The sequence below is a fragment of the Onychostoma macrolepis genome, chromosome 09, assembly GCF_012432095.1.
Source record: "Onychostoma macrolepis isolate SWU-2019 chromosome 09, ASM1243209v1, whole genome shotgun sequence".
NCBI lineage: Eukaryota > Metazoa > Chordata > Actinopteri > Cypriniformes > Cyprinidae > Onychostoma > Onychostoma macrolepis.
This window is the reverse complement of record NC_081163.1, coordinates 12,675,790-12,962,275: the sequence shown is the minus strand read 5'-3', so window position 1 is coordinate 12,962,275 and position 286,486 is coordinate 12,675,790. Positions and strand designations below refer to the sequence as shown.

The 286,486-nt window shown below is 36.9% G+C and overlaps 19 protein-coding genes across 45 annotated transcripts; 9 read left to right on the top strand and 10 right to left on the bottom strand.

Annotated features, from left to right (window-relative positions):
• The first annotated feature begins 43,178 nt into the window (after positions 1-43,178).
• ccdc80 (coiled-coil domain containing 80) lies at positions 43,179-61,511 on the top strand. The gene is made up of 8 exons (XM_058787168.1): positions 43,179-43,277; positions 48,327-50,604; positions 50,698-50,854; positions 56,300-56,436; positions 57,240-57,391; positions 57,475-57,578; positions 58,769-58,852; positions 60,645-61,511. Exons 2-8 carry the CDS (start codon positions 48,961-48,963, stop codon positions 60,962-60,964), a joined length of 2,598 nt encoding a protein of 865 aa, XP_058643151.1. The 5' UTR covers positions 43,179-43,277; positions 48,327-48,960; the 3' UTR covers positions 60,965-61,511.
• Positions 61,512-61,644: 133 nt separating this feature from the next.
• On the bottom strand, positions 61,645-66,712 carry slc35a5 (solute carrier family 35 member A5). Of its 3 annotated transcripts, none has more exons than XM_058787170.1 (7): positions 66,626-66,712; positions 65,768-65,944; positions 65,577-65,675; positions 65,302-65,435; positions 64,634-64,701; positions 63,794-64,562; positions 61,645-62,063 (listed from the first exon to the last, which is right to left on the bottom strand). In XM_058787170.1, exons 2-7 carry the CDS (start codon positions 65,925-65,927, stop codon positions 61,995-61,997), a joined length of 1,299 nt encoding a protein of 432 aa, XP_058643153.1. In that variant the 5' UTR covers positions 65,928-65,944; positions 66,626-66,712; the 3' UTR covers positions 61,645-61,994. The 3 variants fall into 3 exon arrangements, with proteins under 3 accessions (XP_058643153.1, XP_058643152.1, XP_058643155.1); XM_058787169.1 differs by having other exon boundaries at positions 65,768-65,969; positions 66,626-66,692; XM_058787172.1 differs by lacking the exon at positions 66,626-66,712 and adding an exon at positions 66,453-66,595.
• A 1,347-nt stretch (positions 66,713-68,059) lies between these two features.
• f5 (coagulation factor V) lies at positions 68,060-80,885 on the top strand. Its single transcript, XM_058786388.1, has 25 exons — positions 68,060-68,238; positions 69,019-69,101; positions 69,215-69,337; positions 69,726-69,938; positions 71,123-71,284; positions 71,366-71,587; positions 71,749-71,914; positions 71,997-72,177; positions 72,298-72,394; positions 73,409-73,614; positions 74,205-74,355; positions 74,442-74,654; positions 74,769-76,929; positions 77,051-77,219; positions 77,322-77,558; positions 77,718-77,934; positions 78,090-78,269; positions 78,348-78,464; positions 78,557-78,628; positions 78,705-78,790; positions 78,883-79,038; positions 79,867-80,011; positions 80,108-80,259; positions 80,350-80,532; positions 80,638-80,885. Exons 1-25 carry the CDS (start codon positions 68,096-68,098, stop codon positions 80,782-80,784), a joined length of 5,982 nt encoding a protein of 1,993 aa, XP_058642371.1. The 5' UTR covers positions 68,060-68,095; the 3' UTR covers positions 80,785-80,885.
• Positions 80,886-81,017: 132 nt separating this feature from the next.
• On the top strand, positions 81,018-88,777 carry gpr161a (G protein-coupled receptor 161a). Its single transcript, XM_058786398.1, has 6 exons — positions 81,018-81,817; positions 82,714-83,122; positions 84,040-84,758; positions 84,849-84,956; positions 86,321-86,440; positions 87,299-88,777. The coding sequence occupies exons 2-6, from the start codon at positions 82,761-82,763 to the stop codon at positions 87,580-87,582; spliced, it is 1,593 nt and encodes a 530-aa protein (XP_058642381.1). The 5' UTR covers positions 81,018-81,817; positions 82,714-82,760; the 3' UTR covers positions 87,583-88,777.
• A 141-nt stretch (positions 88,778-88,918) lies between these two features.
• dcaf6 (ddb1 and cul4 associated factor 6) lies at positions 88,919-115,256 on the bottom strand. Of its 7 annotated transcripts, none has more exons than XM_058786389.1 (21): positions 114,828-115,256; positions 111,550-111,611; positions 108,782-108,874; positions 108,016-108,201; positions 107,786-107,899; positions 106,578-106,713; positions 106,101-106,312; positions 102,365-102,458; positions 101,394-101,510; positions 99,367-99,741; positions 97,712-97,885; positions 95,990-96,049; positions 94,132-94,384; positions 92,869-92,978; positions 92,453-92,789; positions 92,246-92,287; positions 91,227-91,365; positions 90,919-91,075; positions 90,712-90,800; positions 90,291-90,396; positions 88,919-89,539 (listed from the first exon to the last, which is right to left on the bottom strand). In XM_058786389.1, the coding sequence occupies exons 1-21, from the start codon at positions 114,913-114,915 to the stop codon at positions 89,481-89,483; spliced, it is 3,003 nt and encodes a 1,000-aa protein (XP_058642372.1). In that variant the 5' UTR covers positions 114,916-115,256; the 3' UTR covers positions 88,919-89,480. The 7 variants fall into 7 exon arrangements, with proteins under 7 accessions (XP_058642372.1, XP_058642373.1, XP_058642375.1 ...); XM_058786390.1 differs by having other exon boundaries at positions 92,477-92,789; positions 114,828-115,255; XM_058786392.1 differs by lacking the exon at positions 95,990-96,049.
• A 1,097-nt stretch (positions 115,257-116,353) lies between these two features.
• mpc2b (mitochondrial pyruvate carrier 2b) lies at positions 116,354-120,616 on the top strand. The gene is made up of 5 exons (XM_058787150.1): positions 116,354-116,695; positions 118,296-118,336; positions 118,485-118,569; positions 118,646-118,757; positions 119,992-120,616. The coding sequence occupies exons 1-5, from the start codon at positions 116,596-116,598 to the stop codon at positions 120,035-120,037; spliced, it is 384 nt and encodes a 127-aa protein (XP_058643133.1). The 5' UTR covers positions 116,354-116,595; the 3' UTR covers positions 120,038-120,616.
• Positions 120,617-122,207: 1,591 nt separating this feature from the next.
• On the bottom strand, positions 122,208-135,332 carry nxpe3 (neurexophilin and PC-esterase domain family, member 3). 2 transcript variants are annotated; one of them, XM_058787148.1, is made up of 6 exons: positions 135,082-135,332; positions 130,840-130,998; positions 128,200-128,969; positions 127,939-128,006; positions 124,628-124,828; positions 122,208-124,276 (listed from the first exon to the last, which is right to left on the bottom strand). In XM_058787148.1, the coding sequence occupies exons 2-6, from the start codon at positions 130,930-130,932 to the stop codon at positions 123,711-123,713; spliced, it is 1,698 nt and encodes a 565-aa protein (XP_058643131.1). In that variant the 5' UTR covers positions 130,933-130,998; positions 135,082-135,332; the 3' UTR covers positions 122,208-123,710. The 2 variants fall into 2 exon arrangements, with proteins under 2 accessions (XP_058643131.1, XP_058643132.1); XM_058787149.1 differs by lacking the exon at positions 135,082-135,332 and adding an exon at positions 132,061-132,103.
• A 2,570-nt stretch (positions 135,333-137,902) lies between these two features.
• me3 (malic enzyme 3, NADP(+)-dependent, mitochondrial) lies at positions 137,903-146,157 on the bottom strand. Its single transcript, XM_058787722.1, has 15 exons — positions 145,971-146,157; positions 145,239-145,423; positions 144,430-144,563; positions 144,151-144,300; positions 143,912-143,987; positions 143,681-143,842; positions 143,189-143,292; positions 142,768-142,877; positions 142,558-142,655; positions 142,299-142,412; positions 141,984-142,089; positions 141,012-141,154; positions 140,714-140,887; positions 140,500-140,598; positions 137,903-139,686 (listed from the first exon to the last, which is right to left on the bottom strand). Exons 2-15 carry the CDS (start codon positions 145,416-145,418, stop codon positions 139,525-139,527), a joined length of 1,812 nt encoding a protein of 603 aa, XP_058643705.1. The 5' UTR covers positions 145,419-145,423; positions 145,971-146,157; the 3' UTR covers positions 137,903-139,524.
• Positions 146,158-146,354: 197 nt separating this feature from the next.
• Positions 146,355-151,578, bottom strand: ildr1b (immunoglobulin-like domain containing receptor 1b). Its single transcript, XM_058787724.1, has 8 exons — positions 151,294-151,578; positions 150,560-150,730; positions 150,312-150,461; positions 149,693-149,812; positions 149,460-149,606; positions 148,696-148,821; positions 147,734-148,605; positions 146,355-147,252 (listed from the first exon to the last, which is right to left on the bottom strand). Exons 1-8 carry the CDS (start codon positions 151,349-151,351, stop codon positions 147,214-147,216), a joined length of 1,683 nt encoding a protein of 560 aa, XP_058643707.1. The 5' UTR covers positions 151,352-151,578; the 3' UTR covers positions 146,355-147,213.
• Positions 151,579-162,245: 10,667 nt separating this feature from the next.
• On the bottom strand, positions 162,246-182,503 carry ildr2 (immunoglobulin-like domain containing receptor 2). 4 transcript variants are annotated; one of them, XM_058787921.1, is made up of 10 exons: positions 182,373-182,503; positions 179,153-179,482; positions 176,899-177,018; positions 172,193-172,249; positions 170,675-170,821; positions 170,421-170,594; positions 168,931-169,044; positions 168,134-168,332; positions 164,236-164,899; positions 162,246-162,801 (listed from the first exon to the last, which is right to left on the bottom strand). In XM_058787921.1, exons 1-10 carry the CDS (start codon positions 182,416-182,418, stop codon positions 162,766-162,768), a joined length of 1,887 nt encoding a protein of 628 aa, XP_058643904.1. In that variant the 5' UTR covers positions 182,419-182,503; the 3' UTR covers positions 162,246-162,765. The 4 variants fall into 4 exon arrangements, with proteins under 4 accessions (XP_058643904.1, XP_058643907.1, XP_058643905.1 ...); XM_058787924.1 differs by lacking the exon at positions 168,931-169,044 and having other exon boundaries at positions 168,134-168,335; XM_058787922.1 differs by lacking the exon at positions 172,193-172,249.
• A 333-nt stretch (positions 182,504-182,836) lies between these two features.
• gpa33b (glycoprotein A33 (transmembrane), paralog b) lies at positions 182,837-186,793 on the bottom strand. Its single transcript, XM_058787798.1, has 7 exons — positions 186,524-186,793; positions 185,729-185,895; positions 185,384-185,597; positions 185,116-185,280; positions 184,912-185,028; positions 184,103-184,226; positions 182,837-183,984 (listed from the first exon to the last, which is right to left on the bottom strand). Exons 1-7 carry the CDS (start codon positions 186,567-186,569, stop codon positions 183,447-183,449), a joined length of 1,371 nt encoding a protein of 456 aa, XP_058643781.1. The 5' UTR covers positions 186,570-186,793; the 3' UTR covers positions 182,837-183,446.
• Positions 186,794-187,945: 1,152 nt separating this feature from the next.
• On the top strand, positions 187,946-207,159 carry pou2f1b (POU class 2 homeobox 1b). 4 transcript variants are annotated; one of them, XM_058786588.1, is made up of 14 exons: positions 187,946-188,118; positions 193,717-193,782; positions 194,127-194,218; positions 195,603-195,782; positions 196,297-196,429; positions 196,525-196,616; positions 196,770-196,943; positions 197,187-197,328; positions 197,646-197,791; positions 198,402-198,581; positions 198,676-198,781; positions 198,865-199,201; positions 199,298-199,386; positions 200,770-207,159. In XM_058786588.1, exons 1-14 carry the CDS (start codon positions 188,073-188,075, stop codon positions 201,060-201,062), a joined length of 2,076 nt encoding a protein of 691 aa, XP_058642571.1. In that variant the 5' UTR covers positions 187,946-188,072; the 3' UTR covers positions 201,063-207,159. The 4 variants fall into 4 exon arrangements, with proteins under 4 accessions (XP_058642571.1, XP_058642570.1, XP_058642572.1 ...); XM_058786587.1 differs by having other exon boundaries at positions 187,955-188,118; positions 199,298-199,398; XM_058786589.1 differs by having other exon boundaries at positions 187,957-188,118; positions 198,399-198,581.
• cd247l (CD247 antigen like) lies at positions 204,389-215,515 on the bottom strand. 3 transcript variants are annotated; one of them, XM_058786592.1, is made up of 9 exons: positions 215,226-215,512; positions 213,755-213,867; positions 209,823-209,920; positions 209,658-209,729; positions 208,803-208,853; positions 208,531-208,563; positions 208,287-208,343; positions 208,104-208,133; positions 204,389-207,788 (listed from the first exon to the last, which is right to left on the bottom strand). In XM_058786592.1, the coding sequence occupies exons 2-9, from the start codon at positions 213,810-213,812 to the stop codon at positions 207,711-207,713; spliced, it is 477 nt and encodes a 158-aa protein (XP_058642575.1). In that variant the 5' UTR covers positions 213,813-213,867; positions 215,226-215,512; the 3' UTR covers positions 204,389-207,710. The 3 variants fall into 3 exon arrangements, with proteins under 3 accessions (XP_058642575.1, XP_058642574.1, XP_058642576.1); XM_058786591.1 differs by having other exon boundaries at positions 215,115-215,255; XM_058786593.1 differs by lacking the exon at positions 213,755-213,867 and having other exon boundaries at positions 215,226-215,515.
• A 129-nt stretch (positions 215,516-215,644) lies between these two features.
• Positions 215,645-219,740, top strand: lamp1b (lysosomal associated membrane protein 1b). The gene is made up of 6 exons (XM_058786590.1): positions 215,645-215,954; positions 216,714-216,919; positions 217,286-217,408; positions 217,511-217,577; positions 217,661-217,825; positions 218,478-219,740. Exons 1-6 carry the CDS (start codon positions 215,894-215,896, stop codon positions 218,615-218,617), a joined length of 762 nt encoding a protein of 253 aa, XP_058642573.1. The 5' UTR covers positions 215,645-215,893; the 3' UTR covers positions 218,618-219,740.
• A 9-nt stretch (positions 219,741-219,749) lies between these two features.
• grtp1b (growth hormone regulated TBC protein 1b) lies at positions 219,750-224,446 on the bottom strand. The gene is made up of 8 exons (XM_058786584.1): positions 224,319-224,446; positions 223,866-224,017; positions 223,606-223,764; positions 223,381-223,505; positions 223,001-223,097; positions 221,671-221,843; positions 221,308-221,493; positions 219,750-221,195 (listed from the first exon to the last, which is right to left on the bottom strand). Exons 1-8 carry the CDS (start codon positions 224,384-224,386, stop codon positions 221,109-221,111), a joined length of 1,047 nt encoding a protein of 348 aa, XP_058642567.1. The 5' UTR covers positions 224,387-224,446; the 3' UTR covers positions 219,750-221,108.
• A 1,081-nt stretch (positions 224,447-225,527) lies between these two features.
• Positions 225,528-239,958, top strand: med14 (mediator complex subunit 14). 2 transcript variants are annotated; one of them, XM_058787976.1, is made up of 30 exons: positions 225,528-225,916; positions 226,404-226,430; positions 226,873-226,978; positions 227,060-227,233; positions 227,318-227,447; positions 227,599-227,727; positions 228,363-228,470; positions 228,804-228,936; positions 229,020-229,170; positions 229,674-229,785; positions 230,111-230,236; positions 230,318-230,396; positions 230,472-230,631; positions 230,720-230,914; positions 231,124-231,258; positions 231,363-231,439; positions 232,436-232,596; positions 232,682-232,828; positions 233,430-233,521; positions 233,634-233,786; positions 233,998-234,267; positions 234,553-234,769; positions 235,149-235,274; positions 235,921-236,103; positions 237,275-237,501; positions 237,614-237,793; positions 238,084-238,191; positions 238,671-238,796; positions 238,988-239,177; positions 239,312-239,958. In XM_058787976.1, the coding sequence occupies exons 1-30, from the start codon at positions 225,747-225,749 to the stop codon at positions 239,383-239,385; spliced, it is 4,266 nt and encodes a 1,421-aa protein (XP_058643959.1). In that variant the 5' UTR covers positions 225,528-225,746; the 3' UTR covers positions 239,386-239,958. The 2 variants fall into 2 exon arrangements, with proteins under 2 accessions (XP_058643959.1, XP_058643960.1); XM_058787977.1 differs by lacking the exon at positions 235,149-235,274.
• Positions 239,959-240,091: 133 nt separating this feature from the next.
• Positions 240,092-243,112, top strand: si:ch211-218d20.15 (uncharacterized). Of its 2 annotated transcripts, none has more exons than XM_058787979.1 (8): positions 240,092-240,848; positions 240,952-241,070; positions 241,164-241,224; positions 241,317-241,384; positions 241,468-241,570; positions 242,093-242,211; positions 242,315-242,460; positions 242,538-243,112. In XM_058787979.1, the coding sequence occupies exons 1-8, from the start codon at positions 240,785-240,787 to the stop codon at positions 242,641-242,643; spliced, it is 786 nt and encodes a 261-aa protein (XP_058643962.1). In that variant the 5' UTR covers positions 240,092-240,784; the 3' UTR covers positions 242,644-243,112. The 2 variants fall into 2 exon arrangements, with proteins under 2 accessions (XP_058643962.1, XP_058643961.1); XM_058787978.1 differs by having other exon boundaries at positions 241,161-241,224.
• A 207-nt stretch (positions 243,113-243,319) lies between these two features.
• On the top strand, positions 243,320-264,021 carry si:ch211-269e2.1 (cohesin subunit SA-2). 6 transcript variants are annotated; one of them, XM_058786934.1, is made up of 33 exons: positions 243,320-243,423; positions 244,460-244,540; positions 244,706-244,790; positions 244,944-245,108; positions 245,230-245,326; positions 245,451-245,527; positions 245,620-245,691; positions 246,242-246,446; positions 246,546-246,697; positions 247,322-247,395; positions 247,489-247,612; positions 247,742-247,837; positions 248,878-248,957; positions 249,103-249,210; positions 250,841-250,958; positions 251,795-251,912; positions 252,239-252,342; positions 252,512-252,604; positions 252,688-252,774; positions 253,013-253,213; positions 253,397-253,473; positions 253,851-253,938; positions 254,022-254,102; positions 255,179-255,271; positions 255,938-256,109; positions 258,022-258,081; positions 258,221-258,360; positions 260,284-260,385; positions 261,971-262,125; positions 262,411-262,539; positions 262,631-262,836; positions 263,168-263,225; positions 263,307-264,021. In XM_058786934.1, the coding sequence occupies exons 2-33, from the start codon at positions 244,500-244,502 to the stop codon at positions 263,431-263,433; spliced, it is 3,585 nt and encodes a 1,194-aa protein (XP_058642917.1). In that variant the 5' UTR covers positions 243,320-243,423; positions 244,460-244,499; the 3' UTR covers positions 263,434-264,021. The 6 variants fall into 6 exon arrangements, with proteins under 6 accessions (XP_058642917.1, XP_058642914.1, XP_058642919.1 ...); XM_058786931.1 differs by having other exon boundaries at positions 255,938-256,115; XM_058786932.1 differs by lacking the exon at positions 243,320-243,423 and adding an exon at positions 244,059-244,186 and having other exon boundaries at positions 255,938-256,115.
• ppp2r3b (protein phosphatase 2, regulatory subunit B'', beta) lies at positions 263,591-285,200 on the bottom strand. 3 transcript variants are annotated; one of them, XM_058786939.1, is made up of 15 exons: positions 285,085-285,200; positions 283,765-284,166; positions 270,340-270,528; positions 269,698-269,801; positions 268,940-269,042; positions 267,979-268,053; positions 267,666-267,752; positions 267,216-267,372; positions 266,756-266,804; positions 266,543-266,632; positions 266,093-266,268; positions 265,834-265,952; positions 265,632-265,738; positions 265,356-265,400; positions 264,789-264,927 (listed from the first exon to the last, which is right to left on the bottom strand). In XM_058786939.1, the coding sequence occupies exons 2-14, from the start codon at positions 284,113-284,115 to the stop codon at positions 265,382-265,384; spliced, it is 1,626 nt and encodes a 541-aa protein (XP_058642922.1). In that variant the 5' UTR covers positions 284,116-284,166; positions 285,085-285,200; the 3' UTR covers positions 264,789-264,927; positions 265,356-265,381. The 3 variants fall into 3 exon arrangements, with proteins under 3 accessions (XP_058642921.1, XP_058642923.1, XP_058642922.1); XM_058786938.1 differs by lacking the exon at positions 265,356-265,400 and having other exon boundaries at positions 263,591-264,927; XM_058786940.1 differs by lacking the exons at positions 265,356-265,400; positions 283,765-284,166; positions 285,085-285,200 and adding an exon at positions 273,198-273,547 and having other exon boundaries at positions 263,591-264,927.
• Positions 285,201-286,486: the final 1,286 nt, after the last annotated feature.

Sequence of the window (286,486 nt, the reverse complement as noted above, 5' to 3'; positions counted from 1 at the left end):
CCCTGACATAAGTCTCCTCCCTCCAGCCAAGTGTTCTTCGCACATTTCCTTTCATTTCCTGATTGAGGCCTTCCGCCTGCACTCAGTCGCACTACCTGTCACACGTTCAATTATCGCCAGCCACCATCAACATTAGATCTGCTCTTTGCCTTAAATATGAAAAAAGGGAACTCATTTGTGTCACATTTTCTTTTGCCCGAACATCAGAGAGTGGCTGCACGCGGAGAGCAAATGCAAGCTTTGGAAGGCAGCTCCAAGCACGTCAAACAATTTGTCAAACGAGGCTTGGAAATTTGCTCTTTTCTTATCTAACATAAAATTTCAGTTTCAAAAGTATGTGCAACATAACCAGCTTGTGGCCATTTCGCTCCTGATTTTCTGCGAGTGTGTGATGCACTCGCGCGCATACACATACACACGCGCACCGCGGGGGTGTTCGCTGAATCGCTGAGTACCGAATTGAAATGCACTCAGTGGATTAGTGCTATTTGAGAGAGGAGTGCCTCTCCGAGGGGCTGAATGTGCCGCAGGAAAACTGACCTGCGCCCATCACGATTAAAGCCGCCCAGTTTGTTATGCAACAGCACTACAAGTGCAGTCAGACAACTCCTACAGCTGTTTCATGCAGGAGTCACGACTCAAATGTGTAGGCTCTCCATTACCTTTTGTCCGCTACCAGCGCTGATTTTTCACAGACTGCCGCTGCGACCCATTGTAGCCCTCCTCCACCCCCACACGCTGGATTGTGAGCCCCCGTTTTGGAGTGTTTCAAATGGAGATGGAGGTGGTGGGGTGACCCCTCGACAGAGTGTGGGAAGCCCGTTTGGGCACCGAAGGGCTGATTAAGCCTTCCACATCCCCTGTTGTGCTCCACTGTGATGTAACACCTTCTCCTAGACGAATGCGGTGCACAAAAGCTTCAGCAACCCTGATGGATATAATAGGAGAAACATTCAGTATGTGAGTGTTTGAGACAAGAAACCGAGGGTGATGAATAAATATGAAGCCAGCCTCCGTCGCTCAATTCATCCCCATCTGGATGGACCAGGGAAGCCACATACGAAGGCTATCTAGTCCCATTCGTCTCTTTGTCTTTGCGTTCTGCGCCGATGGTCGAGTGTATGCTGGCGTCTATGTATGCATGCATGTGTGGGTGTTTGGTAATGTGATTCTGCGGCACCATTATCCTAACACTCCCTCTTACAGAGGCGAGCGAGACTACGGCATCACCTGTCTAATGAGCCAAAAGGTTCAGTGGCATACATGAGTTGTCCTTGATGGTACCTCAAATTCTTATTAAAGTGAGAATTCAGCGAAGAAGAATTCTGCCTGAAAAAGCGCTTCCTTTTGTAGTCTTCATTCCAGGAATGTTATAGCAGTCCGGAATATTATTCTGGGTTCATTAATATCTATGGACGCCGTTCAAGTGTCTTTATTTGGCCAGCAAAGAAAATGCATTTGAGAAAAAAAGTTTTAAAATGACACTAATGCGGCCCTCAAAAATCAGCACAACTAAAACCACTAAAACTAAAGTCCAAAATATCTAAATGTAGGGATGCAGCAATATTACATTTGGATACAGATTTTAATATAACAGAACTATTTTCATTTTATGGCTGAAGAACTCACAAATGACAGATATCAAAATTCTATACTGTTTTATCTAAAAAAAATAAATCATTGTAAATGCTACAAGTAAAATTAGTCATCACAATGTTATAATGTACAGTGTGAAAAAAAATGGATATTCTTTTTGAAACTTGCTAATACATTTAAAGATTAACTTCAGCTGAGAGGTAGATGATGACAATGGTAATGTAAAAAATAGGAGAAATTAGCATGCACAATTAAATATCAGAAATATATCAGATATATCGTTCATCCCTATTTAGACAGTTTGATAACAATGGTAGAATTACTCAAACTATTTTTCCTCCCCTTTATCACATTATTTTGTTCACTAGTTTCGTCCATTTCCAGCTAGTGCAAGGAGCTCAAGAAGAGGATGTGTCTGAAATATCAGTCTCACAGTGAATTGCTCTCTTGAAGTCAGCAGGCCAGGAAACTGCAACAAGATGCCCAAGTTCCTCTTAATTATTTTTAATGCTCTGTTTCATACCCCTTCAAAGGTAGCTGCTTGCTTTTTTGTGCAACCCACTAGCAACACAATTCCACACCCAAGGCATGTCTTATTATTAGAGAACAATATACTCGGAACAATAGCATCTTACTGATTACCACACAAAATAGTTTTGACTCATCCCTCAGTTTATAAAAATGAATAGAAAATTAGTTTATAGTAATACACCAACATTGTAGCCTTTTGGCTGGAGTTAAAGCATTTCTGTTAAAGCACAAACTTTTGATTTAAAAATGGTTTGTTATATAAGCTGTAGAGACCTGTCAGATCGTCCGTACCTACTAACTGTGCTTACTATACAGCTATAGTCATATACCTCCCATGTCTCTCCTTGGCACATATGAACAAATACTAAATAACAGACAATGTTGGCAAGGAATTCCTGCACACAAGTTTCATGACAACAAATGTTTTATGGTTATTCTTGCAAAACAGTCTTACATTTGCACATTAAACATTTATTTGACGTGCTGCCCGCTTCCCTGCAAGGATTCTATTGTAAGCACATTACTGTGAACATCCATTGTTTTACAAAATGAGGGACAAGACTAAATTACTGCCACAGATGCTGTCTAAAGAGATTCAATTGTAAATAATCCTGAATATCCCTTTAAATACATCAAGCTACCAGCAGGAATGGTCTCATGACTGTACAATCAATCAATCAATCAATCAGTGTTGAGTTGTGATGCTTTTTTCTTTGGCCATTCTTGGGACATATAACTGGTGGCTCACAGGGACCCAGGGTCAACCAACCTGGATCATACGAAGGCAAAAAATCCTAAAATAAAATGATTAAAAATAATATTATAACCAGCACATGAATTATTAGATAAACTATTGAACATCACCATTCTCTGTGCATAAGTGTCAAAGTCCCCTGACAAATGCAGTTCTGTTTATAAATTTGGTTCTACTAACATGGCAACACAAATTCTCAAAACAATCAGGCTATTCAGATTAACTTCACAACTTCATGGTCATGTTTTTTAATTAATTACATTAATGGCTGCTTCCCCACTGAGCCAACAGTAGCAGTATTTAAGAGATAATGCAAAGGAATTAAGTTAGAGAACAATATCAGCATCTCTGTTAATCGTCAATTGTTAACAGCAGGCTTTCAAGCATCTCTATTTAACCCAGGTCTATTAAATCTAGAAAAGATGTGTCGACCTGTATATCACTGGTATTTCACCATGAACATATACTACAGGAGCATGAACCAACAGGATTGTTATCATATTTGTACCGTTTGCCTTGAATGAACTTGTGGATTGGTATGTCTTAGTCACACATGCTTAAGGGGCTGGAAGATTCACTGAGTGACAGTGAAAGGGAACAATAAGACCGTAAGAATGCAAGACTAAACCTAAACCAAATATACATGTGCATACACTTAGATGTAACGGATTCTACAAGAAAACAAGGTTTTAGGGGGCAGCATTTAAAGGAATAATTCACCCAAAAATGAAAATTTCCTGAAAACTTACTTACCCTCAGGCCATCCAAGATGGAGCAGATTTGGAGAAATTTAGCACATCACTAGCTCACCAATGGATCCTCTATAGCAGGGGTAGGCAACGTCAGTCCTGGAGTGCCGCTGTTCTGTAGAGTTTAGCTCTAACCCTAATCAAACACACCTGAACAAGCTAATCAAGGTCTTCAGATTTACTAGGGCTACAGGCAGGTGAGGTTTTTTTCAGGGTTGGAGCTAAACTCTGCAGCACATCGGCACTCCAGGACCGAAGTTGCCTACCCCTGCTCTATAGTGAATGGGTGCCGTCAGAATGTGGTTTCAAGTATTTGATAAAAACATAACAGTAATCCACAAATAATCCACACAACTCTAGTCAATCAATTAATGTCTTGTGACAAACCATTTAAACCATTGCTTCTGGTTAAAATATGATTCCTCCATCCATAATATTGCTTTCTCCACTGAAAAAGCAGTGTCGTCTGAAACAGGAGAGAAATATGCTCAGATCCAAAACCATTTACAAGCTAAAAAAGTTCAAAACAGTTTTAAAGAAATTTGTTGGTGGATTTTGATGTGAGATGAGAGGATGGATTTTTTTTCACTAGAGGAAATATTATTTCCAGAAGTGACTATTTAAAGTTAAAACCTCTTAATGATGGATTTTATTTCTTACAAACTTGCAGATTTTCAATTCCCAATATGTTAATTGATGGACTTGAGTGGTGTGGATTGTGGATTATTGTCATGTTTTTTTAATCAGCTGTTTGGACTCTCATTCTGATGGCAACCATTCACTACAGAAGATCTAATGGTGAGCAAATGACATAATTTCTCCAAATCTGATGAAGAAACAAACTCATCTGCATCTTGGATGGCCTTACATTTTCAGCAAATGTTTATTTTTGGGTGAACTATTACTTTAAATTAATTGTAATATTGTATAAATATTTTTGTTGTACAGCGAGACTTCTTTATTGCCTTAACAATTTATATTCTCAGCTCATCTTCACGCACAGATCACCAAGTTCAAACAAGATCAAGCTGGGGGGCCAGTCTGGAGAAAGCACCTTTAGATCAGGTGCCTCTGAGGTGATTCGCTATGGGTCAAGTAGAACCTTCAATAAAAGCATTCTGGAGCCTAACGTAGAAACCTCGGCCCTGCACGCGGTTGTACACACATCGCTTCCCACATAAATTACACTAAGGCACGATCACCCTCTCACTTCCTATGTTTACCCAGTGCTTAGTGATGAATGACCATTAGTCTGCTTCCTTTCAAAGGCCCTGCGGGGAACTTTGCCGATCAGGGTCAGAGGAGTTTGACACGTTATCGGATCAGCGCTCCTGAGTCCTGAAAGTGATGATCTACCTTCACTCTTCACACAGACACTGAATCCATGCAACATAATGCATTAATGCAATATAATGTGCATATAAAAAAATTTCAGTTGTATATATTGCGCACCAACCACAAATAATGGATCTGTAATGGAAGATAAAGACATACTAGGTTCATTTTAGGTTACGATTATAGCTTATCCAACAGCTCTCTCAATAATAAACATGTCACTTGTGCCTCCAAAACTTGTATTCCTTGAAAGTGCCACACATAATATTTACATTAAAATATATATTTTTTAAATACAGGTGCATTAGTCCATGAGTGAATTTAGTTGCCTGGACTACGGACATTTGGATGTAACTTGGCAAAGAATAAGAGAGAATGAGAGAGCGAGCTAGAGAGGCGTCATCTCTCTGCCTCTTCACCAGCTGCTCGGTGGAGCCCGACTCTCCTCTCCAGGACTCAGAGAAGTGGGCTGCATTGGCGCAGATAGGCTGAGGAGGGTCAGGGGGGTCCTCTCCAGGGACAGCTGTGGGGGGTGGGGGCTGTGGAGTGGGCTAGAGTGCTTGAAGCAAGGTGGGAAGTTCAACCGCAGAAAAGTAATTCCACCGAGACAAGCAGAAAAAACAAAGAGACAATAGATTTGTCTCTTTTTTTGCACTTTCTCTCTCACCGTCTATCTGTTTCGCTCATGCTGAATTTTTTTTTTCAGGAGTTAACATGTTAATATAAACCTTAAGTGCAATGACAGTAAACATATTGGGCTTGCAATGGATGAGACTCAACTAAATTCCCCTTGGACTTCTTAATTAATTAGTGGTAGTTAATGAATGTGTGATAAAAATATTAGACATAAAGGTGAAGTTTGAATGGCGTAGGGGTCACAGAAGTGAGGAAAACGACTGTTTGTAATCTTCACACTGTGATTCACAGAATTAAATAAACTTTTTCATTTTCCAAATTTTCATTTAAACCTTAATTTTTCACATTTTCACTCGAAATCATAGTTTAAAAAAGGACAGGCAATGATAAGTAGATGAGTGGAGAACAGGATCAGAAAATGTTGCAAGCCAAATTAGAAATCACATAGCCCACATAAAACCATTACCCTAACCTAAGCTCCATCCATTCTCACTGTCTGAGGTTTTTGTACCTTTAGCTAATGTTTCTATTGCAGATCTTGCCACTATTCTTATTCTAACATACAGTACCATTAAAAAAAAAATTATTTCATTTGATCAACAGTAAAGAAATTTAAATTTCTTTTAAATAAATGCTATTCTTTTGCTATTCTCAATCGCATTCATCAAAAAAACTAAAAGAAAATGTATCACAGTTTTCACAAAAATATTAAGCATCATACCCATTTCAACACTGATAAATTATCAGAAATGTTTCTTAAACACTAAATCAGCGTATTAGAATGATTTCTGAAGTTTCATGTAAAACTGAAGACTGGAGCAATGGCTACTGAAAATTCAGCTTTGCCACCACAGAAATAAATGTAACTTTAAAATATATTCAAATAGAAAAGAGTTCTTTTAATTTGTAATATTATTATTATTATTTTATATATATATATATTTTAATAATTTCACAGTTTGTGCTGTATTTTTGATTAAATAAATGCAGCCTTGGTAAACAAACTTCTTTCAAAAAAAGAAAAAAAAAATATTGACCCCAAAGTTTTGAAAGGTAGTGTATATAAAATGTATAATAATAGTAGATAAAAAAAAGTTTGTCAAGACAAACTTTAGGTTGGCTTGAGAAAGCCTAGCTTGAGAGTTTAAAGCAGTTGTAGATAGATTAGAAAGATGTTGATAACATGTTTCTAGCATGATTAGCATGTTTTTAGCATGATTAGCCTGTTACTAGCGTATTGCTGGCATGATTAGCATGTTAATAGCATGTTGTTAGCATGACTAGCAAGTGTCTAGCATGTTTCTAGCATGATTAGCATGTTTGTTAGCATGATTAGCAAGTTACTAACATGTCGCTAGCATGTTCCAAGTATGATTAGCATGTCGTTAGTATGTTTCTAGCATGATTAGCATGTCGCTAGGATAGATAGATAGATAGATAGATAAGAAATATTATTTGAGTTTGAATGAGTTTGAATGAGTCAGAAATAGTACTTATAAGAGAAGCTTGATTGAGTCTAATGGGCTTCGGTTTGTTTACATTTGAATTTTGACAGTTGGAGTTTGAATAGTCTTGGCTCATCTGAACATTCCGTCAATGTAAGTCTATGGGATTTTTATGATTTTTAATCTTCATTTTTATGAAAACTATAAGTCGGATCAGTTAGAAAAGATAAAGCACACTATGTCAGATAAGTCTGAAGAGCTGAGCTGAGTTTGATGGTTGTAGCTTGAAAGCTCTAGGAGGAGGAGCGTTCAGAAATTTAGTCTCATAAGAATAAGAAGAAGCTGCTTAAATAGTTTCTCAAGCCAACCCAATAATAAAAGAATAATAAGAAGAAGAACAGCTGGCACATATCTTGTTAAAGGGGACATCGGATGAAATGAAAGCAGGTCACTGTGAACAGAGATGTTTTGACCAGGTAAAAAGGGTGTTGTTTTACACGACTATTGAGCAATTTTTACCAAAGTATATTACAGACAATTCACGAAGACCCTAAAGAAATCACACCAACTTTTGGAAAATGGGCATCTGATGACCCTTTTAAGAGACACATCGGAAACATGTTCGGACATACTCATAAAACTAAATTTAGATCTTAAAAGCCCCATAAATGATGGATTATAAGCTAATGGTTCTCAGGGTTATTTGAGCTGTGTATTTAGAAAAAAAAAAAAAATTATAATAAAAAATGTGTGAACTGCGGATGAGAGTACTGGAGACTCATACAGGGGGACATAAAGTATCTCACAGAAGTGAGTACACCCCTCACATTTTTGTAAATATTTTATTATATCTTTTCATGTGACAACACTGAAGAAATGACACTTTGCTACAATGTAAAGTAGTGAGTGTACAGCTTGTATAACAGTGTAAATTTGCTGTCCCCTCAAAATAACTCAACACACAGCCATTAATGTCTAAACCGCTGGCCACAAAAGTGAGTACACCCCTAAGTGAAAATGTCCAAACTGGGCCCAAAGTGTCAATGTTTTGTGTGGCCACCATTATTTTCCAGCACTGCCTTTAACCCTCTTGGGCATGGAGTTCACCAGAGCTTCACAGGTTGCCACTGGAGTCCTCTTCCACTCCTCCATGACGACATCACGGAGCTGGTGGATGTTAGAGACCTTACACTCCTCCACCTTCCATCTGAGGATGCCCCACAGATGCTCAATAGGGTTTAGGTCTGGAGACATGCTTGGCCAGTCCATCACCTTTACCCTCAGCTCCTTTAGCAAGGCAGTGGTCGTCTTGGAGGTGTGTTTGGGGTCGTTATCATGTTGGAATACTGCCCTGCTGCCCAGTCTCCGAAGGGAGGGCATCATCTTCTGCTTCAGTATGTCACTGTACATGTTGGCATTCATGGTTCCCTCAATGAACTGTAGCTCCCCAGTGCCGGCAGCACTCATGCAGCCCCAGACCATGACACTCCCACCACCATGCTTGACTGTAGGCAAGACACACTTGTCTTTGTACTCCTCAAAGGTACTTCCAGTGACCAGTATGAGAGAGTGAGAGCGATAACACCAAATTTAACACAGCTGCTCCCCATTCACACCTGAGACCTTGTAACACCAACGAGTCACATGACACCGGGGAAAGAAAATGGCTAATTGGGACCAATTTAGACATTTTCACTTAGGGGTGTACTCACTTTTGTGGCCAGCGGTTTAGACATTAATGGCTGTGTGTTGAGTTATTTTGAGGGGACAGAAAATTTACACTGTTATACAAGCTGTACACTCACTACTTTACATTGTAGAAAAGTGTCATTTCTTCAGTGTTGTCACATGAAAAGATATAATAAAATATTGACAAAAATGTGAGGGGTGTACTCACTTCTGTGAGATACTGTAAATTAGTTCTCTTTCTCTGGTGAACCCCGGTGGTCCTGTGCAGTCTGTGGAGGGTCAAGTCATTTTATGACCCATGTCATCACCTGTGTGTTTTTTGCTTAAGACAATTTGAGTAATTAAAATCTTGAAAAAGACAGACTGAACTCAAATGCTCAAGGAACATGATATCATATGTTTGCAATGATACTGGACAACATTTGACGGTTGGGGGAAAAAAAATCTTCTCCAAAGTAACAGCTGAACCTCAGCATGAAAAACCAGAAAGAAAGAAACGATCCCCCATGAGGAGAGATGGTTTGCACTTCCTACAGTGGGTAAAAAGGGCTTTCCTTTTTCTGAAAGATCCTGCTAATTTGTCTTGGAGGATTATATAGACATGGCAGAGTGCTGACAGACGTTTTTCGCCTGCATCCCGCTTGCTTTCTTCTCGTTCTTGGCCTTGATGACGGGAGGTCTGTCGGCGGGAGGTTACAAGGCTGTGACAAATGCGGCCCCCTGTTAATTCAGTCATTCAATAACAGCAAATCCAGAGCACATGTACACCTGCGCAACCTGAGACGAGGCGCCTTTTGAAACGAGGCATCAAACTCAGCCGCATGCTCTGTCTTATTGCATTCCAGTGGGAATGAGAGGCTTTGTCCGGCTAAGGAGGGACACTCATTTACAACGTAGCTGAAAGGCAGCGGCTGGTGAGGAGATAAAGTGCTCGCTCGGACATCACAGACGCAGGTTGCTTCATTACAGTAGGACTGGACCTTGAATGTCTAATTTTCTAAAAAGTGCCACTGGTTGTGGTTTTAATGTTTAAAATTACATGCAAGCATCAGTCAAGGCACAAGGGGGAAAAGTCCAAGTCTCTCCAGGCATGTTAAAATACATCAATGCCGTTGACATATTCTAAATTCTGGGGGCAACATGTAGCAACAAAGAACACCTGGGTGAATCATACAGACAGAAATTGGTCTGACATTTCACAATGATGAGCTAACAGCTCTTGATAAGTGAAAAGCTTCTGAATACATTAGCGCTCGTGTCAACCCTTCCTACTTCAGACACCGCATAGGGCGATGAGTCACATCGAGACCCTTATGAGAGTCTGCTTCAATAATGTTTGGAGGTCAGACCATCATGACCATTTTCTACTGTTTACTAAAGGCCACCAACTTCTGTCTGGCATGCATCCTGCATCAAAATCACTTTTTGAGCTCTGGATGTATTGTTCTTCTTCCAAAATTTGTTTTTAAATAAAAAAAAAGTTAAAAAGGAGATATTTATTGCTCTTGACTAAAAAAAGAGAAAGAGAAAAAATTAAAATAAAAATTGACCCCATTTACTTTATGCACTTTCCTGGCGAAAAATTCATCGGTGCACATTAAAAAAATGATGTCTTCATAACCTTTAAACAAAATGTAATAATTTTCTTTTTCTGAGACAACTTTCGTTTTCTGTTGACGTCACTTCAGCTGCTGTAGCCTTTTTAGATTACTATATAAGACATTAAAGTGATAATAAAGACATTTATAATTTTACAAAAGGGTTTCTATTTCAAATGAATGCTGTTTTTTCATCTTATTCATTAATGAATCATACAAGAAATATCATGGTTTCCACAAAAATACTGAGTAGCACAACTGTGACACTAAAGAGTGGAGTAATGACTGCTGGAAATTTCAGTTTGTCATCACAGGAATAAATTTTAAAATTTAATCACAGCTGAAAAATGTTATGTCAATTTGTAATAATACTTCATAATGTTTTTTTTTAATTAAATAATACAGCCTTAAGCATAACACTATTCTTTCAAAAACACCCGAAATGCCTATTCTTTTACAATCCAATCAACTACAGATGCATAAAATCAAGCTTGTCCCACTGTACATTTTCTTTCATTGAACATCCTGTTTCACTCAACAAACAAAACAGGTTATGGGGCAAACAGGGTTGCAAATGAGTTCAGCCCCAGTCATTTTTCCCATCACTCACTCACAATTCAAAAACTGAAAGAGCTCATCTCTGGACATCCCAGAGTGGCCTCAGAGAAGTAGTTCATCATGTCTCATCTGCACATGTGGGTGAAGGGACAGAACAGACTATATTTCTTTCCTGGAAACTAAGACTCTATTGATGTCACACTTCTGTGGCAAGTGTGCTCATCATTGGTAAAGACCTGCTATAAAATCAGACAATGCATTGAACACAAACCACATTGAAACATTTGCTGGGTTTCTCAGACAAAACAAAACAGGGCATTCTATGTCACACAAAAAAAGAACCATGGGTTTTTGGATAATACCATGGTACTCTCTCAAGTACTTCAGAGTGGCATGTACTATAAATTCAATGCTATATGAATATAGTGTCATACAGTACTATTATATATATGTGCATGTATGTATATGTGTGTGTGTGTATATTATATATTATATATATATATAATATATAATAGTGCTATATATATATATATACACACACACACACACACACACACACACACACATACATATACAAAAAAAATAATACTTGTGAGGGTTTTGTGACCACTTAGGGAACAAATTGTACCAATTCTTTACTTAAGCATCCTGTTCTAAGAAGTATTTCTGTACTTTTTCCAAAGGTTTGAGGCCTGTGAGGGCCTACACATTGAGATTTTAAAAAAGGTCAAAGTGATCTGAGGTTTAACCTTTGCTGGTTTTTTGATGCGATTGCAGTTTAAGTTGCATGTGGGATTGGGAAATTCTGAATGTGGATTTTTTACAAACACTTGTCCTCTCACTTTCTCTCTCTCTCTCTCAATTCAAAAACAGTCAAACGCAGTGAAAGCCCATTGGGAGACCAGGCACCCTAGTAACCATAGCCGTTGCTAGGGTAACAGCGGAGAGCGGGAGGATGTCGAGTAGGTGTCCAAACTGAGTCCTCTAACAGAAACATGACGGGCTCAGTAATACAGGATGACATAATTTCAGCTTTTTCATTAAAGTATTACCCAAAAATACACAACAAAGTCAACAAAAATATGACATTGTTATTAAAATTGTATTATTTAAAGAAATATCATATGCACAATCATGTTGTGGTTCAGCTGTAGACAAAGAGACTTCTATACAACATTTGAAGAGACAAGAAAAAAAATTGTCAAATTGCATTTTGGACTCAATTTATAAAAGATAATGTACAGTTTTGAGTGCTAAATGCAAGTATCCCTGAGAGGCAATTAATAATGACTAATATAATATAATATAATACATTAAAAAAACTGTAAATTTCCTGGAAATACCAAGCAAGATAAATTTAAGTTTTTATGTTTATGTTTTATTTTTCTCAGCTAATTTTTTTTACTAGTTAAACAAACCTCACTAAATGTATCACTTTATCTCTTATTTTCACACAGACATTTCTTGCAGTGCATGTTCACGTTACATTTAGGTTTGGTGTACATTTATCTCACCCCGCAGCGCACGGCTATGAAAGAACTCCATCTTGTGAGTGTGAAAAGATCTGAGGACCCGAGTATAGTCTGTGCTTTTTACACGATGAATATTGAAAGGCTGTACGACTTCTCTAAGGGTAGAGTGACAGGGAGGTGAGAGGCATATCTACATGTGTCGGTGTGTCTAAGTGTGTCACTCTTTAATAGCAGTTGTGTGGGCCGCCGTATATTCTTCTAGCCTTATTCACAGGACTTGTGTGGGTGGTTAATTCGTGTTTGTATTCCGCAGGTTTACCTTAGGGGGGAAACGTTTTATTATACACTCTCTTTGAAATCGATGACTAATTGCTTTCTTTTTTCCTCTCCTTCTCTCAGCCATAGTCCATTTCTAGATGGCACATTTTCTTGGGTGTGGGGGTGAGAAAGGTGGGGGGTGGACGTCTCAAGGTGAGTGGAGCAGACGCTGAATTGTGCCAGCGAAGAGGTGCCTGAGCAGATCTTTCTTTTCTTGTGTGGTTTCTTCCAGTTTTTCGCTTTTGGAGAGAAGACAGGCAAGAGGCAAGAGCTCCGAAGTGATGTGCAAACACGGGGGTTGAGTCATTGCGAATGACACTGAGCATTTGCATACAAGTGCATCCAAATAAACCGACAACTCAGAAATATGGCCAAATATGTGGTAATGACAAATAGAGGTCCACATGTATGAAAATGATACAAAATGTATCCATCCCCTTCAAATAAACCAGTCCGTTGCCGTCAAATAAAACAGTTGCCATGCCAACTTGCAATTGTAAACAAAAGTTGCAATGCTTGCCCAGCCTCCGGGATCTTCTGATCGGTCCACTGTTTTGGAACTGACATTGATGAGTGGCATTGCATGTAAAAATTGAAATTCTTTTAACTTGACACGGCATCTTAAAAATGCGGCGCTCATGTGCGAGAAGCTGCAGAAGATGCAAGACGCGAGTGCAATGGTCATACACATCCGTCTAGCACGTTTAGATAGAAAAACAAAGAAAAAGCCCCTTACTCCTACTCTTAAAGGTGGGGTAAGCGATTTCTGGTAGCCAATGTTGATATTTGAAATCACCAAAACAAACACGCCCCTACCCCAAAAGGATCTCACCCACTGATCTATAATAGATCAGTGATCTCACCCCTATTTTGATAGCTCCGCCCCACACATACATACACAGGGCCGCTGTTGGCCAAATAGATGCCCTAAGCAGAATTGTATTGTATTGTAAGATTTGCCGTGTTATAAACCAATGGAATCGGGGGTGGGCGGAGCGACACGTGTCGCCCCACCCCAATGTGTCGCCCCGCCCCAATAGTCCAGATTGCACTCTGGAGTACTTGCCCTTTGCAGGCATTTGTAATAACATGTAATGTGCATAAATTGTTTATTTTGTATTACATTATGTAGTTTAACAGTGTTATTCAATGAAACATATAATTATTAATTAACCAATCGTTATTGCCTCATTGTTTTTATATAATGCATTTTAATTCATTTTAAAGGCTGTTGTTGACTTAGGTTTGTTTTTATAACCACAAAAAATATTATCTTAATACTTCTTTGTAAATTATTATTTGAAGTAACAAAACGCGGTTACCATGGCTACAAGAACCATGATTTTTGGTTTTATTCGTGTTAAAACCATGGCTAATTTTCGCAAGGGAACATGCAAAACTCAGAGAGAATATTAGATGTGTTGGTGGTGGTGAAATTATTACCGACATTAAAACACGTTATTAACGTCAACAGAAAGCATTATGAATGTAGCCTACCTGAAAGTGATGCACGGGCTTCGTATTAATTATTATTATTGTTTTTTTTTTTTTTTACAGCCTATTGCTGTTGTCTTTTCACGGGCATAGTTGTCTATCAATTATGATCATTCGCATTCAGCCGCAAACACGAGGTGAGAGCGGTCGCGGGTGCGGGTGCGGGTGCGGGTGCGGTGCGGGAAGGGCGCATCACCTCTTATTTATTTTTATTTTTTTGAGCAATTGGGATGGTGAAGATTTTTGAAGAATATACTTGTTCACATTTGTGAAAGAATTGATCTTTAGAGATATATCTTTTCAATGAATCGGTGATTTGTTCAAGGATTTGTTCACAGTCTCAAATGATCTGGTTGCAGCAGTTAACAGCTCACTGAAAATGATCAGTCAAGTGTAAAAAACATTCGTATAGCATCTAAACATATAGTGCAAAGATAACTTACTGTATGTAGTGCTTGTTTTGTCATTTTGCTTGAGCTTGACATTCTCAGTCCTCATATTCCTTCTGTAATAAATTGATGATTTTTTTAGATGGGTTTGAAATTACATGAAGGAAATGATTACTAAACATTCACATTTCTTGATTGAACTACTCCTTTCTTGACACTGCCGTGCCTACACTTAATAATTGGATATCACAATTTCTGCTAAAAATACACCTGGTTTTCTTAGGAGAACATCATCTTTCTGGAACATACTGTATAAACAAACAGTGAGAATCCATACATACTGTAAGAGCTCTTCTTATGAGTAACACCAAACAAAATGAACCTTAACGTGCTGCAGTAAATTACAAAACGCCTCCATCCAAAGCAAATAATCTGGCATCATTTGAAATGCATTCACAAAGTCCAAATGAATCGTGCATATCAAAGTTGTCAAAATGTATGAATGATTGTGCCTTTAATTATGCTCTTGCTGCATGATTTTCCCTGCTCCTTATTTCAAATGATTGCACTGGCAAAATAAAAACATGTTAAATGTGACAGAGTAAAAGCTGAATTTGGCACATTCCAGAGAAATGTGTCTATCATAACCCAAGCATATACTGGTTAAATATTTTCCTGTCATGTAAAAAGAAAGCATTTTTTTCCCTTTTAAAACTTTTTTTTATTATTAAAAATATAAAACAATCATATCTAAAAAATTTTTTATTTCATAATAGGTGTCTTTGACGTGCAAGCAAAAAAAAGAAAAAAAAAAAAGTCCTTCCTTAGGCAAACAGTCAGTGCTGTTACTACCTGAAGATGCAGTTTGCTTATTTTACCTACATGTTCCAATTAAAAAGATAAGAATTATTGCATTCCAAATCATAGTATGGTAAAAATAGATTGTCTAAGGTGTGTAGTGTATCCATTCATGCTCTTTGGACTATTTTGCCCACTGTCCTTTGCTCTATGGAAGAACTTTGTGAAAAATCTCTTTTGACTTTTTCAGATGTAGCAAAATGGAGAGGTACGTATGTGCGGCCAAAGCTGTTTTTAAGCTGTTTTTACCTTCTAAGGTTATTAATGTAAATGCTAACACATAGATGCATGTAAGTGGTATGTGACAAGTTGGGATTCAAGAAAACATGAAATAAGAATAGTATATTTATAACATTAACCTACGTACATTAATACATTCTGTAAAATTGTTATTCATTGTTAGCTCAGTCACCTAAACCTTATTGAAAAGTGCTACCTAATCGACATACATCATATATTGGCGGTTTCTCTGACAACAAATGGAAGTAGAAATTTTGACTACTGTTTTTGTTGTGAGTAAACAGCACCACAACACCATAATTTAAGTTGGAATTTGTTAACTGTGTTATTAGTTAAAGGTGAGGTAAGCGATTTCTGGTAGCCAATGTTGACATTTGAAATCACCAAAACAAACACACCCCTACCCCAAAAGGGTCTCGCCCACTGATCTATATATATGACTGGATCGCTCATTGCGTTCTAAACTGCCGACAGGCCGTGAAGCCACCGGAAGTGTTCGATCCGCCATCTTACTATTCCCTACCGGCAGAAAGCACCATTGAATCACAGCTAAAACACTGACCAAATATCACCCGATTTGAAGCAAATCAGTCACACAGGATTAGTTTTTATGTTAGGTGTATGTAAATTAATTTTTACTTCAGATGTTATCGGCAATGTTTATGGTCTTTTTGGGCAGGATAAGCGATAAATTTAAATCGTTTAGGTGGGTGTCTGCTGCGCCCTGCCCTGTCTACACAGGTAATGTAAGGTTAACTGATCTAACGCAAAATATAGCCAAAATATTTATGTACGTAATTATTCAGGAATTATTAAACATGAACGTATTAGTATCAGCAATTGATTTGAATATTCAGTGAATACAATAGCCTCTGTTATTTTATTGCTCTATGTTGTACTAAAAATGAAAGCTTAACTTACCATCCATCATCTTGGAAATAAAGCTTCATGTCTTTAAATCCATACTGTATGTAGTCAGTTATTTCTCTAAATAAATTATGATGTGTATATTTTTAATGTCCTGATTGAGCAGCATCTATTTCAGATACTCCAAGATCGCGCAAATTGTTTAACGTTAGGCTACTAGCATTACCGTTTCCATGTAAAATTTTATATATATGCTAAATTAATCATTTATTTTACCACCGTTTAAATCATTACTTCCTTCAAAACGAATGCCGTTAATGAAATCATTGTTGAAACATTTGCACTAAGCCTACTGTACAAATAAAAACACTATAACAAAATTACATAAACAAAAGGCGAAGGTATGTGTGTAACTTAAGTATACATGTTATGCTTTGTATACAAAGCATAAATCTTCAGATTTCAGAATGAGCACTTTGTCATTTGTTATATGTTGAGGTCGTGTCCGTCTGATGTTTATCATGTTCGTCTGATGTTCGGCTACTGTAATGAACGTAACTTTTTAATACGCATTTAACCATTTACATGCTTAGGGTGTTTGCATTGTAAGAATGTACAGGGATACTTCAGATTTAAAAACGCTGACTTGTTAGGTGATGTTTTCTCATTAAATTCGTAAGATTTCCTATTAATTCAATGGAATGTATTGGAATAGTGGGGAATACCAATATGGCGGCGCGGTGGTTTCACTTTCATGATGTCATGAGCAATCCAGTTCTCTATTATAGATCAGTGGTCTCGCCCCTATTTTGATAGCTCCGCCCCACACGGCAACGATTATTTCTGTGAAACAAAGCAAAACCAATGTTACTCACCGATCGAGAAGAAACAAAGCAACCTCGGTGTCCGATCACAGGCCTTCCCGCTCCTTGAGTTCTCTCCAGCGCTGGAAAGCTGATCCGATATTTACACGGGTCCTACTTCTTGCCTTATCGTAACACCGTGTCTACACCGGATGCGAGCAGCACGACAAAATACTATAGAACTCATTATAATCAGTGATGCTGTCTGGATGCCGCGCCACGACACGACACGACGAATCGCTGACAGTAAACTGCTGCCACGTTCTATTTATGACATAGGCTATTGACGCAAATTTCTAATGATTTTCAACGGTCACTTTGTATTTCAGGTTTAATGTATGTTTTTTTTTTAAACAAAGCAGCTGATATTTGCCATAGCGACAGCTAGAATCTAGTGGAGTGCCGAGTCACTTTCACCCCAAAATGGCGGAAGAGCTGGGCGCCGCTGTTGCAATGGAACGTTCTATTGGCTTTCACATCTTGTCAGTATAAGTTCTTTGCCCTTATTGCTGATTGGCTACAAGTTTATTTTGGTACTCGGCCCAGACTCGTTTTCTAAAGCGTTTTTTGAAAAAATGCATACCCCACCTTTAACTGGAAATTAGTTAATTGGGTTAACTGTACAGACCGCATATCATATTACTTATTCTGACTTTCTGAGTACTTTAATTGTTTGGAAGTCATTATTGGGCTACAAACAGGGCCAGGATGTGTTAGACAGCATAAAGACCCAGACAAACATCACATTTCACAGATTTCTTAATGCTTAAAACATATCTCGATAGGGTATATGACACATTCACAAATAAACAAATAAGCTCAAAGTCTGTGCCAAAGGCTAGAGGCCAAAACTAAACCCACGTGTTTTGGTCTTTGATGGCAGGCCGGCATTTGAAAGACTTGGTAGTTTCAAAGGTGACGGTGATATATGACGTACATTTGTCACTAACCTAGAGGTCAGCAAATCAGCCTGTGTGTTTGTTTATTTGAAGGGGGCAGAGGGGATACCACACAGAGACTAGACTATTGCTCTCACATGACAAAAGTCTCTCTCAGCAGCGTCATAGGCTTCCATAACCAACAGCAATGAACAAAAAACACAGAATTGTGTGGATCTGCTGAATAATAGTGAGGTTTAGCACACCACGAATAAGGAAGCAAAACGAGGTAGCGTGTGAGAGAGAGAGACGGCCAAATGAAAGAGGGAGGGAATGCTTTCTTCATAGCGGTTCAACCACAGTCCGTCCGAGCTGAAGATAATATGACCTACGCTGTAAGAGGGACGTCAAAGGCCTTTGACACGTTCAGATCTGTTTGCTTTAGTGTGGGCTGAGTGACGTCCAGCGTTATCAAGCCTTTTTTCATGTCAATTAAAACATTTCAACTGCCTCATTGCATGCCTTCCATAAAGGTCTCGTATTGCCTCAGAAAGCTCCTTCCCCGGGCCGGTTTTTGTATCACAAACGGTACAAACTATTTTCAAAAATGCCACAACATTTGGGTAGTTTTACAAGGCAAAAATAAATGTCTGCATGACATAGTTGTGGTGGCTTTTTCCCGAGACACGGCATGCTAAACACATGCAGAGGGGAGAACATTGGGTGTGCAGACCACAGAATTGACGACAGAAAACTCAGCTGGCGAGTCATGAAACACACTATTATACACATTTTATCTTTCAATACAAAGGCAAAAAGATAATGCAGGTTCAGGTCACATTTTGTAGCTTATTATTGGGTCACTGCTAAACAACGCACAAATTAATTGAAAGGCTGAACGCAGTTCATCGCACTCAGTTAAAGGCTTTATACAGAATATTAGATTTAATAACCACTGTGGTCTCTGGAACCATATCTGGTAGGCGAAAATACTGCTGTAACAGAACAAAGTGATTCCACTCATTTCAGGCTGCCAGACTGTCAAAATAAGCACATCTTCTTTGCGAAGCAGCTAGCATCCAGCTAATGAGCGGAAGGCTTAAGGTGCGGTCACAGCAGACTTTGAGCTCAGTGCACTTACAATACGCGTGCAAATGTGGGAGAGAGGAAATGCAAGCACGTGAAGAAGTTTCATCTTCCACTGTGTACCAAAGTTCAAGTTCTCTGATCTCTGATATGTTTTTGATAGATCAATAAGGATCTGTTCTGTAAAACTGACACCTTCTACACCTATATCTAACTAGGGAAAGTCAAAACATCAGATTTTTTTTCCATTCCTATGAGCATACCTGAACTGACACCAATTCTATTCTTTTAATAGGTGATTTGATATTTTTTAAATCAATAACTTTCTTTAAACCAATGGTTCATCACAGAATTCAAAGGCTCTAAATACTTTATTCTCACAACTGTAGCTATATAAAACAATGGCTTCCAGACCTAATTTGAGAAGATAAGATAATGGTTAATGGAACAACATGAGACGAAAAAAAAAAAAAATGCACAGCACTGGTCAAACATCATCTAATTGTAAAAATGGGGGAAAAAACAGTCTCACTTTTTCATCTAGTAGTTTATAAAAAGTGTTTATAGTCAGAAGCGGGTTTATCTGCACTTTTTGCATCATTATGTAAAAATGTACCATTAGCAGAAGTCATTCCATTACTGAAAAACACACACAAAAAAATCTGTACAATAAGTTATTCCTCCTCGAATTAAATAATGTTATTTTATCTGTGACACAAAAGCAAAAATCGGCTTAGAATCACACACTGAGCAAAATGTGTGAAGATGCAAAATGAAAGAAATAATAAATAAATAAATCACTGCCAACATCACACCTGCCATGTTGGCCATGGTTTTATTCTCTGCCTACAGTCAGCAAGAATTCTTTCTAAACACCAGCTGAGGCCTTAAATGGTAAAGAGATACTTGTATAACATGTGACGTTAAAGTTTCTAGGCTACTCTGTGTACAGTACTGTGATCTCGCCACACCACCAATGGGATCTCAGCTGATCAGATCAGGGTAAACCGATAAAACCACGCCACGTTTAGTTAGAAAACGAGAAATGATTTTGCCGCAAGCGTTTCATGTGCCCCTAATCAAGTGGTTTCCAAGGTCACAAAAGAAAACATAACTCAGATAAGATTGTCCCCTGCCCTTTTATTTTGCTAGTCAGGAGGTCGGTTTATCGGGTCGGTCCACTTTGAAACATTTTATAAGGCCATAAATGTGTAAAAAAGGTATTTGAATATTGAACAAGCCAGCCCACACACTCACACCTTACTGAATATGTGCGCAGTCCATTTGTATTGATTTCGCATTGTTTGACTGAAATCTCAAAAGTGTGTGAGATTTTGATTTAAAAAGTGCAATGAAAAAACCTGGTTTAAAAAAATAACAATTTTCAATAACAAATTGCTAGAAAATTTTTCAAACTATTACAAAGAAACAGCACATTGAATTAAACGTCAAATTTTAAAAAGTAAAAAAACAGAAATACTATCATCTTGTAAAACATACTCCAATAATCTTGAAAAATCTGTGTGATACTAACATGAAAGCATATAGGAATTGAATTATTGTTTTTTTGAGTAAAATAAACAACAGCAGACACAGGTCATTTTTGCACGGTGAACTAAAGAACTCCAGCTATTTATTGTTAAAAAAAAAAAATCATTTTGTTTGTAAAACCAATGATTTTACAGATTATAAAAGAGATCAAATGGGACAAGGTTACTTGAGTGCCTAGCAACAATGTTCATTTAGAGTACACAATTAAAAAAAAAATTCAGAGAAGCGAGCTGTTTTGTTACCGCACCGCTGACATCAGTGGGCTTTCACAAGCTGATGTGACATAATCAGACTGTAAACTGGAAAGGGCACAGAATGTCATTGACCCTTTAGAAAAACCACTGCATGGAGCCAAAACAAAGAAAATGCCAACAGCGCAAAGCACAGTTCAAACCTACATGATAAGAGCATTGTATGTAAAAGATCACTTTCAAGGGCTCATTTAATTTGATCCGTTTCATAATGCATTTTTCCCCACATATAGTAGGCCTAATTTCCATATTATTTAGGCCTAAATACTGTAGGCCTAAATTTCCAGCAGGCCTATAAGCTATAGAAAAATGTGAGGAGAGTAAATCTAATGTTTTTCAGACATGGAAATTAGTCTACTTGAAAAATGTTTTTTGAAATTGGTGGCCTTCTTAGCATGGCTGTCCTGTGCTCTTCTCCTCTCACCTGGTCTACTCATCATGACTAAAGTGGAGGGCTTTACGTGAAATGCTGTGACATCTTAACGGCATCAATCAGCCAGGGGAACGGAGAGGGTGGCTACAGTAGATGCTCTTGACCCGAGGTAGGCAGTGTGTGTGGGCTTGTCTAATGAGCACACACTCCTGGCTCCTCAAAGGATGTCATCCACACAGGTCTGAGCTGAGGATACGGCAGGTTAATGAGGACTGGCTGAGAGCTGCATGCGGCACTCTGCCGAATTATGCGGTGGTTTGACTGTACTGGCTGATGCCCGCTTGTAGCCACAGTCGCACAAATCTTTTCAAGTTTAGGTCCCGCACGTGGGTTTGACAAGACGACAGAAAGCATCACATGGATCTATCAAACTTATTCTCAGACGACACACCCACAGGCCACCCACGGTTCAATGGCCATCTGATGTATACTGCAGTGCACACTGAAGTAGCTGAAATTGGCAGCTCTGATTGGCTAATCCTTGCCATACATGTCATGTGACGAATTAATCGGGAGCTGCAGAAAAGCAACAACCTGACAACTGTGACTGGCTGATCGCAAAACACCACAAGGCTTTTGCTAGTGACTATTGTTCATAATTGATGGATTTTGCAACATTAAGATATTGAACTGAACTGAATCAACACTGAACTTACTGAACTGTATCCACCTTTTTCTTGCTGTAAAAATGGGCGTGGCCATTTGTAAATTCTATGGGTCTAGCTTCCGGTCTCATCCGCGTCCAGCTATTTTTAGCTTTACAAAACAGTTCATTTTGCTGCTTGATATTGAAAATTGGTGTGTCTTATCATATTATTTTAAGGTATTATCTTAATTATGAACACACTGGTTTGTAGTGCAAACTGTTTTACCGTTTACTGCATGTTGTTATTCTCCTCGTTATAGCGGCTATTGAACCGGAAGTCTCACCCATAGGCTTACTTCCGCGTTAAAGAAAAAGGTGAATAGCTGAATTGAAATTGTTTTATAAGTTATGAAATTTACACAGCTATTGAACTGTATCAACATTGACTGGAATTGAATAATGACACTGTTGTCTTAGAGCTGCTTTATAGAAGAATTTTAATTTCCCTCAGATAGAGCTGCTTCGAAACAATCTCTATTGTAGCACTATAAAAACTTGACATGACTCCTGAGCCAGATGTTACAAATAAAAAAGCATTTTCACACTTTTAAGAGCCACAAAAATAAATAAATATTTAAACTATTAAATAAATAAAACAGACATAAGTACCACATCTAATATAGTGCCATTTACTTCTGAATGATCGTCAATGGAGAAAGATGCATTTTGGGTACTTAGCAGCAATCTACATGTCTATAAGCATTACATATTTTATATTTTGAGTTGCATCTATAAAATAATTTTGAGTACAAAACATATTTTCCACATTTTATTAAATATAATTTAAATTTACCTAAAAACTGGGAAATTATTTGATATTTAAATTTTACATGAACTACAGACTTTTTTTTTTTTTCAGTATTCATGAATATTTGAATATATAATTACCTGAAATTTATAAGAACATAGACTTTAAGAAAACTCAGTTAAACTTCATGTTGTTAGTCAAATGGTCCAAGAAACAAATGAGTCAACCTTTAAAAAGCACAAGATAGGGAATTTCACAGGTGCATTATAAAGTCACTTTTTTTTTTTTCTTTTTTTTTTTGTGGCAAATGAGGGAGCATGCTGTATACTGTATGTGAACAGATATGTGCGTGCATGCGTGTGTTTAAGTATGTGAGAGGACTGGGCACGAAGTTACGCCCCATAGTCCTGTTCCCACAGCTGGGTTGGGCCAGGCAGGGAGGATAAAACAAGAACCACAAAAGCCCTCAGGAATGCACTTCCACTAGGACTGGGAAACAAATCTGTTTCATTCAGACATTAGAGTGAAATGTGCATTTATTTGAATGCATGCATTTCTGAATGTAAAAATAAATACACTGAGGATGCAAATCTTCCTAGAAAAATATTAATAAAAACTCGAGCAATGTTGCAATGCAACATAACAGTAAGAATTTAAAAATTAATTATTTTATTGAGTCTTCTTAGCTGTCTGCAATAGCCAAACACAAGGTACGGAATGTTGTAAAAATAGAGCATTTTGAGGCAGCAGCAGCAAATAGAAATCATCTAAAGCTGTTTTCCAGTGGTGTCTGAAAAAAATATATAAAATATAAAAGAAATCAAAGCATATCCTGGCAACCACAGAATGAAGAGAAGACCTTGGCATTTCTCTTCACATATCTCATTTCATTCAAAGCTGTCCATCTCCATCCCCTATCTGGGAAGGAATTAGCTTCCAAGACCGTTTCATTGTTTCCCACACAAGCATTGTGAGCTTAATAACGCGTGGGTGTAGTTTCGATCAGTCAGGTAGGTCAGGTTTCTGTTAACGTGACTGCATACCTTTGAGCCATATCGGCACACACAATAATCAGTGGAATTTTTGGCATGCCCGACATAGTCGCAAAGACAGCAGTTTAGAGAGCAAACAGTGCTGACCCCCTTGTTTCAATCTGGTTTCTGCATTTGAGCAGCAAGTCACAGGTCAAAGCTTTTCAGAATTCACACACCGCAAAAGCATTCAATATCAAGGCAGTTTTATTTTTTATTATCTCTTGAATGTACAAATGTGGATGCGAGAATGTATGGAGTATATGACGTGAATGATCTGTTCTAGTTTGAATGTGTGTATGCATAAGACCACCTGGAATTCTTACAATCTTTAATAAGATGGTGGAAAAAGTTCTGCAGATGCTCAGTGATGTTAAACAATTATGAATAATGTCTGCCATGCAAACTTGGGTTAATTAGTAATTACGCTGCTGCCATTGTTTTCTACAACTATTTCTGCAATTTCAAATGCTTGAAATATGAATTGAAATATGCATTTCAAATGTGATCCCATTTAGCTAGAACTAAATCGTAATTGCATCATCTGTAAAAAGTTACTTGCACTGTCTTCAATGACAAAAACAGTAATCAGCTAATCTGACTGATGCCACTATGACTTGAGCCACCTTTTCACTGCTTACGACAGACAACAGACCCAAAATCATTTGTTTCCAAAAGTGAGTCAAACGTGGACTGCAGGTGCAGATTTATATATTCGATAATTCCAGATGGGTTGAAATATTTCATCCTGTGTGACTACACAATATGCAAATCAGAATGTGATGTATTCTGATCATAATTATGTGCGCGAGGTGAAAATGGTCCAAAATGTGTCTTTTCTTTTATAAACACACTACTTGCTACTTCTGTAGAGTCTAAATTTATAAATATTTAGGTTGTTTAACACTGCAGCCTTAGGCAAAAGTATTGGCGGTCATTTGTATAGCTTTAGCTATTTATTTATTATTAATTCATTCCACCGTGGTCAATAAGAGGAGGGAAAAATGCTCTTTCTGTCCTGTTTCTGTACTGGAGATGAAAAGAGAAACATCACAGGTCTGTTTGGATATAACATCAGCTTCACAAACAAATTAATTGTGTATTAAAATGCCACTAGGGGGCGAATTGCGACAGTCGCATTCTGAGGTAATTTGGCAATAACTGATAATGAAGTAGCGGAAATTTTGACTTCTCCAGCAACAGCTGCCAATGTATCTCTTCTTTTGGTTGCTTTCAGTTCCTGTGTTGCAGTGTTTGTCTGCACAAATAAACTGATTTTACAAAAGCCAATTCATCCAAACAGTTTTTTTTTTTTTTTGGAATGGCTCTGCTATTACCAGAGGCCAAAGAAAATAAAAGCTAAGTGAAATCTAATCAACTGCCATTGAAGCAGAATCAATCTGAATGCGTGCAGAGCTTTTCTACAGCTGCCGATGTCCCTGACAGAGAGGAATAGATAGAATGCCCTTCATGCTAACAATGCACACCGTCTGCCTGTTCTCTTCCACTGCGAGCGTGAAGATGTCAGACACTTCTCCTAAAGACACAGCTGAGGGAGATGGTCAGCATCCAGCAGCTCTCATTTCATGCCACACTCTTGCAGCAATGCTCACTTTCACCGTCATGCTGTCATCCACCTGGAGTAGGAAGATCTTTTACAGAGGGAAGAAATAAATAGAAGTTTGGAAAATAATATGCAGAGAATAATGCCAAAATGTCCTGAGCTCTCTTGTACGGCATGAATTGGAATGAGAAGGCATGAAATAAGATGGGAAGGGTTGCATGCAGTGGTAAAACAGCACACAAAGAAATTACAGATGAATGGTTTTTAAATTTCATCATGGATAACGAATACAAGATGCACAATGTGCATCATGACAATATTAAACAGTTTTAATTCAAATACTGCTGACAAAAATATGATGAGAAACTAATGAAAAATATTATCAATTTTTTTAAGAAAAATAATCCAATCATAGTCAGTAGTGTTGGGGATTGACATTAGAATTCATTAACACTGTTTCACAATAATGTACTCATTACTAGCACTGGATTTTGACACAAATTTCATGATTCGATTCAATTGTGATTCACAAGTTTGCAATTGGATTATTTTGGATATATATCAGGTACAATACATGCCAAATTTTATCAACTATGCTGTAAAATATACAAGAGAGTCAGTTGGTACTACATTACTATAATGATGGTTAACAGTGTAAACGTACCTATTAAGCACACTTCCATTTTTGAGATCAGATAATTAATAGAAAAAATCATTTATTATCCTACTTTATGTCTTAACCAATAGATATGTTTGTTACTATATACCTCCTATAATTTCAAGTCAATCAGATCATTGCACACTGAGATATGGGTCTCCATGTGTTCACATATTCACTTATTGTAAAATAAAGAGATTAATGTTCAGACTTTTGCATATTATAACCAGGAACTTGGATGTGGGAAATAATTACATTAGATCCAAAAGATAGTTTTAGCAACATAGCATTTAGCACTACTATGATGCTACAGAACACACTAGCTGTATAAGATTGCGTGCTACGCTAACATATTACTTCACAGGCATTACTGGCTTGTACTTTTACATCCATAATATTATAAATGTACAGTTTATTGCTGGTCTGTCGTTTTACAGTGCTGTAATTTTTAAAGATTTCATATTATTTTAAGGTGAGCTTAAAGGGTGCACTACTATGAAAATCACACAGCTTCAGTGTGACATCAATAAGAAAAAGTATAATTTCATAGATATTGTTAATAATAGTTGTTCATATTAAAATATGTATGAACTTAATACATGACCTAGACTATTTATTTAGCAAAATCCTGTAATTTTAATAAATATTACATGAAATGTATTAAAAATTGTTGCTGCTCCAATTAAGCTCAGTGTGCTCTCTTTAAACTCTTCCACATTGAACGTTTATGTAAATACTTCATAAACAGACTTTAAATATACAAACCCGATTCCAAAACAGTTGGGACACTGTACAAATTGTGAATAAAAACAGAATGCAATAATGTGGAAGTTTCAAATTTCAATATTTTATTCAGAATACAACATAGATGACATATCAAATGTTTAAACTGAGAAAATGTATCATTTTAAGGGAAAAATAAGTTGATTTTAAAATTTCATAGCATCAACACATCTCAAAAAAGTTGGGACAAGGTCATGTTTACCACTGTGTGGTATCCCCTCTTCTTTTTATAACAGTCTGCAAACGTCTGGGGACTGAGGAGACAAGTTGCTCAAGTTTAGGAATAGGAATGTTGTCCCATTCTTGTCTAATACAGGCTTCTAGTTGCTCAACTGTCTTAGGTCTTCTTTGTCGCATCTTCCTCTTTATGATGCGCCAAATGTTTTCTATGGGTGAAAGATCTGGACTGCAGGCTGGCCATTTCAGTACCCGGATCCTTCTACGCAGCCATGATGTTGTAATTGATGCAGTATGTGGTCTGGCATTGTCATGTTGGAAAATGCAAGGTCTTCCCTGAAAGAGACGACGTCTGGATGGGAGCATATGTTGTTCTAGAACTTGGATATACCTTTCAGCATTGATGGTGCCTTTCCAGATGTGTAAGCTGCCCATGCCACACGCACTCATGCAACCTCATACCATCAGAGATGCAGGCTTCTGAACTGAGTGCTGATAACAACTTGGGTTGTCCTTGTCCTCTTTAGTCCGGATGACATGGCGTCCCAGTTTTCCAAAAAGAACTTCAAATTTTTATTCATCTGACCACAAAACAGTTTTAAATGAGCCTTGGCCCAAAGAAAACGCCTGCACTTCTGGATCATTTTTAGATATGGCTTCTTTTTTGACCTATAGAGTTTTAGCCGGCAACGGCGAATGGCACGGTGGATTGTGTTCACCGACAATGTTTTCTGGAAGTATTTCTGAGCCCATGTTGTGATTTCCATTACAGTAGCATTCCTGTATGTGATGCAGTGCCGTCTAAGGGCCCGAAGATCACAGGCATCCAGTATGGTTTTTCGGCCTTGACCCTTACGCACAGAGATTGTTCCAGATTCTCTGAATCTTTGGATGATATTATGCACTGTAGATGATGATAACTTCAAACTCTTTGCAATTTTTCTCTGAGAAACTCCTTTCTGGTATTGCTCCACTATTTTTCGTCGCAGCATTGGGGGAATTGGTGATCCTCTTCCCATCTTGACTTCTGAGAGACACTGCCACTCTGAGAGGCTCTTTTTATACCCAATCATGTTGCCAATTGACCTTATAAGTTGCAAATTGGTCCTCCAGCTGTTCCTTATATGTACATTTAACTTTTCCGGCCTCTTATTGCTACCTGTCCCAACTTTTTTGGAATGTGTATCTCTCATGAAATCCAAAAAGAGCCAATATTTGGCATGACATTTCAAAATGTCTCACTTTCAACATTTGATATGTTATCTATATTCTATTGTGAATAAAATATAAGTTTATGAGATTTGTAAATTATTGCATTCCTTTTTTATTCACAATTTGTACAATGTCCCAACTTTTTTGGAATCGGGTTTGTAAACTGATGGTTGTCACTTTAAGTTAAGTTAATCGATTTTCTATGGATTCTGTCGACTCAAATCTGCAGACTGGCTCTGATCTTTGGCAACTAGCATCAACTTCTCCAGACTGTAAATAGGTGGAAAATCGAGGCAAAAATCATGTAGTGTATTCCAGCCATAAGAGACTATAGATAAGTTGACATCAATTTAAGAGGCTTCATAATGAGGCTAGTTTCTGTGTTCATCCCCATGAATTAAATGTTTTATTGGTTTGTTTTATTTGATTTTTGAATGTGTTACTTAGCTGAACGTGGACTAGTATAGATGTTACAATGTGCTTAGATGACACTTTGCTATGAATATATAACTGATCGACTTGAATGCCTTGTTGCTTGATTTTAGTGTTCTGCTTTTTTTCTGTACAAAAATGTACCCATTAAGCACAGCCAGACTTTTTGAATTTAATGATGTATATCTTAATTGAAATGCTTTTGTCATTTAAAATAAAATTAAATATTTTTGTGTGAGAGATTAGTATTTTATTTTAACATAACATTTTGTACTGAAACCAATATCTTGTGCACTAAAAATGTCTCAATGTAGATTTTGGCGAGCTTAATAGGTACGTTTACCCTAACTGATTTGTAATGTATACAAATGCTTAAATTAAACTCAATTAAGTTTTTATAATAATAAAGTTACAATTACATAATTGTATTTCTACTCCAATTAATTTTTTGAAATTGAAACATTTAAATGGTGTGGCTGTCATAAAAACTTGACGGGGTTTATGTAAACATAAATTAAGCATTGTAGAACAGTAAAAATGATAATGAATGTTACATACGATTATATGTTTTTAGTAACATTTTACATATTTGGTTTAAGTTAGTTATCAGACTAAAATTATACTTTGAATAAAATGAACTTTAATCAAATCTCAATCATTATATTTTTCTTTGTTTTAAAGGTAAAACAAACAAAAAATCTGTGTAAAAATGAACGCTGCTCTTGCATTTCCAGGAGTATGGCATGGATTTAGTATAATACATTCTTCCAAATTCCCCCTGCATCTACAGTGCTCAAAATGATCAGGTTTCCATTAATTAGCCATTGATTGCACAGAGAGAGTTCATTTCCCATCGTGCCCTTTCGCTTGACTCTGAAGATGTTCATTATTAACCCGCTATACAGGTGGCTCACATCCCTCACCCCTTAACTGTGAAATCTTGAAGCAATGCTAACTTCAATTGTCACACCAGCACACTAATTTAGTTTACAGGTTAATTTAGTACATTTAACAACACTAACACTGATATTCTTGAATTAAGTCTGTACTCCAATATCAGAGGGTGCTTTGAGATTTCCGGAAAGTGTTCTCCGAGAGAAACTCTTTTACATTTATGTTTCTTTGAGTGGGTTCATCAAGAAAGCACACAAAGACAGCGAGCTTGGTGTCTCGGTAAAGCAATCTCACCATTGTTCGCTGCACAAAAAGCTTCTAGACCCAAGTCGCCTCTTCTCTCCCTCTCCCACTCTCACGTTCAGCCTAACTATCTGTGGCAGTGATTGAATCGCTCTGTCCTTTGCTGCAAGGGCTCTACCTTATTTAATCCTTTACGTGGCAGGTCACTCTGGGAGCGGATGCTGTGTAAACAGTGCGGGCCCTTGATGTGGGGGCTCTGGGGTAAGAGAACAGGGGCCGAGGGTTATGGAGTCTCCCGGCTCTTGGGAACAATGGGCCTTTAGAATGTAGGGGCAATGGTGCACTGACCCTTAGCAAATAAGAATCATGTTCTGGCATTCCAGCCTTGATTGGCACTTTGAGCTTGAAAAAAAAATCTCAAAGGAACACAGGAAATGCTACTTGTGTAATTGGTTATATATTAGCGCCGCATTCTCCTCATTTAAAGGATGGGAAATTCCTGGGTGACACATGGAAGAGACGGTGGCATTCCACAGGCTGAGGTTAGCTGCAGAAAAAGCCAAGATCAAACCTGGGGCCATGGCAAGGAGATAACTACCTTAACACCACTTGCAGATAAATTATCTTCCTGTCTTGTTCTCTTTCCATTTGTCACTCTTTTATCTCGTTCCACAGTCTCTGCGACTGAAATCTTTTGGCACACAAGTTTGGGTCAGTAACTGCACGAGCGGCATGATTATGACAGCAAAGCTTATCTAAATGCAGAGGAAAAGAGTGTGTACAATATCTGTTATTGTCTAATATAATAAAGGTAAAAAATATATCTATATCTAACGTCAGCCAATAACCAGTATAGCACCAATATATTGTACATCCCAAGACTAGACCTGTTGAGTACTTGAGTGTATAAGACAAAACTGTACTTAAGTCAAATATGAAATGGATGAATTTTGAATTTCTGTTCTCTCTAACAAGAGTAGTATGGATTCACCAAGTTAATTTAGAAAAAATGTTCATGAAACATATTATGGAGAAGGGAATGTTCAAATCATAGACGTCAGTAGGCAGTAGGCACATGCATCAGTAAGACATAACCAACTAAATTCCATATCAGAGGCAAGTCACCATGCAATCTCTTTCAAGATACCATCTTTTCGAACACAAACATCAGGATAGGGCAGATAACACAACACAAGATGCCAAGCCAGCTTAACAACAGTGACACCATTGCTAGGCAATGGAAACGTGAAACCATTCTATGCATGCACAAACACACACACACACACACACACAATCCTTGGTATGCGACCTGGGGAGAAACTACAAAAACAGGCCCATCTTCTCGTAAATTAAACAAAACTTGTCAGATTCCCACTGTCTCAGCCCATTAAATTCTAAACAAGACATGGGAACCGATTCGGACGGGACCAACCGCCAGCCATCCCTCCTTCACTCCTCATTCCTGTTTTTCCAGTAGAGAGCTGGTCAGCCAGGAAGAGTTCACCTATCACCTGCTCCATGTTCTACACCCCAGCGTAGGCCCAAAAATGAGTCACAGAGGAGGGATCAGAATGAGGGCAATGTGAAACATGTGAAATCAGCTCTGGAATTTCAATAGCTCCACGGCATACCGCCACCCCCCGTCAGCACCCCACCCCCAGCCAGAGGGAAATCTGATCAAGATAAAGTGTAGAGGTTAAAGAGACGACCCGCTTCCACTGTAACAACCTGGTTCTGCGCTTGGGTGGGAAACCTGGAAAGGATTGGGAAGAAGCATGAAAGGCTGAAAAGAAAATTCTGGACAATAAAATAAACTACCAATTATTTTCCTTTACAGGTTGATAAGCCTGTGGCTGATAATACAATTTTATAAGATTTTGTCTAAATAAACTCAAAATAAAGCAAAGCTTGATATATGCTAGTGGTGTAATGATGAAGTAAATGTTCATGTTTTTGGTTTTTGGCTGAATCTAATTAAACAATAATTGCATTGCAGTGAGCATGTTTAAGGTACAGTATCAGGAAATATTGTATCGCTCAGATCGTCAAATCAGATCATTACGAAACATTTACATTTACATTTTACATTTATGCATTTAGCAGACGCTTTTATCCAAAGCGACTTACATTGCATTCAAGTTATAGTTTTGTTTTTTGTTTTTTACATTTTTTATCAGCTCTTGCTTTCCCTGGGAATCGAACCCATGATCTTGGCATTGCTAGCGCCATGCTCTACTATTTGAGCTACAGGAAAGCTGTATACTATTTGAGCTACAGGAAAGCTGAAACAACCAATTTACATTCCTAATATCAAAGGACAGCATTCAAGTGTTTATTTGGTTGATTAGGAAATGCATAAAAAAAAAAAACAGCGAGAAAAAAATTCATCCATTTTAAAAAGACACTGTAACGCACAACTAAGACACATTTAAAATATTAAAACATTTAAACACAGGGATGCACCAATATTAAAATTCTATCTGATACAGATAAGCAGAGGTTATATGGCTGATAACCAGCACATGGCAGATATTGAAAATCTATACTATTTTGCCTAAATAAGTTAAAAATATTTATATAAAAAACTAAAATCAGTCATTTTAAATGCTACAATTGAATTTAGGGATCACAGCATTATATCAACCATTCTTTCCTTAATATTTTTCATAATATTATACTATATGGGTGCCATGCAGATACGATCTCTTTTCACAGGCTGATCTGATCTTGTCTGCTTGTCGGGTGCTAATACCTTTCACAGTGGAACAGGATGTACACTATGAAGATCACGGGTAAAATGAGATGTTTAACATCACAGCTTCACAGAAACATGTTCCAGACATGACCTATATTCCCAAGCCTCAGTGAAAGGCAATCTGACTGATGTCTATTGTATTATAAATAAACATAACATTCCCTCCGATATCTTTTGGACAAGCCGTCCTCGACTCTGTTACACATATGCAGTGAGAAAGACAGAACTGTCAGTTTTATTTCTGCTCGTCACATCTGATGTTCTCCCATCTAAAGAATAGGATCAGGAAGATTCGCTCCTGGCATTCCCAACCGGGGCAGAATTTGCCAGTTTCTCTCCAGAGTTATAGACTCTTTAAAGGGCCATAAGTGAACTCTGACATCCTGCGAGAGCTTTTAAAATGCCTCTGTAATCCCTTGTTTGAGCAGTCTGGAAACGTCTTGTCAATGCCTATCAGTGCACCATGACTGATGGCATAGGGAATAGCTATAAAACACGCGTATGAGTGGCGTACGGTTTTGAGCGACTTCAAAACAAAGGTGTTTGAACATATCCCTTTTATGAATGATCGTAGAGATGGTGCCAGTTAGCCTGCATGATATTTCGAATGTATGCTAAAGGCATTCCCTCTTAAAACAAACCAAGCTGCCCTGCAGTCTCCAGTCACATGAACCTGGGAATGATCTGTTAAACATGGCTGATGGAAGACAGACCGATCCACTCTAGCTCCCCCAGATCACCACTATGCCTGTTTCTAAGTGCCTTTACTTGACCCTTATGTTCATCTTTGAAGGAAACGCCAAGGAATGCATGGGTTTGGGGAGAAAAACGAGATAACTGGGGATGTGAATCGACACGTCCTGTTTACACCACAATAACAGTCTGAGTGAACGCTGCGGAGAACAAGCTTCAGGCATGCCGGTTATGCACTGCGCCACACTGGAGGTGTGTGGGCAGCGCTGGAGGAAAAATATGAACACAATACAATGAAAATATGTTTATGTAAGTGAGGAGGGGTCATGAGTAACAGCGTGCAAAGTATTTAAACGCTGGAAGGTGCAACCATATTGTTTGAGCTTCTGGCGCCTTGAATTTGTTTATGCTGCATCTGTGTGAGAACAATTAACTGTTTGTTTGGTAAATAGACAATTAGTAATAAGATAAGAGGGTCTATTAAGACTGAACCTATGTATAAACACTTTGTATAGGGACTAAATCATATGAAAAGTTCAATAGGCTACTAAAGACTCAAGTAAGAGGCTGAACATTGACCACACACATACTGACTACCATCCATCCACTTTCTACTGCCACTAAGTAGCTCTTACACATCTAAGTGACTTTTCCGGCAGGGTAGACCATTCTGTATGCAATATCGCCATCATCTGGTGGTTTGTTGTTTACCGGTGCGTTAGTTTAAAACCAACTAAATCAAACTTGTATGTTACAAATGTTTTCGTTCTCATCCATGCAGAAGATTACACCCGATTGCTCTGTCCAACCCCTCACCTAAATAGCAAGATGTTGAGTCGGATCGACGTAAGAGTAGGCAAGTTTAAACAGGGAGGAGACAATCTGCGGTTTTGTGAGACCATTAAAAATATGATAGGTGGGGTGTTCAAAGCACAACATTTACTTAATCATCACCGCAAACTCATGTGCTAGTTATGAAAACAGACTCAGGAATTTAAGCAATATCACACGGGTAAGTGGAATCACAAAATGTTGATATTCAGAGTGAAAGTTTTTTAAGTGTGATATTGTTTTGATACAGTAGTTCTAGAAACAAAAACTTAATAGCCTACACTATAGATAACCTTTCAATCTAAATTTTGTCAGTTAGCTTGTATATTTTTCTTATGCCAACAAATAATAGTTCTAAAAGAAGTCAAAGCACTCTACCACCTTGCTTTCATTTTTGCATTGTACTTATTCAGTTATATTGTGGATGGTGTGAGACAGTGGCGTGCACAAGGGGGGGGGGCCGAGCCCCTGCCCCTTTGAGATCCGACGGTAAAGTGCCCTTGCGGTCCGGTCAGTGGCGGTTCTACATTGAATTACTCCCCGGGCGAGACCCCCTCTGAGCGCCCCCTCTTTATGTTCAACTTTTTGATTATTTCCTTCATTTTTATTAAAAAATAAATGCTTTTCTGATGTGATTTGAAATTTAAAAAAGGAGAAAAAAAGTTCGCCAAAAGGCAGATTCGAACCCCAGTCGATCGTGTCAAAAGAACTGTAACGCAAACTTTACCATCTGCACCACTGAATCTGACAACTAGTAACCGTCTTTTGCATATTTGACTATCCCAATCATACATTTGTGGGTGGAGTTAATGTAAATAGCCTATGCCAGCAACATAACTATTTGCACTTAAATAGACACTCCGATTTTTTTTTTTTAATATTCCCAACAATTAAACAGTTGCCCACATAAAAAAAAAACAGGGGGTGCTACAGCACCCTCAGCACTTCCCGCGCCCCTGGGTGTGACTGACTTTAGCCCACTTGTCCCACTAATTTGAGAGAGGTGAACTGTCCCCCGCGGCCGCACCCCCCTCCCCTTTCCACTTCTCACACAGCTTCTGTGCTCGGTACCTTCTCAACAAGCAGGGGCGCCAATTTGCCAATTCCCCGCACAGTTATATGATAGATAATATGATAGATAATAGAAAACCGCTTAGCGGCGCAGATGATTTTTTTTTTTTTCCAAGTGCTTGTGCCGCCCCCCACGTGTCATGAAAAAATGCCGCCCCGGGCGGCTGCCCCGTTCGCCCATGCCTAAAACCGCCACTGGGTCCGGTGCCCCTAGTCTGCGATTTCTGCCAAGAGTAGGGGTGTTCGATATAAAGATTTTTGATCGTGGACTATAAAAATGTCTCCACGATTTGCTTTTTTGAAGAAATATCGTAGTATCGTACTTCAGCGCGCATTCTATCAGCTGCAGTTCTGGCGCCGCCGTCTCTATATATCATAGAGATATGATATATAGCCTCATCTGCTTCAAAGACTTACTGGTTAAACGTTTCACTCAGTGTTCTGTTCTGACAAGTGCCTTTTCTGAGCACATTCACCCAAAGCGCGTGCTCTAAAAAGCCCGTCAAACAGCGCCTGATTACTGAACTAAGTTATGTTTTGTGCTAATACTGTCAAAACACACCAGGTTTATGTATAGACTCAGTTGGTTATGTCTAAAATGAAGGTAAACAGCTGAGAGAAAGGCATGCGTGCCTCTATATTAGATGCGTGCAGGTCTTAAAGGGACAGTACTAAACATGCTGCCGACAGTATTTAAAGGGATAGTTCACCTTAAACTTGTAATTCTGTCATTATTTACTCACTCACATGTTGTCCCAAACCTGTATTAATTTCTTTCTTGTGCTGAACACAAAAGAAGATATTTTGAAGAATGTGGGTAACCAAACAGTTGCTGGTTCACATTGACTTTAACAGTAGGAAAAAAAAAATACTATGGAAGTCACTGTAGACCAGCAACTGTTTGGTTTTCCACATTCTTCAAAATAACATTTATTTTCAGCAGAAGAAACTCGTTCAGGTTTAAAACAACTTTTGAGTGAGTAAATGAAGGTAAAAAAATCAAACACTAGTCTATTTTAATTTTGGGGTGAATTATTCCTTTAATGTTAATAAAACACAAAGAGAAAAATCACTCACTACTCTTGACTGAAAAACTTTAATACAGTTGCTTTAATAGGAATCAATCTATATAGTGTTTTATTTTTATATTTGTTCATTCAATTTCTTGAATGCTCCTGCTAAATACACCTATTGTAGACTACCTGAAAATAAAACACTGTTTATTTTATTTGTATATTATGTGTATTTGTAATGTGTATCTTTGCTCTCATTTTTTAATAACAAAGATAAAATAATGACAACGATTTTTATCTTCACCTACTTTGGCCTAAATATCCGCCATACTTTTTTATATTTTGTTACCTTGAAAGGCTTTGTCTTTATATTAGGGAAATTAGTTTGGCTGTACTGCTCAAACAGCTTGCAAAATAGAAAATCCAACATGACAAAGAATTGTGATAATATTGTGAATCGTGATATTTCTAAAAAAAATCCCATTTTTTGCCATATCGCCCACCCCTAGCTGAGGGGGACCAAACCCATACAGGGGTACCCATTTTTTTTTTAATGTATTTTACTTGTTTTCCCTAAGTATGAGTGGAGTGGCTCAACAGTAATTTCTCCTCAGTGTTCACTCATCAGTCCACTTCAGCTCCACTCCAGGTTTTCCATTTCCTGCACCTCACTTGAAGTGAACATGAAGTGAAAACACCAACTCTTCCTAACTCCAGGCAAGTTCACACAATTCTGCACCGCTCACATACTCCGTGAACACAGACGAACACAGTTATACATGCAGTAAAACATCCTATGCTGTTGCACTAGATACCAGAAAAATAAAAGGACTGGAACTGCACTATTATTCGAGTTAAATAGGCATCCACTTATGTACTGCAAAAAGTGGGTAAACAGTGACATCTACCGGGGTTGTTAGTCTATTGTAACTTATTAACAGTTCTCCTCACAGAGTGTCAATTTGTATAATAAATCATCTTGCAATGTTAATGTAAAATTATGTAACAATGTTAAATAAGGATACATTCAGTTATATCAGGTGTACTATCCAAAACTTCAAAAATCAAATCAAACCAATTGTGGATCATTTATAGTGTGATTAAGAAGCAACTTTACCTGTTCAGTCATGCGACTGCTGATAAAGTTCATGCCAAGTTTTCCCGTAGGACGTTTAGACCTAAAGTGTGAATGTTTAGAAAAATGTTGATGGGTTCTCATGTAGCTATACTTCATATTTCTTTATAGAATACTATATCCATATATGGATACCAAACAATCCCGATTAGTGTTCACCGGTGAGCTGTCTATTAGTCTAGTGTATGTTTTATTCATACGCAGAGCTAGAGGTCGCGCTTGCTCTCTTATGACCAGCGAAGAAGACAGGTAATTTATAAATGTACGTAAATCTCTTCTCACAGTGCCATATGTGGACAGACAGGGGCTGTTTCTATCTGGCCGAACACGGAGCTAATACTGTTTTTTTTTTTTGTTGTTTTTTTGATCACAGATAAGGGAGAAGACAAGTTAAAGGATGCAGAATAGAGAAAAGAATATTGATTGGGGCAAATATTTGAGTTTGCAGGGGCAGAAATATGAAATGTTTGTATGGTGGAGACAGCGTTAAATGGGTTTTCAAATGGTATCACGCTACATTGAGTGTGTGTGTGTGTGTGTGTGTGTGTGTGTGCGTGTGCGTGCGCGTGCGCGCTATAGCTACTATATACCATCATTCTTTGAAGCTGTATGTTTTAAATTCTATTTTGTCCACATTATGGTGTATAGGAGGTAATTGGACGATTGGAATAATCAAAGTTGACACTCGACACGAGCTACCAGTAGGTGGCATTAATGACACTTCTAATTAATTACACGACCTTATTGAAACTCACTGAAAAAAAGTGCAGTCCTGTGCAGCAGACCTTCCCCGTCTGCCAGACAGCTTTTCCTGTCAAACATTTGCTTGCCAGATCTTCTACTTACTCCAGAATAAAAGTTCAGTCATTATCAGTTGTTGTTGTTGTTCAGATACAAGTTGTTTTCAGTCTTTCAGCAGAAATAGAATACATTGTTTTGCTACAAAATACAAACTGATAACATGAGATTCAATTTTTTCAGATATTGTTCAAAGCAAAGTTTTGAGGGCAAACACGCACCTAATTCCAGTAAGTTTTCCCACACTGGTCCTGTTTCTCTGGCAGAGGAAGCAGGCCTTCTGGTGTTGGTATTTAAAGTATAATTCTGTGTAAAGTTATTTTGCATCAGGGCACACAATACATGAGCTGCCAGCCAAACAATCCAGTGTGGGGCAAGAGGACATATTTTAGAGGCTTCCATGAGAGTGTGACAAACAGAAATAAACAGCACTCAGTTAACAAACTGGGACACGTCACCATTTAAAACAGTGCAATAGTCATTGGATTTTTGAACATTATGCCTGCATAGTGTCTGCATACTATAGTGCATATAAATCCACCTCCAGATCAGCACAGCCATTTTCTTAAAATATATAGTAAAATATCATGTATTGACCACAGAAGGTCACAAGTTCCACAAAATTCTTTAATTAGCTTTCCAGTGGCCCAGTGGGAGATGTCATAGCATTTTTTACATTTATTTTTGATTAATTTTTTTTTTTTTTTTTTTTTTTGTGCATTTATTGCTCTCTGGATTTCATGAACAAGCTTGTTGTGTGTTTTCAATTCTTTAAAAGATGTAATCTGTGGTACATTTTGGAACTTAAACGTTAGCACACTTGATTTTGTGAGACAGTTCCACAAAATTAAAATCAGCACATATTTTGGCAAACATACTTGAATATGGGATCCATTTACTGAAGTTTTTGCATTATTTATCCATGGCAAAAGCAAAAATTTATCAGCAGTTGACTGTTTCTGTATGTGAGAAGTGGTTTGTGTGTGCATTTTGCTCCAGCAGACAGTGGACTCCTCAAGCACTCTTAAGGGAGCATTAGTAACTCCTGACACCTGTGCTTGGAATTGATTATAACTTATTTTTATGTCTTCCTGCATTCTTCAATTTAATATTATTTGCCTAAGGCCATCTGTATTAATTTACGTGTGATAAAATATGTCCCTCTTGCTGAAACCTTATTATAATCATTCCCACCACATTCCTCTCTTTTTAATAACCACATCTCCATTTTATTTGGGTTAGAGACCTCTATATATCATTTAAAGTGGAAATTCTCATACTTTCCCTGATTCACAAAAAAATGTGTGATGGTCTAAGTGAATCACACAGCTTTTTCTTTGCTTCAGTATTTAGTTATTGGAAAGAATGTTCTATAGTTGGATGATTCACTTCCCTTTTTGTCAGTGCTGGCTTTTACTGCTAGTCGGCCCGTGAGCTGACCTTATGAAGTTTCCACAGAAGAGGTCTGTTAGATCATTTACCCTTTGTCATCCTGTTTTTATGCAATCATGCAAGGTTTGTTTAAGCTCTTCTACAGTGCCGACAAATTTCTGTTCAGATAAAAAGAGAGTTTTACAAATTAGTGTAACAAATCAAATTCTTGAATACCAGAGACATTTAATGCAGAAACTGCTACAAATTATGGATTAAAACAAGAATTACGTCAATTTTGTGAAGAGGTTTTGTTGAATTAAAAGCTGTAGGAGACACATTAGTCAGCATTAAACATTATTACATAGATGCCAGCTGTGTCCCAATTCAAAGGCTGAATACTTCAAAGGCTGCATTAGAAGACCGAATGCGTCCCAATGGCATATTTAGACAGGTTGTGAACCCTGATTTGTTTTCAGACTGTTGAATGTAACTTTTAAAAAGTCCATCATAAAAAAAGTCCAAAAAGAGCCCATTTAACAACGCAAGGCTCGGCGCAATGAGTATATTAGCGTACGTTAGCACTCACATTAGTGAAATTTCACTGACAAAAAGGTCCATTGTCTATTCTCAATAGTGTAGTTATGTATAGAGCACAGCACACAAAAAAGTCACTTTCAAAGCAAGCAGATTTTTACTGATAAATACTGCAAATTTGCGCAACCACCTCAAATCAGGACCAGAATCTGAGTGAGGGAATCATTTGACCTTCCAGATAGAATGTATTCCAACTGAAATTATTGACAAATTTGTCAAACAGTAAATGTGACCATGCTTTTACTGAGAGTAAACAAATCTGACACACTCCATTTTCTGACATTCTATGACATACTACATGCTTGCGGTATTTCTGACGACAAATGGTTCGTAATGTTTACTTTGACATGCCCAGTGCAGACACAACCTCTTTCATTTTGAAACATTCAGATTTGCATTGTGTGAACACCCTTGAAGTGTTCGTTCACTTTGCAAACCATCTCCTATTATCTTAGAGCATAATGTTCGGTAATTGAAGTCAAGCGGTTTTCAAAAAATGTGAACTTTAACACACTCCATCTGCTGCAGAACCAATCAAACATGTCCTGACTTCATGTACAAGAAGAGGTTATGGAAAAGTACTGAAGGATTTTTGGATGCAAGCCCGTCCAAATTTACAAGAGCAAATAATATGTCTCTCACATTTGAACTGTGTTGATTCAACACATATAGCATATGCCTTATTTACTCTGGCATATAACAAAGTCAAATTTAGCCCAAGCATACTTAGTTGTTGTGTTTATCTATGTCAGTTGACTTTTATAGACCACACATTAAAGTCAGAAGTATTCTTCTGGCCAAATGATTAATTTTGGCTAAGTGCCTTCAATGTAAGTTAGCAATTTCATAACTCATCAATTTTCAGATACATTCTGTACGAGGGAATCATGTTAATAGGAAAAAACAACAACAGAAGAACACTCAGTCCTGAGACAGTAATGTAAGCATTGGGAATAACCCACTGCATGGTAGCAAAGAAACTCAGCATCATCTACAGTTATTCTTATGGCCGTGGGAAATAGAACCCACTGACAAAACCAGGAGAGCTGGCAATGTGGTATGTAATTTGGTTTGAGCACTTGGAGAGAAACTTCATAATTGTAACACTGAGACGCTGTTCATTCACTCAGGTGCTTTATGGTTTGTTTGGGGGGGGGGGGTTCTGTATAAATTAAAGGAAAATCTAAATATTGTAAACTAGGGGGGGAAACAAAAGGAAAGGGGGATACATTTATAAAAGAAATTGTTTCTAGAAAGTCTTTTTTCCATTTATTCTGATATCCAATGATGTTCGGTTCAGTTTGTCTTGAACATCAAGTGTAATTCAGATCTGCACTCCAGATATCACACACAATTCATCATCATTCCAATTCTGAGGAAATTCAGAACAGATGTTCCTCAAGGTTCTGTCCATGAGAAATCAATTACACTGGCTCTCAGTAAAGTTTTTATTGCCTCACAAATCCATAGATGTCTAACCCGCTACACCGCTAACCTTTAACATTAGCCTCAATAATCAATAGTTTGTTTTAATCATAATAAAAGTTAAGCAATTTAAGTCCTAATGAGTCTCTAACTGCCTAAATTGACTGGCAACATGCATAATTGGCTGACAACTTCCTGTTCTGAAGTCCCTCCAGGTGATATTTAAAAGACCACCATCATAAACACACATAATTTTCCTGCAAAAAAAAAAACAACCTTTCAAGTAATTTTCAAAATATTTACAGCTAAACAGCAAGGACAACAACTGTCATATATTTTTGCTATAACACAATAACAGTTGTGTTTGTATCCCACCAGATCTGCTTTTGTTGATGGGTGTGTCACCACAAACCTGAAAGCTCTGGTCCGCTGCACTCATGGAACAAACACCCACCGGTCTGTCTGAAGCCCACGAGACAAAACCACCACTGATGGTTCTTATAAGAGAACTACAACAGACCATCCCTAACGCTAACGTGTCTGAGTGCTTTCTTCTCATAAAGGAATTCCTCTGAAGAGTAAATGTACTTTTAAAGTGTGGTCATTTAGCAACTGTATAGGAGTAGAAAGTGGGGTCAGTTGTTTTAAATTTACATCACAATTTTTAGAAAAGAAAAACAAACTGGTAAAGCAAAAAGAAGAGAAGAGGAAAATGGGATAATAAATAAAATCTTTTTTTAAAATGCATCTGCTAAATAAATTGTTGTAAATATAAATTACTGTACATTAATGATGGTGACACTTTTGGGCACTGAGTAGATAGATAGATAGATAGATTGCAAAATAACCCTTTATTTCCACTAGGATCATCTCAGTTCGCTGAATTAAACATGCAATTTGATGAGGTTATTTTATATTGTGACAATATGTAGCACAGTAGCGTTTTGTAGCATGTGGCATTTTATTAAAAGATTGAAAATGATCAAATTTGCTTAAAAAAAACAGCTCTAAATAGCAAGCTGAAGGTCTGCTAGCTGCTAACATAACATACCTACTCCAAATTGTCAAGAAAGAACAGTAAGTACACCTAACAGGTAAGTAAAAATGTGCAGACACAGCCGATTAAATGCTAACATTACAACTCTGGACTGACTGGACCTTTTCTGCTGTGTACACAAGTAACCTTGGCCTTTTCTGTATATGTGTGTGTTTTTGTGTGTGGGTGCATGTGTGTATTGCGAAAAGGGAATGGAAACTGGGAGAGAGGTGAATGTGTGGGGGTGAGGATTGGGAGAGGTGGGTCAGTCCTGCCTGGAGCTGCGCACAGAATGTTGTTTTAATGCCTGAATGTGGAATGCCTTATTCAAACACTGAAGTCAGAGCTGGCTCCTTAAAGGTTTAATATAAAATAGCTGGCTACCCTTCTTCAAACAGCATTCTGGGCGATGCATTTATTGTTGAGGGCCGAGTGAAAGGTACATCAAATAAACAACAAATAATAAGGTCTTTGAATTATAATTTTTTTAAGTGAGAGAGAACGAGAGAGAGAAGTGAACGCTCTCAAATCAGTTAAGAATGAAATGAAAGCATAAGAAGATCTTCAACCGCAGTAAGTTGAAACACACAACCCTTAATGAATGACATATGAAATGGCATGCAATTATAATTTTTCTCTTTAAACAAAGTAGATTAGTTTGATTGTAAAGGATTTTTGACAAGCTGTCTGTGAGGTGTTCATTTAAAACAATGCGCTGTTAAAACAACCTCTATTCTTATATAAGCAAAAGCAGGTGCTTTATCTGGTAAAATCCAAGATGGTCTGGATCATATTATGAATAAAACCAATACCATGGACTAACTCAGAGACTGAAAACTGACAACTGTCTGGAGCAGAGCTGGAATACGGTATAAGATTTCTTGAGTCTGTGGTCTGTAGCAACAGTGCCAGACCATGAAAGCAGATTTTTAATCAAATAATTAAATACACTGGGCATCCAATATCTAACTAAAATGTATGCATTTGCCAGACACATTTTTCCAAAGTGAACAGTATATGTTTTCCTGGGAATCAAACCAATCATTTTGGCATTGATAGTGCCAGGCTTGTGTAGCTGAGCTACAGTAACATCAAACAGCTTGTTAAGGCAATCAGCACTATTACTATTTTAATATGATTAATGACATATTGCAATAAAATTAACAATCTGTCATAGCCAGAGCTATAGTGCAGTGACTATTCAAGTGACATATGAGAGCTGTGGCCCATGGGAACCCTGGTTTGAGTCTATATTATTAATATTGTTCCCCTATACTTTGTACTCCACTATCCTATTCAATTAAACAAAAGTCAGTGGGGTTCAAAACAGAAGAAAGCAAGCCATACAACTTTGAAATGACATGAGAGTGAGTAAATTATGAGTTTTCATTTTTGATTCAGGCCCGGTTTATCGTTAACCAAAACTAAAACCATAAGAAAATTAAAAAAAACATTTTCATAAATTATTTCAGCTAGTTCAACATGTCTCATTTTCATTCCACATTAGATTCCACATTTCTCATTTGCATTTAAGTATATAGACATATAGACAAAAAACTATTAAAAATGGCAAAAATACACAACAAAACTTTAAATAAAATTTATATAAAAAAATAGAAATACAATCCAATTCAAAATATCAACAAAAACTATAATAGTCTATAAAGTGAAATTAAAATTACACTGTTTTGGGTGAACTATCTCTTTTTATACATAACTTTATAATGTCCATTTACACTGTGACTCTGGGTCACTACATGGTCAGGTTGTACGTCTGACAAAGAGTGATGGCACTCTGCTGTAATGTTTGCAAGGTCGAATGTGCACACTGTTGCAAGCACTCCAGGTACACAAACAGTGCGAGGAAAATTAATGGCTTGTCCTAAGGGTTTAATTTCACATGGAGAACAGATTACACTCTGCTCTTCCCGTTCTTTGCTTTTCCCGTACAGTCTGTTTGACAGAACTCTGAGCTATAGAGGGACTATCCTTGGAGAGATTACAGGTTTTACCTAGATTTTACGGGCTGTTGAGGTCACTGCAACTGGAAACAGGATGGGACAACAAATGCTTGAGATACCTTCAGATGATCTGTGGAAAACAGGCAGGAACAACAGTTGATTCGTTGTGAAAATATTAACACAAATCATTGCTAACAGGCTAAGCAACAGCATATGAAAACCAGAGCATGTATAACTTCAATTCATTTTATCATAAGTAAATATTTTGCTCTGGTACAGTGCATTTAAACTTAAACACTTTCTTTTACTTTTTATGGTGTGTTTGGGTAGATTTCAGTCATTATTTTTTTTTTTAATATACAGGTACTCATGCTACTCATGCTGTGTGTAATATGTGATGCAGTAGTGTGCCAAAAAAAATGCTCAGGCCATTTATTTTTATAAAGACAAACTAAATGGCTAGTTTTAATGCTGTTCTCAGCTTTTCAACATGTGCCAAGACACTGGGCTGGTTCATGGCTCATTTGCCAGAAGCTTTTGCTCTTTACTTGGTAGCAGAGCCAATCATATTATCAAGCCTTTTACTAGCAAGCGGTTCCATAAAAATAAAGCTTGCAATGTTGTGTATTAAATGCTCCTAACATTATTAAGAATGAAAATATGTATCCTTGTGGAAAGTAGAGGAGATTGCTAATCAAAGCAGTCTATTTGGATCTAGTCTGGGTCACTTTTATTGCTTGTTTAATGCTTCTGTCCTTAAATTTAAATTTGATGGCATATATTACCTTTCCCCTTCAAGTTTACAATAAAGACTTCACATTGGAGAACAAGAGCAGCTGTGTGTTAGACTGAAAGAGGACTATGAGTTCATGGGTGAGGTGTGAGCAAAACGCATTAGGCATTCTGTAGAGGCCTGTGTGCATAGACATTTGTATTGTTGGCATATATAGACTGAGCGCATATATCTTCCTTTCTGTGACATTAATATTGTACTTTATATGTTACTGAGCAGTTGGTGTGTTGAACTATACTGAGCTCAGTATGCAGTGTTATACACCAATGAATCATTTTAGTTATTAAAGCAATATATGGCAGAGTGCTTGATGGCCATGCATGCACGTCTATGTGATTCAGCTTTAAGTAGTAGTGGTGTTTTGTCCCTGAATGTTTCTGTGATTGATCAAATCGGTGGAATAAAAGATTCAATGATTCATTCAGACAAGTCAACTCAGTCAATTGTTTCGTTCCTGACAATTCTGTTGAACTGCTAAATGCTGCTAGACCAATCTGATTCAATGACCAGAAAAAATAATAGGCAAGGCAAGGCAAGGCAAGTTTATTTATATAGCACATTTCATACACAATGGTAATTCAAAGTGCTTTACATAGAAGGAAGTGAAATAGTCATTAAAAATAATAAGAAATTAAAAATAATAAAAATCACAACAATAAAAACAAAGTGATTTAAAAATTGATTTTAAAGAAATTTAAAATTTAATACAATAAAATCTTAATCTTAAAAATTAAGTTTAAAACATCTACAAACGGTAGTGGACACCACTCTTCATAGGGTTAATTTAATGGCTTTTGACCATTCTATTTTCAACTTAGCTGCATCTCTTTTATCAAACCTAATAACAGGGGACTGTGGGTTCTGGACACCATTACTGCAATTTCCAATTACAGTTCTGTAGAACTGAAGGAACATTGCCAGTGTCTCCTTGTATCAGGAGCTGGATGTTGGATGAATTTTAGCTTCCAATCCTCATGTCCTTCATTTTTGTTGTCTGCGTTTTAGTTATTTTGATTATGTTGTCGTAAAAGAAATATGATTCTCCGATGTCTGGTTTAACAGTTTTAATTTATGCCCCTGCTCAATCTGTCTGTAGAACTCCTCAAAATATTCCAAAATATTTGTATGGTCATCATTTACAAAGTTGTACACATCCTCCACTGTTCATTATTTAATATATTCAGTTTTAGATTTTGACAGCCATTTCTCACAGTTCCACAGATTTACCACATATCAGTGCAGAAAATGTGTGAAAAGTCTGCTGATTCTGTCTGAGCCTGGTATATGTCTAATACTGGCATAAAGATGTAAAGTGTTATGGTTTCTAAGTTTAATTACATGTTTCCGAGATTCTCATCATTTAAAGAGCTTTGTTTATATGATGTGATGATCTTTCGTAGCTGTTTACGCAAATGGATTTAATTACAGACTGATGCACTGTATTAAGATCCACATGTGTCAGGAAGCGAGCATGAAGGGGAATAGAGGATTGTGGGCTGGGAAAAAGCCTTAAGCATATGCTGCTCACATTGAAGCATCTGTTAATGAAGTAAAACACAAAAGTAATAGGTAAGAAAGACCAGCAAGCAGAAAATTGCAGTAAAAAGAGCCAGATGTGGATCGTTCCATACATTCTGATGTTATCGAATCAGTTGAGACTAGAAAGTAACTTTGCCTGTGGAATGGAATGTGTGCACTAGACCTACTTTTAAACTTTTGAACCTTTTTACAAGAGTTTTACATAACGATCAGAGACATAATGTAACTAGATAAACAACTGCTGAGAAGAATTTGGGGGTTTAATATTTTAACCTGTATCAGGTATGGTATATAATGGTAATGGTACAGTATGTTATCTTTCAGGGTGAGCTATTCCACAACCACATACCCCCTGGATTCTGCTCAGCAGCTGTTATCCAGTTACATCATCCGAGTTTGGGGCTGATTTAAGGGACAGAGCCAAACATGTGCTGAGTATACATGTCAGGGGCCTACGTGTGATTTTGATTTCACATCACACAGCTCCATTGTTAAAGTCCATCTCAATTGTTAAGACTGTTTAGTTCAAGTGTTTTACCTATTATCCTTAATGCTTGAGATTAAGCACTATGTTACAAATTAACTTATTATTAACTAATTAAGTTCTGTGACTTGTTAGTCAAAAATATGTGGTGTTTTATTCAAACGTTGTGATGACAAAAATGTCTTGTGAATAGGCTGAACAAAAAGTATGATAGTAAAATCTGTATGTTATAAAATATTCTGAAATATATAGATGATGAAGTGATCCTAATCCTTTTTAGATTTGCATTAAAGCTATTTTCTTTTCTTTTTTCTGAATGAAACATGACCCCTTCACAAAATACCAGAATTACTGCTTTTCATGATGTTTCTGTGGGTTGCCAGTCGTTGAATATCTGTGTAACGTATCAATCCATAAACACGAACTTGAAAATGAAAACTTCTGAAGTTCACCAATTTAAGTGAATGCCAAATGTATATATGCATCAAAGGATATTTTTGGAATGTTTGTTTTTTGTGCCATTCTATTTAGTTTCTTTTCGCCATTGTTGCCTTTAGTTTGCTTATCAGGCACTATTTTGTTTAATACTACTTAGAAAAAAATATTTACTGGAAATGTTTCTCTTCAGGTAGGGGAAAATAACACAGCCAACTTTTAATACAAACTATTTTCCAGATAATATTTAAAGAATTTTCTTTGGCTTTAGAACAGTAAAAAAAGAAAAGACCATTTTGATTTTAATCGTTTTAGAAACAACATGCCTTTGTAATATCACTTGCTATATTTATAATTAGTAAATATTGCTACCTTTATATTTATGAGACTGGTCTTCACTCTGATTGCAGGAGTAAATCTCTGCGCACTGGCACCCCTCAGCTGCATGGGTTGGTCCTGTGCGCTCGTCAGAGGATACAGAGGCTGCTGTGCTGTTACTTTCTGACATGTCTGGGAAAGCTTCCAGTGATAAGGAGCCGCACAGAGTATTTACCAAACTTTTGGAAGTATTTCTGACTTTTTCTCATTTTTCTCGACGTGCGTTGTGTTGAAGTGGCGCGTGTCAAACTTCTCGAGACTGACTGAGGACCGGAGCTTTACTTCTTGGCATGTATTTTCAGCTGATTAAGGGATTATATGCATTTTAATACAGGAATGATGAGATGAGAAAATCTGGCGCTGGGTAGCAGTAAATACCTATTTGCATTGATTCAGCCAGATCGCGCGCTGCATGTTCAAGATATGTTTCCTAAACGCACTTACAGGTAAAACCACGGGCGATCCAACTTGACCGATTTTGTCTTTTTGTTAAAGAAAATTATTTTCTTTCTTTGTTAAGTACTCAAAGATGGTTTTAAATAACTTCTGCCTTGTTTTGCACTGAGCAACAGAATTATAAACACTTCTAGACAATAAATTGGATCTTATGACGCTTTCCCGGATTGTATCTCTCTACTGACTTAAGTTTTGCTAAAGTTTTCAAACATGAGGGGAAGGTACACGCTTGGTCTCGGTGTTTTGTGTCTGTTGACATGGGCTGTTTACGTGTCAGAGAGCAGCCCGACCGATAAACAAGCCAAACACGGAATGATTTCCATAAGACGAGCAAGACAAAACAAATCACGACAAGATCAGATCATCAAAACACGTTCTCCTTCTTGGATCAGTGGTAGACGCCAGCAGATGCAGGGAGATGAAGGTATAAACGTTACCAGCAACGTCCAATCCAGAAGGGTCTTGGCACAAAGGAGACCAGCACAGGGTGAGTCTAGGAATCCAATCCAGCAAGATGATGGAACACCTGGAGCCAGGGCCAGAGTGTCCCGCATGCCAAGCAGTGCTGGTTCTCCAAACTTACTGGCGTCATTTGCAGGGAAAAACCGCCTGCTGGTTATTTCCGCACCTCACGACTCTGATGGTTACTACAGATTGATGATGAGTCTTCTCAAACCTGATGTTTACTGCGAATTGGCAGAGCGGCACGTGCATCAGATTGTCATTTTTCACCAGGAAGGGGAATTGGGTGGGAAAATCAGACGCATTACTAACGAAGGCAAGGTGATGGAAGAGCCGTTAGATACGACTATTATTCCCAGGCTCATGAACTTTCTTAAATTAGAAAAAGGAAAGTTTGGGATGGTCCTTCTTAAGAAGACGCTTCAGGTAGAAGAGCGCTACCCATACCCTGTCAGACTAGAAGCGATGTACGAAGTTATCGACCAGTCACCCATTCGCAAAATGGAGAAAGTCAGGCAGAAAGGCTTTGTCCTGAAGTGTAAAGGAGCTGGGGTGGAGGGGCAGGTGGTAGAGGGCGTCCCCAGCACTGATCCCCAAGTGGACCCACCAATGGAGAGGAGAAAAGAGATGCGGAAACCCATTCGAAGACCGGCTACAACAACTACTCCAACACCAACTAGACCAACGACCACTACCACCACTACCAAAGCAACTACCACCACCACCACACGTCCCCCAACTACAACTCGATCCACCACCACAACGACAACAACAACGCGGCCGACCACAACACGGACAACCACCACTCCAAGGACGACCAGAGCTCATACTACCCCACAATGGATCCCAGCCCACAAGACCACCGCTGAGCCTTACTATTACAACCGTAGAGACAGACACCAGACAACCTCACCCACGACACTTCCCGTCTACACCAAAGCTGACACAGCAAAATACAGGGACAACCACACAGATAAAAAAGAATATAACCACAAACAAACCAGCATTGTACCTACACAACACAAACAGCCTAAAGTTAAGCCTACAAAGAAAAAAAATGGCGATAAGGAAATTAGCAATCCATATGAAGAGAAATATGAAGTAGGTGAGCCCACTGATGTCTATCCTGAAGAGAGGGAGAAAGAAATTGTGCCTGCCAAGAAAGGCAAGGGCAGGTCGGATAAAAAGAAGAAAAAGGACAAGAAGGACAAGACAGAGAGGAGGGGGAAGGATGGAAAGGGTGGTAAGAAAAATGGAAAGAAAGAATCAAAGATCCATGAGAAAGAAGAGTATCAGAAACCAACAAAAAGACCTCCACCACCACCCCCTCCGCCACCTAAAGGAACTCTGGCAACCTTTTTGGACTATTTTGAAAGCAAAAGGAGACTAATTGTGAGTAGCTTTGTAAGTAGTCTGATTAAGAAATGTGGATTTCTGTATTGTATTATTATTTACAGTTCTTCTGTTTCAAACTCTTTACTTCAGTTGATCACCTCTCCAACAGAGGAGAACACGATGTATGTTCAGCAAAGGGATGAATACTTGGAACATGTGTGTGAGACGGCCATCAGGAAGGTCTCTATCATCACCATCTTCGGCACGCTTACAAACAGCACCATGAAAATAGATCATTACCAACTTGGTAAGCCACATTTGTCTTGTTGGAAACAATATACAGGTGCTGGTCATATAATTAGAATATCATCAAAAAGTTGATTTATTTCACTAATTCCATTCAAAAAGTGAAACTTGTATATTATATTCATTCATTACACACAGACTGATATATTTCAAATGTTTATTTCTTTTAATTTTGATGATTAGAGCTTACAGCTCATGAAAGTCAAAAATCAGTATCTCAAAATATTAGAATATTACTTAAGACCAATACAAAGAAAGGATTTTTAGAAATCTTGGCCAACTGAAAAGTATGAAAATGAAAAGTATGAGCATGTACAGCACTCAATACTTAGTTGGGGCTCCTTTGCCTGAATTACTGCAGCAATGCGGCGTGGCATGGAGTCGATCAGTCTGTGGCACTGCTCAGGTGTTATGAGAGCCCAGGTTGCTCTGATAGTGGCCTTCAGCTCATCTGCATTGTTGGGTCTGGTGTCTCTCATCTTCCTCTTGACAATACCCCATAGATTCTCTATGGGGTTCAGGTCAAGCGAGTTTGCTGGCCAATCAAGCACAGTAACACTATGGTCATTGAACCAGCTTTTGGTACCTTTGGCAGTGTGGGCAGGTGCCAAGTCCTGCTGGAAAATGAAATCAGCATCTCCATAAAGCTTGTCAGCAGAAGGAAGCATGAAGTGCTCTAAAATTTCCTGGTAGATGGCTGCGTTGACTGTGGACATCAGAAAACACAGTGGACCAACACCAGCAGATGACATGGCAGCCCAAATCATCACTGACTGTGGAAACTTCACACTGGACTTCAAGCAACATGGATTCTGTGCCTCCACTCTTCCTCCAGACTCTGGGACCTTGATTTCCAAATGAAATGTAAAATTTACTTTCATCTGAAAGAGGACTTTGGACCACTGAGCAACAGTCCAGTTCTTTTTCTCCGCAGCCCAGTTAAGATGCTTCTGACGTTGTCTCTGGTTCAGAAGTGGCTTGGTAGCCCTTTTCCTGAAGGCGTCTGGCGTGGTGACTCTTGATGCACTGACTCCAGCTTCAGTTCTCTCCTTGTGAAGCTCTCACAAGTGTTTGAATCGGCTTTGCTTGACTGTATTCTCAAGCTTGCGGTCATCCCTGTTGTTTGTGCACCTTTTCCTACCCAAATTCTTCCTTCCAGTCAACTTTGCATTTAATATGCTTTGATACAGCACTCTGTAAACAGCCACACCTTTCAGTAATGACCTTCTGTGACTTACCCTCTTTGAGGAGGGTGTCAATGTTCGTCTTCTGGATCATTGCCAAGTCAGCAGTCTTCCCCATTATTGTGGTTTCAAAGAACAAGAGATACCCAGAATTTATACTGTAGGGATGGTCATTTATTCAAACTCAAATATAAATATTCTAATATTTTGAGATACTGATTTTTGACTTTCATGAGCTGTAAGCTCTAATCATCGAAATTAAAAGAAATAAACATTTGAAATATATCAGTCTGTGTGTAATGAATGAATATAATATACAAGTTTCACTTTTTGAATGGAATTAGTGAAATAAATCAACTTTTTGATTATATTCTAATTATATGACCAGCACCTGTATATGTCCAGTAAATCAAATATATACTATATAATAACCACAAAAAAGCATTTAAAGAACTTTAAAAATGATAGAAGAATGTTTTCATCGCCGCCTGCTTTTTTCCTGTTTTCTTTCCCTATTGTTTTGCTTTCCTCATTCTTAAACAACCACTGCTGAGAATCCATGTCATGTTTTGACATATGGATATTTAAACCCACGTTATGGAAGTTCCGGTCAAAGCATTCCATCCATTCCCACTGAGCCAAATTGAACTCAGGCCACCCATCATAAAAGCCTGCAACGTTCATGAAAAAGAACAACTGTTTCCTGTTCTTTGAGAGCTTTACTAGTTGTGACATGGAACTATGAATGATTAGGCTGAAGATGGATTTGATAAACACAAGCCATTTTCCTATGCTGGAGATTAAGGGCTTTTAATGTGCCAAACAAAAAGTGCCTTTCATCCAACAGTTGGCACTCACTTGTAAGTTAGGGACCAGATTATGACCTCATATGACACAGAACCTCACAGCAAAGGCGCTTGAAGTTTGGTCTGGGAGTGGAGTGAATGGTACTTGTTCAAGTGTCACGGAATGCTGCTAGATGAATCAAATGGAAGAGTGCAGAGAGTCTGCCCTGGCACGTTATTCTCTCTAGTTCATTATCTGAGACATGGGAAAAAGTCTGTTTCCTTTGTAGCTAATATTCTGACTGGAGAGTTTTTGCTCAGAAACAGCAGTCAGTTCTTGACAGATGAGACAGTTTTGCAGGGTGGGTAGATTGGTAAAGCATACAATAATCTACATTCTTACAATTTCTTCATTGTCAGTGTTGTTGTGGAATTGCTCCAAAAGCAGGGAAGCCTATGGCTTGAATTCAAAAACATTGAGTATTGTTGGATTCATTCAAATAGCTCACTCCCTCAGACATGCTAAGATAATTAAGACCAGATTTTTACATGAAATTTAGCTTTGAATGCTTCCTACCTATCAGTTTTTACCAGGGTTATGTGCCATTTAGAATTAAGAATGCCATTTAAAGAGGTTTAAAGGCCTTACAGATACATTATATGGACAAAAGTATTGGGACACCGCCTTCTAAAGACTACTTTAGTAATTTCCATGAGTATAAATGTTAAAGCATATAATGATATTCTAGGGAATTGTGTGCTTCTAATTTTATAGCAACAGTTTGGACAGGACCCTTCTCTATTCTGACATGACAATGCCTCTGTGTATAGGGCAAGGTTCAAAAAGAAATGATTGATTCAGTCAGTGTGGAAGAACTTGACTGGTCTGCAGAAAGCCAAGTCCTAATCCCAGTTGAGCACCTCTGGTGAGACTTTAAATGCAGACCTTGAGCCAAAAAGTCATCACCAAACGCCAATGACTTGTACATATGGTTAGTCATTTTAGACACTTCCAAAACTGATGGAACAGAGATAGAAATAAAAGAAGGGGGTGTCCCAATACTTTTGTCCAGATAGTTTATGTAAAAGTCATTGATGTTTGGTGATGAGTTTTTGGCTCAAGGTCTGCATTTACATACACATACAGTCAGAGATGGAAACTCGAGTCTGGGACTTGGACTCGAGTCGCACTTAAGTCACATAAAATTTGCCATAAATAAAGACTTGGGACTTGACTTGGACTCGTGAACAGCTGACTCGAGTTGCTGTTCAAGCGCCACCTGCTGGCAGAGAGTGAATTTACTTTCTAATTCAGCCTGTCTGCTGTTTTGTTCCGTGTAGATATTTTATGTAGAATAGTTTCACAAAACTAAAGTCAGACCATTTTGTTTTTGCTTCAAATTTCGAAATTATGCGATCCAATTTAGATTAAAAACTAAGCCTTAGTTTGTTTATATCAGATCTCTTTTATTTGTGTTATTTATTTGATTGATTGGGGTTTGTTTTAATATTTCAATTTAGTTTTGTTGTTTGACGCAATTCAATTTTACAAAGAAATGTGCAGCGTTTTGTCTGACAATAAATTGACACCTTTTCATTTCTAATTTGTCTTAAATTTTGTTAAAGTTTTTTTCTGAGAAAATCATATTGTTATTTCAAAACGGATTTAGCCTCAATTACTAGCTGAAAGAACTGTTGCAAATAAATAGAACAAAGACTTGAAACATGACTTGGACTCCAACTCAAAGACTTAAGACTTGACTTGGACTCCACATTAAAGACTTGAGACTTGACTTGGACCTCAGAGACTTGTGAACATGTCTGCATACAGTACACTGACTGAATCAGTCATTTCTTTTTGAACCTTGCCTTATACACAGAGGCACTGTCATGTCAGAATAGAGAAGGGTCCTGTCCAAACTGTTGCTATAAAATTAGAAGCACACAATTCCCTAGAATATCATTATATGCTTAAACATTAAGATTTGTACTCATGGAAATCAAAGTAGTCAAACCTGTTCATTAGAAGGGGGTGTCCCAATACTTTTGTCCATATAGTGTAGCCAGATAGAAAGATAGTTCCAGCTCAACTCATCAGTTGAAAGCAAGCTAATTCTTTCATTCAAAATTTTGCACAACCCTGGTTGTCACTGTTGTTAATTTACCAGACGTCACACAGTTATATTCTAGAAGCGTTAAGACAAAATGCTGTGAAAGGGTTTAACAAAGACATCATCATCATCATCATCATCATCCAGACTACCTCTGAATGAGTCAGTGCTTTGACTTTTATTCCATATACTCATCGGTCTGGTCTGCGTCACATAGCTCTCTGTGAGGGGTCCCTTTCACTGCCGCAGGATGGAAAAATGGAAGCAAAACAGGTGCTCATAAACATCTCTCTCTTAAAGGCAGCTGAGTGAACACGTAAGGCTCTCTATGAAGGCATATATCAGCCTGGCACGTTCTGAGCATTTATAGCCTGCCAGCTCACTGTGACTGGTTCTAGTGCAGCATCAGAGGTACTAGAAAAGGAAACATGACTGACTGTATGATCAGCGGTTCCTAAACCACAATTAAAGGTCCTGTGCTGTGGCTATGGTAGGCATATATAATTAGGAGCGTTGCTGTGGCTAAACCTAATCTCTCATTTTCCGTTTGTAATGCTTATGATGTAACTCTGCAGAGAGGGGATTTCATTTTATCATTATTATTTAGAAATTGTATTTATTTGTTTTACAGGATATTCAGATTCCTAATTGTTGTTTATATAGTACTAGTCAAGTAGTACATGTGCCTAAAGCCTCCTTATTATACATTCTGGCCTTGTGAGATAAATAAAGATCTTATTTAAAGAAAACCACATGTTTAGAGGGAGAAAAAGCATTTTGCCTCCGCTTTGATTGGTTTTTAATTGTAGTTCACCTCCCGTGCTGAAAGTGGAATGCCTTAAACGGTCTGTTTTGTTGTCCACTGGAAATCAGAGTGAGAAATTCTTTGGATTTTGCGGTAAGGAAAACAAATACTTTGGGTTGGCCGCATCTTCCCCTGCTGTCTCACGCACCCACAGAATTTCCACAGAGCAAAGAGGGTCTTTCACATGAGTTGCTCTGTTTTTATCTGTCTCTTGTATAGCAAAAGGAAGCCATGTTCCCAGAATAAACACACAGAGCTGCCATCCCTAAGGCCCTGCAGCACTTCATTAAAAGACTGCATGTCTGGTGATTTTCCATTTAGACGAACAGCAGAACAGCATTGAGCTCCTCATATAGCCGAGGGCCTCAGTGTCCCGAGTTCTACCAGCGTTGACCCCACCGGAGGGGTCGCCCCGTGTACTGCATGTTATGAAAGACATGCATGTCTCTTTGAACTACAGTCAAAACAAAACTAGCAGACTGTGGAGCCATCTGTAATCTTCTGTATTTATCTCTCTGGTTGGTTGATCAGTCTATGGGATTTTATGTGGCGTCTTTGCAGAGAATGACAAGCCCATGAAAGGTCTGAAACAGGAGGATTTGGAGAACCAGGATCTCATCACAGAGCTGAGGAAAGAGTACGGAATGACCTACAGTGATTTCTATATGGTCCTCACAGATCTGGACATGAAAGCCAAGGTAAAAGACACGTAACTTGGCACACATTACATTTTCACCGCTTTAAAGCTCTGTTCTTCCACAGTACTTTTCAGGGGTATGTGAGGTGTGCCAGTGCAAAGCCGAGTCCTGTTTGCAGACAGCTGGAATAAACAAAGAAGCCACTGTGCAGTCAGCCGGCGGATAGACAGTAAAATCTATTGAAAATCCTCAGAACCGTAGCCAGTCAGACACCCACAAATACTGAGTTAATTCTGGGCATGTAGTGTTTGAACTGAATTGTGAGAGCTGAATGTTGACGTAACTGACTATGCTAATAAATAAACTGCCCACAAATAAACACGAATCATCACCGTCCCTGTGAATGAGTCTTAGTCTTTGTTTTAAGAACATGTTTTAACATCCATATTAATTTAATTATGTACGCCTTCATTAACTGGGTTTAAAGTAATGGTCACTATAAAATAAATAAAATTCATAGCAAATGTAGCATTTACTCTTAATTAAAGTGTTGAATTTACGTAAAGAAATAAGATGATACAAATTTAATTCAAAAGAATAATAATAAAAACTACAATGCCCAAAGTCAAAAGAAATGCAATACTGGACATTGCGTTTTGGATTGCATTCTTGCTTGCACAGCATATTTGTTGTGGTTTGCAGAAAAATGTCAAGAATTCTTCACAGCTCTGTTGATTTGACACATAATTTTGGGTTTGGCATTCTTGGCTGCTCAAAACCTATTGAGAAAATTCCCTTAGTAGTGAAGATACTTGGTTTCTAACCCTCTATGAAGCTTGTTTCATGTAGCTTTTTATTTCCAGCAATATTATGAGGTGCCAATTGCGATGAAGGCTGTGTTTGATTATATCGACACGTTTTCATCACGCATCAGAGAGATGGAACAACAGAAACGTGATGGGGTGACGTGTAAAAAAGAAGACAAGCCAAGATCATTGGAGAACTTCCTTTCCAGGTAGTTCATAAGCATTTTCTATTGAAAAGATTCATCTTACAAGTATTGTACTGTTCTAATGATTTTGGGCTACTGGATTTTAGGTTCCGCTGGAGACGGAGGTTGTTTGTCATATCTGCACCAAATGATGAGGAATGGTCCTATCAGCAACAGCTCTATGCACTAAACAGCCAGGCGTGCAACCTGGGTAAGAATAACAATAACTAATCCTTAGGATCTCACTGAAGGAGAATTTCGATAAAAATGCCAGATTATTGCACATAAATACACATTGCATTATTGGGGAGGATTTTGACTACAGATGGATCGTATATTCTAGAGGGTTTTGCATATGTTTCTTTCTCATGTCTCAAGTTTGCCAAGATAATATCTCACATTGATTTTCTCTTGTCACTCTGTGAAGATTGAAACCAGATCATTGTTACTGTAGTTCAGACTAAGCCAGCTCTCATAAACTCCACTGAGTTATGGATTTTGAATTTTTCTTGGTATTATTCCCAAGAACAATGTGTATTTGTGATGATACGTACATTCAGAAATGTTTCCCAGAAAATAAGCTTGACAGCAGTGACTGTTTGCCATTTTGTCTCTTTCCCAGAAATCCTGACAAACACATAACTTATGTAATTAACTAACTATTCAGCATTGCAGCAAGCTCTTTAATGGCCCCTTTATTTTTATATTATATAGCTTTGCATAGAGTAGGTGAACTTTATTGACATTCAAATAGAATATTTTTTTTAGTGGTGGTTTGCTAGCCTGTTGGTCTAAGTGTTGACCCCATCCAGTGACCACACCTGGAACAGCTAATAGTGAAGTGTAGCCTCATGGTCTTAGTCAAATTCCACATCAAATGCCTGTGGAAATCATAAAGAGACATTCCTAGTTGTGAATTGGCAATTAACAACTTGGGTTTAAAAAACTGAGGCCACAGGATTCACATTTGTTGTATGACTGTGAGTCGTTTATGTTGTGGAACAAAATGTGAAAGTCTCCTGAAATAATGTTAACCACGTGAGCTCTTAGAAAATTAGCTTACGAACTGACGTCACATCTTTACTCAGCTCTATAAAAATAATAATTATGTGGCAGAATGTGACCAGGAAAAGATCTTAGAACAATTACAGTGTTTGACAGGCATGAACCAAAAAAAATGGCTTTGTCCTACATTGGATTTGAATATGGCTGTCAAGTCAGGCTGAAATGTCTTGAGAAACAGCTTTGTTTATCAATACATCCCACACATATTCCATTACCAACAATCTGTAAGCTACAGACATGCCCTTAAATGGTCTAAATTTCAGCAGGGGATCATTTAAAAACTCAGGGTGGTGTTCAGATTTTAGAAAAATTCTTTCTGTCTTGGTCGATTTGCAGGTCTTCGCCATGTATCAGTACTGAAGCTGGTGGGGACAGAGCTGATAGACATGGGAGGAGTGTTGGAGCTTTACCCCATCAACGGTAAGACCACTGATGTTGAATCACTAGCAAAAAAAAAAAAAAAAGCAATTCTGGGAAGTGAGACTTACCAGTAAACTCCTAAAATGTGGTCTAGAGGTGCGAGAGGACCTTTTAACAGGTATGTAAACACTTGTAGCAAATGGTTTAAATAGGAGCTGAAAAATCAGATTCTTACTTATTGTGATCTTAGTAAACATATAAAGTATACTGTTTTGCACTTGTAGTAAACAAATTCTTAAAGTCTCGATGAAAATGTACCTCAAAGCAGCAAGGTGTTTAGTTAATGCGTTAAGGGTTAATCAGCACGTTATGTTAGATGCAGTGGTGTTGTGTTGACACTGGCTGCTTTTTTAGGTGTCAGTCAAAGCAGCAAGTAGCCTCTGGTTCCAGGCCCCTCCCTGCATGAGTCAGCCTCTCCAGCTCCGGCTGGGCTCAGAAATGACCAAACAGTTCTCACAGGAATAATATTTTGCAGGACAGAAATGAAGAAGGGCTCAGGTGTTTACATATTTTCCATCATTGTTGAAACTTCAGACAGCGTTGCGCTCACTGGCACCGAGGCTCCTGTGTGTTTTGAAAGGCTGCATCAGCAGTCTGTCTGATGCATTAAGATCAAAAAGTGATTCTGTAAGCTGTATTTAGAGTGCTGACATTGAAGTCTTCTAGGCAGGACCCATATGTAAGATGAAAGCAAAGTCAATATCTGACAAAAAGAAATCCGGTTTCTATGCAAATGTTCTGTCTGAGAGTTTTGTAATATTATTTATGTTAAAAAGCCCTTTATTTAAAGTCAGATGTGTGTGTATGAGTTTTGCTAAAGAATGGAAAGATGGTGGACAGATAGAACGATACATTTTTATTTAATTATGTATTGATTTATTTATTTTGACAGTTCAGAAGTTTTTCCATGGTACCACTGCAGTAACCACCACTGCTTTTTGAGGACTCCATTACTTAGTAAATATTTAAATGCTTTGTGACATTTAAGAATATTTAAAAAAAAAAAAAAAAAAAAAGACACTGTTGTACAGTTTTGTAAGACAATGGTATTTTGCATTTAATTGATCAAAAGTAAAGTTATTTTTCATACCTGCTGTTCTTGGGAACCTTCTATTAATCAAACAATTCTGAAAAAATGTATCACGGTTTCCACAAAAATATTATACACTGCAACTATTTTCAACATTGATAATAATAAGAAATTGTTCTTGAGCACCAAATCAGCATATTAGAATGGATTCTGAATAAATTATATTTGGTAAAAAACAGTGTTTTAATTACAATAATATTTTACAATATTACTGTTTATTACTGTATTATAAAAAACTACTTTTGAACAGTAACTATTTAACTATATGCTAACTTTATCAAGCTTGACAAGGTCAGTGTGAATGGAAACAAAATGAAATACTTAAAAAAAAAAAAATAAATAAATAAAAAACACTCCCTTAAAGATGGCAGAGGATTCAACAGGGTTGAAAAGAGGACAGAAGCTAATTCAGTATTCTCTTAGAAAGTGCATAAAGCAAAATTGAGGTATAATTATGTTTTATATAACCCATCAAATTGCAGTGATGATGAATGGTGACATGCACATCGGCTCGGCTAAAACAAATTGTTTTGCATTACGCACTGAACTCAAATCTTTCTAATAATGTGAAGTTCAGTATCCTATTAATCACTGCCAAGTCATTTGCGGTGAACAAATGGCACAATTTCCTGTATATCCACCATATGTTGCTTATGTGCAGCTGCACACCTGATTTCTGACACCCACGTTTATTTGTTTCAGGAAGTGCAACAGTGGAGCGCGAGGGCATATCTGCCTCTCTAGTGAGGGACATTAGAAACTATTTCCAGATCAGCCCCGAGTACTTCTCCATGCTGCTGGTGGGAAAAGACGGAAATGTCAAGTCCTGGTACCCGTCCCCCATGTGGTCCATGGCCATCATCTACGACTTGATCGACTCCATGCAGCTCCGCAGACAGGAAATGGCTATCCAGCAGTCTCTGGGCATGCGCTGCCCAGAGGATGAGTACGGTGGCTATGGCTACCACCATGGCTATCATGAGGGGTACCAGGATGGTTATCATCAGGGTTATGGCTATTAAGGTTTACACTTCCACATAAGACAGTGTCAGGGTAAGAGTAATAACTGAAAACTTCCCTTTTAACTGGTTTTACATTTATCGTATAGAGCTGTTCATTTTTAAAGATGCATCTCCTCTGCTATACATCTGTCTCTTAATGTTGGTGTATATCGTTTCACATCTATGGACATAATCTTTTGTAGATAAAGACGTTAACAAAACATTTGTATTTATTGGATGTCTTCTCTATAAGTGATCGTTTTTAAAGGTCACAACCTGCTTTTTCTTGTTAAACTATGTTTTGATATTGTTACTCTATTTTTAAAGAGCACTGTCGCTGTATGTTTTATTTATAAACGTATAAATTGTACTTTAATTTCAATAAAAATATTATATTGCTATCATGCCTTTAGATATGTTCAAAACATCGCAAGTCAGCTCTTTTTTTAGCAGAACTTTTGTAGAATATAGCTGAGATTTAATTTTAAGTGCTTACTATGTGCTCTGAGTTTTTTCCTTCCTTATTTTATAAAGGCACTCAGATATAGGCATATCATATCTCCTTAAGCACCACCTCAGATGATGTAGTTATTTTTTTCTGTGCATTACTCCCTCTGCTGGTCAGTAATATATTAGCAGTTGCCACAAAATAGCAGTATTATTAAGAATTTAAATAAAAACTGTACACATATTTTAGCATGTAGGATTAAAATACAGATGTTTATTATTGCAAAAATCCAAGAATTATTTAAAGGTCATATGTCAACAAATACGACATCATGCACAAGCACTGAAACGTAATTATATTCCCATTACAGAAGTACATTAAAATTTAAACAAGTACCTGCACTGTCACTTTGTCTTTCAGTCTTTTGACACATACTCATGTTTACACAGTTTGTAAGGGAAGAAAATAAAACAACTCTTTGAACCCTTTGCATGTCACGCAGACATTCCATGTGACTGAAACAATTATCATTCATTATAATACATATACAGGCTGATTCCAGAATATTTACATAATAATTAGAGAGATGGGTTCAAAACAGACTCAGAAAGATTCTTCTTCAGATTCGCTCTCTGTGTTAGCCTTGGTTAGTCTCTCCAACTCCTCCCCATCCTAAAATAAAAACATAAAACACAATCATGAACTACCACATACATTCTTTTCAGACCACTGCAGTTATACAGAAAAACACAACAGCTTTTAATGACTATAGATATATCTTTACAGATAGATAATTGGTGGTACTATCCAATGAAGAAGGTTCGTGCAAGTTCTGGAATTTTTTGTAGGGACCGTTCATACAGAAGACAGCCTGGCATTTTACAAACGTGAGAGGCAGCAGAATGGAAAAGAATGCAGGCCATCAATCACTGATAAAAGCATTTTTAAATGTTAAAAATGTACTCAAGCAAGACACAGAAAGACGGAATAGTTAAACACACTGCTTCAGATAAAAAAATGTATTCAGGATTGACTCCAAAGTGTTTACAGAGTAATTGAATTTTCTAAAAGAACTTAAACCAGCACAAAGTAATAAAATATGTTTAAGAGATACTGGACTATGGACTTTAAAGTTGTCCAACTTTTTTTTTGCACTCTCAGATTCCAGATATTCAAATAGTTGTATCTCGCCAAATATTGTCCGATCCTAACAAACCATACATCAACTTGAAAAATGTATAACTTGAAAAATAGACACTTAAGACTGGTTTTGTGGTCCAGGGTCACATATTTGATACTAAGAACTTGTGTGTCATTCTGGATTGTCCTATTCTGCATTGTGTATTTATGAACTGAGATCTGATTCCAGCAATTATTTATTCATAAAGATGCAACTTTTAGTCACATTCAGGTTAATTTCATTCAGTTTGTTGTTGGTACACTGATCCCATTCATTTAGCCATTTGTTGATTATGTACAGTTATATACAATTTGGATAAGATTTTTTTTTTTTTTTTTTACAAGTGCTGGGTGATCACTTGTAAGGGATGTAAGACATGACTTTAAGTCTGTTATTATTAGGACATTTTTCTGGTATGTAGTCTTTATATGGTCTAATGCTTAGATGATAGCATTGGCTTCAGCGGTTAACCCTAAACTCTGACTGTGAATTATACTTCCATGTATATGATGATTAAGGACAAATGCGGCTGACGTTGGTTCTCCAGACTTTGATCCATCTGTATATAGGTATGTATAAAAAGGTTTTGGTCACACTTTAATTTAAGGTCCAATTCTTGCTATTAATAAACCATTAACTACGACTTTTGCCTCAATAAACTCCTAATTTGCTGCCTAATAGTTAGTTAAGGTAGTTGTAAAGTTTAGGTATTGGGTAGGATTAGGGATGTAGAATATGTGCTTTATAAGTACTAATGAACAGCCAATATGTTAATAATAGGCATGCTTATAAGCAACTGGTTAATAGTTAGAATTGATCCTTATACAAGTGTTACCAAAGTTTTCAGAAAGAAGTTAAAGTTAACTTTTTCCCCCATTCTACTGTATCTCACAAGGGTTCTATATTAGTTCTATAAAAAGTGCCAAAATGCCACTAATGGAATTTCCTGCTGTATAATATATTTGAATAATGCAATAATCTAAGGTAGGGCTTTGCTTCTCCAAATTGTGTTTTCATTACAGAGAATTCAGGTTTCTTACTCGTCCTTACTTAATCGGATTATAGTTTGCCAGACCTCCTCTACAAAGAGCTCCTTGTTTAAACTGTCAGAGTGTACTTCAAAAATTAAGGTGGAAACGAGTAACTCATACGGAACAAATGATCAGCTGAGATACAACGGGACCTTTTTAAATCTTTTAGAATCTTTCAAAATGACTCTTACCCCTCTTGACCTCTCAAACACCTCACCATTGATGACCCTGAGCCTCTCCTGCTGTAGTGCGTACTCTGGATCCTTCAGTTTGCTGCTGTGGTAAATAAAGATGGCTAGCAGTACTGCAGGCGCCTGCAGGAAGAAATCCATTGATGGACGAAAGTCAAACAGCAAGAGAGAGAGCGCAGTGACGATGACTGTGGTGATCTGGCCTGTAAGCACGTGGAACATGTTATCACGGAACTTGAGAATGAAGGCCACCGACAGGCCTAGGGCGGCTGTGACGAAGGCCAGTGCGATGGAGAAGACGTTGTGTCCATAGAGGAGGCCGCAGTGTAGTGTTAGTTCACGGTAGTCATAGTGCAGAAGCAGCGTGAGGCTGTTGAAGATCAAACCAAACATGTACAGCTTGCTGTTCTGGATGAAGATGCTCTCCACTAGCTGCTCCCCCTCCTTGAGGATCTTCTCATTGTAGATGTTGGCCAGTGCAGAGATGAAGCACTGCAGCAGCAGCAGGATGTAACCCAGGCCGAAGCTGTTCAGCTTGTGGATGAGCTGGCTGTCCCACAGCTCACGTTTCCAGTATGTTTCATTATAGTTCTGATGCTCTGGCTTGCGATGGGCGTATTTTAGGCAGCTGTTGGAAGGGGTGGAAATGTGGGCTGGGTGGATGCCATGTACAGCAATTGCATGCTGGTCACCACTGCCAGTCGTCAATGACACAATGGACAGGAACAAAATGACCAAAGATGCCCACTGCACCCAAGACAGGCGCCTCCTGCAGGTCAAAAAATGGAAAGTCAGTAACAGATAAAAAAAACACAGTAATCAAGAAATGATGGTACTTACTTCAGAACAATACGGAAGAGAATGGCTGTTGTAAAAATTACAATGTTGGAAAACATAACTGCCATGGCCTATTAAAACATGAGAAAAATATGAATGTTGTTTTCATTCATAAGTTTGGGGTCAATACATTTTTTTCTTTGAAGTAAATGAATGATTTTACTCTGAAAGTTGATCAAAAGTGATAAATGCATTTATAATAACATCTATTTCAAATAAATTAACTTTCTATTCATCAAAGAATGTATTATGATTTCCACAAAAAACATTAAGTTGCACAACTGTTTTTAACATTATTATTAACATTGCGCACCAAATTAGCATATTAGAATGATTTGTGAATGATCATGTGACACTCAAGACTATAATGGTTGCTGAAAATTCAGCTTTGCTTTGCCATCACAGAAATAAATAAACCTGTTATTTTAAATTGTAATAATATTTCACTGTATTTTCAATCAAACAAATGCAAAATACAGTCTTGCAGTTCCCAATTCATTGAAAGCTTATAAATACATCTATTTAATATATACATTTGTTTACTCTTACATATATATATATATATATATATATATATATCATTTTATTTTTGGTATAAAATAGTTAATGCACAGAGTTACTTTCCCACTAACATTTATCCATAACTATAAACTTTTAATAACTCAACTTACAGGTTGCAGATAGGTCATCACATAGAAGATAATGAGGTTATCAAGAAAGTAGAGGAATGCGGGAACGGACCATTTCAGGTAGCTGAGAAAAGAGGCACCAGATGAACACCCCAAATCTTTATAAGAGCGGCCCTCTGAAAAACAAAAGCAATGGTTGTAGTCCAATAACAAATAACATGTACTGTAAGCTGAAATTCCAACATAGATCACAATTCAACAGACTGTATATTCACTAGTATGTTAATGAGTATGGTTTGACAATGAATCTGACTCACCTCGAATGACCACCCGTACTGACATCACTAAACAAAAAACTAGTTTGATGGCCTCTGCCATTAAATTCACAGATGCAGGAAGAAAGTCATATTTGTTTTCTGTAGGTAAGAAAAAAATTATATTTAAAATGCACATTGGTGGTAAGGAATCCTACATCAAATTGCTCTATGGTGGTGTAATATTATGTTACCTTCGTTGGCTGAGAATTTTAGTAATAGGATGCGACCGGTTCCCAAGGTGACAAAACCCAGACCCAGAACCAAAGTGTAGGCTGAAGATCTTGAGCACAGCCGTGAACAAGGACAGCAGCAACGGCATAAAGAAGAGGAAGAGGAGGAGGATGGGGCCATTATGGAAACCGTGAGCTCTTCATAGGAGAACAAACAGGATCACTGAGAAAATCATAATAATCACAACACAGAAGAACCAGTAAAAAAATATTTTCACGAAATAAGAAATCAAATAATAAATTGGTCTCTCCAGCACTTTCACTCCTCAAATATCACTTTGTCAAGACGTGCCACCTTCTGTATCTAGCCCTTTGTTTTCAACATGATTCACAAGCACAAATGATGAGCCATCCAACAAAACATGCAGACATGAACTCATGGAATGAGGGATGACTATTGTGTTTACTTCACAGACCGTTCAGAATAGAAGGAACATGAACATTCTGTCTTCTGTGAAGGCTGTGACATTGTTTTAAATATCATGCTTTAAATATTACATCTTTTAGTACAGCACTGTTTAAACATCAAACTACAAAAATGCATAGATGAAAAAGAAATGACAGAAAGAGTCTAAATACATTCTGAATGTAAAACACTGATGCAACCACTAGATACGCTAGAAAGTTAAATGATTATAAGATTTACAGTGGTGTGGTTCATCACAGTAATTGTGGAATTCAGCGTGATTGTTATGATGTTCCCGACGCTATAAAAAAGAAGTGCATCTTCCAGTTCAACGACAGGATATTCACAATGTATCTATTATAATGTGAACGTGGTGATAAAGCACAAATAGATATGTTCGGTGGTTTATTTACCTTCCCATATGTTCTCACTCGAACTAACAACCTGCCCACGGCTTCCGCCTCTTTGCGCATGCGTATAACGAAGCTACGTAATCGTTTGGTTTAACGTTGCAGAGCAACACGCTTTGCTCATTAATATTAATTAGATTATGCTGACGTTCACTTAGTATTCCAAAGGTGAAGGCGTGGCTGGCTAATGAATATTAAAATCATCCTTAGTCACAGATGGCTAAATTTCCCCGCATAGCTAGCATACATGTAAAAATTAATGTAAAACTGAAAGTAAAAGTCGCAACTATTGGTTTGTTGTTTGCTGGATAAGGAATAAACTGTTTGAATGTGTGCAGAAGAATACACAGCGTAAAGTTAGCCTACAAGAAAAAAGTTTAAGTGTATTTTTTTTATAGGCTACTTTAGGGTTGTAAATAGTATAGTATTTTTAAGCTTATATATGCAGATGTATGCAATAATTGAGTGCTTTCTTTTCAAATAATGCCTAAAATGAGCATTTCCCAGTCACTTTTAACATTCATTTAAATGCATTATGTATGTTTTACATTTTAATGTTGAACAGTATGTAATGTTTAATGTTTATTCATTTTATTGTTTTAACGTGTTTTCCATACTTGTCTGGACTTTGTTTCTCGGCATCTGTCTGGAAAGTGTAATGAGGATGGTCTGTTAGGAAATCCTAAGTAGAAGTCTTTGCCCAACAGCCACTTCTAAGAGAAAAGTGGTCATGAGTCATGTGCAATATTACATAAATCTCAGTTTGTAATAACAAATATTGTTATTATACGGCTGGTCTGTGGCTATGGTGGAGGTGTTAAACAAGGTCCAGACTGTGCCTGTCTACAAATGCACAGACTTTTGCTCACATAAACGTGTACACTGTAAACAAGCAATGTATGAAGAAACTATTCAAAGTGAATCATTGGGATTATGAGTAAATCCTTATAATGACATATCTGTCTGGAGCAGAAAAGTGTAAAGAGGACATTTCTTACAAACTGAAACCCATATTCATTTATTTCAGATTTCATGATTATCACATTTATAGTAATAGAATAACACTTAGGCTACATTGATGTTTGTGAAACATGGTGCAGAACCTCTTCATTTTGTGCAGATAGCAGTTAAGTTGGCAACATTATGACACTAACTAGCATTTGTTTCCAATGGAAAGGATTGAACTGGCAAATATGTAAATACGGTAACTTGGTGTTTTCCATTCTTGTAAACAAAATATTTTCTGACAATAACGGAAAGGTTTTACACGTTCAAAAAGACTCAGAGTACTAATGACTAAACAAAAACAAGAAGTTTCAGTTTTTTTGATAGTGCACTTCCCTCAAACACGGTGTTTAAACATGTGTGCAACAGGGAGGTGGGGGGAGATAAAGCTCTCTGACATTTCTCTGAATGTTCAGATTTCCTTGCACTCCAGAACAGACCGTTCTACCTGGAGTTTCATTGTCAGATATGAAACTCTGCTCCTGGCCAGGGGCCTCTTACGGTTTGGCCCTTCTGGCATTCCTGTGCAATTGTGCCACAGCTGTGGAGAGACGCTATTACATTGCAGCTGTTAATATTAACTGGGACTACACATCTGCTGGACAGCAAAGGTATGAAAAAGATCATTATTTGTTAGGGTTTAAATTGATTGTTTGCCTTTTGTTTGTTTGGTTCTTGTAGGCTATATCACAGATAGTCAGAAGTCATTCACTATTGTAAAAATGTAACAAATAATTACATATCTGTACTAAAACAGTTTATTAACTGACAAGAAATAGCATTCAAAGAAAATATTTTAAATTGAAGCAATTTCAGGAAACATTAGGACTTGTGACAAAGATATTTTATATGAAATACAAGTAACCCCAAATAAACAAAATGTTAAACCAGCACCAAGAAACTACTGTAAAGTTTGTTAAAATAATATATAGTATATCTAAGACCAATTATGTCAAGACTTTATTCAAAATGTATCAATATTTCACCATGGTAATTATAGTAAATTGAAACCAAAACAACAACAAAAAGCATTTTTGTTTCTTGAAATAAAATAAAATTAACTGAAATAAAATATTTAAAAACTTAAACTTATTTTATTTTGGCTAGTTGCCAAGGTAACATTTCTCAGTTACATTTAGTATAACTTAATGTGCTAAAATAATGAAAACTAAAACTGAGTTAATAATTAATAAAACTATATCAACTTTTTAAAAAATGACAAAAAACACCTTTAAATTAAATGGAAATTAAAAGGAAAATGCAAAATATAAAACCAGTATTTGTTACTAAAATAAAACTGCATTTTCACACAAATGGGAGTTGTTGTGTAAGTTTTTTATTATTTGCTCATTTAAGAGATGTATTTATTGATGGTTGTTGTTGTATTCCAGGACTGGACCATCATATAAAAAGGTCGTATACAGGGAGTACAATGAGGGATTCACACAGGCTAAAACACATCCGTTGTCCTCAGGTATTTTGAATACCAAAGATGATGTCTTTGTTTCAGCATTAAAATCCATGAGTCATTATGCATTACTATTGCATTAACTTGTAAATCATGATTATTCGAAACAAATGTTCTAGGGTTACTTGGGCCGACATTGCGAGGGCAAGAGGGTGACACAATCATTGTCACGTTCAAGAACATGGCAGATCATCCCTGCAGCATCCACCCACATGGCATTGCTTACGGGAAGCAGTCAGAGGGTGTGTGTTCTAACAGTATGAGTGACGCAAGAGAGTTGTAACATACAGCACACTAGTAACAAAGTAAAAAATAGACACTGTGCTATGAAATAACAGACAGATACATATCTAGTGGACTGTTGTTTAGAGGACATTATGGATTATTTTAGCTGAGTAAACACTTTGCGTAACACAAACATCTGTGTTTGATTTCTTTGGAAATGTTAACCCAAGATACAAATTAACCACAGGCTGTACCTAAGTCCAAAGCAGCGAGTCTCTGATAAATATTTACAGATAGGCTATCCTCATTTTTTTTTTTTTTTCCCATGATAAATGGCTGTTGGTTTCATTGTAATAAACACCATCTGAAGTTGCATCCTTCTCACACTGCTAATGTTCCCATTAGGATCTTTATACTTTGACAACACGTCACTCTATGAGAAAGAAGATGACGTAATTTTACCCGGCCAAGAGCACACATACCAATGGGACGTGACGTCTGAGGTGACCCCTACGGCTGCGGACCCCCCATGTATCACCTACACATACCTTTCCCACTTTGACATAGTCAAGGACTACAATACAGGGTTAATAGGCACAATGCTGATCTGCAAGAAAGGTATGTGAGGTAGAAACAAGATCCTGGATTTACAATGTGATGATTATTATATTTATGCTTAGATGGGTTATGATGCCCACCTTTAATTTAATTTTCCACCTTGTTGTTTTAAGTTTATACAACAAAAAATTTGAGAATCTCCCACAAAAATAGTTTTTTTGAAGTTCGCTCAACTTTTTTTTTTTTTTTTTTACAGTGTACAGTAAAGATTACATTATGCCAATGTTTCCCAAACTGGGGTTCATAAAAGAACTGCAGGGGGGTTTGTGAGTTTAATGAAAAGTTAATAATGAATGAAATTATAAAATAAACCATTTAAAAATAACATAATAACATCAAACATCAATAACAACAAAATGAAATATTTAATTTGTTTACCTGCATGTCATGTGGCCATTAACTAATGTCAGAGAACCTTGAACATGCAAATGTGATACTCTAAGTACACGTACTTCATTTTTGAAATCTGATTACGTAATCCAGATTATATCAGTTACTACTCAGCACTGCCTATTTGTTAATGGGGGATATGTGGACATTATTTATTTATGTTTGTAAAGTAACAAATGTATTTTATTTAAGTGAATTGGGCCAAAAGAGCGCCTGTGGGATGTGGTTATGAAAATGTTATAGGCTTTAAAATGGAAAAGTGGATTTAAAGTGGATTTACAGTCAACTTTAGCATGCTAAAGGTAAAAACTTAGACTCTATATAGTAAAATCAATATTGGAATATTTTACTAGTAATAATACTATTGTACTCTAAAACAAAAAAAGTATCTTATAACAATATTTCATTTTAATGAATAACATTATTTCTTAATTTCTCAAAAAAATATCTAAAATAATATAGCTAATATCTCAAATAATGTTGATTTATTTGCTTTCACAGAGCATTTTCATTTCTTTGCCTGTGAATCCTTGCAGACGTATTATGGAATTCAAACTGTGATTTTTGATGAAAACTAATTATTCAATAAAAAATGGCAAATGAGTTTATTTGTTTACCCTAATAAAATAATACACTGAATGAACTCATTTTAAATAAGTTACAGTGTAGTAAATGTACACCATTCTTATGGGACATCTTTGCTCAGCTACCCTAAACAGTTTGAGTTTCCCAGAAATTACGCAACTATAAACAGCTCTATTTGTCTAGACGATTAATGTGTCCTTGCCCCACAGGCACCCTAGACGGCTCCGGAAATCAGATTCATTTCCATCAGGAGGCTGTGCTGTTGTTTGGAGTGTTTGATGAGAACAAGAGCTGGTACAACACCGGGGGCCCTGAACAGGCACACAATGTCAAATACACTATAAATGGCTACACAAATGGCTCTGTACCAGGTTGGTTTGATATTTTCCACACCTAACATATCATTTCTGCAAATCTACTGAGGTGTAAAACTCCTCCTTGTCGTCCTCCAGATCTGGACATCTGCGCCCACTCTAAAGTCAGCTGGCACCTGCTGGGAATGAGCTCTGAGCCAGAGCTCTTCTCTGTACACTTCAATGGGCAAGTCCTGCTGCATGATGGCCACAAAACCTCAACTGTTGGCATCATTAGTGGAACTGCCACTAGTGCCAGTATGACTGGTATCCACCCCGGCCGCTGGCTTATTTCCTCTCACATTAGCAGGCACTTGGAAGGTAAAAACTGCCAGAGAAACCACACGATTTCATGAATTATTCGTTTAAAACATCAACATATACAGTCTCTACTTCATAGCTTTGTAGAATCACTATTAATGCTGACAGTTTGCACTTTATAAAAATGATTACAGTGTCATATGTTGATGTCATATTTGCAGCTGGTTTGCATGGATACCTAAATTTCAAGACGTGTGATGAGTACACAGCACCAAAAAGACGGCTTACCATCCAACAGAAACAAGAAAGCCAAGAGTGGACCTACTACATTGCCGCAGAAGAGATAATCTGGGATTATGCTCCAAATATGAAAGAAAACATGGATGGGTATGTGCATCGTGATTTATCAATAGGACATGCCTTTGTGTGAGCTCCGTTCTAATGTTTTATCTCACTTTTATTCACTCAGGGATTTCCGATCAAAATATTTAAAGCAGGGGCCTCAGCGAATAGGTAAAAAATACAAAAAAGCAGTATTTACTCAGTTTAAAGATGGCACGTTTAAAGAAAAAGTGGAAGACAAGCAGAGAAAGAAAGAGCTTGGGATTCTCGGGCCAGTGATAAGAGCTCAAATCAGAGATGTCATAAAGGTATAACGCTTCTCACATAATCACAGCACTAATCATTACTATTGTATTTTATTTTTGGGTTAAGAACATATTTAATGTTTCTGATCAGGATGCATGATGTTTGTGATGTTGTTTCTATAGATTGTCTTTAAAAACAAAGCATCACGTCCATACAGTATCTATCCTCATGGACTGACCATTGATAAAACAGCAGAAGGAGCCAGTTATCCTGCAGGAGGTTTGTTTGATACCATTATGAGAAGATACGTATATCTAATGTAGGGCTGCACGATGTATTGGAATAAAAAAAAAAATTCACAAAATGGCTTAGAGTGTGATCAAATCAATAAAATCACGAAGGCAATATATATATACGTGTTGCATTCTTCAGAAGCGCTGTACTATGCTCATAATCTGGTGTTTGTTTCAGCATCTCAAAGCGGTTTGTTTCGCTTACTGTGATCTGAACTGCTCTGATACAATGCTTCTCTCTGAAACAATGCATATTTATTGAAATCAAAGCCTTACATATGGGGAAGTCATGGCCTAATGGTTAGAGAATCTGACTTGTAACCCAAGTTGCGGGTTTGAGTCTCAGGTCCGGCGGGGATTTTTCAGTGGGGGGAGTGAATGGCCAGTGCTCTCTCCACCCTCAATACCATGACTGAGGTGCCCTTGAGCAAGGCACCAAACCCCCAACTGCACTGTAAAAAAAAAAAAAAGAAGTTGAGCAAACTTAAAAAAATGTTTTTTACCAGCTTCAGCAGATTTTTGAGTTTGCTCAACTTATTTTTATGGGAGATTCTAAAATTTTTGTTGTATAAACTTAAAACAACAAGTTGAGAATACTCAAAAATCTGCTGAAGCTGGTTGCCTTAAAATTTTAAGTTGGCTCAACTTTTTTTTTTTTTACAGTGTGCTCCCCGGGCGCCGCAGCATAAATGGCTGCCCACTGCTCTGGGTGTGTGTTCACGGTGTGTGTGTGCTCACTGCTGTGTGTGTGCACTTAGGATGGGTTAAATGCAGAGCACAAATTCCGAGTATGGGTTACCAATGGCCACATGTCATGTCACTTATACAATATCCCAGTAAAATACAAAATAACACAATCTCAGTTTTTTCCAATGTCTTGCAGCCCTAATATCTAAAGTTCTTTATCAATGAAAAGGTACCTGTAAAATCATAAAATAAAAAAGTAAGCATGACTGATACGAGAAAATGTATTTAAATAAAATTGCTGTTCATTTGAAAGGGAACCAGACACACGGAATTCAACCAGGTGAGATTTATACATATACATGGAGTGTGTCTGAGGAAGATACACCAACGGACAGTGACCCTAGATGTCTGACCAGGATGTACCACAGTGCAGTGGACACTCCTCGAGACATTGCCTCTGGTCTTGTGGGTCCTCTTCTCATCTGTAAGAGCCAGTCCCTCAACAAAAAGAATGTCCAGGTAACTGCTTTCCATTTGCAATATATTAGACCACTGCATAAGAGTCAAATGACTCAAATGGTTTAAATGAAACTAATGAATCATTTCTGTACAATATCACTGTGTAAGGCACTGAAACACCCTCTATTGGAAGGCTGTTCCAAACAGTAGGCAGCAAAGTAGTTGTGCCTTATATGCTACCTTTTTTGCACAAAATATAGGGCAGCAATGTATGCATTCTTCACAGATAAGACAAAACTGTGGAAAATCCAATCCAGCACAGCAGAAATGATAAATACAGCTACATGGATCTATTTTGATTTGCATTACTGAATTAAAAATGCATCTATTAATGTTTTTTCACACATCTATAAATGCTATTTCAACCAATATTTGAGTGGTATATATATTTTTGTGCTTAAAGTTTCACAATTTTAGCTTAGTGACAAGCCAACATCAAAATGTGAGTAACACTTAATGGAGTTGCCACTTTTGTAGAGTGTTTTGAATAACTCAATCATGAAGTTTAACTGTATAATGGTTACCATGCTGCCTATAATAGCAAAGCAGCTCACTTGGATTTGGAAACTGAAAGCAATTCTCTTTTTTAGCTGAAAGCAGACAAAGAACAGCATGCAATGTTTACCGTCTTTGATGAGAACAAGAGCTGGTACCATGATGAGAACATTAACACATACTGCAGTGACCCCAAAAGAGTTAAAAGAGACGATCCAGAGTTTTACAAATCCAACGTTATGCACAGTGAGTGATTTTCTGATATTTATTATATCAGTGTTGTCTTGTTGATTCATATTTGGTACATGTATTTATTGCATCAACTTTTACAGCAATCAATGGCTATGTATATGAAAGTGGCCAAGAATTGGGATTTTGTAATGGTGAAATCGTGACCTGGCATGTATCAAGTGTTGGCGAACAAGATTACATCCAGACTGCCACTTTTTATGGCCATTCATTTGAGCTAAAAAACAGAGAGGAGGATATGCTCAGTCTATTTCCCATGACTGGTGAAACTATCACTATGAACATGCTTAATATAGGTGAGTATCCAAATGACTTATTATGGATTTAATTGAATTTTAAGACATTGTTACTGACTATACAAAGAAATACACAAAACTATGAACTTAAACTTAACATTCTTCACTTTATAGGTATTTGGCTTTTAGCATCACTGAACTCTCACGATTCCACTAAAGGGATGAGGGTGAAATTCAAGGACCTTGAATGCTTCAGAGATTACGTAATGGAATATGATTATGAACCAGAAAAATTCACTGTATGGAAACCTGCGTCCATCAGTGAAATTAAAAAAGAGGAACCAAAACAAATAAAACCTATTGTGGTTGATGAGGACACCGAAATCTATGCAGAAGAATTTGGTTTGAGGTCGTTAAAAAGCTTTAAAGATGACTTTGAGCTAATTGACTTTTCGATACTAGATACTGACGATGATTTATTGCCGACTATTGAGACAAAAAGCCCTGCCTCAATTGACGAGTTGGACAAATCACACAATACTACATTCGGATCTTTCAATCAGATTCATGGTTTATCAGCTGAGGAGGCTGGTTTGGACAAGAGACAATCTTCAAATAAAGTCTTGAATGAAAGCACAGAAGAGGCATTGCTAGACATGACAAGCGTTTTTGATTCCAAACCAGAGGTCATGTCAAACAATGACACGGACAGTATTATCTCACATTTTCCAGTTGTAGAAAGAAAGGTACGCAGTGTACCAACAAAGCCAGTGAATGAAACGGAAAGTGTCTCCACAAATGTTACCCTGGATATTGAAATAAATACCAACATAGTAGAAAACGTCAGTTCATCTTTAGAGGCAGACAGTGTCTCTGTGAATACCAATCATTCTCCAATAATTGAAACCAACATCTCCCACACAATGAATGAAACACACATTTTCCCCACTAATACCAGTATCACTTCATCTGATACTCCAGTTGGTGACAGAAACATTACCATGGAAGATGACAGTCCATCTCTAAATTATTCTGAATCAAACCTTTCAAAACAAACCTTAGTAAACAAAACAGTAATTCAAGAAGAGGCAAACACTAAAAATAACACAGACTTAGCGGATGGTGACCGTGATAGTTCGGGTCCCGTCTTCATATACCACGTGCCTAGTCCTGATTCTCTCTCCAACAGCTCAGAGACACAAACTGAGGAGGATTTTGTGCTTCTGGATGGTGGTCATCACTTGGAAGTTTCAACAGATTATAAGACTGCAGTAGAATATAAAGTCTCACCAATGGACACACCAGAGGAGATTGGCGAATTAACTGAAAACACAACAAGGATTCAAGAACTCAACAGCACAAAGGTGAATTACACCAGTGAGATGTTTTCGCAGATTTTTAATCTCAGTTTGTCTTCGCTTTTGAGAAACAAGACTTTGCAAAGCAACGAGTCTGAATCTTCAAATGCAACTTTGTCTGATTTCAGTCTCGACCTTGAATCTGAAATAACAGAGAACAGCACATCACCCACTAATGTTACAATGAAATCTCACAGTGAAATTTTGAGAAATGCATCAGAGCTCTTTTCTTCAGACAGTACGGAGAATATGACCTTTTCTCTCAGCCCTTTCAATGTTTCATCCACGAAAAACGGCTCAGAAAGCGAAAGTGAAGAGGAAGTAGTCATCTATCTGAAGAACAATCACAGCGAGGCCATACTCACATCTCATCTCGATCCAAAAGAAGAGCACTGGGGTTATGACGGCAAACATGAACTGGTTCATGTGGAAATCCCAGATCACATGAACAAATACATCTCAGACAAGACCGCAGCAAATTCAAATAAACCAAAGACTGAAAAGAAAAAAAAAGTAGTTCACCAGAGGATAAAGCCGAGAAAGGGATATGGCATGAAGACGAAGAAAAGGAAAGATTATAAGCCACAGCCACGTTCTGATGGTTCTGCAAAGGGTTTTTCTCCGAGAGGTTTTGGACCTTCTGGGTTGACCCCAAGGGGAAGCAGGCCTATCTCTAGCGAGGATGACCTGATGGGGAAATCCATCATCATAGGAGTGCCAAGACGCGATTTCAATGATTATGAGTTATATGTTCCAAAACATGAGCAGACTGAAGATTTTGATGGTATGGTTGATCACCCAGAAGATTATGAATATGTAGAGTACAAAGACCCTTATAGCAAAGCAGCAGATGTGCAAAGCCCAGTGCTTGATGCAACATCCCAGCATTTCTTAAAAATTGCTGGAGACAAGGATACCAGAACTTTTTTCATCTCAGTTGAAGAGGAAGAGTGGGATTATGCTGGTTATGGGCAGAGGTACTGTTGGCATCATGTATTTCAAATAATCCAAATTTTGCAATTCTAGAAACAAAAAGCATGAATATATTAATCTAAAAGAGTATAACTCATTTGTGAAATCACTTTTATGTTTGCAAAGGAGGCTTGATAAATCATCTCAAAACGAGAGGCCCACATCTTTCAAAAAAGCGGTATTCAGAAAGTACCTGGACAGCACCTTTAGTATCCGAGACATCCGAGGGGAAATGGATGAACACCTGGGAATTCTGGGTCCGGTCATTAAAGCTGAAGTTGATCAGACTGTTATGGTAGACCACTGAATATGTGAACATACTTGTGCACAAATGAAAATTAGAAGCAAATCACATGAAAAAAAACATAAACAATTACATTCCTGTTTTTCGTGCTAGGTATTTTTCAGGAACCTTGCCAGTCGTCCATACTCTTTGCATGCAAATGGAGTAAAGTACTTAAAACAAATGGAAGGCCTGAGTTACGATGATCAGTCACCATACTGGTACAAACAGGATGATGCCGTACAACCCAACAGCACCTTTATCTACATGTGGACCATAAATTCCAAATCTGGACCTCAAAATAACGAATCTGACTGTCGAACATGGACTTACTACTCTGCAGTGAATCCTGTAAGCATGAATGCTTCTTAATTTTCCACTTAACTAAAGTGGAATTCCTCCATGAGAGCTGTCCATGTAATAAATGTACTGTTCGTTCATTTGAATAAAAACTAGTGTCAAATAACTATTATTAGTTTTCAATTACAACTGAATTACTTTCTTGCGTAGGAGAGAGATATAAACTCTGGGCTGATTGGACCGCTTCTGGTGTGCAGGAAGGGGACACTGGATAAAAAGACGCTGGACAGAAGAGAGTTTGTCCTGCTCTTCATGACGTTTGATGAGAATAAGAGCTGGTACTACGAGGAGAATCGGGAGAGGATTGAAAGGAAAAACAAAAGAGCAGTCATGGATCCAAATTTTAAAAATAATTTAAAGTTTGACGGTAAGAAAACTGTTTATCTTTAGCTTTTTTATCTCCATCATTTTAATTATAATGGGGTATTTATACTACAGTCATTATCATTGGATTAAAACGAAATAAATTGAATATTGCTTTACATAAACTTACTTGACATATTATTATTTTTTTTTTTTCAGCTATTAATGGTATTATCTACAGTCTCAAAGGACTACGAATGTACACAAATCAGCTAGCAAAGTGGCATCTGATCAACATGGGCTCTCCCAAAGACCTCCACAGTGTCCATTTCCATGGACAAACGTTCATAAATAAGGAATTAAAGGACCACCGTCAGGGTGTTTACCCACTTTTACCAGGTTTGTAGTGGTGTTGGAAGATACTTACTTACCTAGATGATCTAGAAAGGCCATTTACACTCAGATCCCATCATTTAGGTGGATTTGCCACACTGGAAATGTTGCCTTCAAAGCCTGGTCTCTGGCAGCTGGAGTCTGAAGTTGGACTCTCACAGCAGAGGGGAATGCAGACGTTATTCCTTGTGTTAGATAACGGTATCACATACAGTAATTTATCATGCTGAACTTATTAAAGGAAAACAATTGATTCTGTCAGGTCTTTAAATCTTACCTGGTCTGTTTTGCAGTCTGTGATCATCCTCTTGGTCTCAACTCTGGAACTGTGAAGGATGAATACATATCAGCATCTGACTCTAGAGGTAGGATTTGAAAGTATAGCTTTTTATGTAGCATAGTCAGGGTCACATTATTAACACATTTAAAACTGTTTTTAAGGACAATGGTATCCTCATTTGGCCAGACTACATAATACAGGGAAATACAATGCATGGAGTACGACAAAGACAGGACAGCACATTCAGGTAACCACTCATAATGGTGTGCAGATAATTAGCCCATAAATAAAGAAATGCTAATGACTAGTTACTTGAAGAGGCTGTTTCCTGTATTCCAGGTGGACTTCCAGAGGCCGGTAGTCATTAGTAAAGTTGCCACACAGGGAGCCAAGCAATTCTTGAAGCATAATTTTGTGCTGAACTACACCATTTCCTACAGCACAGACAAAAAGAAGTGGACTTTCTACAAGGGAGACAGTGATACCGTCAGAAAGGCAAGTGACTATTTCTGTGTAGTTATAAAATGAATGTACATTTCAGCATAAGGGTCTGTTCATAACATTACACTGCACCGCATTTGAGTTGTTTTTCTATGTTAACATGCAGAGACCAATGGTTCTCAAGCAGGGGGCCCCAGCAAACTTGCCTTAAGACAACTTCAAATTATTTAAAATGTGAAAATGCAAGCTAAAACAACTAAAAACCAAGATATTTATCATTTTAATTTACCTCCTCAACAACAGTTTGCTTCCTTTGACGAACCAGGATTCCCACAGTCTTGGAAAACCCAGACTGCCTATTTAATGTAGTGTTATTTCTAGACCTCATGCAAAGTAATAGAAACTCATCTAACACCATGGGCATTTGTATAATGAATATACATTACATTTACTAGTTATGTCAAGCTCTCTAAAAAAAAAAAAAACTGGGGGAACAGATTTCACGTAAAAAATATTTTTAAAAATCTGTATCCTTAATCCTTATTCAGTAAATCACAAACAACCTTAAGTGTAAAGAAAAACATGCATCTACTAAAACTTAATTTTAATTATAATTATTTTAGTTTAATTTACAGAATCTAGAAGTGCCCATTGATTAAAATAAGTTTTGAATCCAAAACTAGGGCTGGGGGGCATTTGAACATTGGTGTGGACATTGGTTGAGAAGCACTGCACTAGACTAACATCTTTTTTGTACCAAGACGCTGCATCAAATTAAATGTTTAAACGTGCCTATGGATTTTTCATTCTTTTTAAACAAAATGAAAACATTCTGTGTGAACAAGCCATAAGATCTGCACTGTGTTTTCCAATGCCCAACAGACTTTTGAAGGAAACAGCGAAGCTTACGACACGAAGGAGAATATATTTTTCCCACCTCTGATTGGTCGATACGTGAGGTTATATCCTTTACATTTTTACAACTACCCAACTGTCCGTTTGGAGTACTATGGTTGCGAGCTTGATGGTATGGGCAAAAATTTTACAGATTTTTCTCATACTGCCTTATAAGACACAATAAAGTTCAGCTCAATTGTACTAATCCTCCTCATTGTGCTGGCAGGTTGCTCTGTGCCACTGGGAATGGAAAATGGCTTCATTACAGATGCTCAAATCACTGCCAGTTCTACGGCCTCCAGTTGGTACTCTGGCCAATGGCATCCTTGGTATGCACGCTTAAATAAATATGGGACCGTCAATGCATGGCAAGCCAAGGTAACTAAGATATACCTCATAAATGAAACCCTTAAAGGTATTTGCTGCACTTCAAACCTCAAGCCTCAATAAACTGTTTGCAATTTACAGAACAATGACATTCAGCCATGGATCCAGGTGGAACTCAAGGATATAAAGAAGATAACTGGAATTATAACACAGGGGGCCAAATCATTAGGCAATGAGATGTTTGTCACAGCATATTCTCTGGAGTACAGTGAAGATGGCAAGAGATGGACAAAGTACACGGATGATGAGGATTATGAACAAAAGGTAAGTGGTCTCACTTTTTGGGATTAGAACAAGTTTCTGCACACATCTAACCACAGTGTTTTGTGTCTTAAAATTGAGGAAAATTGTTTTATTTTATTTTCACAGACATTTCAAGGCAACACAGATAACAATGGACAAGTAAAGAACTACATCTACCCGCCAATATTTTCCAAATACATCCGGATTATTCCAAAACAATGGCAGAAATCCATCACTATGAGGATTGAGCTGCTTGGTTGTGATTTTGAATGAACACTGTGCTTTCTCTGATATGACAATAGTTTTAAATAAATCTATATTTAATGTGTTGTAATTAAATATATTAAATAAACGCTGAATCTCTTTTTTAAAAAGCGCATCTAAATAATTTAATTCAATATTTTTGCAGAAATTTTTTAATGTGTTCCCACAGTTTACAGCACGCATATGCCACCTAGTGTTGAATTAATGTCTGCTCGCTCTGGATCAGCCCAACACACACACCGAATGCAAATTAATGCATGTGTTTTAACTGCTGTATATAAACACTGTCAAGAGTTTTCCCTTTCTCATGATCGGTTAAAATATTTCAATCTATGTTCCAGAACAACATTAATTTTTGGATTTTTTATTTTACCCAAATTGAGCAAACAAAACATTTTCTTGAAATTAGTGTTAGTTGTAGCTACATTTACACAGTCAAGAAACAGAGCAGTAGAGGACCTCAGCAAACGCGGCCACAAGATGACTTAAAATGATTTAATGATGTTTTATTATGCCTACTTTTATGCTTATGTAATATTAGATAGATATATCGTTTTGCTGTTGTTTTAAGCATAGCTAAATCTCACTGTTAATTTTAACATGTGTAGATATTTTTGGTGCAACACAGACATAAAACCCGATTTTTGCAAATATGAGAACATTGCAGAGCAGACTATGTAGTCGGTGAGAGTGAGACCCTCTGGACTGTCTGTCTGCAGTCGAGATGGAGGGAAGTTTTCAAGAGGAGGATTTCCGACGCCATTGTGACGTCAGCAGCGCCTCTTTATTCACCGCCGACCGCAGCAGCCGCAACAAATGAACATCCCTGGATCATTTAATACTTTGTAACTGCGTTGAAACTTTGAGCATGCGTCTCCGGGAAGCGTTTTTGTTCCGCGAAAGCGTGAGAAAACAAACTCGGCATCTTGCAGGAGGAGAGAAAGTTTTTGGATCAAAGTTAGTCGTCGCAGACTAACAAAGCCAGCCGGAGAAAGTTACCAGTGCTGGACTACAGCGGGATATCGCCTGGCCTGGAAAACTGGTACGTTTATCATTGCATTAGGATAAACTATGCATTTTTGAATCGAAATGGTCGGAAACACATTTTTGTTCAATGCAAAATATCGCTGTTGTTGGAAAAATAAGAGAGAATCTGCGTGCGCTTCGCACTCTCCGCTAGCTGATCACATTGCTGTGCTGTGGCTGTTCATTGGACGTGCATCATGGTTAACGATTTATTGGAGAGGCATGACAGATGATCCACATTCAGTGGCCCCAAACGCATTTGGATATTTAAGCTGCACATAAACTAGCTATATGAAATTCTTTGCATTAGATTTTAACTTAAATGCATCTGCAGTAAGTTTTTCCTTATGTGATATACTTGTCTGAAAAGTGTTATTTTATAATAATACTGAGAGTTATTATTTTATGTATATGTTATCTAATGCAGTTATATATATATTAATAAGTGTGGCTTACGTGTCTAAACATATTTTTTATTTATTTACTATTATTGTCATCATTGTTTTTCATATTTTATATAATGATTTCTGATTATCTTATTATTGTAAACTTAATGCTGTCTGCAGTAAGCCTTCTAACCTGAAGTAAAGCTTGCATATTTTGTGTGCATTTAGTTGTGAAACATTCCATTTACATCCTGTGATTCTAATGTGGTAGAAGTCTTATTTTGAAATCTGAGCACAGTCTCTTCAGACTAGAGGTTTCACAGCACAGCCCAGTTCTTAACAAACAGTTTATTGTAAGAATGTTTGTAATCCACATTTGAACAATGTATTGTACAAACAAAATCAGCTTTACAGCTTTGTAGTGCTTTACAGGACACCCTTGAATGAACCCACCGCACCAGATCATTTCTTCATCTTTAGTTCCAGACAGCTTTGATCAGACTGCTTTTCCTCTCGTATCTTGTAGTTTGTCAACATGTCTGTCCAGTCCTGGGTACCCAGCAGCCTCCCATAATGAACAGCTCTAAGAATGGGACAGCGGTGGTCAACTCCACTAACGGCCTGGATGACGATGGGCTCGTGGTCCTGGAGTCTGTCTCTATCATCGTCATAGCCATACTGGGATGTCTGGGAAATCTGGTCATTGTGGTGACCCTATATAAGAAGCCCTACTTACTGACACCCAGTAACAAGTTTGTCTTCAGCCTGACTTTGTCCAATTTGCTGCTGTCTGTCCTAACGCTGCCCTTCGTTGCGGCCAGCTCGGTGCGTCGGGATTGGATGTTTGGAGTGGTGTGGTGTAACTTCACAGCACTGCTCCATCTACTCGTCAGCTCATCCAGCATGCTTACACTGGGAGCCATTGCCATCGACAGGTCAGTCGTTATGTTTGGCATATCCTACAGTTTGAGGAATCCTTGTAAATAAGGGCTAATAGGTGTTCATGATAAAGAAAAGGAACAAAGTTTAAATTTAATAACTCTAAAAAGTGATAACTTTTTTTCCTTATACATGCAAGTGTACAGATCTTAATATTGTTTTTTTACATTTACATTTTTTTTTTTTTCACAAATATGAATAATTTATTCATAATATAATAAATAATAAAAGTCACACCACATGACATTTTACAGCCTGAACTAATCTTACCGTGTCCAAAAAGTGTTGCAATGTTAAAATTATTAGATATTTTAAAACAGATGAATTGACCTTGACAAGGTCATAAAGGTTTGCAGGGGTCCTCTCTGTTAAATAATTTCCTCTTTTAATTTTTTCTGTATTTTGGTTGGACTGTGTGAGTCTGAGTTGGTGGACTAACTTTACATTAAATATTAATAGAAAATCCAATACAGAAATTAAAAATTGCATTTTAATGTGTTTTTAAATAAATGAATAGACAGACAGATACAAAAAGTTAGTGTCATATGAAGTAAATATACTTGCTGTTCAGTCAATTGTTGTATTATTATGAAATCTCAAATTCATGAGCAGTTCTTGGCAAAACATTTTTTGACTGCTGTAATCAATGGCCACACTGTATTTCTTAAAGCCATTTATCTCCAGTTTTGCTTGAACAGATCCACTGTTTTTATGAACAAGATGCACACTGAAAAATACCAGACCTATTTAGCTTTATCAAGACACAAACCTAGAACCCAAACTCTACTTTATTTCTGGCAGCTTGAGAATCTTAGAGAAAGACCCCCTTGTCTTTCCATTAGCTAGTCATGTGTCTCTCATGAGGGAATGATTGAACTGTATCTGACTTATATCAATGTCTGTCTCATTGTAGGTACTACGCCGTTTTATATCCCATGATCTACCCCATGAAAATCACGGGAAACCGAGCTGTGGTCGCCATCGTTTATGTGTGGCTCCACTCCCTGGTCGGATGCCTGCCTCCACTTTTTGGTTGGTCCGCCTTTGAGTTTGACCGCTTCAAGTGGACCTGTACAGTGGCTTGGCACAAGGAGATCAGCTATACTGCCTTCTGGGTTACGTGGTGCTGCCTTCTGCCACTGGCGGCCATGCTGATCTGCTATGGCGTCATCTTCCGTGTGGCCCGCATCAAAGCACGCAAGGTTTACTGCGGAAGTGTGGTGGTGCCTCAAGAGGAGTCCAGTTCTCAGAAGAATGGTCGCAAGAACTCCAATACGTCCACATCTTCTAGTGGAAGCCGCAAGAGCCTGGTCTACTCTGGGAGCCAATGCAAGGCCTTCGTCACCATTCTGGTGGTTCTGGGGACGTTTCTGACCACTTGGGGTCCATATGTGGTAGTTATCAGCACTGAAGCACTGTGGGGTAAAGACAGTGTTTCTTCACAGATGGAGACGCTGGTCTCCTGGCTGTCTTTCACCAGTGCCGTGTGTCATCCACTTATTTATGGGCTGTGGAATAAGACCGTACGTAAGGAGCTGTTGGGCATGTGCTTTGGCGACCGCTACTACAGAGAGTCTTTTGTTATACGGCACCGGACCTCTCGTCTCTTTAGCATCTCTAACCGGATAACGGGTGAGCCTGCTGCTGCTGTTATTTGTATCCTAGGATTCTTCGTAATCTAAAGTTTTGATGAGATGTCTGAGGATCTTTGTTGTTTAACAGATTTGGGAATGTCTCCTCACCTGACGGCCATGTTAGTGGGCGGTGGGCAGCTCCTGGGCCGTGGAAGCAGCACGGGAGACACTGGCTTCAGCTACACCCAGGACTCAGGTAGACCCTCTACTGTTTATAACACGTCAATTTAAAACAATTTAAGGGAACTATTCATCCAACGGTGAAAGTTGTCATCATTTACTTACCATCACATTGTTCCAATCCTGATGACTCCCTAGTTTCTTCTGTGGAACAAAAAAGGAGGTATTTTAGCATTGTCTTTTAGGGACAATTCCTGTCAGTTTAAAAAAAAGCACCATGTAAGTAGCACAAAAATCGTCCTTGCCACTTGTGGGCTGTATTTCAAGTCTTCTGAAGCCATACTAGATCAATTTTGTATGAGGAACAGGCCAAAATTCATGTCACTACTCACTGAAAATCTTCTTTCGTTGTAGTTCTTGAATCTGCATAAACTGATGTGTTGCATTAAGCTGTTAAGTCATACAACAAATACGGTTTGACATTATTGACCTTGCACCCGTTTGAATATTTGAAAACTGAATCAGATTTGAGTGACAACAAATTGGAAGGCCTTCAGTCAATAACAACCTAAATAACTTAAAGTCTATTCCTCACACAAAATCAAATGGCTTTAGAAGACTCATACAATGAATGAACGGTAAAAACATTTTTCATTGCCTCCAAGTTTTGTTTTATGGAAGAGAGCTGCACAAACTTTTTCCTTTTTCTTGGAAAAATATTCAAATGAATTTTGGTGAGTAAATGGAGGCAATTTTTCATTTTTGAGTGAACTTTGCCTTTTAAAAAGTTTTGTAATAATATCTTTTTTTGCAGAAATGCACAATATACTAGTACCATCTTGGATGATATTGGTGATATATTTATTATCAGCTGTTATTGGATATTTAATTGCGTATGCTGTTTTCCCCCATGTTTACATTTGAATTTGCCATCCTCTAATGCTTACTTAAATTTGCTCTCTACAAACACTAATAATTTAGTAACTGTTATTTTAGCTAACCTCAATATTAAAATCAATGTTTCATACTATACATTGTAATGTTGTGATGACTAAATTCACTTTTTTAAAATGACTGATTTTAGTTTTTAGTGTTTTAATTTACATTGACAAAACTAAATTGAATTTTAATGTCATTGTTTATCAGTATAGGCCATGATTTGAATACTGCTGCATTCTTACCTCTTTGAACACAAGAAAAGCAAACAGAATCAACCCCCACAGCTCTTAGCAGTCAGCAGAGGTGGTTTATTGGCTTGCAGACTGTTGTTATCAGGGTCTGCCATTTGAGGAAACACAGTGCCCATGAGTATCGCATAACAGACAGACGGCACTGCTCGGCGGCTCTCCCACAGTGTCCAGACTGGTGTGGGTGGGTGGTGTTGAGCAGTGTTAAAACTGATATTTGATTGAAAGATGCCTGCTGTGATTTACCCTCTAGCTACAGACGTCATGCTGTTGGACAGCTATACCTCAGAGCCCTCCCACTCAGCCCACTGTGCTGCCAATAAGAGGAGGAGTTCTGTCACATTCGAGGACCAAGTGGATCAGATTCCAAAAGGTGCATGTTCTTATTTTACATCCAATGCAAAAATGTCTTTGTAGTTGGCAAAGTGTTTCTAGAAAATTTTATTTGGCACCAGTACTGTTAGGTTTAATATAATATAATACAATACAATACAATACACTACTTATGTAGTACAATACTAATATAATATATTTTACCATTAATCAAATGTTAGGGGTCGGTAAGAAAAAGTTTTTTTTTTTTTTTATGTAGTCTTGTATGCTCAAGAAGCCTGCATTTATTTGAGCAAAAATACAGTATTTTTTGTATTATAACAATTTAAAATAACGGTTTTCTATTTTAAGATCTGTTCAAATATATTTCAACCCTGTGATGGCAAAGATGAATTTTCATTAGCCATTACTCCGGCCTTTAGTGTCACAAGATCCTTCAGAAATTATTATAATATGCTGCTCAAGAAGCATTTCTTATTATTATCAGTGTTGAAAAAATGGCTGTTCTGCTTAATTACAAAAAAAAAAAAAAAAAAAAAAAATATTTTTTAGGGATCTTTGATAAATAGAAATTTAAAAAGAACAAAAATGCTACAAAAATTATTCCATTTCAAATCAATTTACTGCATCCTTGCAGAATAAAAGTATTTATTTCATTAATGAAAAGAAATCTTATATAAACAATACTATTCAAAAGTAAAAGTAATTTTTACATGATACATTAAAGGAAGTGTAGACTTACAAAATAACATTTGTTCATACTAGTTTATGTCCAGAACAGTTGTCCCACCTTATAATTCTGCAGTAATTTTTTGTGTTAATCATCAGCATGTTATGGGGCTTTGACAAAGAAACATTAAAGTGTCAGTTTAATTTTCTACCATTTCTTTTTCTCAAGATGACCCCTCGGTAGTCCAAGTGACGGCAGACATCCATAAGTCTTTGGACAGCTTTGCGTCGTCTCTGGCTAAGGCTATAGAGAACGATGCCAAGCTTCAACTCTTTGGGGAATGGACTCAAATTCCAACAAGTCTGTTCACCGTACGAAACACACAGAGAGCTCCCCGTTACCTGGATGGACAGAGACTCAGGATGGAAAGCATTGATGAAGGAATAGTTAAAGATGATGATGATGAAGATGAAGAAGAGCATGAGGAAAAAATAGGTGACACTTCCAAGTAGTTCTTTGACTCGGCAAATGGACCAGATTGTGTAATCTGCAGCTTTTAAAGGTACAAGGCACACATAAGCTAAATGTTTACAGATATACAGTGATTTATGTGTAATTTACATACAAGGTAAAGAACGTATACTTGATGATTTTAGCTAGCAACTGCTGCTACTTTCCTTGGTGAGGCCAAAGACCTAAAATGATGGCTGTACCTGCAAGTCATCAGGTACTAGATCTGTCACTCACCAGAATAAGTTATGTTTTTGTAACATAAAAGTTATTGTAAAATCACGTACAGCCCTCATATATTGTCAGGTATTTTGCCTGTGTTGGGTACTGTGTGTATTATGTTTACTCTTTTCTTATAAGGAAACTGTAACCACTCCGTTTTATACGTCCTGACTGTTTGTAAGAATGATTATCCTACAGCTCCTCTCCTCTGATTTAAGTTCAGGTCTATTAATATATTCCGTTATAAGTGCTACCAGGTTTATAGAAAATATACCAAATGTCTTTAGGGTTATATTTATGTGGCCAAAAAAAACAAAAAACCTTACAAAATATTTTTTTCAGGCATTGAATTAACATCATGTAAATGAGAGAGAGAGAGAGAGAGAGAGATACTGGCATGATAAAAGGTAGAATACCTCTTAAAATGCTGTTTTATCCATATGGTGCGAGAAAGCATGTGTAGTACCATTACTGAAGTCACTGGTACAATTGCACTTGAAGATTTTGTTACGTTTGATCAGAGACTTCTCACATCTGTTTTTGTTCCTACTATGAAAATTTACTCAGTAAGGATTAATCATTCCTGTGGAATCTATTATTTAAATTTTTTTTTTTTTGAATTATGCCAGTCAGTTATATACCAATATTAATAGGCTTCTTTGTCAACTGCAGCACTGCTTCTGGCTGCATTTGTCTGCAAACCACAGCACATAATGCTTTTTTTTTTAATTTGTACTGTGTTATTAAATTCTTTATGGGTACTCAACAAGCTTTCAGTCATGTTTTGTTTGAATCACAACACATTTAATGTCTCTGGTACATGGATTGAAAAGGAACCGGAACTTAATCTGAAAATCTGTGGACAAACATTTAAAAAGATGGCTTACATTCCTTAACAGTGCTGTTGAATGAGGTTAGCATCGAATGGCACGCTATTAGACGAGGAGATATTTCATCTTAGCTTTTCCCAGCGATCACTAGTCACTTAGCTGAACGCTCAAGCCAACAGCTGCCACAACAAAGGCCATCTGTGCTGTTAGGAGAGAGAAACACGACCTGCCAACTAATGCTAGAGCCATTTGGCTAGACAGCAGTGGGTTTTATGTACACACCGAGTCAAAAATTGTTCTCATTTTAATAAACTTTTATAAACATTCTGCAGTGTAACAATGTATAATGGCTGGTTTGGATAATGAAGTATTGCAAGTAGTACCTGTAATTGGGGTTAGGCAGAAGATCCCTGTGCAACGCAAGATTTAATAATGACAAAAAAAGAGCCAACATTGGTAAAGACTTAAGAGAACGTGTTTTCTGCAAACTCATGTTTGACATGCATAATTCCTGGTATACAAACATCAGAGTTCTTCATTTGAGGCTACAATAAAGTTTCACACTTAACACCGTTCCAAGCTCAACCGTTTAACAAATTAATATTGCACTTAAATACTCTCAAGCACCAGCCGTTTAGTCACATCTTTCAATTTCTTACGTATCATCCTGTTCGCATGAACTCCCCAGACGCAGTTTACTCTCATATAGAGTAATTAGTACGAAAAGTCTCATTAAAAAATAATGCCAAAAACTGAACTAACAAGGAAATACTCTATTTTGTAACTTGTACAAATCTCAAATGCTCAAGTGCACTGTAGCAAAAAACCATTCTCTTGTAGCAGAAGGGCTACTGTTCATCCTCGTTCTCTTGTCCAGAGCCTTCTGAACGATCACCCTCCACACGGTCTGAGGATAACAGAAGGGAAGAGGAAGAAAGATCGGTCTTTTAGACACCTGTTCAAGGTAGTAAAACCAAATGCTAGAGTAAGTATCCAGTGACAAATGCTGGTCAGTTAAATCAATATCATTGATAAATGAGATTTTATTTATCTTAAAAGATAATAATTCGACCAAATTTCTTAGTATTTAGTATCTTTTACTTTAATGGCAGCAGCACTTAAGCTGAATAACCCTGACTACTACTTTTTTTTTTTTGGGGTAACACTTTACAATAAGGTTCATTAGTTAACATTAACTAAGATTAATAAATGCTGTGGAATTATTGTTCATTCTTAGTTCGTTAATTTCACCATTTACTAATGCATTATTAAAATCACAAGTTGTGTTTGTTAACATTAGCTAATGCACTGTGAACTAACAAACGACTGTATTTTGATTAACTAACGTTAACAAAGATGAATAAATAGTGTAATAAATGTATTAATCATTGTTTTTTTCATGTTAGTTAATACATTAATGTTAACAAATGACACCTTATTGTAAAGTGTTACCCAAACTCTTTAACAGTAGTTTACATATTTGATAAAAAATCTAGAGGTTGTTCAGAATCTTATATTTCTTGCTCATTCGGTCATTAACTTCCTGTTTTATTTTTTATTTTCCAGCTTTAAGTGAAAAAAGCCAAGGTTTAAATTTGGGCTCATCTCATTGTATGTATACAGTCAGTGTGTTAAAAAAGGGACACGAGGAAGTTCACCTGTTCTGATGTGATTTAATGATGCCAGCATTCGGAGCATGAAGGAAGCAGGGACGGTGATGGTGTTCCTCGTCTCTTCCAGCATTAACTCATTACGAGCAATCACCTACAGCACACAAACAACTCAGGAAATTAAATCCACGAGTTTGCCATCACTTTACTCGTATAGCAACGGCATAGATATACCAATACAACTGCCTCAAAATGCCTCTATTTTATGTATTTTCCTCTATAAAAGCAGACACAGTCCCTTAGACAACCACAGTACTTGGAGCTCTAGTGCCATCTAGTGGGGATTTAATTACATCTCAAAACAAACAACAGGTTTGTGTTACTATATGCATTTAAATGCACATTTTAAAGTCTGGAGAATCAAAACAGGATATTCGTCACAGACTTAAACAGAAAGTACTATCCATACCTCTTCAGCAAGGACTCTGTTAAATGACGGTGACTGTTCTAAAGGCGACCACAGCTTGATGTCATAGTCGATTCCAGATGAAGCAAGAACTGTAAAAAAAAAAATAAAAACACAATGTCAGACAAAATGATGTGATCCAAATCATCTAAACCTAAATGTTTCATGAGTCTCTCTATCTCTATTGTTTTCAGGCATCTTTTTGCTCACTGGGGTCATAAGGGTGAGGCTGTAGGCAGTTGACCACATGGTTGTCGGCCTCCAGCAGCATCAGGTGCTCTCCTGTGTGTCTGTCCCAGATGAAGATATGGCCACAATCCGAGCCGCTCATCACAAAGTTATTCCCCCAGAAACACGACTCCTTAATCTGCACGCACAGTCAGCTCATTAAAGTGAAACATCTGTTAATCCTTTTTTTTTTTTTTTACATGATTATATAATCAATCATGAATTCTCGTTGTACTAGAACTAATAAGAAGTGACAGAAATATGCATGAGACAATAAACAGACAGCGTACCATGGTCCTGGAGTTGCGATGGCCCTTGTACATCATCTTGACAGAGGGTCTCCTGATATTCTGAGTCTCACTCTCTTCCATCTCTCGCCGTTCTTTTCTCCTGCGGAACAGCTCCTGGATCCGAGCTGCGGCGGAGCGTCTATGAAAAACAGAGCATGCAGAGCAATGCTCATGAAAAATCTATGCACAACAACTTTAAGACACATTACAACTCAACATAATATTAGTCCAGGATGGACAATTTTCACAAACTTAAACAGCATTGAGCGAGATAATATTTGATCTGAATATATATTTTTTGCAGACAATGTCACATATCATGACATAACAGTAAATGTTAAATTCATACAATGATGTGTTTTTGATATTTCATATAATAGCTGATAATAGTCAATAGCCTTAAAGCTGTATTTGGTCTCTTTAAAAGAGAGATTTTTATTGAGTGAATCTGATGAATCACTGATGTCTCTAGAGAGCTGTGGAAGGTTAGCTTTTTGACATTATCTGTAAGAATTTTTTTTTAAAGAAATTAATACTTTTTGTTCAGTAAGGATGCATTAAATTAATCAAAACAGACATTAAAGACATTTATACATTATTCAATGTTATAAAAGATTTCTATTTCAAATAAATGCTGTTATTTTAAATTATTCAAAGAATCCTGGAAAAAATGTATCGTGTTCGACAAGAATATCAAGCAGCACAACATTTTCAACTTTTTTTTTTTTGTGAAAATCTGAATACAGTTTTTGAACTCCAAACAACTATACCTAAGGTAACTTATAAATTCATGCATGAAATTAATTTACTTGATTAGTAACTAAACAAAGCGTCATTATGCAAACATTTTGTACACTCTCAGGCAGAAATAAGGTTAATACGAACTACTAAAATCACACACATTATATAATTAATAGCATATTTTACAAAGCCACACAAAATGAATACCAGGTTAATGAAAAGCAAATCAAATCTGCACTCAGGTTATATTAGTGTCCATCTCAGAAATATTACAGTACCTTATCATCCTATCACCTACAGCTGATCCTCTGTAATTAAATCTAATGAGAAGAGTAGCATTTTACTTATGATTGTCCAAAAGATAACGCTGTTTAGCATAAACTCATGTTCTCATGTTTTATGGGACTTCCCGTCTGTCATTTCATTTGCCTACACATTGTGACGATTTGCATCATTAAACATCTTGACATGACGAGAGTCCATACCTCTGTCCCTGACCTCCTCTGTACCTGGCTGAAGGGATAAGGATGGGGTCGTCGTCGCTGTCATCAGAGTCCTGATTGCGGGATGGTTGAGTCGAACCCTGGCCACCCGTTCCAGCGGTCTCGCTCCTCCTGCACTGCTCACTCAGCTCCGCCGAACCAGCAGCCTGGAGCTCCTCTGATGGAGCGCTGGGTCGAGCGGTGTCTTCGGTGGACAGGCCCTCTGGTGGTGCTGCCGATGGGGTGCTGTTTTGAGAACTGATGGAAGCCTTTTCCATGCCACTGTCTACAGTTTGGCTCCCATCGGGTGTGGGTTGACTCCCTGAGGGTGAGCTTGAACCTGATTAAGAGAGAAAAGTTAAGATAACCTCCAAAAATAAGCAAATTCTGTAGTAATGGGCATGTGGTTGTAGACTCACTTTGCTCCGAGGTTTGACCTTTGGGCTGCTCCTCTCTGATCTGGCTCTCACCCACCTCCCCAGGCTTCTGTCCTCCACTGCTGCCTTTGGCACTGGACGCTGGACTGCTCCTGTGCATAGTCAACAAAAAAAGGTTAGATTTGTTCTTACAAAAAAATGCCATTCTTAAAAATAATTTACTCACAATTAAATAAAGGAGGATGCCAAAGACAATTTCAGACAATCATTTGCAATTCACAGGAATGGGTCTTTGTGAACTGGTTTTATAACTTTTATAACAAACTTGACGTCTGACTTGTCAAAGTATTATTTATATACTATTATAGTATTTATTAATATTTTGAATTATAATATTATAATTATAATGATGTTATTACTACATTATAATAATTACAATAACAATATATTATAATGTTTATATTTTCAGTTTTCATTTTAGTCATTTTGTAATGTGCTTTTGACATTTTTATTCATTTTTGTTTTGATATTTCTTTTTAGCTTTCTTTTTACTATATTTTGGTAATTTTAGTATTAGTTGCAAAGGCAATATATCTTAATTTCATTTTTTTTCCATCTAGTATTTAATTTTATTTTGTTTCAGCTTTATTTCAATAAATGCAAATTAATTTAGCTTTTTTCCTTTTAATTAACATTAACAATATTTCCATTTACCGTTTATTTTTCAGTTTTAGCCATTTTAATACTTCAACTTATTTTATTTTATTTGATTGCCAAGGCAACATTCCAAATTTTTTAACCCAAAAAAAATTCAGCAAATTAAAACATTTATTTAAAATTTATTTCAACTAATATTTGTTTTATTTCAGCTTTCTTTCAATTAACGAAAATGGCTTTTAATTATAGGTTGTCAACAACAACGCTGTTTATTTCTTAGAGAAAACATGAAAAATTTATATTTCAAATGCAGAAACTTACGTACACAAAACTTCATTTTGGGTTAAACACGACTAAAAATAATTTAATTTTAGTTTTTATTAATGGATTCAAAATAATCTATATTGCGATTTTGTGAGTCTTTATGAGTGATTCATTAAAAGAACCAGTTCTTGCCTGTGAATCAGATCAAACTAGTTGTAGCCTAATGTATGTTTATTGTTTGAACAATGCAACAGAAAGGCATTTCATTGCATTATTTTGTGGTACACTTTTTTTTTTTAAACTCAGTATTATATAGCAAGCCTCTTAAGGGCTTGTGGGCATGATTTGTGTGCTGAGATCAAGGCTGATTCTCTGGTCACTCACCACTCATCCGTGAAGTCCAGTTTGATGGTGCTAGTGGTGGTGCCTTCAGTGCTGTAGTGCAGACTAAGGATGGGTTCTGCTGTGCCAGTCCGCCCAGTCCCTGGAGGAGTGCTGCTGCTGCCGCCGCTGTAGCCGGGGCTGGTGCCAAGTGAAGGCGCTGATGTGGATGGCACAGTTTCTTTAGTGTCTAGGGAAGCTTCAACGACACCTGTACTCTGATCACTGATTACATGTCTTGCTGCTTCTGCACCTCCTGGAGGGAAGACAGAGGAAACATGTGGGATGTAAAACTGAGCTTTTAGAAAGAGTGCTTTCCTTAGGAACATTACATTTGTCACAACTGCAGTTAATCACAGAAGCAGCTTTTCTGAAATATTAGAATGTAATTATCACGGGATGCCTAGGTCATACTAAAATAAAACAATGTACCAATACTAGTGTTTCTGAAGTATTGTAGTACTGAGAAATACCTTGATTCAGAATGGCACAGATGGCAGCTTCAGATGCTCAGATTTCACTGAGAAATATTAATGCTTTTTTTTATTTGTTAATACAATACAATAATGGTTAATCTTTTAAATAAATGAGCATAACAGCATATTCATTTTTCTGTGCTATCGAGAATCGTGCGGTTTCACCGTTATTTATATTGTGGCAAACATGGTGCCTAGAGTAGACAAAATAGGAGAAAAGAAAAGAATGTGTGGCAAAGTGAGCTGCGCAGATAGACTTCAGGCTACAAAAATTTAATTATAGTTTTGTTAAAGTTCAACAATTGCAAGCAGTTAATCCAAAGCAAAGAGAATTAGCACAATGCAACTGAAAGTAATAAGAGAATTTTAGGTTTCTTGTTCTGAGGGGGAAAAGCACAGACATGGAGAAAAGAGGACTGCCGTAAAGAAGAAATATCTCCAAAATCGGTGTTTCCTGGGTTTTCAGGAAACATTCCATATTCCAAAGCAGAATAGCAAAGTCATTTTAAAGGAGTCAAATCATACTTTTTTTTTTTTTTTAAATTTAATAAATGTTAGTCAAGGACCATACTTTTTTTTTTTTTGTTATAATCAATTTAATTTATAATTTTAAAAAAAACAACAAATGCAAAAACTTAAAAGTCTGTATTTCAAATCAGCGTATTAGAATGATTTCTGAAGGATCATGTGACACTGAAGACTGGAGTAATAACTGGAGTAATGTCACCACAAAAATAATCTAGATTTTAGAGTATATTAAAACAGAAAAGAGTTATTTTTGAGTTGTACAAAGATTTCACAATATTACTGTTTTTATTTTACTGTTTTGGCCTTGGTGAGCATAAGAGAGCTCTTTCAAAACATTTGAAAAATCCAGAACAATTCATTTTTCTAGCTTAGTTTCGTTAAATACTATTTTTGAACTATTTTTGAGTTCTGTAATTACTAGTATGTTTCAGAATGTTTTTTTTATAGCATAATAAATGCTTACTTCAAAAGGTCAATAAAAAAAATGTGATATGACCCCTTTAAGCTAAATTTTGATGTTACAGGCCCACATCAGTCTCATAGAGGGTGAACTCATTAAGTAGAGAGTGAGGGGAAAAAAATCATGTGTCCCTGTGTTCAGGACATTATTTGAAAGATGAGCTTGATGTGAACTCGGCCCCACAGGAGGGGAGGAAAAAGTATGTCCATTGACTGAAAATGATTGACAGAAAGCCTCTGAATCTTTCTGAAGTTTCTCTGTTTACCCAGAGGCAAATCTGCAGAGTCTTCTTAAGATGACTGAGGACAAGAGCCGCTTCAATCAGAAATATACAGACGCAAAGGATTGAACGAAAATGAGCAAAAGGAGAAGAAAAAAAAAAGAGGAAAGGACGCACCCTGCTCCTCATCCAGAGTCATGGATCCGAGCTGTTTGTTTACCACAGATGAGGGAGAATCTGAAACAAAAATAAGACGTACTGAACAACTGAAACAACAACAGAGCCAGTACAAACATTTCAGTGCAGAACTTCCTCAGGAAACACACGGCAAAAAAAACCTTGCCACAACAATCTGAAAAGCCACAAACTCTGTGAAGATGAGTCTAGGAGGCTTAATTCTGAGTTATAAACACAAAGCCAAGGGTTACAGATTGAGTAAACTGTTCCTTAAAAAAACGTGAAATGACATCCAGGAGGTGAGCAAATACAAGAGCACAATTTATCAGGAACAAACTGATGCATAGCCTTCTTTAATGCAGTATTCACTTTCAGGCAGAATAAACAAGTCACACAGCAATCTGAAGTTCAGGGGTTCAAACTGATGGTGGTAGAAAAAATTTATTCAGATGCCAGACCACATTGACTTGCAGCGACAAAGCAACCAGAAGTCATTAATTTTTGGAAAGAGTTTGCGAATAACCAGCAAGCTGTGATGTCAGGATGTTGCTGAACTAATGCTGCAATGCTTTAAGCACAGAAAATACATTGCACACAGTAGGGTTATGGAATACAATTAACTTTTCCTGAAGCGCCTGGCTTCAAAAAGCAACAAATATGTTCAGTTTGCCTCTAACCATTTCATATGTGTCTACAATAAGTGAACACTAGAAGTATTTTGCGGAATATTGCAAAGGGAAGTTCAACAAGAGACGGTATGAAAAGAACAAGATAAACATGGATCAATGTTCAAGGTTTAAATTGGAGACTAAAAAACTGCCAACATCAAACAGTACAAACCAACTTTATATGTAATTATGCGATTGCATTTCCGATGAATCAATCAACAGATGGCAGTATATGCATATGTTTGACATCTGAGCTCTGTTCCAAGATCTAGTAAACTGCCTCACTTACTACCGACTACACAGGCAGCTAGCTTCTAAAGCCCTGTCCTAAATCAAGGTGCATTTGATGTGGACACTTGTCCATAAAGTCAATTTGTCCAAATAGTCAGTGTATGATACAGAAGGATTCAAAAGTAAGATTTTTTTCCCTTAAAACCTTTATTTACAATCAAAGATTTTTGCATTGTTACCAAAATTCTATTTCAAATAAATGCTGTTCTTTCGAATAAATGTATCACGTTTTCCACAAAAAAAACATTTAAACAGCACAACTGTTTTCAATGCTGATAATAACAATGTTTCTTGACCAAAATCTGCTTATTAGAATGATTTCTAAAGTATCATGTGACACTGAAGACTAGAGTAATGGCAGGACAGGAATAAATTCAGCACAGGAATAAATTACATTTTAATACATTAAAATGGAAAAAGCTATGTTAAACAGCGAGAATATTTCATAATAATATATGTGTGTAATACCATCTAATATTTTGGCCAAAGGAAAGTACACATGGCATCATGACTTTGGGCAGCTTTTGAGTCAGTTGTCTAAAAATGTCACCTAGCTGGGCAGCTCACTAGGTTTTGGAGCAGAGCTCTGCTGTTGGTGAATGACCAGCAATTAGATGTGTGTGCGTCTGTGTGACAGAGGGGAAGAGGAACACACTCCATAGCCAGAGGTGCAGCAGCAAACCAGCACAGCCATGAAACAGGCAGCCAGAGGGGTCAGGAGGTTAAAGGAGAGCGGGGATGCAGGCTGGGAGGAGATGGTAACCTGCAGGGGGGCCTGCGTCAGCAGCAGCAGCCTGTTGGGCTGAGCTCTCTGTGCTGGAGGTCGCGGGTACAGAAGGGACTGAGCGTCTGCCCTGTCCTGGGGGATCAGACAGGAGAAGCAGCCTCTGCAAACGTCTACACACTAAACTTACCGGCAGCCTGCGAGGACCATATTCTGACAGTGTGGGGTCAGAGGGAGAGAGAAGAGCAGGATGGCAAAATTGATGGGATGGGGAAAAAGAAGAGAGGCAAATCATAGATAAGGAGGAATGCTGGGTAAAAGAGCAAATTAAAGATTGAAGCTGTAGGCTGAGTGATGTCAGACAAGACTGCAGTGTTTCATCACCCGCCATAAAAAATCAAAAAGCGTGCATTACACTCACACGTCCACACATGTTCTTTCTAGGGGCATGAACAGAAACGCACACATAAAAATGTCTGCAATGGCACGATGAGCAAAAAGGAGGGATTTATCATTCAATAAAAAAAGAAGACAAAAGACACTACATGTAACATCCTGCCTCGGTTTATGTGATTGTTGATGCAGGCCCTAACGCCACACAATGTTCAAAAAAATAAACCCCACCTAAAGACAATAAATCAGTCAGCACATAGGTCTTAAAAAAGAAAATGCATAGAGTTGGATGGTTGAAAGACATATAGCAAGCAGACATGATAAATGGACCAGTTATATAAATGGGATGAAATGAATTTGATTTGAAAGTTCGGTTACACTTTACTTGAAGGGGGGTGTGCATAAGACTGACATGACACCTTCATAATCTAAAAATATGAAGGGTTTTTATGTATGTTTATGACAACTGTCATTAAGTGTCAGTTAATGCAAAGATGCAAATCGCTCAGTTAATGCAAAGATGACATTGTTTGAGATGTCTTTGTTATGGGCTAGGGTTAGGGGTTAGGGGTAAGGGTAGGGGTAGGGGTAGGGTTAGGTCAAATAATGTCATCTTTGCATTAAAAATGACATAACTGAGCGAATGACACTTAATGACAGTTGTCATAAACATGCATAAAACCTCCTTCATAATTCATGATTATGAAGGTGTCATGTCAGACTTATGCACACCCCTTCAAGTAAAGTGTTACCAAAAGTTCATTATAAGCACATCGTCTTTATGGAGCAGAGATACAATGACTGCATTTACATGCACTAGAAAATTCTGATTACTATTGGAATATGATCATATGATCTGAATTAAGCCACTACTTTGGTTTTTAAAAACAATTATATGGTAAAATATAACTTAAAATTAAATAACTCTTTTATATTTAAAAATATATTTTAAAATGTCATTGATTCCTGTGATGGCAAAACTGAAGCAGCCATTACTTCAGTCTTCAGTGTCACATGATCCTTCAGAAATCATTCTAATATGCCGATATCTTCACTGTCACTTTTAATCAACTGATTGCATCCTTGCTGAATAAAAATATTAATTTCTTTTAACAAAATCTTACTGACCTCAAAACCCCTTTTTAATCGCTGTGAAGCATGTAAATATCTATTTTTAAAATAAAAGTTTAAACATAATATATGGACATTAAATGGAACATTATGTGCATGTAAACATGGCCATTGTCTCATATTAAAGATGAATGCACTCTTCAGTGTTTTACCAACTGTGACAGACTTACCAGATAAAGCTGCCTCTCTAGATGGGGTGGGTGTGGCTGAAGGAGTGGGTGTGGCTGAGGGAGTGGGCGTAACTTCATCCTGGCTCTTCTGCTCTGTGTCTGGGGATGAGAGGAGAGAGGAGGAAGCAGCGCTCTCCATGGAGGACGAGCTGGAGGGGGCAGGAGCTGTCACAGTGGAGGAGGAGCCTGAGGAGGAGGAGGAGATAGACTTGGGGAGAGGCTCTGCAGGTGCAGGAGGAGCAGCAGGTGTAGGTGGAGGATCAGAGGAGGGTGTCTCCACCTCCATCGCACCTTCAGCTGAGACCTCAGTGGGCTCCTGTGCCTGAGTGTGTGTTTCTGAGGTTGCAGATGTTCCCTCTGGTCGAGCGGCCGTAACTGGGAAAAAAATCATCAAACCTTGAGTCTTATATTTAAGAGTAAATTTTGAATTCATAGGGGTTTTTTTAACAGAGGACACTTAATTCCACGATTTACACTCTTTCGTGTGATACATGCTTCAATGCACCATTCAATGGTTGATGTTTATTGACGAAGAGGGTCAAAGTTGAAATTGCCTCCATTGTGCAATGCCGATGTAAGTCACATGGAAGAGCTTTTAATGCCGCAATATACTTCAAACTAAATGATCTGGTGTGATGTCATTGAAAAACAAAATCAGGTCCAAAGAAAGTTTGTTTGGATTTCGAAACAGCTTGCCAAAGCAAAGTTTCCAGAAAAGTTTGTTAACATCTTCAAACTACCATTGGTCCATGAAGATTTTTATTTTATAACAAAGTGTGCTCTGGGGTTCTGCCTTCTTTGACAGACTGAACAGATGAAATCAACCAGAGAACATTTCCACCTCAAAGTCAGACGCAAGTCAAAATTTGTACACAATGAAGAGCTGCTTTATTGTAAAGTTGTAAAGTTGTAATTCTAACTGAAAGTGACACTGACACAGTTTTTCATATTTAATGCAGTAAAACTGCTTGATTTAAAGCAATCTATAATGTTTTTTTTAAAGCAAATCTATAAAAAGTTACATAAATAAATGTGACTTTACTTGACTCGACTGGAATGCAGAATTACAGAGTTTGTGCAAACATATCCACATCTCTATATGACCAGATGCTATTTTGTTATTGAGAGGTCGGTATTGTATGTTATGTTTGTCGTTATGTTCGTCGTTATGTTCGCAAACAGTATACTATGGAAACCCGTTTCTGCCACTGAATAAAAAATAAACAATGGTAATTGTGAGTTTACATCTCGCAATTCTGACTTTTTTTTTCTCAGAATTGTCCTAATACAAACTCGCAATTCTGACTCATTTAAATTCACAATTGTGAGTTACAAAGTCAGAATAGCAAGATATAAACTAACAAGTTAGTTATAACAAGTGAGTTATAAAGTCTGAATAGTGGGATATAAACTCGCAATTGCGAAAAATAAAGTTGGATTTGTAAGATAAATTCTGACTTTTTCTCAGAATTGCGAGTTTAAATCTTACAATTCTGTTTTTTTTTTGCAATTGCGAGTTTATAAATCACACAATACTGACTTTATAACTCACAAATGTGGATTCATATCACGCAATTCTGAGAAAAGTCAGAATTGTGAGACATATACTCACAATTGCGAGTTATAACAATTACGAAGGGGCAAAAAGACTGACATGTTCTCAGAATTGCGAGTTTAAATCTTACAATTCTGTTTTTTTTTTTGCAATTGCGAGTTTATAAATCACACAATACTGACTTTATAACTCACAAATGTGGATTCATATCACGCAATTCTGAGAAAAAGTCAGAATTGCAAGTTTATATCTCATAATTCCAAGAAAAAAGTCAGAATTGTGAGATAAAGTCGCAAGTACCTTTTTTTTTTTTTTTTTTTATTCAGTGGTGCAAATGGGATACATATACGAAAATTCTTTCTATCCCAAATCAAAGAACGAAAAAAAACTTTGAAAAGAACTCTGAAGAATATATCAGTATATCCATAGTGTGTATATTCAGCATATTCAGTGTGGACCTGAGCTGTTTTACCTCTGGGTCGAGTTTGAGGACGTGTTCTGCTGCTCTGGGCCTCACTGGCCTCTTCAAACCAGCGTGACAACATGTCCGACATCCTCTGCATGAGCGATACATTTGGACTTTGTTCTCCTGTAAAGATAACAAACTTCTTCATGATCAAACCAGATCAGAACCTAAATCACAGAAAGCAGAAGCATTGGAAGCCTGCTGTTTACATCAAGAGCCAGCTGCAATATGCCAGGAAGTAGTGAAGTAAAGCAGTCTTTGGACTAAATCCCTGTGAAAAGCTAACAAGCTCCCCTTAGACAAACTAAGCTGTTGATATTCAAAGTCAGAGGTACTGAGGGAGATTAAAGATGTATTGAGAGACACTAGAGACTGCAGAGGAGAATGCCAGTGCAGACAACAGCTCTGTTCATGGAGGAGACAGCTGGAGCTGAAGTGGATGTGCAAATGAGTTGTGGTAAACAACTATGGTAGACAAAGCCTTGATGCTTTAACATTTTAATACAGTTTTAAAGTATAACAGACCTTTTTGATGGGGTGTGGATAAGTAGAAAGTGCTAATAAATCAAATCAAATAAAACTAAAATTTTGTATTGACTATGAAATGCTCCTAATAGGTATAATAAACAGTGTGGGGTGGGTTACACTTTTCAAATTTACAGAATTTATTAGTGATGGAGTTAGCTAGACTAGGAAGTGCTGATTATAGCATAAAAATAAGCTGCTTTATACAACATCTTTTAGTCCAAAATAAATAAACAAAATCGATCAATGATTTGTGATTTCTGACAAGTACGAGAACACACATATCTGTGGATCTATTCCTGGTGCATTAATCTGAAGTCACCCAATAAATGTGTTTGTAAACAGAGCCCTCAGTGTTTATGTACAGCCTGTGTATATGTACCATCAGTGTGTGTTGAGTGTGCTGAGTATTTGTGACACAGACAGGGCGTGCATGCACGTTCTCATCTTACCATCACGCTCCCTCTCGCTCTCAGGCCGAGCGCGCGGTCCTGTGTCTGACCAGTCGCCTCTCAGACGCAAGCGCTTGACCGGGGGCTGCCTCAGCTGTGGGAAGACACATCAACAAGCTGTCAGACACAGTCAAAACCTCTCACATGCCCTAAAAATAACACTCTCTACCCCGAGACTTGACATCACTTTAGAATCATCTAGTCCGGCACGTTTGTAGGAAGTATGACCAACAAACATTTTAATGAGGGCAGATCTCATAATGGTAAAAGAGGGTTTGGCTACTGTACAATGCAAAGTGAAACAGAATTGCCATCATGGATTGAAACCAGAGGTGTGTTACAGGGGGTTCACCAATTATTACATTGTTTGATAAAAAGTAATTTTTGAAAAGTAAAAGGAAAGTAAACAATGAGTTCTTATTTTGGGCTAAACTATCCCTTTAAAAAGCAACACTTAATTTGAAACAATATGTATCAGGTGGTTTCTGCATCCAACAAAGGGTCATTGGTCTGAAAAAAGTGAAAGACCTTGGGATGTTGATGGGATAAACTATTGAGGCCACTTTGCCACGTGCCTCACTCTCTCACTTTTACCATCTCAGTCAGTCAGGACACTCTATTTTGGGTGCTAGGGTGCATTAACAAGACAAGTACCGGCTCTAACACAGCCACACTAGACCAAACAAAGCACATCAGAGACCAATGCGTTCATTCTAAAAATAATCTAATAATGAGCACTGCAGCTTCTCTCCACTTCACATTGAGGGATAAAATGAGCTATTCTTTTTTTACTTAGTTAAGAGGCTGGAAAGGACACATGCCTGTTAAGGTGCTTGTGGTTTAATGCAAAGCATCATTTATTTTAAGTAAAACCTACAGTACTCAGATTGACTCTTTAAAAAAGATGTAATATTTAAAATGTAAATTTGAATTCTTGATTGATTTAACCAGTAGTTGTGCACATTACTTCACAAGACCTCCTCAGCAGGGCCTTTTTTTGTACTAGATGGGCCTCATTCTAATGAATAGGCTATGCTATATAGGTCCTAAGAGGGCCCCTCTCTAATATCGCTGCTGCCTACAATGAGTTTGAATACCATACACACAAGTAAACCATACTAAGCCCTCAAAAATTTCACATTGCTTTAGCTCCACATTCACTGATTTCAAAAGAGTTTAGATTTATTGAAGTCAACAGGAGCTCCTTCACTCTCGCTGGCAGTCATTGTGCACTGGGTGCCTATTTCTGTCTCAGCTGTGGAGCTCTGCGTGTGTCTGCACCTCTATTTGGAAAGGAATCTGATCGCGGGGGATCCGGACACAGCTGATCACACCGTACAACAGCTGAAGGGACCAGAGCGGTGACCCAGCAAATTTCACCACTATAGTCCCAATACAGAGTATACGGAGTATGTAGACTGGCAGTTTAGTTTAAGGAGACTTCTGTTTAAGTATATATGCAAAAGAAAATAGACATTTTTGATGTTTGACCAAATAAATAAGCATAAGAGAAAGAAACTTGTTTTTAAATGAATCTGCATGGATGTTATGCTTCTCGTGGATTGGCTGTGATTGTCTTCACTGGTATCAAAAACGTGACACATTGTGACAGATAATTGTTGCTGGAAACGTGTTGCATCACGCCTGGTTAGTACACGATGTAACGATCACAAAGCCTGTCTAACTTCAGTCAAACATCTCCTCATTAAAAACGTTTTACACATAAAATAAATGAATTGTACTTTGAAAATATATTTAGGTTCATGTAATCATGCCAATTTCACTCACTGAATACATTTGTTACAACATCAATATGGTATTAAGATATAAAATTCCCTATTACATATTTTCATTCCCTGGCCTGGTCTTAACAAGGAAAAATCTTTCAGCAGCGCAGCAATCAGTGATCCACATCCTAAACCATAGCATCAATGTCGTTTGATCCATCCTCTCTGACATCCTCTACAAAACTCATTTCAAACTGCACCACTGAAGCGCAGTACTGCTGAGGATTATACAGAGTGCATGAGACAAGTGCGCAGGGAACTTCAGAAGTCCTTTATTTAGATTTTGCTTTAGGCATGAACAGACTAACAGCACACACTTGCCCCCAGACCAATCGCTCTTGACTTTCAGATGTCTGGCTCCATTTCCATTAGGGCTGCACAAATGATGGAATCCAAATCGGAAGTAGGATATGGTCTTATGCGATTAATAAACCACAAAAGGTTGCAATTTCATTACATGATACATAGTCTGAATGCTTCAGAGTGAACAAGCAGCACTCTGGTGTCTGTAGTCAAGTACATGTACTCAGAGGATGCATGGGTCTCATGCTTTCACATACTAGTACAGTTACCTTTAAAATCGTGTTTGTTTACCATGAAGATTCACATTTTAAAATTTGCTGGGTATTTACCCATGCTCAGCCCTCAGGCCATCTAAGATGTAGATGAGTTTGTTTCTTCATCAGAACAGATTTGGAGAAATGTAGCATTACATCACTCACTCACCAATGGATCCTCTGCAGTGAATAGGTGCCGTCAGAATGAGAGTCCAAACAACTGATAAAAACATCACAATAATCCACAAGCAATCCACGACTCCAGTCCATCAATTAACAACTTGTGAAGTGAAAAGCTGTTTGTACGAAACAGATCTATCATTTATACATTTTTAAACTTCAAACGAGTCCTCTATCCATAATATTTCATTCTCTAGTGAAAAAGTTGTCTCGTCTGAATTAAGAGAGTAAAAAGGCACAGATGTTTAAAAGTAAAAAAAAAAAAAGAGCTGTCAAAAACATTGTTGATGGATTTTGATGAGAGAGGACAACAGGGAATGGACTTTTTCACTGGAAGAAGCATTATTATGGATTATGGACTGGCATTTTAAATTAAAGCAATGGATTAAACACCTTAATGATGGATTTTTTTATTACAAACCCACAGCTTTTTGCCTCACAAGACTGTATTGATGGACTGGAGTCGTTTGAATTACTTGTGGATTACTGTGATGTTTTTATCAGCTGTTTGGACATTCTGATGGCGCCCATTCACTGCAGACGATCCAGTGATGTAATGCTACATTTTTCCAAATCTGTTGATCCAATGAAGAAACAAATTCATCATCTTGAATGGCCTGAAGGAGAGTACATTTCAGCAAATTGTCATTTTTAGGTGAACTGTTCCTTTAATTTGGCATGAAAACATCTGAATGCTTGTTATTTTCAATGTGACGCTGATATCACAAGAACTTCTGTGGCAAGAGCTGTTGCAGTCTTGTCAAGTGCTGAGTTGCAGATTCATGGGTTTTTCCTTTTTGTTCTGCTCTTACAATGTGAAAATAACAAGAGACACTGTATTCTTGTGATCTGGTCATCTGATTTAATGAATTTCCCATTAATTATTCCACCGGTCTACACTTGAATTCTCTCGTTTCTCTACACAAATCCTCACTAACATCTTTCTGTGTGTCTATATTTTCACAGGGTGCTTTAAATCTAATTTTCTTCACTGCTAATCGCTATTAGCATCCTGTACTAATGGAATGTTTCTGAAGTAGTGAAATGCAATAGAGCAGATACTGTATTTTTTATCTAAATGATGTAAAGCAAATTCTAAAAAAATCATTTCGGTCAATGCAACCTCTGATCTGACAACAAATTACCTCAGGTACACACTATAAGCTCAACTGTAAAAAACGGCCAGTGGACATCCTCCTGATATCTGCTTACCTCCTCTCGCCGCTCTTCAGAAGGGCCCTTGAGCTCCCTGGCCTGGTCATCTTTGGGGTCAAACAGGTAGATATAGTCAGAGGAGTAACTGACCAGCACTTCTTGTCCATCTTCACTGTAACACAGAGAGGTGACGCGGCAGGATTTGGTGGACAGGTGGGCTGGGACAAAACGTACACACATGCCGGTTGTCCCTCTGCCCATGTAGTTACCTAGTGAAACAGAAAATCTGTTTTAGGAAAAGTCACTTCAAAATTTGGACTTCTTTCTAGTTTAAAAGAAGAAACAGAATGCTTCATACAGTTCTGAGAGTTTAAGACCTCTAATTGCAGTAATCGAAACGGACACAGATCCATATCTGACTCCAAATGCTAAATATAAAAGATCATTAAATCACGTGGCACATATTTGTTCCACCGTGAACCGGATACACAGAAGAACAAAAGGCTGAAATGCTGAACATGAATCATTTCTTACCCGTAGCTCTTGTTCCCAGCATTCTTCTGTCATAGATCCTCACTGAGCTATCTGAACAGCCCACAGCAAGATAGTAGGGGACCAGGGGGCAAATGGATATTGAGGTAGCGGCTCTCCGGCAATTAATCAAAATGTCCTGATAAGGAACAGCAGAGAAAAAGAGAAAGTGGGGAATGACATAGAGAGGAAGAGAGGAATAAACATGTGGATAGTAACTTATCAATCAGGAAATCTTTAATAAACATTACTGAATCAAACACAAAGGTCAAATTTTTTAGACACATGATTGATTGACAGTATCGTTTGGAATATAATCAATAATGTACACTAATGTTTAAAAGCGTAATCATTTTTTAAGAAGTCTCTTGTGCTTGCCAAGGATGCGTTTGTTTGATCTAAAATACAGTAAAAACTGTTTAAATATAATAATTTAAAATAACTGTTTTCTGTGTTAATAATTATTCAAATGTAATTTATTTCTTTGATGGCAAAGCTGAATTTTCATCAGCCATTACTCCAGTTTTCTGAGTTATATTATTCTTCAGAATTAAATCTAATATGATTTCTGGTGCTCTTTTTGGTGCTTAAGAAACATTTATTGTTATCAATGTTGAAAACAGTTATTGCATGAAATGTTATTGCATGAGATCAGTAATGCTATAAGTATATACTATTATGAGTATAAAAAAAATTGCAGTATCTTCACAAATAATAAAGGTTAAAAACCTTGCCATTAGATAACAAAAAATCCAACCAAATGACATTTATTTGATTATTTGTTTATTTATTATGAATTCATTCAAAATTCTCCTATTCAAAATATTAAACCTATTCAACAGCCGAAGCCCTGCCACTGGCAGAACCCAAGCAGAGATCCAAACAGCACTTACAAGCAATGTGCTTGTTGTCTCTGCCTCACACAAAAATGCCTTCTGATAGCAACAGAAAGCAATTGTGCCCTCCGGCTAACAGCGTCCTCACCGCACACACTCTGTGGGTTGAAAAATCAAGGTTGGATGCTGCTTCCTCAAAAATGTGTCTGAGGTGCAGGTTCTGCATCAGTGTTATTCACCAGCTGTAATGGTGAGACTGAAGGGTGTGGGAGGGGAGCCTGATCTCAGATCTCCTCCCCAGAGCACTACCAAAAAGAAACATGCTGAGCTCGTGTGTGTACAGTGTTTGATGATGGAAGTTCAAAACCTTCTTACATCTTTACAGTCCTCTTTTGTGCAGCTCGTCTTCATCCGCAAGTCAAACCACCTCACTGTACCGTCTTCTCCACAGGACAAGAAGGTATATGGGTCATTTGGCACCGTCATTATCTGTAGACAGAAACAGAAAGAGAAAAATCAACATCAACCTCCACCTCACCACATGTCAACTGCAAACAAAGACAATCCCTCTTTGTGGCTTTTATTTCCTTCTCATAACATCGTACCTCATAAGCAGTGCCATAGTGGCAGGTGAACTGGCACTGCCTGTTGATTTCTTGGCTCTTCTCTGTGTGTGTGTAGAAAATGATGCCATCTCCTGAGCAGGACACAATCTGTTGATCATTAGTGTGGGGCATGAACTTTGCGCTGAAGATGTTGGCCCGGTGTCCAGAACGAATAGTCGTCTTGACCTAAAGACAAAAGTACAGTATGTTAATTTTAACTTAACTGAACAAAAAACAACAACAAATAGGCCACTTATTTGCACAGGGGTGGTTTAATCAAGCAATTCAATGCATCAACATTTTAGATTATTTTCTAGAAACATCTGGCAGATATTGATGGATGCAGATGACAATTATCAATTATCAATAACCAATTATTTCACGTTATTGCCTATAACTAATAAATGGATTATATAAAAAATTCTGTATTCTATAGAATTTATTTTAATTCACTATAAACTTAAAATCAATATTTAAAAAAAGGACAGCATGAAAAAATACATTTAACAGTTATTTATTTAATTATGACAGATTAACTTTAAATCAGTATTAAACGACAGCAAAGGTCATCTATACATATATGTAAATTAGACTAAATCATATCTGATATCCACCGATAGCGATAATAATTAAAAAATTTTAATATATTCCAATAACAACATGTACGCCAGGGATTAAAAATAATCCAATAATTTAAGACAATGCCTACGTTAGCACACATTACTAAAGTGAAATACAGTTTTATTTATATAATTTGTTATCTTACCTTTCTGTTGTAAGGGTTTGTGATAACCAAGTTAGTGTCATCGGAACCTGATAAGATGTATTCTCCCGTCTCATTCCAGGATATGGTGTTAACCTTTAAAGAAACATAAAAACCAGCTAATATAAACAACAATGTTGATTACTCTTAAAACAAAATGCTAATTTCTTCTGTTCAATAAACTGTGCCATAATTTTGTATAGCTCTATCAATTTCTTTAAAGAAATAGCTCACCAGAATGAAACCCATAATATTTCTACTCCAATTCGTTTAAACATTTAAATGGTGGCTGTCATAAAAAACATGATGGATTTATTAAAACATAAATTAAACACTGAAGAAGAACAGTAAAAATTGTAATTAATATATTACATGGTGCATATATTTAGCAAAATGAGTTTATGGTCACTGAATATGTTTTTTCTGAGGTAAATATGACGTTGCGTTGAGCAATTACATGAGACAGGATACGGATGTTGGTAAGTTTTAGTCTTTCTTTTGTCATACCTTCGGACATTCAGGATTTAAGAATCTATATTGTTCCGTAAAAATGAGAATCGATTAAAATCGAGAAATCAATATTTTTTACCCAGCCCTAACTACCGATATAATCATTATTTAACCATCACATAAAATCCTGCTTTAAGGTTTTAGAGTTGAAATGGACTGAGGTAATATGTGCTGCCTGTGCCTTTAAGAGCAAGCGATCAATATTTCATTAACTCAAGGCTGATACACGCTTTTCCTCCTCTTTCTAGAGCAGCTCAAACCTCATCACACAGGGTCCATTTCCTTTGACCTCTGCCTTTCTAAAATAACATCACTGGGAGGGATTAAGCATTTATCCCTCATTCTGCTCTTCCGCTTTTCACTCTGCGGCTCTGCTTTGTGTAGTGGGGAGATGGAATTAGATTGTGTTAGATGTAGTAAGATGCACTGCATGTTAAAATAACAAGTGTTGAAAGCAGCCTGAACTGTGTCATTAGTGAACGCGGGGAGTGTGCTTTAAATGAGACTAAAATGGAACCTGAAACATTACCCCACGTCAGGTGATAAAAGACACCTATCTCTTCTTGCAGTTAAAAATGCACAGCAGGTTTTCTGTGCATTTGTCCTGATTTTTCACATCAATTAACACAGTTCAAAAAGAGTGAAAGAGGAAGGTCATCAGAATAAACAAACTGCATCTGTTAGCAATTTCCATAAATAGGAATAGCTTTTATAAAGCAATAAAGGAACAAATTCCATGTTCTTTTTAGGGATAGAATTAGATATGTACAGTATGTAAAGGCAGTTTATGGTCAAACACATATTTTTCATTAATTTATAGGAATATAAATCAACATTTAGCCCCTGCAAAGTGAAAGCTAGATTTAGAAGACTATAGCTAACAATATCTAGATGCTACATCTGCAACCTTTTACTTGCAACCCAATTACACATTCTGTCATTTATTTGTTTAGTTGTTTATTTAAAAAAGATAACTCAAAAATGAAAATTCTGTCATCATTTACCCACCCTTCATTTGTACAAACCTGCATGAGCTTCTATTCTGTTGGGCACAAAAGAAGATATTTTAAAGAATGTCGGTAACCAAACAGCTGATGGTAGCTATTGACTTTCATAGTATAGAAAAAAAATGGAAGTCAACGGCTATTGGCAATTTTGTTACCAGTTTTGTTGTCAGTTTTGTTACCAACATTCTTCAAAATATCGTCTTCTTATTAATATCAAAATAACTTATATGCTTAGCAAAGCTGCATTTACTTGAGCAAGAATTGAGTAAAAACAGTAATATTGTGAAATTTTGTTACAATTTAAAATTTTACTTTAAAATAAATAAAATAGAGAAAGGATTTTTCTCAGATTTTTCTAAGATGCTGTTTTGCTGCTCAAGAAACAGTTTTCTATATCTTGATAAACAGAAACGTCAAAATTATGGCATTTATTTGAAATAAAAAATATTATGTATAATATGCATGTAAATATCTACTTTAATGTGAATTTCTGTATTAATTAAGTATTAATTAATTTCTTTTAAAAAATCTTACTGACCCCAAACTTTCTGAATGATAGTGATAGTTTATCAGAATACATAATAAATTCAAAGATACAGCCAGATGGTGTAATTATGGCATCTACCAGCGGGGGCTTTACAAAGGTCATGTGTTGTATCTGCATATTGTGATCAGCCCTTGGTAGACCACATTAAATGTGCTGCAATCTTTTTCCTGCTGTGTTTCTACCCATCTTTAGGTCACAAATGCTCATAAAGGTCACTTAATTATTACTACCATATTCAGTATGAAGGACGTTACCAGACTACAGCAAAATACAGAATCATTTTCACTGACACAAACAAATTGAAACCTGCTCCAGTCTGTTAAAGCCTGTTAACGGATATATTGGAGAGTTTATTTGTGAGGCTTGCAATTAAAGTAGAGTGCATGGCTTCGTCGGATGTCCCAGCAGTAAAGCACTGACAAAATGATGTCCCCAATGGCTGCCTGGCACCTATCAGGCTTTGAGTTTAAAATCACTGACAGATAAAGAACAGGAGCCACTGATAAGTGGGTAGAAAGAGACACACACACACACACAACACTCACACAAAATAGAAGCACACTGATTCCCCTGAGACAATATAACCCAGACAGGCACATTTATCACGGAAAAAAATTAGTCAACATAAAAAAGATTGCTGAGGGGCAAGAGCATCAGACACAACTAGAGACTTCATTACAGGTGAAACAAAGACTTGAAAGACTTACGCATCCATCGTGCACACTGAGAACAGCTTCAAGTTTCAGTCGTTGCACAAACTCTCTTCTGCCTATGAAGAAAAAAAATGTATACATTTTACTGTGGCAGTTTTTACATCCAAGGTCATTTGTAATGTCTGTTAATTTACAGAAGAGAATAAGAACAGTATTTAATCTGTCCCACATTCAATTCAGTCATCACCAAATATAACCGCACAACTGACTGTTTCCAAACAGGTTTCTCCCCATCTTCAAGTATGATGTGACCGTAAATGCTTCTTATAATTCCTACAAAATTCACAGCTTCTACATAAATATTAAGCAGCACAACTGTTTTCAACACTGATGATAATAAGCACCAAATCAGGACATTAGAATGATTTCTGAAGGATCATGTGACACTGAAGACTGGATTAATGGATGCTGAAAATTCAGTTTTGCATCACAGGAATAAATTTCATTTTAAATTATATTAAATTTATATATTAAATTAAATATATTAAACTAAAATGTATATATAAATTCATATTTATTTTAAATTCTATTGTGTATTCATTGCATTTTTGATCAAATAAAAAGCTGAGCTGAGGTTAGCTATACAATATATAAGTTTATATGAGTGATAGGCACAAATCTACGTTTGGAAGCTCATTTATGGAGTAAATCTAAGCTGATGCAACCATAAAACTATATTATGTGGCTGAGAAGGTTGGAATGATTGTTAATGGCTGCTGATATCTTCACTGCTTTGGAAAACTGCCACAACACTATTACATTACCTCCTGCATTTGCTGAGTCGCTGTACAAAGACGGAAAACACCCTGTCATACACTGTTGACAACCACCCTGATTTGGGTCTTGTTTTGTTTTTTTTTGCTTGTCCAATCTCTTATAAATTACCTCAGATTTATTTGGCATGCAAATACTGTGATTTAGAACCCAACAATACTGGTGTTTTACAACTGCAATACCAAGTCGCATTCAATGATGTTTGCATTAAGAAACATTAATAGCATTTATGTTTCTATTCCAATCCTGACAAGCAGATATCTGTGTGTGGTTGGTAAAAGACAGATCTTTCCATGGCTGTATTTTCAGCCTGTGTAATAAGGAGCTACAAATAGCAAGTGCCAAACTTAGGTCAACCATTTTCAATGGTGCGAGCCTGGAGAACAGCAGTAGCCTGAGATGACACTGCTCTATGCATTGATGGTACAACATCACAGAGAATGGTCTGCCAAGAAAACAAAAGCTGAAACTCTTGACTGGGTTAGAATTCGTAAACTAGACATGGTTAACATTTGTAGGAATGTAGGTTCAATTCAGCTCTCAATCCATTCATAAATGCATAAAACAGAAATACTCTGTGTTGTTTTTTTGGCTGACACCGTATGCGTTTCTAATTGTTAGCATTGGCAGGCTTTATAACATGAACGAGAGCCGAGCTAAATACAGAACACTCTGAACTATATGCTATCATCACTATCTGAATGTGAGAGCCAGGGTAAAACAGCTCACAGACACCAAAGACTAAACATATTGGCACAATCCATTAATCACATAGAATTCCGCAATTAATTCTTAGGGTACAGGGAAGAAATGAGCTAAACTGGTATTGTCTAAAATACATATTTGGGTCAGACTAGGTGGATTCTATTACATAAGCGTGCTTTGAAGTCGGCCAAGACTGGCTGACACTTCTCTCAGGTCTCTCAGCTCAAGTGTTATGTTGCAGAGGGCTACATAACAGAGCTACAAATTCACCAGTAGGGTAAAATTTGGTGATTTGCATGAAAATTACTTTTAAAGATCAGATAATGTCAGATTATCTTAACTGTCAAGCCATGAGCACAATTTCTATTTATTCTTATAAAGCATAATATTAAGATTATGGAGGCACATAGTAATACTGAGTGAAAATGCATCTCCGCTCGTAGATAAAGTGAAAACACTGTTATCACTATTCTATTTCAAACCCTCACAGGTATTTTTATGCTGTTTTTTAGAGCCTAGCAGCTCCTGTACAGAAAAGCACAGCGTGGACATTAACTTAGTAAATAACTCATTTTATGTTCTACTGAAGAAATTAAATACAGTTTTTGAACAATGTAAGAGTCAGTAAATGAGTGTGTGTGTGTGTGTGTGTACTATGAACTTTTTTGGAAACATTTTACAATCCCGATATGGACTGAGGATCTCTATCAAAAAATGAATAAGATCTAAAATATATATTTAATTTCGTTAATTATATATTTAATCAGAAACATTACACATTAATAATAGATAAATATCTATGCAAAATGTGCCAGATTTAGCCAGGTAGCTAATTTTCTTTGGCAGTCCCAGTCCTACACAGCAATAAATCAAAGATATCTGCTAATCATATCTGTACTTAACACTGAAAATATTTTTTTTACTTTGTTGCCCTAAAGATCTGTGCTGACATTCAATGAATGCATACACCAATTTGCATATATACTGTAAAATGCAAAAACACAAACCTATTAATAGCTCATGACAGGTAGATCCTTCTACTTTTACATACTGCTACTTAAACTATATTGTTCTTAATTGTCAAAGCATTTTTTTGAAAATCTTTTTTTCTTGGCACTTTATAGTTCATAATAACTTATAAATGGTTCATTTTTATATGCCACATCATGTTTGCTTATATATTTTGGACTCGTGAAAGATTGATAGCATTAAACAATAGTAACATTTGTGACATTTTCTGTGGAGTCTATTTCACTTTTAAAATAATATCCAACTGTGCATATTTAATAAGATATTAAGATATTATGAGGACTAATATATATATATATATATATATATATATATATATATATATATATATATATATATATATATATACACACACACACACACACATATATAGAGAGAGAGAGAGAGAGAGAGAGGACAATCATTTGCATATTTTAAAAATGTAAATAGGTAAAATCACAAGGCAGAAAAAGAAGGAGAATACTGTCGTCAATTCAACTGTAGTACTTCTCCTTAAATCGAAAAATCAACACAATGCAATTTAGCACAGAGCTCTTCCCAGACAAATCAGCTGGACATTTCAGTTTTTTTCTGTATTGAAATGTAACCAATAACACCGAAAACATGTCGTTCTGAAAACAGATCAGCATTAGAGTAACAGGTCAGATGATCTTTAACCAGTGTCCCTGTCCTGTGTACAAGCTCAAATGACAGCTGTCACCTAGAAAGTCGTGGTCAACAAGTCTCCCAGCTGATTTTCAAGATTATTGATCGTAGTTCCTTACCTAAATAATTTGTCCTGACCGCATATGGATCTGTGCATCCAATGGTGCGTTTTCGTACGTCCCAAATGAGGTTGCCAGAGCAGGACATGGTGTTTAAACCTCTAATGTTGAGACATGCATGGATGAAAAGGGGAGAGCAGACGCTTTTCTTGTGTGTTTGTCTTCCTCTTCAGTGGCGTTTGATTATTATTGTTTCCCTCTACAGCGCCTAATAGTCGCTATAAGTTCATCGACAAATGAGAAAATATTACTTCTCGATATCGACACCCCCGCGGCGATCCGTTCCCGACACTTTGTGCATGATTGCTTTGAGGTGTAGTAAAAATATTGCGCTTCTTGTTTGGCTATCCGCTTTAGCCTCTGCTGCTCTGGTACGTCAAATCCATCTCGAGCCCAAAGCCAATGGAAGGGAGAGACGCGCAGTATGTTGACTGTAATGTGTTGGTCGCTCTGGAGAGCGTCAGATGTGCGCACCATTTACGCCGATGCGAGAATCACCGACTGCATTCAAATCTCAACACATCACCTACAGTATTTGTACACTAAAATTTAAAAACAATAGTTTAAATCTATTAGTTCAAAAGGCTGACGTGCGAAAGAAAAACACCCATGGTAAATTACCAGTTTCCATTTTTTTTAAATAAAGACTTTCTTTATTTAAAAAAAAAAAAGGAAACTGGTGATTGGTCCCTACTTAAAAGCGATGGGAAAAGTAACAAGTCCCATACAGAAATAAAATACAGAAATAAAAATACACAAAACACAAATGCAGTATATTTGTGACCCGGATATTTGTAGCAGTAGCCAACAATATGGGTCAAAATTATTGATTTATTCTTTTATGCCAAAAATCATTAGAATATTAAGTAAAGAATAATTCATGTTCCATGAAGATATTTTGTAAATTTACTACCGTAAATATATCAAAACTGTTTTTGATTAGTAATATGCATTGCAAATAACTTCATTTGGACAACTTTAAAGGCGATTTTCTAAATATATTTTTTGCACCCTCAGATTTTTAAATAGTTGTATCTCGGCCAAATATTGTCCTATCATAACAAACCATACATCAACGGAAAGCTTATTTATTCAGCTGATGTATAAATCTCACTTTCAAAAATTGACCCTTATGACTAGATTTGTTTATTAACCATTAATCAACCATTAATCAATAAATGTTTGTTCCGAACATGCTATTGTCGAACTAAGTTACTCTCTTCGCTCAAATATGACACTGTGAAGGACGATTTATTTATTTATTGAAATGCATTGAAACTTTTAACTTCCACGCCCAGCATACCACAATAATCTTCCAGGAATTTTTATACTCTCCACGTAACCGCGAAAACAGTTTCTTTCCTCAAAGCGTACTGACAAAAAAACAAAAAAAACAACAAAGCGTCCTGACCAAGCCCCGCCTTTTAAGAGCGTGCGAACTCCTTCCAGCCAATCACACAAAGAGGCGTGACCACATTAACCAATCATTTACCGCAGCGGCTCATTCACGTCATGACGCAATTAGTTTTGCGACGCGTCCCCACTGACACTTCACAAGACAACAGAGCAGTAAACTGCATTAGCAAGGTCGAAAGTAGGACAATATCGTAGACTTTGTACTTTATGCTCGTCCAAAGGCCTTGTTTTCCTGACCACGGGCTCTTGCCTTTTGGTAACATCACGGGTCAATAGCAGCAGAGTGCTTTGCACGTCCTCAGCGGTATTTTCGTGCTTGCAGTGGTAGCATTTAGCTTGTTTAGCAGTCATCATGGCTATGGTGGGGCTGAGGGCTTCTTACCACAGAATCCTCGGCAGGATCGAGCATATGCTGCCGGCTAAACTGAGACCTGTTTATAACCACCCTGCAGGTAACACAAATGCTGTTAGCGTGACAGTTTATTTGACACTGATACTGATCCTGTTAACCTCTTGAGGTGGCAGCATACACTGAAGTGACGGTGCAGCCATAGAGTCTACTACCTGAGAAGGTGTTTTTGTCTCATTGTTTAAGGTCAAAAACGGAGTGACTCCAGTGCTTTAAAATAAAGGTAATAATAAACTTGGTGCACGAATAGATCAGAATCAGTCTCCTTAGACGCATAGCCTAGAATGGAATTGAGGTTTTAGATAGAAAATGATTTATGAAGGTGCTTGGCGTGTAACTAATATGGTATTGAATTATAGCCACTGTATAATATGTAGAAGTTTATGATTATTATTATTTGTATTTATTTATTTGTGTATTGTTGACACTGGTCTGCAGTTCTGGCCTTGCCATACTTGCTTTTGTGTTTTTGGCACTTTCAATGATTTTGAAATTCTTTTTAAAAATGTATTTACACATCACAAGTGAGAATTAACACTGTTTTTTTTTTTTTTTCTTCAATTTTATCAATTGGTCAGTGAAAGGATGTGCCTAAACTTGTTTAATTAAATGTTTAAACAATTTTTTTGTATGTTCAAATTTTGGGACATGACTAATGCTTGTAAAGTCTTGATTTGTATGATTCTAGTTTTCCAACTAGTATTACTAAGTGTTAGTATTATATATTTATGATTTTAAACAATAATCCATTGTAAAATATTTTAATTGTACATGTAATGAAAGAGAGTGTAAAACAAAACAAACAAAAAAAGGTCACCAAAGTGTACTGTATTTGTGGAAAGTGCCCTTGAGAAACAGAAATCGTTCTCTAATATTTCTGTTACTGAATAACTGAAAATATTTTCTGTTCTAATAATCTCACATGAGTTCTCTAAAGGGAGTTAAAGTATTTATAGTTCTAGTCATTGGTGGTAGAATAAATAGTGATCAAATTGTATGCGTGTTGATAAGCAGAGGTTGACTGACAGGAATCATATTAAGCACTAGAGATGACTGATCTTTTATTCAATGATATTAAAATGGGTATTTTGTCATTTTTTTTATTTTCTAAAACAAACCTGTTGTATTGAGTAGATCACTGATGGCTGGACCTATACTAAAGCTGATCGGTGCAATTAGTCTTATTGAATATTTAAACATTGATTGTTTACAGATAATAATCCATAATTGATTAAACATTTGTACCATCAGCCATTGTATATTGTATTTCTTATTGAAAATCAATTAAGGTCTGTGCTTTTTGGCATGGTCTGGTGAACATATTCACAACGCAGAGCCATCAGCTCACAGACATTCTGGTTCAAATCTGTGTACTTCAGTGCTGTAAAAAATTTTATTTACATTTACCTTCATATTTTAGAAAGATATTATACATATTTGTTATGAAAACACAACCACAAAGTGTACTGGCAAGAACAAGTATTTAGTGTAAAAACATGTAAAAATTATCTTCTGTGTCAGTACTTTTTTTTTTTTTTTTTTTTACTGTTTTGTGTTGAAACACTTGATTGCTGTCACAATTACACACATTTCATCTGTTAAACATGAGTTTAACTGTATTGAGTTTAACTCTTTTTGTTTAGGTCCAAAGACTGTTTTCTTCTGGGCACCAATGTTTAAATGGGTAAGATTAATAACACACAGGATCTGGATGTTCTTTGGATTAATTGATTATTTATTTATATATATATATATATATATATATATATATATATATATATATATATATATATATATAGATGGATAATTGTTTCATTTCTGATTTCACACAGGGTCTGGTCATGGCTGGCTTAGCGGACATGACACGTCCAGCAGAGAAACTCAGTACCTCCCAATCTGCTGTGTTGACAGCCACAGGTATATCTCACACAGTAACCAATTATTTAAAAAAACAATTCAAAGATCCCAATCTCCCTCACTCTCTGTTTTTCAGGTCTTATTTGGTCCAGGTATTCCTTGGTTATTATACCCAAGAACTGGAATCTCTTTGCTGTAAACTTCTTTGTTGGAGGTTCAGGAGGATCACAGCTCTACAGAATATGGAAGTGAGTTCTCTCACTAACCTACACAATACATGCTATAAAATCACTTAAATGGGGAAACGGGCAAAAGGTGAATGCTCTTGATTTTAGACTTTTGTCCAGTTTCCAAACAAACCTTGAGCTGATGCAAACAGTCTGGCAGTGAAGTGCATCAAGTCTTGCATAAAAGCTGCATGTGATTCATTTCTGGATCCGTCAATGGCTGTGACAAAAAAGTGAAACTTAAAGTCAACATGATTTTTTTATTATTATTATAAATGATATGTGCATATAATTTTTTATTTTATTTATTGCCCTCGAAATAATATTCAATCAAAATAACCTTTCCTCCCCCTTGCACTGACACCTCTTCTCTTCTCTGACGACGTGTTCACATGTTGCGAGGGCAGGACAATAACATCTCCCCTCCAGCAATGTGTCACTCAAATGAAATCGCAGCAATAGCAAATAACAATGATCCAATCAATTCCTGCTGGACCAAATTAAATCCTGGTCTACAGTAATTTTTTCCTAATTCAAGAAGCCGTTTCGCTTGGATATACATCACAATAGGGTGGAAAAGAGGAACTTCTATTTCATGCCAAGTAGGAAACAGGGGCACCAGCTATGTAGATGTATATAATAAAAGAGCTCATTAAAAGGAAACAGCTGCATAGTCTAATTAAATGTTACCTAAAATGGTGTATTTATGCATTGTTTTCCCTCTTGAAATGTACTTATTTTGGATTATTATTGAAGTTTTTTTGCACCCAGAATACTCATAATTTTATTTCTCATGACCATTTTCCACCCTCTCTCTAAATAAAACGGTACACTCTTAAAAATAAAGGTTCTTCACAGCGAAGCCATAGAAGAACCATTTTTGGTTCCACAAGGAACCATTCAGTTTAAGGTTCTTACCTTTTTATAATCTGAAGAAGCTTCTTTCGCCACAAAGAACCTTTTGGGAAACAGAAAGGTTCTTCAGATATTGAAGGTTCTTTATGGAACCATTTAGACAAAAAGGTTATTCTATGGCATCGTGAAGCACCTTTATTTTTAAGAGAGTATATGCTTTATTGCTGTTGTGCCAACCTTTTCACATTTTATCTGCTGTGACCTCAGCTTACTTTTGCTTATCTACACTTTAACAAGACTGGTAGCAATAAAGCAGACCGGGTCTTCCAGCATATTGTGTAATTTAGGTGTGTGACCAAGTTGGGGGATGTTCAATATATGAGCTCTTTATTCCCCACAGGTATAACCAGGAACAGAAGGCAAAGGAGAAAGAAGCTCAGGTTTGATACCAGAGCTGTGTAAAGTGCATCCAGAGGACCGAAAGGGACTCTCCTCGCCTGGTACCCCAGAAACTTCCCCTCCATCATCAGTCATCCAGTAGAGCCTCCACATACTTTCTTCATGAACAGAGATCATCTGATTCTTTTAGAGCTCAGGTCACTGTCTCGTGCCACTTGTACCTATAGCAAAAAATAATATGGTTGTTAATAACGCACAAAATGTTACATATTCATATTAGTATGATTGCACAATCTTTAAAAGGCTTGTTTCAAATGCATCTTGATAAAGTTACAGTTTTCCATCCAATATACTTGAGTTACCATCATAATTCGTACCTTACTTCACTCAGCTTCTGTCATACTGTTATCAGAATGTCTCCAAATAAATTTGAGAAAAGTCTCCTTCATTATATGTATTTCTTAGGAAATATTTACTAAACAACTGTAATACTTTTTTTGTTTATTTTTACATATCCATAACATGAAATTGTTTGTCAAAACCCATACATTACAAAATATGCACTGAACTGTACTGTAATATTGGAAATTTGATTAACATCAAAATAAAGTAATATTAAAATCAAATTTACTAAAAGTGTCTTGCACTGATAATTAAGGGTACGGTTCATCTATGCATTAATCACCTTTATCCAGCATTATACAAAAATGTTATTATTTAAAACAATTAAGGAGTATCATACTACCATATTACTCACACAATTTCTACTGTTTATTCTACTCATAGTATGCATTTTTTGTACACTGCACCAGAATGTGCATTGTACAACCCGAGCACATGTATCCCACAATGCAATGCACACAACTTGACCTGTTTCCAGTGAGACATATGAGGTGGTGTTATCAGCTGTGATTTTTAACACCTCATTATTTTTGACTCATTATCAGACAGCCAAAATTATTATGACAACTAAAAATCACTCTTAAATTATATAGTGAGGTCACATTTGACAATGTAACATAATACTGTTTGAAATTTTTACTGTTGTATTATGATGTTGCAAATATTATTTATAAACTAAAATAGTATATACTAAGCAGTAGTATACTACTCTCCCTCTTAGCCTACTGTATATGTTTTTTGTGACAGTACACTGCTGGCCCCTTGTGGTTCTACAAGAAACTGCATTCAGTAGAATGAGATGTGAATGAAAATGCAGAAGCTGTGATCCACATACAACAGATTTCTGGGAACCATTTTGGCCCTGAAAGGGGCTTCATCCACAAGGTGAAACAATGCTTCGCTTACAGGTTGTTTACACATATAACATTGGTTGAAAAATTCCTGACTATATTTCTCACTAGTTTGAATGCCTGTGGTAAACATAAATAATAAGCAGCTGCTACAGGACTGTAATAAAATAATTCTACAACATTACTCATCATGTAAACAAAAGACTGTGATGTCTGGATTGGCGCCAAATCTGAAGGTCTCATGTGGAGATGTAGGCTGATATATTTTTGAGTGAGACCCAAAATGACTAATCTTGTGAATGCGGTGTCCAATCTTAACAAAACGTGGAACACATGCATAACAAGATAGTCTGAAGAAACATGCCAAATCTCACAAATTTCTGATGCTCGGGGTATGTTGATATGATCTTTTCAGCAAAGTTATGTATGTAAAAAAAGTCCCTTGGCACACGAGGCTAAATCGTCCTTCACAAAGCTTGTGGCTTATTTTATAACACCTGCGAATGTCACCTATTAAAAGTCAAAAAAATGTTGTTAGTATGAAGTACAGTTTTATATATTTTAATTTATTTTTATAATTAATAATAACATTTTCAAATTCACATAGTTTATTATTCTTACCTTTGTCCAGTCGTCCTGCTCCAAAACAAAATCAGTAAAAAGTATTGTTTTTTTTACTTTTGCCCCCTTTTTTTAAATTAATCTTTCATTATGAATTTTTATTATTGTAATATGATTTTGTATCCATGTGATCACGAATACTCCGTTTTTATCTCTGTTATTCTCACATTTATTACAAAACTCATTTGCTTTTTTTAATATAATAATTCTTATTCCTTCTACAATACTGATAATTTCAAATATTCAATTTTCTCGTCTGAGAAGATCTTACTGCATCAAAAAATAATATACCAGTCAGCAGTGCCAGAGATCATTCAAAAGATGTTTAGAGAAGAGCACAATGGATGCTTTAGAATGAATTTATTTTGGTGATTCATAAACACTGAACGGATGAAGAATTATAAGAACTTCCTTTGCCATTGAAAAAAATTTAAATATTTTTTTTTTAAATGCAGTAGAAACTGTAGTACAGAGACCCAATTTCATAGCTGTAAACCACATAAAAATGGAATAGAACAAATTAATTTAAAAACAGGTAGTGTTAAATAAGGCACATGAACTGATCGTAAACAACTCTTCCAAAAAATCTTTTGAGTGTAAATGTCTTTTACGTTGCTTTTAGATACATAAAATAGAACAGACAGAACATATGGTATAACTAATGTATACATTTTCAGATCTTTCAGAGGTAAATGCAGAATTGGAGAAGTTATATTCAAGCTAATCAAGGGCATAACAGATAAAATGAACACTAACATTAATAATCATACTGTAACAAAAGAGTCAAATGTATATTTAAATAAGTGACTAAGTATTATTCATATCTCTGGATGACACTGGTGCCCCTTATATACCAAAGACTGCAACCTGCGTGCTCTTTATACTTTTGTCACGTGACCAGACTTGGCCTACGTATCAGCTGAACAGACACAGATAATAACTAGCTAAAACAATCTCTGTTTACCAAGGCACAGTAACAGTTGTGCTTGCACTCATAGTTCATTATACTCTCATATATATTCTGTAACAGTTATTATTCTTCTGTAATTCTCCATTTTCTTTCCTTTTTTATACAGTTGCAGCCTTGAGGTTGATGGCTTCATTTTTTCCCTAAAGGAATAGTTTATCCAAAAATGAAAATCCTCTCATCATTTACTCCCCCTCATGTCATTCCAACCCAATATGACTTTCTGTCTGTGGAACACACAAGAAGATTATTTAAAAAATTTTTTTGCAGATTAAAGAAAGTCATACAGGTTTGGAACAAAGTGAGGGTGAGTAATTGATGACTGGATTTAAATTTTTTAATGAACTATCCCTACTCAAATCCCTGACTGGAGTACAAGCAAATACGTTTGATTAGTTTTCACCTGTTGACTACGTAAATATGCTGAAATGATTTGAGAATAATTTTATAAATAATTAACAGAACCTCATCCATTTGTTGCCACTGGACTTGGGAAAAAAGCGCATTACTGAAATCTGAATTTCATTCAAGATTAAGAGGTCTGCCAGAGTCCAATGTAAAACCAATAATGATAAGTGCTCCATTATTATAAATGTGTTATGGGGGAATTATCTATTCTCTTTAGATAAATTTTAAACTTGTTCTAGGGAGAAAAAAAAAAAAAAAGATTCTGCATACCTCAGGATATTGCCATTAAAGTATAAAGAGCTACATTAACTGTTATGGTGCTTTTGCATTTTAATATTGCCATCAAAATCATTTTAAACTTTTGCAAGCCAAATAGATAGCAAATAATAGGTGAATAGACAGCAAAAGAGCTGGTCCCAAAGAAGATTAGCATTAGGTCTCACCAGTTCCTTAAGATACTGCTTGAGAAGTTTAGCCCCGCCTTCTCTTTCTCCTCACTGGACAGATGAGTGATAGGATGAAGTTAACCATGTTTGATATAATGTCAGGTGGAGGGTGTAGCTGATGAGGGTGATGGTGGGCGAGCGTCATCTCCCAGGCGTCCACCAGCTGGACGTTCAGACCTTTAAACATGGCTCGGAGCACTGCGTCAAGCTGTTGGGAGAACCAGTCGCTGTTGAACAAGCTGGACTCGGGGTCCAGTTTCTGGAGGTTGGCTGTGCGGATCAGCACTAAAGTCGCCGGTTCTCGGTTCAGAAGTCGGATCACCGCCCTGCGGATGTGGCGCAGGCGCCGTATGTACACTTGCACTGGGAAAGTACTGAAATGCGACCAGATGCTAATCACGACCACCGTGTCCGAGCCCCCTCGTAAGCCATCCAGCTCATTTGAGATGTAGTGCATCTCAGCTGAGGACACGGACGTGAAGCGGATTGGTGGCCCGTGGCAGCGGTATCTCAATAATATGTTGTGATTGCTGTCAACTGCCATGTACGGGCCAACATTCTTCGGGCTATGAAAGTTGAATTCCTTAAACTCTGTATTGTGAGATAAAACAGAGGGTGAGATGTAGATAAGACAATAGATTCATGCCCACTCAGGAATAAAATGTGTAAAATACTTATTTGGCATGAAGATATATGAAAAATTCACCCTAGACTACAAACAAATATTTGTACTTCAGTTGTCTCAGGCCACATTTACACTGTACTTTTTATGGAATCTATTCAATGAGACTATACTATACACTATATTTTCTTATTTTTTTTCATGCTCTGCTTTTTTTGGGTTGGCTGAAAAATGTTTGGAGATGTGGTTAAAGCCACAAATCAATAAAGACTACAAATCAATACAGCACCTTTAAAAAGAGTTTCAAAAATATTACTGACCTGGAACATGGGCAATGAGATACTCGTACCACTGTCGCACAGTGGAGTCTCCATACATATACACCATTTTCCCTCGAAGACACTGTGTTATGACTGAAGAGCCATTAAACTGCCGCATGACGACACCACTCAAAGGCCTCCATGATCCCTGGTAGTAGTACCCGGAAGGAGTGAATTCAAGGTGCATTCCTTTGGTTTGTACTGGAAGGAAAGAAGAAACAGAAGAAAAAATTAAAATGATGATGAGAGAAAGAAAGAAAAAATGCTGATAAGAACTTAGAATTTAAACCTGTTTATACTGTTCTTGTATATTTAAAATGATACACCTTTAAATGTTTGGGGTCAGTAAGTTTTTTTTTTTTTTTTTTTTAACCCAAAAATGAAAATTCTGTCAGTCACCCTCATGTCTTTCCAAACCCGCAAGACCTTCATTCATCTTCGGGACACAAATTATGATATTTTTGATGAGATCCAAGAGCTTGAGCTTCCTGACTACATAGACAGCAACACACAACTACCACGTTCAAGGTCCAGAAAAGTAGTAAGTACATCGTTAAAATAGTCCATGTGACATCAGTGGTTCAACTGCAATTTTTTAAAGCTATGAGAATACTTTTTGTGCAAAAAGAAAACAAAAATAACTTTATTTTTGTTGTTTTTTTATTTTTATGGTTGCGGTCTATACAGGGTCAGAAAGCTCTTGGATTTCATAAATACCTTAATTTCGAAGTTGAACAAAGGTCTTACATTTTTGGAATGACACGAGGGCGAGTAGTTTTTGGAACACATTTAAATTGGGTTGGGTTCCACAAAAATATTAAGCAGCACAGCATTTTCAACACTGATAATGATGAAATGTTTCTTGAGCACCAAATCAGCATATTAGAATGATTTCTGAAAGGTCATGTGACACTGAAGACTGGAGCAATGGCTGCTGAAAATTCAGTTTTGCCATTATAGGATCAAGGTACATTTAAAAATATACTAAAATAGAAAACATTTTAAATTGTAATAATATTGCACATTATTACACAGCTCTCTGAAATACTTGATTCTGGTTGGTCAATCACGACATTCCAAGGTGTGTTATTCCCCGATAACAACCGGTAAAACTAATAACAGGCTCATCCAGGTACTAGGAGTCATCTTGACCATGTATCACTCTGCTGTCGCTGATTAGTGTTTCGTGTCTAATTATTTAGGCTACTTTTGTGGCAAGCGCCGTGTAATAAATAGGATAATGTACAGCTACCTGGTTGTTATCGCAAAATAAAGCACTTTCAATCAATTGCAAGTGTTAGTTCAGGCATATCTCTGCTATCAGTTCTTTATCAGCTGTTCCACCTTTTCCAAACACTGTGATTCCCAACTGAGCCAGATTAATACCTCTTCAGTTTAGCCAAGCTCACAAACAAGCCTTCAACCCCCCTTCTTTTGACATCAGTATTATATCTTCCACATATTGTATATTCTGTGCACTTGCTGTACAATGTTTCTCTCTCTCCATTTCAGATAACTGTATCGTGACAAGCCATCCAAGCAGTCCTCAAACATAATAGTCATTGTCTCTATTAACTGCTTCATCCTCGTAAATAAGTTTCAGTTAATAGCTGACTTGTGTAATGTGGACGGTAGGGATGCAACGATTATAGATTTTGTTGGTACGATTATAGTCTGAGGAATAATCACGGTTTCACGATTATTACGATTATTATGCATTTATTCATTTCACAACATAAAATCACATAAACACTCTTTAGATATTAAAGTGTTATTTATTGCTGCCTTTTGAAACAGAAATAACACAGTAACCAATAATACAGCACAAAATAATAATACTAAAGAAAAAAAAAAAGTCCATCTCTCCTATTGGAATTAAAAAAGGTGACCTCTGCTCTGTAAATATCCATGTAAGTATTTCCATTTTGAAAATAACAAATGTATTTGATGTTTTCATTTCATTCTTTCTACATTTCTTTTGGACCTGAGGTACAGAACTTGGAAAGATGGTGAAAAATAAATTGACTTATGAATAATACTATAACAGGGATGATAAATCACAATATTAATGAAGTATTATTAATATATGACTAATATTAACTTTATTTATCCCACAGAGGACACTGTTACTAATGAGGGAATAAACTAAACTATTATTGTAATCAACTGTCATCAATACTTATTCATTTTAATAATCTTTATTCATCTGATTTTACATAAGGCCTGAGAAAATCATGTCTATTATTTTGGTTTGTGAGATCGAGATCGAGCTGCCCACAAACATTTAGGAGGACAGAAACGTGTTGTCAACGCTGCCCAGCGACTTTCATTAATAAAATAGCTTAGATACTGGATCGCTACATTATATTAATCAGCAAAGAGGGGGTAAAATGACTGTTTAAATAACTAAACTCAAATCTTCATTGTTTGTAGTGACGCAGATGCAGGTAGGCTAAAGCCTCGTTTATACTCGCGCCTGGCTCCGCTTCGCGAGCCTCCGCTGACTGCGCGCGCTTCACACACGCGCTCGCGCTCTCTCACTGCACTATTTCATCTCTGAAGCGGCAGAATGTTCGAGCTAACGAACGTCGCGTCAGGTGGTCCTTGCCTTCACGTCGTGCATTAAAATCGTTTATTGCACAGCCAGAACAGGTTGGCTAGCTGTGCATTATCCCTTATGTATTCACTCTTTAACAGCGATTTTTACGGCAATATTGATGTACCCAAATTTAAAATGGTCCCACACTATCGAATTCAGTCATTTCTCTGGTGGAAATAAAGGATCGCTGTTTGGTTCCTCTGTCATAGTTAATCTAGTAGCCTCCGTGTCTCTGATAAGCACGGCATTTTAAGCTGGTGCACCGCTAGTGTAACTTTGTTTTCGTTTTGCTCATGTTTCAACAGTTCCATTCCATACAACAGAAACACTCGGTGTAGCGGAGCCTTTACGATTAATTAACCGTGACGTTTTAAAGCGCGGTTAATCGTAAAACCGGTAAATCGCTGCATCCCTAGTGGACGGCAACAGTTATTGTATTAATTTCATGCTGATGGCACCTTGAGAGGTTAACCGCAGACTCAGCTATAATATATTGCAAAGCCGAAAACCCATATACAGCCAAAGACAACAAATCAATCTTTATGTTTTATTGCCAGAGTGTTCTTAACTGAACATTGTTTTTGATCAAAACAATGCAGCTTTGGTGAGAGATTTCCTTCAAAAACGTTAAAATTATTATTTTTTTTTAAACCTTACCAACCCCAAACTTTTGAGCGGCAGTGTAAATATAATATTACATGTGCCACAATACCTTTAGCAGGTTGAACAGTCACATTGTCCACCCCTGCAGAGTGTATTGGAATTTTGATATTTACTCCACTAGAACAAAACAAAATTAAAGTGTCATTCATGAAGAAAGTAGAAAAAAAGTATATGTTTATCATTAAACTGAAATATTTATAACATATAATCTGGATTTTATGCACAGTAGATGTTGGCATCGGCAGACAGAAATAAATATATCGCTCAACCACTACTCTAAATGTAGAAATAGGTTTAACTTCTCACTCACCTTTGGAAGAAATATGACTCATAAACAGTGAGAAGGTGTTTCTTATACCCCCCTTTTGAGTGGTTAATCCGTGTATCACAGTCCAACATCTTGGGCTTATAACAGAACCAGGGTTCTCCGGTCTGGGGGTCTGTGTAGTTGCAAAGCGGCTGCTGTTTGTTCGGCAAACACAAATTACACAGAGTGGTCTCAGAGAGGTACCCTGAACGGAAGAGGCTCTTGAAGAACACTCGGTCTGATTGTTCCTCTCTCAATCGCTTGAGGACCATCACAGCTTCACTAGGGTGAATCATTGTCAGTTCCACCTGGGCAACACCTGCCCAAAGCAGCGGGAAAAATACTGCGTAGTTTCCATTGTTGTGGTCATGTACCTGGCCAGCCACACCTGCTGCCAGTTCTGGTGTGTGAAGTCGCGCAACTAGAAAGTCTCCTCCATGTTTTTTGGGCTGACCCAAAAAGTTGTGCATCTGCACCTTCACTACCAGTTGCCCACCCACCTGGAGATCTCCAGGGTCTTGGATCGTATAATAGCTCTGTGCAGGATCGCTACTTTGACGTAACGGCAGTCCCAGGACCAACGGCTCTGGCCAGGCGATGGATTTGAGAAGATAGCTCTCTTCCCTGGCTTCCTCTGCAGTGGGCTCCTGGCCGAGGTGGGCACAGAAGGAGTAGTTAAACTCCACCGGTAGAAAAAATTCTGAGGTCTTTAAGACTGACTGGATGCTGTTCTGAAGCTGATAGAAGGTAGATACTGTCTGACAGTTCCAGCTCTGCAGAAGACAAAACACAGAAGCTTTAATGTGAAATTTCATTACAGAGAAGCATGAGAAGGTTTCCAGAGTTCAGAGGGCAAGATTAATCTGTGTTGGCTTATTACAATAACCTTCGAAAACAAGTGCATGATCATGAAATATTACAAAACACGCTTTGTACCCTGACTTTAAAAGTAACCTTATTCTTACAGTATGAACCTCATATGTTTTTTCACAAGCAAAATTGTAATATGGCAATAGGTGAATGATCTGCTGTGTGCTAAATCTAATAATTAAAAAATCATTCCATATTTACATCCACAAACGAACAAATTATGTTGCCTACAACCTGTTGTTTTGTGACCACAAACCACTTCACTGTAGTATTATCTTCTTCAAGGTAGTTAGCTATCATAAAAAAGAAAATTAACAGACTGCGCGATTTTTTTAAAAGTCCTTTAGAAGTACTTGTCAGACTGTACGATCATGATGATCATGTCACACTGTGGGATCTCAGTTGTTATAAATGTCAGACTGTACGACAGTCAAGAAGACATGTTAAAAACAGGTGTGCTTGGTAAAACTTGTGTTTTACATTATCAACCTATAAACGTTCAGTGACTGCGAGCTGCATTGCAAGTGGGGCTGAAATGTTGGCTATCATGAAAAGCATATGAGTGGCAGCAATACCAGCGTATTTAAGAAGAATAGTGTAAGCAGCACTACACACCCACATGAAAACAGCAGCGCAACCAGTGTTTATATAGCAAAGGCAACGTATAGTAATTCCGTGAGCGGAGGACGGGAGCGCCGGAGATTATGGCGGATAGAAGAAACCACTAACATTAATTCTGATTATGGCTTGTCTTGAAAAACGAAGACGGTTTGATGTTCGTTGTAGGAGAAGTCACACTGCAGGACTGTGTGCCAAATCTTCTGACACTGTCAGAATTTCATCTGAGGTCAAATTTGATCTCAACAGCCATTAATCGGCAGTCGGTGAACACGTCAAACTAACAATCAAAGACTACAGATTTTAGCCTAGGATAGGAATCTTTTAGAATTTTCTAAATTTGTCTCAGGCGGCCAAATCATGGTCAAAATCGCACATTGTGAGCCGGACTTAAGTTTTGCACAAATAATAAAAATATGAACTACTTACTGATTGCACAGATACTATTTAAACTAAACTGAGCTAGACAATGACATCTCTGAATACAATAATGAAATGCCTTTAACTGAAAATTGAGTGTTTAATCTTATCATTATACATTACTGACACTCTATCAATTTGATACTGTTAAGTGCTTTGACACAATCTGTATTGTTAAAAGCGCTATATAAATAAAGGTGACTTGACTTGACTTGACTACTTCCACAATGCAAATAAAATGGATTACTGATACTGATTCCCGAACTAGAGCAATACTTTAGTGGATCATGACTGGCCATGTCTGTACTGTATAGTGTGTCCACAAAACAATCTAAAACACAAGATAGGACTTTTTTATTAGAAAATGTGTCCATTTAAGAGAAAAACTCTGATTGGCACTGATTTAAGCACTTGACATCTAGCAACCGCAACCATGAAAGCTTGTGGATACTTGCTACCACTGCAAGATGACGCAAATGCAATATGAAAATGAAAATGAAACATTTTTTTCTGTACAAATAACCAGCGGACAAATACTGAAGATGATTTTGCTTAATAAATCGAGAGAAGCAGAAATGGTGATTACAATTCAGTTGTGATTTATCATGCAGCCCTATGAGTTTCCGTAACTCATTCTGTCATTTTCCTGTTTATCACTGTAAAGCTGCTGTAACACCATCTATATTGTATAAATCACTATAAAAATAAAGGTGACTTGACTTGACTTTTACTTACTTCCAATGAGGTGATATTCCAGAGCAGGAATAAGAGTCCTGACAGAGCCAGCAGGGTGAAGAATGGGACATATTTGGGAAGATATTTCTCCATGGTTTCCTCTCTCTGTCATCCTCCTCTCCAGCACTACAGCGGATCATGTCTGGTCATTATTGCACGCTAAATAGATCAGACCACAGTAGCATGTAAACATCAGTATCCAAATACATTTATGATGGCTTTATGTCAAATCAGGATCCCATTTAAACATAATTACAAATTATATTAAAATCATTTTTACCCCCTGTAGTCTGTAATCGCAGGTGAAATTTTTAATTTTTACCCCCTCTACAAACCAGTGGATTACTCAGTAAATATACATCGATGCCATTTAATATTTTGGCTTTCAGCACTATATATGTTAATCTTTCTTCATAAAAATGTTGACAAAATCAATTATTCCCTTAATCGTTAAGCCCTTTGCTACAGACAACTATTATTAAAATTGTCCTATATTTGATGTAGTATACACAGTGTTGAAAATGTTAACCGGTGGATTGAAATTAAGTTAATGGGCATTTTAAAAATCTAAATAATTCGGATAATAAAGCATTATCCGAGTAGACATCATTATCAGACAGACGCTGCTCCCTTCGAAGGGTTTATTCTACAAAATGAGAGCTTCAAAGGGATGAAGGATGTAGGGGGCCAAAAAAACTGTTCCTTTGAAACGCACTTCTGCTTCATATCGCCAAGCGAAAGACGCAGTTCTGACCCCCTGCCAGATTATTACCCCCCTAGTATTGGTAGGTTTAGGTGTGGGGGAGGGGTTAGGATTAGGCAATCAGATAGCGATTTCAACTAACCTTAGAGGGGTAATAATTTGGCAGGGGGTCGAAAATGGGCACAACACCGGCGCAAAGAATTATAGGAGCCAAATGTCCATGAGTTATACCATTCGAAATCCTTCATTCAGAAGGTCCCTTTGAAGGGGCCAGAGTTTTAAGCATATCGGGTTTGCTACGACTCTTCACTTCAATATGGCGGCCATGATTGTTTTCACTCTTAACGGTGATGGATTTACCTCACTTAATTTGAACGCAGCGACTTTACATTAAATACAAAAACCTGGATCATTTCAGATACACAAACACAGCATTATCTATATCAAATTTTCTGACATCACATCTGTTCAGGTTTGCATCCAAAATCTCGCTTCATCCTACTAGTTAATCTATTTACCTGAAGAGATCGACTCTGGAGAGCGGTTCTGTGAAACTTCGCGCGCACTAATAGAGAAGCACGCCCATTGGCTACAATGTGCAGGTATTATGGCCAATCACGAAGTCCACATTGCGCAGCAGCTGCATTATCCCACTGCCTTTTTATTATATATCATTTTATTGTGCAACATTTTTGTGCAGAATTTTACTCACTTTCTTAGGCTATTGGGTGAATAATAGATATAATATTTTTTTATTTCCCGTTTGAACTTGAACACACTCTACAGTTACTTTTTTTTTTTTTTTTGGATTACTTATTCACATAATAGCAATAGCCTATATTATTTATAATTTATCGATTCTCCTTTATTTATTTTTCTTTTCTTTCTTTTTTTGAAATTTCCTATCGAAAATAGTCTACCTAATATATATTCAGAAAGTCTTCCAGTTCTATGGACATTCACACAAAGACCAGTCATAGTCAGGTTGAGAGGCCACAAAAAAATTGAGAAGCCACACAGCATTTGACCACTGGATTTACAAAAATCATTTCAGTTTTAAGTGTTTTCTCAACATTTCATCATTGCATCAACTGCTGATAAACATTCTTTTTATTTGAATTACCACAGTGAGTATGGTATTACTATGTCTTTGGAAGGCTTTTGTATTTCAAACACATTAAAATTCACAAATTCATGTTATTCCCAAACTTTTTTTGTCATTGAACATTTACTTGAATCATTTACATGATTTTAAGAAAGTAGCCTAACACATTTGCATGTTAACGGTTCACTGATGTTGGTTTAAGATTTTATCAATCGACTAACAAAGAATATAATACGCCCAATAAAAAGGAAAACTCGTTGATAGGCAAAAATGGACTTTGGCGTATATATAACATGCACGTGTTTGGCGAGCATATAATACGCAGTTTTCGTGTGCATATAATACGAAATTTGTTGGCGTGCATATGATACGCATCTACCCTAATCCTACCCATCGCGTATAGCATATACACGACAAAGTCCATTTTTGCGTATCTTTACTACGAGTTTTCATTTTTATTTGGCGTACTGTTTATACGCACATTCATGAGATCGGGTAGTCCCACATCAGTCAAAATGTGCTGTCCCACTTTTGAAACATCTTCTAAAGTAGGACAACAAAGATCGCTTCAAATGGAAAATATTATTAACACATTTTAACAATATTATTGCAAAATTTGATGAACAAATACATCACAAAAATAGCTTGATACTTTAGAACATTGTTTTATTTATAACAGATTTATATCCTTAAAATTAATTTTGTCTAAATCCTATGTCATTGACCTTTGAGTGAACTTTACAAGAGGTATTTCTGTTTGATGATTTCATGGCCACATTTCTCACATAATTTCCAGAAAGTGAAGTGATTTCAAAAACTTGACACCCCTGCTTGAATTCAACACCAATCATATTTACTTTAATTTTGTAAAAGAAGAGATAAACGCACTGAAGCTTGGGTGTCTCAAATTAGTGTCCCATCACATAACACTAAGCAGTAGTATTATTTGTAGGGTACAACGGGGCTAAAGGCGCCTTTGATATTATTTTCATCTAAACCTCTAGATGGCACAAAAACATGGCTTAGCACTTTCCAAAACATTCGCTTTTCAAGATGCACGTGTATATTTATCTGATCTTTGACGCGATCGCGCGCAGCAGCGCGAAGTTGATTCTGTGCTTACTTGATCAAATATTTTATGTTTTTTAAAATGTTGTAGATTTAAGTAACAAATGAGAATCTCTAAAATTAATGCATATATTTTGAGACAGAGCTCTTCTTTATGATTTTCAGTTTTGTTTAAGATAATTAAAACAACAGTTTTTAAATAACGAAAGAATATGTAAAAGTATGGTATTTGGGGTAAAAAGCGCCCCTGCTGTTGGGGCTAAAGGCGCACAGTAATTAACATGATAATTAATAGATCGCTGACTTTTCCATTTGTTGACATGACATGGTTAGATTCAGACGGTAAATATCATATATTATGTTGGGTGTCCATATTAGAGATAATCACCATGTTTAGAATGAAACCATCATATTTAAAAACATGATATTAATCATATCATATAATAAAATATCATTTGTTTTTACTACTGTAACTAGCCTATATATTCAATTATTATTGGATCTTCTTCAATACTTTCAGAATCTTTACTTATTAAAATGACTAAATTTACTCTTTTTTTTTTCAAAATAAGTAGAAAATAGTACAAACTTTGCTAAAGTGATTGTTTTGAACAAGTATTAACTTAGACATTATTTTAAAAAACATTATTTTAGCTTAAGTATTTGTATCAATACCGTACCCCATGCTGGTGTGTGGGATAAAAGGCCCCCCTTGCCACCTCATACATTTATAAGACAAAATATACAACTTGAATGATTTATTTTCACACAAAATCTGTTGCTCCATTAATGTTCAATACAACGTATATAGCCTATTATTTCTGCAATTATTCATTTTAGGCGCAGTGAATAGCACATTTTTTTCTTAAGGGGGGCTTTTAGCCCCGTTGTATCCTACTATAAGTAATGTAATCTGAGACACTTTAAAATCCAGGTACAATTCCACCCCCCATAGCCTCACAAAATCTGTGGGAAACACTGGATTGTAGAGACAGCCACACACACCTACATTCCATAGGCTACACACCATAATTTATAGCTATAGCCTATATATATATATATATATATATATATATTATACCAATTAGACGGTCTCTGTCTTGCATCATCCGCTGTGCAGCAGCTAGCATCATGCGTTGCAATACATCAAGGCGGAACAGGATGTGTATCCTTATACATTCTGGCGTATTTCGACAACATACCCATTTTATCTCTGTCAAACAACTTATGCTTTAGTCAACTTTATTTTGGTGTAAGACCAAATCGGATGCTGTTTAGATGCCGCTGCATGTACACAATGACGCAACGACTGAAAATGTAACTCGTGTGTTTATAATCTCGAAAGAATGTAGCATCATTCACTCACATTCTGTGCTGATGCTTCAGTCCCGACGTGCTGCTGCTGCTGCAGACCGCTTTCTTATCATCCGTCATGACGCCAGCATCATAACCAACAGTCAGTCTACAAAATAACCAAATAACCAAACAACCGAGTCATTGAATCAGACTAGATGAGAGGACAACCAGTAGTAACCAGAAGTGATCGACTGCACGTCGAGCTGCGTTTGCAAAACACTCAAGCACGCATCATCATCGTTTCCATACACAGGCTACCGCCCCATCTCTAAAAACAGGAGGAAATAGTAATAAACTATTTATTCAAATATCGCTTTTTTGTCCCGTTCAGTTCACAAAACCGGTTACGTTGCATCTACGGATAAGGGTGCTCACGTGGTTTTAACACTATAGCCTCGCATTACAATGAGTTAGTAAAGATTCTTTGATGTGCAAACATGCACACGCCAGTGCACGGATGAATTGTTGGTGCTGGGGTTTATTCTTATTTTACTTTACAGTAAAGGTCACGTTTTGCAAGCGTTGTTCGGTAATTTTAATAGAATGTAGGTTCAATGTAAAAATCTAAATAAATAATATGTATGCCAATCCACAGATTTTTTATGTATTTATTATTATTATTATTATTATTATTATTATTATTTAACTGTACTGTAAAGGCCAAAGACACTATACAGTGCCCTCCACTAATATTGGCACCCTTGATAAATATGAGCAAAGGCGGCTGTGAATATAAATCTGCATTGTTTATCCTTTTGATCTTTCATTCAAAAAATTCACAAAATTCTAACCTATCATTGAAGTAAAACAATTGAAAGTGGGGAGAAAATCTCATGATGAAATAAATGTTTTTCTCCAATGAATGTTGGCCACAATTATTGGCACCCCTAGAAATTCTTACTAGTAAAATATCTCTGAAGCATATTCCTATTTACATTTTTTAGCACACCAGGGTGACTAGGAGCATGAAATTGTCCAGCCATGACTTCCTGATTCACAGGATTATAAATATGAGCAACACAAAGGCCAAATTCCCTTAAACATCCATCACAAGGAGTAAAACCTAAGAATATAGTTCTGATGTGCAGAACAAGATTGTTGCGCATCACAAAATAGAAAGTGGCTGTAAGAAAAGAGTTAAAGCATTGAAAATCCCCATTTCCACCATCAGGGTGATAATTAAGAGGTTCCTATCAACTAAAGATGTTACAAATCTGCCTGGAAGAGGATGTGTGTCTATATCGTCCTAATGCACGGTGAGGAGGAGAGTTTGAGTGGCCAAAGACTCTCCAAGGATCACATCTGGAGAATTGCAGAGATTAGTTGAGTCTTGGGGTCAGAAACCTTAAAAAATATACATATCAAACAGCCCCTACATCACCACATGTTGGTCGGGAGGGTTTCAAGAAAAGTTCTCCTCACTCATCCAAAAATTCCAGCATATTCAGTTGTCAGACACGACTGGAACTTCAAATGGCACTGGCTTATATGGTCAGATGAAACTGAAAAAAGAGCTTTTTGGCAGCAAACCCACCAGATGAGTTTAGTAAACAGGGATAAAAAAAAAAAAAATGTACCCCATGTCCACGGTTAAATATATTGCTGGATCTTTAATGTTGTTGGCCTGTTTTTCTGCTGGAGGTCCTGAACATCTTCTTCAGATGCATGGCATCATGGATTCTATCAAATACCTACAGATAAAAAATCTAAGCCTGACTGCCTCTGTTAGAAATCTTATAATGGGCTGTGCTTGGATCTTCCACCAGGACAACAATCCAAAACAAACATCAAAATAACACAAAAAATGGGTCACTGAGCACAAAATGAATCTTTTACCATGGCTGTCCCAGTCCTCTGACCTGAACCCTACAGAAAATGAGTGAGGTGACCTGAAGAGAAGAAGTACTAACATGGAGCTGTGAATCTGAAGAGATTCTGTATGAAGGAATGGTCTCTGATTTCTTATCAGGTGTTCTCCAAACTTTTCAGGCATTATAGGAGAAAACTCAGAGCTGTTACCCTGGGAAAAGGACGTTGCAATAATTGGGTGCCAATAATTGTGGCCAACATGAACTAGAGAAAGCATTTATTTCATCATGAGATTCTCCCCACTTTCAATTGCTTTACTTCAATGATAGGTTGAAATTTTGTAACTTTTTTGAATGAAAGATAAATAGTATAAACAATGCAGATTTATTTTCACAGCTGCCTTTGCTCATATTTACCAAGGGTGCCAATATTATTGGAGGGCACTTTAAGTGTTGTTCAGAATATTAAAGAATAGTTTCAATGTAAATGTCTATAAAATAGACATTACAGTTTGATTTTAAGTCCGCATAAAAATTAGGCCAAAATTTACTTTATGAATCTTGTAAGACATCCTGCACCTAAAGAGAACTCATATCATACAACAAGAGAAAAAAAATTAAAATAAAAAAAACAGGTGATCACTCACCTCACTATTTTAAGCCTTGCAGCACATCATCAAATACATTTTTCTAAATGTCTTTGTGGAACTTGATATTTACTGATGCAGTAGTGCAGTCAGATGAGAAATGATATCAAAGATCAGTTTATTGCGATACAAATGTAAAAGTTTTTTTAATATATATATTGATAATAACAATGAAAATAAAAGACAATTATCAGAGAGATACAAATTAATTGAGTATTAGAGTAATTGATAATATACATATACATGAAAAGTGACTTTTGATAGTTACTCATTTGTAGAGGCTAATCTCCCACTGTGTTTTTGCTAATAGTTTATAGACTGTTTGTCATGAAATTGTTTAAATGAATGACAATTCATCAAGGAAACAGAGTTATAATTTAGAGTTTTAAGTTAACTGGGCATAACGGAAGATTGCTTGAGCAAGAAAGAAGAAATGAAACTGGTTATTTAAGAAGTGAGACATTTCCCGAATTCACTTTCAAAAACCTTAAAAATACACTGCAAGATGTCTGAGCAACATTGGTTAATAGTGTGATTTTTGGTGAATTGTATTAAAACCAGTTAGGGCCAGTTTGACCATCAAACATCATATTATGGATATAAATGGAACCCAAAACATACAACACAAAAAAAGCCCCCCTTTTCTTTTTACTTTATAGATATTATGTGGCATTTTAATGATATATTGACCCCTGAACTAGGAAATGTGTACAATTATTCCATAGGAACAAAATGCATGCCTTCAGCAACACCGTCACCTACAGGAGGAACTGTGCCTTTCTACAGACTGAGCACTTGTGTAAATAAGCCTTTCTACGATTACTATTTAACATTATACCCTAAATTAATCTGGAGTTTCTAATATATAATAAGTATTAAAGGTTAAGCTTTTTGTTACGTATTTATATTCACCTTGCAAAACAACAACTATTTCTGTGTTTTTAGATTTATTTTTTAGAATACTAGATATAGTTTATTCTAAATCCGTTTTCTCATTGAACATTTGTGGTCGCTTTTTGAATAGTAAACAAAAACAAAATCCTGAAGAGCAAACCACTTTAGATGCTCCATATAAAAAATAACTATAGGCCAAGATAGCAGCTCACTCTCATTAAATAAACATAAAACCCACATATTTTTTAAGTGTTTATTTAAAAGTCACTGTCCCTTCAAAATCTCCTTGAATATCTGAAAATATAATTCCATAGTTGTGCGTTACTAATAAGCAAAGCCTATTTCTAAATGAGGAGAAATGTTAAAAACAATTCCACACACTGCAATGAACACATATATAGCTTGCTTTTCAGGTGGACACTTAAATAAACTGATATACTCAAGCTAACAATTTCCAGTATTCATTGATACATGACAATAATACATTTAAAATTAGATAAACTTTGGCATAGACAACTTGTAAAAAAAAAAAAAAAAAAAAAAATTATTTGCAAAAGGAGTCAATTCAAACTGCAGTCAACTGAATAACTACTTTACCTACCTACCTAATGAAAATCCCTTTTCATACAAACATTCAACCCAGGCAGTCTGTCATTTTCTAGTGGGAGTCGCTGTACAAAAATAGTCTCTCCCTACATTGATATTTGCAATTCCAGGAACGCTAAATATTTGGAGTGGATCACTAGTTAGATATAAAAGAAATTACTGACAGAATGCTAACTTAGAACTAATAAACTGGAGAAGATCACTAATTCAGTAGCCTGGTAAATTGGGAAAGTGCTTATTACACATAGCTGCATTTTTCCTTTTGAACTGAGCCACTGTTCTGAAGACAATTTGAGCATGAATGAACAATGCATAATTTTATCGCTGCTAGCCCTCAGCGGATACAGCTCATCTTGTGTCGAATCAGTGAGAGCAGCTACTTTTTAAGGATTGGGTGGCCTGGAGCTGGAGTGTATATTGTCAGATGATTATAAACTGAGAAATAAGGCATGTGACTGATATGAGCTTATCCTCGTTAGTGGGCTGTGGATGAATAATCTACACGTCCTGAACTTTCATGGCATCCTTGGGCCAGCTGTATGAATCCAGAGTGAAGGAGTCGTAATCAGAGTTATAGACTTGGGATAAAACAAAGGCCTCTTTATCTTTGGGTTCAGGGTACCAGGAAGCAATGCCTTGTTTGTAGGCGTGGTCCACAATCTGAAGAAAAAGGGGTTTGAGAAGAAGGAATGAAATGAAATATAGTGAGCGAACAGAGTACAGTGTGACAGATTTGTTACTGTTTGCTATTAAAAACTTTTGCAAAGTCAAAATTCATCCATTTGTGAAAACCTTTATTGGTATTATAGGGAATATAATTTACACTCTGCCATGAAGTTTACAAACTTAATGACATCAAATCTTTGGTAGACATTTAGTAGTTTTTCTTGAAGCTGATTATTGTTGAGAGGAATTTCAAATGAGATACTTTGTTGCATGCTGGTGTTTTGTTATATACAATGATTGATTCAAGATATATATATGAAATGTAAATATTTTGTAAATGTCTTTAGTGTCACTTTTGATCAGTTTAATGCATCCTTGCTGAATAAAAGTATTAATTATAAAAATCTTTCTGACCCCAAAATTTTGAAAAGTATAGTGTATAGTTTGTTAAATTATTCCATATTTCCATATTTTATGGTTGCTGAATTGTAGAGTTGGCTAAGAATTAATATCTAAATTTAATAAAACAATTTCAATCATGTTGTTCTGTGAGCCAACAAATTTTGATTTTGTACTACACTAGCTATGATTTTTAGTACACTAGCACTAGTGCAATCATGAAAAAGTAACGGTAAAGCCCTGTCAAATCTGACCTGACAGCTCTTATAACCTACTTTGCTATATTAATAAATCTCTTAATTTAGCATGATCTCATTCCATATTTCTTATGGGTGCCAAAATGTAGAGTTGGCTAATAAGACCTGTTCTAGTAGTAATCATCCTCTACATATGAGAATGGTTACTGACCTTAACAGCAATTTTGAAGGACACTTCTCTGATGGTCTTCAGAGGGGGGTACAGTCTGCCCTCAGCCAGATGCTCCTCAGTAACCATGTCAGAAATCGCCTGGAGTGAAATCAAAGCCTTAATTTGAGCTTTCAATTCGCACTGTAAGTAAATTTGCACAGAACACACATTCACTTTTATTATTGTTGGCTCTTGACTCTCCGTGCTCGTTTACCTCTGCTGTAGTAAGGAAAATGTCATCTGAGATATGGCGAACACCACAGGCGATGACTCCCAATGCTACTCCAGGGAACACATAAGCGTTGTTTCCCTGGCCAGGGTAGAAGCTGCGTCCATCTGCCAAAGTGACCTTTTTAAAGGGGCTTCCACTGGCAAATATGCCCCTTCCCTGTGATACATACACATGCCCTTTAAACTGATGTGAAAAATTTGCTCTATGGGATGCTTTATGTGATTGTTTTAATAAAGACCACTTTCACTAGTTTTATCTATTAGATTTCAGTGGGTATTACCTCAGTAAGTGTGTAACACTGCTCTGCTGTGCACTCAGCTTTGCTTGTGGGATTGCTAAGGGCAAAAATAATTGGCCGTTCGTTGTGAGTGGCCATGTTCTTGATGATCTTCTCAGTGAAAGCACCCACTATGGCAGCCACACCTGTAGATGGTTTGAAGTTTGGTGTTTATGATCTCAAATCTGCATTTAGCATAATGAACAGAAATATAAAATACTTTTGTTCAAATCTGAATGTTTTCTGCAATTACGCCCACTAGTGGCTTCAATATGCCATTGCAATTCATACAGGATGAATAAAAAAATATTAAGATGCACAAAGAACCATTCCAGCTATAAAAACACATGAGACTGGGGTGGAGTACAGCAATCAGTTCTCATTGTCAATCCTGTAAAAAACTTAACATATAAAACGTAAATAAAATGTATGTGTGTAACAGTGTTGTTATTGTTAACTAAACGATTAAAAATAATTTGAAGTAACTAAAAGCTGAAATAAAAATTAAATCAAATATAAATATTATAATGGAAAAATATACTTAATACTTAAATACCTTCATACTTAAAATACCTTGGTAACTAACCCGAAATATGCTAATGTTGAGGTACTAAAATTACCAAAATTAAAATAAAATAAAGCTAAATATTTTTAATATTTTTAAAAAGCAAAGAGTGTTATTTTAATATATTTATATAGTTACTATTATAGTACTTTATAATATTTTGGATTGGCTTTTATTTTTCATTTTAAGTTTAGTTTAGGTTTTAGTAATCTTGTGATTTCGTCACTTTACTACAAAAAAAAAAACAAAACACGAATATAAATGACAAACACACATCATGAAATTACTCAAATTAAAATGAATACTAAAAAATAAAAGCTAATTCAAACTATTAATAAGTACTATAATAGTACCCATTGAAATAATATTAAAATAACACTATATATAGAATGGGATCAATCCCTCCTTACCAATGATAGCTGTGGGCTTGATGGTTTCCACCACTTCCTCTAGTGTCTTTATGTGTGGATGCTCATGTGCAAATTCTTCCTTCTCATGGTTCAGATGACCTCTGCCCTAACGGGCCAAATGACACAAAATAACAGTTTTGGTATAATGTTTAATTTTGGAGGTGTTCAAATGCAGAATATTGCTTTAATTTATGTTTTGACATTTTGCATTAAGCCTACATACATTTGTATATTCAGATGTTGAGTAGGAGGACAAATATAGCCTGTAGGAAAGAAATGCCAAAAAAGACAAACTACTGTAGGTTTGATTGTTACCTTGACAATTAGGCCTTTAGAATCCACCATCCAAATCCTCTTGACAGCCTCAGCATGAGATACACCTTGCTTGGCCATGGCCATTATCAGTAAGTGAGCAATGCCCAAGGCGGCCTGGTCATGTGACAAAAAAAAAAAAATTACACATCTGATAATCCTGGCATAATTGGAGTAAGCTTAAAAGTGTTTTGTAATGGATCTTTTAATTGCTACTTCTCAGTAGAAGTTTGTAGCATCTTTCAATTAAAATTCACATTACCTCTCCTGCTCCCTGAAACACGAACTTGTGGTCAGAGAGTTTATTCTTTGTAATCTTAAGAGCAGCTAGGATCCCAGCAACAGCAACAGAAGCTGTGCCTGAAAAGGTGGGGAAAGAGATAAGCAAACAATTTTATGGCTCTAATACCATCATTTTCCATTATAAAGAATGAAAATCTTTATAGTTTGATATTACAGTGTGCATACCTACCCTGGATATCATCATTAAAGGTGCAATAACGATTGCGGTATTTATTGAGAATACGAAAGGCATTGCTGTTGGCAAAATCCTCAAACTGAATTAGACAATTCATCCCATACCTGAAACAAAAGATAAAAACGAAAACAAATGACGACATGTTTGTACAGTCTGTAAGTATTTCACACACACGTAATCTTCCCCTATAGTTAACTGTTAACTTGAGAACCACCGAACCAAATCATTAAGTCAGTTGAGCTGGTGAACCAGATCATTCAGAACAGATTTATTAACAGGATCAGCTGATTCACTAAAAAGATCTGGCTTAAAAGTACAACTCGAACAACAGAAGTTGTAAATAAATCATAAGGTTAAGTAAATCATATGGGTAACTAAATCATCTTTCATTTCAGAATTTTAGTTTCAAACATACTTGTCGGTGACAGCTTGCATGAACTCATCAATGAGGTCATCGTATTCTTTGCCCCTCACTCTTTTGTGCTTTAAGCCAATGTACAAGGGGTCATCTAAGAGGGCCTGAACAAAAAGAAATAAAAATGGCTTAAAAAGGACAACAGGGTTACAAATAGGGACAACAATGTTTGAAAACCCAATGAAACCTATGAACAACAGAGTACAGTTGTACAGTATATACATTATTATTCAAAGGTTTGGGGCCAATTCTTTTATTTTAGCGTAGATGCATTAAATGGATCAAAAGTGACAGTAAAGAAATTTATATTGCTATAAAAATAAAATTATATTGTTATGAAAGTGTAATAATATTTCACAATATTACTGTTTCACTGTATTTTTGATCAAATAAATGCAGCCTTGGAGAGCTTAAGAGGCTTCTTTCAAAAACATAAAAATAAAAATAATTACAGACTCAAAACATGGTGTAACTATGCTATTCTCGTTTTACCTGATTATCAGTGCCCACATCCAGCAGTACAGGCAGGCACTGCTGAGGTGGCACTCCTCCACATGCTGTATACAGAGCTAGTTTGCCCACTGGGATCCCCATTCCATAGCCGCCCAGGTCTCCTAATCCCAGGATTCGTTCTCCGTCGGTCACCACTATAGCCTATTAATGCACATACAATGAAACAACCATCTACTGACACCGAATAACACTTTATCACTCTAAACAAACCTTAATGTCCTCCTCTGGCCAGGAGTTCAGCATCGTAGCAATATGCCCCTTGTCATGGATAGTGATAAATAACCCTCTACAAGAAAAAAAAAAACACAGTCAAAATCATATGGGCCTTATACTGTATGTTCACCATGCAGCTAAGAAAAACGGGTTGGACTAGTCTGGGTGTCTATAAGGCATTTGATTCAGAACAGGTCTGGCTAAACAAGTCGTTCCAGAGTATGTATATACCTCACCTTGGTCTTCTGAAAGCAAGGCCATACTGTTGGCAGGCCAGGCCCACAGTAGGAGTGTAGACGATAGGCATGAATTCTTCAATGTCAGAGGTTAACACACGATAGAAAAGCTTCTCATTTCTGTCCTGCAGTGTCATCAGCAATATGTATCTGCAGAGTCAGAATGTTTTTTTTTTAGTATAAATAGGAAATGGACCAAGAAAACTATTGTCACTGTGCTTTTCATTGGCTTTGATCATACAGTGTATGCACAGAATGTTTCAGATGAAGTTTGGTTACTTGTCGAGAGGGTTACTGCGTGTCTCGTAGCTCTTCATGACACGAAGCACTTGGACATCCTGAGAGAGGAAACAGGGAGGCAGCAGGCCATGGATACCCAGCTGTAACCTCTCCTCCAGGGTGAACGCCATGCCCTGTTAACACAGCACCATAACTTCATTAACAACACGTGACAGCTGTGAATGAAAAAGAAAAATTATGCACTCCTCCTACAGTCTGGTTTAAATACAAATTACCACCCTGCAACTGGGTCTGCACCGGGCAACATTCCAGCTTAGGGTAGATGCATCACATGTTGGATCTATTTATTTCTGACCAATAGGAAGCAAGCATGGACACCCTCCCCTGTTGGATTCTCTGCTCACTGTTTACGTCTAACAGTTTCCAGCCGTCATGGCTTTAAAGTTGTTCACTTCTCAATCATGCCCATTCCTCATCTTGGCCTGATAGTCTTTGTAAACAGGATACAGATTGCGAAGTAACATTTAAATGGACACATTTTCATGACCCAGCAAAAAGTGTTTAGCAAAACTCCTGAGTCATATCCTGCAACTCTGCATTGATTTTAAAAGAAGCCTAAGCATATTCAGCGCATCTCCTCTTAGTGCTTGGTAGGGGCCAAAGTCTTTGAAGACTTTGCTTTTAGATTCAAGATCTCACAATGCCACTTTTGTACTTTCTTATCTGCGGGGACTTTGGCATTACTAAATGTTATAAAACCACATCAAAGCACCAGCTGCTGACAATCTAATAGCTGCTTAGTCACGTAGATCACAAGTGCACTGAGTTTGAACCCTAAAGATGCTTACTTTGTTCAAGTGGGGGTTCCTGGTGATATCATAGCCTCGTTTTTTGGTGAACACCGTGCCCTTGGAGCTCACGCCCGAGTGACAGACCCTCACTGCCCCTACGATAGCTGGAGGGAGCGACAGGGGGCTGGAGAAAACCCTGCACAGCGCCAGCACACTCTTACCCGAGAGAGAGTTCATGATTCCTGCAAAATGAGAAAATTCAGGTTCAGAGAAGCTTCTTTTTGAAAGCTCACTATCCTGGTAACCATGGTATGGCAAAATACCAGTTCATGCTGGTTTGGTGACTGGTTTATAGTCAGTAGACAACCTTAGACCAGCAGCAAACCAGAGGGTCAAGCTGGTTTATTGAACATGTCCAGCTACTGTACCAACTTAAGCAGGGGTTTCCAACAAGATGATTTTACAGTAATAACAGTCACTGCAGTAAAACTGGCACATAAACTTTGGTTACCAGGATAATTGATTATTATAAAGAGCTGGTCATGGTGCAACAAAGAAAAATGACTAATACAGCTTTTGCAAGTTCGTCCTCTCCAATTGTAAACAGGGCCTTTAGAACACAAAAAAACAACGCAAATGCCTTATGTATTGCATTGCTATCTGAATTCGCTGCGCATCTTTATTTTAACAACAGTATGTGTTTCAGCCCAAATGCACATTACGGAGAGGCTTAGCATTGTCATTGTTCTATAATGAGACATGTGTTTACAAGCAAAGCCGCGTTATTACCTGAGAACAGCCAGTCCACCGGCAGCTTCTGCTTCACTAGGTTAAATCCAAACGCTGACCTGCTGCTGTCTGTCTCCACTGACTCGCGTTATCTGTAGATGATGTTGTAATCGACTGATAGAAACGATCCAGGTTTGTATGACATTGACACTTTCGCTTCCCAACGCTCTCGCCTTCGGCCCGCCCCTTTAGGGCAGAAGTAGCCAATAAACTGAGGCGATGCGAATGACGGCGTTCTCATACAAACGGAAGATTTGTAGGCCTGTCTGGCGCTTCCCAGTATTTTTGTTTATTTAAACGTTTGCATTTAAAATATGAGTGATGAAAACGGATACATAATCACGTACATCGAACGAAATGACCACGCTCGAATATGCTTTAGAAAGTCAGTTGTTTAATCAATCTTGTACAAACAAAATAAATTATAATTTTTTTTTTACATTTAATCTACAGTACACGTTTCTGCATTAAATCATGAAACATGCTGGAAAATGTATGATCTCTAGTATAAAAGACTGTAAACTAGTATAAAAGTTACTTTATTGTAGCCAGTGTTTACATAAATTCTCAGCACATGAGAAAAACAAAGATCTTTGTTTGGGAAACTGCTGGTACTGTTCATGTAGTTTTAGATTATGAGTTAAACGAATGGTACTGCTCTTCTTTTGCAATCCAACTAATAACAATACATATGTACTCATACATACTCAAATATAATTCTAAATCATCCCAAGGATTGTAACAGTTATTTGGATAACAACACAGTGAAAAGACAAAGAAAACAACCAAATCAACATTAAAACTACTCCAAACAAAGATTAACCAAAAGTAAACAGAGAACCTAGATGAACCAAAGAGGCTCTTATGTACAACCTTCAGCTGAAGTGCTATCAATGTTAACGTCATCTATAAACTGTACTGATCAAATACCAAAAACCTTGCTGTGGTTAATAATTAATGTACAGTGAAAACAGTGAAAAGTTACACATATAAAACTTTTTTTTTTCTTCAAAAAAATGATAAAATAACATCTTAAAGCAGATTAAAACATAAAATAAAGTGTAAAAAAAAAAAAGATGTACAGTGCATTTACTGTCTACTAATATTGCATGCCATTTGCAGTTACTGCTTAATTATTGTGCTGAAGTACACAATTAATTAGTCCCAATGACAGTAGTCCAGAAGACATTCACTTGTAGGTGGTGACTATAACTATGTTAGAAATGAAGGACAAGGCAGGGACTCAGATCACAACACTCACGCCACTGCGAGAGCTCTTATCCTGTAAAAAAAAAAAAAAAAAAAGATTTATGATGAGACAAACCATAATGATTTACATTTACTTTTATTCATTTGGAAGACACTTTTATCAAAAGTGACTTAAAAATACTAAAAATGCTGTTTTATTTATGTTCAAATCTTCATTTCAGCAAACCTAAAGCATAGTTTTAAACACAAATAAAATTCTGTCATTTATTCACCTTCATTTCATTCCAACCCTGTATGACTTTCTTCTAAGGAAGACAAAAGTATTATTTTGAAGAATATGTTTTTGTTCATACAATAAAACTCAAACGAACTGAGACATTTTTTCAAAATACTTTCTTCTGTGTTAGCAGGTTTGGAACAACATGAGGATGTATAAATGATGACAGGATTTTCATTTTGGGGTGAATGATTCCATTTAAATTTGTCCTTTTTGGGACCACAGTATATAATCATAGCTTCTTAGTGATGAACAAATCATAAATCTACATTCTTACCGAGAAGCGGTCACTCCTCCTGCTGTGGCCAGGCAATATCTCAATGGTAGAATAAGCTGGTGGTTTCTCAGACAATCTCCCTTGAGATCGCTTTCCCTTTCTATAACCGTCCTCCTCGTCTGAACTCCAGGAGCCTCTACGTGGAGAAGGTGAGTTTCTCCTGTCTCTGCGGTTTGCCGCACGCTCCAGCTCCTCCAGAAGCTCCCCTTTACTGCGAACACGTGGACGAGACCTATCCGAAACTCCCCTGCGTCCTGATGAACCTCGGCCTCCACGCCTATCGTCCCAGTCCGACTCGTCGCTGTAACTGCGCTGCATTTGCGTCCCTCTCCGTGAAGATGACGGCTCCCTCCAGGAATCATCACGATGATAACCATTGCGATTAGAGCTACCGCTGGAATGATTAGATAGCCGGTGTCTTCCACCATCATTGGTCCGCCGAGAGCTCTGTTTCGCTCGGCCCATGATGGGAGGCAGCTGGATGACCCTGCGCTCCACACCTTGGACACCCATCTCGTCCAGGGCTGAGAGCATGCTGGGCGGCCTGGCTGATATAGGCACAGCTTGGGGTATGGGTTGAGGTAGTGGAGTTGCATATTGTGGTTGTGGGGCCGCATATTGATGAGGAAGGCTTTGGAACGGGACTGCTGTGTAGTGATGTTGAGGCTGAAGCATTGGGGCAGCCATATCCATCCCTCTTACTTGGTTCTCCAGAAAATCTAATACCTGGTTATTACCACGTACACTTCCATTAATGCCGCCATTGCCATGGTATCCATGGGGAGGTACGAATGGCGGGACAGGTTGAGGAGGAGGAATGACCATCGGGGCCATGGGAAGGTTGTGTTTGGATGAAGCTTCAGAAAAAGACCCTGTAGAGGACAAATTATGAGTGTCAAGTCATTACTGATCAGAAGCAGCACTACATACATTAGCAGATTACTAGAGGAAGTTATACTGACCTGAATATAGTAAAGGGTTTGCTTGAGAAGATGCCTTTGAGGCAATGGGGGCATAGATGGGCTGGCCATGGAGCCACGGTACCATTGCTTTTTGAGCGTCACGCATCATCTTGTGGCGCATCACCGCTAAATAGACAAATGAACATGAAAGAATTTCACTACCTTTTATTTTTCAATAAAATTACATTTTATAGGATGGACTGTGAAGAAAGTTACCTGGTATAAGACGACAACAAATTATCAATTTTTTTTTTATTATTTGAAATAATACTTCATAATAATAATTATAAAGCACATTATGTTGTATCGTCATAGTGCACAGATTAGTTTTTATTGTTAAAATGATAAAAAAAAACAAAAAAAAAAACAGGGTTCCACATATTATTATTATAATTTATATTACTAAATTATTATGAATATTGTTTTTATTCATATTATAATGTAAAAGAATACTTATATTATTAATAATAAAAAATATATATTTATATTGCATATTTTGTTATATTGACAGTCTACTTATTATTTAGGTTTCATTGTCAAAAAAAAAAAAAAAACATATACACATATATTATACAACATTTTATTATTATTATTGACAAACTAAGCAATTGTTATGCCGAATGTGATTTTGTAATCAGTAGACATTTATTTCCAACAGAAGTAGAACACTTTGAATATTGTTAAAAAATAAATATTGTAACATATTATCTGGTGTGACAGATGCACAAAGATACTAAAGTGAAAAAGTCAATGCACGTGGATACCTTCTTCTGGGCAGCAGCAAGTGCGAGGACAGCAGGGACAACGGACATAGCAGCAGCAGTTCTGAGGACAGCACTGGCAGCAGCAGATACAAATCAGTATGAGGAGGAGCAGTCCACCGAGGACGATGAGCAGCACAGTCAGCCAGTCTGAGAGGAAGAGGGGGTATGACCAGCATCAGCATCTATAATGTTTTTGTGGTTTGAACACAAGTCTTCAGTGTGTTGATACTTACGATACACAATGAGTCTGATTTCTTTATCGGAGTCTCCCACAACATCACCCGCTGCATCGATGGAGCAGAAATACATGCCATTGTCCCACCACATGACCTCATTGATAACCAGATCAGCATCTGTGAAACAAAACAAAAACAACTAAATTACTGGCTCTTGTTAGTAAAACCTTAATCAAGCAAACATAACTTGTACATTGTAAGGAATCAGCAATATATATATATATATATATATATATATATATATATATATGAGAAGATCTGATTAATTAAATTTCTAAGACCAACTTGCGAGCATGAAATAAACTGTTTCCCATGACTGTGATTCTATAAATTCCTACATCTGTGGTTGTCACATAATAGTTGTCTACACTGTAATTAATTTAATCCTATAAACCCTGCTATATCATATTTGATAAATTAATTTCTAACGCCTCTAAATTATAAACGTTTTATTGGGTGTTTTTATTGTTAGATAAAGAGTGACAACAGATATTTATAAGCTTTACATAAATAAATATTTACAGATATTTATATTTTTATGTATTTTAAGTGTTCTGCTATACTAATATAAAAATGTAATTGATTTATGTCATTGCTTCTGCATGTTGAGACTCACTGTTTTGTACGTATATCTTGCGATCTCGATATTCTGTCCCCAGAATAGCTTCATTGATGCCTCTTTTCTGAATTACTATGCGGACAGTGCGCTGACTGTCTGGACAGTCATTGGCTGGGTCTTGCTTCAGACCCAGAGCTGCTTGATATGCTGAAGAAAGAAATGTACATGGTCACATCAATCACCACATGTCATCTATTCAAAAAATAAAAAAAGCCTTCTATATTCAGTTCACCTACACCACTCACCAACTGAGTAATATTCCAGCACTGGATCCAAACAGAAGGACTTGTACCGCCATGTGACCAGGACATCTTGTGGGTTTGCAGTAGTGGAATAGTCACATCGCAGAGTGACAGAAGCAAACAGCATTGTGTGTCTCTCTGTATGAGGAACCGCAACCTGGATAGACAAAAGCTCTGAGAATAGAGGGAGAGGGATCAGTTAACATCAGGGTTCCACACCTTCACCAGAATCAGAATCAGAATCAGAAAGAGCTTTATTGCCAAATTTCTGATCACAAGTTTTCATTATTTTCCAGTCGATAATTTTATTTATTTAGTTAAGTTAATCATTTCATAACATTGACAATTTCATACTCACAAAGAAACATTTTCAGCAAATTAAATATTTTAGAGCTGAGCATAACAAAAAATAATTATATTCACTATATAAATTTTAAAGACTATATTAATTTCTATTCCTGTTCCAAGCCTGAAAATGTCTATTTAACAAATTCTTATGCATACAAACAAAATCAAGTTTCAGTAAAACATAATAATAACATTGTGGCTGGCATTAAGCTAAATCACGTGATCGGGATTATCTGCCTATAATGTTTGCACCTGCTTATGATTAACCTCGCCACTAAACTTATAGAATTACCAGAAATGTTTTAAATTCTTAAAAAGTGGTATGCCACTAAATGAAACACTCCTAATATTCCAGTTTAAACACTGACAGTTATTTAATGCCGACTTACCTGTTGGAAATACGCAGAGCACGAGCGCAAGCACCTTGAGCTTCAGTTTTTCTTTCATGTTTCTCGGTTACACGAAGTTGTTTTTACTTTACTGTATTTTTCCAGAACACAGAAAAATCCTACATTTGCGACTCAAACAAATACAGACGATGTATGCTGACCATCATGCCATCGTAAAAGATGCGACGCAAATATATCCAGATATTTTCTAGTTTACCTAAATTCTCTCGAGTCAGTGTAAACACACCTTTGCTCTTTGGAAGTCTGATTCCCCTCCCCCATTCCACGATGACGCCACAGACTCCACCCACCAACAGGTGCACAACACCCGAATTGGGTCATGTTACTTTATTTAAAGTTATTAATTGATTATTGTTCAAAATGAAATTATTTTCCAATTTTTATTATTGTAAATATGGATCATCGCTCAAAGTGAAAGGATTATTGCGTTGTTTACTTCATTCGATAGAATGCAGACATATGTTTGTACAGTTATTTAACCACCAGGGGGCGTCACTTGCCGGCTCAAAGGGTTTTCCCAACGTTGTATTTTTGCAGCCTTACCAGCTGCTGCTGGGAAAAGTATTAAAACTATAGTCAGGCTTCTCTGTTGGTCAGTTTTACATGGGTTTTACTATTTTTATTCAAACCACATCTATAGATGTGGACAGGCCCGGCGCCAGGACGCACGACTTTGGGGGGCTTTTTTTTCAAGTAAACGCACAAAATGCATTATTTGGGTAACACTTTACAATAATTCACTAATACAAATTAAACAGAAAAGCTAGCAGGTGCATGATTTGGCATGGCAGCCAATACAAATAATTAATAACAGTTTCATTACCTAAATCCTGCGTTTGGACCAGGCTCGGTTGCAGAATCACATCACTCTGTGCTTCTGAAATGATTATCTATCTCTGTCAAGCATGAAAAGCAAGTTTTATCTAAATTCTGAATATATTATCGTATACAGCATGCAAAGAGCGCTCCCTTTAAATGTATTAAAACTGTCTCTCATTCATCACGATCTTACAAAGTTCCGTTTTAACCAATTAATGTGACCACACAATGAAACTTTTATTTATTTTATTTTTTTAATGAAGTTAGGAGCATGACAGAACTCGGCGCTGGACAAAAAGCGGTGAGTGCGTGGATTCCAACTTAAACACCTCTGATTGGCCATTGCATTGTAGAAATCAACAAACAGGTCTGTGATTGGCTACTTTGCTCCCCTCTGCGAAAATGCATTGTAAAATCATTTGACGCTTTCCAAAGCAGAAGATACACTAGCCAAATCTATTTCGTTATGCTATTATTACGAAGAAAACAGATCCTAGACCAGGAGTTATGGGCAGTTTTTCCTTCTAAAAGCAACCAGTTAGACTATTTTACACTGAGTTAGAGACTGTTATAGACCAGTTTCGTGTAGACGTCACCGTTACGTCACTCGCAGCTGCGCGCGCATTGTGGTGGCAGAAACACACGGTAACAAGCAGAGTGTAACGGGGAAAATCCACAGAATAAGAGATAAAATGTACTGTTGTGCCTTTGGATGTCAGAATCTGAATGCAAATCATTTTTATAGAATACTGTAGTCAAAAACGCCATTTGAAGCTAAACAGACGTTTAAACGGACAGACTAATGAATGAAACCTGCTATGATTACTCTACTTTTAAAGCATAAATTTGATTTAAACAATTGGTCTACATAATATTCACATATGCAGTTCATAGGGATTTTTTTTTTTTTTTGGCCTACAGTTACAGCATGAAATATTATTTAAACCTATAACATTTTGTCTCACAATTCTTTTTTGAGACTTTTTTTTCTTTTTTCTCTCGTAAATTCAACTTTATATTTCGTATTTCGACTTTATAATTCGATTTAACTCAACAATAGCGAGTTTGTCCATTCTGAGGAGGAAAAACGCCAGATGTGTGGGATATAACTCAAAAGAGCGAATGACGAGTTGATTTTTCTTATCAGAATTAAGAGAATAAAGTCAGAATTTTGAAATATTGAAAATGAAATTTTAACGCATACCTGCTGCCACTGCCAGACAAAAAGCCGACGACAGCTGTGGTTAAACGAGATCAAACGAGCTCACCGGACAGAAACGATCGTCAAAAATGCTTTCACTTCCATACACTTCTTATCAGAAAAGGTTCAATAAAGTATTGTCTTTTGTTGTTATGGGTGCGTCTAAAGATTTCTTATGGATCTCAGTACTATGTCGTGTATGAAATAATAATGTCTGTGTGCATGTGTGTAAAACAACAAACTGACGAGGCCTATGCTTAATCATATGTAATTGTATATACATTGTTATGAGTAACTGTGGCTGGAATATTAATGTAGCTGTAAAAATAGTTACCTGCTGAAACTGAAATACATATTACATCTTCATGACTAGAAACACGAGAGAGCAGGCGCAAATCCTGGCAGCGGCAGGTCGCAGCGCCACTTCCAGGTCATTTCTGGCAGCTGCCACGGTTTCTCTCGCTGTTTTTGCTGTTTGCTCGGTAAAAACTACACTGTTCTCAGTGGCGTGCGGTGGTGGTTTTTTTTTTTTAAATGATGCAAAGTTCCCACAATTGTATTACTATTATTATTATTATTATACATTTTTATGTATCATAGTTTATGTATCATAGTGTATAGAGTTCGTGCCAGGAGTCACGATCGTTTGTCGCCGTTTCTGCTGTAAACTACAGTTTTATTTTTAACTAAAAGATCTGATGATGCATATTATATGCATAAGTATTTTCCCATAAAGAACATACACACAGATAAGGAGTGCCCAGCTGCCGCTAGCAATACTGTATATAAGCACAAACACGCGCGCACACACAAACATTTAAAAAAAAAAATGTATTTAATGTAACACTTTAGTTATTAACTAGTTGCTTGCATATTACTATATTAGCTGTTTATTGATGTCCAGAACATCTCACAGTCCTATCTTTTCAAACAGGAAAGAAGTGAACAGTTCCGCTGGAGAACTTTCTGCCCACACAGCTTTGTGTAGGGGTTTAGTTTGGTGCTCATCTGCTTGTTGGTATGTAGTATGCATAATCAAATTTTTTATTAAAAAAAAAAAAAAAAACCATTTCAATTTCTGTTACCACACCAGTCAGCTGCAGTCCTGATGTCTATCAAAAAAAATGTTTTCCTGCTGTGAAAGAAGAAAGTATGGTCAAAATATTTGGTGTATATAATAATGTTACAGTTAATGCCTCAGACTTGTAGGCCTAGAGCATTTACAGTACATGACATAAATGATCTTTTCTAACAATGAATGCTTTCTATAAATATTATACATTTATTACTACTGTTTTTCATTATAAAACAACAGTAAAAATAGTTTGCAACAAAACTTACGAAAATTAAACATGGTTTTGCAACACATAAAAAAAGGTGCCAAAACCGTGGCTATACAAATTGTATTAAAAAAAACATTTCATTTCTCGGTGATCCCACATTTGCCCATTTTCATTTTTGTAGCTATTACAAAAATTCTATACTTAATTGAACTGCCCAATTTCCATTAATCACTTTATTAATTTGCATGCATGAAATAAATGTAAAATAACCTGCCAAAATTTACATAACCTCAAAGCCGCAAGGATAAGATTACTGAATTTCTGATGTTTGTGTGTTGTACGGCTTCGCCTGCCATCAGTCAAGACAAGGGAGGCAGAGTCTCTTTAGAGAAAAAGAAAAAAAAAATGGATGAGAAAATGATCGATATAACAAAAATAAATCAACGCAAGTATTACAAAATGTGACATTAAAAAGTGTAAAAGTCACTAGTTTTTATAAAGTAATTCTGTCCAACAGCGACACCCGCTGGTAAAGTTAAAAAGAACAGCTGAGCATCAGTTGACAAATAAAATATGTTTGTATTGTTACTGCCTTTTGTTATTATTTTGGAATAAATGTAAAAATACGTAAAACACTAACTTGATGAGATTTAACAAAATTGGTGATAAACAGAATATTACACAGTGTAAATATACAAAATATAATTGTATTTGGCCTTTTTAATGTAATGTTTATTTAACCAGGGAAATGTGATAAGAGTAAGGTTAGATATGTATGTGTGTGTGTGTATATACAGTGGGTACGGAAAGTATTCAGACCCCCTTAAATTTTTCACTCTTTGTTATATTGCAGCCATTTGCTAAAATCATTTAAGTTCATTTTTTTCCCCTCATTAATGTACACACAGCACCCCATATTGACAGAAAAACACAGAATTGTTGACATTTTTGCAGATTTATTAAAAAAGAAAAACTGAAATATCACATGGTCCTAAGTATTCAGACCCTTTGCTGTGACACTCATATATTTAACTCAGGTGCTGTCCATTTCTTCTGATCATCCTTGAGACGGTTCTACACCTTCATTTGAGTCCAGCTGTGTTTGATTATAGTGATTGGACTTGATTAGGAAAGCCACACACCTGTCTATATAAGACCTTACAGCTCACAGTGCATGTCAGAGCAAATGAGAATCATGAGGTCAAAGGAACTGCCTGAAGAGCTCAGAGACAGAATTGTGGCAAGGCACAGATCTGGCCAAGGTTACAAAAAAATTTCTGATGCACTTAAGGTTCCTAAGAGCACAGTGGCCTCCATAATCCTTAAATGGAAGACGTTTGGGACGACCAGAACCCTTCCTAGAGCTGGCCGTCCGGCCAAACTGAGCTATCGGGGGAGAAGAGCCTTGGTGAGAGAGGTAAAGAAGAACCCAAAGATCACTGTGGCTGAGCTCCAGAGATGCAGTCGGGAGATGGGAGAAAGTCAACCATCACTGCAGCCCTCCACCAGTCGGGGCTTTATGGCAGAGTGGCCCGACGGAAGCCTCTCCTCAGTGCAAGACACATGAAAGCCCGCATGGAGGACTCCAAGATGGTGAGAAATAAGATTCTCTGGTCTGATGAGACCAATATAGAACTTTTTGGCCTTAATTCTAAGCGGTATGTGTGGAGAAATCCAGGCACTGCTCATCACCTGTCCAATACAGTCCCAACAGTGAAGCATGGTGGTGGCAGCATCTGTTGGGGTGTTTTTCAGCTGCAGGGACAGGACGACTGGTTGCAATCGAGGGAAAGATGAATGCGGCCAAATACAGGGATATCCTGGACGAAAACCTTCTCCAGAGTGCTCAGGACCTCAGACTGGGCCGAAGGTTTACCTTCCAACAAGACAATGACCCTAAGCACACAGCTAAAATAACGAAGGAGTGGCTTCACAACAACTCCGTGACTGTTCTCGAATGGCCCAGCCAGAGCCCTGACTTAAACCCAATTGAGCATCTCTGGAGAGACCTAAAAATGGCTGTCCATCAACGTTTACCATCCAACCTGACAGAACTGGAGAGGATCTGCAAGGAGGAATGGCAGAGGATCCCCAAATCCAGGTGTGAAAAACTTGTTGCATCTTTCCCAAAAAGACTCATGGCTGTATTGGATCAAAAGGGTGCTTCTACTAAATACTGAGCAAAGGGTCTGAATACTTAGGACCATGTGATATTTCAGTTTTTCTTTTTTAATAAATCTGCAAAAATGTCAACAATTCTGTGTTTTTCTGTCAATATGGGGTGCTGTGTGTACATTAATGAGGAAAAAAAATGATTTTAGCAAATGGCTGCAATATAACAAAGAGTGAAAAATTTAAGGGGGTCTGAATACTTTCCGTACCCACTGTATATATATATATATATATATATATATATATATATATTTATGCCATGGTCTGTCTGAATACTCGATTCTGATTGGCTGGCAGGTGTTGATTAAATTCGTTTAACTGCACAGAATTAAATTCATTTAGCTGCGCCTCTGGCGGTTCTTCGCCTCCACGTCCTGCATTCAAATCGTTTAATGCACAGCTAGCCGTTGATCATCCCTTACATATATATATATATATATATATATATATATAGTCATACACGAAACCGGAGGGTGCAGAAAGTGCAAGATGGACTCATATAGAAGTAATAACTTACAACTTACCAGGAAATCCCTAATATGGACAAAAGTATATCTGAATAAAAGGCAGAAACCTTTGGAAACGTGAAGACATTAAACACGATTGCCACAATATATGGTTCAGTTGTGCTTTTTTCAATCATCTCCAGGTAATAAATAAAGTATATGAACAATTCAGTGCTACTTGACATAGCATTTATTACAGTACAGAAACTATTCTGCCTTATATGTGATAAAAATGAAAAAAAAAAAAATGTATGTCCCCCTCACTTCTGAAATTATGGCTGCACACCTGTATATAGTATACACATGCTTATATACTGTCTATACTGCTTAGCACTCCTTATGTGTATGTTCTTTATGGGAAAATGCTTTTGCAATTTACCTTAATGGGTTCATATTCTGGTCGAATCTGCTTGCTGGTATATAATATGCATCATCAAATCTTTTATTTAAAAATAAAACTCTAGTTTACAGCAGAAACGGCGACAAACGATCATGACTCCTGGCACGAACTCTGGAAGCTGATACATAAAAATGTATAATAATAATAATAATAACAATAATAATAATAAATAACACACCTGTGGGAACTTTGCCTTAATATTTTAAAACACCATCGCTCGCCACTGAGAACAGCGTAGTTTTTACCGAGCAAACAGCAGAAACGGCGAGAAAAACCGTGGCAGCTGCCACGAACTGCCAGGGAGAGCACCGAGAAGGGTATAACTGCAGCCTGGAGATCTCCAAATGGGGGCGGGAACTCCAAAACGGGGTGGGAGCTCCAAAATAGGGCGTGGCTTCCTCCCATTGACGGACAGGCACATGACACGCATGCGCAATTTTTTCTCCCAATCAACTTCAGCGCAAACTCCGCCCCACAGTTGATTCTAAAGATTTTATTGGTTGTGTCACTCACAGTGTTAATTTAATTTCCTACACTATGCTACAAAAAATGCTAACCCCTAAACCTACCCCACACCTGACCCTAACCTTACCCAGGCTGCACGGCGGGATTGGCGATGAAAAGAAAGTTGCAGTCCAGGAGATAAGCAGTTAATATGATTATGCGATATGAGATATCCGAGCCGGGCCGTTCATAACTCCCCAACCGAACCTCACCGGACAATGGCACCTTTTTAGTTACATCCAGCTTCACTACCCCATCCTACCCTGTGAATTTCAAGCCCCGGGATGCCCCCGTTGCTTAAAACCAAGGATAGAGTAAAATCTTTCCCCTTCGCTGCACTGAAGACTGCTCGCGGGAGAGCTTGTGAGTGATTCTCGTTTATATCATTAAGCAGAGGTTCAAACTCGGGTCCGAACACCACTGGCCACGAGCTTTGGGCTCTGCTCTCACGGAGAATATTGATTTATATATCATATTTTATTTTAGATAAAACTAGAAAGAATGTTTAATTTATAAAGTGTTATTTTGAAATGTAAGTCAATAACAATTGGCTGAAGCCCGCCCCATTTTGGAGGTTCTGCCCACTTTTGGAGTTCACGCCCCATTTTGGAGATCTCCAGTCTGCAGTTATATCCACTTGAGAGCACCAGCCCCTGCAGGCATCCTTTGAGTGAGTACAGGTCGGCCAATATGGTTTCGTACGTTAAAGTTAACCTTTCCAAATAACGCGGTCCCGGACAGTGAGTGACCTTACATATGCAGGTAAAATCGGAATTCCTCCAGTTATTGTTAAAAAAAACAAGCTAACAGACTTCATAGCTAGCGTTAGTGAAGCGGTCAGGGGGATCTTTCTGCCACCACCTAAGCTCCGCCCACAGAAAAAAACGTCACAATGTTTACTAACAGGAAAAGGCTCGATACATGCTAAACTAAAGTTCGGTCATCCCCCTCGGTCTGGAGGGAGGGCACAAGGATGTCCGTAGGGGGGCAAAGCCCCCTGGTGGCTGGCTGCAGTACAGGTCATAAACCCTCATTAACCCGAAAGATTAGCCTAAATTCTACTGGGGTTCCTTTATAACAAATATAAATTGGAGAAAGGCCTGGCATTTGCCAAGTAAATTTTGTATATCTAACAAAGTTAAGGAGGTTCATTATAAAATCCTTCATAAAATTTATCCCGTTAATTTGTCTATTTCTAAATATTCTGATGTTGATGAGTCTTGCTCGTTTTGTGGTTTTGTTGAAGAAACAGCTTCCCATTTGTTTTTTGATTGTGGTGTTACCAACAAATTATGGGTTGACTTAAGCACCTATGTTTCTAACCTTACAAATGTGACCCATACCTTCATCCTCAAAGATGTTATTTTTTATTATGAAAATCCAAAGCTACCTGTTGAATATGTTGTTAATTTTCTTATATTGAATGCAAAATTCTTCATTCATAAACAAAAGTGGCTTAAATCTCCTTGGTCTCTCCCCCTCTTTCTTTCTGAATTTTTAGGGGTGTCCCTGAATGGTCGACGATTCGATGCTTCGATTCGAGGAGCCTGATTCGACTCCCAATCTCACAGTCGAATATTCGCGGGGTGTTATGATCATACCATTTTGGCTACATGGGGGTGCCAATCATCAAAATTAAAATAAATAAACATTTGAAATATATCAGTCTGTGTGTAATGAATGAATATAATATACAAGTTTCACTTTTTGAATGGAATTAGTGAAATAAATCAACTTTTTGATGATATTCTAATTATATGACCAGCACCTGTATATATATATATATATATATACATATATATAGTGTTTCTTGTTACACAGTTATAATTATAAACAAAAACAAATACAGTAAGGCATTTTTTTTTTAGCAATACAGAATCATGTTTATTTAGTTTATATATGATTATTATATTACTATATAGAATATTAAATATTGTATTTTTTTTACAGTCATGCCAATAAAGCAATTTTGAATTGAATTGAATATTAAAGCCAGATGATAATCTGGCGCTGGCCAATGTAAAGTTTATACGGACATCCTAGAATGGGTAGTCTGCGCGATCTCCCACATACCATACCGGGCTGTGTCATTTGGATAGACGGTTTTCAGTGGCATGTGTCACAAGTTTTAGTGACACATGCCACTCTCCACTGACACATGCCAAATGACACAGCCCGGTTTTCATTGGCATGTGTCAGTGGAGAGTGGCATGTGTCATTGACATTGTCACGTAAGTGTCGCAACTATATCTATAGAAGATGCAACTGTGATGCGATATCCTAAACAAATAGCCTAATTTAGTGATTTTTAAAAAGTCAGTTAAAGGTATATGTAAGTCGGTTATACTTTCTCAAATGTTCTGAGTTTATGGCACATCTGTTTTTGAGTGGCAGATGACACTGAATGTTGTGCAATAGCCTACAGTGCTATTGTATGTGGGAGATCGCGCAGGTGGCACTTTTGATTAAAACGTTCCATTTTTCTTTTCTTTTCTTATTTTTTAAAAAAAAAATTTTTTATTTTTAGCTATGGCCTCTGCATAGTCTCTATTATTTTATAATTACAACTGATAAGCTGAACTGTCAAATCTATGCAACAACAACAAAAAAAAATGCGTATTTACATTTGAATGTATTGTACAAAGCAAGCTTCTGGAAATAAACTTACAATGAAAAATACACATTAAGGGGCATTAGACACATTTTAATCTTAATAGAGGAATATTTGTTGTACAAAAAAAAGAATTTAGCGACGCAATAAATCGTTTACTTGACCGCAACATACTGTTAATTAAATCAATATCGTTCTGCCGTTATCTACATTATGCAGCGGCACCCAGCGGCAGGTGTCAGTCACTACCGAAGGTGCGACACGCACCGCGACAATGTCCGTGACACAAGACGTGTCAGGTTTTAGTGACACATGCCACTCTCTACTGGCACATGCCACTGAAAACCGGAAGTGCCACCGGAAGTGTCACTGAGCATAGTGGCATGTGCCAATGGCATCTGTGCGTCAGATGTCATGTCACATAATGTTAAAACTGCCTCTCCTTAATAATCTCTAAAGCTGTTTACACTGTGAAATTAATATCTTACTTACATTTGTACATCTTCACTTTGTTGTTTCTGATGAGAGAATTCAGTCAGCAAGCGCGCCAGGTGACGAAACAGTGTGTTTAGCGATGACTCATCTGAAGGCTTCTGATTGGTTCTTGCATTCATAAGCTCAACAGAATCGTATGTGATTGGTTATAATGCGCAGCCCTTTAAAAACGTGTGTGTTGGTAGTTACATTTATATTAGGCCTATGTGTGATGTATGATCCAAATGATCCAAGATCAAGTGAAATCGGCAACAATTAAATCCAGCTAACTGAGTTAGCGACGTGCGAAAATCAGGCCCCAGCAAATAAGCTTAGACTGGTTAAAGGAAAAGGTAAACTGTTGACTGTGGCCGTTGTGTTTTTTTGGTCACTGTTCTCAGAATGGAACTGTGTTTGATGTAACATTATAACCATGCTATTTTCCCCAAAAACTGCAAGTAAAAAAAGTAAATAAATTCCAGCTCTAAGTTCTGAATGAGCTGTGTTCTTTCAAACTATTGTAAACTGCCATCACACATAGGCCTAATATTCATATGGGAGTTGCTGTTTTTGTTTACAGTGTAAACATACTATTGGCGGAAAGGATGTTTTAATAATCGTTAATAATAAAATGTAACTATCAACTATGGCACAATGTGAAAGAAAGCGACATACAGAGATCTAAACATAAAGTTTGACCACTAAACACCTGTGAGGGCTCGTATCAGATTGTTTCCTGGTATTGTTATGTCATCCTGGAAAGAATCATCCTTTCCTTTTCTGTGTCCTGTCCAGTTTCCTGCATGGCCATGATTCTGTATTGCTAAAAAAAAAATGCCTTACTGTATTTGTTTTCATATGTTGAAGCAAGACCAAAGAAGCAAGTGTTCATGCCCTGATATTGATGATAAAGAACAGGGATATATTTTATCACGAATACAGTAAGGTTAAAAAATAAAATAAAATAAGCCCAGACAGCAAGTGTTCATATCAAAGTCATTATTTTGAAACCATGAAATACAAATAAATGGCACATTATCAAAAGCACAATAATTCATGCTTCCCTCGAGAGCCAACTAATTAACACTAACACAAATGTACAGTACAGTGCAAACAAAGGCAAAGGCAATATTGAAATATCAGAGACAGCGTCCCATTACAGTACTGAAGATATATCAAGGAATGTTTAAAGCACTTGAATATCATTTGAACAATTTAATGTCCTTTTTAAGATATTTTTAGTGCAATGGTAGTCTGAGGAAATAGTTTTTTTTTTTTTTAACATTATTATCAGTACAGAAAATAAAAACAAACACACACTACGTTCTTGCCCTTGACCAGCAAAAGTTCCCAAGATCTTCATGTCTGTGTGATCCTGCATAAAATGTGTCTTTCTGACAGATTGATGCTTAGTGTTTGGGGCATTTCTCTTCAGCTGGATGGTGATGTTATTAGTATGATGTCAGCTCAGTTTGACGACGTCACACAATTAGTGAGTCTCTGCTTAGATGAGTGGTCTGTTAAAAAAAACACCAAGAGCCACACATTAGACAGCCATTAGCATGATGCGTTTGCAGATGCGTTGTTAGTGTGCCAGTGTAATGCTGTACTGTGAGCCCATTAGAGTTAGTGATGGCTTTTATGATACAATCAGGCAAACAGAACAAAAACACATAAAACCTGCCTGAGAAATCAACCGTTTTGATCCTTCAAAGCGGACTTTCATTTACATACATTCTTGTAAAGAATATGATTTAAATTTCAGCATACAAAAAATAACATACTGTACAGTTAAAATAATTTCATATTCAGATTTCTTTGAATCCCTCTTTGGAAAGCAAATGACATATAAGAAGTATAAAATAAAATATAGGCTGACAATAGTTAAAAATATTTTACACACTGAGATGTAAAATCATAATTTTGAGAGAAAATGTCACAATTTTGAAAACGTTTTGAGTTTTATTTCAATATTTCATTATTATATACACTGCCGTTTAAAAATCTGGGGTCTGTAAAATGTTATGCTCACCAAGGTGGCATTTATTTGACCAAAAAGACTGTAAAAATAGTAATATTGTAAAATACTAATTTAAAATAATTGTTTTCAAAAATGTTATATATTTATTATATGCGATATTCAATATATTTTGTATATTTATTAATATTCAATTTATTCCAGTGATGGCTTTTCAGAAGCCATTACTTAAATAATTAAAGTCTTCAGTGTTAACACAGTTGTGCTGCTTAATATTTATGAAAAATTTTCAGGATTTTTTCTTTGATAATACGAGAGTTAAAAAAAACAGCATTTATTTGAAATAGAAATCTTTTGCAACATTATAAATGTTTACTGTCATTTTACATCAATTTAATGCATACTTGCTTAATAAATATATTAATTTATAAAAATAAAAAAAATTGTACTGACCCCAAACATTTGAACGGTAAGACTGAGAAGGAAAAAGGAAATTCAATCTAACATATAAAACGTATAAAAACAGGTAACTTCAAAATAAACATCATAATTTTACCAGTCAATCTAGTAGCTCCCTAAATTTTGAAGCTGTAACAAGAAGTTTTATTTTTAAAAATTATTGTTGCCCCATATGCCACATTTATCACAGGAAATGGGATTGAGAGATGTTGCAAATTGGATTTAACTTTATTAACCCAAAAGGCCACAGGTCTGAGAAGAGCATTATATCTGAAATTACTTAATCACTATATAAATATGAATGCATAAAATACATAGTTGGTGAGCTGCGATGTTTTTTTGACAAGATACAGCTTGTTTTCAAGAGTAGAACACTTATTTGTGCTCTTTAACATTTGAGACTTTACATTTCATATTAATGGAATCTTCTTGGTCTCTTCTTTTTAGGCTTGAAGGAAGTTTGGTCCACCCTTCAATGCACAGAAACCATGGCAGATGATTATAAGTAACTCACCAGTTTCCTGGATTTGTCCCTGTCCTCCCTGTGCTCCTGTAATGTATGGGCCAGTCCATGGGCCGGACGTGTGTATGAAAAAGGCCGCATGGCAGGATCAGCAGTCCTGTACCGTTCCCTCCCTATATGCTCTTCAGTTCTAAACCTCTCCGCCTCCCTCTCAGAGTACGGAGGTAAAGGATCGTCCTCCTCGGGGCGGTGGCTAGGTGACCTGCTGTTGTAACAGTCACTGCTCTTCTTGGAACTGCCTTTTGAGGGTGTGTCACTGTCATCATCAACCCTCCCACCTCGCTCTCCGTGGCCCCTAGCCTTGCGCTCCAGCAGAGTGTTCAGGTAGGTACCGTCATAAGACCTCTGGCGAGTGAGGTAACGCTCACTGTCAGCAGTGTTGTGCCTTTTTGGCGGGGAAGGTGGTGAGCCTCGACGGCGCCAATTGTCATCGTCATCATCACCTCGAGAATACCGTGGCCCATTTCGGTAAGACATGGGATGGTCCCGTGACCTTGGACCCATTTCAAAGTCTCGCTGAGGTCCACGAAAGTCACCTCTCCGACAACCGTGTGGGCCGTATGATATAGCAAACTCTTCCAGCTCATCTAGTGACCCTGTGCGCCCCCTAGCATCAAAGGCTTTGCGGGGCAGGTGCTCAGAACGACAGTTCCATCTGCACAAACAGTCATGATATTATTAGTGCTCGCATATATACTTTTATACAGATATATATACAATTTAAAGGGGTCATATGATGTTGCTAAAAAGAACATTATTTTGTGTATTTGGTGTAATGCAATGTGTTTATGTTGTTTAAGTTTTAAAAAACACATTATTTTCCACATACTGTACATTATTGTTGCTCCTCTATGCTCCGCATTTCTGAAACGCGTGAATTTTTACAAAGCTCATGGTTCTGAGAAGCGAGGTGTGCTCTGCTTGGCCAGCTATCCAGTGCGTTGTGATTGGCCGAATACCTCAAGCGTGTGACGGAAATGTTATGCCCCTTAAGGAATTGTGATGCCGTGTCCCGGCGCGACGAGACAAAAACAATAAAACCCATTATAAAGGAGGCATTTGTTGCAATAATTACTGGTTATAATGACTTATACTGTCTTTTTACGCGTCGCGTCGCGTTGCATTGCGCCCCATTGTAGAGGTCTGCATTCCCGCGGGACGCGGGACCCGTCCAGATTTCTTGCGATGCGGGATTAAATTCCTGAATAAAACGCGGTTGCGGTCGGTAACTCTGGTGCAGTTTGAACGGGAGCGGGCGGTCTAACAATATCCCGTTCCCGACGTCTTTTCAGAACAGCATATCTGCGCTTTATTCAAGCACCGGTACAGCCTGCCCTGCACTCGACTGTATGCACGCCCTGCACGCATGAAACAGTGCTTCGTTTTATTTGCGAGTGTCTGTGCGCAGCATGTGCATAACGATGCTCAGAGCAGGCTTGCCTACAAGTGGTGAATATACGGCCCGCAGACAGAACAGGCAGGTTGTCGATGAGTGACAGAGCAGAATAAAGTCCTTGAAGAACGCTCAACTCGGTTTTGTATTTATATTTTGCTTAGCCTATAATTTTAAATGACAGATGTCCTATTTGTTTATTTATTTTTCTTCCGCAACACTTTTCCTAGGCTACTGTGTTTACAGCAAGATGTTAAACGAATTTAGTATTTTGACAAGACGAATAAAATTATAATAGGCCATTTTTGTACAACCTACATTTTTTTTTCTCTGCGACACTTGTTCCTATTGTGTTGTAAAGGTTAAACGAATTGTATCCTGACAAGACGAATAAAAATAAGAATACAATTTTTGTACATTTTTATTTTCTCCTACTGTGTTGGCAGCAAAATGTTAAACGAATTTGGTGTTTAACATTTTGCTGTCAATAAAAGACTCTTGACAAGATGAATAAAATCACAAATACAATTTTGTGCAGACTACACTTTTATTTGTTAGCCTATCTGTCTTTCTTTCAGTAGAGGAAATTTAAATGTGTGATTCTGGAAACGAGATCTAAATTTAGCGGGAACTGTCGGGTCGGGAAGAAAATTATTCAAAGCGGACAGCGGGTGAACAAAGAGTAAATATATCGCGGGAGCGGGCGGGTGCGGGATATAACCTCGCGGGAGCAGGACTTAAAAAACAGTCCCGCAGACATCTACCCCATTGCATCGCGCCGCATAAACATTACCATGTCTGCATTTGTGATTGGAAAAACTACAAACAACAAGCGCTACTCTACACTGCTCAAAACTCACGTTTGAATAGTCAGTGGAAAATTCTTTAAATATGAAAACGTACTTACAGGCTGTGAGTCATAAGCGCCAGAATGTCCTTGCAAAGTTGGAATTGACCCACTTTATAGAAACAGCCTTTGTGCACAGCTGGCATTGTAGGCTACTCTCTCAGGTTCAGGAAATAGTCCTCTGTAAAATGCGCTGCACACACTCTAATATTTGGGTTGAACTCTTCTGGAACAGTGTTGTAAATACAACTTAAACACTGATTTCTAGTTGTGTCCTCTTTTGGAAGCCCAAACAAAGTACTTTCGCTTTCATAATGAAACAACAGCATCTCAAGGACATGGCACAGGCAGCAGCAACAATACTACAGCCAGAATAAAACACGCCCCTCTTTCTTTGCATATACATTTGGCGGTGTTATGCAAATCTTCCCACACAGTGATGTAGACATGTGGGGGCGTGTTTAAATGAGCCATTTTAGGAGGGCGTGGACGAGTCTTAACTTTTATAAAGAATATCTCTTTGGGTTTGAGACTTTAGTCTTTGCAACTTTAGGGATCTTATATATGCACAAACAGCTTGTAACACTCCAAAGAGAAAAGAAAACTTGAAATCGCATTATATGACCCCTTTAAAGTAACTGTTTTCTATTTTATAGAGAGCTCAATGTGCTGCAGTTTAAGAAAGCACATGCAAATAGAAAAAGCAAATACTCACAACACAACCAAACACAAAAACGCGCTGCAAGTAGCACAGACCTACAATGGGGGATCCTAACAACGCTTACAAAAGTTAAAAATGGTTTTATTATAGTAAAAGTGTAGTAACCATATTTTTTTGGCATATTGATTACCATTTGTGTAACCACAGTTGTAAAAATACCATGGTTAAACTATGGTTTATGTAGCTAATTTACCATGGTTTAACTATAGTAGCCATTTTTTATTTGTATTTATTTTTATATACAGTAGGCTAATAATAAATATATATATATATATATATATATATATATATATATAGGCTATTTATTTATTTATTTATTTTAATAGTAAAACCATGGTTATTTTTTGTAATGGAAGTTGTAATAGTAGACAGCTTACATAATGTTTCAGTTACAGTAATTGTGCATTTCATCAGCTTATTTAGGCTAATAATTAAAAAAATAAAAGCTAAGGAATCATATGATCAGGATGTTAAAATAAACAAAAATCTCACCTTTCAGTGCAGACATTTATAAGCATGTCCCAGGTTTGTCACTTGTCATTTCTGATGTAGACTGTGCATATTTGCAGCACGTTCGTATTTGTTTGTGTTGTTAGTATTTACAGTGCATTTCTGTTTTTGATTGTGTTGTGAGTATTTGCAGCACATGTGCTGTCAAACTGATGAAGATGTTTTCTTAATTTTAGGTGTTTTTTTCTACTTGCATGTGTTTTTTCATTTGCATCGCGTTGAGCTCTCTTGGCCACCGTAATTTTAATATATTTTAAAATGTTATTTATTCTTGAGATGTCAAAGCTAAATTTCAGCATCATTACTCTAGTCTTCAGTGTCACATGATCCTTCAGAAACATTTCTCTCTTGTGTCTCCAGTTTGAAAACCCCTGTCCTAAATTATGAGGTCATGCACACACACACACTTGAATTGTACCTGTTGTTATGCTCGTCCAGAGAGTGATTGCTCTGATAATGTGAGGGACGAAGCCCATGGCCGATCGATGCTGTTCGGATACGCGGCTCTTCCATGTGGTCAATGATGGGTGGTAGTGCCTTCCTTTGGACCTGGCGATAGGTCTGCCTGAAGTCTACGTCACCATCATGCAGAGAGCTCAGTTCTGATAGGCTGCCAGCTGCTGACACAATGACATCATTATAGACTGGATGTTTTGTTATTGCAATAACAAATCTGTTGTCATTGTCTGTAATATGCAGAGGAAAATATGTCTTTGTGAAAAATTCTGAACTTGGTTAGAATATTATGAATTGTCTGACATGCACAACCACAGATGTATTTTAAAGGGATAGTTTATCTAAAAAAAAAATCTGCCATCAATGTGACTTTCATTGTATGGACAAAAACAACTGAAGCATCCTTCAAGATATCATCTTTTGTGTTTCACAGAAGATAAAAAAATACAGGTTTGGAATGACATTAAGGTAAATGATGACCGTGTTTTAATTATTTGAGAATGAACTATCCCTTTAAGATGAATGTAAAAGACATGTCCACTGGGGAGTGCTTAGATTGGAAACAATCATTGACCTTTGATAGGACACTGCTGATAATGATGATGGTGATGATGATAATGAAGTGAATTAGACATGCCATCAGGTGTGTCAGCTGACCACTGGTAGCTTTTCACTAACTCAACTTCTCAAATTCAGCCTTTCTTTTTTTATACAGACAAATTCAGTGTACAGAAACATGCTGACTGCATACAGGCTTACATGGATGACTGCCCCCCTCGGTAGGGTGAAACTGTGCCAGGTCCCTCTCTACGTAGTACACAACCTTCATAGCGTCCTGACCCTGACTGGCCTGGAGTCGATAGCCACTGCGCACTGTGGACACACACACATGACCTGTGTGTTTCTACTGTGTCCATGTTACTATACCACACATACAGCGTATCATTTAAGGTTAAGCCACATGCATGTAACACTCACACAGTACTTAGTTAAGCCTTTACAGAAGCATGCACATGTACTGGATTTAGGCAATTTTTGCATTCTAGGACAAATTCACTAAATTTAGCCTGTTATAGCACAAAACCCTGTCTTATTCACATACCACCTGCAATCCAACTCAGTCAGTGTAACTATGGAGTGCTACTTAAAATAAAAAATACAGTTAATTTAAAAATACAAATATGAATAAATAAATTGGCCAATAAACAGCTATATTTAAAAATGTTTTCTATTTCATGGAGTTAAATGTAAAAATAATAAATAAATTGCTTTAAAAATGGACAAATAATTAGACATTTAAGGGCCAAATTTACTAACAGCTTGCACCAGCGCAAACTCTCTTTTGGCATTAAAAAACTGCTGTCAGGATGTACAAAAGACACAGAGTAAAAAATTAGCACAGGTATATTTTTGAGGCTGACCTTATTGCATATGCATTTGTACAAGTTTCCGTTTCAGGCAAAAATTTATGAGAGGTTTGCGCTAGTATTTACTGGTATTTGTGCCATTTTTTAATGCCCCAAAAATAGCATGTCTTAAACAAGATGATGCTCTTGGTAGATTGCGTTGGTCATTATGGAAACAATCTGGCTGTGTTCCTTAATTCGCGCATTGTCAGTAAATCACCTGCAGAACTTTCCACTTCAGTCGGCGCTTTTATGAGATTGTGCTCTCACGTTAAATTGCATTGTATAGTAAAATTTATTTCATGTTTAAAATGACAGGTTAATATAACAATAAATTAACATATTAATAAATATTAATTGGTCAATCAAGTTTAAAAATGCCATTCACATGTGGGAGGAACCAGTTGCCCCTTAAGTGTTTGCCACATTTTTACTTGTTGATACACACATTGAAACCATTCACCATCTTCACTGACAACACAACTGCTATACGTTCACAATGCCAGCAAGCTTTCTGCACTGTCACTATCTTTAAAACTTCTATTTCCTACAAAAATGTCTACTGTTATCAGCTCATGTTCACATACTCGAATACAACAAACACTCTCGTCTCATCTGACCGCAATTCCTTTAAACATTTTAAATACTCTGGATAGCCTGAGATTAAAGTTACAGTGCAGCTGAAGATGATGTTAGTTGAGTTTGCTTTGAGTTAGATGATGCAGACTTGCTTCTACAAATGCAGATTCACTAGACAGACCAGACAGGTGTGTTCAGAGAACAAGCTAAGACATTAAAATATTTAGCATTACATTTTTTATATGCTGTTGTATTGTCACTTACCTCCAGTTATATTGTTTTCTACTGAAGGAGCCACTACAGTCAACTTGGGTTCAATGATGGATGACGCGGCAGGAGGGACCACAGGAACCACAGGAACACCAGGAACGTAATAAGGTTGATACATGGCAATCTGAGGAGGCTGGCCGCTCTTTGCCATCTTCCCTGCTTCGTATACTTTGAAGGCAAATGGAAATTTTTTTCAGGTTGTGAATACAGGCAATATGTGTAGTATGTATGTGTGTTTGTGTACTCACAGTGTTTTGGACAACAACATGTATCAGGACAGCAGCAGCAGCGTACATAACAACAACAGGAGTGAGGGCAACACTGGCACCAGCAGATCCCAACCAACAACAGGAAGAGCACACTACCAAGGACGACAACTCCCACAAATACCCACTCTAAAGGAGACAAAAAAGACTCATCAGGAAACTTGGTTTCCGTGGCAAAAGCTGTCCTGAAATAATTTTTGCCCACAGGATATGAAGTCTCTGATCATGACCAACCACAAGGGAGAGCTTGAATGATGCACAACCTCTTATCTGGACTCTCTAAGGGCCTAATGATGAATTTCCTCTGGGTGTGGTGTTAAAATTCCAACAGTATACATTGCAGACCTCTTATTCAACCCAAGAATGTTCAAAATCATATGCCTCTGAGCACTTATGGCTGATTGGGGTAATGGGGTAACCAAATGACTACACCACAATAGCAGGACTGGGTTTAAAAAATCAGATTGCCTACATCTGCACACAACAGAGCTTAAACTTTGCAGTTAATTTAAACACAAACACACACACACACATACATCACTAGGATATTACCTAATACTGTATATACTTCTATATTTGTATATACACGTTCATTTAAAAAAGACCAGCTCATAAGTGTCATTTGTTTGTGAATTCTGCTGCATGTTTTTGATTCACTAACATGAACCACTTCATTAGAGTCATTTGTTGGTGAATCAGACTACACTGGTCACACTGCATGTTATTGCTTGCAGCCTGCAAAGACAACTCAATGTAAATGTGCTTTTTTTTGCTATTATTTTGTGGTACACTGTCTTCTTAGCGCATTCGATTTGAACTGTAAACACGGGTGAAATATGACTTCTTTTCCTGCACAATGTAGGAAACACTGGCACATCGCCAACAGGGTAGGAAGAAGCGACGCTGAGATCTGAAAAGCTGTATTTTTACCCAACCTAACATAATACACTTTTTAAATGTAACACAATAAATGTAAGAAGTGTTACTTTTTTATTTACCTTATTTTTTTGCCATCAGATATAGTTGAAAACCTCTTATTTCCTTATAATTTGGTGGCGTAAAGACCTACACAGTGAATGTGTGTGTGACAGCGTGTCTGCACTGCAAATTAGCTGCGTGATGCGATGCAGCAAAACTACCGCTCCCATTATAATCAGTGAAGCTGTCTTTAACACAAGTGGCTTAAAAAAAAAAATGCAAGCAATACTGCTAGCATTCTGAAAGAGAGAAAGCTTCAGCAGAGGGCAAGATGTAAATGTAACTATAAAAACTAACAATCATGTGATTAGTTACTTAAAGTTATGCAGTATATAGTATAATCTGCAGTAATGTTATGCAACATCAACCATTGATATGTCCTGTAATTTTAAATTATCTCTTTTTTTTTAATTTTCAGAGGGAACAGATCAGATTGGAGCATTTTGGAGTTTGCTGATTGCAGCAGAAGATGAAGCAAGTTAACTGAAAAGGACAGGGGAGAGAGAGGTATGGCAGGCGTACCTGGCATAATCTCCAAATCAAACTCAGGCAGGATGTCATCCAGCACACCTGTCCTACCTGGAGAAGGGAGAAGATCAGACATAAACAGCAGCAGTGGGCAGCAGGTGAAAGTTCAAAGTTTAGGGTCATGGGTAAATGCTTAAATGCTTGTGTGTTATTATGAAAAAAAGTTACTCTGTTAGTGGCTGTTGATTAATTAAGTGTAAGTTGAAAGGTGATTTGAAAATTTGATTTGTGGTTTTAAGCATGATTGTCGGTTCAGAGACTAAATCAAATGCAAAAGTATAAACAAAGTCTGTATATATACACAGTACCAGTCAAAAGCTCTGGACACACTTGGATGGTTAAATGCTTGAAATTAGTTTTGTAGGCATGAGTGGATAACAATTTTGGTCACTACATAATTCCCATTCTTTCAGTTTTGTTACTTCATGGCTGTGATGGCTTTACTATTATTCTACAGTGTAAAAATATTAAAAATAAAGAATGCATACATAGGTGTGTCCAAACATTTGATTGGTAGTGCATGTGCTTAGGTGTGTGTATGTGTGTGTGTGTGTGTGTGTGTGTGTGTGTTTGCAGTCCCTGACAGATACCAAGAAAAGGGTGAAAGGTCAAACTTGTCTCTGGATGAGAAACTAATTTTAGGCCAGTGCTGTTTTTCTGTGAAGTTTTGGTGCATAACATTACTTGTAAGGATGATGTATGACCATGCAACTTCTGTATGCAAATGATCGAAGTAACACATGAACATTTAAAGTCGAAAGTAATTGAAATAAGAAATAAATAACCAATAAAAAAAAAGTAAAATAAAAGCTTCCAAGTATATATACACAGTTTGATGTATGTACCATTTATATATTTTTAAATTATAGAATTATTATACTGGATAAAACATATTTATAAATACAAAAGATGCAAACAGCAGTGATTTGGAAGCAATGAAAACTGATTTATAAAAATTGGTTAAGATAAAAAGAGCTCTTGTCTAAACATCATTTCTTTATATAGCTCAGCAACTGACAGTAATGATATGTTGACATGTTGTTGGTTCCCAGGGCTTATGCTAATGTAGATGTGTGCATTTGTTCAGTATTTATATCCGGCCCGAGCACAGATCAGGTTCACTAATGTGCACAAACGGGGGGAGTGAGAAAGAGCTGAGGTAGAGGGGGCTTCAGCGGGAGAGACAGAGGAGGAATATGGGAGACTAATTAATCACACAGCCTCATTAACCATCCTGAAAGGGGGGCGAGGGTACATCATCACCATGGAGACAGTACTGGCATTGTTTGGAATTAAAAGGTGTCCCAGAGCACTGTCCAATTACCTTTCAACAAACATCTTCCCTGAGAAAGAAATGAAGGGGTGGCTTTAAATGTACAGTCTATTTTACACTGAGTGTACTTTGTCAATGACTGGCATAGTGCCAAAGATCAAGAGCATTCTCACCACCTAAACTGGCCTCAGTGTTTGGCCTAAAAGATCCAAAATTTTGAGTGTATACAATTCCTAACGCAACAAGTGTGCATGAGACAGAATCTGTTCAATTCAGGATGAAGTCATCCTATATGTTTTTCTAAACTGAACAATTCGTTCATGCATGTGTAATTTTTTCTTTCTTTTAATTTTGACATTTAGAAATTAACTGAATAAAAGTTCTGTCACTACTTTCATTTCGTTGTGACTCTGTAAACACATTCACATTTTACAGGTCTTCACAAAATGCCACAAGTCTTTAAACTAAATGAGAGGGTGCCATAAACATAACTGCCCACTGTCAGAACAGATTTATCCCTGAGCAACAGGAAGTGCTGAGCTGGCAGACAGGAAGAGGAATAATATCCAACTCCTCTACTCCTCTGTTATAGTCATTAAACCAACCGTAACCTGAGAGTAAAGGGTGTAAGTGAGTAAAGTAAAGACATGAAGAGAGAGACAGGCCGAGATATAGGGAAGGCAAGCTGTGTAGTATAGACTGCAAGTCATTATCAGACTTTTTAAAGGGATAGTTCACCCAAAAATGAAAATTCTGCCATTAATTACTCACCTTCATGTTATTCCAAACCCGTAAGACCTTTGTTCATCTTCAAAACACAAATTATATAAGACATTTTTGATGAAATCCAAGAACTTTCTGACCCTGTATAGACAGCAGTGCTACTGCTTGTAAACAAGGCAGAGCGCATGCATGTTCTATGTCAGAACGCCGGCTCCTGCATCAGCAGCACCACACGCAACTGTTGAATTAAGTCGTTATTTTTGTTTCCTCTGCGCATCAAACATATTTTCATAGCTTCATAAAATTAAGCTTTATCCACTGATGTCACATGGACTATTTTAACAATGTCCTTACTACCTTTTTGGGCCTTGAACATGGTAGTTGCATTGTTGTCTATGCTCTCAGATTTCATCAAAAATGTCTTCATTTGTGTTTCAAAGATGAATGAAGGTATTACATGTTTGAAACGACGTGAGGGTGAGTAATGACAGAATTTTCATTTAAAATTTTTTTACCTCTATGAATTTCTTTTCTTCTGTAGAACACTAAACAGGATCTTTAAAGAACTGTTTTTTCGTCCATAAAATAAAAGTTAATGGGGTACAAAACAACACTGAAGCCAAATGTTTCTTCTGTGAATGACAGAATTTTTTGGGTGAACTATCACTTTTTAAGAGCCAATCATTAAGCTTTTTTTTTTTTTTTGATATAATTCACTGCAACTGTTTGTGTTTCTTTAACACTATTATGCCAACTGAGAGAAAATGAATTAAACGTAAAGTTTTCAGCTGAAGGGGATAACCAAAAAGTCACATGAAACTTAAAGTGCCCCTATTATGGATTTTTGAAAATTACCTTTCATGCAATGTGTAACACAGCTCTAAGTGAATGAAAAATCCTGCCAAATTTTAAATCTGAAAGTGTACCGTGTCTCAAAAGAAAGAGTCGACTCTGAATCATTTAAATGAGTCGTTTTTAAAACGAATCCCAAGCCGTTTCATGTTGACATCATCAACATGAAACATTAGCACATTTCCCGCCCACTTGTTGCGCGCTCAGACTTGGGAAAACTTGATTTTCGCGTTGGTCTGAATGAAAATGCAAATTCATTCTTTGCCACTAGGTGCCCCTAAAAGCAGTAAAAAAATAGCGGTTTCCCCGGTAACGCTGTACACAAAGTAGCACTGCCTGCACAAAGCTGCTTTATCGGGCATTACAGGCATGATGAAATGAAAATGAAATCGACCAATTGGACCAATCACCTCAGATTAGCGTCATGCAAAGGAGGGGTTTGGAAAAATGAATCGTTGAACAAATCGTTTGGGAGTCGTCGAGCAAATAAGGTAAAAAAAAAAAATGCATATTATAATACAAAGAAAGTGTTTTTTGACCTTACATGCATGTCAACCTGTTGTTGGGGACTCCCAAAACCAAAATATGAACCTTTCATAACCCATAATAGGGGCACTTTAAAGCAACTGTATGTTCGTAAATATATCTGTAGTAATTACAGCTCTACACATGCATTTGTTGCTGCTCTGTGCAGAATAATAAGCAACTTTTTTCCACAGTAATGTGTTGTCTTACCTAAGAAAAATGTGGTCAATTCCTTGGTAAGACAAGTTTGCTAAAAAGTGGGTTATTATTCTAAAGAGTTGAGATTTTTGGTTGATGTTTTGATTTTACAGTAAAATTGTATTAATTAATTTTACTGAATTCTGAATATAGTATTGTAAGAAATTGCTGTTAAATACTGTTCATTTTTACAGTGCAATCCCTAATCCTAAGTAATAATAGTGTTGCTTTCCTTGGCATCCACCACTAACAATCAAGAGCTAAACTGTAAGTAAAACATGACTACACAGCAAGTTTGGGAGTGTCTGGTACAAAGTCAAACTTTTAACCACCAAATACTCCAGATTATACTCTCCACTTCATAAACCAATTAAATCTTAATTACTCAGAGGGCAGCAGTGACTTCTTAGCGTCTACATAACACTGATCATTGATCCTCCTGTTTAAGCTCTAACCCTCTCATGGTTTTTTCTCTTCACCGCACAGGACTGCTCTGGAGGCCCTGGCATCCCCTGGCCAATGAAACCCCCTTCGTTCCCATGGAAACGGCTTAAGAAGTGGCTTATATTGCTCACATCGATAACAGTCAGTTATATACTCTTTGTCTGGCATGAGGCATCTGACTTTGCTTTGTCGAGCTGACAGAAATAACTTATGTTGTTAGGGTCAGTCCCACAGCACCAAACAAATTGTTTCTCTCCACAGTCTTCCTGCCCAGGATGTGCAAAATATGTGAGGTTTTCCTGATCTGCCAGGGCACAAATGAACAATAGCGTGTCTTATTAAGGATCTGAGCCCTGTCGAGAGGCATGCGCCGTTTGGTTGTCGTCATGGCAGCGCTTGTAAGTGCGCTCAGGAATTCAGACAGGAATTGGCATTAACAATCATTTAGACACAATAACCAAGCATGCACACACAAAAGTAAACATTTTTAGAGAACACGGTCTATTTATTTATAGAAAACTCTGAAAAAAAAAATCACAAATATTGAGAGTCCCTAAAGCACAGCATTCACTGACACCTTTTCAAGCAATTCAGACTTTTCTAAAACCATGTTATATAGACAACAACGGGCTTTTCTGTAGTGTTGATTCAGTTTTTGAGAAGCATTTGAACTCATGAGACTCACCCTGCACCAGTAGCTCCACCTGGCCTTCATTTTTCCCTTCCAGGTCATCAGAAATGATCACCTTACAGAAATACACACCGCTGTCACCCCACTGCAGCTGTCCAATGCGCAGATCTGCTTCTGAAAAATCCAGAAAATATTTGCTTATAACCCAAGCTGTTTAACTGACCCTTCGCATGGAGTTTGATTGACAGGAGATCTGACCAATCATAATGCCGAATCTGCCATTTTTGCCTGACAAACAAATCAGATAGGAAAACAGATTAACATCGGTGGACTTAAACTTGAAAAAATGTGTGTATTGACATCTTTCCGTGGTTGAAACAAGATACCTTCCGATGTTCATTCATGTTTATTTCATGAAATAACTAGTAAAGAGAAAGAGATGGTCAGTTTGCATGCTGCTTGAACTGAGACGCTACAACAATCTGTCACGACACATTAAAGAGCCACAAAACGGTTTTATTGTTTGAATTTCTTTAAAAATGAAAATGTTTCATACCAAAATTAACCTGCTCTGTCTTGTCTGTCGGTGTGTTGTCAGTGTCCTCTTTGCTCCGCAATGTATTTTTCACTGCGTGATAACATGATATGTGGAGTGAGAGCGGCATGGCTTGTTGGACATAGCAACAGTAACGAAGGGGGGCAGGTCTTTTGTAGTTGAGTAAATGTTTCATTTTAATATTTTTATTTTTTTGGTTTACACAGTAACATAAAAACGTATTAGGCTGTCAGAGGCACAATTTACCTTTAGCACCTAACATTTTTAATCAGTAGGAACAACATATCATTCATACCTATTATTTTTCTGAAATATTTTGTCAGAACAATCCTAGTCTTTGTTGGAGAGGTGACTGGAGGAGGAAAATCTTTGATGCCTAAGTCAGAAGAGAGGGTGTTTGTGTTTGATAAGGAAAGCCATGGGGGTGTTTTGTGAGACCTTTATGAGGTCCAGCCCCCTGACCATTGTGCGACCTAGAAAAAAACAGCCCTATTTAAGGAACAGGAAAACACAGCACAATCGGCTGGGTTTCCTAAGGGGGAGATGGATTACGCACAAAACTGAGAGTAGAGCAGGCTCAAAATTAAAAAAAAAAATAACAAGATGATTTTATTACACAGTGGCCTCAAGAAGTATTTGCACCATTAAGCCAGAGTTAAATGTCATTTTATGAATGTCATTGCATTAAATAGAAATATTAAACAAGTAGCATCTGCAAACAAATTATGCCAGACTTTTTTTTTTTTAAACTGATGTCATTTTGCAATCACTTTTAACCAACTGAATCTCAGTGTTTGTGGCTGTATGAATTAATTTCCCTCAAGTTCACACAGGTGCGCTAGCAAAGTAACCATATATATTTGAAATATATTACATTTTGTGATCAAATAAATGCAGCCTTGGTACACACAATTACCCAAACCAAAGTTCTGAATGGTACTGTAAATCTGACACCCCAAATGTGTCAAAATATCTACAGTATGTTGCTTGAGCTGTTTTTTTTTTTTTTTTCCAAGAAATTCCACTTTGCAAATTTTTTTCTATTCAAGTAAATGTATATATTTTTAATTGTAGATTAGATCCATATTTGATCTATATTTTGGACAGTGCTGCTTTATCTAATTTATCTAATCTTGATGTTATTAAATTAATTATTAGTCTGGAAACTTGTTGACCTTTTTACAGTTTTGTGTTTGAGACTAACCTGTTGTATTGACTAGTTAATAAATGACCATGGAAGTCCCCTTTGTGAGCCATTAAGTGAAATTTCACTTTCCAGCTGACCAATGTTGTCATTTTGTGCAAATTATTTATCCGTAAACACTGAAAGGTTTATAAGGTTATGATCAAATTCAGTATTCTGCCTTGTATTTGATTTAACTTCACCTCCAATCAAGCTAAATCTCTTAAAACACACACACACACAAGTTTGTTTTTGTGAAAAGTGAGGACATCCCATTGGCGTAATGGTTTTTATACTGTACAAACTGTATGTGTTATTGCCCTACACTAAACCCTACACCTAACCCTACCCCTTACAGGAAACTTTCTGCTATTTTTAGATTTTCAATACACTCCATTCTGTGTGATTTATAAGCGTTTTGAAAAGTGGGGACATGGGGTAATGTCCTGAAAAGTCACCTTCTCCTTGTAATACCTATGTCATACCCTTGTCATTATACAAATTTATGTCCTCATTTGTCACAAAAAAGCACACATGCACACACTTATAAGACAACAGAAATGCATTACTGTTAATGATGGAGATGTCTCTTCCTTTGTAATGCTCTGCTAAGGTCATGGAAGATCCTTGTGCTGAGGCCACTATGCGGACAGTGCGGCTGTTGTCAGAGCAGTCCAGATGAGACGAGGCTCCCAGATCAGATACATGGACTCCCAGGGACTCAGGAAATGTGAAGGAATCCCGAGTACGGTCTGTACAGTAGGACTTGTACCACCACTGCACCACAGCGGTTTGAGAAGAGTGGGTGGTGTAATGACACGGAAGAACGATGGAGGAGAACAGCATAGCAAACTTCTTTTCATCTTTCACAATCACCTGTACACCATTACAACTTTGCACTGTGCCAAAAAGAGAGAAAGAGAGAGAAAAAACAGTAAACATTACTGAATGAGAGCAACACAATTACACTCAAGGCTGGAATACACTACACAAGTCGACTAGTTGATGAAAGTCAGAGCTAGTCTGCAGATTTCACAGAAAAGAGTATGATATGCACAGACTTTAATTCATTAGCTATCCAGTGGGAAGATATCACATATTGTTTTCATTTTTCATGCATCTCCTTGTAACAAGGTATGTGTTTCAATGATTTTGCTGTGTTTGGAACAGTTTGAAAAGTCTGTGATCCTCAGTCATTTAGTGTATGATGGCTAGTTTATCTCTGTAACAATTATTAAGGTCGGCAAGTGTATGATCGCTAGCGTTTTTTTTAAATCTGTTAAAGTCATGTAGTGTTCTCCAGCCCTTATGTAGAGCACCAGACAGGAAGCTGAGATATGCAGAATTTGCAAAAGTTATATTTGTATTGCAAATTCATGATTGCTTCTATAGAACCATTAGGACAGTTAGAATTAAGACAAAATATTATTCTACAAAAGTTTGAGACATTTAAATACAGCGTATAGAACCCTGTTTTGTGTGATGTTATTTTCCAGCAAATAAATATAAAAAGTAAAGACAAAAACTGCGCCAGAACGATGCAAATGTTAGTTTTTAGTTACTGATAACCTTGTATTTGTTTTGTGATAACTTGGGTAACAGAACTGAAGGTTGAGCTTAGAATTTGTGTAAAACTTCATTCATTAAAATACTTTACTTGGCTTATTCTTATGTTGTATATTAGAATTGGTCATTAGAATTAGTTATAAAAAAGTTTTTAATTGAATGTCATTTCAGCAATTTGTCAAAATTCTGACAGTTTTTTATTTAAATTGTTGGATATAGTAAGAATTGAGACTCACCATATTAAGTAAACACACCCATGAGCAAAAGGAGTAATGCAAATTCCAAGATACAGTGAGCTTTCAGCAGCAACTGTAATGACTGCTGACCTGTTCATGATTAGTATTATGGTGTTTGAGTCTAATGGTATGTTTCATAGAGTCAGAGACAGGCATGTGATCATTACCAAAAGCCCTTTCTCAGTCTAGGCCTAACCAACCAGTGGATCAAAAAAAAAAATTCTCTTTTCGAGAATGCTTAGTCACACCATTCCATAGGGAATTCACTTTATCAGCTAGAGATTACAAGGTGAGATGACCTGAAAACAAATGCCTAAAACATCTGGATCCAGTCAGTCAGCATTTGAATGTGTGTGTGTGTGTTTCTAAGCATGAAAGAGGGTGTTTGTCCAGCCGTGTGTGGGAGATTATGAAATAGAACGCTGGACAAAATCAGAGAAGCGCCCAAGAGGATAATCTGCTGGTGTGAAAAACAAAGAGAGTGAGAAAGAAAGAAAGAAGTGTGAGTAAAGAAAGTTAAATTCCATGCTATGCAGGGGGCGCAGAGAGGTGGGGGCTGTCATTTTTTGGAGAGACGTCACCGGCTCTGACTGTTTGATTGGGGTGGGGTAGTGAAACTAAAATATTCTGAGAAAACTCTTACAAAAGATCAAGTTCAGTACAAGTCGGGAGGAGGTCTCTCCCACAAACACAGAGATACTGTAATTCTTGTCAAAGGGTGGAGCACACTGCATAAAAATATACAACAACCAGTCACCACAGATGTCTGGATGAGATCTTCACTCATTCATTGTTGCCCTAGAGGAAATGGAGCAACTTCCTGAGCATTTTCCAACTGTACTTTAGAATGATCGTGTTGCTGAAGGGAATGTAGGTGAAAATTCTGGAATACGTTCATTAATGCTCCGTTCAGGGTAGATGGGGTCCTCCTTTTGTCCTCTCTGTTGCCTGTTTGACTCATTGTTTGCCATTATGGTGAACCCCCACCCACTAAGACTCAGTGCAGGAGGGGGGATGTTGAGGTCCCACCAATAAGACACACTCATTGACTCAGTCATCCATGAACACCCAATTAGGTTAAAGAGATTTAAACCAAGCCGTTACTAGCAGACAACTTTACTTGATTACATGTGTTAATGAATTGCTGATACTAACCAAACTATTACAGGGAGGCATATTACATACTATCACATATACTACTGAAAATAGTATTCAGCTCTTTACCAGCTCAAAACAACTTTACCCTAAAAAAATGTACGCACGTTCTGTCTTCTGAGAGGGTTTTTATGGAGTGTAGTTTTAGTTCACAAAGTTGTGCCAGCACTGACATACTCATAAAAGTCTTCATATATTGTATTGTCTCTGCTGCATCCACCCTTCAAGAACTGATACAATGCAGCTGCACTCCCTGACACACATTCCAGCAGCACTTCCCACAATTCTCTCCCACAATAACAACTTTGGGATGATAAATAGTTTCAAATGTTTGTCTATGCTGTATAATTAAAGAAGGCTAGTTAAAGCTTTAGTTGTGAAATCCCTTTTATACATTACACATATGCAGACATTTTACAATAATCAATAACAAAGATTAATATATTATGCTGAACAGAGATACAAACTGATGTAAATGAGATTAATATATTTTATTTATTTTAGTTTAAGTAGTTTATTTTAGTTGAACTTAACTTGAAGCTTGTCAAAAGTTAAAGTGTAACGGACACATTTAACACATTTATAAAAAGTGTAAAAAGAAGGTTTTGTTTTATTTTTTTTTTATTAAATAAATTAAATTTGTAAATTGTAAATGCATTGTCAGGTGTAAATGGAAATGGATTATAGTAAAAACCGTCACAAGGACCCGTGATCAATCTAAAAATAAAGCCGGGCTCAAGGTTTTCTAAGCTCTCAACCTGTTGCTTTAGTTGTGTGTCCCAGTTTTCTGCTATTTCTATATCGCGGTCAAATTGAAAACAGATCAACTCACGTGAAAATAGCATGAATAAAATCCAGAATCCGTGTAACAAAACCATGATCCAGTTTAGCGCGGTTTAGTTTACAGGTATGTGATCCATCTTCTCTCGGACTGTTATTCGCTTAAGTTCATCTCTGTCTGCTGCGCTGGTCAGAATGAGCGGACTGTACCACTTTATTAAAGGGGGAAGCAACTGTGCAAATTAAAATCTAAAAACGAACGTATTAAAAGACGCTAAACGGTTGTTGCTGAGTTGAAAATAAAAACTGAGTGCATTTTTGTACTCAATGAAACGGATGTCAAAGAAATATGAGAAACTACTTTATATAACAGTCACTGAAACAGTCTCCCATTTTTTTTTTAAGTGGATGCGTCTGTCAGACAAATACAACAATATATTGCACTAAACGTAAAGAAAACAAAAGATAATTTAAGGTGACTTCAAGTGTGAATTGAAAGCATTATTATGTGTTTATTATGTATTATGTCTTTGCTGTTGGTCTAAAGACGCATTTTATTGAGAAAAAAATAAATGAAACAGTTAATTGAGTAGGCTAGGTCGAATCACCTTTTAATTAGACAATGAAAAGCAGGTATGTGTAACATCAATTAATTCCAGCCATGTGATGTACAAAAATGTCCTTAAGAGGGCAGTTTACATTAGTGTGTATTTACATGTGAACCGCTGCCTGTAAAAATAAATGAATAGCCTACATCCATCTATGATTCAGAAGAACAGTCAGAATAAAAATGTCAATTACTTTCGCTAACAGTCATAACAAAACTTTTTTGCTGTATATAAAATTCTATTAAAATCCTGTAAAATCAAATAAAAAAGAAAATCAAAAAGGATGATTCATCGGTATACAGCAGGTATACATCACAATTTGATTTAATTATCAAAACAGGGAAAAATATAATAAAACAACAGAACAATATAGTAGCTACAACAATATGTTTAAACAACTGCAGAACAAAAATAAACACTGCATACCATCCTGACATAGTGGTTGCCCTTTCATCAAAAAAATTTGGTGGTGGTCATAATAATTCAATGGTTCGATCATCAGACTAATCTTGCTGATTTTATCTGTAGCTATCTCTTTGGTCATTATAGCGATCTCTGAGGTCATCACGACTACCTTTGCGTTCGTCATAGCGATCTCTGAGGTCATCACGACTACCTCTGCGTTCGTCATAGCGATCTCTGAGGTCATCACGACTACCTCTGCGGTCGTCATAGCGATCTCTGAGGTCATCACGACTACCTCTACCTCTGCGGTCGTCATAGCGATCTTTGAGGTCATCACGACTACCTCTGCGGTCGTCGTAGCGATCTCTGAGGTCATCACGACTACCTCTGCGGTCGTCGTAGCGATCTCTGAGGTCATCACGACTACCTCTACGGTCGTCATAGCGATCTTTGAGGTCATCACGACTACCTCTGCGGTCGTCATAGCGATCTTTGAGGTCATCACGACTACCTCTGCGGTCATCACAGTGATTTTTGAGGTCATCAATGCAAGCTTTGTCAGTTCCCTCTTCAGTGATCGCCATGATGTCTGTATTCCCGTCCTCAGTATTTCCTAGTGGTGGTTTGTCATGGTATTCCACCACTGGATTCCTGAGGCAATAAACAAACATACAGATGGGTAAAAAACACATCCTATCAACCAGGACCTACCACCCAAAAACCAACAATCACTTCATCTATTAGTTTGAGAGCATAAATGGAGACCTACTCCATTTCATAGTCTTTTGCTTTTTGTTTCCGTTTGCGGCAGCAGCAGATGATGACTATTATGAGCACTGTAACTCCAGCAACACAACCAGCCACAATTCCTATTGTAGCAAGATTCATAGAGGCTGTAAAAACAGAAAGACATGGAAATGAAAATCAGTCAAGGGTCTTCAGAGGTCAATATTTCACACATTAAACATTTTACTATTGTTAAGATACTTGCACATATCAAAATGCCAATAAACCCAAATGGCAAGTGAAGTGACATGTGGCCAAGTATAGTGACCCATACTCAGAATTTGTGCTCTGCATTTAACCCATCCAAATGCACACACACAGCAGTGAACACACACCCGGAGCAGTGGGCAGCCATTTATGCTGTGGCGCCCGGGGAGCAGTTGGGGGCTTCGATGCCTTGTTCAAGGGTATTGAGGGTAAAGAGAGCGCTGGTTCACTCCCCCCACCGACAATTCCTGCCGGACCTGAGACTCGAACTTGCAAACTTTGGGTTACAAGTCCAACTTTCTAACTATTAGGCCACGACTGCCCCAAAAGTAAGCATGAAGGTCCACCCCTGAACCTCACCAAAACATATAATAGCTACAAATTTTTGTGAGAGTGTTTTGGAGTAACATAAATTGATAAGAGTGTACATAGTAAATCAGGTCAATTGTCATATTGACATTAAGCTATAATATCAAGATCTTTAATATCAATACATGATAATATAACTGGTAATCTGAATAAAATAAATTATCACCTTAAATCATCTTAAAAAGAAACAAAGCAGGCAAATGAGCCAATACTCACACGGTATTACAGTCAATGTCATGTTACATTTGGCTGATCCAACCTTATTGCTTGACAGGCAAATATAGTAACCTGATGTTTCCATGGACACATTGACCAGAGACAGAACTCCATCCTCTGTTGCACAAAATATTGTTTAAACTATAGCACAGATTGACAACATATGTAATTACTATAGTCCATTGAAGGAGAGACAGAACTTACTTTCGGTGGTTTTGAGTGGAAATGCTTGAGGGACATTTTTGACATTATATCTTTCCCATTTGTATGTTGGTGTAGGTGAGCCCTCCTCAGAGACACAGGTTAGGCTAATATTGTGTCCGTATTCTGCTGTGCCCACTACTTTACAAATGGGTTGTGATGGTGCAACTGTAAAAAAAAATTTAGATATTCATTCAACATTTGAGAAGGAGTTGTCTCACCATGTAAAGATATATGGACTTCTCTTTTGAGACAAATCTTGAGATCTTACCCTGAACCAAAAGAAAAGTAGTGTCAGCTGTTTTGCCTTCAATGTCTCCAGGAATCTGAACAAAACATCGAATTCTTCTGCTTTCTTTAAGAGTGACTTCTTTTAGTGTCAATTTCGTTGTTTTTGCAGTAAGGTCAGTTTCTATCAAGGCTTTGCCTTGATAGTCTGGTCCAATGTCAACTTTACCATAGGAGTAATAACTACCGAAAATGACCTATGAGGCCAAAACAAAGAACCATTTAATGGCTTTATTGTGAAAGTATATTCATTATTACACAGTTATTGTTTTTACACTAATCATGGTTAATGGTGTTTTGGTAGACAGTTGAACTTTTTCTGGCTTACCTTCTCCCCAGATGTCTCATCAGCATCACCAGTCCATGTTATAACGATAAGTTCATTGTTTTGATTTTTAGGTTTAAAATTGCATGTAAGGGTGACATCATCACCCCTGGCAACCTCCATGTTAGCTTGACTCATCGTCACTTCCAGTCCAAAACTAGCGGACATCACTATGAGACAAAGAGAGAGAGCTTTGTGAATATCATTTTCAAAATGCAAAATTTAAAATGCTGAATGATTTTTTAAATGCAGAATTTAAAAATATTTCACAAAGGTTTTAAAAAAAACAGGACACAGAATTTAAAATAAAATGATTTTAAGATGAAAGGGAAAGATAAAATAAAAGGGAATGATCTGACAATATTAAGTAAAATTCTTTTCTACATTTGAAAATGTTCTCACAGTATAACAAATCACAACTTTAGTTTAGCAGTAAACTCGGTGTGGTTATATTATTACACATGCTGATAAATATTATTTTATTTAATCATATAATTTATTCAATTATTTTACATATTTTACATACACAAGTCTGCTGATACTGTGTATTGTGTCTAATGAATAAATAAAATAAGTAGCTGGAAAAATCCGCCATTTTGTAGCTCTTGTGAAAACATCAAGAACATTAATACATTAATATAAAAATATATCCTTTAACAAATATTACATATTGAGCAACTGAAAAATAAATAAATAAAACAAAAAATACTGACACTAAATAATTTATCTAACATAATGTCATTGATTTGATCTTGACAGCTGTACTCATTGTGAACGTCAGGAAACCGACCACCTCACCTGATATTAAACACAGGCTGCAGAAAATCAGCTTCCAGTTGGTCATTTTGTCGTTTTCCAATCACACTGCAATAGATGGTGGTTCTCAGGTAGATTTTCATATAGATTTATTATATATCCTTATTCCTTGGCTTTCTGTGTGCTCACCGAAACTGTTTTGCTTCTGCACCTGTGTCTACCACACCTTTATTGCACTTTGGACTCTTATCCTCTTCCTTAAATTTTACAAGTTAGATTGTAACAAAATGGCAGATGTGATATTGCTACAGATTAGGAGTCATTGCTGGAAAATTTACTGACACGCAAGGGGAGGGGGGTGTTTACATAGCTAACAGTAAGGGACATATTAAATGTTACAACTTTGAACCTCCCTACATTTCATTCAGGATGACTTGTGTAAAATATCACTCGATAAAGCATAAGGTTTACATGCTTTGCTTTGCTATGTGATTGTTTAAGATTTTTTTTATCGTTAACGTCTTTGAACAACCAATCTAAATGTAGTTGATCTAACTGGATGTGTATTCCAGCTGTGGTGCATTGCCACACAAAACCAGCAGATGGTAGTGCAGGAGACATAATTGAAATTACAGGCACTTTGTGAACAGGTCATTTTTCCATTTGGTAAAGAACTATTCATCTTTACCAGACACCATGCTCACAAAAACATCAGTTTCTATTTACTGCTCAACTGTGCTAGTTAACAGACTTGCTCGCGCTCTTTCCACATAGGCTGTTTCATTTAAGCCCTTTTATTGTTTTCGGATTATTTTTTATTTGTTTGTAAAATTGCTTTTATAAAAAAACTGTTTTTTAAAATAGTGTTTCATCTGCTTTTTTTTTTTTTTTTTTTTTACAGTCGTGACCTGTAAGTACAGAAGCAGTCATGGCATTTGGGTCTTTCAGTATGTTATACAGCTTTATTTATTATTACTTTATTGCATTATTTTATATTAACTTGTAGCAAGATGTACTGTTATGCTACAAATATTTGAATAATATATATATATATATATATATATATATATTTTTTTTTAAGTGATTAAAATTAATTTGGAAAAGGGACACTTTAAACATATTGCCTCGGTAGGCAAATAGCTGCCTAGAAACAAGCTAAATGTATTTGTATCTGTGGTAATATAGACCACCCATTCCTTTCTTTCCTTGTTGTTAATGTTTAATTTAAGTAAATTTTCATCATTCCATGTAACAAAGATGTTATAGCTACATTTCTTTCTTTCTTTTTAATTTAGGCTACTACATTGTCTATTAAACAAAGCTTCTCTTCATTTCTCCCGTTCTTTTGCTTTTTTATTTTATTTTATTTATTTATTTTTTTTGCACATGACCAATAACGCATGCAAGGTCTACATGTGTGTACAAGTGTAATTCTGGTTAACGATCAATGTCAGCGTGTCCTTTGGAGGTGGTTCTGGGTGAGTTGAGAGGCACTGATGGGAACTCTCAGATCTGCCATGCTGATGCTGTGAGTGAGTGCATCGGTGAGCCTCTGTATTGTGTTTTGAGGATTTGGGCTTAAATATTCAAAATGGCGGACGGAGGAGCAGCGAGTCAAGATGAGAGTTCAGGACCAGGTAATCATTACTGCATTTTACATATTCATATTCATATTCAAACACTGTTTCTCTCAACCCAGAAAAGCGCGGTAGGGAAAGCGTAAACAAAATACTCAAACCCGATGTTGCAATCATATGCACCCTGTAAAGAAACGTATCGGGGAATAATTCTCTGTCTGTGCGACGGTGAAACTGGCGATGCAGTGCGACGGCAAATTAAAGGAAAAATGCCTCCTTTGTGTGATTAGAGCAGCCGCGTTACATATTCATACCGCCGCCGAGAAATCGCCGCTTTGCATATTTTATTAGTCATAATCGGCGACAGCTCGCGGGGTTTTGCACTGACCCCGGTCAGAGCTTGTTAGAATTTTACAGTTAATCATAACTAAAGGCTGCTGTGTGCATGCTAAGCGGCTAATGCTACTCCAGCGGCTTTGTGTTGCTGTATTGTGCCGTGAGCCAATCCCACATATAAAGCTTTGAATATTCATTCGCTCGCAATCAGCCGGCGTCTGCGCAACGTGTTTACGGTGAAAATATGAAACAGCAGAGCAGCTGGGGCTTGCTTGGTGTACAGTTAGGACACGGCGTGATTTTTTTTAATGCCTATTCTCTTGCCTTTTGTGCCCATTGCAGGCGTGTAGCCCTGTTATGTTATTCATGTGGGCCTTCTAGAGCTCAGAATGCGCTGTTCAGCATATTCTATCAGAATGAATCCATTTCATTGTCGAAGGATGGTGGAACGTGCCAAAATGGAACTCTGACGGCAGTTTATACAATGTATCCAGTCCGGTTGTGACAAATTGATACTTTGTAGCACAGCCGGTGTTTCTGTAACGTTGTATCGGTCTGTCTGCTCAAGGAGATGTATGCAGGCATTATGCCAGCTTTATTTGCTAGTCTAATAGGTGATCCTCAAATAGAGCACAGCTTCTCCACTATTGTTCCAGAATCTGTATGCTTGTGTATTTAGTCATTCTACTGTGTTTCATCATCCGTTAACAGCCATAAAAAGTCAGTTTTGCTATTTTTATTCTCTTGTGACAAATAGTCTTTAGTACTTTAGTCATCAAATTGCTTACAGTCATTAATATAACTCTTAATCTCGACGTGGTTTTGTATCTACGTTCGAATCACAGATATTCACTGTTGAGATGATATTCAGAACTAATTCATGATTGGTAGTTTTATATATTGTTTTTCACAGCACTTTACAGAACAGATTTACAGAAATTCAGAATGTTAATGTAATAGTCCACGTTTGGCAGTTTAAAGCTTTCTATGGTAAATAGCCTATCGCTTTATGCGGGTAAAGTTGGATATATGTATTAACAATTGCAGTTTGTAATTTATTTTGTGGTTATTATGAAATCTGGAGAGTTTTGGATTCAGTTTATAACATTTTGGTGTAGTAATAACATAATTACCAATAGTGTATTACTGCTATAATGAAAATGATGCTAATATTGATTATATTCTATTATAATATTTCCTATGCTTTGAATAAGATTCTAAATTTTCATTTTAATTGTAATTTTCTAAAGTAATGTTGTTATGTGTTTAGCTCTAATTTACTATTTTAGTATTTTTTCTAAGTTTTCATCTAATATTTACTTTTTATTTTATTTCAGCCTTATTTAATTTAGCATACGTTTTAATTAACAGTAACAACATGACGCACATCTTGGTTAAAGATTTTGGTCATTTCCCCCCATTTTTTATAACATTGCTTTTATACAGTTGTTCCTGTAATTAATATTATAGAGTACATTTAAGGCAAAACAATGTCTTGGCTTATCATATCAAAGATCAGAGCTAACTGTTGAAAAATTATATCATAAAACTTAGTTTACCCTGATGTCTCACTACAAGAGAAGCTTGGGGAAATTATTTATTTATTTTTTTAAATCTGCTTTGAAATCTTATCACCTCATTTAACATGAATTCTCTGACTACATGAGAACTGTTTGGTTTGTAATTTAAATTAGCATATCATTGTTTGGCTTTAGACGTGTCATGAAGGAGACAGGTGTAACAGACCCTGCTTTTAAACTGATAACATTTTCACTCTGTGTGTAGGGCCTAGAGAGACAATGACATGCTGAAACTTGTTTGTTTCTTGTATCCACAGCTCATACCTATAATGTAAATTACCTGCATGAATCCTTACTTTTATTTTTGTAGTAATTGAGACTTTTCAAGCATAGTAGTGAAACTTCATGGCATTTTGCATCTCTCTTTGACCATCTGTCTGTATTTTTTTCTTTTGCTTGAGTTTTTCTTCATGCTCTGCTGATGTGAACATGTAGAAACAGTCCCTGCAGGCTAACAGTCTATTAATTAAAATGATTATAGACTAGGGCTGCAACAACGAATCGATTAAATCGATAAAAATCGATTACTAAAGCGTTGGCAACGAATTTCATAATCGATTCGTTGTGTCGCGCGACGCCGGAGACGCTTGATTAAAAAAAAAAAAACTTTAGTTGAGCGTGGAGCGGAGTGAACACACTCGGTCTCTCTCGCACGGATGCTAGCAGAGTTTGGCGCCTCATAAATAAAAAAAGTAAAAACAAAAAAAAAAAAAAAACGAGCGGAGGTAGAGGAAAGCTACATGGCGGAGGCAGAGAAATCCGTGCGACCCAAGTCATCCAAGGTGTGGGAGCAGGGCGGCGTTATGTATGGCAGAGTATGGCAGTTGCCATACTCTAGCCCAGTCAGGTGCTGTGAAAAATTATCCAAACTTGAGTCGCTTATAATTCGTTTTATTATTTTAAATCAGAGAGTTTTAAAAATAGTAAACCAATGATAAGCATTAAAATAACTTGTCAGTAAAACTGTAACGCCATTGGATCATCGAGCTCTCAGCGAGACCTCGTAACTTCACCCCGCCTCCGTTCAGATTGACGCGCGCACAGCCTGGAGAAGATGAGATCTCTGCTTTTTCGCAATGCAAGGGTGAATAAATAATTGGTGTTTGAATAGCACAGCGTTTTCTTTACTCAAACACTATGTCAGTAAAGGATAATGTTTTTGTGTGTTTGAAGAGTGGAGAAGAATTAGTTATTTGCTGTCTATATACGTTTTAAATATCCTGTGCATTATGTGCATAAGCGCTTAATTTGAGATTTTGGCCAAGTGTATTAAACGACAAGAAAAACTAAGCGCCCATATAGCTACAATCAAAGTTATATAACCTGTAAAAGTTGATGAAAGCATAATGCACTTGCTGCTTCAGATAACAGTTACAGCCGTTCTAATGACAGACAAAACACTCCATCTCCGTCATTCTCTGGTCAAAACATTATTAACTCCATTTGAGCTTGATTTTCATATAATGTTAAGTGCAAGTGTCTGATACAATACCAACGCTAACGACGCAGTGTTGTTAAATTATTTAATTTTTTGCACTCCCCCCCCCCCAAAAAAAAAAGTCTATATATTTGGCAGATGTAAAGCATACATGTGTATGTTTTTGTGTTAGTCCATTTTATTTTATTTTATTATTATTATAACAGCTCAGGGATGTTCAAGGAGCAACATGTTTGTGCACTTTCTAAAGATTTTAGTTCTGTTTTTGAATAAAGGGTTGGAAATGAATGCTTTTCTTTTTTTTCTTTTTTTAATCCGATTCATCGATTAATCGAAAAAAAAATCGACAGATTAATCGATTATTAAAATAATCGTTAGTTGCAGCCCTATTATAGACCTAAAATCAAGTGAGAGTTTGTAGCTTTTTCCAACCTTCGAGAACTATGTGCAACAATCCTCTTTGTATTTATATGTGGCAGATTGGAGTGACTTCATGTTGTCCAGTTAAATGTTTTTGTCATATTAAATGACAATATATGAGTTAAAATAATTGTGATCTGTGAATGGTTTCCATCATACTATCAAGCGTCTTTAATTTTTCATCAGTTCCTCTCTGAAACTCAAATGTAATGTGTTTTCAAATGCACAATTTGAATATGAATGATGCTATTTGTTCCTGTTTGCTGGTAATGAAATATTGAAATTATTTTGTCCTCTGTGCTGAATTCAGTCCTCTTTTCCATAAAATGCCCCAAATGCCTGTTTATAAAGTATAATATTTGCATTAAATTGAGGAAATTTTTTTTGCTAATTTGAATATTACTCTCCAGGTTAGTTTTGCCATTAAACTAAACTGTCAAATGGTTTGTCTTTGGATAAGAAGTTAAATAAAAATAACAGCTATAACCTATGAAACTATAGCTGTTTTGTTGGATTATGCTAGTCTTGTAATCCTACTATTGTCTGAGTAAAGTTTAGCACTCTGAAAAATATTTTAAGTGTCAGCAGTACTTCCTTTTGGATAGGCGGATTTCTTTATGCTTACTCTGTCGGATCTTTGTTCTAATGTGTAAATCTCTGTTGTAATTAGGCCAAGCTCTGAAAATATCAGTTAATGAGGTGCACAGTTAATCTGGATATGCAAAGCAGACTTCATGTTCTTTTCCAGACAATACGGCTACAGAAGTCACGGAATTTGATCCGTGAAGTGTTTGGGCCACAGGGGGCTTTGTGAATAGGATGGTGGAGAATGGCAAGTAATTTACTTCCCGAACAGCTCCATCCGCAACCTCTGGTGCTTAGAATGTATAAGAAATGCTTCTGAACACAACCTGCTGTCTTTATGTCCAGATACCGACCTCGCCGGTTCGTGCGCTTTGATCGCATTGACAGAAAGCTCACCTGTTTCACATAATTTAACCAGTGCTCCGTAGGTAATTGGGCTTGTGCATTGACACTCTGGATTTTTTTTCCATTCCTCCTTTTTCCCTCCAAAGCGATCCAATTAATATGCTAATGAGATGATAAATATTTATGAACATTTAAATTAGGGAGAAAGCTCTCAAGAGCGCCGTGCGAAATGAATTGCTTGCAGGACTTCAAAGTGTTGCTCGGCTAATGAAGTGAGGGAGATTTGCATATGGCTTTAATCAGCTGCATACTGATTATGCTTTATTACGGCGCTGGCAGCCGCTTCGCTTCTGTTCCGTTCCAGAATGAAAACGAACTTCTTCACACTCTAGTTGTTATGACAATCATGGCACGGAGAGAGTGAGAGAGAGAGCAAAGCAAGCAAGCCGGAGAGACTGAGAGAAAAGGCAGCCACAGTTTCACTGAAGCTTAGCTGTGCTCTGCACGTGTGTTGTTTTTCCACTCCAAACCGTTTAGTTACACTGAGAGAGAGACTTCTTTGCTTTTGAGGGTTGTCTGCGAAAGGGGTGCTGAGTTTGTTGTGATGCTCGTAGAGACGCTTGACAAGGCAGGTGCAGCAGCTGCTGGTGAGTGATGTTTGTGGTCGGCAACAGTATTTAAAGATCTGTTTTACCGTATAGTGATGCTATGCTAAGTGGAGTTGAGTAGTCAACGTGTTTGGTTTAATTTACACCATTTAGATTTTCTCATAACAAAACTGAGACATTCTGTGTAGTCGATAGCATATTAAGTAGGAATATTTTTGAAGTGTTCATTTAAAAAAATATTGGGACATGGTTTGGATTTATTTTTTAAAATGCTGAAGATACTGTCACTGAATGATTGGTCTTTGAAGAGAAACTGAAAGTTTCGACCTTCCTCTGTCTCTTCCAGATTCTAGAATGAGTAATCCATCGGAAACAAGTAAATGTGCAATGGAGAGCGGGGACGAAAACACTGGTGGGTTACCCAAGGAACAGTTGGCTCTTTAGAGACTTGCATGTTTATATATTTTCTCCAGTAGTCTGCTCAGATCTTTTGCCTTGATCTTTCTAACACAACTTTCTTTTACATCTGAGCGAGTTGAAAGACTATCACCTCACAATTTGTAAGTTGTAAAGGGTCACTTGTGCAGCTTTGACTGAGGTTGAAGATGTAGGACAATGTCTCTCAAAATGTATCGCAGAACGTTTTTTTTTTTTTAGTTTGAAATAAGAAAGGCCATGGAGCTGAATAACTTGGTTGAAAAGACCTTTTTGTGTGGCTCTGATCTATTGTGGCATTGACTGCTTTTCTTCTTCCAGGTGCCCAAACAAATGGACTGGACTTTCAGAGGCAGACTGTGCAAACAACAAGCGCAATCACCAATGCACACGCACAGGCCTTGCTCCAACAGGTATAATCTTTTTCTCTGAGCTCACACACACATTTGTGGTCTGTGACATGGATGAAAGAGCTATAGGAATTTAAAGATGTCTCCAGGGCCGTGTCTGAGTCACAAAACTGCCACTGTCTTGACCTGCGTGTGTCATTATCATGTTTCAGAGTGACTGCTGAGGCTTTCCACCTGATGTCATGCATTGTTGTGTCTATTCAAAAATAATGTGTGAGATTAGTCTTAATTTTAAATATTAGAGATTTAAAGCACAACATGCTATCTCCTGGTTACAGGGGAAATTATTGGGCCCCATATGCTAATTAGCTGCTCTGCAGTTGCTCGGAAACAGATGGTTGAGAATATGCAAATCTATGCAGAATTTACATGTACTGCATAACAGTTTCGTTAATTAGCATACCCGCTTTGCTCTCCGCTTGAAGTCTCAGAAGGCTGCGGTATATTTATATCACCGTACATGAGCGTCAAACAAAACACATTTGATTTTGGAGAGGAATTTTGGGATGGTCTTCCTCTATATTTGCTTTCTCTTCCCCCATTTCCACATAGATTGAACCCTCCTTATTAATCCTTATTTGCTTCTGCTACCAAACTGGAATAAATAAGCTTTCCATTGATTGTATGATTTGTTAGGATAGGACAATATTTGGCCGAGATACAACTATTATCTAGAAATCTGAGGGTGCAAAAAAATCCAAATATTGAGAAAATTGCCTTTAAAGTTGTTCAAATGAAGTCTTTAGTCAAAAATGAAGTCTTGATATATTTACGGTGGGAAATTTACAAAATATCTTCATGAAACATGATCTTTACTTAATAACCTAATGATTTTTGGCATAAAAGAAAAATGTATAATTTTGACCCATACAATGTATTTTTTGCTCTTGCTACAAATATGCTACAAATAATTATGACTGGTTTTATATGGTCCAGGGTCACAAATTGTGGATTTAGGGAAATATTTAAAATCATGCACACTCAAATAAGAATTTTTACGCAGTTTGTCACCTCATGGGGGCAGACCTGGCAAGATCTCATGATCAGCCAGATACTACTAGTTTATACCAGTCCATCGATTCTCCAAACCACTTATCACAGGGGGCCATGGGATTATCAGACACTTTCATAAATACAAACAGTTATTAAATATACTTAATCATGGCTAACTGTAAATAGTAAATTTTGTTTGTAAATTTTGACAGTGGCAACATCTGCAACTGCCATTTAGTAAATAAACACGCACGAGTCCAGGGTAAAGCTTTATGAGTAACGGGGTAATTTCCACCTTGAGAATTTTATGGAAGTGGGCCTAGTGCCAAATATGGTGATTAAAGATTAAATGAATTCTTGTCTTTGTTTCTTTGTCTCGTTCTATTTTTTCCAGTTGACATTGACTCCAGCGCAGCAGCAGTTATTGCTGCAGCAGGCTCAGGCTCAGCTCTTAGCAGCAGCGGTGCAGCATTCAGCCGGCCAGCAGAGCAGCACTACAGGAGCCAGCATCTCTGCCTCCGCTGCCACCCCCATCACCCAGATCCCCCTCTCCCAACCCATCCAGATCACACCTGTAAGAGAGCCGCGGTTTCATTCATCCGAGTCTCAGTACTGAAATGTCTTGTTCTCTTTGTTACATGGAAATCTATATGTAGTACATGTGTATAGTTAAAATGCAACAAAATATGAAAAAAACCCATTAACATTCAGACAAATTATAAGTGATTTTTGTTCTCCAGGCCCTTCAGCTATTTATACGAAGGAGGCTGCAACTGAAGTGTATGTTTCAAAATGAAATGATTAAATCAATAAAAAAGTGGGTGCATTTGAGCACTTTTAAATTGGCAAATCCACTAGGATCAAAATAGCAGAAAACACTATATCATTTGCCTAAATGTTTTACTTTGCTGATTGTCATGGCAACAGCAACATATATTTTTCCAACAAAATCTAAAAAGTCTTTACTGTTGAACCCCACTCGTTTTAATTGATGAGGTTGTTATGGCAGTCATAGCTTAACTGGTGCACCTGGTATAGTGACACATAGTAACGTTCTTCTCGCTCTCTGTTTATATGGAACAATACAGCAGTTACAGCAGCTGCAACAGCAGCAGAACCTCAACCTGCAGCAGTTTGTGTTGGTCCAGCCGGGCCACCCCATCGCAACACAGCTGCAGCCTGCGCAGTTCATCATCTCGCAGACACCACAGGGCCAGCAGAGTGAGTCCCGTGTCGTCTTACCATTCTCGGATCTCTCCGTTCCTCCATGTGATCAGCCTATCTGATTGTTTCGTCTTTCTTCTTGCTCTAACCAGGTCTCCTGCAGGCCCAGAACCTTCTAACTCAACTACCTCAAAGCCAAGCCAACCTCCTGCAGACCCAGCCAAGCATCACACTTGCCACACAGGTCAGGGGCATCCCATTCACCCAGTGGATCCATTTGTACACATCATCTAGCTTATTTTTATTTTGGGGGGGGGAAATCTGTTAGACAGATCTAAAAGAGTGGATTTGCATAGATTCCAAAACTGCTAAACACCTTTTTCCTTCCACCTCACAGACTGCTACACCCACACGCACGATAGCAGCGACCCCCATCCAGTCCCTTCCTCACAGCCAGACGACACCAAAGCACATCGACACACCCAGCCTGGAGGAGCCCAGTGACCTGGAGGAGCTAGAGCAGTTTGCCAAGACCTTCAAACAGAGACGTATCAAACTGGGCTTCACGCAGGTAAACGGGTCTTCCCTCGTCACACAGTTTGTCTTGTTGCACGCTGTTGTTGATTTCACTATTCAGAAGTCTCTGATGGCATTTAATCATCCAGGTCATCACAGAATGTGATTTCTAATTATGATATGATATAATTAATGATATTTCTAATTATTTGCATTCTCCTTTATCTGAGACTCATAAGGTGACTTGTTGACTTTTTCAAAGTTTAAAACTTTAATGCTATTGTGTTGCTTGTACCAGGGGGATGTTGGCCTTGCCATGGGAAAACTTTATGGAAATGACTTCAGCCAAACCACCATTTCTCGCTTTGAGGCCTTGAACCTGAGCTTTAAAAACATGTGCAAACTGAAGCCTCTGCTTGAAAAATGGCTCAATGATGCAGGTATGTATTTTCTCTGCTCTGAGCCATTTCTCTCCTTTGCTGCCCTCACTCAAAATAACATTGTATACCATGAAGAATGTTAGAAAGGATATGAAGATTCCTGTCGCATTCCACTTTAGTTTTGGAGTTCCTCTCAGAGTACTGCAGGTCTCTGCTCTCCTTTCTGGCATTTTATTTAATATATATAAAGCTAATCTTTTACTTAAATAATGTTGCTAAGTTGTAGAGCTGATGCTTTGAGGCACATCTGCAGTGCTGTGCGGCACAGATGCTTATATCACTCCTCCTTTGTGCTTTTGCGCGCGCTGTTTGTGCAGAGAACCAGACGTCTGACCAGGCCCTGTCCAGTCCCAGCTCTCTTGGCTCACCTGGGCTGGGCATGGAGGGCCTGAACCGCCGCCGCAAGAAGAGGACCAGCATTGAGACCAACATCAGAGTGGCCTTAGAAAAGAGCTTTCTGGAGGTGAGCGACATCTCGCATCAGAGCTTATTTGATGAGTTGTTATTAAAGTTTTACTGCCGCAAAATGTTCCGCTGGATTTTAGTGACAATGTGATGGAACTATCAATTAAATATAGTAAATATTGATAGTAAATATTGATTAAATAATTAGTGTTTATTAATAATGCAGTTAATATTTTCTTTATTTATAATATTTTAATATTTTTAATGTACATTAAATTATTATTATAATTTGCGCTCATTAATATTTTCTGTAATTTATACACAGATTTATATATATTGCATTTTATTATTATAATTGCACTTATTTAAAATAATTTATTCTTTACACTATTAATATTAAACTGCAATTCATTTTTTAATGAACATATTTATAATAAATACATTATTAGTAGTAGTAGAGGTAGTGGTAAAATATTTTTATAATACAATTATTTGTATTTATTTATTTATAATAACATTTTTATTTCTGTTATTAAAATATTAATACTAATTTCCACTAATTCAGTTTACACAGATTTATATTCAGACCATGGACTGAAGACTTGTAGGTCTTTGTGATTTGTTTTTGCCGTAAGGGCGTTTCTTGTGCTTTTGCCCTTTTCAAGCAGAACCAAAAACCTACCTCTGAGGAGATCACCATGATCGCGGACCAGCTCAACATGGAGAAAGAGGTGATCCGAGTATGGTTCTGTAACCGCAGACAGAAAGAGAAGAGGATCAACCCACCCAGCAGTGGCAGCGCCATCAGCACTCCTATCAAAGCAATCTTCTCTCCCACCACACCTCTGGTACACAACATGCAAACTGCCTCCCTTCATTTATCACAGCAGATCTGACTGCTTAAAATAGTGCTAAACCTCTTCCTTTTTTCCCCTGTTACAGGCACCGAGTACAGCAAGTCTTGTGACCAGTAGCACACCGACTACGATGACTGTAAACCCAGTTTTGCCTCTCACCAGCACTAGTGTCTCCAGCATCGGTTTCACTGGTAGGCAAGAAAAGCCTAAGAACGTCCAAAAACATTCCTATTGTTCACCTCACAATTTTTAAAAGAGTCTTTTCTTCCTCCAGGCACAACTATTGGCTCGGCTACCACTAACACTGCATCAGTCATTTCCACTGCACCTGTGATCACCACCGCAGCATCCTCTCCTTCGCTCAGCCCTTCTCCCACCGCAGCGCAGACGTCCTCCTCAGAGCACACTTTAGCTCAGGAGACGGTGACGGCAGTAAGTCAGGCGCAGTCCTCCCTGGCTCTGGGCACTGGGCAGGTCATGGTGGCGGCCCCCAGCCTCTCAGCTGCTCTGCAAGGAGCCGCCCAGCTGCCCACCAGCGCCAGCATCGCTGCCATGGCTGCAGCCGCAGGCCTCAATCCTGGGCTCATGACGTCCTCACAGTTCACTCCTGGGTAAGTGTCATTTTAGTTCTCTGAAAGAGCATCAACCTCAAGCTTGTGATTGGACATCTGTGTGTTTAATACTTTTCTCTGGTGTTTCCTGTGCAGCGGGGCTCTTCTTAGTTTTGCACCCGGTGGTCTCGGAAGCGCTTTGAGTCCAGCACTGATGAGCAACAGCACCTTGGCCACGATCCAAGGTGTGTGGAGCGGCAAGTACACTTGTATTTACAATATGGCTCTGCATGTGCTTATTAATTTTGGCATCACCAGCAAGATGAATATGTGGAAGTAAAACAGATGTTTTAGTGGCACTTGTGTCACTCTACACTCTCAAAAGCTTTCTGCATTCAACATATTTGCATACAATTCCAAGATTATAAATGACGTATTTGCATACAATGAAAATATTGTAAGCAACATATTTGCTTACAGTGCAAACCTTTTTTATGTTTAACTTTAGAAGTTCATTTGACCATCTGTGTGCATTAGGTTTTATGGATTTAAAAAAAAAACCTCTTTAATAGGTAGATTATGATTATTCTTATTAATATTATTTTTATAATAATAATAATAATAGTGTATTTCATTATTCTGAAATAATAATAATAATAATTCATATAAAAAGAAAACAAGTAATATTGTTCTTAATACTACTACTACTACTACTAATATTTTTATTTTTTAATGATTAGTATCAATCTGATTTGGTCGATACAATTGGTAACATAATAGAAAGGCTTATTTGTTCAAAAATGGACCTTTCATTGCAATTTTTATAATACAATTATTTTTTATTTATAATATTAACATTATTTTATCTGCATTATTTGAATATTAATTTTCTCTAATTCAGTTTACAGAAGTTTATATTACATTATTGTTCGTTAGTACTAGTAGTAGTGTACTTTGTTACATTATTACTACTAATTAATAATAATAATATTTTCTGTAATTCGTTTTTAGCAAATTTGTATTCAAATGTATTATTTGTTGCTATTAGTAGTAATAGTGTACTTTATTACATTATTATTAAAACAATATATATTATAAATAATAATACAGTGTAATATAAAACTGTGTAATTTGAGAACCACAGAAGATTTTTGAGTTTGTACGTTTTACACGATCAGAAACAGAACACCCACAACAATTCATCCAGAGGCCCCTGTTTAAATATGTGATATTGTCTCAACCTTTTTTTCAACTCTTTAATAGATAGATTATGATGATTCTTATTAAAATGATTTTTTATGTAATAATAATAATAGTGTATTCAGTATTATTTAATAATAATTAATATAAAAAGAAAACTAAGGGGTCCAATTTGGTCGATATAATTGGTAACATAATAAAAAGGCTTGTAAACGTATAGTAGTACTACACCTTTGTCAGTATCTGAATGCATAAATTAGCTAAAATATTTCATAAATGAACAAGCAAGGGGCTGGGTTATGTGAAGAACAGTCAGAAGATTTATCTTAACAGTCAAAATTTCTATATTGCTGCATCTCTGTTCTAATAATTTTCCAATCAGTTTTTTTGAACACCTGGAGTGAAAATGTTGTTCATTGTCTCTCTAGCTCTGGCGTCTAGTGGCACTCTGCCCATTACATCTCTGGATGGGTGCGGGAACTTTCTGTTTGCCAACACCAGCGCTGGCAGCACCCCTAACCTCGTGACGGCACCGCTCTTTCTGAACCCTCAGAACTTGTCGCTGCTCGCCAGCAACCCGGTCAGCCTGGTGTCTGCGGGAGGGGCCGCGGGGGCCGCCGGAGCCCTCAACCTGCACATCACCGCCGATGCCCACCAGAGTGCTGTCACTACAGCAACTATGCCCTCCTCCACCATCACCACGGCCTCTAAGGCCCAGTGAAAGCTTTACCCGCTCCTCTCCTAGACCCCTTTCCTCTTTCTAAGTTTTTCTTTAATCTCTTGCTACCACCAAAAACAAACCTTTTAAATAGGATTTAATGTTGTTTTAACGTTATTTTAATGTTTAAGTTTGTATGTTCTAACTTTACACCTTAATCTGCGATGTTTGGACCTCATTGATGGGTTGACTTCAACCAAATCAACCGTAAGCGAATGTTGGCGTCTCCGCAGAGCTTGCATCAGGAGAGCAGAAACCTCCCTGGACATTGTGCCAAGTCTCTGTGCGACGCAAAGACAAATTCGTTTCAGCGAACTCGCTCTTTTCTCCCATTTTCACATGAAACCTCTTGTTCGGAGGTATTTCTGAAATGCTTTTAACCAAAAAACTTTGTTTACTCTGTGTTGAATGATACCTTCTTACTGCTGACCGTAACCTCCTCTTCCTCACTGTAGAAAAATGTTCTGTCTATGATTTCACTGGAGGTCCTGCTTTACAGACGTTCCTGTCCCTGTGGAACGTTTCCTTTTAGATGCACATGATTTATTTTTGTCAAACAATGGGTTAGCTTTATGTCCAGTATCTTACTAACTTGTGGTTACAAGGCTTTAAATGGAGTAATAAGCGGCTGTGATGCAGTTTCATTGCTTTAAGGAATTGTTCGACTGGCCTTTCTTTCTAGTGAAACATTTTCAGATATTGTTTTCATACCATATCGTAGTTTACTCTGTAGCAGAAGACTAGTCTGGGTCTGAATCCTCACCCAGTAACGAGCTCACTTAATATACTAAAAGCTTTAACGAATTATGAAGTGATTCGTCAAGGAGGAGTTGTTCGGCGTGGGCAAAAGTAACTGAGCAGTACCATCTACTTTGAAGCTTCAGTAACTGAGAGCTCGCAACGTTAGCATCAGGACTACGTAACCACGTAAGGTAAACCTCCTCACGGTCTTCCTAACATGGGAGGTACTTACGGTATCACCACCTGATTGTAAAGGTGTAGGTCAAGCGAGATAAAGTTGAGGTGGATGATGTTCAAGTTTGTTTTTGTTTTTTAGGGTCTTTGATTTTCTACTTGTGCACAGTATCTGTACCAAAAAACTGGATTTGAGAACTGCAGTCTGCTCGGTTTTTAGCAGAACTTCTGTCACGCTTTAAGAGGTCTTTATTTCGGAGGTCTTTGTATTGCCTCTATTTCAAGATATACCAAAAATCTTTGTTATACCTGTTGCTGTATATTGCTACTGTAGCGTAGTTTAAGCCTAAATATTTATGAGCGAAGGCTCTCGGTAGACCACAGGAAATATAATGCAATATTTTGATCTTTTCCAAAGACGAAAACATAGTTCTTCTTTTTTTTCCCCTTTTATTTGAGATGGCTGTCCCTCCTCAATTTTGTAGTGTCAGGACGTGATACTACAGCAGAGGACCAGTTTGAGGTTTGGGATTGTCCTTTCTGCTGGTCAATGATGAGGATTTTAAGTGAGACAAATGGGGGAGTCATTTTCCTGTTCTGTTCAGATAATTGAAAATTGTAAACGTGGAAGTAAAGCAAGCGTGTTCTTACCTAACAGGCTTTTTGAACATTTTCTCTTCTTTGTAGTTGTAAGGTGCCAGATTCAGTCCTCCATAATCTGAAATCAGGGCCTTCTCTAAATTTCACTCCAGCCCAATGTATAGGCTGTACCATGGAGGACAGTAGCGGGCCTGAAATATCCATTATAAAGGGGTGAGAACGTAATAAGGGGATCTTAGCCGGATGGTCTGTTTTGTTTTTCCCTCGCAATGTAATGCAGCCATGATGTAAAGCTTGAACCAAAGTCGATTTCTCACTAGCTGCTGTGCCTGTGTGGGCCAGTGTACTGCTGACCACACTTTCACTACTCACTACTGACAAACATTACCATCTATTACACTTCTTTTAAACCCTACTCTTTTGACTCGCATTGTCCGACAAATATGAAGAAATATAGCTTCTCTAGCGCAGCGCTAACTTGCTTTAGCTCTCGATATCCGAGCGTTTTAACGATCCAAAGAGAATCTTAAGGGCCTTGTGTTTAAGTGCTGTTGAGATTTTGGGAGTCTGTGTCCTTCATTTCATTCTTTTACCTTCATGGCGAGTGTTTGTTTTGGATGTAATCTCATAGGACTCAACACCCATGCTGCGTTTCGACGAATGAATAGCAATAGAAATATCAAGAGTCCACCAAACTCTTCATTTAAAATCCAGAAGAACCTGTGAAAGTGAAAAAGGCATTTGACAAGAAGATGGATTTTTAGTATTGCATTGGTACACTGTCTAGACTTGCTTTTTTGTTGTTGTTCTTGTTAATGAACAATGGAGAACAGGTATTCTGGGAGAATTACAGTACCGTTTCATCCGTAGCATTGCTTTTAACTCTCTCACATTTGAAATTCTGTGATGAAGAGGTCAGAGTCTCCCCTTACTGTCCCTTTTGTCATTCGTTACTGTGGCCATGTCTGTCAGTTTTTGTTACGACTGTTTGTTAGCGACGCTATTTGTGTTTTATTGTTAATATGATTTGAAATACCTCAGCAGCACTTACATGGAAGGTTCACTTTAAGCAGACACCAGTAGTCAACTCCAATGTACAAAAGCTGTTTCTAGCAGTCCATTTTAAAATGACCAACGTGTAGAACAAAACTACAAAGTATAACAGGAAAATCTGTAATAATATTGTCACATAAGTCTACTACTGCTATTTCAAGTACTACTACTACTACTTAAAGGGTATGTCCAGGTTAACTTGTAATGAATATTTTGTTATCCTACTTGCCAAAGTAAAAAAAAAAAAGCCTTTGTCTTTGCGGCTGGGTCTTGTTGCTGCTCATTCCGCTGGTTCTGTCCGGAAATTTCAACGTAGCCTCTCTGGACGTGTAGATTTATGTGTTGTTTTGCGCATTAGTGTCACGACCCGGTGGTCGCCGGGACTGTGGGGAGTTACTGATATATTTATCTGAGGAATGACTCAAAGATTAGAGAACTTCTTTTCTAAATTCTATATATATTCACTTATGTAAGATGCTCATATTTTATATTTGAACTAATATCTAGTTTGAATGTAGTGTTTTTGTCATGCTTATTCACTAAAAGGAAAAAAAAAAAAAAATTACTTCATTTATATTATAGCTATTCTAAAAAATAAAAAATAAACAAAAAAAAAGTCAAGACCAAAAATTGCAACCACACCCTTGTGATGTGGGAGTGGCTGTTGTGTGCCCTGCCCACATTTAAATGTGGTTTGTTTGTTTGAGTGGGAGGGGCTTGTGATGGTGCTCCTAAAGGAAAGCCCCAAGCTTTCATTGATGTAACAGGCTTGATAGCACCAAATTAGTTTTTTTTTTTTTTGCTTTACTTTTTCTGAATTTCATTTGCCATGTTGCTTTTTAACAATCTTTAACAATCATTTGAGTTTAATTACTTTATGCCTTTTTTTTGTATATCATGAGGGAGCAACGTCACTGGCTTTCTTAGTTTGACAAAAACTTGCATTTATCATTTATGCCTTACTATTATTTTTGAGTTTGACACGTTGTAGCAAACTGTAATATGTTGATGTGAGAGATGATTTTGTTTGGTTGTGAATTTGTGTGTGTGTGTGTGTGTGTGTGCGCATGTAAAAACTCACATGGTGCATATCAACCATGAAAATAACGCTGTGAGTTTTATTTGTGTTTTGTGATATTTTGGAAGTGTTGCTACCTATTTTTTGTAGGTAAAATTCAAGCCGGTTGGATACCTGTTAAAAGCTTTACTAATAACTCAACTCCAGCTGATATGTAGGGGGCGCTAGTGGTGCATTTACTTTGAAAGATAATACTTTAGAGAGGTTCTGTCTGACATCATATCTTAAAAGTGAGACTTTTTGGTGAGACTCATTGGTAGGAAATACAGGAAACTGATTTTTTTAAGTGGATATAAGGACGCGTCATACATCATTTGATGCAATTGACCACTTGGCTGTAAATGATATCCTTTTTAACCTGTGTGCTCATGAGATGTTTGGGATGTGATTTATCCAAGGATGTTGAACCTGGCAACAGCTCTGTACATTTGAAGTTGTTGCGGATCCTTTTTGGCACTTGATTTTGGCGTGTGTGGATGCTCTGACTTGTGATTGGATAGTTTCACGATTGTAGCGGGGTTTGCCGCTGTAGACCCTCAGTCTAGTGACAAAATAGGATAGTTGCAGAAGAGGTCATGCACCAGAGAGCCGAGCGAGAGCTGGTCTGAGTAAAGGAGCTGTTGTATACCTCATTTATAACTCGAAACTGAGTAAAAACTTGCTTTAATCTATTTCAAAAGATGAAATAACAGTAATAAAAAAAGATCGGTCCCAGAACGGAAGCCTGCAGATGTCTGTTTAAAGTTTTGAGCGAGGAACCGGATGGATACCCAGAAGGCCGCCCAAGCTCATGCATATTAGAAACCCATCCCACTTATTTATGTTTTGCTTTTAACACAAATTTAAGTTCACACTATAGCCCCTTATTAATTTTATACCAAAGCTTTTTTTATGATTTGACAATCGTCTTCTTTACAAACCCCTAATCCTTATTTGTTGCAGAGTTTGCGCTGTTTGCTCTTCTGGGTTTGCGGTCTGCTTGTTCCTCACCTTCTCAGTGGTAACCAAAGACTTTCAATGTGATTGTATGGACTAAACTCTCTCTTCTAGTGCCCTGCCTCAACCATCAGCTTGCGGTTTTAGATCATTGGTCACTCGTGGCCAGGTGGGCAGGGTTTAGTAGAAAGAGGAAGCAAAACAGCTCTGCCGGCTTCTGGAAAGGACTTAAAGTAACCCCTCGTGGGCTGGGTGATGTTTATTAATACATGCTGAAGGATGTCCTGGGCTCCCTGCAACCTGCTCAGGATAAACTGTCCTCTGGAGTTCCACTCTGTGGCTGCAGCAAGGCAACACTGTTTCTATGATTGTCTACTGAAAACATGCAACGTCTCTCCATAGTCGTCTTTTAGGTGCTGTCATCCCGTGGTTTCGCTGTTCTGTCGATGTCTTTTATCTAGCTTTGCTGTTTCCACTATCATGATTTCAATTGGTTTGATCAGCTGTGCAACTATGCATCGTTGTCCTCCATCCTGCAAGGGCGGCGTCTATGCGACACGGCCCTTTTCAGATGGATCTTAATAGTTTTATGCCGAGTGGAGGGTCGAAAGCAACTATAAGCTCTATCCCAAAGCAAAAATATCCAAATATGAAATGTTTTACAAGTGCAGATACCAAAGATTACTCTGTTCTTTTTCCTCTTCCTTCCCAAACCCTTCAGCTTGTGTATTAAGAAACAGAACCCAGCTCTGACAGTAGTCCTAACCTCAGTAATTCCAAAGCTTAGATGTATATTTTGGTATTTTTCTGAGATGCATATGGGGGGAAAAAAAGTTTGTCGTTTTTCATTTTCTTGTTCGTTGGATCTGTTGCTCTTTTTCTGTCACAGCATGGAATTTAACTGCAAAACTGTCTTACTGTAGGTTAAAGAAATAGTATTTTTGTATGTTTTTGGATGTGTCAATGTATGTGATATCAGTTTCACTGCCCAACTTATCATTGTTTTTAAAACAAAAGAGAAAAAAAGGTTAAGATAAAAAAGACTATGTACATAATAATTTAGTCACTGATTTCAAAAGAAATCCCTCTCTATACTCTCATTTCCATGTTTCCTGTGGCTGAAGCTCAAGGAATGTGTTCCATTTTCACCCTGTCACATACTGTAGATTGTACTTCTATATCTCCCTTCAGAACGCTGTAACTCACTGTTGTAATAGTGATGATTGGTTGGAATCTGAGTATCACTACAGACCTGAACTCTAGTGCCACTCTTGGCCTGTTATCAAGCGACATATACCCAAGACTGAACGCTAAATGGCTACATCGCTGTAGCTTAGAACTGAATGATTGTGTAGAATATAAGTATGTGAATCAGGATACATGGTAGATTTGATGCATTTGTCTGCTGTATTTTGTTTGTTTTTTATATATATATATAAAGATAATCTTTTACTGTAACTGTACAGTTCTCTTTTGTTGTAAACATCATTAAACCATTTTCCAAGTGTTTTAATATTCTTACATGTCTTTGGTCTGTTAATATTTTGCCATATTTTGGATCATGTTGATGAATTTATGGAGTTGATATTTAAATTTATTTTAGCCTTTACAGTAGTACACACAAAATATGGTATTTTACACACAAAATATGTAAAAAGAAAGAAAAGAAAACAGTACTACATCTCCAGACAGAGGTTTAGTACTTAAATTGTCTTATAAAATTTTATAAAAAATGATCTGTTCATGCCTTGCATTAACATTCAATATCCTGTATTATAATAAAAAAGTGTCTATTTAAAATAGAAATCTTTATCATTATAAAAATGTCTTTACTGACACTTGATCAAATTCATGCTTCCTTGCTAAATAGTAGTATTACTTTTTTTTTTTTTTTTAAATCTTACTGACACCAAACCATTGAATTGTAGTATATGCAAGACTACAAAATACAGGTAAGGCAAAGTAACAAAAAAAAAAAAAACATATAAATGCATTCAACATACAACAAGATACACAATTTATCTGTTAGTTGGCAGATATACAGGTTGCTCCTGAGCATGTGTTGTGTGTTAATTGTGTAATGTATCAGTGGGAAAAGTTTCCATCTCCACAGCCTCGGCTGCATCCCTGTTTCTCCCTGTTCGGCCCTTTAAAGGAATAAACCAGTGACTTAAACAGATGAATTTTGGCTTCTTTTTTTATTTTTTATTTTTTTTACAAAACTGTAATCTGTTTTAAACCTACTATGTTGTGATTACCTAGAACACTTACAAGACACTTAACTTAGAGGATAAATTTGGGAATAGTAACTTGTTAAAAAGATGCTTGTATGAACATATTTATAGATAAATATTATGTTGTATACAAAGTGGTCATAAAAAGGTATTTTTATGTTTAAATATGTGAATGCCATTAGTATACATATCAAACCAAGTGTTTAAAATGAGTAATTGGTACATTACCTCATTAGATTTGCTCTTGCCTTTGCGAGGCTGCAGAAATAGAACATTGATATTTAGATTGATTTGCCAGCTGAGTATAGTGAGGATATTATGCATCACTGCTGGGTAAACCTCACATCAGAAACACTTCCTAACCCCACAACCCACACACTTTTCTCATATTCGTAGGCTTGATACACTTACTTTGGTTCCTTTAGTTCTTATTTCCTGGTATTCATCACTTGTATGTGGTTTCAATTCCTATAAAATACACAAACCAAAGTAAATACACCAACCACCATTGCAGAACGAGTACAAATATAAGTGCTCAACTGTAAACAACCACAGGAGGGCAGCAGGAATAAAAAATGTGCTACTAATTTACCAAGGTAAGAAACTTTTATCTGGTTCATCTTATTTCACATGCTTTTTGACAAATATTACTGACCTGATAATGTGTCTCTGGCTCTCGTCTTCTTATCTGAAATATGTAAATATGAGGTAGATGTTGGTAGGCATCTAAAAATTACCTTTAGAACTGCAATTAACGTTTATCATACTGTATCATAGATTACAAACAAGATCGGAGATAAAGGCAAGACGTAAAGTATGTGTACAACACACTAGATATCATTAATTTGCAGTTAATGCACTGCTATGCTCTCTGCCTTTGTGGCTAATGTAAACTTGTATAGTAAATTAAAACATAAATAATCTCACCGGTCTATCCAGTTGCTGATAATCGGAACTCGTCTGAGGCAGATCCAAGTCCTAAGAAATACAGCACGCACGTTGTGTCATTTGGGTCATTCCAATTAGGCAGTGTTTTTGAATTTTGTCATGATAAAAAAAAAAAAAAAAAATGCTTATTTTGTAGTTTAAGGGTTTTTAGACTCTGGTTTTTCCAGACTCAGGGTGCGAATTATCGAGACTTGAATGAAGTAAAAACGTACCTACATAGGCCTATATTTGATTTTACCTTTAAGTATTAACATTTAATTTGAGTTTTGCGACCATTTCAGTACCCACAAAATGTTAGATTAAAAATTAGTCAGAGTGCATATCTGTAGGCCAGGCCTATTTGGCGGTAAACAGAGTCTTGCAAACAGATACCGTGTTGTAACGATATGCACCCAGAACGAAGAATGTTAGCGTTTTCTTTTGATATTTAAAGTTGGATTTTAGCTGTTCTATGGTTGCCAAAAGACCATCAGAGTTGTTTGAGATATAACAGATGGCGAAAATAGGCTAATACTTGTTTTTGTAACGTTTTTGATTAGCCAAAAAAAGGAAAAAAGATGGGACTTAATAAATTGCTTAATAAAATTATTTTCAGAAGTGCAAAGCAACCATGCACATCAAAAATATGGCTACAAACTTAAAATAAGCTCAAACTTCATCTATAAAAATTGGGGGTTTAATATTTTATCAGATCATATTACACCCATGATAAGGAGATGAAAATGCACTTCATAGTAGGAATGACCCATTCAATGTAATGCATATCAACACAGTATATTTGAACTTTGAACATAAATCTCTATTTGGGAGTCTTATATAGTAATGAGAACTCACTGTATAGACAGGCTCATTTGGGTTACGTTCTGGGGACACAGGATCCGGAGGAACAGGCCCTTCCCTTGTAAACTAAGCAATACAAGGCAGAACACAGGTTAGCGGTTAAAACTGAGGTAAATTTCGTCACTTGGAACGAATGGTGCATGCTAGAGCTAAACTTACCTTCTCTCTGAAGTAGAGAGCAGTAAAAATGATAGAATACAGCAGCAGAAAAACATCTAAAATATAGCAATACGATGGGTCACTCGCAGACATGGCCTCTGCAAAGAGAACAAACATTTTTAAAAGACATTTATGAAGTACTCAACTAAAACATGGTGTTTCGATTTGGTGTCTTGTTCTGGTTATTTATGGATGTTTTGTAATGTGTGTCTTCTTTTCCTTCTTTCTCTGCTTAGTTGGTTTTTTAATGTTAAAAAGCAAGAAAACAAGAAAGAATACATAAGAGAATGGAAAAATGAGCCAAAAACACCTCTAGTACCTAAACCACCATGCAAATACAGAAAGAAAAAAATCTGTATTTAGATTAGATGATGTTAGTTTAGTTCTAAGGCACAAAAAGAAGTTGGAAAACATCTGAAAAATTTGAGATGCCTAAATGTCTATGGGATGTTGATACAACTTTCCAGTACCAAGGCTTTCATGTCTAGTTCTAGAGTCTTGTAAATTATTTAAATTTAAACGGGGGCATCTCAAAAGCGACACAAATTATATGCTTGCATTTATTGGATTAGATGAAAAGAACGCGAACTGACTTTACAACTTTATAAACAAACCACAGAGACCAGTTAAAATGTACTGAAATTTTAAGACAAATCCAACAAAACACTGAAAGATAAATTATGCATTTTAGCCTAAATATTACAGAAGGTGTCTAAATGTATTGTATGTAATGTGTAGTATTTGTTTTGTGTCATTTTTTAAAGGTGGTTTAGTTACAACCTGCCAAGGGACTACGGATGAAAATTAGCCTTTAGCTAAATCCGATACAATTCATTGAATGGAAACATTTATTAAAAATAGTACACTGTCCCTATTCAAATAAATAAAAAAATAAAAAAATAAATAAAAACAGTGCACACATGTATGGAACATTTAATCAGACTGCTCAATATGCCGCAGACTCTCTTATATAACAGAATAATCAAAATAAATCTATGGATAGTATTTGAGATTACTTGATGTTTCTTGAAGACCGTAAATGTCTTGATCGTAAACTAAACAAGTCTAAATGCGTTTTCTAATAAAATGTAATTATTAACGAGCGTGACTTGAAATAACGTAAATGTGTATATGAAAATCTTCTGAATACTAGTATTTGCACTATGGTTTGTCATATCTGCACAACACAAATGGTACAAACAACAGAAATTCAAACAAACAGACAAAAATGGAGTTACATCGCTCTTAGATGAAAACAATATTGCATGCACTATATATATATATCGCATTCATAATTATTCCTCTTAAACAGAGGAAGATGGGCCACATCCAAGTACTTTACAAGCATTGCATTGTGATCTATTAATTTAGCAAGGTTTTATTGATAAACTTCCATATCTAACCATATTTAACTTTAATCAATGATTTTTAAATGTAATCAGTTCTCAAATATATCAAGACATTCCTGCACTAACGATACTTGCCTATCATTGGGACAAATAAAAAACATTCAACTAATTGAGATAAAAATAACTGTAAGGCAAGCAGGAATCTCTTATCAAATAAACTTTGGTCTAGTTAACCTGACACTCTACCGCTGTTGAAATACATAAATTTAAATTATAGATAAATAGACAATGATTAGATAAATGCATGAAAAGAAAGTAAGTAAAACTAACATGCAACATACGGTATGCTTTGTCGACGGAGTTCATTCGGCATTTACTGTGATCTTAAACTGCTTGTTTGGTAGCCTATTGAAATATTATTGTAGACAATTCTTGCATAATTGCACGTAAAAGGGATGAGTCTCATTCCTCACTCTCATCTGTAATTTGCTTCTACATTAGTGGTTCACAAAAAAAACAAACAAAAAAAAAACTGCATTTATGCCTTCCTGTTTGAGGCAGAAGGGGCCCAGGCTCCTCTATTTGTCTCTCTGTGATCTCTGTGTAAATGTGAGTGTGTGTGTGTGTGTCATCTAGTTCGGTGGTTTCTCTGCATGAGTCTAGTTAATTGCAAGAATGAGCACAAAACAGTGAAGCCCCCATTGCATCATTGCAGATCAAGTAGGTGTTTATGGGGGCTGGTGGATGAAGGTTAGCAAACTGACCACACACCTTTCACATGCCATAGGGGTAAAAAGCACTCTTCTTCTGCAAGATCATTGCATACAGAAACAAGGACAATATACAGTATACAAGACTAGACAAATAAAATCTTTATACACTCAAAAAAACAAAGCAAAACAGAACAACGTACTGGCACTGTATAAAAGTGAAGAATTTGTTCCGTAAAACAGCTGTATTCTGAATTTGCACTGTGTTTTAGCATTAACGCGTTGCATACAATTAACAGATAATGTCCAGGCAGATTATTTTACAGTAATGCATTTATCACTAATGCATTACTTCTTAGCTGAATTTTGTTTGCTTAATATAAAAGAATGATTCATTACAAATTTAAGATTGAGATTCATTGCAAATTTAAAGTCGTCACCGATGACAAAAATTATTTTAGGCCCCTAATTACCTTGAAGAAGCTATTAATACTAAAATAAAGTTGTTTACCTAGTGTGATTCTATTCAATATATGACAGCAACACAGAATCATGATGAATTAAGAAAATGAGAAATATATATATATATTTTTTAATTGACTGCTAAGATAGCATTATCATATGCAACAGATTCAATGATTTTGCAGTTCGCTCCAAATGTCACAAATATCTAGTAGATGTGTATTTGAATTTGAGTTAAAATCATTGTACATTCAAAATGTTTAAGGGGCTATGCCGTCAGTTATCTATTTTTCTCACTGTTGCTTCAAACTTGCACATAAATTCTTCCAGTTACGGTGTGGCAGCAAACACAGACATATTTAACAGATATTGAAAAATTAGTTTGTTGTCTTTTTGCCATGTTTTGTTATTAATTTGCCACACAAACTTTTTGTGTATTTGTACAAATGCTCTAGTAAAATTCAGGCATGTTTCTAAAATATTACTTCACAACCAAACATTCCTTTTAAGTAATACTAATACTGTTTTCCTAAAAAAAAAAAAAAATCAACTCTGTGGTTGAATTTGCTTGTTGTACTAAAACTTTTGCACCCATTGAATTTACCTGGCAAAGAGATATCAAAACAATTATTCCATAATTAAAAAATAATTCTTAAGTATTTATACTGAATATATAATCACCTTCTGCATGATTTGTTGTTGTATTTGTTTTACTATAACTTTTAAATAATGCTTCCAACAACCACTACAATAAAATAATATCATTAATGATAATAATAAGAAAAATATAAAAACGTGTTTGTTTTAAATTAAATTTGGTAAATAAAAATAACAATCAAAGTATCCTACAATAGGTGTGTCTAAGCGGTCATTAATGTTGTTGACTTTTGAAAAGCTGCTATTTGCTGATTCTGTCAATTTTGACCTTGGGTTTCGTAAAAGGAGAGTGTGGGTTTTAGAGTGTCAGAGTTGCTTTTCTTGATCCTTCTTTTTGAGTCTCAGGAAATGACATTTAAGAATGAAGATGAGAGTTACAAATCATTATAGTAATGCTGAAATCCTTTCATCTTTTCATACATTATGTTGGAAACACAAATAGTGTATTGAACAGGCGTCACAGTCTTGCTGAGTGTACCGGGAAACTAAAATGGCCACATGAAGATGTCCTGATGTTTGACCTCAATGTTCTTTACAGGGGAAAACACATAAAAGAAGTCTAATATTCAATTTCTATAATATTCACTCCCGACAGCAACAAATACAGATTTCACAACCCATATAGCAGCAAAGAATACAGATTTCACAACCCATATAGTAAACCATCAAAACTCTGCGCTGAATGTGCTAGATGTATGTAGCTGTAAGGCACCTTATGCAATAAGTATGTAGAGAGCAAGAGAAACGATTTTACCTGTGGAGGACACATGTGAGGCCAAGAACAAAAGAGTGATTGTCCTGCTCATTTCCATTACATTCCTTGAAATGATGAGTTTCTTTGGATGCCGTACCTTCCTGTTGCTTGGCCTGTAAGTGATGTGCAACAGTTTTTAGCCTTTCTGTTTTGATTGCTTCTACTGTCAGTCTTTTACCTAACAGGAAGTGGCCCAAGCCCTGGGTTTTCTGTTCTAGTGAATGACAACCACTGCCTCCACCAAAGAGTCTCTTGTCCTCTCATCTCAAAAAAGTCTCACCAGCATTTCCTGTATATTTTTAGACCATCTTCACGCTAACAGTTATGTGTCTTTCATCAGTATTGCAGGTTACGAAAGTTACACTGTCTGCTGAGTTTGATTTTTCCATTTTAACAGCATTGGGTTGATGTATTCATAACAAATCTGAATCAAACTTCTTTTTCCCCTGCAGGAAACCATTTACAATAGAAATAATTGTTCTAACAGTTAAGGAAAAAATCGAATCAGGCAACATCTTCAAAACAGAGATCAAAAACTTCACCTGTAACTCTTATCAAAAATTAATCAAAGTGGGATTTTTTTTTCTTCTGTTTTTTTTTTAATTGAAAATAGGTTGCAACTTTCATTTCACAAGCTAGTTTGTACATGTTGTGCCCCCTGCTGTTTTGCATTTGCCATTGGTGTGGTTGAGCTACAAGACTAGTTTAAATTAGAATATTTTTTCTTTAGCAAGGGCCCAGCTAAAAGAGAGCATTTCCAGATCTTTGTCTAACATTTTGGCAAAGTTCCCTCAAAGTTATGAACAAACATTCTTAAAGTAACATTAAAAGAACGTTCGTTTAAAGTCATGTGGTCTTTGATAATGTTTTCAAAATGTTAACACAAAAACATGATTTATCCATTGTTCATGGCATTTATTATTTTTTTCTGAAATGTTTCCTTTGGATGTTCATCTAACCTTTTTTTTTTTTTTTTATAAAATGTCATTACTTTTAAAACACTTTACTACTACTTTCAGAATGCATAGAGACCATTCAAAAGTATAGCGTTCCTATAATGTTTGCAGAACCATGAAGAAAAGTGTTAAAAACATTAAAAAACTGGACATTTTGAATTTTCAAAGAAAATAAGTGTTAGATAAATTTCATAAGATAATTATGGCTCTTTAAATAAACCATTGCAAGCAACATAAAAGGCTAAAAGGTCAGTTATCACACTTCTGTGATGGCACTGTGGAATGGTCCTAAAATCTTTCGCCTCCTTGTAAATTGTCTCTGTGATGTGACACTTAGGAGTATCTTAAGTCACATGTATCCTCATTCCATTGCTCTTTACATCACTTATTTCTAGATCACTTACCTGTAGCCGCTTTTAAATCCATCTAGCCTACATTTTCACGATATTTCACCATTCTTGAAGTAGGCCCTACCGCTTAACCACAGGGAACATACAATATAGCCAATAACTTACTTGTTTATAATTGTCGAAATATTAATCACGACTAAACAAAAACACACACGCGCGCGCGCACACACACACACACACACAAACAATTCCTTCTGTGGCTCGTTATCCAATCACACGATGAAATACTACACTACAGGAAATGTTATACATTGATGTGTATTTTTACGATTATTTGAATTATTTTATGATTCACTGACTATCCAAGAACTAATAATTTATCACAACGCTTAGGAATATCAGAAATATTAATTTATATGACTGAAATGTGACACATCATGAATCATTTATTATTATTATTATTTAATTTATCGACATGGATAGCAGCACTCCATGGTACATTGTTTTCTATCTGTTCTAAAAGAACAACAACAACAACAAAATGCATTAAAAAAAAAAAAACGAATAAGATGCGCATGCTCAGCGCTGCTGTTGCGTGATGCTAGCAGTCGCTCACATGACACTAGTGTTTCTGCTGCGGTTACGAGAAACTAAACAAATCTGGCCTAGTGCGTTTATCAGATGCAGATTTGGCACAGCTGCAGTTCAAAGCGGTCTTAACGTCTGCACCATAACGACGGTTATCTGAAGAGTCCGTTTGAAGGCGCATATTGCACAGTCTGCCATCATCTGTTTTTCCATCGAGCGTGTTTTGGTTTACTTTGTCAAGAAACATGATTCCCATCATCCGCAAACAAAACATGCCCTCCGGGGCAATTTTTAGCCTGCTGTTAGGTAAGTTTGATTTAAATACAGTGTATTTTGGGCGGCAGAACTATTTGGTCTGGTTATATTTTGGTTAATTAATTAATAATAAGAAACGGTCTAGTAGTCCATATATTTATGGAAGACGCTAACGTTACAGTGTTTTTCTTTCTTTCTTTCATTTCTTATGTTTTTTTTAAATAATAATGTGTATTCCTGCAAAACCGTGGCCTACGTATGTCTACTGTGTAAGAAAATCTGGGTATTTCTCATTTGGAGGGAAATATTTTAGATATATCTTGTAAAACGACCATATCCATGCTGTTTTTTGACTACCAGTTTATACATTTTTAAAGGTGCAGATGTTCAGTATTAAAAAAAAAAAAAATCGTTTATAAAATTAAGAAATTAGATGATTATGTACTTTTATTAAGGCTCAGTATATGTAAAAAAGAAACTGTAACTTACCGTGTACACGTAAGGGGTCGCCCCCTCATGGGTGCCACCATATTGCCATTAACTGAACAGCCTGTGGTACAATTTGCTTCATCAAATAATTATGATAATAACAAAAAATAAATATACTGGTTTGGTGAAGCAGCAGCATTTAGTAAACAAATACAATGCATCCATGTCAGTAGATGTCAGTATAAAGTTACTTAAGCTATTACTTAAGCTATTGGAATGAATAAGGGTAGTGTAGCAAAAACTTACTTGGTGCACCTTTAACCCTAACCAGTGCTACAATTCATCTGGAGCCTTTTAAAAGTAACGACATTACCGTTCCAGCTCTCACTATACATCAGACTTTGACTGCTGATGTTCCGCCCACTGTGGTCGCTGTTGAAACCAGCTCTCCTCCGGCTTCTCCTGTAACCCCTGGACCCCCTGAGCAAGGCAGCTACAATGTCACCAATGCCACTGATGCTGTCTGTCTCTTGGCACGGATGGGACTGCAGCTCAACATTAGCTTTATTTCGAGCTCTCATGGCAAGGTACTTGCACATGCAACTTTCACTTTCACTTTCATTGGACAGGTGTAACTTGAAATATTGTGCTACATATCTCCTTTTATGTTCAGTAGGTAAACAAACAAACTTTTTTTAAATGACAATTTAATTTTCCATTCTTAACTTGTTGTGCACCTGAGATGATGCATAGAAAAAGGACCTGTATGCTTCATTTCTATGACAAATACTATTTATTTTGGCATTATTAAAATTCCTTGGGTTGTTGTAATTAAAGGGATTTGCTGGGATAAAGGGATTTGTATGACCATTTTATGATTATAATTCGGAGTAATGAAGGTTTAGTCCTCATTTGTAAATGTAATCTAAATGTAAACATACCTTTCTTTCCAGACTGTCCAGGAGGTCTTGAACCTGCATCCAAACCTTGTTAAATCCTCTGGATCCTGCGATCTGGACAGTGCAACTCTCGTACTCTCTGAGGACAACATTAATTTGACTTTCAGCTTTTCTTTGGTAAATTTCACATCACCTCCAATTATTTCCTCTAATGCCCTCTTAAATTATTCAGACCATGTTGGTGTCATCATAACGTATGAAATATGTTTTTCCTTTTAGAATACCACATCAAACAAGTATCATCTTGGTGGGTTGGAGTTGTCAGCTGCATTGCCTGATATGGCTAGTAAGTCAGTATTAAATATTCCATGTTTAATAGTTTTAGTTTTTAAAATCTGAGCAAATTTAATTTTTTTTTTTTTTGCCCAGAGGGCCTTGTTTTCAGGAACACCACTCTGAACTACATGGTGGGAACCCTGGGCCACTCTTACATGTGTCAGAAGGAGAAGATCTTGAGCATTACACAGGATTTCTCTCTCAACACCTTCCAGCTTCAAGTGCAGCCTTTTGTTGTCAATGGAGATTTTGGAGCAGGTTTTTCTTTTCTCTCTTTTAACATCAGTTTTGTCCTTTAATTCTTCAAGGAATGTTCTGGGTTCAACACAAGATTAATCCGCAGCATAAAATGCTTAGTTGTCATAACAATGTGAAGATGATAAACTCAATAACTTTTTCATAAGGTTACTGTGTCGTTCAGCCACTCCAATAAAAATGACACACAACTATTATTAGAATTTTAAAGACAAAAAAAAAAGTCTAAAGTATATTTATATTTTGACCTTTTTTGCCATATATTTTTCTATAATTTTTTTGGCCCAAAAAAAAAGAACTATAGTGTCCTGCACACTAGTAAAAAAAAAAAAAAAATCTAAAATTATATCTGGTGTCTGAATAATTTCAGTCAAACCAAAAATTATTCTATATATATATATATATATATATATATATTTTTTTTTTATATACTAGTGGGTGCAGGACACTAATTCATTTATGTAAGTGAGGATCGCAAAATAAAGTAAACCATGACATATTATACCCAAACATTCTTCATACAGTGGACTACTAAATATATATATATATATACACACACACACACACACACACATTTTTCAGAAATTGTGTTTTCCAATTTTTCTTATGTTTTTTTTTCACCACCTTCTTTCCTCTCACTCTGTCTCTGTTCTAGCTGAGGAGTGTGATTTAGATGAAGACGACATGTTGATTCCCATTATTGTGGGTGCTGCGTTGGCTGTGCTAGTACTCATCGTGATCCTGGCCTACCTTATTGGCAGGAACAGAAGTCATGCAGGCTACCAGACCATCTAACCTCATATTCTTCAAGCCAGGATGTGTAGGCACCACCGATTTCTGTTCTAATCTGGACTCAACAACACTACTACAACTGCAGCTGCCTAGTTTTTAACCCACCCTGCCCTCTGCTGGTGTCTCACCTGCCATCGCTCAGGTGGACCTGCACTTCCTGGACTTTTTGTTGTATTATGTTAAACATAGTATAAATAATGCATACTTACGGGTGCAGGGAAAAATCAAAGGTGTGTTTGAGGCTCTAGGTCATGCTAAGGTATTGTTTCCAGGAACCAGATTATGCTTATCTAGAGGAATGCCTGGTGTTTGTTGTTATTTAGGCTTAATCTGGGTTAGAAAGCATATGATCTGTTTGGTACCTCATATTCTTAAACTTAACCTCATGCGTTTATTTATATAAATACAAGGATTTAGGGAAAACTGATGATGCTGTTGCTGCTCAGTCTAAAAGGGACTAGATATTAAACACTACTTCCTGATCCTGATCTCAAAGTTCTCATTTGGAGTTGAACACTATACAAGACTCAGCTTTTGAGATTCAGGAAATTGAAGAAAAATAATTAATTTAATGCTGTTAAAAAAGCCTTGCATAAGTGTTGAGTCAGATGTCGGTTTGGTACTAAGTTTTAATGAAAAGTTACTTTCTAGAGTAGAATACCCTTCAATAACACTAAATAGCTCGGTTTCCCTCTCATACTACATATCAAAACTATATAGCCTGCTTGCTTCCATTTAGCATTGTATTTGCACTCATTCAAAAATGTTAAAAGGGAAATTCTGCTAGAGTGAGGAAATATTATGGTTTTGCACTACTGGATGGACAAAGGGTATATTCACACTAACACAACAGGAAGTTCTGAATGACTTGAAGTAGGTTTAGACTATAATAGACCCAGGTAAATAGTTAGCTGTTACAAACACAAGGAGTGCACTAAAAACACGCTTGATCATATGGTGGATGAATCTCTCCTTTCTGATGCGCCTTCATATGGAGTGACTGCATAAATGGAATTGTTGTGGATATTGAAGTGTTGCCTTGATTGCTATGAAGTTCATGTTGTTTTAAGGGAATGCAATTCTAAGTTTCTAAATAAAGTGAAAAATAAAAAGACAAGAAAAAGAGTTTGCTTGTTAAATATCTTTATTTAGTTATAACAGAAAACTGATTGTTATTAGTAAAAAAATGAAAAAAGTTAATTCCTCTTAGATTGTTCACCCAAAAATTAAAATTCTAAATATATACTTGTGTTTCACATACTCAAACAGTAAAGATCATACAAGTTTGGAACGGCATGCCTCCAGTAAATGATAACCTTTTTTTGGGGTTGGGGTTGGGGTCAGTAAATTTTTTTGAAAAATAATAATTCAGCAACGACACATTAAATTGATCAAAAGTCAAATTTAAGACGTTTCTAATCTTTCAAAAGCATTCAATAAATGCTTTATTGGTTTTCCATTAATCAAACAATATTTATCACCATATCCATGAAATATTAATATTAAGCAACACCAAATCAGTAAATTAGAATGATTTCTAAAGGCTCATGTGACACTGAAGACTGAAGTAATAGCTGCTAAAAAATCACATTTTTTGCCATCACAGGAATCAAAATTACATATTTAAACCTTTCTATATAAATACACTAAGTGCAAATAGCCCCTCTTGTTGGCAGAGGCTATTTACACTGACTCCACCCACCAACATGTGATTGGGATAGTCAACACTGAAAAAAGACGCTTGTTTTACTTCAGTTTCAGTGGCGTAGATGGTAAAGCATGTGCTTTTTGACGTAAACTAATTGACCCGAGTTCGAACCTGCCGTTTACCGAACTTTTTTTTCTCCCTTTTCAAATCTCATATCGCATCGGAAAGGCATTTATTTTCAATAAAATAATCAAAAAGCTGAAAATAAAGTATAGGGTAGGTGTAGGGAGTGCTTTATTGTCCCAATAAGGTGGCATCCATTTAATAATTTGAATTAAAACTATAATTTACACTCAATACGTTATTATTGCATACTGTTTTATAAATGTACTACAATACTGAGGTGCAGATAATTGCCAGTATTTGCAATAAGTAGTAGGCTTATATAAATGGCAGAAAATCTTGCTATTTTAAAATAGTGTAAATAGAATCTATAGCTATTTGCACTTAGTGTAAATAGCATATCGTTAAAAAATACCGCTATTTTCACTTGGTGTAAATAGCTGCTGCCTTATTTTAAATTGTAAATGATACTTTACAATATTACTGTTTTGCTGTAGTTTTGATCAAATAAATTCAGGCTTGGTAATCATAAGAGACGTCTTGCAAAAAAAATCTTACTGACCCCAAATTTTGGAAAGGTAGTGTATCCCTTTCATTATGTTTAAAATATTCATATAAAAGCTTAACATACCATAAAGTTTTACCACACAGTAAGTAATAGATTCTCATCCTGAACATGCAGAACTGTATGTCCATGTTCACAATTTTGTGTAAAGGAGGGTTTTAGACAGAAGCAATGCGATTCCTACACATCTTCCTGAGTTTAGCAATTGTTGCTGTAGAGAGACCTCCAGGCTCCATAAAGATTTTCTGAAGGGAGATGACAAACAAACAATCTTCAGAACAAACACATCATTATAAAGAGGTCAGTAAGTATTAGTTTAGTTAGTAGGCCTAAATAAACAGCATCCATAGAATTGACCTGCATGAATGTATGGTAGTCCTCTACGTACTCCCCGTGAGTGATCTGTTTAAAGCGTTCGCAAATTTCTGGGAGACTCTGTGCCTGTGAGATGAGGTTCTGATGGTGACGAATCAGAGTCAAAGCCACTCGGAACAGGATCTTGGATCCTTCGTAAAAAAGGCAATCCCATATCCTCAGCACTGTCTGAGAAAAACACACCACTACCAATCATTACATTCAATATCAGCATTACAAACTCTACTTATGCTACATAAAACCGGCTAATGATTTCATAAGATTTCAAAATTGAATGAATTCAATGACTGCAAAGCTTACCACTGAACTCTTTTCACAAAGTACAACCTTTAACTTCATCCTCACCTCTACAGGAAGTATGTCAACGTACAGGCAGATGAACCAGCGTGAGACCACCAGGGTCCACATTACATCGTGCCGATTCATGACCTGCCAGACAGCAGGAACCTTCATCCTGACAAGCTCTCCAAGCACCTCTTGATCCATTTTAAGCCCCAGCATTGTTGGTGTGTAATAGTCTAGATTAAAAAACCAAAACATATATGGAACATGATACAGAATGGATTTATGACGAATTCATCATTTCTGATTATTTATATCTTAAAGGGATACTCCACCCCAAAATGAAAATTTTGTCATTAATCACTTGCGCAAAAATAAGTATTGTACATTTATTTATGCTTTGATTTGAATGGAAACAGTGTATCCATGCATTACTGATGACAGAGAATAGCATACGCACTCTCCAAAATGGCTCTACGCTGACACAGAGAGACAGAGAGGAGATGAATTGTTGAACAAAAAGTATTCTCGTCGCTTCATAAAATTCAGATTTAACCACTGATGGCAGATGGACTATTTTGGCAATGTTTTTTTTATACTTTTTTGTGCCTTGACAGTGTAATTTACTTGGCAGTCAATGGGACAGTCACAAACCTCCCGGTTTTCATCCAAAATATCTTAAATTGTGTTCCGAGGCCAAACGAAGCTTCGACATGGGGGTAAGTGATTAATGACAAAATTTTCATTTTGGGGTGGAGTATCCCTTCAAATAGGATATTCAGATTTATGTGGTGGGGTGATTTGAGCACTTCAAAACTATCATTAACTTTGCAGAGCATTTATTACATTATCATTACAGTTAACAAATATAAAATTGCTGTGTTAAAAGAATAATTTACCCCAAAAGTTAAATTTTGTCTTTATGTACTCACCCTCCAGTCATTTCAAACCTGTATGACTTTCTTTTTTCTGCGGAACACAAGATATTGGTAACCAAATAGTTTTGGTGACCATTGACTTCCCCAATATGGACACATATGGAGCTAATTCTCAAATATTTCGTTTTATCTTTCAGGAGAAAGAAAGCCATAACGGTTGGGTGATATGAGGGTGAGTAAATGATGACAGAATATACATTTTTTGGGGGAAATATCTCTTTAACGAATGGCAAGATTTAAGCTTAAATTACATACAGCACTAGCCTAAAGCAATGGCTAAACAGCTATTTGGCTATTGGTTAACATTATTTTCCCTGCCCACAAGGTCTAGATGATGTCTTCAGAAACAGAAAGTTGTTTGAGGTTGCAGAACAATTTATTACATTTTGATTAAGCCTAACAGAATGATTAATCAATGCGGTCCTGGTTATATACAGTGGGTAAAAGTGACCGACCTGGTAAGATCTTGCCAATTAAAGCATCCATTAACCAGAAAGACTTCTCTTCATCTTTGGCGATGATGAGGAGATATCCAGCAATAAAGTTCATTCCCTAAAAAGGCAACAAGGGATACATTTTAGCAGCCTACTGATTTGAATGTAGACGGGTACAACAGGTTCAGTCATTATATTGACAGGGTAAACAACACTAAATTACAGCAGTTTAGAGTGTCGTACTTCCTCACTTGTTATAATTGACTATTCTCTAGTATATACACGCAACAATAGTTTTAGATTCTCATCTACAGTAGGAACTTCAATACATCCTGGATTCAAGTGACACTTTAGTGGCCATGTGTGTAAAAGGGCATATGTACATGACAGTAGTAGCCTACCTGACAGTAACCAACATCCTTATTGTGGTGTCCATAAGCCAGAAGTACATTAAACAGGGCTTTTTGTAAACATGGCTGGGAGGAGGCACGGAACTGAATGTTGTCAGGGAAGGTTCTGTGCATATCTGGAAAAAAAATCTTTTGTTTCTCATGTGTCCTATTCAATCTGATTTAAAATCATGCTTTAAAATAAAACACGGTTTCATGACTGGAGAAATAACTTACCAGCACGTATAACCTCTTCTGTTTTAGGGTCATGCTCAGCCTTTAATAGAGAATGATAGTAGCCAGGATTTCTGTCCAACTGGTCCTGGGCTCCACTAGCTGCCATCCAGATCTGAGTGCGATGTTCACATGGAACCCCCTTCCTCACATAACGCTTCACTGCAAACCCAAATGACAGCTTTAAAAAGTGAAAAAACTCATCCTTTATGTGTCAATTCAATATAATAAAAAAATATAATATAACACATTAAATTGCCTACCTTTTACATTTTTCTCCACTTTTACAGTGCCCTGCAAAAGCTTCGACCACTTGTTTGACCTTCTAGTGACAACAGCTAAATGCCTGGACATAAACTCCTCATAGGATTCATAGTTGAAATCTTCTGCTCTCTCAAATCCATACTGGTCCACCCTAGAGACACATTTAAAGACTTGTTTTAAGGGAATACTGTTAAAGAAGAAAAACCGAAATATCATAAAATTATGAAGCTAAAATAAAACGAGTTTATTATTATTATTATTATTTTTACATGACAATTTCTGAAGTGTTTTTTACTTGTTTAAGTGTTCATATGACACTGACGCAAACATCACCTGACGCACAGGTGTTTTGGACCATCTCGTGGCGACCGTTCCACTATCCATATAATATAGCGATTTTTATTTTATAAGTAACATCACTTCATCATAGTGATATAAAGTCAGGTTCATACCTCTGGCAGTCGTTGCTGTCTGAACCGGCGGAACATTCCGTCCTTTGATCATTAAAGTGATTCTCCATGTAGAGTTTAGTGCGTCTCTTCCATCGGACACTTTACTGAGCTGAGCTGTTTATATAAACTCCTCCCCTACACTGAAACCTGGCATGCACAGGTTATTCATTTTACCTTGCGTATTACATGTTTGATTTTATAGTGTGTGTATTGCCTAGTTGTATTATGTCTGTTATTTTAACTCGACGTTTTAACCATTTTAAATATTTGTTTTGAGTATTAATGCTGAATCTAGGTCGTTAGGTTCAAAATAATTTATGCAGTTCACCTGATCTACTGTAAACTTCCCAGCAGGTGATTGGATGGTTGGAAAGCTGTGAAAATACTGGGCAAAGACCAACCCTATAGAGATAGTATAGGGCTATTATTAATTATATTATATGATTATATTATAATGATATTATATGGTTATATTAGTTTTTAAATTACTCATTATAATAATTTCATAAATATTTAGACTCATATTATACATTTTATTATAAATAATTTATTATTTATTTATTAATTAATTGCACCAATATTTATCACTTGGTTTCACTTTTGACTAAAGTAACCAAGCCTACCGATTTAGATCTATAAATAAAACTGCATGCAAAAATAACCCAAACATTACATTTAAAACATTTGAGTAAAATGCGGTTTTGGTACATAACATTAGTATTTTGGCAAAGTATTTCATCCATAATTTTTTGTTCTCTCTCGATATGATATTTAGTTTACAGAAGTCCTGTTCAGAATGAAAAAATAAATAAAAATTAATAGCAATGAAGTTGTTTCATTTGTTCGTGAAAAATAATTAGTATACGTTTCATAAAATTAACCAGTTTTTAAAAGTAGTTTTACTTTGTCATGTTTGATGTATTAAAAAATACAAATTTATTCCACACCGGATATTCTTTCCGGCCGTTTACCTTGGCAAAATAAAGGTCCTCTATTCGTTCCTTTTTCAGCAGCTAATGTTGCTTAAAATGTTAATTGACTTCACAAACAGACAAAGACACATTTTCAAAAATTAAGTTAGTCTTCCGTTTTTATGTACTGTGAAAGAAATAAAACATAAATAAATCAAATCTAATCCTTTTAAAATCACGTTTGTGGCTTTTATTTTGAATAATTCATCCAGCGCCATTTAGGGAAAGAAGAGTTTTGTTTCCTGCTTCAGCTCCGGTGGGTGATGGCGGGGCTCCATCTCTCCACATCTTACATGTTACAAACTCATTTCTTCTTTTCTCCATGGGTTGAAATTGTTACCGGCGCCTATAAACATTAGGACGAACGTGTAATAATATTCTCTCGAACTAGTTTGCGGTAAACGCGAGTGGAAAGGGTCGGATCCGTGGCCGTACATCGCTCCCGTTGTATTTTAAAATGGCTCCAGTTCAAATCGGTTCGGACGGGCAGCTGGTCCCCGCCGGGGGTCCGAGCTCAGCCCCGCAGCCTCCTCCGGGAGCCCCGGCCACTCAGGGAGTCCGGCTGACCCTCCTGATCGAGTTCCTACTACAGCGAACCTACCATGAGATCACTCTGCTGGCTGAGCTGTGAGTTCATGAGAGATCAGACCTGTTCTGCTCATTGGTCAGGCACAAGTTAGATTTAGTTTAGCACTGGCCAATATGTTTATAAATCTTGATTTTAAGTTGGTAGAGATTACATGGGGTTGCATAACTTATGTGGGGGTGTTGCTGCAACTCTTGCTGACCCTTGTATGACTTCTTACCTGACTATGTTTATTTGGTTAACCATGTAAAATTTGTCAGGGCAAACATGAAACTAGTTTATTTGAATGTTCTGCTTATAGCAGCCTATGTGAATTTATGGTTAAATTTTTATCTATAAAACAAGTCTATTGTCAAGTATACTGTAATTGCTATAAGAGCATATATGGAGATATATGTACAAATTTTATTGTTCTGTTGCTTTTATGGATCTGTATTTTTGTGTCTTCCAAGTTTTCTAGATGTAAGATGTAAAATGTTTTGTACTGTCATTTGATATTATTTAACCGTATCTTTATGATTTTCACAGACTTCCTCGAAAAACAGACATGGAAAGGTAAGAAACTGCCATGTCGAAAACATGAATGTAATATTGGTTACACCAGGGGTTTTCAAATGGGACAAGACAGTGCTTGGTGTTCATGGAAAAGTTTAGAGGAAAAAGAAATGTTTACTAATGTATTTACTTCGATAAATAAACATTATTGCAATTCTTTTTTTCTACTCATTATAGTAGTGTTCTTTATTATTGCTTATTTATTATTTATTTTCCAAATAATATTTTAGACATGTAACATTAAGTTTTTATAATACAAATTAGGTCTTTATACACAAAATATATATGTAATATAATATAACTATAAAATATATGCCTTTTAAAATTTTAGGAAGGGGATTCCTCACAGGATTTGAGGGTCCTTGGCTTCTAAAAGATAGAAAACCCCTGAGATACATTATGCGTGCATATGAACATAACTGATGTAATCCGTCTCTTACAGGAAAATTGAAATTGTTCAGTTTGCCAGTCGGACGCGGCAGCTCTTCGTACGTCTGCTTGCTCTTGTGAAATGGGCAAGTAATGCTGGGAAGGTGGAGAAATGTGCGGTATGTGATTTATTTCTCACCTCCAATCTGTGTTATTTTCATTCTTGTTGATGTAGTACTCATTCTTAGCTCTGATTGCAGATGATCTCATCATTTCTGGATCAACAAGCGTATTTATTTGTTGACACGGCTGATCGACTGGCATCACTGGCCAGGGACGCCTTGGTACATGCACGTTTGCCTAGTTTTGCCATCCCTTTCGCCATTGATGTATTGACCACTGGGTCTTATCCGCGTCTGCCCACCTGTATCCGAGTGAGTAGTCAAACACAGTGTTCAAGAGCTTAAAGTGGATATTCTAAATGTGAAATAGACAGCAATGGCGTTCATTTTTTACAGGACAAAATTATTCCTCCTGACCCTATAACCAAAGCAGAAAAGCAGACAACGCTAAATCAGCTGAATCAAATCCTGCGACACAGACTAGTCACCACTGACTTGCCCCCGCAGCTGGCCAACTTAACTGTGGGTAAGTTCCAAGCTCCACACATCTACTGGCAAAGACGTGTTTTGCCCTGTAATAAGTATATGTTTCCAGACATTTTATTCTATATTTTTGTTTTGTATGTTTTTTTTTTTTTTTATTTGTTATGATTATGAATGATCGTACTTGTGTGAAGCCAATGGGCGAGTAAAGTTTCGAGTTGAGGGGGAGTTTGAAGCCACACTGACAGTGATGGGGGATGATCCAGATATCCCTTGGAGACTACTTAAACTAGAGATTCTAGTTGAAGACAAGGAAACTGGAGGTAAGATGTGTAATAATAAGACGTATGAAATAACATATGATGGAACCCCTGTGCATGTACCATTGTTTTCCATACATTTTATTTAAATATATATAAATATTTTTCTACATATTTTATTTATTCTACGGTTCAAAAGAATTTTAAAAGACTCTCTCATACTCACCAAGACTGTTTATTTGATGATTAAAAAAAAAAAAATACAGTAAGAACTGTACAAGTTGAACTATCTGATTTGTATTTTAATATATTTTAAAATGTAATTTATTTATTTTTGGAAAAAATAAATAAATTAGCAGCCAAATATTCCAGTCATCAGGTTCACGTGATCCTTCAGAAATCATTCTAATATGCTGTTTTGGTGCTTAGAAATTTCTTCTTCTTATTATTATTATTATCAAAAGTTGTGCTCCTTTATATTGTCATGGAAACAGTGATACATTTTTTTCTGGATGCGTTGATGAATAGAAAGAAAGAAAGAACTGCATTTATTTTAAACAAATTTTTTGTAACAATGTAAAAGTCTTTTGAATGGGAGTGTATATTTTTTGTTTATATGTGTAAAAATGTATTAATAGTTGATAATAAATAGGTGTTGTAAAGTACCAATAATAAATATTGATATATAATTTATTTAGATGGACGGGCATTGGTCCACAGCATGCAGGTGAATTATATCCATGAGTTGGTGCAGTCCCGACTATTTGGAGATGACAAGCCTCTTCAGGACATGTACAACTGCCTCCGTATCCTTTTAGATCAAGACTAAATTAGGTTTCTGTGTTTTAGTAGAACATTTGGTTGGTTACTCAATTAACATCCCATAGCTTTTTTTTATTTTATTTTTTTTTTTTTTAGATATTTTGCAATACACTACTAGTCAATTTAGACAACTCTTTTTTTTTTTTTTTTTTTTTATTTATTTTTTATTTTATTTTTTTAAATCACTACTTTCCAGAATACTTTTAGAATAATAGTCAAATGAGCAAAACTATGAAGTGGAAGTTTTGTTTAAAAAAAAAAAATGTAGTTACAAAAAGTGAACAAATCGAAACAGTTTCCTGAATGATTGGTATCAGACTCATTTTGCCTATCACTACAGCTGGAGGTGTTGCACTCTCAGACTCTGATGTTGATCAGAGAGCGGTGGGGTGATCTAGTGCAGGTGGAGCGCTACGTCCCTGCCAAGTGCCTCACGTTGTCTGTCTGGAAGTAGGTTTCAAAATTTGCCAATTTTCTACAGAGATTTAATAGAATTTTTCTCTTTTGGTTTTCTCATGATTCTTGCCTTGCAGTCAACAGGTCCTGGGTAGAAAGACTGGCACTGCATCTGTGCACAAGGTCACCATCAGAATTGATGAGACTGATGGATCCAAGCCATTACAGATCTCCCATGAGCCTCCACTCCCTGCCTGTGATTCCAGATTAATGGAAAGAGCCATGAAGGTGAGTATCATTGGTTAATATAATCTCCTTTTTGATAATAACATTGATAGTTCCATAACGATGATCATTATTTGTATGGGCTTTTGTTTGATTATAATATACACGCCATTCAAAAGTTTGGGGTCTGTGGGAAATTAATACTTTTAATCAACAGGGATGCATTAATTTGATCAAAAGTTACAGTAAAGACATTTTTAATCTTATAGAAGATTTCTTTTTTTAAATAAATGCTGTTCTTTTTAACTTTTTATTCTTATTTATTAAAAATGTATCACAGTTTCTACCAAAATATTAAACGGTACGACTGTATCAACATTGATAATAATAAGAAATGTTTCTTGAGCATAAAATCAGCACTGAAGACTGGAGTGATGGCTTCTCACATAAGTAAATGTTTCTTTCTAAAACATTTAAAAACTCTTGCCAATCGCAAATTTTGAATGGAAGCGTATAATAACTGAGGATGAAAGCTTATCATGTGTGTTTGTGGGCTGTTCTTTCAGATTGATCATCTCTCAGTTGAAAAGCTTTTGATCGATAGTGTACATGCCCGCTCGCATCAGAAACTGCAAGAACTCAAAGCCATCCTAAAAAGTTGCAACCCTAGTGATAACTGTGAGTATTTTACACCGCAATGATCTTCACCATTCTTTTGCTGCTTGCTGTGTGTTTTTTGTTTTTTTTAAAAAGAGGAAATATAATAATTTGCCTGCTGTTCTTGGTTACTAAATTGATTTGCAATAATTAAGCAATAAATTACGAGAAGAGGCGTTATATTGTGTAGGGAAGCAAATCTCAAAATGATTTTCGTGCTGTTATTATTGATACTGTAAATAAAATATTTTTTTAAATCATTCTTTAACTAGAAAACATCAAGAGTCAAAATCAGTTCTTTATTTTATATGCATTAAGAGATTGATTTTGTGTGTTTATTTTTCAGCCTTCATAGAGACTGCACTGCCCACACTAGTCATACCAATCCTGGAGCCCTGCGGCCGATCGGAGTGCCTCCACATATTTGTCGATTTGCATTCAGGAATGTTTCAGCCAATGCTCTATGGAGTCGGTAAGTCACATATCCATCAGATGCACGACAAATGATTTGAAAAAATCAACTACTTAACTAGCCTTGCTTGTCTATTTCCAGATCAGTCAATGTTAGACGACATTGAGAAGAATATTAACGATGATATGAAGCGCATCGTCACATGGTTACAGCAGCTAAAGTAAGCAGTCAAGCTACCCGTTCTTGGTGCGTTTCATGTTGTGACAGTGATGATAATATATTATGTTTTAAACAGATTCTGGTTGGGCGAGCAGAGATGTCGACAGTCTGTGAAACATCTTCCCACACTGTGCACAGACACTCTCCACCTATCTAACTTAACTGCGCATCCTGTGGGCAACCTGTCAAAACATCGCCTCTTCATCAAACTCACTCGCCTCCCACAATACTATATTGTAAATTCTTTAATATTTACTGGATTTATCTCACAGATAAAGGCTTTTGTGTACGCATTAAACATTTAATTAACACGTCTTTTCTCAGGTGGTCGAGATGTTTGATGTGTCCAGCAATCTGACAGAGCTCCAGTATAAGTACTACTTTCTGTCTGTGAGTCAGACTGAGAGTGAGGATGGGCTGCCTTCTGCTCAGCTGCTGCAGCAGTTTAAGCCTAACCTGGAGGAGCTTGTGCAGGACATTTCATCTGGACGAATGACTCGTCCTGGGTCCAAGAGGAAGGTGGGATACTCAACGGAATACATTGAACTGAACGGTTAACATTTGTTACCGCTTTTGTGTTGTATTTAAAAAGGGTTTCTAAATGCCTGTTATTGATTTTATTGTGAACGATTCATCCATACATTTTTTTTTCTAAATTATAATTTATTATTGAAATGTCATAACTCCGTTTTCATAACTCAAAAAGTCTTGTTTTGTTCACTCCATAGTTTTTAGGAGAGCAAAGTGCCATTGAACCGAAGAAACCCAAGAGGTCAGGAGAGATGTGTGCCTTCAATAAGGAGCTGGCCCACCTGGTAGCCATGTGTGACACCAACATGCCCCTCATCGGATTACGCTGTGAGGTACTGCATAACCATTAGATGGTGAAAGCAGTGCTTTATTATCTGAAGCTATCAGTTGTAAATGTCACATTTTGTGTTTACTGAATGGTCTTTTATTGTCGCAGTTGTCCAATATGGAGATTCCTCATCAAGGGGTTCAGGTCGAAGGAGACGGCTGTAGCCATGCCATACGTATTCTGAAGTAAGATTTATCTCTAGTTGTCAGTTCAAGTGTCTCTGAAGTTAATAAACCAGACTGGCACATATGATAGATGCGTATCTACTTAATACTTTTATTCAGCAAGGCCGCATTTAAAGGGACAGTTCACCCAAAAATGAAATTCTGTCATTAATTGCTCACCCTCATGTTGTTCCAAACCTGTAAGACCTTCATTGATCTTCAGAACACAAGTTAAGATAATTTTGATGAACTCCGAGAGCTCTCTGACCCTCCCATAGACAGCAAGGATCCTTACACGATCAAGACTCAGAAACTTTTGGTTCAACCGTAATTTTATGAAGCTATGAGAATACTTTTTGTGCGCAAAGAAAACAAAAATACTGACTATTCAACAATTCGTCTCCTCTGCATCACCCTATAGCTCCATTTTGGAGAGTATCACATACGTAAATAACATATGCAACATATATATGGAAATACATTGTTTACGTTCAGATCAAAGCATAAACAACGTATCCGCATGCATACGTTGTTTACGTATGTGATACTTGAAAAATTTTCATTTTTGGGTGAACTATCCCTTTAATTGATGATATAGAAAGATGTTTATTATGTTACAAAAGATTTCTATTTCAAATAAATGCTTGTTCTTTGAAACTTTCTGTTCATTAAAGAATCCTAAAAAATGTATCATGGGTTCCACAAAAAATATTAAGCAGCACGTCTGTTTTAAATGTTGATAATAATAAGAAATTATTAAATAAGAAATTATAGAAAGCATCAAATATTAGAATATGATTTCTGAAGGATCATGTGACACTGAAGACTGAAGTAATGGCTGCTGAAAATTCAGCTTTGCATCACAGGAATAAATTGTATTTTAAAATATTTACAATAAAAAAAAAATCTAATTAATGCAACCTTGGGGAGGATAAGAGACCTCTTTCAAAAACATTAAAAACATATTACCGACTTAAACTTTTGGCTATAGTTTACTAAATGTTTTTCTTCTCTCAGAGTTCCACCTTGTAAGGGAGTGAGTGAGGAAACGAGAAAAGCTCTAGAGCGCTCCCTGCTGGACTGTACGTTCAGACTACAGGGCCGGAATAATCGCACCTGGGTGGCAGAATTGGTTTTCTCCAGTTGTCCACTCAACAGCACAGCCAACAAAGAACAAGGTAAAGAAAGTTAATTGTCCTCTAACAGCTTTCAAATCAATAATGCATATGTCTTTTAAAGTATTTTCTGTTTATTTCAATTCAGCTTCTACGCGGCATGTCTACCTGACTTATGAGAATCCCCTTTCGGAGCCGGTGGGTGGCAGGAAGGTGGTAGAGATGTTCTTAAATGACTGGAACAGCATTAGTCAGCTTTATGAATGTGTGCTGGAGTTCTCACGCGCTTTACCTGGTAGGTACCTCTGTTCTAACTAGGTAAATCACATCGCTTCCATTTTAATTTGAGTTTTAATTGATAACCAGCTATGATTTGTATTAATTTGATGCCATAGTACATTTAGGCCTGGTTTCACAGCCAGGGCTTAGAATAAGCCAGGATTAGGCCATTGTTCAATTAGGAAATTTAAGTCATTTTTATTAACATGCCTTAGAAAAAGCATTACTGGTGTGCATCTCGAGACAAAACAAAGGCACTGATATATTTTAAGATCAGTCAGTGCAAGTTTCTTTCAGTTAAAACAGCTCAGACTTTAGTCTGGGACTAGGTTTAAGCCTTGTCTGTGAAACCGGGGGTACAAGTATTAAATTATTACATCAATTTTAAATTCAGGAATACTTTATTTATTTATTTTTAACACAGTATATTTAAATATTGTATAAATATTGTATTGTATATAATTTTTATTATTTTAATTTTAATAATATTTCACAATATTGTTGTTTTACTGTGTTTTTAAGAGACTTCTTTCATAAACATTAAAAAAATCTTACCAACCCCAAACCTTTGAATGTTAGTATGAGAAAATACTTAATTAATTATCTACATTTTCCAGAAATGCCCTCCTATTTGAGCCTTTTCTCAGAGATACGGCTGTACAATTATCGGAAGCTGGTTCTATGTTATGGCAGCACCAAAGGCAGCTCGGTAAAAACCTTCTCATCTTGTTAAAATGCAGATGTTAAAGGTCCTTCATTTAGTGGTCTAGTTTAAATCACACTTGTTTCATTTACTAAAAGTTGAATCCTGTTTCTTTCAGGTGACGATACAGTGGAACTCAGCATCGCAGCGTTACCATCTGGCCCTGGGGACTGTGGGGCCCAATTCAGGCTGTAGCAACTGTCACAACATAATTCTCCACCAACTTCAAGAGATGTTCAACAAGACACCCAATGTAGTACAACTTCTACAGGTATCTGGAGCCTTGACACTAGAAATCATCATAGTAAAATTCATATTTGTGTTTATATTCACCATGTTGTATTTTTATTTACATTTAACATATTGTCAATGTTTTTTAAAACATTAAATTGTTAACTGATCAATTTGGAGTGAATATTGGCAGTGTATCACTATTCATTAATAGATGCTGGAAGTATTCTCACATACTTGTCTGTTCTCAGGTCCTCTCAGACACTCAAGCTCCTCTAAATGCCATCAACAAGCTACCCACAGTGCCTATGCTGGGCCTCACCCAAAGGACCAATACAGCGTACCAGTGCTTCTCCATCCTGCCTCAGTCACCCACTCACATCCGTCTGGCCTTCCGCAACATGTACTGCATTGACATCTACTGCCGTAGCAGAGGTGTGGTGGCCATCCGTGACGGGGCCTATAGTCTTTTTGACAACACCAAGATAGTTGAAGGTTTTTACCCCGCCCCAGGGCTAAAGGTGGGTGGTCAAAATATAAATCATATTAAAGGGATAGTCATCCAAAAATGAAAATTCTGTCATCATTTACTCCAAACTTCTATGGTTTTCTTTCTTCTGTGGAACATAAAATGTTGGGTTACCAACATACTTTAAAATATCTTCTTTTATGTTCCACAGAAGAAAGTAAGGTTTGGAACAACTTGAGGGTGAGTAAATGATGACAGAAATTTATTTTTGTTTGGACTGTCCCTTTAACTGTTGTGTGCATGGGCGTAATTGTCACTTTTCAATGATTTTCCACAGACGTTCTTGAACATGTTTGTGGATAGTAACCAAGACGCCCGCAGACGGTCGGTCAACGAAGACGACAACCCTCCCTCTCCGATAAGCATGGACGACCCCTTCATGCCCCACACGCAGACGCAGCCTCCAGGCAGGGGGGTTTATCCACCCCTCACATCGCCCCCCAACCCGTACCACGTGCCTCCCTCACCGTCCATGATGACAACACAGTCTCCAGGTATATACATATGTCTCTCTATCATGCCAAATGCTGTCATTTTGCTGCCTGTGCCGTCCTGGTCATGCCACCATGCAGTCTGGGAACCAAAGGAGAGGAGATGTTTTCTCATTGGTGTCCCACTCATTGCAAAAGTGTCCCACCAGCTCTTCCTGTCTGTTGGTATGCATGCTTTTATCGGTCAGTCTGTGTTTGATGACACCATCACCGTGCAACCTCAGGAAGAAGCATGCCCACAGTTGTCCACCCATCTCCATTTGGGGTCTGCAGCTCCTGTCCCGCTTTGGCTGCAGCTTGTGTGAAAGTGAGCGTGCAGGAACGGGAGCAACATGCTCTTGTCAGATGTTGATGAGGCCACTGATTGGTTAATTGTGTGCAGGGAACATCCACGCAGCCAATTCCCCTAGCGGAGCTCTGCGGGCCCCTTCTCCCTTTGGGCCCACCCCTTCTCCCTCCTCTCTGGGCATTTCTATGGGGCAGACCTCCAACTTTGCTAGCCCACATGGTAAGTGCACGGGAGGCCTGGATCCAGGGCTTTGTTGATTGGCTTTCCTTTTTACCTCTGCGGTCCAGGGCCTTTCAATCTTTGATGGGCTGGTGAAAGACATCTGATTTGTTGCTAACGATTGACTTTGCATGATGGATGTACTCAGCTTAAATGATCACTTGCTTGATACTTCTTGTATTATTTCTTAATTCTTTCTTTTTCTTTGACTGGTGGGACTTGATAAACAAAACATCTATGTCAGAATCATATGCATGATTAAATGCAAGAAAAAAAAAATACAAAGTACAACTTGGTACTTGGATTTAGCCTGATATTTTTATTTTTATTTATTTATTTTTTGTGTTTGTAAGAACAGTATGTCATGATTTAGTACATTTTCATGCTTCAAAATATCTTAATTGGTGTGCAGCTGAAATCATATGAAAGTGAATCAGAGTCATTGGTTTAAATCTCTTTGCCTTGTTTTAATCATACAAAATCATCATTGTTGGTTGTTGTTGAAGCAGCTCTGACTTTGCAGTAGGGATATGTGTGTTTTTGGTGGGTTATGTTAAGTACTGTTACTGCCATGGACTAAAAACTGTACATCGATGGAAACTGGCACTCCTCGAGATGGTCCAAATGTCTTTCATTTGTATTGTAGGAACCCTTGACCCGAGTTCACCATACACGATGGTGTCCGCCAGCCCAAGGGTCGGACCATGGCCAGGTTCTCCACAGGTCTCTGGACCCTCCCCAGGGGCCCGAATCCCTGGCATGTCACCAGGCAACCCTTCTTTGCACTCACCTATTCCAGATCCATCCCACTCCCCTCGAGCTGGTACCAGTAAGTCCAGAGTCTAAAGACAGATCTATTTTGTTTGAACGTGTTAAAATCTGTAATTTACTTATTATCTTATAAATATACATGTTTTCCCACATTACAGTAATGAGAATGATTTTTGTCATTGTTATTAAATTGTAGTTAGAATTTTTCTGCTTAATTAGCTTCATTGCAATGAAAAATAGCTTGATGTTTAAAAAAAATAAATGACTCAATATTAATTGATTTCTTATGATTTTGGGGTTAAATAGTACCTGGACATTTTCTTGACACTTTCTGTGCGATTACGTTGTTTGTCCTAGGTACACTACGGGTCATAAATTTGATTTTTTTTTTATGTTTCTTAAAGAAGTCTGTTATGCTCACCAAGGAAAAACAGTAATATTGCACAATATTGCTGTTCAAAATTGCTTATTTTAATATATATATATATTAAAATTAGTGCTGTCAAATGATTAATCGCATCCAAAATAAATGTTTTTGTTTACATAATGTGTATACTGTGTATATTTATGTATATATAAATACAAACACATGTATGTATATATTTTAGAAAAACGTTTTGTTTGTTAAATATATTTATATATAATATAAAATGTAAGAATATGAATTAATGTATAAACGTAAATATTTTCAAAATATATACTTTGTGTGTGTATTTACATACACATAATAAATATACACAGTGCACGTGCATATATAATGTAAACAAAAACTTTTATTTTGGATGCAATTAATCGTTTGACAGCAATAATTAAAATTAAATTTATACCTTTGATGGCAAGGCAGAATTTTCAGCAGCCATTACTCCATTCTTCAGTGTCACATCCTTTAGAAATCATTTTAATATACTGATTTGGTGTTCAAGAAACATTTTTTCTTGTCATAATGAAAGTAGTTGTGCTGCTTAATATATTTATGAAAAACCATGAAACATTTTTAGGATTCTAGATTAATAGAAAGTTAGCGTGAAAAATGCATTTATTTGAAATTGAAATCATTTGTAAGATTGTTTTTACTGTCGCTTTTGATCAGTTTAATGTATCCTTTCTTAGTTAAACTACAGATTTCTTGAAGAAAAAGTAGTGTAAATGAGAGAATTTAATATTATTTACATTTCACAAGCAGTAGTTGAATTTGTTCAGTCAGTCACTGTGTGTGTTTTTGTGTGTAGGTTCACAGGCAATGCCCCCTCCCCGTAAACTGCCACAGCGGTCCTGGGCCGCTTCTATTCCCACCATCCTCACCCACAGCAAACTACACGTTCTGCTTCTGCCATCACCCATGCCATGCCCAGTGCCAGGGCTGGCGGGCAGCTACCTGTGCTCCCCTCTGGAGCGCTTCCTGGGCTCTGTCATCATGAGGCGGCACCTACAGAGAATCATACAGTTAGAACCCAATGTGAGTCAGAAACTGTTAACATGATACAACCACATCATTTAACCAGTCAGATTGATATGATTCTGCTTTACACACTGTGTTTGCATCACTCTCGATTACCTTCTCTTCACAGCTCACTATTGTGAACTCCAACGAGCCAGGCGTTATCATGTTTAAGACAGAAGTGCTTAAATGTAGAGTGGCTCTCAACCCCAAAACCTACCAGACTCTGCAGCTGAAAGTCACACCGGAAAACACTGGACCCTGGTCGCAGGAGGAGCTGCAGGTCCTGGAGAAGTTCTTTGAGACCAGGGTATGAAATTAACTTTTGAAGAGAATTGTAATGTGTATTTTAAAATTGCCCTGTTCGTCCTGATTTAACAACACTGGCTTAATGTCATGATTAGAGACTTCCTGTTTAAAACTAGTTTGAAAACGCTTATCTTTGCTATTCTGATTAGTGCAATTAGCTGTGCATTTATTTTTATTTTTTTCTTTAAAGCAAATCACTCAGTTCACTCAGTGACCTTCTTGGCAATGCCATCAAGTCAGGTATTGTGCAGTTATGCAAGTGCAAGTTATTTTCTTTTAATTAAACCATAGGTTGCAGGACCACCCTTTAAATACAACACACTAAATGCCTTTACAAAGCTGTTGGGAGCTCCAACCAACATACTCAGAGACTGTGTTCGCATCATGAAACTGGAGTTGGTAAGCACATTCATGTTTATTTAATTTTTCTTTTTTTTGCCCTTGTGCAAGCATACACTGTTTCAAAAATTTGGGGTCAGTTAGGTTTTTAATTAATACTTTTATTTAGTAAGGATATGTTAATATGGTCAAAAGGGACAGTGAAGATTTTAAATAAATGCTGTTCTTTTGACCTTTAATAATGATTAGGAAAAAAAAGTATCACTTAATCACCAAATCAGATTATTCAAATTATTGGTAAAGCATCATACAACTCTAAAGTCTGGAATAAAGGCTGAAAAAAAATGAAATTTGAAGCTTTAAGCAAAAATCTAGTTTTGCCATCACCGCAATAAAATACATAAATATGACAGAAAACAGGTATTTAAATTATAGTAATGTTTCACAATATTACATATGAGACCTCTTTCCAAAACTTCCTGAACTTTCGAGTAATATTTTACATTTGGAAACTCACTGGCCCATCGTTTTTCCTCCAGTTCCCAGACCAAGCGGCCCAGCTGAATTGGAATGTGCAGTTCTGTCTGACCATCCCACCCAGCGCTCCTCCCATTGCCCCACCAGGAACCATTGCTGTGGTGCTTAAGACCAAGATGCTCTTCTTTGTAAGTGCTTCACCAACATACAACCAGTTCCCAATGGATAAACGATCTCACCATTCATGACCATGTCCTGAATTCTGATTATTACACTAATATTCTGGTCATTGTACGCCCAGCAACTTGTGTTTGATCTGTGGTTTAAGTTTTCTATGGATTCCTAACGTGTATTAACTTGAAGTGATGCTCTTCTACAGCTCCAGCTGACCCAGAGGCTACCGGTACCCCAGGAGCCCATCAGCATCATAGTGCCTATAGTGTATGACATGGCTACTGGACTGACCCAGCAGGCTGATATCCCCCGCCAGCACAGCTCCTCGGGAGCCGCGGCCCTGATGGTCAGCTCCATCCTCAGGAGGTTCAATGAGCACCATCCACCACGACAAGGTTCACACATCTGTTTTGTTTAATGTGAATTTTAAATTGATGTGGAAATCAGTATATAATAGTCAGATATTTTATGTTTCTATATTTACATTTCAATGTTAATGCTAGCCTTTTTTTTTCTTCTTTTTTTACAGGAGAGTGCACAATATTTGCAGCGGTTCATGAGCTCATGGCTAATCTCACACTGAACCCTGTTGGACGGCCATAACTTGTTGTCTCTTAGGAAACTTCTCCGGATGATCAGTAAATAACTCAAGGGAAATTCAGGTTTTCTGCTACAGCCGATGGACTCTTCTGCTGGTGTATCATATTGTCATAAAAGGGAGCAGAAATATGATGGAACTTTTTTTTATTGTATTAAGCATGTAAATTAATAATTGTGACAAAAGCAGGACTTCTTTTTTAAAATAGCTCGGCAAAGTTCTGCTAACGGATTTATTTTTTTTTCAGATGCACTTCTTAAGGAAATGATTGTGATAGAAAAAATGTTTAACTACAGCTGTATTTTTTTTATTTGAAACTTTTCAGAAAAATTCTTGTCTTTTTTGTAATACAAGATATCAGTACTGTGTAAGTATTGATGTTTTCTTTATCAGCACACTATTTAAATGTTTTTTTTTCTTCTTTTGATTGCATTACTTTGATTTCTTAGTATACTTGTCACTTTAAATACGTGTGACAAACCATCTAAATAAGCAGTGTTTTATTGTCATTCATTGGAATCACGGAAAAGGTCTAAGATTTTTCTGTTTATTACTATTTAATAAACATTGGAAATAGCTCCATCCTTTCATTAATAACTCGAAATGAGAACCGTTATCCCTCTCTATTCATCGTATATTATAAATTTGTATGGGTACTTTTTTAAGATTTAAGACAATGTTGGTCAAGCACACAAAGGTCCAGAGTGGAGAATTTTACAAGCTAATAACAAATTCTTATGGAACGAATGCATCATCTTTCAAGGGGCGCATGGAGCCTCAAAATGACAATTATGAGGCGCATGCAAACTTTTATTGCGGCCTGACAACCGTATTTCACTTCAGAAATCCTCATCTAAACGACTGTGATTGGCCCATCCGACATCAGCGCAGAGAAAAGTAACCAGCACCTCGTGACAGTTCTATGTATGTGTTGCTTTACTATCGGTTTGTAGAAATTTGTAAACCCAGCTAAATAATATAACTATTAAACGTTAAAAGCAAATGAATTGAGAAATACGCAGTTAAAGTGAAAAAAAGAAAAGCTATTTCGACTCATCGTACCTGACCAATTAAATACAACGCCTGGGCCACAAGCTCAGCCCATTCAGACACTTGTGTCATAAAAATGTCCATTCTGCCCATTTTATTAAATTTCTATGGCAGGTAGTTCGATGCAGATTCACACAACATCGGTGCGTTTCGTGGTCTCTCGTCGTTTAGCAGATTTGACCACGCCTTTTATTTACATCGCATGTCGCTGTGTGAATGAACACCATGGAGAGGAGGACCACTGAAAAGCCCCTTTGCAATGAGAGTGACAAACGCTACTAATGGATGAATAAACCAATAAATGCAGTATTAATCATATGAATCTGTATCACCGCTGGGATTATTACGGTGATAATGGCAGCTGTGAGTCTGACGGATCCGCTTTGCAAACCTTGCTCTTACAGTCCGCATTTTAAAGGTAACTTAATGCCGATTTCTTCAATAATAATTGCGTTTTTATGACGTTCTGACAGAATATGAACACATTCACGTTTTATTTCTCGATTATTTAATATTTGCAGTTGAGCTGTGCGTGAGGAAGCCCTTGATGCCCATCCACCTGAGCAGTGAGCAGGTGGCACTGGAGATGCTGTGTCTCTGCAGCCAGCTGGACCTACTGATCAGAGCTCAGGTCCATCAGGTGAGACACTTACACTGATGCTCAGATCTTTGAACACGGAACAGAGCCTACTGGTGTGTTTGTCTCATTCAAGTATCTAATCTGAATTAGCAGTTTCAGGAGCAGCTCAAACAGGACACAAGTCCTAAAGAGTCTGAGTGTTTTCAAAAACAAGGTAAGCTTAGGACTGAAATAATCATTTTTTCCTGGAAATCAAAATCGGTAATTGTTATCCAATGTATGTACAACCTCTGATTTTGTGTGTAGGGGCAGAGATAATATATCAGATGAACCAGTGCCTTGGACATCTCAATGAACCGGAGCTTCAGCTTGAGGTAACTAATCACCAATTAACCGTTTCTCTTAAACCAGTTAGAATTTTTGGATGATGTGTTTCCATTTATTTCCATTTCTTTAGGAGTATTTGGATGTTGTAGGATTATCTACTCTATTCCCTCGAGTGGAAGTTTATATGATACATGGCAGCCCTATTGACATGTTGGAAAGACCACCTTCAGATGGTGAGACCACAGAACGGGAGAATGATAATGGGATACAGTTACATTTACTGGCCAATGGTTGACTCGATGTGGGTAATAATGAATAATAATAATAAACTTTATTTGTATAGAACATTTCAAACAAGAAATGTAGCTCAAAATGCTTTACAATGAAAAAGCATTACAAAAAGCACTTCACATGAAAACATTTAAAAATATCAAAATTAATATGATTAAAATTTCACTTTATGATAATAAAAAAAAATTAGTAAACATAACATGCATAATAAAATTGGAAATAATCAGTAATAATAAAAGACAACATAGAAAGCTTCAGAAAAGTAATTTGCTAGTTAAAAAAAAAATGCATAAAAAATATTTAGCGAGCTTGCCTCCTTAATACATTTATTCTACATGTATAATATACACAATATATTAAAAGGAACAAACCAAAGATTAAAAAAGTTCTATAATCAAAAGTATTTGCATTGAAACAGCATAGCAGATTAATCAGTTTGATTAGGAAATGTTTTATAATTTCAGCTTATTTTCCTCATATTGGGAGGCTGAATCAGCTGCTGGTTCTCAGTCAGCAGTTAGATGAAGATGTGAAGCATCTGGGCAGTCATAAGTACATCGCACATCAGCTATCAGCAATTTATGTGAGTTTGTTTGGCTTGATCTTCATTTACATCATTATATCTATGTGATCTGTCCATAAAAAAGTTTGATTCTGTGTATCATTCAAATTTGTTTCTGGAACAGCAAGTCCTAAACTCTCTCAAAGATGTTTTGCCATTATCCATCATAAGAAAGGATATTGAGGCTAATTTTAAGCAGCTGAAGATGTCTCTTTCGATTGAGGAAGGGTCCAAGCTGGATCCTCAGTTGCCAGCACATCACGTGAGCTGGTGAGAGTGGTTTTAGTTCCATTTGTTAGAATCAGCCAAAAGTAATCCAGCATAATTAATGAAAGTACTCTTCACAGGGTGTCAGAATTAACACAAAACGTGATATCAACGGTACTGTCAATCTCAGAAGAGCTCACCGAAGACCTCAATCCAGTCATGGAATTCGTCTCTAATCTCTCGTAACAGCTGGATCTACAGTGCCTGAAGTGGAGGGTGACTGTGAGAAATTGTCACGGAATGAAGCGATTGAAGTGATTCCCTTGAAAAATGTCTTTTTTGATTTATTCATCTGTACACACCACAGATAAGACTGTCATAATGTGATCCAGATATATTTCAACACCTTGAAAAATTAAAAGAAAAATGTTTACATTCTGAGTACTACCACTTATAATTTATTTTAACCATTTTAGATATTTATTATTAAATTTTTTTGGCATTGTTGGCTTATGATTGTTGAGTTTTAATAAACGAAGATGATCGTTTAAAAAAACCAAAAAAAAAAACCTTGTGCAATAATGTATTTTATAATGCATCTGTATAATTGAAGTGACTGTTGGACATGTTCTTTCCATTCTGTACATGATGGTGCTAGCATTGTTCATCAGCATCACACATGTGATTACATATCCAAAATAAACTCAAACACGGAAGCGAATACCTTCTAAATCTCTGGATTTATTTTTTATTACATATTAGAATTTATTCAATGATTACATACATTATAATTTTATAATGTTATCACATAAAACTATTTTGTATGCATTTAAAATATTGTATAAATTAACCTTATTATTCGTAGTAAACTGATTTGCTCAAATTATGTAATCTACCTCTCATGGGTTTACGTCAGACGTACAGCGCGCTCTCGTTGACGTGCACGCGGCTATGTTGAACTGGGAGTAGCCAAATCTATACGTGCAGTTTACATTAATCCTCCAATCAAGATGACGGCTGTCACTGGTAAGCTTTATTAAGTTACATTCGTGTTTTTGCATAGTTATCTTGATATATATAACAGCAAGTCTATAAAGCCGAGAGCTCAGCATACACTATGTCCCGATTGTCCTTTCTGTGCTTATTAAATAATAAACTCAGTGGCATGCGAGCCTTGTTCTTAACCTGACAGTTTTGTTAATGTTTCGAGCCGGTTCACACATTCAGATGAATGAAACTGCAGGTTCTCATAAGAGGCTTTTGTTTCAATATGGCACAGTAACAGAGAAATGGAAGAATTCCGATTGACACTCGAAGTAGCCAATCAGGGTTTTGGTTTTGATTTGTTGACGTGCATCTCAGCCAATGGCATCCGAGATTAGGTCACTTGTCACCTTATGTTTTTGTGTGTGTTGCTGTTACCCGAGTCTGCATCCACACTGTAGATTAAGAGACGTGTTTTTTTCAAGTTAAAGTAGAAACGAAATGTTTTTGATTTAAACATTTTGACAAACATTTTGCGCGTTTGCATTTAGTATAGTAAATGATTTTCTGCATATTATAAAAATCACGGAAAACCACTGCAACAGGAGCTCCTAAATGTATTAATCTAGTTTTTGTGAATAGGAAAATATATAAAAACAAATAGCTTTGCCAACATTACAGTACTTAAGGAAGTATTGCTTTGAAGTATTGTCTTATATTGATAATATGATATTATATTGCTAATGTCAAAAGTTTGACAACCACTGGGTTAGGCTGCATATTATGAACACATACATCCTTGATAGTAAGTAACAAGATACCAAAGCCAATATTTTAGTTCTTGTTTTTTCGATGTGAAGTGAACTGGGTAGATACAAGATATGTGATCTCTTTCTAAATGCATAGTGTTGCATTTTATTGTGAATTGCATATAACAATGTATGTGTATTTATATTTGGTGTCTAACAAATATTAACAGTATTATTGTCAGTGATATAAGAACATTGATGTACTTGCATGATACTCAATTGAATTATCATTAACATTTCTAAATTGTTTTTCTTTCGTTGCAATTCAGAAAAGCATCAGTTTCTAGTCCAGCTATGATCTGAGAGGAGATGATAGCGGAGCCAACTTTACTGTCCAGATCGGTGCAAAAGTGAGACACCTGCAAACTACCTCTGCATTTTCATCATAAAACAGACTCAGTACAGTTTTAGATTTTATGCAGGCTTATTCTGAAATATCCCAATTTAATTACATTTTATTATTCAAGGTGTTCTATGTGTACAAATAAACAACTGCCTGTTCATCCTGTTTTCAGAGAGAACTCAGTAGTTGACGTCTCTTCCTGTGCATCGGTGCATCACGTTTCAAGTGAGAGAAATGAAAACAGACAAAAGACTGTGGTAAGAGCTGCTAAAACCACAATGCTTAAAAAAAACTAAAAACCTAACGATAGGGTTTTACATCTCATATACTTTTATCGTAGTAGAACAGACTTCTTTTGAGATTTACTTTAAGAACATTTCTAATTTAGAACTACATTATGTCATGTGCAGAGAGGAAAGAGGAAAGCCCGGGAATGCTCTGAGAATGCCAAAAGAAAGCATTCAAAGAGCAGTAATGGCAGCCTGGGCAGAGCAGAGAACGAACAGCTCAAGAATGGAGACGTGGAAGCCGTCACATTGTTTGAGGTGGTCAGCATGGGCAGGAATGCAATGCAGGTACGTCTAGCATGATCAGCCCTGCTACAGATAACTACTTGGAAGGTGACAAAGTTCTTTTTAGGTCATATTGATTTAAACAAATCTTTATTATATGGATGTTTGGTTTGTTTTGTGAAAGGCTGTGGTGGATGACTGGATTGACGCATATACTGGCGACAGAGACACAGCACTGCTCGATCTCATCAGCTTCTTTATCCAGTGTTCAGGATGCAAAGGCAAGTTTCGTTTCACAACAGTGTTGACTAATATAAGTAGTTCATTTTCAGTAGTTTGTTTTTCCTTTGTGGCTTGTGTCATATATTGTAGTTCAGGATGTGAATTCTGTTTGTGCTTTTGTAGGGATGGTTACAGCAGAGATGTTTCAGAGCAAAAAGGGTACTGATGTCATGAGTAAAATGGTGGAGGATCTGGATGAGGTTAGACATCCAGTGTTCTCATCATTGATTACTTTCCCGTGTTTCTTGCTTTTACTAATTTGTGTGTGTGTTTTTTTTTTTTTAAATCACAGGACACAGGTTTACAATATAAGAAGTTCCTTGCATTTCCATGGATTTTAACTGTCACGTGGCCTCTTGACATGGTATGGTTCAGGCCACTTCACATCATTTAGCAAATTATGATCATGTTGTCCTTGGTGCCTCATTTGACATTTTTTGTGAAATATTATTACAATTTAAATTTAAATTATTTATTATTTTAATGTATTTTAAAACAATTTATTCCTGTGATGCAAAGCTGAATTTTCAGAAGCCATTACTTCAGTCTTCAGTGTCACATGATCCTTCAGAAATCGTTCTAATATGCTGATTTGGTGGTCAAGAAGAAAATTTGTTGTTAGTTATCAGTGTTGTTAATCATTATGCTGTTTTTTTTGTTGAAACCATGATAATTGTTTTCCTGTATTCTTTGAATGAATATAAAGTTACAGCATTCATTTGAAATAGAAATCTGTTGTAGCACTGCAAACATCTTTACTGTCACTTTTGATCAATTTAATGTGTCCTTGCTAAATAAAAGTATTAATTTCTTTGAAAAAAATTTACTGTCCCCAAACCTTTGAACAGTAGTGTATAACACAATTTAAAATCAACATTATTTTTCAATCTTGATCCTCTTTCCATCCTCTTTAGGACAGTGGCGAGTATCCCCTCATCATGTCCGGCCTGTACTGGAAGAGGTTTCGTTCACACTTCTGTGAATTTGTATCAGTGCTAGTGGCCCAGTGTCAGAACTGTGTAATCTTTGATGGCTACCTCTTGAACACACTCATTTCACTGCTGACGGAGCTCTCCGATTCCAGAGTTCGTGCTTTCAGGCACACCTGTACGCTAGCAGGTAAGTCGCCTCGATGATTAATTCCACTTGACCTGAACCAGGCATACAGACATCCCCGAAAGCTGATGTTTTGCTGCTGTTGTGTGTGTGTCTCTGCAGCAGTGAAGCTGCTCAGTGCTTTGGTGAATGTGGCTCTCAACCTCAGTGTCAGTGTCGATAACAGTCAGCGGCTGTACGAGGTCGAGCTGGCCAAGATGGCCAGCAAACGGGCTTCTCCGAGGCTGGACAGGATCCAGAGAAAGATCAGTGAGGTTAGACGGTGACAGCATGTCTGGTTACAGAGTTAAACATTTCTATACACAGATCTTTCTGGAGTGTAGTCATTGTCTAAAAGTGACTCGCCAAGTGTGAGTAAAAATTGGCTTTGGCGAGTAAGTATAACTAAAATAATATAATACATGGTCTAAATCACATTGTAAATCTGAAACTCTGAGACTTACTGATGTAAGTGACTTGCACAATTCAAACAGGCATAGTCTACCAAAGGAAATATTTGAGTTAAATTTTTAACAGCCATTTCTCTAGTCTTCATTGTCACATGATCCTTCAGAAATCCTTCTAATATGCTGATTTTGTGTTCAAGAAACATTTCTTTTTTTATTGTCAGTGTTGAAAACACTGCTGCTTGATATTTTAAACTAGAAACCATTATACTTTTTTTTTTCAGGATTCTTTCATGAATAGAAAGTTCAAAAGAACATCCTTTATTTGAAATAGAAATCTTTATAAACATCTTTACTGTCACTTTGATCAATTTAATTCATCCTTGCTGAAAAAAATATTACTGACCACAAAACTTTTGAATGGTGGTGTTGATGTACAGGAGACAGTTAAGTCAGAATAAACAAACTGAATGAATTACTTTCAAATCTCAGTTACAGGACAGGAAATGTGAAATTGAGAACATGATGGATGCCATTTTCAAAGGAGTCTTCCTGAAGAGATACAGGTGATCTTTATTTTAACCACACTAGCCTTCACTTCCTTGAAAATAAAATAAAATAAAAACTACGTACCATTATAACTGCGTTGTGACTTCCAGAGACGTGATTCCTGAAATCAGGGCCATCTGCATGGAGGAACTGACAGTGTGGATGAAGCTGTATAGTTCAGTGTTTCTGAACGACAGCTATCTGAAGTATGTGGGATGGATGATGCATGACAAGGTGGGTGAGCCAGTAGCCGGGTGTTTAAATAACAATTTATTTTTAAATGTTTAGGCGTTTACCCATGTCAGTTGTTGTTGAGTTGAGATGATATTTGACTGCCTGTTTTATTTTTTTAATATTCTACAGCAACCTGATGTGCGTCTGAAATGCGTGCTGGGTCTACAGGCACTTTATCAGGATCAAAGTAGTTCCAAAATGGACCTTTTCACGATACGGTTTAAGGTAACAATTACTTTCACATTCTCACACTATAGTTGTGTCCCAAATGACACACTATGTAGCCTGTAGTGTATAAATTTTAAAAGGTTATTTTGTCTGATAGCCCCTTCCCTTCCACTACGTTAGGAAAGCTGCGACTGCTGAGTGCACAAAGTTTTCCACACTTCATTTTTTTCAGGCAATTAAGTGCATCATCTGTGTGTTGTAATTTTCATTGTGAACACACTATTCACACACTTTATACCTCAAAATGGCTGCATGAACTGGGATACTCGTCATGTTCCTAGTCAGGCGCAACATGACAAGTTTCTGCAAAATTTGTCTGTGAACTCAACACAAAAAATGCTGTAAACCATGCCACATTCACATCCAATCAGAACATATTTGATGTGTGATATACAGTTGTGTGCATCACAGCTGAATGGCTCAAAGATACTTAAAAATGGATGAAGCTACTTAACATGATGCTACAGAAACCAAGCACCTTACAAAAGTTGCACTTGTTGCCTTCACAGGTGATTGGAATAAAATCTCAAATTTTCATGACTACTGTCTATCACATACCCGGTTAGGACATAGTGAAGTTTTAAGCTCAAACTGTACCTGAGAGTAACTGCTGTAGAAAAATCAACTTCTTTATGGAGAGTTGTTTACTGGCTGTAAGTTTGTCCTCCAGGTCTTGCTGTTTTGCCCAAACTTCTTGAATGGATGCGGTCTGTAAACTTCTTTGCCAGTTTTTAAGATAAGGTCCAGTAAAGCTGCAGTGGGACAGCAGGAGGGCATGATTGCTGATTGACAGGCTGGAAAGCCCCTCAGGTTTTGCCTTGGGCTCAGTGGCCTGATAGCTTCCCACAGGACCCCACCCTCACCGTACCCTCACTAACGGCAGCAAGCACATTAGCACAACCGTGATTTAAAGAGCTGTTTAAGTGCATCGTGGGTCTTTAACTCAAGTCCTATTGTAGGTTTTCGAGATAAGATTGCTCTCATAGCGGGTAGTTAAAAGTGTTTACATGAGCGATTGAATGCTGTTTCCGTTGTAGGAGAGGATGATCTCCATGACTCTGGATAAAGATCATGAAGTGGCCATACAGGCCATGAGATTGCTCATGGTCATCTCTCAGTAAGTATCTCCCCTTGCTCCTCATGCTGACTATTTCTCATAGAGTTTGATCATCCATGCTTTGACTTCTCCTCTGTGAAGCATATACTGGGCTGTTCCTCATTGTAATTGTTGAAATTGTTGAAATTGTTCCCTTTTGTGCAAGATCCTGTGAGGATGTTCTGAGTCCTGATGACCACAAGAATGTCTTCCAATTTGTGTACTGCTCCCACAGACCTCTAGCTACCACTGCGGGTGAATTCCTCTATAACAGGTCTGTGTTCATTGTCATTCTACAAAACCTACCCCTTTTGTTTACCACATATGTACAGGTACATCTCAATAAATTAGAATGTTGTGGTAAAGTTAATTTATTTCAGTAATTCAACTGAAATTGTGAAACTCGTGTATTAAATAGATTCAGTGCACACAGACTGAAGTAGTTTAAGTCTTTGGTTCTTTTAATTGTGATGATTTAGGCTCACATATTAACAAAAACCCACCAATTCACTATCTCAGCAAATTAGAATACTTCATAAGACCAATAAAAAAAACATTTTTAGTGAATTGTTGGCCTTCTGGAAAGTATGTTCATTTACTGTATATGTGCTCAATACCTGGTAGGGGCTCCTTTTGCTTTAATTACTGCCTCAATTCGGCGTGGCATGGAGGTGATCAGTTTGTGACACTGCTGAGGTGGTATGGAAGCCCAGGTTTCTTTGATAGCAGCCTTCAGCTTATCTGCGTTGTTGGGTCTGGTGTCTCTCATCTTCCTATTGACAATTCAGGTCAGGCAAGTTTGCTGGCCAATCAAGCACAGTAACACCATGGTCATTGAAGCAGCTTTTGGTACCTTTGGCAGTGTGGGCAGGTGCCAAGTCCTGCTGGAAAATGAAATCATTATCTCCATAAAGCTTGTCAGCAGAAGGAAGCATGAAGTGCTCTAAAATTTCCTGGTAGATGGCTGCGTTGACTGTGGACTTCAGAAAACACAGTGGACCGACACCAGCAGATGACATGGCAACTGTGGAAACTTCACACTGGACTTCAAGCAACATGGATTCTGTGCCTCTCCACTCTTCCTCCAGACTCTGGGACCTTGATTTCCAAATGAAATGCAAAATTTACTTTCATCTGAAAAGAGGACTTTGGACCACTGAGCAACAGTCCAGTTCTTTTTCTCCACAGCCCAGGTAAGACGCTTCTGACGATGTTTCTGTTTCAGAAGTGGCTTGGTAGCCCTTTTCCTGAAGATGTCTGAGCGTGGTGACTCTTGATGCACTGACTCCAGCTTCAGTTCTCTCCTTGTGAAGCTCTCCCAAGTGTTTGAATCGGCTTTGCTTGACTGTATTCTCAAGCTTGCAGTCATCCCTGTTGCTTGTGCACCTTTTCCTACCCAAATTATTCCTTCCAGTCAACTTTGCATTTAATATGCTTTGATACAGCACTCTGTAAACAGCCACACCTTTCAGTAATGACCCTCTGTGACTTACCCTCTTTGTGGAGGGCGTCAATGTTTGTCTTCTGGATCATTGCCAAGCCAGCAGTCTTCTCCATTATTGTGGTTTCAAAGAACAAAAGATACCCGGAATTTATACTGTAGGGATGGTCATTAATTTAAACTCAAATGTAAATATTCTAATATTTTGAGATACTGATTTTTGATTTTCATGAGCTGTAAGCTCTAATCATCAAAATTAAAACAAAAAAACTTTTGAAATGTTTTACTTTACATGCAATGAATCTAAAATATATGAATGATTCACTTTTTGAAATAACTTTCAAGAAAAAATTATCTTTTTCACAACATTCTAATTTATTGAGATGCACCTGTATATGATAGCTGTAAGTAATTTGCTTAGTTTAATTGATGTGCGATCAGTGTGTCATTTCTCTGCTCTCAGGCTGCTCAGTAACCATGAATTATCAAAGCCCAGAGATGGAGCCTCTGATCAGGAGAGGCACAGAGGGTTAGTCTTAGCTAGAGTCCGAGCCCTGATCCACTTCCACACCGAGAATGAGGTATGTTAACTCAAAGTGTGCCATGCTTAAAAATAAGATTATAAGTACATGTGCTCTGAGATCTGGTGTTTGTGCAGGCAAACCTGTATTTAAAATTTAAATAAAATTCTAAAAAACGAATAAAATTTAAAAAATAAATAAATATAAGCATTATTTCAAAAGCCCTAGACAAATTACCTCCTGTGACAAACATTAAGGTTGTTTCAATTTAATTGTAATTTAATTGTTTCATTACATCATTAAATTGGTTCAAGTAATCACATAAAATTTTGAAATAGGCCTTTATTATGGTATTAAAATGATTTTATTAAAATATTTATTATATAAATTAAGGCTTGTAAAACTAATAATTTTGCTAATTGATCTCTGTTCGAATGTTTACCTTATATATTAGTTTAAATATATATTAGTGCTGTCAAACGATTAATCGCGATTAATCACATCCAAAATAAAAGTTTTTGTTCACATAGTATATGTGTGTGTACTGTGTATATTTATTATGTATACATAAATACACAACCATGTATGTATATATTTAAGAAAAATATGTTACGTTTATATATTAAATATATTTATATATATATATATAATGTAAATTATATGAATATAAATGTATACATGTAAATATACATGCATGTGTGTGTATTTATATACATAATAAATATACAGAGTACACACAGATATGTTTTTTATAAAAAAAAAATATATATATATAATTTTAAAGCTGACAATCATGTGACTGACTACATTAGCAGCATTTTCCTGGGTTTGTAGGCTCATGAAACTATTTTGATGACTAATATGATTATTTTTTTTCCCTCTCCCTTCTGTCATAGCTGCATCAGCAAGTGCTGTACCTCGTGGATAGTCTGTGGGACAGTGCAGGAGCTCTGCTGAAGGACTGGACCGGTCTTACCTCACTGCTCTTACCTCACACATCCTGTCAGGAACAAGGCTAGTACTAGTACTTTAGTACACACTACAGTATACACTCCAGTATGCTTCTTTATTGTAATGCTACATTATCAGTAGCTTTTATTACAGCTAAGCAGAGATTTCCATACTTTAACAAATATTGACAAGTATATATACTTGTAGTTATACTTTAACTACAATAAGTTAAATATTCAAATAACTCTGTAGTTTTGATGATTACTAGAAATAAAAAGAACTGAATTCTATCCAGCATTATCTCCTCTATTTGAAACCCCACTGTGAGAGAGCCAACTGACATTTAAAAAAAAAAAATTTTTGTGCTGTGCGGCGTGTATTAACTGCAGCTCTGAGCAGTGCTGAGGAGGCCTTTGTGATTGAGCTCATGTTGGCGTCAGTAAGGCAGGCTGCAGAGGGTCCTCCTTTGTCAGGGAGAGGAGCAGGTAAAAAGGTAAGACTTCCTGTTGCATCTTCCATTAGATGGCGCTCTGATCTAACAGTGCTGTCAGATATATTACACTTTTATATGTTTATACTCCAGCTGTTCACTTTCTTACAGACACATCCAACACATTGTGGTAATGTTACTTGTTGCTAGTTACATATCTATGTTTATTTAGGTGATAAATACTAAAGAGAAAAAGTTACAAATTGATGACTGCACAAAACTCACTGAACACTTCATTAAAGTGCTGCCTGAGCTGTTATCCAAGGTAAAAGAAAAATGACTGCACTGTTCATTTTTACCATAACTGCTCCTTCATAAATTAACTTGTTGTTTAATCTCATCCTCTAGTACTCAGAGGATGCTGAAAAACTCACCTCCCTTCTAAAAATACCTCAGTATTTCCAAACGGACACCTGTGATCATGAAAACTCACAGGTGAGTGTTTGTGTGTCATTTGATGATTTCAATAGAACATGTATTAGAAATAGAAATATTTTGTAACATCATAAATGTTTTTACCGTCGCTTTTGATCAATTTAATGTATCCTTGCTAAATAAAACTATTAATTTATTTTAAAAAAATAATTCAAACTTCTGAATTGTAGTCTGTATTATTTGGTAGAGTTTTCTAGAGCACTTTGTGTCTGGTTTTTATATTTGTGTTTTGGTGTAGTGTGTGCAGGCATTGCTGGCTGAGCTGGAGGCTGCGGTGGACAGACACACAGATGCTGGTCTGCTGGAGGCAACTGCTCGTTCTTACCAGAGCCTCTGTGCTCAGGATTTGCCCTGGCACTCTCTGGCCCGGCCCAGCTTTGACCGGCTCATCCAGCACTGGACAGACACACTGGGAACACGGTTAGGAGAGTCACTGAGTGTGAGTACAGTAATGGACCACTTAAAACTCTAGATGTTCTTATACAAGCTTGTACCAGATATGGACATGCATTTTAAATGGATCTTGACATCAATAAAGAATAAGTTGATTCATGACAGATTTATGACTGTATCTTACACAGCAGAATGGACTCTAATTAAATGTTCTTCCTTTCATGTACAGGACGGTTGTTTCACTGCAAACGAGGACAGCACTTTGGAAATTCTGTCCACACTGAAGAAACTTAATGCGTTCGATATGTAAGCAGTTTCTAGTTTATTCTATCCACATACGCTCTGCAATATTTGCGATAAGCACATTTCTTTGACCAATTTAATTTTCAAACTGTGTTTTACATCCCTGCTGACAAAATGTTTTCCTAACATTCTCATTACATTGTGAAAACACTACTTCTGAAAGTTCTGCTTTAAGAACATTTTACTTTGGTTATCTGAACATTCTGGAAATGTTACCAAGATACTGAGATGCACAGATGCTTTTAATTACATCGTTAATTACTACTTGTTCAGTTCGGATCTGTACAAAGAGTTAATTATAAAAATCAGTGTCTTAATGTGTCTTAATTTTGTCTGATGCCATTCAAATGTATTATTCTTATTTGATCAAATCTGTCTAGTGCTCAGGATCTGTCTAAATGGAGCCTGTATGAGCTGGGGACCAGACTCTTGGATGTGGAGATAAAACATGGTGGTCTTCCCATGGAGGTAACATTATTAGCCTTGTACTGAACCCTCTACTCCTTTATTCCTTCAACAGGGTTTGTCTCTCTAATCTGTATTTCTTGTAGGTGACAATTGAGGCTCTGCGCTGCATGTGTAGCTGCATCCTTTGGAAGCTCAATACCTTTGGAGAAGGTTTGACCTCCAGGGTGAGCCATCTACCTTTCTCTTCCACTCCAATTGAATTGTGACTGCTGCCATAAACGGCTGAGATCATGCTTAGAATGGTAATATCTACAAGCACAGACGTAAGGCCAGAGTTTTCCCTCGGGTGATTAATTAAACAAGCGTTTTTAGGCATGCAAGACTCAGAGTTGCCGTATGATCCATCACAAAGAGCCGTGTCCTTTAAACCTGCCACATTGCATTTCAAATATCAACACAGAGGCTCTAGGGTTATGTCCAGCGGATTTTAATAAGTGATAGAAAGCGATTGATCGTGAGTCTTTAGGAAAAGTCGGTGCTGGTGATGGATTGTAGGGGGTGTAATGGTTGCGTTCTCGTGTGGACATCTCACCACTAATAGCTGGGCTTCTTATTAGGCCTGTGTTTCCATGCAGTGCACGGGGTAATCATATCTCCCCACCTCTAACCTTTATGCGGTGAAATATTGGTGGCCATTAGGACTGCTGTAGGTAAGATTCGCTCAGTGCTGGCTCAGACATGGCTGCTTTCTCCTCTGGCCTCATCATCAATAACTGACAGCGCAGGCGGCAATTTTTGGCCCAGGCGGCAGCTCACCTCAATCTGCAATTCTAATGTCAATGGCGACCCGAGGTGAGGGGAAAAAAGACGTGTTCAGCATAAAATTGGGATGTATGTCCGATTCAGAAGAGTCATTTAGCTGAATTGATATTGCGACTACGTGGGATGGAGGAACCGATCCGGCACGTCCACCCCGGAGCTCCACGTGCACATAATTATGAAAGAATATTTTACACAAGAGACTGGCGGCACTGCTCACAACGACGCTTTCATCAGTCTACATCAGTTAGAGCCCTGCTGCAGTCTGTTATTTTGTTGTTATACTCTATTCCTCATATGACTTTTCCCCAAATGTCAAAGCTTTGTGTACTTTGTCAAACAAGTATGGTCATATGCATGCGTACTAATTAACTAAATTGAGCAAAATGCTCATTACAACTACAAATGTAGTATAAATCAAAAGCTGCATAGGAAAAGAATTGTCATTGTTATGGATGTGTGTGTTTGCGTGTGGTTTTAGGAGTCTGCCCTGCAGCAGAGAAGCCAGCTACGTGCCTTCTGTGAGAAATGTCACCGCTGTCTCTCGCACGCTGAGCAGCTTGTACGAGAGCAAGTGAGCATCACGTTTCTCTCTCTGTTCACAGCATAGCACTCGATTCAGCCCTTTCTTCAAAGTGGATTATTCCAAGCACATCAGAGCGTATTGTCTGTGCGTTAAGCTGTAGCATGTGTGCCAGTGGGCCGATGCGCTGGCATTGTTTGAATCCTGTTTGTTTTGACTTTAATTTCTTACGGAGTGCCCTTGGCACCTGCGTTGTGTTTTAATGAATCCTCACTCCATTCCAAGGCCAGCTGACAGCAGAAAAACACACTAATTGAAACTTAAACAAATGGAAGTTCCGGACAATCTTTGTTTATTTCAAGACCGCTTTGAATTGTCCGTGTTCTCAGAGAACTGATTTGATAGATTTTTAGGGATGTAATTTTAATAAAGTTAATTACATCAATGAATTATGTCAATCAAATGAATCAAATCAAATTTTAATGAAATTTTAATTTTAATTTTTTTTAAGAATCTTCAGCCACGAGTGTTTGATTAATTGTTTTATATTTGAAACACAAAATAATTTAGTACATTGATGCACTCTTTGGAGAAAGATATAATTAGATTGATTAGGATTATAGTAGATTTTACATAAGAATTTATTGTGTTATATTGTCTACTTTATATCACATCTGTTGATCAGACACTGTCTGTTTTATGTTGTTTTTCACAAAGGCCTTCATGTTTCTGAGTGATGTTCTCATAGCTCATAATTACCAGCTTCAGATGTGGGATTCGTCTGCAGGCACTCCATTGCTGTACACCCCTGATCCCAAACTCCAGAAAGCTCTTCTTTCCTTCGTCGTGGAGCATGTCTTCACCAGCCCTGAGCAGGACACCCACAGTTGTAAAGGTTTTTTTTCTCTTTTCATTTCAGAAAATCTTAAGGGTTCTTGTTTGGCCTGTGCTGTGGGCTGCCATGTGGGCGGCCTCAACAGATCCAATGTTAGTTAAGTGTTTAGAGAGTTGTTTCCCTTTAGATCTTTTTTTTTTTTTTTTTTGTATGTTCTTGAGATTTAACTTAGGTTTCTTTGAAAAAGTGCATAAAGCAAAATAAATTTCATGTTGTTGGAACTCAATGATGCACTTAACATTGGATGTGCACACGGGATGGGCCCAAAATGAGGATAAAAAGTAGCTGAAATGATGAAATTGATGAAGTGCTTGCCAGTTGGCCGATAACTTGATGACCAGTTTGCAGTTAAAATCAAACCGTCTACTAAAGAAAACATCTGATGCAAATTTTTTGGTGGAAAATTTTACCGTAACAAGATGATCTGGAATACCTAAGGGTATCATAAAATTCTGCCACTAAAATTCACAGGGCCTGGGACAAACTTTTTATGTGTGGGTGTGGGCTCCCCCTCCCCTGGGCCCAATTAAACCACAGAGACAAAAACATGAGGAACAAAATCACAACGGCTCTTGATGCTTTTGTGACAGACGCAGTTTCCCTGAGAGACAGAGGTTGTCTCATTCTATATGTGATGCTGTGAGTGACACAGTGACATGTGCTGTTTGTCAGAAATATGCAAGGAAAAAACAGCTACACAATTCCTATCTCATAGAGGTAAATAGTTTTTTTTTTTTTTTTAATGTATATATATTTAAAAAAAAGCTAAATCGATCTATATATGAGTGTGTATGTATACTGTATGTATATATATACACATATAATGTTTATAACATTATGAGAAATTATTTTTGAGGACCAAATCAGCATATTAAAATGATTTCTTAAGGACCATTTAAGACTGAAGACTGGAGTAATGGCTGCTGAAAATTCAGCTTTTCCATGACTGGAATACATGACATTTCTAAATATATTAAAAAATAAAATAGTTATTTTACAAATAATAATATAATATTTAATTTACTTATGCAGTACTTTTTAAACTGCATCAAATACATGCAGACAAATACATGAGCATAAGACTTATGTTCATTAAAAAAATCTTCTCAACCTCAAATACACACACACACACACACACACACACATAAGCAAACAATTTTAACACCTTTGTATTATATTAAAACACAAAGGTGTCCTGATAGATAAAAATAGTCTCAATTTCACCAGCAGATGGCAGTCTGCCTCTACACCTGCCTATGTTGGGCACAAAATAATCATATAAAGAAACACAATCAGCCTCATTCTCCTTCTATTAGTGAAAATCATTGTAGCAGAACACAGTATTTGTTTGTGGTTAGTTAATGCAATTGCACCCCCACCTTCTCACTGACCTATCAAACATGCCATCGAATCAAGGAGTGTAAGTCTAACAGATAATGCATTATGATAATAATCCCATATGATGCTATTAGGTGAGATCTTACAGAAGTTGCACTTGTAAATGAACAGGTAATTAGATCAACACAGAGCCCTGTGGAATTATATTTAGAAGCCCACACAAAAGCCAAGAAGCTTTGGTAGGCATATCCAAAATGACTACATATGCTGAAAAATCAATATTAGCTCTCCTAAACTAGTTTTTGGCCTTGTGTTGCTTTAAGACAAACACAAGCAGCGCATGAGATAACATCAGATTTTGGGGTATTTGATTAGAAATCAAGTGTGACTGAAGCAAATCGTATCAATTCTATAAATATTTCAGAGAGTCGTCGATTCGTGCTGGCACAAATTCCTTACCTCTTGAAAAATGCAATATAAGCTTTTGCTGGTAACATGTAATAAAAAGCAATTTAGTTATTGGATTTTCTTCACGTCACTAATGCTGTTATGAAACCTCTCTATTAAGTGATGGCTTCAGGACCAGGCAGGACGACGACAGACACATTCTGTTTCCAGAGCAGAAAATGTTGTTAACTTTAGCTCACCTCAGGAAAGCATTTCATTTATAAGATCTGAGTATCATAATTATACCGCTCTCTTATTGAATCTCAACCCCTCTGTTTCAACCTGTCTCTCTCTCTCTCTCTCTCTGTCTGTCTGCGCAGTCAGTGAGAGCGAGTGTGGAGACGGACGGCTGGAAGACTTGCACCGGCGGAGAAATCTTCTGGCGGCGTACTGCAAGCTGATAGTGCACAGTGTGCTAGAGATGAGCATGGCTGCCGAGGTTTTCAAGCAGTATGTGAAGGTAAACTACAAATCTGTAGTTTGTTTCTCAATATAAGTTCTACAGATAAGCACCGCAGTTTGGTGGAATAGCACCAAAACATGCATTCAGTGTGTTCACAGCAAATATGACTTTTTACCAAACTCTAATATTCTAGTTAAAAAATAGATATACGCATATATGAAATAGTATTACATTTATAAGTAGTGTTAAAAAAGTTTAAAAAAAATCTATTTAGCATTCTGTTTAGTATTAGATGGAGTTGGTCTGTTCATTTGGCTCTTAGGCTTGGAATTTACGATAGGTGGGATTTACAGTGCTGTGTGTGTTTGTGTGTTTCACATGCTGACATGTTTGGAATGCCCGCTTGGCTCGGCCAGCACAGAGCCGCCAACATTCTCTGATGAGGCCTTCGAAGAGAAAACTACACACAAACACACACGCTCACTCTGAATGCCATCATTTTGAACAACAGCTTTCAAAGTTGAGGCAAATGATGTAAAGTTGGCAAGCGCTACAGACCCCTCATTTGAACAGCTTCCTCCCCGGTAACAAGTGGTCACTTCTCTGAACTGTTTGACAGTGGCACATTTCTTGACTGCTTAGAGTGTATATGTATTAGAATATGCATTAAAGCAAATAGATGGTAATAAATGAAGGTTGTTGTTTGGCTGAGGGTGGTTAATGCAGACCCTCACGTACAGTGTTTGGGTTTAATAAACAGCATACTGCACTAACTGGCAGAAGTTTCAAAGCCACTGGATTTGTGTGAACCAGCTGTGTTTTCAGCAACAGAGATATGTCGGAAATCTTACTTTCTGAGAGAAACCTCTACCATCAGAGCCGGCACATATATATCGAAACACTTCACTTAAAGAAATATTCTGTGTAAAATATGCAGCTCAAGCTTTATCATTAAATATAATCATTAAAGCACCGTTTACATGGAGCAAACTACACTTTCTTCACAAAAAAAAAAGAAAAAAAAGTAATTGACAGTATAAAAACATATTTAAATATGTTACTTTAATATGATTTGATTTTAATATGTTTAAATATTTCATTAATAATGCAAGATAAATGAAACACGTAAACATTGTCATGTCATACACTACTGTTCAAAAGTTTGGGGTGATTAAGATTTTTATTTTTTATTTTTGGAAAAAAGAACACATTAATTAGAAGTGACAGTATAGACGTTTATGTTACAAAAATGTATTTTAAATAAGTATTGTTCTGTAGAACTTGAATCAAAGAATCCTGAAAAATATGTGAAATTTCAGCTTTAAAAAATTCTGCTTATCACAGGAAAAAATTACATTTTACAATATTAGTGTTTTTACTGTATTTTTGATAAAAAAATAAATAAATGCAGCCTTGGTGAGTTAGTATAAGATACTTCTTTTACAAAGATTTAAAAATCTTACCCACTCCAAAGTTATGAATGGTCAGTGTATTAATCTAAAACCTTAAAATCAGAGAGGAGATGATCCTCAGGAGGATCATTTAGGCAACTAAATATCTTAACTCTTTATATTAGCTAGCTAAGAAGAATTCATGTAATTTCTTTAACAAAGATGTCCAGAATTGCATGTCACTGATCTGTGATAATTGACATCACAGTTGTGATCACAAATTGTTTTTGACCCTGATTATTCCTCTAATAATGAAGTCATATAGTGAAGTCTGATACATTGAATGATGTATGTATGGCGTTTTGGTATGTTTGAGTATAATTGTCACCATATTAGAAGTTCAAAAAAAACAAAAAACCCTTAAACCTCTCATGACTAATAGGCTACACTTCCAGAGTCTTATCCTGAGGGCCAGACAGACTTATGGGTAATGTGCTTTCAGTATGCCACAGGCTTACATTCCTAGGCGTGAAGCCATATGGCAGACATGGAGCCTGTATCGCTCACTGCTGTCATATCTCCCCTGCAGTACTACAATGACTTCGGCGACATCATCAAAGAGACCCTGAACAGGACACGGCAGATGGACAAGATGGAAAGCGCTCGCACGCTGGTGCAGTGCCTTCAGCAGGTATGGAGGCTGCAGTCCTTCACCGGTGCGCTCTCTCTCTCATGTGACGTGCCTCTGTGTGGCACATCTGCTCAGCCGGTTGTCCCAGGCCCCTGTGCTCTCTGCTCTCGGATGGGCCCCTGCAGCTGTCGACACCTCAGAGACACAATGAATCCACCCTCCCGCCATCCCATCATGCTCAGTGGGGAACATTCTAGCAGCTTTCACTCCTTGAATAGCTTAATGGTAGATCCTGTGCTGAGGAAGGACATGGAAGCATTGCTCTCACACACACACACACACACACAGCTCTTTAGACTTTGCTTTTTTCTAAAAATAAAAAAATCGATATATAAAAATATATTTCGATATATATTTTAGAACAAAGCAAAGTCTAAAGAGCTGTGTATGTATGAGCAATGCTTCCATTTAATATATAGATTTAAATTATACGTTGTACACTATTGTTCTGATTTTGAAAGTAATCTCTTATGCTCATCAAGGATGCATTTAGTAAAAAAAATTCAAAAACAGTAATATTGTTAAATATAAATATTTTTAGAATTTAAAATAACTGTTTTCGGTTTGATATATGATCAATTTTAATATATAAAAAATACATGTATTATATTATGTGTATATATATATATTATAAAATGTAATTTATTTCACTCGCGGCAAAGCTGAATTTTCAGCAGTCGTTACTCGAGTCTTCACTGTCAAATGATCCTCCAGAAATCATTCTAATATGCTGATATCAAGATACAGTTCTGTTATCAGTTTTAAATATTATCAATGTTGATAAGTTGCGCTGCATATATATATATATATATAAATATATAAATAATGTGGAAACCTATATACTCTAATGAATAGAAAGTTCAAAAGAACTATTTTTTTGTAACAATGTAAAAATTTTTGTTCACTTTTGATTAATTTAATGCATTCTTACTGAAAAAAAGTATTAATTTCTTTTATTCATTAAAAAAAAAATCTAACAGACCACAAACTTTTGAATGGTAGTGTACATATATTTAATCTAAAATTTGTACATTGTATATTGTCACTAAGATTATTACAGTTATGAAATGTGTAAAAAAAGTATATTTTAGACAATAGAACTTTGATATCCAGTAAACTGTAAATTTATAGTACCATAGTATCCATATTAAACATATACATGTTAATCTAATTATAATATTTAATTACAGTGCAGTGTAAACTGCTCCATGGTTAAAGATGATTAAATATTACAATAATGTAAAAAAGACAGCTCAAGACTTTAAACTTTTATTAAATATTTCATTATTTTATGACATGTTTATCTTATACTAATGTAATTATGCATATGCACTATCAATTAAAGCATGTTTATTTCATTGTATATCAGATATTATATCAGATATCTTATGTTTGAGTGCAAATGTCCAGCATACTCCCTACAAAAATATAATCAATGTATTTTGTATATATGCCAGTATATACAACAACACTGTTTTAGACAGAAAAATTAAGCTGTGATCACAGATAATCATTAATAATGCAATAGAAATAAGGAGAGGTTTTCTATAATACATTATGTGCATGGACTTTTCTGTGTGTTCAGCTGTATCTGAGGCTGAAACAGGAGCAGGACAGAGGAAACACCTGCAGCTCCAGGGTTCAGACCTACAGCAGCATCAAGGAGCTGGCCAGACGCTTCTCACTCACCTTCGGATGGGACCAGATCAAATCCCGCGAATCCCTGGCCATGATCCACAGGTAGTTCACGTTACATGTCTGGCAAAGTGACACAGCTAAAACAGACTGATGGCTGTTTGACCGCAAATAAAAATAGTTGCGTCAAGATGCTGCACCGCATGGCTTCATTTAGCCAGTACAGAAGCGTCCTGTCTTTGGTTATTTCAGACCTGAGAAATTCATTTTGCCTGCTGTAGTTTTGCTCTTATATTAGGATTCAAATTTAGACAGGAGAAGGAATATTCAGGTCTTAAAAGGAAATGTCCTCTTACTGCTGTGAATGAAGAAGTGGGTTTCTGTGTGCAGGGACAGCATTGAGTTTGTTTTCAAAGGGTTCGTTCAGCAGTCAGAGAAACACTCTCCACCGTACATCTCATACCTCACCATCCTCAGCGAATTCTCCAGCAAACTGCTCAAACCGGACAAGAAGACTATGTAAGTTAAAGCTAAAACGAAATTAATTCTGCAATCATCTTGCACTTTTGGATCTTAACATCTTTTTTTGAACTGGTCGTCTTCTCCACAGCTACAGTTATTTGCAGAAGTTTGCTGGTGAGCAGGTCATTAACAACAGAGATGAGAGCTGGATGCCGCTGATTTACTACAGAGCGTCTCTGATGGGCACGGCTGAGGGAGAAGATTCCATCTCCTTCATCAGCTCTGACACCAACAAACAGCCCTCCCTCACCAACCGCTCCAGATCACCCTCCGTCAAACAAGTCAACTCTGAAGGTATGAAGTGAACTCGCAGTGGGTCACTGCCGAGGTCCAGATTTTTAATAATGCAATATGTATGATTTTATAATTAAAATGTTTTAATTTATACTTCACGTATTCATAGTATAAATGAATAAAAATTGCAAAATGAACAAATTATAATGAAACGCAGCATGCTTTAATTTGCAAGTCAGCAGATCAAAATAACAATGCAGCAGTATTTGCTGATGTCACTAGTAAATATATCCATAAACAATTTAGGGTACATCCAGTAGTGTTACTAAGAATTATGAATTTCATAATATGAAGTTTAATATTACAATTGACCGATTTCTATTTTTAACAGGGGACCAAAGGTTTCTTTCCCCCTCTTCAGAACCAAAGGGAAACAAGCTTCTGAAAAGGTGAGGTCAATAAACACTTTTATTGACCGTGAAAATCAGTCAATTGAGTAACATACTATTGAATTTCTCTTGCATGTGAAGTTCCGAAGACTCAAAAGTCCAACAAGCCCCACTGAGCAGAGAGCAGCTGACCAGCAGTCTCGTGTCTGATAAAGCTCCAAGGAGCAGTGATGAAGTTGATGTGGATACTGTAGATATTGATGGCTAATGTTGTAATCTGTCTCGTTAATGTTGTTAAAGGACAACATTTACACTACATAATGTTCTGTATATGAAAATTGTGCCATTTAAAATGATAATAATCATGATCATATTGAGATCTAAAAAGGCGGTGCTGAAATATTTGTAAAGAATGTAAATTCATGGTGCATTGCTGTAGATAAGATTTTTGTACAGCCTCTGTGGGCTTAAAAAGACAGAATGATGCACTTTCAAATCTTTGTGTAAAACACTCATTCATTGCTAACTGTAGCGCAAAAAGAAAAATATTGCAATTTGGACCAATCTTTTTTTCATATTTGTTGCCCTGTGTACTTTTAGACCACACACACACACATATATTTTGTTGTGCATTGCTGAATCATAATGTGGTGTTTATTCAGGTATTCAAATAAGCTACACCTGTGTTGTAAATTGAGGAGCAGCTAGATTTTTATTTTATTTTATATTTTTGGTCACAGCTATTATGTTTATGCCTTCTTGTAAAACTAAAACAGGTTGCTCCATAAATATTTCAAATGAATTTGACTTGCAGAAATGTAAACATTAACCTTAATTAAAACGCAATAACATCCTGCAGCGAATGTGTGACTTTTATTTTAATACTTTATTGAACTCTTTAAGACAAATGAAAAAGTTCATTTTTGCAATAATAAAAGCACATTGTTAGGAAGCACTTCTATAGAAATAATACAAACATGATTTGTTGAAAACATTTAGCTGGACTAAAGCTTAAAGGTTTAGAACAAACGAGGCAAACAAATATTTACAAATACATATAAATACATTATAATTTAGAAACACTTCTCACACAGACAGTAAAATGTCAGAGTCTAATTACTGCATTATTTCATATTAATGTGACCCTCAAACACATAAGGCAAGTCGACAGAGCTCCATGAGAAATAAGCCATCCATGAAATCAAGCTGAAATCACGTTGGTGAATCTCTGGAATGTCTTATTGGCCAATTCTGTGCATAAAAATATTGAAATATTTATAAACTTAGTGCACATTCAATATTTCAAGTGTACCGGTTTGGTTCCAGTGTAGTTACTTGAAACCTACAGTGCAGCTACATTTGTTTCAGAAAGCTGGTTGTGCATTGATGTCAGACTGACAGATAGACTGGGCCAGCACAATCTGTCTTGCTAAACAGATCCTCGTCAGACTGCTGGTTTACTGTCTGGTATCCAGCGGCTGGCAGAGCTTATCTGTACACTCTCAAGCCTTGGTTAACTGAACCAGGTGACATCAGTACTGGAGAGCAGGATTGGTCCACTTCCTGTTCTACACACTAGCAGATGGTAGCCTTACTTGTGTTGTGTGGTGGTGGTGGCTGTCATTCAAAATCATCCTCGTATTCATATTCATCCAGGTCCAGGTTACAGTGAGGGTTGGGGATCTCAAAGAGATGTCTCTTCTCATTCCGCAGGTCAAAAGCACATGCAATGTGATCAATTGGGTCTAGAACATTGTCATAGCTGAAAAGAAAGCAAAAAAATTGTACATTGACTTAAAATGACAAAATGTATTATTTCAGCCAGCCCTTTCAATTATATCATTCACAATCCTTGGGAAGAGCAGTTCATACCTTTATAATGGAATTTATAACATACACAGTCCTGTACTTTGATTGGACGCTTAAAATGTAATAAAAATTGGAGAGGGGATATTCATATGGAAAAAAACCTTCCAGAACCAACTAGAGGGCAAAAGAGTTAAGGAACTGACATGTGAACGCATGCCACTGAAAAGACACTTGACAAAACTGGAGTTTCCTGAAGCTGTGAAACATACTTTAATCTGTTGTCATTTAACGTCATCTAAACAGTGACCAGGTGACGCCACGAGGAACAGAAGTGGGGGAGAACACAGAAGGAACCTCAACCCTGCACCTACAGTGTCTTACCTGTTTCAACTCTACTCATCCTGCCATTAGAAGTCTGTGCTGATCCTAAAAGCGTCACATAATACCTCATCAGCTCTCCAATCACTGATTTAGCGCAGTGACAATGCAGCAAATGACGAAAGTGGATTGATTATTAAAAGTGCTGCATGAGGTGAAGTCGTTAGACATACGGTTTAGAGAGGCTGCTCGCAGCTGAAGTTCAGTGTTGTTAGCTCATCTATGATGCTGCACAGAGATAATATTGTGGTCTGTGGGCAGTTCAACTGTGAGCCTTACCAATTGTTGGACTGCTCGTTTGCAGTTTCCTCCGCTACCAAGTTATCATACTCCTCTGCAGCATATCTCTCCCAGTCAGAAATCTCCTGTCCCATTGTCTCAGCATCCTATAAAATTACATATGCAGAATACCAACAGTATTAAATCATCAAAGTGACCAAAACAACCATAAAATAATATTTAAAATAAATCTATTATTTACCCTTGCAGCCAGTAAGGGATCCCTCTGTTCGTGGTCTAGGTACTTCTCAATGTTGAAGAAGGTGTCAAAGAAAATATGGGAAAGTTTACATCTCTTCAAGTCCCTCAGAGTGATTTTTCCTGACAAAAAATAAAGCAAACATGTCAAGTAATTTTACGGTTTTGCTCACTTTAGCTAGGATGTGTGACTACTTCAGAAGCATGCAAAGTCTAAGAAATTCAATCCAACACATTAAGTTATTTATCATTTTAAACAATACCTGGGATTTCTGGCTTAACCATATCTAACATTTGGCACAGGCAGTCCTCGAAAGGCAGTGGTTCAATGGCCATGGCCTCAAGCTTCTGAGACTGCTCCTGGTAGAAGTACTGCAGCTCATACATGGACAGAACTCCATCCCCATCCAGATCCATACAGCGAAACCAGTACTCTATGCTACACAATCAACAAGCATAACAAGAATAAAAAGCAGATTATGTAAATAATACTGTACAAATAAATGTAACTAAAATTATATTCATTCAAAGTTGGTTTAATTTTGTTTCATAGCCTTCAGTTTTTACATGTTAATGTTCCATTTTTTGGGAGATCATTTCATCAGATTAAATCAAAGAAAGACTTGATAAATTAATTAATCAAGAAAGTTGATAGTTGCAGTCCTGTCATTTTGAAAAAAAAAGAAGGAAGGAAGGAAGGTAGTTTCAGTTACCTGGTCTCAGTCTTTTTGTCCTCCTCAGATATGAGGAACCATACGAAGTCAGCGTAGCTCAGTCTGCCCTCTTTGTGAACCTTTCTGTTCCTGAGCATCAGAGTAACCACAATTAACCACAGCACTCATAAAATCTACAGTAATGCGACATGACACGCAAACTTTCAAAAAATGGGAGAGAAACAAAAGAATGTCTGAAAAATGAGATTGTACCTGGTTATAGCTCCTGAGAATAATCTCTCAATCACTCGGTTGGATAAGGCTGTCAAAGAGAGCAGAAAAATCACATCACAGTCTTCTTTATTCATAGAAAATTCTTAAAACTTGGTAATAATTCGCTGTCAAAGGTTGTAAATATTGTAAACTGCAACCACAAGACAGTGATTTAATATCCTTATTTTATCATTTTAAAGACGCAACGATTATTGACCCTGCCTGAAAGGAGATAAAATGATTAGAGTGCAAGACATGCCGTCATGCTAAGGAAATTGATGTTAAAATTTCACTGCACTTCGTTCAATTTACTAAACTCAATTTGCAGCAAACAGAAACACATGCGGTCAAGTGCTGCTGGAGGGGATATTTAATGTCACCTGCAGCAATAAGCAGCCAATCGTTAAACAGCATGTCAGAAGAGTGTGATAGTCTTAAGGGCTCAGCGGGTGGATGGTACCTTGATCATTGTGTCGCATCAAGTCTCTCTGGTCTATGTACAAGTCGTGATCTGTGTCCAGCTCCCAGAACTTACAGTAGATGACATAGAAATGTTCATAAGAGAAGAATTCAGTCAACTGGTTAATCTCTTCCTCTTCTTCCAGAAGTGCCACATTCTGTTGGGAAACATTTTCACCATTACATGAAGGAAAAGCTCAGTCACCTAAGTTATAGATTGGCCAGCCGTAGAAATTCCAAAACATCATATTACTTAAAACCTACAATAATAATAAAAATACTACTACTAAATCAGCAATTAATATGAAATAATATTAATGTGGGCTGGGTTAAAATGCTGTATATTTAGTATACACTTATGTTCTGTTACGTTGGTTAGAATTGCATTTATTAATTAGCATGAAATTGAATTGATAAATGTCCACTGCAGTCCTAGACTCATAACATTTACCTGTAGAAAACTACTTCTCCTGAGTTCTGAACATGTTATTTTTCCAGTCCATGAGCGGTTCACATTATAAAATATCCTTTGAACTACCTGTTGGCAGAAAAAGCATCTTGTTGAACATCAGGTTGATTGAAGTAATTCAACAAGACAGTGCTGATCTGTAAACTGTCCAGACTTATGGTGCACCAAATAACAGTGTATATATACACAGTCTGTTCAAGATATTTGAGGTTTTAGTTAATGGTGCAAATCCATGCTTAATATACAAAAAGCATTTGAATCACTAGAAAAATACACAACTGGAAGTATTCCTTACAGTGGTAATGTAGCGTGAGTGAAAGTCTGAAGCCTCCTTTAGAAACGCCAGACCTGTATGTGAATCCACCACATCCTTTAAAAAAAAAAAATAAAAAAAAAGTATAAAAATGATTCACACACCAATATAACATCAAAGTCAGCATATAATAACTGACACGGCTTACAGGAGAGGAAAAAAACAGCAATGTTAAATCCATTTGTGCGCAAAGAGGCTCTGGATTAGATTACAGAGAAAAGGCGAATCATTTTAGTCTGTCCACTTGCAGAGGCTAATGCGTTGGTACGAGATGTGTGGAAATGTTAAAGGTATTAAACTTCTAAGAACAAAGGGGTGATTTTAAGGCCAAGTCCAAGTCCAGTTTTTAGCTTGTGCATCAGTTTCAGCCAGTCTCACACTCTGCATACATATGGCCTGCTGGCTTTTCCATCTAGTGCATTCTTCAGCAGAGAAACAAAGATTTTACTCATGCATGTTTCATAGTCAAATACTGGTATATGCGCGTAAAAGGCGATAAATTACGACAACTTATTTTGGGGGAGGTGTGGGACTCTTTGACCCTTCCCCATGCGAAATTAAACAATAGAAAAACACATAAATCACTGCCGTAAAGGAGCAGACGGGAACAGGCCAATCTACTCCATAACAATACTTTTTTCATTCATCAAAACAGTCAAAGCAATTGCTAAAGCTACACAATACAAATTAAAGTGTGGACGCCAGAATACATCTCCTCCAGCGTGCACGGCCAATCCTGCCAGTGAATATAAATGACATGTCCATCACTGAACTCAAAGAATGCACTTCTGCACACAATTATTTTATAACATCAAGCGTTACATTTGGAATTTTGCAAGTACATAAAAAAAAGGAATAATGCTGAAATCATCAATGCTCGGTGCATTTTGACCTGTGCGTGTCTGTGTTCTCAGTGGTAGGTCTCTATTCCAGAACTCTGTACCTGCAGGAATGGAATAAAGTCCTCTTGTTCCAAATAATTGCAGCCAGGCTTGGCCAGAAGGTGAAGAAATTTGGATGCGTCATCATGACAGGTCTGAAGCACTCTGTGGGGAGGAAACAGATGGTTTCAGGCTCCCTCTCACCCTTTCAAAGAGAAATGTGTTCTCCAAAACCCTTCACTTCAAATATATGTCTTCGGATTATTGGAATCTACAAATGAGGCTCCAGAATTCACGCTCAGCCAGTTCTGACATGCTATGATGGAAGAATAATAATTTTAAAACAAGAGTTTTCAACCTTTACAGATTCATAGACCTCCCACCCAGATGCTCAGCCAAACACTAATCTCATTAAAAATAATTACGTCAATGTATTTCTAGACGTGGTACATTAATGATATAGAAGGTATATCATATAGGTATGCATTGTTTTTCCCATTATAATTTAAGAAAATTCTAGTGCATATCATGGGCTCTCTGCAGAATTATCACCCCCACTCAGTGAAAACGAGTATATACACAAGACAGCCACACACAAAAATTAAAAATAAATAAATCCTAAAGCAATGCAGGGACACCTAAAATAAACAGCAGTATCATTGTACAAAATAATATCACCAAAATTGTACACATAGAGCTCACTGCACTTCAGCTCTTGATAAGAGGACATTCACACACTTGTTAAAAAGCATCATGTGCAGCCCTTGACCCCTGCCGATATTAATGTGAGAGGGCACTGTGAAGAGAACTATTGTCTTACTTTCGCCACATTGCCACAAACTTGTGAACGGACACATATCCCCTCCTGTCTCCTCCGGCAGCATGGAACAATGGAGCTTTCCAATAGAGTGGGCACTCGCAGGCCTGCAAGGAGGAAAAAAAAAAAAAAAAGTGTCACAGAAATAGATTGTTACTGCAACGTCAGGATGACAAAATAGATCAAGACGTAATGAATTTCAAAATGACTGTTATATTTTTATCAAAACAAATAATTGCCAAACAGACCGCAAAGATTTGAGATCTGAATGTTACAGTAGAGTTCAGAAATAAAATGCAACACTATAATCATTCTCTCTTAAACAGGCAATTGAGCTCAATCAGAGGCTTCTGTTAAGTGCTTGGACATTATGACTACATCTTTCACATGTGCTGTAGAAACTATAAATGGGGCTAATTAGCAATGATTATGTTTATAAATCATTTTGTTTAAATTCCTGAATCCCGTCGTTTACCTAGACGGTTCTATTCAGGATAAGTAATTCAACATATAAACAGTGGTGATATTTTTCTACTTGCTACAGGAAAAGTAAAAACTTCTAACTTGTAAACAGTTATACGTTAGTTACACAAAACGAACAATTTGCCAAGCGGATAAAGGTGGCACGTTACAAACCACACTTACCTTGGCGACCAGCCCCATGTCTTTTAAACTGGCTCTTTCATCAGGAAATTGAGAAAATATTTTTTCTATCTTGGAAATAAGATTGTCTATGTTGATATTGGCCTGGGGCTGTCCTCGAGGGAAGTAGAACTTTGGAATGCTTTCACTTAAAGCTGGTGTAACGGGCTCCTCTTTCTTAGCCTGTGCCTGCTGAAAAAGACAGAAATAATAACCATTAGCCACAAGACTCATCGTGGGAGAGATGTACGGTTGCTCTGAAAATTGCACCTCAATCAGCATTTCACAGTGATGGCTTAATTAAGTCGCCTCAGTGCATAAAACACACAGTTTAAAACAATTTTGACAGATGCACACCCTTGTGGATGACTTTCAGGAGAAGGCTTGCAATATTTTGGGGATTTTTGTTGACAAATGTGTGATATGTGATGACAAAGAATAAGAAAATTTAACGTGGATAATAGTTTGAAACATGAGCTGTGACTTATTCATGACAACCAAATGCAAAATGAGGGTAAGCCCTTTTCGTTTAGCATTTTAAATTTGTTTTCCTTAAGGTTTGTTACATTTCCTTAAAACATACAAAAAAAAAATAAAAGTTACAAAAGAAACAAAAACTCTTCCACCTGTTGACAGAAAAAAGATCTAGTACATAATGTACATAAACAACTATGACTTTTGGCTGAGTCTGGTTGAAGTTAGACAAGAATCTCTCTACAGTGTGATAATAACCAGTGCTAACCTGTTGTCCTTGTGTCAAATCTATTTGCTATCATGTTGTGAAAAGAACAATTTTAAACTGTTACAAAACTGATAACTTGTGATGGACTGCAGGTTCAGACTTGCAAACATTACTGTTGGAAACAGATTAACTTGGTATGGTAAACAACATCAGAAATAAACTATTGGACTGGTTATACATTCGACAATCAAGTATTTAGTAACACTGACAAAAAAAAAAAAAAAAAAAAAAACTATTTAAAGCATGGCGTTTATAAAAAGAAGAGGAACAATCAGAGGCAAATGTTCATGTTGACTTGACAAAGCCTTGCCTGAAATGTTCAAGAATTAAACTTGAAATTTGCAGAATGGGCTTTAAGACCCAGAGTTGGGTGGATGAAAACTCCATGAAGAGTGACATTTTAAAAAATTGGTGGGGATTTTGAGAAAACGTGACCCAAGTGTGCACAACAACAGTATGATGGCTTTATCAAATGACAAAACGTCCTTCATGCCCAAATGTTTTGTGAACACTTGTGGTTAAATTCCTCTTATTACTGATTTTCCAAAGGCTCAGCTTCCCACAGTAACTTAAAACCTCAACTATTTGAGTGTCAGGCTGCAGCTGTGAAGATCTTGACCCCCTAGAACTTCCACACAGGGGAAAAAAACCCTCCATCAAAGCCCACTCTCTAGAATAAGCAACATTACACTGAACAAGACCCATTTGGCTTTTCTGTATTAGACAAACACATGGACATGTAGGCTCCAGCCAACCTGACCTTCTGTGCTGCCGCTTTATCCTGAGAGATGTAAATACTTTAGGTGGCAAATATTTGGTTACTGTGATATGGAAGCAGATATTCATAACCTTCACTGTCATACTTCATTCTTGCATAAAAAAGAATGATCCCAGTTTTAATATGCTATTTATTCCAAATCCATTATTAACCTTTTGGTCCACAAAACTCTAATGTAGTCTTCACATTACATTTAATTTATTTAATTAACTCAGCATGGAAAAACATGACATGAAAATGTATACACAAACACATTTCATATTATAGAAAGCAACAGTGAATGCCCCAATTATTTAGCAGCCTTGGTTCCCAACATATTTCACAATTATTTTCTCCAACTGGGTTTTTAAAAACTTCTTCAGTAAACATTTCTAAGCCATGAACAAAAACAAACCAGCTCCAAGATTTTTCATAACATTTTAAATACAGTAAAAAAAAAAGCTAAATCGCAACTGGGTCAAATTAGAACAAAAAACAAACATTACAAAATGACCATGTAATTAAATTATTTTCAACTACACAATGACGCAATTGAAAAAACCCCAAAACAAAACAAAAAATAGTCATTAAGTTTACAAAAAAAAACAACTGCTTTTTGTAGTTTAATAAATCACATAAGGCCATACTGAAAATTCAATTGTCATAACTGTGCAGCTGTATTTTATGCAGCAATAAGACATCACATGCAGCCGTATCCATTCTTAGTAAACAACAGCTTCAGGAACTGTTTACATGTCCAAAAAAAAAAAAAAAAAAGTGGTAATTGACCATTTACTTATTGCTTCAGTCTCTTGTGATAGGTTAGCTATTTTACTACCTCATCTCATTCTAGAGACATCCATAACATATGTCTAGTAGTAGTCCACTGCTACTCATCAATAACAAGCACAAAAAGCAACTAAGCTTTTGCTTTCAAATACAGTAAATTTTAAGAGCCTGCGTGGAATTTTGAAAGCCTAACGCATTTGGAAAATCTTTCTCTGATGTGGCATGCAGGGGATTCTGCTCAGTCTAACCCACTGTGAGAGATGAATGCGTTTAATCTTGCCTTCCCTGGTCAGTGTCAGCCATGTCTATAAAAGGGAATGACCATCATCAACTCCAGCACAGGGCAGACCGAGCCTCCTGCTCAATCCTAAACATTTGGATGCTCTTAAAACCGCCGATAATCCTCTAGCCGCTCAGTTATTTAAAAAAAAAAAAACTACAATGGCACAGCTATAACCACACATCTAAATGGACACTAACATCACATCACTTCCCCACTGAGACTGATAGCAACAGCATTAAGCAAACAAGATCAGTTTGATGGCTTCACACAGAACATATAAGACAACCTGCCTGTCCTTGCTGGAAGGCTTTGAGCCTCTTCTTAAAGCGAGAGGGTAGCACAAAGTCGCAACCACGTGCCAGCAGTGCCAGCTCCTTCCTCAGGTCAGGGTCCTGCCGTAAAGAGATCTCCTTCATTCTCATACTGCTGTCTGATGCTAATGGAGCCAGTGTGGCAGACAGTATGCACTCCGGGGTCAGGATAATCTCGCTCAGTGACTGTCCCACCACAGAACACTCCTCTGCCTGTCTTTATCAGAACACCAGCTCTCTTAATGGTGAACAGCAGCTGCTCGCTTCAGCCGTGCAGTAGCCTGAATCACAGCCCTGCCTGTTGCTCCATACATCCAATAGTGGTTGGCAGAGGTCATGCAATCCAGTCCTGAAAAGTCACTGGGGAGATAGGACGAGGGTGTTTGAGTGAGAGCAGTGGGAGGGGGGCAGTCAGAGGGGTGTGGATCTGCCCTTTTCAGTGTGCATTCCACTGCTCTCATGGAGGTTATGTAAAGACACAAACTTGCTCACTTGGAACCCTGTGATTCTGTATCCAGGAGATACAGCAGCTACTAAGAACAACACAGATTAACTGCATGCAACATTATGATAGATTAGCATACTTCAAATTTACAAAAGCAAACTAAAGATTAATCAGCTACTAAAAAGCAGATCCCTCCAAAATTGAATCATCATTTAGGTTTCCCTCCAGTTGTTTTTTTTTATATTTGATATGATTAGAGCTGAATGAACTTTGCATTTGAAACATGCAATGTCAACCAATCATCTGCACAGGGTGACAGATGTGACCAGCTCAGACCACTAAACATGGGCCTTTTCTGAATCGAAGTCACTATTAGGGATGGGACGATAGACCTACCTCCCGATTTGATACTATCACGATACTTGGGTGCCGATACGATATGCATTGCGATTTTTAAAATTTCGATTCTACAAATATTGCGATTCGACATTGCTGTGTTGCGATTTTTACTATTTTTTTTTAAACTCTAGACCATGGGAAAAAGTTGAATGATACACTTCAGTGTTTCCCACAGACTTCGACTCTATTTGTGGCGGCATCTATGCAAATTCATTCTCTGCCAGCAGGAGCCGTTTTTAGAGCGTGAAGAAATAGCGGTTTCCATGGTAACACTGTACACAAAGCAGCGCTCCGCTTACAAACGCTGCTTTATCAGACATTACATGCAAGATGAAATAAAAATGACATCCAAAATTTTCTGAAGACAGTAGGTTTCCTTCAGAAATACAGTGATATAAAAACACCTGCACCGTGTTTTGATTTTGAAACGTGCAGTGCTCATTTATTCAACGAAGTCAAAGCTTTTTGAAAAAATCTATTTGTGGCGGCCAGTTTAGATATTGCGGCGGGCTGCCACAAATAAATCAATGTATGGGAAACACTGCACTTAATATACAGACTGTCACAATTAAAAAAAACAAAAACAAAAAAACAACAGCATCTTAGCAGTCATTTTTCCTGTTTTATTTCAGTAAACAAACAAACAGCCACAAAACGTCCAATAGAAAAATACTTTGAAATAAAGTGGCTTTTGAAATAAAGTGCTCATCAAACTAGTTCCATTAATAAAATAAAGTCTGTGAAAGCTCTCTTTAACATCAAACTTAACTTGAAAGCCATACTTTTAAATACCAGATTGCATTAAATAAAATATATAATATAATTAATAATATAATACAATTAACCCCTTAGCATTCCTAAGGTCTCTTTTTGAATGGGATTTGTAACAAAACAAAAGCAAATTTATTTCACAAAAATTAAGTTAAGACTGTTAAGAATATGATTAATACTGAATAAACAGCCAATAAAGTAAGGCTATTAAATAGCAGTTCCAAACTAGAGGCTGACATTTTTTCGGGAATCCCGCGGGATGGGAAACAAAATCGCTACGAATCACGTGATTGGGACGGGACAGGAAAAAATTTCATCGGGAGTGGGCGGGACCGGGAATGGTAATGATACCCAACTTTATACACAAATATATATTTTATATAAATAAACTATAAACTGTATATTTGAATTCTGAACTCAATTCTAGTTGTCCTGTCTCGCTCTCCTCCTGTTTGCTTTGGTGTGGCTGGTTAAGTGAATGACGCAGTCCGTGACGGACAGATCGTTAACGGCTGGTCTATGTGGTAATACACACAATCATTCATCGACCTCAAATATGGCTTTTCATCTGAAAGATGTATGTAGTAGCAACAACTTTTACATGGCCGCTCAATATGATGTTAAACTAGAGAAACGTGCACTACTGAAGTGTTTGTGTGGAGAGTGGAAGCCGAATAGCGCGCTCGCTGCAGGACAGGCGCCGGTGCGCTCACTTGCTCTTAAAATCTCCGTAATTTTTGGTCATACAGATAAAAGTAGCCTAATACATCTTTCGAATCTGTAAAGACTCGTTTATTTGTGTACACTCAGAATAATACGGAGCCCTTTAAAGGACATTGTGGTGGGAAAAATTCGGGGAGAGTGGAAAAAAATTCAGGGTGGGAGGAAAAAATATTTTTCAAATGTTTTGCATTCTCTCGCAAAGATATTTGCGTTCTCTCGCAAAACCATTTGAGTTCGGACAAATTCTTCTTGTTTACTTTACAGCTTGCAGTGGTTACAGCTCGTATGTTCACAATGGACCGGTTCATAGAGTTTTATTTTAAACTTGGGACTCAAATAAATTAATAAGTCAGTGCTTAGTTCAAGGCACGGTTTTGGGACATAATAAAACTTTAATATGGCTTAATGTTTTAAAACCGTGACTTGGAGGACCAAATTCATTAATAACAAAAGTTGATAAAATTATTAGGCTAATATTAATAACCTTATTAATAATATTACTAGGCAGAATAGCCCAGAATACGAACGCAACGCCCTGCACGTAGCCTAAGCTTTTTCTCCCTCATAAAACGCTTAAGGTAGGCTATAATGAAAACGGTGATTTAAAAATACCAAATCTGTTGCATTCATATTCTGGGCTATTCTCCTTATATTAATAACCTTATTAATAATATTACTATTAATAAAGCCTAACAATTTTATTAGTATTTATTATCGAATTTGGTCCTAATGTCACTGTTTTAATACATTAAGCCACTTTAAAGCGTTTTAGAATGTCCCAAAACCGTGCCTTGAACTAACCACTGTCTGACTGTATTTCTTTATACTTGAGTCAAAGTTCAAAATAAAAACTTTATGAACCACTCCATTGTGCACATATGAGCTGCATGAACCTTTCATTATAGCCTACCTTAAGCGTTTTCTATGGGGAGGAAAAGGCTTAACGTGCAGGGTGTTGCGTTCATATTCTGCTTTATTAATAGTAATATTATTAATAAGGTTATTAATGTTAGCCTAATCATTTTTATCAGGATTTATTATCGAATTTAGTCCTCCAATGTCACTGTTTTAAAACATTAAGCCACATTAAGCGTTTTATTATGTCCCAAAACCGTGCCTCGAAATAAGCACTGACTGTATTACTTTGAGTCCAAGTTCAAAATAAAACTCTATGAACTGCTCCATTGTGAACATACGAGCTGTAACCACTGCAAGCTGTAAAGTAAACAGGAAGAGTTTGTCTGAACACAAAAGTTTTGCGAGGGAACGCAAATCTTTGCGAGAGAAAGCAAAGTTTCTCGAGAGAACGCAAAACATTTTAAAATAATTTTTTCCTCCCACCCCGAATTTTTCCCACCACAATGTCCTTTAAAGGGCTCCGTAGAATAACAACGAAACGTTGCGCTTTAAAGCAAACAGGGTGTGCGTTAGATCTCTGACCGAGAAACTTCGAAACTCCGTCTTTGAAAAAATATATCTATAGAGAGTGAAATGTCTACTTTCAAATGAAAAAACAAAATTCAAATAGAAAACGTGTGTTAGCATGGATGATTTACATAAAATTTAATGTGTGCAATGTAGCCTACACTGTGCATAAATTGACTTTCAGTTCGATATAATAACAAAAAAAAAAAAAAAAAAAAACGGGAGTGGGAGGGAATGGGAGTAATTCTTCCGGGAGTGGGACGGGACCGGATTTTTCCTCAGTTTTTTTCGTGGGATTGGGACGGGACGAGATTTTTTTTTTGTGGGAGTGGGACGGGAGAGGTTTGAAAATGCACTCCCGTTTCACCCTCTATTCCAAACTAGTTTTTGTTAATACAATTAAGTTGGTTTGAGCCACCACAGTCATTTAAACATACACAAACTGACACAAAGTGAAAATAACATTTTTGGGTTATGGAAACAACGGTTACCATGGTGAATATACAATACTAACATGAACTGTTAATGAAATGTGGAAACTGCTCTTTCGTAACAAGTTACAGAAATAACGATAGTATAATGACACTGACATTAAGCCTGTCAACATCTCATCCGACCGCAGATACAGAATCAGGACAGCGCGTTTTTCTCAGGCACTCTTTACTTAAACTGCATCTGACAGAAGTGTCAACAGCTTTCATGCACGTCTTTTAAAATAAAAGTCTCGCATCAGAAAAGCACACTACGCGACCCACCAGTTGAGAAACACTGAAATACTCACCGATACAACACATCGCCCTCTGCTGAAATAAAAGAGGTTACTTTCCTCCGCCTCGTATATAAGCTAAAATAAACCAATGTATTTAATATTAATTAATATCGATTCTGGTATAAAAAAAATAAATAAAAAAAATAGATTTTTTTGTCCCATCCCTTGTCACTATATAGGGGAATTAAAACATCTCAATACAATATTCACTTTATAACGTGTAATGCAGTGTCAGGCTACTTATTGAGCCAAATTCAAAAAGCACCATATGTTTAGATAAGTAATAATGTAAGAAATGTTATAATTATTATTATTAAACCATAGGGCTGGGACGATAAATCGATGCGGAATCGATTCATGGATCGATTCTGAGATTTTCCGAATGCATCGCGATTCCTCTGGAATCGATTCTGAGCTTAGATTTTAACAGCAGATGGCACTGCATGCTTTAGAAACAGCCGTACTCTGCTTGTCTCCAAATCCTTACACACACTTGAACCTAAAATAATCATTCCTAAAATTCGAAAAGGTTGAAGCGAATTACAAGGGTGTTCACAGTGGGCTGTGTTTACATTAATCTCGTGTCATAAAAGCGTTCTGAGCTGAGAAATTACATGACTCGGCCGAACGCACAAGCGCTCTTCTTCATGAGTATTTGAGTATGCAAATAAAAACCAGAGTACACTGGTAAAACTGATGTGTAAGATTTACTTTAAAAAAATATATGCCCCATTTTTGCATCACACTTTTTAAGTAAACCCAACTTGGAACAATTTTACTTAAAATAAACAAGATAATCTTTGTTATATGAACTTAAATATTCGAGTTCACTCAACATTCTTTACTTAAAACATGCAACATGATATAAGTAATTTCAAGTTGTGTTAACAATTAAACTCATTTATATTAAAAATATAATTAATTGAGATGAACCAAAATAACATTAACTTATTTTAGATCCTCAACTATTGGTCTGCTTACTGCATTGCTACATTTCACTCAGTCACGGTTTATAAAATTCACTTAATGTAGCACTATAAAGCATGTGGTTCACTTACAAACATGCCAGTAAGCAAGTAGACAGCTTGTTATTCTTTTAAAATAATATGTCTGCTCAATATAATTATTACCCAAACTAACAGAGACCTCAATACCTGGTACACCATACACAATGACAGTAACAATCAGTGGATAGTGTTTGAGTATGAATGGGTCATTTTTGAGTCGAAAATGAACTCCACATGTCACAAAACAGTAAGTTACTAATCCTAACAACAAAAGCAACCATTAAATAGTGTAAATACAACTCAAACAGTGAAAAGTTTTACCTTTTTAATTATTCATGCCCCAGTGCATGATGGGAATAATGGGATCATAACTTAAAAGAATCCTTGTAAACGAACAATTCTAAGTAAAATACACTTATAAGTTCAAACTTTAATTTCTACAAGCTTAAAGTGAGTAATAATATAGAATTCACTTTCATTTTTTAATTATTGCCTGAACTAAATTTAATGTAGAAATTACATTTGTTTTTATGTAGTATTTACTTCACCACAAAATCATTTTTCTCAGTGTAGAGCGCCATCTGTTAAAATCTAGGCTCAGAAGAATCGATTCCAGAGGAATTGCGATGCATTCGGAAAAATCACAGAATCGATCCATGAATCAATTCTGCATCGATTTATCGTCCCAGCCCTAATAAACCAACATCAGTAATTAGCCCACCTAAGGCATTTGGATCACCATGTATTAGGGATGGTAAGATGTCTCTACTGCTACGTGAATAAGACGTATCACAACAGTAGAGAGACCAAGGCGTGTCCTGAATCACATAGAATGTAGATTAACATGGCTGTCTGTCTGAACCAAAGAAATAAGAGCAATCCATTTGTACCATATTGAATTGCATAGCATCATATTTTTTTCCCATTGCATTGAATCGAAATCGGATTGCACTGCATCGTAATGGGGTGAATCGCATTGCATCAATAGCTGCTTCACATGTATTTTTAATGTATCATATTGTTGGCTATGCATTGAGATGCGTATCGCATCGGGCTCAGTTATGGAGATACATATCCCTAACATGTATGCTACCGACAAAGATAGTTGTTTCTAGGAAAAACACTATTACTGAGTTTTAATGTAGTTTAATTTCTATTAACGAATTTGCCCACACAGAACTGAACACCAAGGGGAAGACACCAGTTTACATGTTAGCATTCTCATGTCATAACTTGTTGTACATAAGCTCTAAATTGATGTTTAATGCAAAACAATATTTAAAAATGGTTGAATATATTCATGAATCTTTTAACCATCTATATGCCCATGGTCAACAATTTCTTTATAGTAAAACTGCACAAAGCCTGTATTGGCCCTCCTTGAAAGGTGAAAAAAAAAAAAAAAAAACCTACACATGTATTACTGCCCATGTTTTGTTTATTTTGCTTTCCAAGGCTACAGCTTCCAGCCATTCCGTGGCTTATTATAGATGACAAGTCTTAGTTAGTAGCACAGCGTAGAAGTATTGAATTCAAAGAATGATGGCTGAAGCAGTTGAGGACTATTAAAAGACCCAACATGCTCTGTTTAGGCAACCCCAAGAAACAAATGTATCTTCAGTCCTTTAACAAACATCCGCTCCCAGACTGACTGCAATTACATCAATTCTCTATAACTGTGTTGATCCAAAGAAACTCAACCTCTGAGGCTGGGTGTTGTGCATCTGAAAATCCCTTTCTTATGCCCATTACTGCTTTGAAAACTAATTGGATTAATAAAAGCAGACTTTAGTGACAAGTGATCTGCCATAAAAGTGAATGAATATGCACTGAAGGCTTGGAGCCAGAGCATCTAACAAACAAAGAGGTGCAAAAATAAAGCCCTGCCTGGCTTAAATAAGTATTTTTAGATGTCAGATCATCAAGTCCACATTCTTCCACTCATTCCTGTAGAAACAGTTCCTGTTATTGTTCAATGGCAGGATACTGCACACATTTGATAAGCCCAATTTTCTCACTAACTGCTTTTGAAGTCCTTGCTCATCAGTCCATTAATAAACATGGAAAAACAACAAAAGGGCCAAAGTACACTTGCTGGTGAACATGTCAATATTTTTGTTTGTCATCTGAGTCTATTGGAAAGTTTTCTCCTACCAGCACTTTCCCCTCTATTTGACTCTGTGTTTGTGCTATACGTAAAACAACTCTCCACTGTCAGAGTAAGCTGGTACTAACAGAACGAGAAAAAGATCTGCCTGAACAAGAGGTGGCAGCTGTCCGTGCAGACAGTGCCAATTTCCAAACAAAGCTCTGTGTCCAGTCAGTAAGGCCAAGTGGTTGAGGAGAGGATGACCAGCAAGGCAAAAGTGAGGAACACTAACAAACATGCTACAATTCAAGTGCTGGAGGGGAGAAAAATATAAACACTATGTGATAACTGTTCCGACAGGAGCCTGTAAGAGTTATAAACTCCTATCAAAAGTCAAACCAAACTTTCAAAAAGCTATAAGTCAAAATCCCCTTGTAACTGCATATCATTTGAACATAATGAAGGGGGGAACAGCCAAAACGAGGCAGAAATGTGCTTCAGAGAGCACAAAATGCTCTTGATTTCTAATATACAACTTGATTAGAACTAACACACATGCAGAAAGCATTTTGTGTTTTTACTTTTACCAAACTGACTCTTTAGTGTTCACATTTTTTATGTATATTAAATGTTGAATATTAAAACTTAGAAATGAAAGAAAAGCAGGAAAAATTAAATTCATGAAAAAAAAGTGTCACACCATGTAGGCAAGCTCTCCACCTTAGACATTAAATGTACATAACATACATAAGTTATTTCTTCAATTAGCTTATATTTTTCCAAGCAACATACCTTAATGACCTCTAACCTTGCAACCGGGAGTCAGGGATGACGGACACCCAATTATTCTGACCATTAACAGCATCTGACTGAATTTATGCATACTGTATTACACCATGGACAAATATGTAAACTGCCTATGAAGTGTAAGCCAAATTCCCAGTAGTTAATTCCTGCACAGTGGAACCAAGGCTATCTTTACCGGTGTCCTGTGTCAGAGTTGGAACAGTTGTTCCGATGAGCATCAGCATGACGTTAATTGAATTTTTAACTAATACTTTGGAGAATGTATTTGTATTCTGGAATTCCTTTAGCCTCTTAAAATAGCATAACATATGGGATCAAAATCTCTGTAATACATTGTGACAAGTTGTGGGCACATGTTGATTGTACCATGCCAAAAAACATAAAATACCCAACAGTTGTTCCATCAGCACGTAGGATCACCAAAGCATTTGCGAATAACTGGACATAGAAATCAAAGCCTAGACACATCTGCTTAGCATTTCACAAAGTATCACACTGGTCAGATAATGTCCCTACTCATGATTTACATTCACTGCAAACAGATGTCTTTCCTCAAAATGCAACTTTATTTGTCATCCTTAAAGAATATCTAAGTTCGCAGTTTCTGCTTCTCATATTTTGCTTTTTTATCTTTTCTCAAGCTTTGAACAAATTTCATGTGTGACTCAAATAAGACTTTTCAAAGACAGAGAAAATGTCCTCTGTTGTGTCCAAATTACAGGGACTTTATGCATGTCACATCAAAAGCTAATTTTATCTCATAATCTTTTTAATTTCCACGGGTGCATCAATGTTACTTACGAATAAGCCTTCTTGATATCAGCTTCCTCCTATTGGGCCAATAAGATATGTGTGAATTTAATGACACATTGATCTGATACTGACAGCAGGAAGTATCATGGAGACACTGCTTTAATTACAGATATCCCTGCATAATCCAATTTATAGGCTCTGAAACCTCAGCAGCAAAGTCCACCAGCATCGCTGGACAGCTCATGATGACAGAGTCATTACCATTCCAGGGATTGACAGCATAGAGATTCGCCCACCTCTGGCCACACATGAACAGGATTTCTTTACACAAAAGACACGCAGGGTTCACAGAGCTCATCTGACCAGAGCAGGAGCCCTACATGCACTGACCAGGAGCTGCAAAAGCCATTCAGCATCCTCTTGTGGCTAAACTGGGAAAAAGTAGTTTAATCCTCTCTTACTGGCAAAACACATTAAAAATGTGTAGGACCATCACTGATGAGAACATTCATTGAAATTTCCTATCAAACTGTGCTAGAAAACCACTTTAAAATGAGCGGTTTTTATATTAACATGTAGAAGTACATTTGGCAAATGCTTTTTACCACATGAAATATTAACAAGTGGAAAAATAAAAAAAGATTGGTTTATGTTTTAGTGTGATATGAGGGATTAATGGATTTGAGATTGCCTTATATGAAAATTAACATAACACGCATTTCTTTAGACTAATCAGGGTTCGACAGCTTTTCACATGCATTTGCAACTCAAAATAGATTGTGTGCAAAATGTAAAATGAATTTAGGAGCATGTGTATGAATTAAAAAAACCTGCTGGTCCTTAAAAATTAGAGAATGATCACTTATTAAATTTAAGATTGTAAAAAGTCTTAAGTGTTTTAAATGACAAACGTCTACTCATTTTAAGAAGTCGTCTTAAATGTGGGGACGGAAAAACAGGAATCACAACACAGCCTAATGTGATTAATAAACTTTAAAAGGCTGCACGTTCAAAGTCAAACTGTGGTTACATCCATTACATGCTCTACATATATGAGAAACATAATAATGTAATTATTGAATACATTTTTACATAATTATTAAAAACAGTTTGAGGCAGAAGTATTTCAAAATTGTACTCTTTGTTCTTAATTTTGCTTGTAAAAGTCTTCTTGTATACCTTTATTAAGGAAAAAAATGATCAATTTTGATTGCCCTCCCACATTTTTTAAACTTAGAAGCACAGGAGAAAATCAAGCATCAAACTCTGATAATCAGGCCTGAATATAGAAGTCTGCATGGTGACAGAACTGGGGTCATACTGCATTGCAAAGAGAGTGCTGAGCATGGATGCTTTACCTTCTTAGTGCTGACAGAGCGTCGCAGGGCCCTCGCATTCACTCCCGCTCTGTTATTGCTGCCACTCGCAGATGGCAGGGTGGCTGAAGGAGGGCTGCACGGGGTACCAAGGGCCGCAGTCATTCTCTCTGTCGCATTAATCTTTGAGGCAATGTTGTTGTTGTTTTCTGTTAATACCAAAGTGCTTGTGCCCTTGAAATCAGCATGGTTTAGCTCTATTTCTTCTCCATTCTTGATTTTGTTGAGGTAGTCTTTTAGCATTGCCTGAGTACTCGGCTCACTCAACCAAAAGAGGAAGAGCTCGTCGACCTTCATCTTCAGGACAGGCTGAAGCGTTTGTGGTGATGCCATTTCTGGTTTGCTTCATGCAGCCAAGATCCTCCCAAAAAAGATAAAAATAACCTAAAGAATAAATCAGAAAGGACAGTCAAACTCCCCAAATTTAGATGTTTGAAACAGGCACTAAGCAATTCACATATTACTGATCGTTATTTCTATTTATACACATGCAGCTTTGTGTCTGCATGTATATGAATATTACTTTGTAATATACTAAAAAAAAATAACTGTTACGCATATGACAATATAAGATGTTATGTTAATGAAAAATATAAAATATGTTTTGGTTTTCTAACACAGAAATACTTGCCACATAATATACAAAAACCTTTTACAATGGCCCAAGCTTTAGCAGAAAAAAATTATTTACTTAAATTATTATACACACAAGCCACCCATCACGCTCAAACAAGCTTCTTGAATTAATGTATTCTTTACAAAAATTATAACAAATATTAGTAATTTAACGTTAAGTCCTACAAAAACATTACAGTTACTTTCAGTGTTAGTACTGAAAAACTGTGGTAACTTGGTATTAGCTTCTTTTGTCATAAATAACAGATATTTAACACGACGGCAGAAAGATTTTAAGGATTACGCATTTTACAATATTAATAACTACAGTAACTAGGGTATTGCGGCGTAATCTGGTTTCTAAACCTCCCACCGCGGAGGAGGACGAAACTAGAGAACACAGCGAAAATAGGCTATCTTCTTATTTAAATTCACTTTATTTTTCTCACAATTCCACACATAAACCAAAGGAAAGCGTTTAAATAAAACCATAGCTAAACTGTGACAGAAACAAGATGGTTTGTTGCTGTTGCTAGCTGACTACACGCAGCATACAGTTCCACAGCTAACGGACAACGGGTAAATAACTCCATAAACACCGCCAGTATTCCATAACATAGACAAAGAAACGTATTTTTAATCGCTAAAGTCCACAGAATTAAAGGTAACTGGTTGGCATTACTCTACCTTTTGTTATTAGGATGAGTTTGGGCTGTTTTCGTTCATTCAAATGGGTACACTTTGAATCAAACTCTCGTTTCCTCAGGTAACCGGGAAAGTTTATATCGCGAGAGCAGAGTCCGTGCGTGAACGACTCGTTCGTTTGAAGCGGTTCGTTTAAATGAATCAATCGAGCCGATTCGCAAAAAGAACGTGTTCGAACTGTTACCATTTGAATGCTCTAGTCTAAAGAGTTGAATAATGAGAGTCACTGGATGAAGCGAACGTTTTCTGATCTTGCTCGACTCCAAACGAATCACTGTTTAAAAGAAAAGATTTCTGTCTTAAGGTGAAAAGGTCACTGGAGGAATATTACTCAGCCGTCCCATTCAATGTTTTTCCATCATCAGCAAGTGAAAGATTTTTTATACGAGGGAAAAATATTCTTGTTCAAACACAATGACTCAATCTACGTTCTTGGAGAGGTTTTAGATTTTGCTGACAAAATAACCACAATTAGAATTATTATTTTTTTTTCATCTGATGTGCTACCCCAGAAGTAGGCTATTTATATTATTAAGTAAACTAAGTTTCTATTTGAATACTCTTACTTGCTTTACGTATTTCATTTTAGATGTAGACATATTCCATTTAAGAATAGATTATTATTCAAATTTGACGTTGAACAAAAAGGTCTTGGAAGTGCAGTGGAAATTGCTTTAGACAACTGCATTAGTGCAGTGTCCCGAAAAAAAGTACTAATTCTAATGATCACAATATTAGACTGATGAAAAATAGTAATATGGAGCCCCCTGCATGTCCCCGAAAAATTTACAATAATACCACATTGTCCCTAACAGAAATAAACTTTTTGTTCATGTAATGATTTTCTTGCAACCATCGCTGTTTATAAATTGTTTAAACTCGACTACAACTGAAATAACATCATGCTTAAGGAAACACAAAAAAAATCATATGATCTAGGCTACAGCACAGTCTGAAATCCTTAAAAAGTTATTCCACCCTGTACCTCATGATTTTTAATAAAAGCACAAAAGGACACCCTCTTTATTCAAAAAAACATTTAGATTTGTAATTCACATAATAAATCAATGCTTGGTGGGAAGAATGGATTTCACAAGACACTTCAATTGCTCTCAGATGTTTGGATTCTTTATTTGAGATCACAATGGGAAAAGGGAACAACGCTTATGCCTTTGAAAATCCATGGAGATTTTCTCATGCTGTATTGATGTTAACGGTACAGTATACGGAGGGAACTTGTATTGCTAATAAAAGAAAATGTTTTTGATAGTAGACAAACACCATCTTTTAGTTATGTTCTAATTGCACCTGTCTTTTTATTTTTACTTTTACTTTTCAGAAAATACATTGTGTCTGTATAAACAATGAATATATGGAACAAGTA

Coding starts and splice junctions, on each gene's coding strand:
- ccdc80 (XM_058787168.1), top strand. CDS start 48,961: ATGAGGGGAAGGTACACGCTTGGTCTCGGTGTTTTGTGTCTGTTGACA. Junction 50,855..56,299: donor AATAGATCATTACCAACTTG/GTAAGCCACATT, acceptor GCGTCTTTGCAG/AGAATGACAAGCCCATGAAA. Junction 58,853..60,644: donor GGAGCTTTACCCCATCAACG/GTAAGACCACTG, acceptor TATTTGTTTCAG/GAAGTGCAACAGTGGAGCGC.
- slc35a5 (XM_058787170.1), bottom strand. CDS start 65,927: ATGGCCCCATCCTCCTCCTCTTCCTCTTCTTTATGCCGTTGCTGCTGT. Junction 65,676..65,767: donor AAAATTCTCAGCCAACGAAG/GTAACATAATAT, acceptor TCTTACCTACAG/AAAACAAATATGACTTTCTT. Junction 62,064..63,793: donor TGTTTGAGAGGTCAAGAGGG/GTAAGAGTCATT, acceptor TTTTTATTTTAG/GATGGGGAGGAGTTGGAGAG.
- f5 (XM_058786388.1), top strand. CDS start 68,096: ATGAAACTCTGCTCCTGGCCAGGGGCCTCTTACGGTTTGGCCCTTCTG. Junction 74,356..74,441: donor CAAATCCAACGTTATGCACA/GTGAGTGATTTT, acceptor CAACTTTTACAG/CAATCAATGGCTATGTATAT. Junction 80,260..80,349: donor TCAATGCATGGCAAGCCAAG/GTAACTAAGATA, acceptor TGCAATTTACAG/AACAATGACATTCAGCCATG.
- gpr161a (XM_058786398.1), top strand. CDS start 82,761: ATGAACAGCTCTAAGAATGGGACAGCGGTGGTCAACTCCACTAACGGC. Junction 83,123..84,039: donor GGAGCCATTGCCATCGACAG/GTCAGTCGTTAT, acceptor GTCTCATTGTAG/GTACTACGCCGTTTTATATC. Junction 86,441..87,298: donor AGTGGATCAGATTCCAAAAG/GTGCATGTTCTT, acceptor CTTTTTCTCAAG/ATGACCCCTCGGTAGTCCAA.
- dcaf6 (XM_058786389.1), bottom strand. CDS start 114,915: ATGTCCTGCTCTGGCAACCTCATTTGGGACGTACGAAAACGCACCATT. Junction 106,313..106,577: donor GCTGGGAACAAGAGCTACGG/GTAAGAAATGAT, acceptor CTGTTTCACTAG/GTAACTACATGGGCAGAGGG. Junction 89,540..90,290: donor ATTAAATCACATCAGAACAG/GTGAACTTCCTC, acceptor TGTTATCCTCAG/ACCGTGTGGAGGGTGATCGT.
- mpc2b (XM_058787150.1), top strand. CDS start 116,596: ATGGCTATGGTGGGGCTGAGGGCTTCTTACCACAGAATCCTCGGCAGG. Junction 116,696..118,295: donor TGTTTATAACCACCCTGCAG/GTAACACAAATG, acceptor CTTTTTGTTTAG/GTCCAAAGACTGTTTTCTTC. Junction 118,337..118,484: donor GGGCACCAATGTTTAAATGG/GTAAGATTAATA, acceptor GATTTCACACAG/GGTCTGGTCATGGCTGGCTT.
- nxpe3 (XM_058787148.1), bottom strand. CDS start 130,932: ATGGAGAAATATCTTCCCAAATATGTCCCATTCTTCACCCTGCTGGCT. Junction 128,970..130,839: donor GGAATATCACCTCATTGGAA/GTAAGTAAAAGT, acceptor TGTCTTCTGCAG/AGCTGGAACTGTCAGACAGT. Junction 124,829..127,938: donor GACTGTTCAACCTGCTAAAG/GTATTGTGGCAC, acceptor CTTTCCTTCCAG/TACAAACCAAAGGAATGCAC.
- me3 (XM_058787722.1), bottom strand. CDS start 145,418: ATGAACTCTCTCTCGGGTAAGAGTGTGCTGGCGCTGTGCAGGGTTTTC. Junction 143,293..143,680: donor ATGTGGGCACTGATAATCAG/GTAAAACGAGAA, acceptor CTTTTTGTTCAG/GCCCTCTTAGATGACCCCTT. Junction 142,090..142,298: donor CTAAAGGCCTAATTGTCAAG/GTAACAATCAAA, acceptor TTGGCCCGTTAG/GGCAGAGGTCATCTGAACCA.
- ildr1b (XM_058787724.1), bottom strand. CDS start 151,351: ATGAAAGAAAAACTGAAGCTCAAGGTGCTTGCGCTCGTGCTCTGCGTA. Junction 149,813..150,311: donor CAAGATATACGTACAAAACA/GTGAGTCTCAAC, acceptor TTTGTTTCACAG/ATGCTGATCTGGTTATCAAT. Junction 148,606..148,695: donor AAACCCTTTACTATATTCAG/GTCAGTATAACT, acceptor TGTCCTCTACAG/GGTCTTTTTCTGAAGCTTCA.
- ildr2 (XM_058787921.1), bottom strand. CDS start 182,418: ATGGTTTTGTTACACGGATTCTGGATTTTATTCATGCTATTTTCAC. Junction 170,822..172,192: donor TGATTTGGAGATTATGCCAG/GTACGCCTGCCA, acceptor TGTCTCCTTTAG/AGTGGGTATTTGTGGGAGTT. Junction 168,333..168,930: donor CGAGGGGGGCAGTCATCCAT/GTAAGCCTGTAT, acceptor TTGTGTCAGCAG/CTGGCAGCCTATCAGAACTG.
- gpa33b (XM_058787798.1), bottom strand. CDS start 186,569: ATGACCAACTGGAAGCTGATTTTCTGCAGCCTGTGTTTAATATCAG. Junction 185,281..185,383: donor TACTTTTCTTTTGGTTCAGG/GTAAGATCTCAA, acceptor TTTTTTTTACAG/TTGCACCATCACAACCCATT. Junction 185,029..185,115: donor TCCACTCAAAACCACCGAAA/GTAAGTTCTGTC, acceptor TTTGTGCAACAG/AGGATGGAGTTCTGTCTCTG.
- pou2f1b (XM_058786586.1), top strand. CDS start 188,073: ATGGCGGACGGAGGAGCAGCGAGTCAAGATGAGAGTTCAGGACCAG. Junction 197,792..198,398: donor TAGAAAAGAGCTTTCTGGAG/GTGAGCGACATC, acceptor GCCCTTTTCAAG/CAGAACCAAAAACCTACCTC. Junction 198,782..198,864: donor CTCCAGCATCGGTTTCACTG/GTAGGCAAGAAA, acceptor TTCTTCCTCCAG/GCACAACTATTGGCTCGGCT.
- cd247l (XM_058786592.1), bottom strand. CDS start 213,812: ATGGAAATGAGCAGGACAATCACTCTTTTGTTCTTGGCCTCACATGTG. Junction 208,854..209,657: donor CAAATGAGCCTGTCTATACA/GTGAGTTCTCAT, acceptor TGTATTTCTTAG/GACTTGGATCTGCCTCAGAC. Junction 208,134..208,286: donor TAAGAACTAAAGGAACCAAA/GTAAGTGTATCA, acceptor CTATTTCTGCAG/CCTCGCAAAGGCAAGAGCAA.
- lamp1b (XM_058786590.1), top strand. CDS start 215,894: ATGATTCCCATCATCCGCAAACAAAACATGCCCTCCGGGGCAATTTTT. Junction 215,955..216,713: donor AATTTTTAGCCTGCTGTTAG/GTAAGTTTGATT, acceptor TTACCGTTCCAG/CTCTCACTATACATCAGACT. Junction 216,920..217,285: donor TTTCGAGCTCTCATGGCAAG/GTACTTGCACAT, acceptor CTTTCTTTCCAG/ACTGTCCAGGAGGTCTTGAA.
- grtp1b (XM_058786584.1), bottom strand. CDS start 224,386: ATGGAGAATCACTTTAATGATCAAAGGACGGAATGTTCCGCCGGTTCA. Junction 223,506..223,605: donor AGAAGAGGTTATACGTGCTG/GTAAGTTATTTC, acceptor TTTTTTTTCCAG/ATATGCACAGAACCTTCCCT. Junction 221,494..221,670: donor TTGACATACTTCCTGTAGAG/GTGAGGATGAAG, acceptor TGTTTTTCTCAG/ACAGTGCTGAGGATATGGGA.
- med14 (XM_058787976.1), top strand. CDS start 225,747: ATGGCTCCAGTTCAAATCGGTTCGGACGGGCAGCTGGTCCCCGCCGGG. Junction 232,829..233,429: donor GTTCTCACGCGCTTTACCTG/GTAGGTACCTCT, acceptor TACATTTTCCAG/AAATGCCCTCCTATTTGAGC. Junction 238,797..238,987: donor AGACCAAGATGCTCTTCTTT/GTAAGTGCTTCA, acceptor GCTCTTCTACAG/CTCCAGCTGACCCAGAGGCT.
- si:ch211-218d20.15 (XM_058787978.1), top strand. CDS start 240,785: ATGGCAGCTGTGAGTCTGACGGATCCGCTTTGCAAACCTTGCTCTTAC. Junction 241,385..241,467: donor AACCGGAGCTTCAGCTTGAG/GTAACTAATCAC, acceptor CCATTTCTTTAG/GAGTATTTGGATGTTGTAGG. Junction 242,461..242,537: donor CCAGCACATCACGTGAGCTG/GTGAGAGTGGTT, acceptor TACTCTTCACAG/GGTGTCAGAATTAACACAAA.
- si:ch211-269e2.1 (XM_058786931.1), top strand. CDS start 244,500: ATGATAGCGGAGCCAACTTTACTGTCCAGATCGGTGCAAAA. Junction 260,386..261,970: donor TGGTGCAGTGCCTTCAGCAG/GTATGGAGGCTG, acceptor CTGTGTGTTCAG/CTGTATCTGAGGCTGAAACA. Junction 262,540..262,630: donor AAACCGGACAAGAAGACTAT/GTAAGTTAAAGC, acceptor TCTTCTCCACAG/CTACAGTTATTTGCAGAAGT.
- ppp2r3b (XM_058786938.1), bottom strand. CDS start 284,115: ATGGCATCACCACAAACGCTTCAGCCTGTCCTGAAGATGAAGGTCGAC. Junction 267,753..267,978: donor ACTCACGCTACATTACCACT/GTAAGGAATACT, acceptor TTCTGCCAACAG/GTAGTTCAAAGGATATTTTA. Junction 266,269..266,542: donor GACAAAAAGACTGAGACCAG/GTAACTGAAACT, acceptor TTGATTGTGTAG/CATAGAGTACTGGTTTCGCT.